The sequence below is a fragment of the Paramormyrops kingsleyae genome, chromosome 4 (assembly GCF_048594095.1).
Source record: "Paramormyrops kingsleyae isolate MSU_618 chromosome 4, PKINGS_0.4, whole genome shotgun sequence".
NCBI classification, from domain to species: Eukaryota; Metazoa; Chordata; class Actinopteri; order Osteoglossiformes; family Mormyridae; genus Paramormyrops; species Paramormyrops kingsleyae.
In genome coordinates, this window is record NC_132800.1 from 14,979,824 (window position 1) to 15,202,553 (window position 222,730).

Consider the following 222,730-nt stretch of genomic DNA (forward strand, 5'->3'; position numbering starts at 1 on the left):
CCCACATTCTCCCCGACTCCTGGTGTCCTGCGCTTCTGTCTGCGCTCCGGGTGCCTTCTAGCATGACATAGATGTAAAACCTCAAACACTATTTTCCATTTTCTTCAGGTTTCCAGCTCCTCTTTAAGCCTGAGAGTCCTGCACTATTCTCAGCACACCTTAAAAGGTTATTTTTCAGCTGCTCAACGGCACCCTCGAATCAACAGGTGGAACACAGTATTACCTGCCAGAGGCAAGCAAAATGTCCTCCTTGATGGCTTTGGAAAGAAATGTGGTTTCCTTCAGGCTGTCACCAGAGTAGCGGAGAGGAAGTTACAAATTTATGACCTCTCTGAAGTCCTTTTCAAAAGACGCTGTTTCCCTGTTTTCCTGTAGCCTGTGGATATCTGTGTGTGAGCTTCAGGTTAGTGTTAATGACTGTCAAGTCGATTCTCACAAGCTTCTGGTGGTTATGCAATAATATTTAGACGCATCTATACTTGGCAGAAGTCCAAGACTTCATTAAGCATTACCGAGCTACAGTACATGTGGGTGTTTTTAACCATAAAAGTGTGGACTGTGTACAGTAGTAGGGGCATGGATACCCTGACAGATTTTGGGAGCCCAGCACTTTACAGGGCCATTAAAAATGTAGTGTAATACATAAAAATGGGGGGGGGGCAAGGAGGTATTTTGTAAGGAGGCCCAGAATTTCAATCTACCCCTCCGGCTGTCTGGGGGTTCCCAAGAACTGGGTTAAGAAACACTATTGTACTGTTGTAATCCATATCCTTGGTATATATCTGTCCATCCATCCATCCATCCATCTATCCATTCATCTATCCATCCATCCATCCATCCTTTCAACTGGATATCCAGCACAGGGTCACAGTGGAAATCCCAAATAACACAGGGGAGGGGAGGCCAGTTCGTTGCTGGGCTCTATGATGATGATGATGATATTGGTAACTCAACAATGGCCTTTTTTGTGATATAAAACATCTTTTTGTCCTCTAGATATTTCATGATATTAGAGAGGGTAGAATGAAATGAGAAGATTACCTTCTATTTTCCAAGATAGCTTCTAACCCTGCGTTGGGGTGCTGGAGAGGAAAAGGCATTAATATTCAGCTTAACCAGTATCAGCTGACATGCTAGTATCAGTCACCTCCGTGGCAGCTGGGGTTTCTTTTGCTCACTTCCATCCAAGCGCAGATCCCAATCCTGGCTGGAATGGAAATGATGTACATCGAGATTCAGACAAAACTGGTCAATTAATAAATGGGTCATCTTCCCTGTATTGTTTCCACTCTTTCATGCAGCCAAGATCCTGCTATACTGACTCAGCTCCCCAAAATAAAGGGCAGCAAATGTAATTTCCACATTCTTGTTTTTTTTAATTAATATGTGGTAATTAACAGGATATTCGAAACCTGAGGGATGGAATAGCCATTACGGAGATAAACGATTAGCCGGTGGGGCAGGCTCTTTCCAGAATCTTCTCAGCTTCATCGCTGTGCTGCTTTTGGATATGCGTATATGCAACTGTTGCACACAGAACTTCCTTGTTTGGATTTGCTGTCAAATCGGAATGGTTTAGTGAAGGTTACATATGGCTTATGTTTAGTTTTCCCAGTGTTGGAGAGGAATAATTCAGATTGACAAGCCTTTTTCTGCATAGAGTCTAAACTGCTCTTTGACAAAACCATCACAGGCTTATCAGCCTCGATTGTGGCCTTTCTCATCCCAAGGCAGTTTCATTGTCTGGAAAAAGAAGTCTTTTGGGGGCATATAAAATAAGACACAAGTGAGGTGGGTCACTGGGCTGTGGGTTTGAATCCTACCTCCGCTCTGTATGCCTGCAGTTTGCATGTTTTCCTCCTGCAGTCCAAAGACGCGCAGTTAACTGGATAATTAGTGTGTCTAAATTGCCACACAGGACGTTCACTGCCAGGCATTACTATCCAGATTAAGATAAGCAGCCGAAAGATGGATGAATGGATTATATATGTGAGCCCTTTGCTGTGGTTACTGTAGTTACTGTTGCCAAGGGACCTATGCTGTCTTTCATCTTGAGTGTTGAGGTTTGACCCTTTTTGTCATTAAAAGTGGCTTTCATCTAGGGGGGGGGGTTGTTGCAAAGACCTTAAATTTTCTCTTTGGGTTTTGCTGTATCTGCTTACATTGAACTGAAAGATTCATCACAGTGCAGATAAGATCGTATCTGTATCTGTATTACAGAGCAGCGAATGTGTATGTGACATGTCAGGCTGTGCAGTTTTTAAGACGTAGTCATGCTCACATGAAATGTTTGTGTATAAGCAGCTATTTAGCATCAGACTCTAATTTCTATGGAAAACTATGGACTATGACTATGGACTTTATCCTGTTGGTCTATTTATTTGTTGTTTTTTTATTTGTTGTATTTATTTTGTTTTAATTTTACTAATCTGTCTATTGTTTTGATGTCGTGACACTGGAGAGGATGCACCTTTAAATTTTGTGGCTGTGGGAACAACAATGGCAATAAAGCATCTGAATCTGAATTAGTATGTATTACAGATTAATGCTTTTGTCTGGGGTAGTGTGTGGCTGAATGGGTTTGATGCTGTCCCCATGATTGGAAAGTTGTTGGTTCAAATTCCAGGGTTGGCAGAATGATGTCACTGTTGAACCCTTAAGCACGGCTCTTTCAAACACTTAATTAGCCCCAGTTGCTGCTGGGACTGGCTGACCTGCATTCCCATCTGCACATCTTTGGTTTAAATAAATGTAATGCATCATCTCAGTTGTGGGGGCCTGGCTGTATGAGTGAGGTGTTTTTTTTCCATCCATCCATGTTCTGTAACTGCTTGTCCTATACAGGGTTTGGGGGGGGGTCCAGAACCAATCCGGAGGCTACTGCTGCAAGGTAGGGACCAATCCAGGATGGGGCGCCAACCCATCACAGGGTGTTTTTTCCCTCTAAATTATATCCTTCTCATTTTTTTTTTTGACCAGTTAACATCTCTTGCAGCTCCGTAGTGCAGAAAGATCTAGAGGATTTTTCTGGCCTTAAAGACCATTAGAACGTGTGTGAGTTTTCGTCGTTGCACTGTTCTTGCTTGTTAAAAATATTCGCCGAAGGTCACCACATTCCCTCTCCCTACATGAAAGGGTGTAGTCTGTAAACCACAGTCCGCTTTTCCAGGGAGAAAAACACTTGCCGTTCCATTACAGCTGGCAAACCTCCGGAAGTCGAGGAGGCGAAGGAGGAGGTTTGTCGGGGTTATGAGTCGTGAAACTATCCATGTTAAAATCATTACAGTTAGACGCGGCAGGCAGTCACTGCATCCAGCGTTCTGGCCGCTGTATAATCCATTGTCTGACTGTTCATCCTCCCTCTTACTTCAAGGTTACATTCATTTGTAATTCCCATGAGTGCTGAATTACTCTGGGTGTCCTTTTGCTATCGATTAGCGCTGAATGCTGTTACATTGGTGTCATAGTGCAGGAGAGACTGCTGACTGGGACTAATGATACCTGCGTAGTTATTTCCTCGGACACTGGATTCATGATGGCCACCCAAAGCCAGGAGCCTGTCCAGATGATTTAGGGAGATGATCGAGGGTGACTGTGGATTAACAGGATGAACAGCCATCCTGCTGCTTCACTGTGTGGCCAAAGTCAGGGTACAGTTAATTATAATTAATAATGCTTATTAAAGATTGGATACAGAACCCCAAGGCAAGTCACAGTCAGATGATTAGCTTATTCTGTCCCCTAGAACTAGTTACCAAAGATATTCAGTAGACTTTGTTTCCTCCACCCCAGACTTGACGTCCAGACCCCTTTTCCTGATTTCAGTTCCTGCCCTTCCTCCTGTCCCCATTATGCGTGGTTCTGTTTACCTTTCTGTCAGAGATAAATGGGGCCCGTTGACAGATCAAGACAAAGTGGTGGGTTCCAAAATTCACAGCTTATCTGCGTGATGAATGAGACCCTCCGTTATGAAGTGGTTAAAGTGGCGGGGCAACGCATTCGCTTTTAAAAATGTGAGTTAAGCCTTCCCAAAGACCATAGTGTGTGATTATCAGTGTATATTCTGTGATGGACTGGCATCCCCAGGGTGTCCCCCTGCCTCGTGCCCTGCGATGGACTGGCATCCCGTCCAGGGTGTCCCCCTGCCTCGTGCCCTGTGATGGACTGTCATCCCCAGGGTGTCCCCCTGCCTCGTGCCCTGCGAGGACTGGCATCGCATCCAGGGTGTCCCCCTGCCTCGTGCCCTGTGATGGACTGTCATCCCCAGGGTGTCCCCCTGCCTCGTGCCCTGCGATGGACTGGCATCCCGTCCAGGGTGTCCCCCTGCCTCGTGCCCTGTGATGGACTGTCATCCCCAGGGTGTCCCCCTGCCTCGTGCCCTGCGAGGACTGGCATCGCATCCAGGGTGTCCCCCTGCCTCGTGCCCTGCGATGGACTGGCATCACGTCCAGGGTGTCCCCCTGCCTCGTGCCCTGCGATGGACTGGCATCCCCAGGGTGTCCCCCTGCCTTGTGCCCTGCGATGGACTGGCATCGCATCCAGGGTGTCCCCCTGCCTCGTGCTCTGTGATGGACTGGCATCCCCAGGGTGTCCCCCTGCCTTGTGCCCTGTGATGGACTGGCATCCCGTCCAGGGTGTCCCCCTGCCTCGTGCCCTGTGATGGACTGGCATTCCTTCCAGGGTGTCCCCTGCCTCGTGCCCTGCGATGGACTGGCATCCCGTCCAGGGTGTCCCCCTGCCTCGTGCCCTGCGACGGACTGGCATCCCGTCCAGGGTGTCCCCCTGCCTTGTGCCCTGTGATGGACTGGCATCCCGTCCAGGGTGTCCCCTGCCTCATGGCCCTGTGATGGATTGGCATCCCGTCCAGGGTGTCCCCCTGCCTTGTGCCCTGTGATGGACTGGCATCCCGTCCAGGGTGTCCCCTGCCTCATGGCCCTGTGATGGATTGGCATCCCGTCCAGGGTGTCCCCCTGCCTTGTGCCCTGTGATGGACTGGCATCCCGTCCAGGGTGTCCCCCTGCCTCGTGCCCTGTGATGGACTGGCATCCTCGCTTTGTGTCACTCTGAAGCATTCTGCTAACAAATGTAATTTGTGCTATTTAAAGCTTAACCACTATATATTGTATTCATACACTTCTATATATTATATTCATACACTTATATTCAAACCATTTATCAATGAAATATGCTTAAAATGAAGCAAACATTTGTATTCTTTACTACAATCCCTCACTGAGAGAGCAGGCCACGCATTTCTCCAGTTGAGAAGTCAATCAATAGCTTAATAAAGTCTGAATTATTAGCAGAACTGAAAGTAAAATGTTTACCTTCAAGTTGTCTTCCATTGACTTGTTGGTTTGTAGTTGTCTTCATTGTAGATGCACAATATGTTTTTTTATCATTGGCTGATGTTGGCTTATCAATTACTAAATTAATGGTGCTGATGATTGCATTACATGATCAGTCATTGTCTATAGTGGAGCACGTGGGATTCCACCATGCCCCACTTACACCCTAGCTACAGTTTCCCAAGTCAGTGTCTCTTTGCTGACATACCCTTGCCTGCATTATGTAATGTGTCTACTAAACATATTCACAGGATCGCAAGTAACGTTACCGACGTCAATTTCACTACAGAATTCTGTAGCTCAAAGGTTAGCCAATTATCAGAATTGGCGATATTAGACAAAAAAACTCGGAAAGCACCTCTGCAACATCACAGGTCCTGCACGCCCTAATAAAACAAGCCAGGGCTGGACAGAGTGACAGATCGGGTGCACTGGAGCTTTAAGCCACACCCTCATTTTTTCCACAGGGGTGTGCGGTGTCCAAGTGGAAGATTAATATGTTTTTAATGTTGGTACTGGCATTTTCTTCCACCATGGCATCAGATCTCCCTTCTGAAAGGGCCATTAATCTAAAGGGCCGGAATAAAAGACTCACTGGGAGGCATAAAAGATAATTAAATTTAAAAATAAAACAGGTCCCCCAGCATTAGAATATAAAACCACTGGTCTCACTAGACAATAGGCATTAGATTTTCATTATGCAAGTCTCTGGTAGGGGATGTGTTCTTGCTGGTTCTTACACAACAGTTTGCTAATTAAGTGTTTGAACTTGGTTAAGAATGTGCAGTGGCAAAGTAGGGGTGTCACGTTTCGAACCCACTGAGTCCAAGGCAGGGGCACCGTAAAGAAAAAGGGCCTTTATTCAAAAGGGTACTAAAACAGGGCAAAACCAAAACACACCACCCCACACCACGATGGGTCAAACAGGATAAACACGGGCGCACATACAAGGAACGACTTCAATGACAGGACTGGGAAGCACGCGACTGGGAGACACTCTTATGTAGGACTGATGAGGGAGAAAATAAAGGGCAGCTGGAGCGATTAACACAAGGACTGAAATGAGAGGTGAGACAAACGATCAGCAGGCGTGGCTCATTAGGGCCACGCCAGGGAGGAGACAGGAGGGTCAGGCAGGGCAGGACATGACAAGGGGCACAGATACCTTGGCAGATTCAGGTGGCCCAGCACTTGATAGGGGCCATAGAATAATACACAAAACTGAGTGGTAGAGCGCAAGGTGACCTGTGTCAGAGGGGGTCAGACCTTCCAGCTACACCACTGAGGATAAGTGTCATTCAGTAATTGGCCTCTCTTTTTTTTTTTTGTTTTTTTTATTTAACATTTTCCTCATTTTCAAAACTCTGTGAGGTCTACTTGCTAAGAAATTATTCCAAATTAATTCTTATGTTATCTTATTTTATACCTGCAATCTTGGACCAAAATTATGTAATTAAAAGTAAACCCAAATGCATATGATGTTTGTGAACACACAGGTCTGTTTAGCAGCTCCAGAAGATTCTGGTACAGCTAATCGTTCACATACTTTTTCCATCAGTGATATTGTTTAAACCATTTATTCGGTAGAGCTACAGGAATGGAAGATGTTTCTTATTGTTAAATGAGACGGCATTCATTTATGGCTGAGATGGGACGACATTTTTAGACTTATCCTGGGTATTTTACAGGGTTCACAAACTTTAACTCAACGTAAGCACGTAATTCCCGTTACGAAAGCCAGGTGGCACCCCACGCTACAAGTTCCTCAGACGGATTCCCACATTTTTTATGGACCTTTATCTCCGTCCAAAGTCAAGCTGATTGTTCGTGCGCCTGTTGACCTTTGACCCCCACAGTCTGCCAGTGAGTCCTGTGAACACGCAGGAAATGTTGATAAGTATGAGCTGTAAATGTTTTATTGTGCTGCTGTTTGGGCTAAACAGTATGCTTTATGTTACACACTGATCCAGACTGAGAGATGCTTATTTTTCTGGTCGGCTGAGGGGATATTCAGAATTTTTTTGTCCTTTGTTGTACATGTGTGTGCCTTTTTTATTGCTGTCCCAGGCTTGAGGCGGGGGCCGGACGTCAGTGCCATGGGGCTCGGATCCCGCTCCTTCTGCGCACTGTGCTTCCTGGTAACCGTGGCGACGGAGCGGCGCTGCGGCCCGGGGGAGACGGAGTGTCCAGGAGGGGTCTGTGTTCCCCATGAGGCTGCGTGTGAAATCCCAGAGCCGTACCGGAACGCCGATGATGGATCGGGCTGTGAGTGATGGCGGAACGTCTTTGTGTTTGACATGTTTGCGACTGACAGTTAAACAAGTATGTCCTGCCTCTGTATAAATACACACTAAAAGTGTGTCTGTCACCTGCTGGTTTGTGCTGGTTTAACAGTTAAACACAGGTGTGTGTGTGTGTGTGTGAATTAGGTTTACAGTACATTGTGGCGACCAAATGGCCCCCACAATGTAATAAAAACCAGTTTTTTTTATGTTGTGGGGACCATTTTTCAAGATCTATGAATGAAATCAAAAAAGTAAAAATATTTTGTTTGGTTACCTATGGTTAAGGTTAGGGCTGGGTAGGGCTTAAGGTCGTCATGTTGGGATTAGCGTTTTCCCCATAGAAATGAATGGAGAGTCCCCACAAAGATATAATTATAATCCTGTGTGTGTTAGTGTGTGTGGTGCAGTTCTCATATCTGAACATCACCATAAATCACAGTGTAGAGATATCAGTGTCACCAGTGCAGTGTTTTAAACAGCAGAGCCATGCTTAAGGAGCCCAAAAAGGGCATCTGGAAAAATCTCCAGTTTGGCCCCACTGATGGTACCGTACCGATCTAGAACACGTTTCTGGAAAACACCCCGTTTGGGGGCTCGTCTTCAAACAGCTTCAGTCTGTTATACTATTGTACTTAGATCAAATCACATTAAATCAATCAAATCACTTTTACTGTCACATTACTAGTACTAGTGAACTAGTGAATGAAAGTCTTGGGTCATGTGTTTCCTCTCAGCAGTGCAGTACATTAAATAAAAGCAAACTGTACATAAAACAACTGTACAAGATATGTTTGTTTGGTGCTGTTGTTTTTTAAATTCTTGTGACTGCAATGACGTGACATCTTGAATTGTCCTATATGCTGCATACGCCCTTAATAAAATAATAAGTATAATAAAAATAAGAGTTTTGCTAAAATGAAATATATAACTATGCAACTAAAATTAAACACAACTAGAATATAATAGAAGTGATTGTGATTTGAAATCGTGAGAGCTGATTGGACAAAGATTAAGCAGCTGGATGCCCAGCTATAGATATTACCTCAGGTGATACTCATCTGGCAGATCAGTGTAGCATAACCCAGATCAAGTGCTTATAAACGGCACCAGCGAGCAGCAAGCGCGGAACAGGTGGGGTTTACAGATCAAAAGTCCCGGAAAGCAGAATGTAAGAGAAAGACAGAGAGTGGCGGCATGCTGCCACAACAAATTAGAAACAGGAATTGTTAATATGCAGCGTACGATCATAGAAACACGCCAAGCTGCTAACAATGCCGATCTATACAATGTCAATTTGTATGATGGATGAGATGTAAAAACACTCACAGGTGGCTCCCTGACTGACAAAGGCATGCTGGGAATTCTTCAGCGGCTCATTCCTCATCCATTCGCTGGTCCCTGGTTTGACTCTTTCTCTGTCACCCCTTACAGGCTCCGGGTCAGCAGGGTGTGACTTTGAGGCTGGGCTCTGTTCCATGTCCCACGGGGCTGATGCCCCCGCCACCTGGAACCAAAGCTCAGGGCTGAACGACGTAGGACCTGCCTATGACCACAAGGGGCAGCGCACAGGTACTGCCGATGGGTACAGCCACGGTCTGATTCCACATTCATTTAGCATGTTCACAGTATCACAAGCAGCCACTGCGGAAATACAGGTTTTAAATTTGAAATGAGAACTGAACTATTATAAATCACACAAAGGGTCAGATAAGATAGGTAGGATGAATTTTTAGATTTGTGTATAATGTATATGATGAGGATTCCTTTTTAAATGATTAACTGAACCATTATGTTCATGTCTGTGGACTCAATTTTAGGTAAAACAGCACAATTACTTATACATATATTTATTTATTTTTATAATAAATAATTATTTAATTCTTATGTTATTGTTGACCTGAGATATTTCAAATTCCAAATAAAGTCCACCAGGCCCACAACAGCACAAATGTACCAAAAACGTGAACATAATTTGCCTATTAAGACCTTGCTGATAATCCACTAGTGGGTATTCACAGAACGCTTCTCGTGTGACCTCGTGTTTTTAACGTTTTCCCGCCCTTTCCTGCCAGGTCATTTCCTCTTCCTGTCCCGTCAGAGCGGGGTACGACCTCGTGCCGATTTAAGAAGCGCAGTTTTTCTCCCGACTAGCGCCTGTCAGGTGAGGGGGAACTAATAATAATGATGATAATTATAACAACAACAACAACAACAATAATAATAATAATAACAATAATAATAGTCATAATAATGATAATAATACATTTTATTTGCAACACTCATTTTTCACCCTCAATGCACTATACGGTTCTGAAGCAGTTAAAACAGAGAAGACGGATTACAGTAACCCCCCCCCTTCACATTTGCGAGAGTTAGGGGCAGAATTACACTGAGGCACCTCTAACATCAAACCATAGTAGTCTGTTGACCTGAACCATAACATAAAAACTATATAATCCATTTCTCATCAAACAGTACCGTACTGTACACTTTGCATGTCAAATTGCTTTGTCATTTCTTATCTAGACCTTATTATAGAGTCCTAATATCCAAACCTTCTATATTATATCTAAATTTATTTATATGTGTATTTATTTATATATTTCATGATTAATTTGTACATTTATTTATTTATAGTATGTTATGTTATAGTTATGTCCTCCATAATGCTAGTGTGGTGACTTAAAAAACGTGGTCACTATTTCCTATTAATATGTAAAATAGCCGTGATACAATATGCAGTTGCCCAGGCCCTCGACCGGATCTCATTGCTGTTTTCCTGGACCACAGGTAACCTTCTACCACTACTTCGGGAGGGTGGACGGGGTTCTGCGGGTCCTCACCCAAATTCCCGGGTCCAGCCCACCCCACCAAGTGTGGTTGAGATCCGAATCCCTGGTGGAACCCCGGACGGACCCTTCCAAGGTCCCTTGGCAACGCACGGTGCTCCTACTCAGCAGTGACAGCAGTTTCCAGGTGGGGACGCCCATCCCGTCAGTAGTGGTGTTTCATGGTGTCACTGCTAGTGAGACCAGAGGCAGCCCACACAGCCAAGGCGAGGTGAAGGGAGCCCTAGTGTCGACATCCTTGACGGACCATCTGGGTCAACAGTGCTGTGGGTTTCTGTGGATTTTTCCGTTACCATTTCTAGACCCCATTTCTAGAAGTTTCGGCTTGAGTCCATGTGTATCGCTAGAGACTGCCTTCCTCCTCCTTCTCCTCCTCCTCCTCATCCACTGCCATCTGCTCTCCTCTCCAAACATGTGGTCTGCCCCCCCCCCCCCCACCACCACCTGAATCCCACCTCTCACGCCTCCCCAAATATCTGACAGTCTCCCTCTGCTTCCCGCCACATCAAGGCGAGACTGATACGTGAAGTTTGATTTATATATTCCGATTTATACGTTCATGGGTCTGGCCCGAGGGGGAGATCCCTTTCATCGTCTGTCGCCATGATGACTGCAATTCATTAATGACACTCCGTTTGGATCAAAAGCTGGAGAGAGAGTGAGTGGTGAGAACTTTCTGGTAGCACGAGTGGCCCCCCGGTAGAATAGAACGCTTTACCGGTATGGTGGGAAGAACCTCAAAGTCTGTTGCTTCAAAGAATATGTCCATACACCCTCACGCATTTGTGTGTGTGTGTCCCAAGATTCAAGATTGGTTTAGTCCACTGTAGAGGCTTAGATCCTGAGTTTGGGACTCCCTACCAGTTCATGCCATACAGAACGACACGCTTTGCTCATCCACTGCATACAGGGATTTAGCAGAGGCTTCCTGCTTTCTGTGATAAATGTTTCCAAGGGCAGACATCCAACTGACTTTTTAAAAGGTGTCTGGCAAGAATTTCGGCACAGTGATCCGCTACCCGAGTCATTCAGACACCCACACACTCTGACACACACACACAGACACACACACACTCAGACACACACACACAGACACACACACACTCCTCCCTGGCTTAACAGATCAGCAGGCAACAGTTTGTACTTGAAAGGGGCCTCATTCTTCTGTTGGACTCGCGGTGACGATGACATTAAAACATCCCCCTCGTAACTTTTAACCAAACTCCTGCTGAACATGTTCTTTGTTCTTAAGACTATTTAGCAATAAGCTCTTTAATTCTGCTACATATTCATAACAATTTTGCTTCTGAAACCAGGCTTAACCATCTGTAACAGCTTAACATTAAGTAGAATTAGTTCCACCTTCCATATCCACTTATCCATTACAGGGTCACAATGAGACTAGAGGCAGTCCACACAGTCAGCACAGTCCACACAATCAGCACAGTCAACACAGTCAGCACAGTCAACACAGTCAGCACAGTCAGCACAGTCAACACAGTCAGCACTGTAAATATAATGCTGGATCAGCAATTTCCAATTGGCAAATGAAGTTGATATTTATTACAACAATAATATCACAAACATTAACAAAAAACGATAAGTGACAAAAAGTAATAATAATAATAATTATTATTATTATTCAGTAATTGACTGTTTTCATTGTTTTATTTACATCCCCCCGTCTTCAGACAAACTCAGTTTATATTGTATATTCACATCTCATATCATCTTTAGTATTAATTCATATTCATCATTTCAAAACTTGTTTTTCAGTTTATAACAGTCATGGCTTGAATATAGAAACAGATTTGGGGATGCTTTTAGCTAAAGGAAATATATTTCAGTCTGATATAAAACTCCGATTCTAACCAGCACCTGTTTGATTTTTTTCTCGTATTCCCAGGTGATCCTGCAGGGGGAGCTCTATGACTCCTGTCCGCTCACAGAGATTGTGGCCATCGATGATGTTTCATTCAGTGAGGACTGCATCTTGGCTATGGGTAAGACCTTCCAGAACGCTGGGTGATTTTTTTTTAACTAATCAAAAGCCACCAGGAGGTCAAAACCTTAGCTGTTAATGCTCCCGTCATGGAAATGGCAGCCTTGTTATTAATTTTCTAGTTGATGTTAGCAATATTTATGGACTTGATAAAAGTCCAGAAATAAAGAGGAAATAAAGAGGAAACGCAAAGCTGAAATACCTGACAGCGGTTGTTTTTCAGTATGTCATGGATTCTTTTTACTGCCTCTTAAGACAATTAACCAGACATACCCTCTACTTTATGACTTCCAATCGTTCCACCTGACCGAAAGTGAGATAGGGGACATGACCCAGCCAGCCTGAATATGTACTTACCTGAAAAATTATTTATATTCCCCTATCCTATCCATCGAGTCTTTAAAATGAAACAGCACATGTACTATCGTGATATCAGGGTAGCTTCTCCTTCTTCTGGGTCTGTTAGAGTGACGCTGGTGTGTTAAATTGATGATGAGATGCAGGTGGCGTCCTGTCTTTGTGTTTTTCTAAGCAGATTCGGGCTCGCCCTGCCGTGAGGGCTTCCCTACCTGTGTTCCTCACTCCGCAAGCTGTGGATTCACTCGTGGCCGCTCGCCAAGCCCGGATGGCGACAGGGGTGGCTTCCGTGAGTTGAGGATTGATCTGGCTCATCTGGGGAGCGGATGAGTGGGTGGAAAGTGAGCTGAGGTGCAGGGGTGCCATGAAGCATCGGGGCCCGTTAGCACTGATGTGGGTGGGGCCTGACATTCAGATTTCTTACAGCAAGATGGAAAACGTGTGCAGACCTTGGAATAGAGTAGAGAGGGTCCCAGACATGCTGGAGGTTATAATGAATAAATGAAACCAGGTGTGAAATGAATTAGAGGCAAAATAATGCCATGCTAACCTATATCATTGCAATGCTGACCTAAGGCATAGCCATGCTAACCCATACCACAGCTATGCTACTTATGCCATTGTCGTACTAACCCAAGGCATAGGCATGCTGACCCAAGGCATAGGCATGCTGACCCAAGGCAGAGCAGTGCTAAGCAAAGGCACAGCCCAGCTACCTCAGGGCATAGCCATGCTAACTCAAGACGTACAGTAACTATGTTACGCATGTCATTGCCATGCTAACCCAAGGCATAGGCATGCTGAGCCAAGACTAGGGTCGCCGCCTTTGATTTGTGAAAACCCAGGGCACTCAGACATTTTTGTGAATACTTTATGTTAATAGAGGTAGGAATCTCTTTTGCCTCTCTTGCCTATATTGGTCCTGACGCAGATGCAGCAACACTCACTCTGGACTCCTTTGTCTGCTGCTGTCCCGTTCTACGTTAAATACAGATTTTTTGCTTTAATGAGTAAATATATATTGACTAATTATAATCTATTATTAAACCTAACCCTGATATGTCTGAAAGTATACACCCTTTAACAATGAAAACATTATTATACACATTATAATAAATAATAAACAACCTTTTAACTTAATGAATTTGGACAACCCGACACTGACATTTCTCACCTCTTTTCCGTGTGTATTTTCTATCTTTTTGCTGCCTGCTGAAGTCCCTGCTGTCTTTCAATGAATGCTTTAAACCCCAAGCATAATAATGTAATTTTTTTTCAATTTTGAATATTTTTTTAATGCAAAGCTCTGGTGCTACTTTGTTTTTGCACGAATTTCCAGCACTGCCTGTTAAATGCATATTTAACTGAAATTTTGGCTGGGCACAAAACAGGAGAAGTATTCCACAATGCAGACTTTATTCTTTAGCCAAATAACTTAAGCCATACATAAGGATTGTCCAAATGGAATGTCGCTAATCTCTCCTCCTATTGGACAGTTTTCAAATTTTCTTACGTTTGGCTTAAGATATTGCTTTGTGCAATATCTCCCAAGTATCTGGTGGTGCTTCATCCATTCAGAAAGGTATTCAGTTGTACATTGTAAATCACTTTTTCATTGATGCCAGTGGCTCGTCCGATATTGTTTAATCGTCCTCCTCGCCCATCACTCGCCCATTTCATGAAACTGACCAAATAACTATAAAGTTTTTTTAACTAATGTTACCTCTAGCTAGCAATATAAGTTACGGTGAGGTCATGGATGTGAATGCTCATGGCAGACCGCCAGCGCATCCACATGCTAGGTAATAAGGTAAGCTTCGTATTTCTGCTACCAATCAAATAAAAGTATAAACTTGGCCAATCTTCGCTGTGTTTTACCTGTTTTTGACCGTTTACGGACACAGGACTGGATATATAAACATAACCAGGAAGAAAAAAGAATAGTGGTAAATGGAAACCAAGTGAGGTTTTATTTGAAACTACGAAAACGTGTGTACAAAAATGTACAAAAAAATAAAAAATAAACAGGACAGTTCGGGCCCTGGAAAAGAATATAAAGTTTCCAGGACAGTTGCTCAAAAAAGAGAATAATCCCGGGAAAACTGGGACAGGTGGCAGCCATGCTAACCCAAGGCATAGTTATGCTAACCCAAGGCTTAGTCATGCTAACTCAAGACAGAGCCATGCTAACCCAAGACAGAGCCATGCTAACCCAAGGCATAGTCATGCTAACCCAAGACAGAGCCATGCTAACCCAAGGCATAGTCATGCTAACCCAAGACAGAGCCATGCTAACCCAAGGCATAGTCATGCTAACCCAAGACAGAGCCATGCTAACCCAAGGCATAGTCATGCTAACCCAAGACAGAGCCATGCTAACCCAAGGCATAGTCATGCTAACCCAAGACAGAGCCATGCTAACCCAAGGCATAGTCATGCTAACCCAAGACAGAGCCATGCTAACCCAAGGCATAGTCATGCTAACCCAAGACAGAGCCATGCTAACCCAAGGCATAATCATGCTAACCCAAGACAGAGCCATGCTAACCCAAGACAGAGCCATGCTAACCCAAGACAGAGCCATGCTAACCCAAGGCATAGTCATGCTAACCCAAGACAGAGCCATGCTAACCCAAGGCATAGTCATGCTAACCCAAGACAGAGCCATGCTAACCCAAGGCATAATCATGCTAACCCGTCGCTCTCCAAACAGAGGCGCAGGGATTGCTGGGATTGCTGCGAGGATTGCTGGGATTGCTGCGAGAGAGTGGTGTTGAGCTGCAGCGATTGTTTGGGATTGTTTTTTTGGAGTGTTTTGAGTGTTTGTGTGCTTTACCTGTTTACGTGGGTGGCTGTTTATTTCTATTTATTGTTCTTATTTCGGTCAGCGTGAGTGCTTGTCTGTCCTGTCTGTTAATCAACAGCGCGATTATTACCGACAGAGAGCTGCGGGTGTCGCGTGCGCGGCGTTTTTCTGTCCGCGTTTAAACTCCGTAACAAACACCCGCGGGGCGATTATAACTAATAACATCTAACGTCGGTATCGCTACCAAGCGTCGGAAAAGGACAGTTGCTCCTGAGCTTTGCTCGGTCGCCAGTCGGGGCCGGGAGGACATTTTCCACTTTTTTCCCGCTCCGGCAGTAGCCTGCTGTGAGGGGGTTTTTGTGGTTTTTCGACCTCCCAAGAGCAACTTCGATTTCGCCTTGTTTTTAGTTCATACTTGGTTCAGGCAGAAGTTCTTCTGGTAAGTAGTAGTAAGTTTATCAGGTTTAAAATTTTTAATAAAATAATAATTAAGTTCCGTTTTAACACAAGTAATAACTTATTTTAGTGTACTCCGCACGTTACTGCATTTATTGTTACGCAAATTAATCTTTATAGTTAAATACACTATATAAATTTACTGGGCTGGGAGTACGGGGTCATAGTGAGTTAGTTAATTATGGGGCCAGCTCAGTGTTGCGTTTGCAAGATGTTTGCCCTTCTGGACGTTAGTGTCCAGTCGGACTTCATCTGCGAGCGATGTAAGCTAGTGGACTCACTCATGGTCAAGGTTCGCGACCTTGAGGAGCAACTGGCTCGCATCCAATGCAACAGTGAGTTAGATGAGCTAGTTGATACGCCGTTTAGGGAGACGGTGTGTACGCCACTAACGGGGGGGAGGGAGAATGAAGAGCAGAGAGGTCGAGAGAGCTGGGTGACCGTAGGTCGTAGACGCAGGAAAAGGCGTACACACGTTACAGAGGCGGCATCACCTGAGGTGTCTGTGTCTAACAGGTTTCAGGTGCTTCCAGCTTTAGAGCCGGAAGGGACTGGGGAAGCAGGTGGGCCCTTGGGCACTGAGGAGCCCCCTCCCCCCAGAAAGAGGGAGGTTGTGGTAGTGGGGGATTCAATTATTAGGGGAGTAGACAGTTATGTGTGCACGCGTGATAGAGGGTCCCGTACGGTGTCTTGCCTGCCTGGTGCCCAGGTAGGAGACCTTCCAGATCGTGTGGACAAGCTTTTGGCCCCAGCTGGGGTGGATCCAGTTGTCGTGGTGCATGTTGGCACCAACGACATAGGCAAGGGTAGAAGGGCTGTTCTGCAGGATAAATTTATAGAAGTCGCCAATAAGCTTAGAAGCAGAACGTCCATGGTGGTATTTTCCGAAATACTCCCCGTGCCACGCGCAAGTGAGGCTAAGTTAGCTGAGATAAGGAGATTAAATGCGTGGCTAAAAGGATGGTGTAGGAAAGAGGGGTTTAGGTTTATGGGGCACTGGAGGACCTTCTGGAACAGGTGGGACCTGTTCAAGCCGGATGGGTTGCATCTGAACCGGAGGGGAACCAGTGTACTGGGAAGGCGTATTTGTAGAGTAGTTGAGGAATGTTTAAACTAGGGACTGGGGGGGCAGGGAGGTTAGTTAAGTATGTAACTGGGGGGAAACGGAAAGCCCAAAAAAATCATATTATAAGTAGGCACTGTAATAAGCCTACCCTTTGTTGTCTGTATTTAAACGCCAGGAGTATTAGGAATAAAATTCATGATTTAGAGGCTCTTATCTCATCGGACTCTTATGATATTATAGCAATAACTGAAACGTGGTTGAGTGATAAGGATGGACAAGAATATAATATGGATGGTTACACATTGTTCCGTAAAGACCGTATAGGTAAGAAGGGAGGTGGTGTTGCAGTATATGTAAAGGAAATCTTGCAGGCAAGGGAGCTTACTGATATAAGTAAAAGTACGGAAGCTATATGGGTAAAATTAGATGCTACAAACTCAAATAGCCTAATTGTCGGTGTTTGTTACAGAGCACCCAATGTAGCTGCTGAGGAAAGCAGATTGTTATACAGTGATATTAGGATTATGAGCAATAAAAATGATGTGGTAGTTATGGGTGATTTTAATCTACCGGGGATACAGTGGGACATTGTTGCTGGCTCTTCTGAAAATGAACTTGAGATGGTGGAATTAGTACAGGATTGTTTTTTTACTCAGTTTGTTAACACCCCTACCAGGGGAGATGCCATTCTTGATCTTGTTTTGTCTAATAACCAGGACAGGATTGGTAAATTAGATGTTTTAGAACCACTTGACAGTAGCGATCATAACATGGTTAAATTTGAGGTTAAGTTTAGTGCCCGAAGAGCAAAGTCCAAATCAAAAATATATAATGTTAGGAAGGCTAACTTCAATTGTATGAGATTAAAACTAGAAACCGTGAACTGGATGGAGTTAAATAACAAAACTGTTGAAGAGACATGGGAATTTTTTAAAAGCACATTATTGCAAGTACAAGAGGACTTCATACCTGTTTCTAGCAAGAATAAATCTAGGAAATTGCAACCTAGGTGGTTTAATAGGGACATAAAGTATAAAGTAAGGAGGAAAAGGGCTTTGTTCCAGAGATGGAAAATAACTGATGATGACATAATAAAGCAAGAGTATCTAAATCTACAGGCTGAATTAAAAAATGACATTAGACGAGCTAAAAGGAATGTCGAAAGGAAGATCGCATTGGAGGCTAAGGATGACGTTAAAAGTTTCTTCCAGTATTTTAACTCTAAAAGAGCTCTAAAAGCTGAAATTACTAATCTGCAGGATAGTAAGGGTCTTATAATTGAAAACGACATTGACATAGTAAATGAGTTCAATGATAGTTTTGCACGGGTATTCACTGTCGAGGACACTAGTAACTTACCAGTTCTTATTACTAATTCAACATCGTCTATAACTAATATATATATAACTGAAGCTGATGTTTTGCAAAGCCTAGCTAAGCTCAAAATAAATAAATCACAGGGCCCTGATGGCATCTTACCTATAGTGTTAAAAGAGATGAGGGATATTATTTGCCGACCCTTAACATTACTGTTTCAAAAATCCTTATCTGAAGGTGTGGTACCTTCTGATTGGAAGCATGCCAACATAACGCCCATTTTCAAAAAAGGGGATAGAAGTAATTTGTCAAACTATAGGCCAATCAGTCTAACTTGTATAACTGGTAAAGTTATGGAGGCTATAATCAAAGAGAAAATGGTAGATTACCTGGACTCAAATAACATTTTGAGGGATAGCCAGCATGGATTTAGGAGAGGTAGATCCTGTTTAACAAATCTGTTGGAGTTTTTTGAGGAAGCTACTCAGGAAGTTGATGATAAGAAGGCCTATGATGTCATCTATTTAGATTTCCAAAAGGCTTTTGATGTTGTTCCCCACAAGAGGCTCTCACTTAAACTCAAAGCGACAGGTATTTTAGGAACTGTAGCGACTTGGATTGATAACTGGTTAACGGATAGGAAGCAGCGAGTAGTTATAAGAGGCTCGATGTCACAGTGGGCCTGCGTTCATAGTGGGGTACCGCAGGGTTCAATTTTAGGACCACTTTTGTTCCTAATTTACATAAATGATATAGACACCAATATATACAGTAAACTGGTGAAATTTGCAGATGACACCAAGGTGGGTGGTGTAGCAGATACTGAACTAGCGGCTCAGCAGCTACAGCGGGATCTTAATTTAATTAGTGACTGGGCTGACACCTGGCAGATGAAATTTAACATAGACAAATGTAAGGTACTCCATGTAGGGAGCAGAAATATAAAGTACAGGTATTTTATGGGACCTACTGAAATAAAGGTAGCTGATTATGAGAAAGACCTTGGTGTGTATGTTGATGCTTCCATGTCTCATTCTCGCCAGTGTGGGGAAGCAATAAAAAAGGCCAATAGGATGTTGGGGTACATCTCCAGGTGTGTGGAGTTTAAGTCAAGGGAGGTAATGCTAAGATTATACAATTCCTTGGTGAGACCTCACCTAGAATATTGTGTACAGGTTTGGTCACCATATCTTAAAAAGGACATAGCGGCCTTAGAAAAGGTGCAGCGTAGGGCCACAAGAATGATTCCTGGTCTTAGAGGAATGTCATACGAGGAAAGGTTATTTGAGCTAAATCTGTTCAGCCTCAAGCAAAGGAGACTGAGGGGGGACATGATCCAGGTCTATAAGATTCTAACAGGTTTGGATGCTGTTCAACCGAATAGTTACTTCAGCATTAGTTCAAATACAAGAACTCGTGGCCATAGGTGGAAATTAGCGGGAGAACATTTCAAACTGGATTTAAGGAAGCACTTCTTTACACAGCGTGTAGTCAGAGTATGGAATAGTCTTCCTGATAACGTAGTGCAAGCTGAATCCTTGGGTTCCTTTAAATCAGAGCTAGATAAGATTTTAACAACTCTGAGCTATTAGTTAAGTTCTCCCCAAGCGAGCTCGATGGGCCGAATGGCCTCCTCTCGTTTGTATAGTTCTTATGTTCTTATGTTCTAAGACAGAGCCATGCTAACCCAAGACAGAGCCATGCTAACCCAAGGCATAGTCATGCTAACCCAAGGCATAGTTATGCTAACCCAAGACAGAGCCATGCTAACCCAAGGCATAGTAATGCTAACCCACACACATCCCCAGTCATAGCACATCCTAAACCCATGTTATTCACACTAAGCCTTGCCATAACCGGCCAAGAGCTCCATCTCCTAAGGAGTACTGTGGTGACATGAGTGAGGACCCAGGTATCAAAACACCATTCAGCCCCCAGAAACTGGATTGATTAGCACAGCCTTGAAGTAAAAGCATTCAGAATCTCTCATCTTGGTTGAATGGGATTGAAAGAGGGGGAAATGGCTAGATAATTATTTCAACAAAATCTCTTTTCTATCTACCTCACACAAAACACTGAATGCATTTTATATTCAAACACTGTTCTCAAACTTAGCCTTGTAACAACAATCGCTACCACAATGGCTACTCATTGCTGATAGGCTAACCAATATCACAGTGCAATATCACAATGGCCAGTGACAGTGTTGGAATATTAATGACTTTGAAGCAGGTGCGATTCTAGAATTTTTTATGGTGGGGGTACAACAGGGGCCATAATTCATACATCAGGGCCAACCTTACGATTAGCTAATGATATGTTTTGAATCGGTCAGTGCCGGGGAGGGGGCAGGCCGGGGACCACTCAGCTTTCCGAAGGTCCCCACTCCTGTATACACCCCTTGAATCCCAGGCCCCCCCCCCCCCTTTTGGATAACGTGGTTCAGACCAAGTCCTTCTCTCTCTCTGCAGAGGAGGGCTGCGGATTCGAATCAGGATTGTGTGGGTGGCAGACGGAGGGACCCGCATTATGGAGGAGGGTGAGCGGCCAGGGTGCCGTCCGCAGTGCCAGCGCACCCACTGTGGACCACAGCCAAGGTTCCGCCCATGGTATGACCTGCACCAGTCAGAGCCTTGGAGGGGGGGGGGCAGGGGGGGGGGGCAGCTTTCTTTGTCTGTCACAGCTGCTGAGGTGTGAGAGCTAATTTTTAAACAGCATGTTCTGGACAAATGAAACGCAGCAGAGTTGTGGGGAGGAGATGCAGCACAGCAGGGTTTAATCAAATGAGACATTTTATTTCAGGAAAGCACAGAACCCCATTAGAGGACCTCACACACAGAAAACAGAATGAAAACAAAAAACCCAGCAGCCCTCCAGCTCTCTCTATCGCTCCTCTCTTCCCCCCATCTGACCCCATTTATCACCTTAGATAGTTGGGCCAAGCAGGGCCAGCCAACATTCTTTATGTGAAGAGCCTGAGGGCATCAATAACCCAAAGCCAGTTCGTCGCTGATGCTCTTCATGCATCTTTTATGCGTGATGTTCTCATTGTCAGGAATTGGTTAATAATCGACAGATGTATTCAATGTGCCTGTGTTATAGCATATATACAACTATAGATCTTTCCTGTGGGTAGCCGGGTTAAATTTTATGCCAAGTAGATCTATACGTTGTAGTTCTCGTGTGTGCCGTGTGGGTCTGCAGATTTGGGTACTGCATTGTGCGTGTGATCGGAAGGTTGCCTGTTCAAATCCCAGGATTGGCTGAGTGATTTCACCATTGGTTCGCGGCCAGCTTCCTTGTCACGGTGCACATGCACAACGAGATGAGCTAATAGTCTAACTTAGTTTAAGCATCACACATAGCAATAGGGTTAAACAAAACAACAGAATAAATAACAAAACATGGGGTCTTTGAGTAAGGTCCTTAACCCCTGTTTGCCCCAGGGACTGCTCTCTCAAAAAATGGATGCTGCTTTGGAATAGCTTGGTTCATTACAAGATAGAAAATCTTAATTTCTTACAGAGCTCTGGTGTGTAACCCCGGCAAAAGTCATAAGAGATTGTGTCCCTTCAGCCATTAGATGAAGTGTGTGTGTGGGGGGGGGGGGGGTTGCAAATGACAGCTTGGATGTGCTCACGTTCCAGTAAGGCTTTTAGGTCAGAAGTGATAAAGGCAACAGGGCAGGCTGACCCCATAAAGGCTATAAACTGGTTAAAAACCACAGCTGGTAACCCTGCCACCTGCCGCATTTATGAATGCGGGGAAGCGTGTAAATGCAAATGCACTTTTGATGTGTGTATGTTTTATTGGGCCTTTTTCGCTGAGAATTCAATGAAACTCACTATTAATTTGAAAATTTGCATCCAAGTCATGGGTCATTAACATAATGATATCATAAAGGATCCACTTGCAAAGTCTCACACCAACAAAAATTCGACAAAATCATGTTTTTTGAATGGCAAAGTAATAACCGTTCATTTAATGTAGTGTAAATATATAGAGTGTGTGTCCATCCATCCACATCTAGCGTGCTATTGTAGGTCTGGGTCATGGGACTGCGTGGGAGGGTGGGAATATATGGGATGGGAATGGCAATCCCAGGCTGCGTTGGATGCAGGGTTGGATACATATATAATTCATATTTTGTTCTGTAGAATAACTAAAGGGAATGCAGATATGACTAGTCCAATATATATGAATGACCAGATTTCATTTTAGTCTACTTATTTTAACACCACAAAAATAACCCAAACAAACTCGCGTAATTATTACCTGTTTTCTTGACCAACATTCTGGTTTCTTGCCTTGTGTATAGCTTGGTATTTTACCTTAATAATTCAGCTCTCACTCTGACCGATGGAATATCATCTCTCAGGGTCCTTGAATTGAAAACCTTCAGGGTACTACTGCTAGCCTGAAGGTCATTAAGCACTAGTGTACAAGGGTGCTGTTAAGATGCCTAAAATATTTAAGGCTCCGAATGGGACTGTGACTTACTGAAACGCCAAAACAAAGGCCTGATTCAGAAGTTTAATATCAAACACAACTCAACTTTCAACACATAGGGAGGAAAGCTAGTAGCTCCAATCAAGCTGAAGATAGCCTTGGGCCAGCCAAGCAGTTGGCTGTGAGACCCAGACATATCCTCCTAAACCTCATAAGAGAAACTAACCTATTGAAACAAAACCTCAAAAATGACGTTATAAGAAACCTCCATAGCAAAACAACATCAGTGGTTAACAAAATGGCTCGGTGCTGACGGGAAAGCTGTTGTCCATTTTCCTCTGCTTGGCCACAATTTCTATTATAACAGAAATTAGGACCAGGTGAACAGCATCACCATCTGAAATGATAACACAAATTAAGTGGCATGACCAAAACACCAGTAGAGGGCGCATGGAACAGAGATGCTGCACCATGACCTACTTGATAGAAGCCTCATACTTTAACTGATTGACTGGTACATGATGAACAGCGGCATCCCATGTTATCTTGCTTCTCAGGTCATTATCTCCGGATCTCTGGTAATCCTGTAGTCATACCCAAAGTTGCCCTTCTTGCGAGCCCCCGCTACCGTGCTCCGGGGTCTGCCTGCACCCTCCATTTTCACCATGCCCTCTGGGACGGCGCTGAGCTGACAGTGTGGCTACAGACCAGTGAGGTAATACCATCGTGCTGCCCCGACCACAGAGCTTAAATGTTCAGAGTGTGCTGATCACAAGAGCGTGGATGTTTTGACCAATCATGAGACTGTGTCCCCCAAACTGTTCTAAGGTCAGATTTCGGAAGAGATATTGCTCCTGTTTTTTATTACATTGTTATTTGGAATCATTAAACTTCCATGAGTGAGTACGGCAGTATTTAAGCATTTATAGGCCAAGGTTTTATTGTCAATTAATATAGATTTATATGAACAATTGTATATTATTGATGGGGGTGTGGGGGGGGGCTTAAATAATCCAAGGCCAGCAGAGATGTTATCGTCTAGTTTTTATAAGGTGCACAGGAGGACTTTAAAATGTTCACTCAGTGATGGTCTCGCTTAAAACCCTATGGATTCCCTGTGCAACAACAACTCAAAGAATGATGAGGCTGTAAAAAACATGTAATTATATATAATGTAACTCTTATATATCGTCATTGAGCAGGGGTGATTTTAGGATTCTAGAGCTGGGGGCCATAACAGAGGCCGTAATTCATGCAGAGTGGCCAACCTTGTCACCCAATGATATGTTTCAAATTGGTGAGTGACACGGGAGTTGGCACCCTGGGAGCCAATCAGCTATCAGCTGGGGCGTGTGACCCTGCAGCCTCGCCCCTGTCTTGTGTCCTAGGCCTCCTGGGATAAAGTTACCATGATCCTGAAATGATTAAGAGTTATGGAGATGGAGGTGTGGTGGGAGTGTGTTTTTATATATATGTGTGTGTGTGTGTGTGTGTGTGTATATATACACGTCTGGTTGCTTTGTTTGAGCCACAGCAGGTTTCATGATTTCAGCACAGAGGACTCTTCTCCAGCCAGCCACACACTATTTCCTCCCCATGTTTTGTAGTTAATTCCTCCTTCTGTCGCTGCACTGCTTCCATGGGGCGCTTGCAGCGAATCACTCATGGAGGATCAGTGCTGAGAGGCAGAGATATGGAAAGTAAATGCGGCCTGTTAAAGAGCCGTGCTCTGTGGCATCTGTGTCTCCATGGCAACGTGTGACAGAGGTTCGAATGACTCATGTCTGGTTTTGAGCAAAAAAAGCGTGCCTCGTTTGGACAAACGAGGCTCTTTGGATGCGTTATAAAAGCTGAGTGAAGGGAGCCTTTCCCCGTATGACTTTTTTCATTCATGGAAATCTGCTTCGGGACATGCTATGTTTAGGAAAAACCTTCTCTCTACACCAGGAAAACCAGACGGTCTTCCACAACAGACGGGGGACGGATGACCTGTGGATGGGGGTCAACGTCTCGCTGGGCATTCACCAGGATGAGTTTCAGGTAAACCCAACGTATGACCTGATCTAGATACCAAGATCCACAGTATGCTGACCTGATGGCGCATGACGTTAAATAATTCACTTCCTGTGCTGCTTCGAATTTGTCTGTCTGGGCAGTACTTGTGGGCATAGGCTGGTGGAATATCTGGAGCCCAACACCCCCCCCCCCCCCCCACACACCCCCCGTGTATAAATTCTCACCAGGAGAATTATAGGCCCTCCCAGAGCCCTCAGTACGCAGCCTATTTTGCCGGAGACCCTGAGGTCCCTCTTCAGCAGTCGCCCACATCACCGGCAGCCAGCAGTACCATACCTGCATGCAGACCTCAGCCTGCTTTTGCATTATGTTTGTAAAAAAGAAAAAAAGAAGGTCCTCCGCTCTGTAAAGCTGGACGCTGTCAGCTTCAGTGCCGCATTTGCATTTTTCATTTAAAGGGATCTGCGTTTATAATTAAAATGAGTCATTTATCTAAGGTAGTATTTTTGGGATGCCTTTAAGAGATGAAGACTGTCATTAGGGTGGTGCGGTAACTCTGGGTGGTACTTTAGCTTCACACCACCGGGGTTAGGGGTGTGAATCCCGCCTCTGCTCTGTGTGCGTGGAGTTTGCATGTTCTTCTCATCTCACACAGGATTCCTCCAGGTATTCTCATTTCCTCTTCTTGTCCAAAGACATGCAGTATGATGAACTGGTGTTTTGAAACGTCCCATAGTGCAAGAGTGTGTATGTGCAGCCATATCGCTCTATGTACTGGACTGTTTAAGGTTTGTTTGCACTATGTTTACTTGGACTGTTTAAGGTTTGTCTGCACTGTTTACTTGGGCTGTTTAAGGTTTGTCTGCACTATGTTTACTTGGACTGTTTAAGGTTTGTCTGCACTGTTTACTTGTCTGCACTAAGTCTGCTGCCTTGCACTTTGTCTTGTTTTGCCATATATCAGTGTTTCTCATCCCAGTCCTTGGGGACCCCCAGACAGACCACGTTTCTGTTTCCTCCCAACTCCCAATCAAACCTGTACTAGATGTGGTTGAGTTTAAAATTTATTGAGTGGGCAGGAGGGGGGCGGTGGCATGGTGCAGATTAAATTGTGTTTCGTTCCAGCAGTTAAGTTCCCCTGATATAGTCAGTAGATTTATCTTTATATGAAGGACAATTGCACAGGACAATGGTACGGAATGGGAATGGTATGTTCTGAAAGGGGATGACTTTTCTCATTAATTCCTATGGGGGAGGGGGGCATCCACATGTAACCCTTGAAAACTCGAGCCCTGTATACCAAGTATTTCACCTTGCTTGTTTGGTTCTGATGTGCTGTATGGAACTGCCTGGGGATGCCTGAGGACCTGACTGAGAAACATGTTTCTTTGCACGTACTTTATGTACCTCGCTGCTGTAAGCACTAGAATTTACCCCAATGTATCAGTAAAGTTCAGCTTATGAGTAGAAGTCAGATGGATGGATGAATAGATGGATGGATGCCTCCATCATTTTTGTGGTCTTCCATTTGTAAACGACTCAATCCCTAGCATCACAGTTTGCACTGAAGGCTTCATCCTCGACGTGACCTCAGCTCTGCTCTCTCAGGTCGTCTTCGAGGGCAGAGTCACCGCCGAATCAGGCTCCGTGTCCCTGGACAGCGTCTGGCTCTCCGCCTGCGAGTCGGTGGGCAACGGAGGTGAGTGTCCCCCCGGTCCCCACTCAGAGAACTTCCCGCAAGGATGTTACCACATGTTTAAATGTAAAACAAGGACAATATGCAATTATCCTATAGACGCAGTGTCCTAAGTGTCCGGCGTAGCCGCGGTGTCCTAAGTGTCCGGCGTAGCCGCGGTGTCCTAAGTGTCCGGCGTAGCCGCGGTGTCCTAAGTTTCCGGCGTAGCCGCGGTGTCCTAAGTGCCCGGCGTAGCCGCAGTGTCCACAGCTGCGAGCGTGCCGTGGCATCTGTGAGAAACAGCCTAAAGACTCCAAGCTGATTGCCTCCATCTCCCCATAAGTGAAACAAATGGGCCTGTAAATTTGTATCGATTTTCTCATTTCGAGGGCAATTGTACAGACCCGTCGGGTTTCCTGTAAAGTACAGCACAAAGCTCTTGCGTTGATGTGCTGGAGGAAGCTGGTTCTCCGGCTGTAGACCACAGAGGATTGTGGGATTTTGGTGGTGCTGTGTCACTGTTGGAGCACTGCTGGGCACGATAGTGTTTACTTACAAAAAAACAAAAACAGTCAGAGAGCAAAATACTGTCACAACTGCTGGTGAGAGTTTCGTCTGTATTACTGTCAGTAGAAAAACACAGATTTTGAAACTAATTGTCTCATTGTCAAAGACTTCGTTTTGGAAAACTTTGGCCATAGTTACACAGAATAGATATTTAAATGTGTTGACACATTTGCATATATACATACAGGGACATAAACTTCATGTGATGTTCACTTAACTGGGGCTGATTGATTTGTTGTCATCGATACACCTGTCGTTTGCAGAGCCCTACCCACTGGACACTCTCCTGGCATAGGACTCAATGGCATGATAGGACCCTGTAGCCTAATGGATGAGGTGTAAGCCTCCAGTGCTGGGGGTGGTTGGTTTGAGTCCCTTCAGGATTATTTCCTTAACACCCAGCAAGAAAGATCTTTAATCAAGCAGGTGTCTGCTTCAGGGGATGGTGTGTGGCATACTGTGTATCAGAAGGTTGTAGGTTCAAATCTGTGATCAGTAAAATTATCGATCCTCGGAGCTGCGGGGTGGGCTGGGGTCTACAGACTCACTGCTGTAGTAGAGCGAAATTTTATTAAACATATATTTTCCTGTTAGAAGTTTTCAGCAGAAAAAAAATTATACGAGGACGATGGTAGATGAAATGTGGATTAAATAATGGCATGCAAATTGTGCTGAAGATGAAAGAAATGGTGCCATTAATCTCTCTCTGTGGTGAGGGGTTGGAAGAGATATAGTGGGTAGTTAGTGGAGGGGGCACCTAAGATATACAACTGGAATTGTGACTCTGTACTTTGATGCTGTGGCTCAGTGGATGGTGCAGTTGCCTCCACATACTCTGACTCCCACCACTGTGACTCCCCCCTGTGCCTCCTGCCACTGTGACTCCCACCACTGTGCCTCTCGCGACTGTGCCTCCCCCCACTGTGACTCCCCCCACTGTGCCTGACATGGGTGAATTGATCACTGTAAATTGCCCAAAGTTTTTTGTGTATGTGTGCCCTGTGTTGAACTGGCATCACATCTGCGGTGCCCCCTGACTCATGCCCAGTAACGGACTGGCATCCCGTCCAGAGTGTCCCCCTGCCTGGTGCCCTGTGATGGACTGGCATCCCGTCCACTGTGTCCCCCTGCCTCGTGCCCTGTGATGGACTGGCATCCCGTCCAGGGTGTCCCCTGCCTCGTGCCCTGTGATGGACTGGCATCCCGTCCAAGGTGTCCCCCTGCCTCGTGCCCTGTGATGGACTGGCATCCCATCCAAGGTGTCCCCCTGCCTCGTGCCCTGTGATGGACTGGCATCCCGTCCAAGGTGTCCCCCTGCCTCGTGCCCTGTGATGGACTGGCATCCCGTCCAAGGTGTCCCCCTGCCTCGTGCCCTGTGATGGGCTGGCATTCCGTCCACTGTGTCCCCCTGCCTCGTGCCCTGTGATGGACTGGCATCCCGCCCAGGGTGTCCCCCTGCCTCGTGCCCTGTGATGGACTGGCATCCCGTCCAGGGTGTCCCCCTGCCTCGTGCCCTGTGATGGGCTGGCATTCCGTCCACTGTGTCCCCCTGCCTCGTGCCCTGTGATGGACTGGCATCCCGTCCAGGGTGTCCCCCTGCCTCGTGCCCTGTGATGGACTGGCATCCCGTCCAGGGTGTCCCCCTGCCTCGTGCCCTGTGATGGACTGGCATCCCGTCCAGGGTGTCCCCCTGCCTCGTGTCCTTTGATGGACTGGCATCCCATCCAGGGTGTCCCCCTGCCTCGTGCCCTGTGATGGACTGGCATCCCGTCCAAGGTGTCCCCCTGCCTTATATCCTCTGCTGCCTGGGACAGGCTCCAGCCTGCTTCCCGCAGTCTTGTGCTGGACAGACAGTTGAATGATCGATGGGTAAGCAGGGTGATGATTGGGGGCCATTTTTGTCTATATGCAAGTGTTACACCTAAATTCCGTTCTTCTTCTTTTTCCAGAGGGCACTGGCTCCCCCCCACTCCTCCCTCCGCCCCCTTCTCCACCCCCACCCTTACCTCCTCCCTCATCCCCACCCCCTACGGCCTGTCCACCCAGGTCCTTTCGGTGCCACTCCGGGGATTGCATCAGTGATCGCTTTGTGTGTGACTTCACTGCCCACTGCCCGGGCGGAGAGGATGAAGCCAAGTGCCGTGAGTCGGGAGTGTGTATGTGTGTGTGTGTGTGTGTGTGTGTGGGGGGGGGGGGAGTGTCTGAGTGAGTGCCCCATAGACCCCATGTTATCCCGGGAAACACCTATTAACCCCAACTGGTCCCGAGTGCTGCTATTTCCAGGGGAATTAAGCTGCCCAAACTTTGGCCCTGGATGTATCTACACAGGAGTTCCCTGAGGTTTTGTGGGCCTGCTCCTTTCGTGATACTTGACGGCCTGACTTTGAGCTTAGGGTCTCCCTCCAGAGAGTCCAGCTCACTCCATCTGTCTCTGCTCCAGCCTCGTCCTGTGACTTCGAGTACGACTCCTGCGGCTGGTTTGAGTTTGCCCAGGGAGACGGGTTCGACTGGGTCAGGAGCACAGCTGCAGCCGTCCCCCCACCGTTCCAGGGCCTGGCCCCCCCACGGGACCACACCACTAACTCCACAGAAGGTGGGAGGGCTCATCTCCGCAGGGAAATGTTCATCTGACTGCTTTTCCTGTCTTTCGTATAGTTTTCTGTCTCCTTTATTAAGTAGATGCATAAAATAACTTCAGCATGTGACCATACTTAAAACCTTAAGTCTTTACAACCAGCTTCATTTAGATTACTTTGGTTGCCTCGTGCGGATAACCAAAGCAAGAGTTATTCGACGTAGCCGTCGTCTTCTCGCATTAGATAAACTTTGTGCTTTTTTAAATAACTGATATGTCATTAAAGAAAATACAATACAGCTTCTTCATTTTGTCAAATCACTACGTAATGCATTTCCTCTTTCCGGTAAAGAAGACTGTAAAAAGTCGCTGCGAGGGCAAGTCTGTCTCAAATCTTTCTTTTGACAGTTTCCTTCAGTTTAAGTGCATAGGGCGTGTTGTGAGGGTGACTCAGCGGGAGTGTGACTCGAAATGAAGGCGGAGTGTCCAGGGTATAGTTTGCGATTGGCCCCAGGTTTATGTGAGCTTTGACATCATTTACCAACCATTCATAGAGTTACACAGTAGGAGATCTTTTCTTGAGGCTTTTTGTATATTCTGTGGTACAATAAATAGTTGTCATTGCAAAAACAACACATATCTGGGGCTCTCAGAACCATACCCATAACTCCCTGTCACAATAAATGGCTTGGTTTGTAATTAAGCCTGAGGCAACACAGCCCTCGTTATTGTTCCTCCCCAGCTAACCTGTAGCTCTGTGCTCTTGCTGCCCCCTACCCGCAGGAGGATTCATGTTCCTCCTGAAGAACAGCAGCTGCCTTTCCCAGAAGGCTTTGCTCAGGGGTCCCAAGTACAGCCAGGCAGCCTCTGGATGCACAGTGACCTTCTGGTGAGAGAAAGTGCTGCTTGCATGATACTGATGTTCGGCTGCTGTTTCACCCTGATTCACCCTGGCTTTAACTGACTCTTTTATCCAAAGTGACTTACAGTAGAGGGAAGGGTTACAATATGGGTTCACTCCCATGACCCAGCTAACTGATGCTGCATGTAGCTCTGCAGGCTGGGTCTCTGTACCTGTCATCAGAAGGCTGCTGGTTCAAATCCCTGTGTGTGGCTCTGCAGGTTGGGCCTCTGTACTTGTAACTGTATGGTCACTGTTTCAAATGTGTTGACTAGACAAGCAATTTTACTGTTGGGACCTTAAGTAAGACCTTTAACCTCCAATTACTACAGGGACTGGCTGACCGTGCTTTCACAAAAAAAAAGACATGTAAGTGTAGCTTCAAATAAAATAAATAATTGTGAATGCTCCAGACAAGTGTTCTGACACACAAGTCGTTCCCTAGAGTTTTGTAAATGGAGGGAGGCATACCGCCTCCTTTTGGGCGACATAAACCCACACGCCCCCCGCTGCGGTGCGGGGATGAGCAGCTGTTCGGAAGCAGCAGGGAGGCTGGGAAGCGTGACAGCTTGTCTCTCGAGTCTGGCTGAAAGCATTTCAGTGACCATGTGAGAACGCTTCTCTGTTTTATTCTATTTAGAGGGAGCTGTTTAGAAACAGCATTTTTTTTAAATTTGATTATTTGCATCGTCTTTCATTAAGCATGGAGTTACGAAGTCAAATCCCTGTTTTAAGTTGTAGTTGTATAGTTTTTCATTAAATGTTAGAATTTCATTAATAAGTGAATCTAAGTTTCCTATGGTTGTATGCTCAGACTCAGGGCTTCATGAAAATAGGCTGGTGTGTAGGTCCAGGGATTAAGGGTCTGTGGCCATGTTCAGAAGGTTGTGGGTTCCTGTGCCTTGCAGAGTAAATCACCATTAGGCTATTGAGCAAGGCCCTTAACCCCAGCTGCTTCAGGGACTGGCTGACCCTGCACTCTGACCCCAAGAAATTGGATAAAAGGCATCTGCTAAATAAATAAAATGACTTGGACTCAAACTTGTAAGCTCCTGTCTCCAGTCGTCAAGTGATGCTTTGATAACAGGGCTTATTTTTGGGCCCGGTCTTCTAAAAGATCATGAAAGGTAGAGCTCTAAATGAAGCCGAACATTGGTTTTGTCTGTGACGTGGCAATCGATTACAGTATCAAAAGCAGCCTCAGAAGCACTTCTGAAGTCAGTTGCTTGACATGCCGCTAACTTTTTATCTGAAGACCAGTTCCCTTCAGAAGCAATTGATTTTATGTCTATGTACAGCTGCATTTAGATTGCTGGCAGTTCAGGTTTACTAGATGCTGTCATTCTCTCTCGTGTATGTGGTGGGTTTTTAATATCGGCTAGTAGTGGAAGTAAGTAAAGGACCGCCACACAGTCTTGTCAAGTGCCTTGGGGCAACTCTATTGTGAAAGGCACTCTATAAAAATAAATTGAATTTATTTGAAGTACGAAGGGAGGATGTCATAGTTACATTAGCTGTGTGAACCAAGATGGCCGCCACCTGTGACAGAGTCCTTGAGCCAAGATGGCTGTCACCTTTGAGAGTGTACATTTTAATTCCCTGTAGGCACTACAACGCAGGGCGCTCTGTGGGGGCAGCGGACATGTACCTGCGCATTGACGGCATGGACAACATCACAGTGGTGTGGAGGACTCTGTACGACCAGGGCAGGGAGTGGCACCCAGTCACAGTGCAGCTGGGCCGCCTCACACACCCATTCCAGTTTTCCCTGGCCAAGGTCAGCCTGGCTGTTTACGAAGGCATCTCCGCCCTGGACGACATTGTCTTTCACAACTGCTCCCTGCCGCCTCCAGTGGTCCATTGCCCTAGCAACCGCTTCCACTGTGCCCGCAGTCTGGCCTGCATTGACCATCTACTGCTGTGTGACCTCATCGACGACTGTGGTGATGGCTCTGATGAGGAAGGCTGCTGTGAGTGGTCACCCTCGACAATGGGCGCGGTGATGTTCAGATAAGACCTGCAGGGAACATAGTAGTTAAGGATTCAGGTTTGTGATCCATACTGCTTGATAAAGTTGAGGACTGCTGTTGAACATTTGGAAACAGTTACATCTGATCTCCAGAAAAATAAAGAGCTGTACAAAGATCCAGGCTTCAGTCTCAAAGAGTACCCATCCTCGCACCTCAATAGGAAATTAAAGATTTTACTGCCTAGCAGACACTGCTTTGCAAATTCATTCTGCCAGCCTGGGGTTTTCATGTATTATCATTGCATACTGACAGGTTTCCCGGGAGGAAATCAGCTTAAGAATTATGTTCAGCAGTCAGCTGCCCTTCCAGGAGGCACCTTGCTAATGACCGTCACACACATGCACACATTCCCCTCCCCCACCTTTGTGTTCTGCATTTCATGTTCTTTTTCTCATACTCTTCTCACAGTGATCACCACCCCTTCTCCTCTTTACCTTCTCCTATTGATGATGCTCTCCTGCCTCTTCTCCTCTTCATCTTCTCCTCTGAATGTACTCCCCCCTTCTCCTACTTACCTTCTCCTCCCTTATGTTCTCCTCCCCTATTCTCCTCTTCTTCTTGTCTTGATATTCTTCTCTCCTTGCCCCTAGTCACCTTCTTCTCTTCACCTTCTATTCTTGATGTTCTACTCCCTCTTCTCCTCTTCACCTTCTAATCTTGATGTCTCCCCCTTCCTCCTCTTTACCTTCTTCTCTTTATATTCTCCTTCCCTTTACATTGTTTATCTCCTCTTGATGTTCTCCTTCTCTTCTTCACCTTCTCCTCTTGATGTTCTCCTCCCCCTTTTCCTCTTCACCTTCTCCTCTCGAAGTTCTCCTCCCTTTCTCCTCTTCACCTTCTCCTCTCGATGTTCTCCTCCCCTCTTCCTCTTCACCTTCTCCTCTAAATGTTCTTTTCCCCCTCTTCCTCTTCACTCTGTCTTCCTCGCCCTCTACCCCAGTGTCGTCCTCATCGTATCACCCGCCTCTCTCTGTCCTCTAATGCTTCTCCTTACACTCTCAGCTCCAGACCTGCAGTGCAGCTTTGAGAATGGTCTGTGTAGCTGGACTCAGATGACCGAGGAGGACGTCTTTGACTGGACCCGCATCCAGGGCCCCACGCCCACGCCAAACACGGGCCCCTGGAAGGACCACACCCTTGGCCACGTCAATGGGCACTACCTGTTCATTGAGGCCTCCAGCCCTCAGGAGTTTATGGACACAGCAGTGCTGGTGAGCCGCATCTTCCAGGCGAGCTCCACCGGCGTCCGGCCCTGCATTTTCCGCTTCAGCTACCACATGTATGGCCAGCACGTCTTCCGCCTGGCAGTGTACCTGCGCACGGTGGCCAGTGGGCGGGGCCAGCAGCTGTGGGCACGCTTTGGTGACCTAGGGAACCTTTGGCACCAGGAAGCACTCACATTAATCAGCACCCAGCCGTTCCAGGTAAGACTGAGAAATCAAACACTTATAAAACACTTTACCGGAATGTTAAGTTCAAGCCCGGCAATGAAGGTGGATTGTTGGTTATCTTAACGCAATTGCAGGGGCCTTAAACTCAAGTTACCTGGGGGCCATTTGTATGAAGGCCTTCAAAAGTTTCAAATGTCAAGGTTTCAAGGAACACTGTGAAATTCTTGTGTCTCAGTTGCAGGGAAGATTACAGGGGGCATGGGGGGACAAATATGACAGCAGTGCAATAAGGGACTAGGCAGCACTGCAATACAGGACAAAGCAGCAGTGCGATAAGGGACAAGACCACAGTGCTTTAAGGGACTAGGCAGCACTGCAATACAGGACAAAGCAGCAGTGCGATAAGGGACAAGACCACAGTGCTTTAAGGGACTAGGCAGCACTGCAGTACAGGACAAAGCAGCAGTGTGATAAGGGACAAGACAGTGCAAGACAAAAGAGAGTGCAGTATAGGAATTTTAGTCGCCCTAAGGCACATGACACGGGTGTGCCACAATCCATTATTACGCCATGTATATAAAATGGTACATGAAATAGGGGGCTACTTGGGCTATTTTATGAGCCAGTAGAAAAGCGCAACAGAAGAGAAAACAGTGTAATGTCTATATTCCGCTAATCTGTAAGAAAACCAAGGCATAATTACAAGATGGAAAACTAAAGATCTAATAATAAATTAAAAACATGAAACAGGGCGTATAAAACCCTTAGTGTGTGTCTGTGTGTCTCTGTGTGAGGGTCTGTGTGTCTGTGCGTGTGTGTGTCTGTGGCTCTGTATGTGTCTATGTCTGTGCGTGTGTGTTGGTGTGTGTATGTGTCGGTGTCTGTGCGTGTGTGTTGGTGTGTGTGTGGGTCGGTGTCTGTGCGTGTGTGTTGGTGTGTGTGTGGGTCGGTGTCTGTGTGTCTGTGTGTGTACACATTCTTACATCATGTAACGCCCGATAGCCATGTCTGATCATACTTGCATACGAGATCCATAGTAAATTATATACATTGACTGAGAGGCGCTTGTAAGCAGACACAGTAAGGCGTTAGCGTGTATTGCTTAGTGCTACAGGTGCAGGAAAATAGGCAGCGCTGCTAACCTAATAATGACTATATCCAACTTGTAATGCAGTATGCACACAGTAATATATATGTGATGGACAGCTACCATATCAAGATACGCCCAAATACGGTCTCAAATAAGAACTCAAGCTGACACAGAATTATAAGGCAAGTGTGTATTTTACTTGTATCCTCTCTTCAGACTAATAAAATAGAGCATGCTCAGTATTTGGCCTGAGTACTTTCTGCAGAATTAGGCAAATTGTTATTACTATTAAAATGAGCCAAGAAGACCTTACAGAGAGTGAAAAAAGAAAATAGTAAAATACCTGTCAGAGGGATGCAAAAGAATGGAAACTGACAAACTTTTAAAATGTGATCACTGTACAATCAAATGTTTTGTGGCCAGCATCCAAAGAGAGCGGATGAAGTATGTAAAGAAGATGTAAATTTGCACCAGATTAAGTGGGACTCTTCCAGAAACACTTTAGCATAAAGTTTTCAGAACTGCAATCTGAATAGATTCTCTAGTACTAGGTGCAGTGTGCTATGTGACATCGCTATGGTTACAAAGCCTTAAATGCAACCTCCACTCCACAAGGCACACAAGCTCAAATGATAGGCCTGGGAATTAACACATCAAAGCGTTCAATAAATTGGCTGCCCAAGAAAGCCTTGAAAGGTGATCTAATGATGACCTGGCCCCCTTCATTGTCTGACTTACACTGCCTTCCATTTACTTCGGAGGTCAGAACTCGGAACTGGGAATGACGTCACACACGAGTTAACAGCGTTCCAGTACAACAAGTCGGAAAGCCATTTAGCAGTACCAGGAACACATTTCAAAAAGTAAGATTTCTTGTCAGATTTAATTTACTCCACTTTAAATGGCCTTTATCTTTGTCCACTTAAATTTAGCCCAGACCACCTTAGATCTGACAAGTTGGTCCTTCTTTTCAAGATGGCGGCGAGTCTAGATTCTGCGGCTCTGTGCTCTCTTATCTCTTATCTTAAGGGAGAAATCCTTCTTAATGAAACATGCCCCAGTGCTAGCTTGGTTAATTGTTAGCCATCGTTAGCAATATCAGTGGATAACAACACATTAGGCGGTATTTTACGTAGCTACATGTTCACAGATAGCGGTTGGACAGTACTGTGTGTACAACTGATTTAATGAGTCACAAATAATACGTAAGTGCTGATAAACAGTATAAAACTACAGCTTTAACTTCTGTTGATAAAGGGCGTGGCCATCTTAGATTCTGATGTTTGGATTGTGTCGATTCCCCCGAGTTCACAATTCAGAATTTGTACTGCGGGGGGGCTCCAGTGGAAATTTCCAACTAGATACTCGGAATTTCTGAGTTACAAGTTCAGATGGAACACAGCATTACACCCTATTGAGAACCACTTGGTCTTACTTAGGTGTGAGATTTGCCAAGATAGCAATCAGTACACCTCTCAGAGCAGCTCCTAGGAGGCTGTCCTTGCTGCTTCAGCTGATAATATAAATTGTGATCAAATCAAAAACTTGACGGGTTCAATAGATAATAGGTTCATGATGGTCATAGAGTAGAATGGTGGCATTAAACTTGATAAAGTGGACTATATAGAATGGCTGATAGTTAATTATTCTTTATATAGATTCAATAAGCAAAACTGCTTTAAATATTTTTAATTATCCTTTCTGTGAAGCGAGACAAATCCACTTACTTTCTTATTGCCTGATAATTTGGCAAACTTCTTTTACCTTTGTTTGTGACAGACTACTGTAAGTATTTTCTCCCTATATAATAGTAATACCTTAACTTGTATCACTTTGCCTACGTTTTGCTGAAAATTATCACCAAGAATATCACCTGCCAAATAATTCCGTATGTGGTTTACATGTAAAACATACATCTGATATCAGCTTATAAACACTTCATTTCAATTAAGTGATTTTGGTCACAGGCATAAATATATGTTTAAATAAAAATATTTATATATAATGTTTATACAGGTTACTGTTTATGAGACCTCTGGATGTGCTGGGACACCTACTGTCATAAGATTGAGGCTCATTCTGTCAACGATGGTGACACATGGCGGTAATTAGTACACTGCCTGGCCAAAAAAAAATCACAGTTTGAATTTAAATTAGCAAGTACTTAAGAGCCAATGATTGGATCATTATTACAGCTCAGTAACGTTATGCGGCAATAAAGTAAAGTCAGCTGAGTACCTGAATCTACTGAATGGCCTGGTTATCCCATCAACGGATCTAGTCTTTCCAAATGGCATGGGCATATTCCAGGGCAATAATGCCAAGATTCATCTGGCTAGAATTGTCAATGAGTGGTCCATGCAGCATGAGGACTCATTTACACATGTGGATTGGCCACCACAGAGTCTTGACCTTAACCTCATTGAAGGTCTTTGGGATGTGCTGAAGAAAACTTTACAGAGTGGTTCAACTAACATATCATCAATGCCACAAGAAATTAATGCAAATCTGGATGAAGAAAAATGTTGAGATGTTGCATAAGCACGTGAAAACAATGCACTGATGAATGTGCACCATTTTTTAGGGGTTTTTTTTGGCCAGAGAGTGTATTTGTTAATTAATATTTGCAGTATAATAAGTGTGATGGGCCCAGCAATGATGGAAACAGTATTGTCAGGGACAACAGTGGTTTGCAGATTTCCTGCCGCAGCTGGAATGCTTCCCTTGCATTCACTGCATCGTCAAACCTGGGTAATGTTTGAGCGTTTGTCGTGGTGACAAAAGTTGATGTTGTAACAGGAAGCGGGAAGTATTTACTTCAATGAGCGGTGATTTAAGACTTGAAGAGGGGGAATGTAACAACTCAGATGGATCCATCAATCAATGCACATCCAAACAGCCTGTACCACAAATGGAGCCACTCACATTGCCCATTAATGTACGTTTAATGACTCATAATTAGGTCCATTACCCCAAGCTATGCTAACGAATCGATTCTTCATCATTTCCAAGAACATCAACGGTGCTGCGCTTCTTTAAGGCTGGATTTAGTGTTTTGAGGACCTTAAAAATGGAGGGATACTTTAAAAATCTCTATAAAACCATGACGTCCCCGTATGCCGTTTTGCCGTCTGTCTGGTTAGCTTTCGTTAAATCCAGCAGAGCTCCTGTCGACGCCGAAGATCTGTTCGTCGAGCGTGGGGAGCATGTTCAGATTAGAATGGCCCGAACCCATCTGTCATTCCTCTCGCCATCAATATCTGAAGCCTGAAAATAAGCATGCAATTAAGCCTTAAGCAGTAAGTCAGTATCCTGAAGCTGGAGGGGCTGTGGTAACCACATACATGCAGAGTTCATCTCCGGGCACGGTGCCGTGGGTGGCATGTGCTCCTGGCCAGGTGGCACGGCCATTAAGCCGTGTGAAATTGGAAAGTGCCATAGACTGGGCTCTTTGCGGTCAATGATTAGCATGTTGGTCATCAGGGCCGACACTAGCACCTGGTTTCTCAAACGCAAGCCAACTGGAGGTGCTGGTCCCATCCGGGGGGAAAAAATAGGATATTTAGCATCAATTTTCCCTCGTCTTGGCTGTTGCTAGGCAACAGATGACAAGAAGACGACAGTATTTATTCTCTCATCGGTTCCATCAGCTGGGACTATGTCTTGACACAGTTGAGGCTGAGGACCGTCCCTAAATCATTTGCTAATCTAAGCCACTTTCAGTAGCCTACCGTAATATCGCCACAGTGCATACCAGATATTGGTGCACTTCTTTGGCTTTGATATCTATCTAAGATATCAGTCGCTGGCTTCTCCTTCCAGGTCAAACTTGGCAATGTTGTCTGGTCTCTGCTCACAGATCTTGGTGGAGGGCACAGTGGGGGATGACTTCACAGGAGACATCGCCATCGATGATCTGTCCTTCCTAGACTGCATCCCTCATGATGGTAACCCCACTTCCTCCTCACCTAACTCACCGTGTCATCAGAGAACACTGACATAGCGCAGGTCATCCACCCTACGGAATGCTAATCACACCTTATTGCTAGTGTAGTGTTATGGTAATACATATGAGATTCATAGAGGAAATCTATATCCTTTTTTATGTCAAAATCAGCTGTGAGCAATTTCAGCCACACATTTACAGTACATCTTGCACCACTTCATGTCTTCTTGACATTCTGTAGCATTTTAGCTGTATGTTTACAGTAGATTTTGAACCACTTCCTGCCTCCGACGTTATGTAGTCGATGCCCACCCCCTCTCATTCGTGTGTTCAGGGGATCTCCCCATGCCAGGATCCACGACTCCCCCGGGAATCACCATCTCACCGACGGGCACAGGAGGCACTTGTGCGGACGGGCAGCTGGTGTGTGGCAGCACGGGGGAGTGCATCAGCCTGGCCCATCGCTGCGACTTCCACCGGGACTGTGACGACGGCACGGATGAGCAGGACTGTGGTGAGCGTCCAGCCCCCCCTCCTCTGAGATGTTTTTAAGCTTGGCTCTCCTGCTGAAGACTCCCCTCGACCCCGACAGTGGCGGAGACTTGCGATTTCGAGCCGGGCGGCCGCTGCGGCTGGTACCAGGACGTGGCTGACGTCTCTCCACACATCTTCCGCTGGATCCATGGACAGGGCCGGTCCATCCACTATGGCGAGGAGACCCACCGGCCCGCTAAAGACCACACCCAGTAAGCGCCCTGCCTTCTTTGGGCCATCCAGTGCTCCTGCAAGGAAAACCAGCACCTCTTTCCATCATGTGGGGCCAATTGTTAGTCTTTCCATTTTTGTTCCCATGGTGACACTGTAATCAACCCCTTTCCCTTCCCTCCAGTGGCTGGTGTTAACCCAGCTTATTCAAGGCTGTTGTTGACTGTGACCCCTGCCCTGTAAAATGAAACATTACATTACATTGCATTACAGCAGCTCTGAGAGTGAGATCTTCCTACAGATTATAGCTGGTCTATCCTTAAACCTCGTTTCCAATGCTAATGGAACCTCTGGGTTATTTGCATTGTTTACTACATGGACCATAAGCTTTGGGGTAGTGTTGTCCATAGCCAATAGGAAGTTTTCAGTGGCAAATCTCATTTGTCGTTTGGCCCCTTTTGGCACATGTCTGATCCGCAAGTACTGTAGGTGTGCTGCGTTTCCAGGCTTACTGGTATGAGGCCAGCCTCACGTAGCACCCCTACGTACACTGATGATTATGAGGAAGCTACCCTGCGTTTTTTCCTTTTCCCTTTCTGTATTTTATATGTCTGAAGAAGTACTAGAATCTAGAATTCTGAAAAATTGGTCCCCCACAGAATGATACAAATATACATAACTGTGTTGTCTTTATTAACTTAGATAATTACTGGTGGTCAGACCTAGATAACTTAAGTAAAAGGATAACCAAAACAGTGCAGGCATGTATCGAGGCTCAGCGGCATCTAAACAAAGATGTGAATCCTCAGTGATTCCAGAATCCCCCTCGGCGGGCCCCATTGCTCTCAGGGTCACTGGTCCTACTTTAGGGTTCTGTATCTGACCCCCTCTTTTTCACCCCAGTGGTACCTCAGATGGCTGGTACATGTACGCTGACAGCTCCAATGGCGGCTTCAGCCACACTGCCGACCTACTGACCCCCCCGATCATCGGCACGGGACCCCGCTGCACCCTGGTGTTCTGGTACCATATGAGCGGTTTTACTGTGGGTACCCTTCAGGTGAGCCTGGCCACGTCTGATTATTATTATTTATGAATGGTTGCTGGGCTAATGTTTTATTACTCATAGTTATATTATGGATATGGATAGCCTTAAATTTATGAGTCAGTTAAGGTAATTTTTTAAACTAAATAGTCCCTTCACCATAGGTTGAAACTTGTACCGCCTTCTGTTGGTTGTTGGCCAATCATCTTTCTTGAAAGTCTTACCACTTCCTGTTTCCTGTTACATAATGCCAGGTACTGGGGAAGTTTGGAAACGTGACTCACGAGCTCTGGTCTGAGAGTGGCTCTCAGGGATACCGATGGAGGCGAGGTGAAGTCTTCCTGGGAATCCAGAGAGACTTCCAGGTTGGCTTATAGGGTATATGTGCAGAAGCAAACACGTGTGGTTAATGTGTGCAGTGTTGCATCATGGGGTGGGTAAGTGTTTGATTCTGACCTAATGGTGTGTCTTTGGGGAAAACCAGAAGGCCATGGAGCTTAAAAAGGGACCAGAGTGGCAGAAGACGACAGGCATTTGGTTGAAAAAACTTGTTTGCGGGAGTGTATACAAGGGCAGGGCCACAGTGGCTCTAGAAGAAAGCTGATTGGCCCCTGGAGAACCTCCTCCCCTGTCACTCACAGATTCAAAACATATCATTGGCTAATGATGTTTTTGGCCCTTCTGCATGAATTTTGGCCCCTCTTACCCCCCCACCTTAAAAAAATCCTAAAATTGCCCTTTGCATTTCATCTCAGTATCAAACTTGATTTGATGTGTGTTGCTATTACAGTAAACATTAAGGCCAATTATTTGTAATATTTCAAATTACTATTTGTACTTTGCTTGTAAAAACAAGCAAAACTGGCTGAACAATGATGCCTGATCCACCAATTCAAGTACAGTTGTGATTTAACATTATAAATTCCATGCCGATAAAATGTAAGACACCCAAAATCACAGCTTGTACTAGGAAGGCTTGCTCTGAGCGAAGGAGCGTGGATTTGACCTTTGGATGCCTCTGCTGATATTCATTAACATTTATCAGCTCGACACCACATTGTGATTCACACTGCCTCAGGAAGCGACGTAATCGAAGAGCCAATCAGAGAGTCTGATGCCCTTTACACTCAGCCGTGCGATAAAAATGACGCTGTTAACTTTGAGACGGGACTTTACACCCTGGGGTGGGTGCAGGTCTTCCCTGAGGATGCTCTCCAATACGCAGAATGAACTACCAAATACGGTGGTTCCACTGAGGTGTCACACACTCGTTTCCAGCAACATGGTGCCAGTTTTTCCCAGTCCAGGACCAGTTCTGCTCATTTCCACCACAAAAAAGTGACCCTGGGCCAGAAAAAAATGGTGCCAGCACGACACCACAAAAAAACTGGTCTCAGAATTTGGAACTTTAACGTCAGATAAAGTGGGACGAGCTGTCTCATCCACACCTTTCGCAAACCCTGAAAATTCAGTCCATAACCAATATAGTTTTGTCTAATATCACCGGTGCTGGCAGTGAAACAACTAGCCAGCTTATTAGCAGAATGACACTGTAGTTTATTTTAATTCTGTGGGAATCACAAGATCAGTTTGCTGGCCAGATTTAATAATGAATTATAAATATGTCGTAGTAGGTCTAATAAATAAAATATTGTGACACTCAAGTGGCGAAGAAATCATCAGGCGAACGACAAAGTAAAATTTTTAGCAAACAATCCTTAAAAGGACAGCTGTAAAACAGCGAATGAGAATAGACTCACACAGACTCTGTGACTGAGACTCTCCTGTACTGAGGCTTTGAGTCAGGCTTGGGGTCATGCACTGAGACTTTGTGACTGAGACTGTGGAGTCAGCTTTGAAATATTACCCTTTGGGCACTAATTATGATTTTATTTTAGCATTTTTCCCAATCATGTGACTGTGTTGGCCAATTGCAGTGAAGTGAGAGTCTTCCCTTTTCTCCACCTGCATCAGGTGGTCCTCCGGGCCAAGCGTGGCATCAGCTACATGGGTGACGTAGTAGTGGACGACGTGTCCTTCCAGGATTGCGCCCCCCCGCGGGCCCCCGACAGGCCGTGTCGGAAAGACGAGTTTGCCTGCGCTAACGGCTACTGCATCCCGGCAGACCACCTGTGCGACTTCATCAGTGACTGCCAGGACGCGTCCGACGAAGACCCCCACATCTGCAGTGAGTGTCTGGCTCCTCCCATGACGTCCCATACCGTCTTTTTCCCCTCCACCTCATCTCTCTCTCTCTCTCTCTTTATTTCCCTGTCTTGGATCCACACTCTCTTCTTACCTCTTCATGCATTTTTGTTTTTTCCCATACACATTTAAATGCTATATTATGCTGAATATTCATAAATATTTTTCTTTTTAATTTTTTAAATACTCCCTTCCTATGCTCAGAAGCTTGCTTATCTCCTTATATGCAGTTTGCTGAGTACCTGAAACCACTTTTTAAGTCTCAGGTGGTCGGGTAGCCCACCCACAGATGTGATGTCATTTCCAGTCACCTGGGAACAGCAGTGATGCTCCTTGCCTGTCCTGCAGGGGGCTTCAGCGGCCGCTGCAACTTCGAGTTCGACCTGTGCTCCTGGCGCCAGTGCCGGGAGGATGACTTTGATTGGCTGACCAAAGTGGGTGGCAGCCTTGTGGGAGGGACAGGCCCGCCCACGGACCACACCCTGAGGGACCCCTCCGGACATTACATCTACCTTAGGAGCTCCTTCCCGCAGGCAGAGAAAGACATTGCCCGCATACTCAGTCCCACATTCAGCTCAAGGAGCCAACAATGCAAGGTGAGGACCCCACGGGTGTCCAGGTATATTGCCTGCTCTGCCATATTGCTCCTCCTGCATTGGCCTGCGTTGTACATGCTGCTGGACAGCCTGTAAGTTTACCCACCTAGTTAACAGCAGAGTTGTTTCCTAGTGAAACTGTGCTGAGAAATTGGTTAAATAATACTTAAATAACTGTTTATGGTGTTTGGGGGGGGGGGGGGATTCACATGGGGCTGAGTGGCTTGAGGATGTGTCGTTCGCTCTAACTCTAACCCTAACCCTAACTCATCCATCAGGGGGGATTCCCCAAAACCTGAGTGGGTTTGAAGTCAGGGGGCAGGTGTCCTCTGATTGGTAGCCTATTTTCAACATCCCTTAATTGTATTCCTTGAGGGTGACCATCTCATGTAGCAGAACAACTGGCAAGCACCTACAATAAATGTCTATCTAACTTCACCACTACAATTTTGATAAACGTACTAGTGGTGTAAGCAGACCATAATTGATCTGTGATCGGAACGGATCCCCCCTTGCTGTGTTTTTGTATTTTCTGGCGTGTTTTCATATTTTCTGGCGTGTTTTCATATTTGCTGGTGTGTTTTCATATTTGCTGGTGTGTTTTGCCCTTCAGGGCTTCCGTAATTTTAAGAATCAGCGTTCATCCTTTCTCCTCCAGGTGATCTTCTACCTCTACATGTCTGGGGAGGGCGTGGGCTCCCTCTCCGTCCTGCTGGCCAGCAGTTTCCATAGCTGGATGCTGCTCAACCTGACCGGTGACCAGGGCAGCTACTGGCAGCGTTGTGAGGTGGACCTGGGCACCATCACCACTTACTCAGACTTCAGGCTCGTGTTTGAGGGCACGGTCGGCCCGGGCTCAAACGGGGACATCTGCCTAGATGACATCTCCTTCACCCAGGGGTGTCTGTTGACCTCTTCTGTGGACCATCCCGGGGCCACGCCTCCCCCAACGTCAGGTACACTTTAGCCAATCACCTCTGTTCACACATACTTACTCACCAGTGACGATGCTTGAAATGTAAAGCTGCAGGTGTGGGAATGTTTTAGCAGCTGTGACTTGGTGGGTATGGTTGCTGAGTGGGTGACATGGTACCCTCATTTTCCAGTTAGCATGGTGTGGGTTTCTTTGTGAGAATCTGAGCTTCTCTCTCTGTCCAAAGACTTCAGGTGTGTGTGTGTGTGTGTGTGTGTGTCTAAAGATATCTTGTTCTAGAAGTGTTACAGTACATGTCCTTGACCTGGATGAGCAGACTAGGGAAAAAAAGACTGAGGAAATGGATTATATACCCCCCCACAACCCCATGCTCTAAGTAGAATGTTGTTCACTTTACATCTTCCATGTAACAGGCTTTTAGAGCATAATGTTCATGCCTCTACCAGGAGTGAAAATCTTTGCCAAAGATTCACCGGCTGCTTCATCATCAATTAACATCTGAATGGGCAATCAGCTAGTCGCCTGCGCCTCCGTTAAAAGCAAAGCACTCTTCTGTTTGTTCCCCCCCCCCCCCCCAGACACACACAAAACTTCCAATCTCTACCACATTTAAAATATTTTGATTGCCCCACCAGCACCAGCTGTTCAGACTCCAGACTCATGTTTTCGTTTATGGATTTTCGAACCTAGTGAAGCAGATCTTCAGTCACAGCAGAATCCTGGAAAATGAACTGAAAGCTTTCGCCGTGCTATCGGAGGATGCCGCACCTCCAGGAGGACATGTCAGGCAGAGGAAGGCTGAGGGTCAATCCCTATCACACTCATCTTCACCCCACAGAAACTCGATTAGAATGTCTGCATGTTCCTCAGACAGTGTCCATCTTTCCATGATTACATAGAAACACGGGATGCTGAGGGGTCACAACAGGGCCTGTTAATGTTAATGTTAATGTTTGGACTCGTTAGCTGACTATGTAATGAGCTGTTAGTTTTGCTTTTTCAACAAAAATGAGTTAAGGTATTATGTTGAGAGACTTAACTGTAATTCAGTGAATAATATTTTTCTCACATGTCTTATTGCTGGTACTCCGTAGCACCGTTTAGCCTAAATAATAGGCTGTTCTTTTGACAAATTGGTACACAATTGTTTCAGAATTATTTTTTTGCAAACAGGGAGTGCCAACGAAAGAGCTGGTGCATGAAGAATCTTTTAGGTGAACTGAATCAAACGAACTATGTCCCAAAAAGAGTAATTTCACCCATCAGTACAAATGACGTGTCATACTGGGACTGGAAGGAAGAAGCAACTTACTGGGAGGTGCAGGAGATGCAATTACACCCCCTACTGGTCAGATGGAAATGCTATTTGAACTTAAGTTCATTAAAATGAAATTATACAGTGAAATTATATTTGAAAATATGGCTTGTGTTAGTCATATAAATATGTAATAATAATTTATTGTAAATATATTACCTGTTTTTTAACAAATTCATTTATCTGGTTCAAGTTTGGCAAAACCTGTAATGAAGGACTGGTTGGGCTTTTTCACCTTGCACATCTTGGGAGAAAATCCCAGAGAAATCTATTCCAGAAGGTTTGTGGACTTTAAAAGGGATTGTGAAATTCAGGGGAATGTTGAAGGAAATCCTTCAGGGTTCTTGAGAGGAGGGGAAGTCTTGGGGGTGTGCAGCTAGGGACTTGAACTTATCACATTCAAATCGAGACTTCTGGGATTAAAGGGGGTGAAGTGGGGACTCTTTCGGGGAGCTGCAGCTGATAGGAGAAGGGGGACCGTGGTCTCAATCCTGAATACTGTGACAAGAGCGATTCGTCTCTTGGGATAATATCCTCTGACTCTAAAAAGATCACAGAGGTGACTCCTTGGGCTAGAGGCTGAATGAAGAGTTTGGGGGGGGGGGGGATTCCTTTGGCAAGAAGCTTTTGTTCCAGCGGTGGCCAGACCAGCGAGCAGCATATTAAAGGGATGCTTTAACTGGGGAGGAGTGCCATGCCATTGGTTGGAACTTGAGTAAATGGTTTGTCCTCCTCAGTTGCCAGAAACCTTGAAGTACCTTAACAAAAGGATTAGCGGGGATTTCTCCAGTCTTCCCAGTCATCAGGCGGGTGTCTCTCCAGCTGTGGCTTAAGTGAGACCCCCCAGGCCAGATCCCTCTGGAATGTGGGTACTGAGGAATCCCGTGGCTCACATTCCTGAACCATGCTGTAGTTTGCTCTCTCTCTCTCTCTCTCTCTCTATATATATATATATATATATATATATATATATATATATAGATATAGATAGAGAGAGAGAGAGAGAGAGAGAGAGAGCAAACTACAGCATGGTTCTTCTCTGTACCACATTAATGAAGGGATTTTGCCTTGCTTTATGGGACTTCAGTCCTGCTTCTATTCTAGGACCCTGTTATGAATTGTCCTAGCAGTGCACTTCACACCACTTAATATTTTCCATTCCTCCTGAAGGTTACTTGATGACATAATGCGATTCATGAGAAACTGTCGGATAAGTTGACAGTCATCTTTGACATTAGAAAGTCACTTCTGCCTTCTAATTATCTTCTGGTCGTCCCCAGTGTTTCTTGTCTTACCATGTTTTTGTGTACCGTTGTTTTAAAAATTTTGAACCTGAGTAGCAACCTACTACCAGCAGAACCAGGATTAAACCAGGATTAAACCAGAATTAAACCAGGATTGTAAAATGCAGATTTAAAAAATATATAGTCGTCTCTTAATTTTTTCAAGAGCTGTATGTTTGTGTGTGTATATAATTTATTATTTATTATGTATGTGCAGGGTCGTGCCCTTGGGGTCACCTCCCCTGTGGGAATGGGGGGTGCTACCAGCCAGAGCAGAGCTGTGACTTTGCGGACGACTGTGGCGACAGCACAGATGAGGCTGCCTGTGGGACATCCTGCTCCTTCGAAAGCTCCCTCTGCGGGTGGAAGAACTCCCATGCTGACAACTTCGACTGGACCCGGGGGGCGGGCTCCGTGCAGAGCCTCCGGCCAACCGTGGATCACACGCTGGGGAGCGAGCACGGTAACGCTCTCGGAGAGGGTCATTAGCCACAGTCAGAAGTCTGGGGGAAGGGGTGCTTTCTGTACAGGTCGTGTATGGGCTCTGTATTGTTGGAGATCATTCCTTGAGGAGTATTGGTAACTCTTTTAGCCAGTCCCCATCGGCAGGAAAGCTGGTAGTAATAAGTATGATTGTGTCTGGGGAGGGTGTCGTTTCTTAGCAACATCACAAAAATTTTGATTCCCTCTCCACACCACAGAAGGTCAGTCCCAATACGGTCCTTCATTGCTAGAAGCTTCCGAACATGTAGCGTCCCACTTAACATGTTAGCTTAGCAAGTGTACAAGTGGTCCTTGGATTTAATTGGGACACACCTGAGTACTTTGAGAAATTGGTAAACACGGGAACTGTACTGAAGGTCACTGCAGAAGAACAGCTTGGACTGTGGTCATTTTATTACCCTGATCCCACCCAACCCAATCTTGACTCGACCCTGACCTTCTCTAGTAGTGACAGAAAAGAATGTTTAATGCTGAAGTCATTAACCATTCAAAATATTCCCGCTCCTCTTTGCTGACCCCGGTTGTCCGTGTGTAATCCGTCTTCATGTCTGACATCGTCGAGGTGTCTAACCCCGATCTCCATAGTGCATATTCCATCTTCCACACGCACATCTATCTACTAATTGTCCATTTTTCACTTCGGGCGCCCGAACTGAAAAAATCAACATCATTCAGGATATTCATTCTTCCCAGGACGGCGGCGATATCATTACTGATTTTCCTATGTGAGGAAGTCATTTGTTTATCATTGAAATGAAATGAAAAAGCAGATGAAAAGTGGAACAGTAAAATGTGAAATTAAAAAACATTGCATTAGAGGAGGTTATTTTATCTGCTTATACCGTGTGCAAGCGCATACACACACAGACACACACACACACATACACACGCATACACACACACACACACACACAGAGGTACGTAATTATATCTTTGTAGGGACTCTCCATTCATTTCTATGGAGAAGGCTCTAATCCCAACCTTAACACCTACCCAGCCCTAACCTCAAGCATAGGTAGCCAAACAAAATATGAGACATTTGGCATTTTTACTTTTTTGATTGCAGTCACAGATCTTTGTGGGCTTTTATTACTATGTGGGGGACATTTTGTCCTCAGAATGTATTATAGACCTAATCCACACCCACTCACACACATCTATCATACATTATTTCCCATCCGTTTTTTTTGTGAATCCATGTGTCAGTTAACCTAGCTTCACTGAAAGTTCATGTCCCTCATTTCTTCTCTCTCTGCTTCTCTCTATCTCCTCTCTCTCCCCTCCACTCTCTCTCTCCCCCCTCCTCTCTCCATCCTCTGCCACTATCTCTCCCTTCTCTCCCCATCTTTGTCCACTTTTTCTGTTTCTCTCCATGTCCATCTTACTTCTGCCCTCACTCTCCTTCCCTGCCCACCCCCCCAGGACACTTTGTCTACTTGGAGGCCTCCCCAGTGGGCCTGAAAGGAGACAAAGCCCACATGAGGAGCTCCGTATGGAAGGAGTCCAGCGCCACCTGCAGGCTAATTTTCTGGTACTACCTGTCCCCCAAGGCCACCGGGGTCATCCGGCTTCTCGTCAGGGTGAGTGTCTACCACCCGAAATGTCTGGAGCTTTACCTGAGCTGCTCCAGGGTAAATTTGGGTGTCCAACAGCAGTGCCTGTAAAGGGCCACTGCGTTCACTGCCCTGACTTAATGAAAGAGTAGGACTGCTATGACGGATCACATGATGATCGTGGCTATGGGCCCTGTTGACATGGCAACCACTCGACCTGCAATCATCGCCTGAATGAAAACTGATGTGGATGGGGGGGGCAGGCATGTAACTGTCACTGTCAGGTTTGTAGGATGCAGAAACTGATGTTATGAACCTCTCAGTAACATGTGGAAATCTGGGTGGGCCTCTAACCATGTTATTGTACCTCAAACAAATGCATGTTTTCATCTGGTGAGTGACAGGGGAAGGAGCCCTCTGGGGGCCAATCAGCTTTCACCTGGACGGAGAGCCCTTGTGGCCCCGCTCTTGCATATGCCCTTGTGGCCCCGTGAAGTAACCAGCACCCTGTCCAGGGAGCCCACTGTCCTGGATAAATTGCTTTGGAAGTATGAAATGCTTGTGGAAAAATGCACGGATTGTAGGAGGGTTGCAGGATGCTTAATGAAGAGAGGTCAGCAAGTAATGGGTGGGGGGGGGGGTACTCTGTGGTGGGGAGCGCTTGTGATTGCGGGTTAAATGCTTCAGAACCATACGTCCTGGAGGGAGGGGGAACATGGTTCTGGACCTTTCTGTTTTTAAGCCCCCCCCCCCCCAACACCCGCCGTCTTTCACGGAAGGTATGATTTTTGCGACGAATGACAGCACAGCGCGGCATCGCCGGTCTGTCACCATGGGAGACAAATGTAACCGACAGTCTCTAATTAACACCACCCCCCCCCCCTTGAAAATGCTGAAACATGGTGAGACAAAATCAGCAGAGTTGAATGAGTGTCTGTATTTTTCAGCTGCTCTCTTCAGATGGGTGGATTTAATGGCAGCATCATAGTTACACCCTTGTTGTTATTAATTGCTTTATGGGATTCTGTCATCACTATTTTGCCTGTTGTTTTTCTTTTGTAACCAGTATCATCCAGGAAGGTTAGCTAATCAAGCTACGTGTGCATGTATGGAGTCACCATCTTTACGTGACCAGCTGAGTGTCAAACATTTGCGTAACGGTGTGTTGGGATCAGAGACGAATGCGAGTCTCTTCCGATTGCATTTGTGCAGCATATTCTGATGTATTAATGTTAACCTGGCCAGAGTCAGAGAGGCCTGTTCATTTGTCCAGAGCAGGGAGTTGGGAAGGAGGAAAAACGCGGAACGTCTTTGGGTCCCAGAGGACCAGGCTGGAAATCCGTGGTTTAGAAGCATTAGACGTCTTTGAAAATGAGAGTCTTTACAGCAGGGGTGGCCAATCTTATCCGCAAAGAGCCGCTGTATATGCGGGTTTTCGCTGCCTAATTAGAGGACTGATTGGCTGAAGAATCGTCACACCTGGGTTTGAATAGCTGACCTACAGGTTATCCCAAAAACCTACATACACACCGGGCCTTTGCGGATAAGATTGCCCACCCATGCTTTACAGTGTCTGGTGAACCTTATGGTGAGACGTTTTGATTGGTTGCTAAACTCAATTAGTGTGCAGTTAGGACTCCCATTGGCTGCAGCTTGCTTCAGCTTAAGTCCATGCTAGATTTTTCAGTAGTTTTTTTTTTGGCCAAAAACAGAACCTTCTTCTTTGAAGGTGGTATTACTCTAATGCTGCCATCAGCAGTCTGGGGTCATGAATATAAATTGGGTTCTGGGTAATGGGCTCGTTCAGAGTTCAGAGTGGCGCACTTGGGAGTATATTTAGAAAAATGTTTCCATCCACTATTAAGTTACTTTTGGTCCCCAGAGGGTATTTGGCTTAAGATGAAAGAACAATTATAAATGTATATGGTTAAAAAGAATTGTTTAGATTGCATTTTAATCATGAACATGGAAACCACTTTGTGAATACTGGAATTAGGCATGTAAGTCACACTATTGAGAAGAATATTAATAAACGACGGCAAGGGTGGATGCAGAGCTTGATGGGTAGTGTTGAGGTCTCACACCTCTTTGATCGTGAGTTTTCTGGTTTCCTCTCACAATCCTGACATGCAGAGTGACCTGATTGGTGTTTGCATGCCCTGTGAGGGATGACTGCCCTTGCCAAGGTGTTTGCATTTTTAGATCGACTTCAGCCTGACTGTGACCCTGTATTGGGTAAGCAGTAATGGATAGAAGGTTTGGCTTCCTTTGATGAAATGTATTTTGCAAACTAGATCCCAAGCCCAGCCTCGAGACAGCACTGGAGCGTCATCATATTATAGGGTCCAGGTGATCTCTCAGCAAGGGGGAGTTAATTATAATGATTTTCTGGAACAATGATACTGGCATATCGAGTCTCATGCAGACTTCCGCGCAGTTCCAATGCCTGCCAACAGGGTTTCTGCACAATGCGGTTTTCGCACAATGACTTCAGAAAGCAAATGGGCAACATTAATATTATAAAGCTAAATATCTGACTGAAAGACTTGCAGTTCACATCAGGAAATGGGTAATAGTGGATAGGAATATCAGTTGTTTTTGATGGCGTAAGCGTTCAAGCCACCGAACTGAGTATCTTCTGGAAGCACTTTCAGCGATGATAAAAGCGTTGGGTGTCCTTGCGGATATTACACACTGCGTAGGTGACTTCCACCTCCCATTCCCCCCAGCAGATTTTCTCACATTCTTCCTAATTACCCCAGGATCACCTGGACGGAAAATGTCATGCTTTTCCAGCATATTCTTGGTTGCCCTCCAGGTCACCCACCTCATTACTCCGTAGCCTTTCCAACATGGCTCTGGCATTGTGCTTTGCTGGAAGGTGAATTCCTGTGCAGCTCTTCAGAAACAGTTTTTCATTCATACTCACTTCTAATGGAGTCCCATCGGACCTCAGAGTCCTTGCTTTAGGCCTTATCTCGTATCACATGACGCAGCCACATTTGTGATATGTTCTGCATTGGTCTGACACATTTTCTCCCATTTCAGCCAAAGCATATCTAAATGTTAGAAGTTTTTGAAGTGTGACGAAAGCTCTCCGGGCTTCATGGTTGAATCATCTCTGTCCTGGGAGAGTTGTGTTTTTATAGGTTTTGTTCTGAAAATACGGGAACACTTTGAATATATGGAGTAGGCTGTCTGTATGTTCAACATGCTTAAGAACAACCAAATGTAAAAACTATTCAGATCTGTGTACTTTTGCAAGCCGTATGTAATCTGTTTCACATTATTATGGATTTGTTTTAAGGTGTATCGCATGATTTATAATTTACACACACGTTTTCACTGCAGGAAATCGCAGGGTAGACAAAATACATAAGAACGTAATACATGTACTATCACACACTCCTTGAGAAAAACTGGAGCACATAAAGGAAAACCACACAAACATGGGGAGAATGTTCCGGCTTCTGGGGTCAGGAATGAACGCCAGCCATATATTCATTACAATGTAATTATGTTATATTTCTCCTTTCTTCTTTGACGTTTTTCCCCAGCTTCGCCAAATGCCCTGAAATATATCAACAGCAGCACAGAAAATGCATCGTTAGTAAAAACCCATGAGGAGGCATTTAATTCTATGGTGGTTATTAATAGCCCCAGGTAAGCAGGGCAGCCTCTTTGCCTCATGGGTAACCCTGTAAATCACTGGGACCGGAGTAGCAGGAAACCCAATGGGGGCGCCGTGAGCAGCAGGTCTCATGCGAGAACGTGGCCATGGTAACTTTGGTGACTGCGTCACAGAGCCAGAAGTCAATAAAATATATTTCTCAGTCATGAATCAATCAATTAATTAATTGATTGATTCGTTCATTCAATCATCCATCCATTTATTCATTCATCATTCAACAGTTTTTATTCATTCATATGTGATCATTCATCCTTATTCAATCATCATTAACCATTCGTTCGTTCATTCATTATATGCACCTTGTTTGCGAAGCACACAACCCATAGCGCTCCCCTCGTGACATCGCCCCCATCAGGCTGTGGTAATGAGACACGGTGGGTCAGCTGGGGTCTGAAGTACAAGGGGATTGGCACATTTGAGAGGACGCAGAACCAGATTGACTAACCCTCCCCAGCAGAGTGAAAGGACCGCTTCCAGTTGGGCCACTATACTGGTCTCATGCATTCATGGTCTTCAACAGGCTTGAAGGTGATTTTAAGTCCCCTCGATGGGTAATAAGCTTATGCTGATTGATTCATTGACCTATGTTTAAGAATTTCTTATGCCCTTTTTATATCCCTGAGATCATTGGCTGAGGTACTTTAACTTTGATTTTAAAAATATGACCTCATTCAGTCTTTAATGAGGAATTCATTTCCTGCAGTTATGACCATGTAGGGTCTTCACTTCAGCTGCCCGGTGAATGAGGAATGATTCTGTTGGCTTGGCACTGGCTCTTCAGATGGGTCCGCTGCTCCCGCTCTGTGCCGCCTGTGTGGCTTGGATTAGTCACACTGCGATTTGGACCCTGCTCTCTGGTGCCGTGCCACCTGTGCCTTGTTTCGGGTTTTATATAAACGGGCCTTTTGTGACTGTTTAGCGGGAAGTCGGAGCAGAGCCAGAGACAAACCACATGGACCAAGAAAAGGAAACCTGTCGTTTGTATCAAGTGTTTTTCTCCTTCCCCTCTGCTTGTCGTCTTCACTGCCAAAGTCATAGGTTTGTTTTCTTCCTGGAAAATCCCCTGAACGATCCGTATTCTACTTTCCTCACAAAACAGCATACAGAAAAAGAGCTTCCCACACACTGAGCTCAGCCGCTGACCGTGGCTTCACCACACTGCAGCACTATAAGTAAAAAATCATCCAGATGTATTCAGCTGTATATTCAGAGATCACACCGTAAGGGTAAACATCACGCGTCACTTAAGAAATCAATCACATGACCTTAAAAAAACTGCAGGGGCATTTAGTAAATAAATGAACAAACGTGTAAGTCCTGGCTTCAGTTTAATCTGTTCCACGTGTGGTGTGAAAAGGGATTGTGTAAAAATAAAACACAAGCCCTGTACAAAGGGGAGTGTGTGCATATGCGATGTGTGGTACAGTCATTGAGACAGGGCTTCAACCATGTAATATTAAGGATACCAATATGTTCCTCCAGCTTCTAGCCAAGATTCAAGGATGGTCTGTTTTGTGATCCCGCTGATAGCAGTGAATGGATGGCTCTACTTGTTTGGTTGAACTTTTACCACTTGAGTTTAATCCAAAGAGTCTCTTTTTAGGACTAGAACTACAAACATAAAGTTATAAGCTCAGATCTTTTCCTACTGTCTTAGGATAATATTATGTTGGAGTTATCCATAGATCCAGCAACTTGTTGGTTATAAGCTCAGATCCTTCCCTACTCTCTTGAGTCATTTCTCATTCTTTCAGTGGAGTAAATGCTAAACCCCTTATTGTTGTTTTGTTAGATGGACAACATGTTGACGGAGGTGTGGAACATGACAGGGAACCAGGGTGAGCGCTGGAACCGGGCTGAGGTCCCCCTGAGTAAGATGAGGAACTTTGAGCTGATCTTTGAAGGGATTCGGGCGATTGACGTCAGTGGTGGTGCCGCCTTGGATGACCTGGAGTTCTCTGACTGTGCCCCAAGTGAGTGCCTCCCCATTTAGAATCATCACTCTTTAGCCATAGTGATCTTCTAGATCACACAATGGGTGTTATTAAATGGAGGTCAGTGTTGACTTTAATGTTCTTAGATACTTGTGACGACTTTCCATTAACAGTCATCCCACAGACTCTCCAGCCTGTTATAATCAGAAACCAAGTGTGGATATTGAAAAGAGTCCTGGTTGGGGCATGGCCAAAAAGGAGCCAATCAGAAAGGGTATACTAGAGACCTTTCATTGGATGTGAAGAGGAAGAATGTTGGTGATGACCCGGAATCGATTGGCTGAAACCTGTAATCTCTGGGAAGGAGCCATCAGAGGTAGCTTGGAACAGGAAGTCATGGAGGAACAGTGGTTAGGGGGTAGATTGGTTGGATGGAGATTAGTACGTATGGAGTAGTCTGGTAAGATTAGTAGTAAGGGAAGATTAAGTGCATTATGATCTACAGGTGTGGGAGCCATTTGTTACTTTGTTGCGGTGGTGGAGGTTGACACTAGGTGGCAGTGTGGGCTGAGTAAGCTACAGGTCTCAGTGCAAGAGGGGAGAGAAAAAAACGACGGGGTCAGGGTGTAGGGGGAGGTGGCAAGTAGATCATACGGTTTTATCGCTAATATACCATAAACTATAGTAACCCTCACGCTGTGATAATTGTAACCTTTATAATATCGTTATTAAATGGGAACTTGACCCAAAGGTTAAACGGATGTGGATCTTAAGTTACTTTGTATAGTTATTGGCATGACGAGTCGTGAACAGGATCTAGCCGCCTTCGCAGTGGAGTGGACGATGTTGGACAGTCACTACAAAGGGTGTAATGTTTTCCAGACAGTTAATAGTTAAAATGCTATAAGTTTAGCGGCTATGTGCTGGAGAGCTCCCCCACCAAGTGTTACGGGCAGCAGGTACCACGCTAAGCGAAATGCTAATGGAGCCTGGCCACAAAAGATCCTGTTCATTTTGAGGGGTCGAGCAATCCTCTACATCGATCATCTGGGTGGCATTGGCTGCATCTTTTCAGCATCCATGCTCTCATTGTTGAGTTTGGTTTGTTGATGAGAAGGTAACTTCACCCAACTGGGACTGGACAACTCGCAACTTTACAGCAATGGTGCTGCATCTCCTGACAAACTCTTCTCCTAACCTCAGACCGAGAGCTCCTCTTCCTTTGACAGATCTGTGTGTAAATACAGAAGAGTAAGACTGTGAATCATTACGATTGTTATAGTTTGCTGGTCAATGTGATAATACCCTGAAGTCGATATTTATTCCATTTATCTATGGCACGAGATAAAAGACTCTTACCATCCAGTTGCCCAACGAGCTGGGACACCTTCTTCACCCTCAAACACAGTACCAGCTCCTGAGGCATAAGTCCCCAGTGGGTCTGTCAGATGAACCATTAATCACCATTTCTTGAGGCTTGATGGCTTCACGCAGGGTGCAAAACAATGGGCTTGTATGTGTGTATTTATTTAAAAACTGCTCCAGTGATTTGCCTGCTACATTAAGCACAGTGTGAAAGTTCTCATCTCACTAGCTTCTAATAAACATATTCCTTCATGTCCATCCTTGTCTAACAAGTGAATTTCTCCAGGCCTGTATCACCGTATGTGTCCTTAAATAATTGATGTATCGTTATAGAATGTACAGGTAAGGCACTTACCACAGATGCTGTTTCCCTTCTTGTTTCTCTTTCTGTGGTGCTTTTATAAGTGGATTTTTTCCATTTTCTATATATAAATGTGTCCATTCTTGATGAATGAATTTGAAGTTGTTGTTCCAGGCCCGGCTCTTCCGGCATCCTGCCCCGCGGCCACAGACTTCATCTGCCAGAACGGTGACTGCATCGAGTCCCACCTGGCATGTGACCTCAAAGCCGACTGCGCAGACGAGTCAGATGAGCAGGACTGCAGTAAGCGTCCCCACATCTGTCCAGGCAGAATGTCACCCCTGACGTTCATAGCCTGGATATCCCAATATGTCTGTGTCAGGCTACAGTGTAAAGCCCTATTCGCTGATGCCCCCTACCCAGGTCACATCCTGAGCCTCCCTGGGGCCTGTAACTTCAACCTGCCTGACGCCCAGTCCTGGGAGGATGAGTGTCACCTGATCCAGAGCCCTGATGATGAATTTGATTGGAAGCTGGGTCACACCAGGGAGACCATGGGAACGGGGCCAGCAGGAGACCACAGCCCAGGTGGGTGCGGCCATTGTCACGGCAACCTGCATGCAGTTAGCAGTTTCGGATAACCTCCTTTTTGTGAGTTTACTGGGAGATAAGGAGCTGGAGATTTTCAAAACACTGCATGTTCAATGTCTATGGAAGCTGGTAAATAAAAAAATGTAAGTTATATCACTTTGGATAGAATTGTCTGAGATCAGGACTTCAGGAGCACTGGCCTGAGCTGAAAGCTGATTGGATACCCTGTTACTCACTGATTCAAAACATATTATTGGCTAATGATAAAATCGGTCTCTCTGAAGAATATCCTCAGACTGTCCCTGTTTGCGATGTTGATTATCAGATAACTGACATTTTCCTGGCTGATCTGGACCCTGGTAGGATATGAACTTTGGCAGATGGTGGTGCTGAATTTGTTTGGTGGTTATGTGGGATGATCAGTGAGGAAATGGACCTGTTTAGGATGTGCTGGCAGACCTGGGCCTCTCTGTCCAATCAGGTGGCTGCATCCTTGGCAAGCAATGCCAGGGGCCCAATGAACTGAGGCCTGTCATGTCACTACAGACCTACAGCACACATCACATAATTTCGCTGGAGATTCCCCGAAGTACATACAATGAAGACCTAAATCTGTTTGAAACACTGACTTTCTGTCTTGTATTTTGTGTCAGAAGTACTCCCTGGTTATATTAATTCTGTTTTCTCTATGGTTTATCGCTGGGTGGTTTTTCAACTAAGCATGTGACTTAAAGGGTCAAAGGTCGACTGAAAGCTGGGCTGTGGGGTTTGGAGCTGTGAGCCCACTGAAGCTCTAAGCCAACAGGAGAGAAATCCCTCCATCAGATACTTTGAAAGCTCAGAAATGATCATCCCAGCGACTGCTGAAAATTAGATTATTTACAAGAGCAATATACAGCAATGGGGTGAACAGCTAGCATGAAACAACAAAGTTTATGACCCATGTGAACATATTGTATGATTCGACTCCAAAATAAACTGGATGCCAGTCATTGTGCTGATGTATTTTTACAGGAAGTCTGTCACTCACAATAGATACAGATGTTCAGTGGGTAGTGCTGCCTCCTCACACCCAGGGTTGTGGGTTCAAATCCCACCCCCACTCTGTGTGTCTGGTGTATTGAGAGGATGTGGGTGGGTGTTGATGATGAAGGTTGATGTTGGTAGGAGATCAGCTTGTGCAGATACTGACAATGCGATACTGTTCCAGATAGATTGGCCTTGGGTGCTCGTGCTCGTGTTGCAGATTACACCGATAAACTGTGCTGAGGAATCTGAGAGTAAACATGGAAAACACATGCACACAGTAAAAAACACACGTCGTGTGCCAAGCCCGGAGGCCGCAGGAAATGGAATGGTTCCGGGCGTGAATGTCGCTTGGCCGCAGGTCACTTACCAGCGGGAAAATCCAAGACCTCTTACCTCATGTAGAAAACATTCCCTCTGTTCCCGTCCATCCTTACTTCTTAAAAGGGCAATATCGATCGCGGTCATCGGGGGGCGCTGACTGGATTGAAGTGTCACGGATGGTGCTGCTCTCTCTCTATGTGCGGCTGCAAAGGGGCTTTTGAATAAAAGCCAGTTACTTATAATTATAGTCTAATCCTGAAGGAGTCTATTGAGCGACTGAGCTCTCCTTCTCCCCCATAAACATCACTGTGATTTAATCTCCCCCCCCCCACCCCCCATCCCATTGCTTGATTTCCAACACCCCGGGACGTCCCGTGACGTGACCGCCTCGCCTCGCCTCGCCTCGCCTCGCCTCGCCTGCTGTCAGCACTGAGTTACGGGGTGATTGATGGCGAGCGACATTCTCCTCCATGCAGCACCACGTAATGCCGAGCTCATCGCCGCGATCGGCGCCCTCCGATTCGCATGGGACTCATATCGGGCAGGGTGATCGGCCTAGCCTAGCCTGCGCTCTGTGATCTCACTGTCTGCATCTAAATTGGAATTCTCTCTCCCCCTCCTTCCAAACACAGGGGCTTCGTAAAGTTGAATCTGCTTTTCCCTGAGCACGCCTCTCCCATCTGTAATATCTGTGCGGTAAAATATTCTGCTTACAGACTTTTTGTCTGGTTTGTGTTGAAGGATTTATGGGTTATGAAATGCTACAGAAGCTCTTAACTCTTTGTTTTCGGTGGGATTGTTGACGCTGTTTTGAATGTTTATGTTGCTATTTTGTGTACATTATGTAATTATGGATTTCTACACACCCTTGCCAAGGACCTTGGTTTGATTCTGTTGTGAAATGAAATGAACTGAATGATATTACAGACCATTGTGGGCATAATTTCACTGTTTTTTAGGTTTATGCACTCTATCTTGAAGCAGATTGGTTATACAGAAATCATTTTCACTGTTCATGTTCAATGCAATTCAATTCTGTTCGCTATACTGATACTCTTTTACTGTGGTATAATGAAGACATGTAAAAGTCATTTTGATTGGACATGTTGAAGCTGCTGTAATCTGCCATGCTGAGGCGTCCTTCATTATTCGCCAAGATGAAGGTGTCATGGTTGGACTTCTTAGTGTCAGTGGTGTAATCGGGGTGTGTTTGGTGTAAACCCCAGGAGCGACACTGTGATGTGTATCACGGCCTTATTCTAACATCTGACAGGTCTTACCCCAGGAATGCAGACTGCTAAGAGCTGGTTAGCATCACAAGGTTCTCATTAAGTTCTGCTTAACCATCAGTATATTCTTCAGTATTTTTTATTTCTTGTCCACCAAACAGTTCATGGGGTTTGATATACATACAAACATTTGACCTGAAAGATTCCGCTTGATTTGTTGATTGCTACATTAATTTCTTACTAGGGTTGAGGTTGGCGAGGTGCTGCATGTTACCCACACTGGCCTCTGTGTGGTGCTGTGACTGTTCCTCTCCTCTCTCTGATCACAGACGGACAGGGGCGCTTCCTTTACATTTCCTCTGCCGTGCAGAGGGAGGGCGATGTTGCCACGGTGATGACAAAAGCCCCCTTCCCAGCCAGCACTGGCGTGTGCCACCTCCGCTTCTGGTACTACATGTACGGATCGCGGCGGATGGGTGCCCTCAAGGTGAGTGGGAATCCCTCCAAAGTGCTTGAGGAACAGGGAGGTTGTGGGTTCAACCCTCAGCTTGTACAGTTTGGCATGTAAATGAGTGAAAGTTGAGGAGTTATTCGCTATTGAAATGGTACCCAAATGATAAAAGAATTTACATGTATCTACTTAATTCCTAGCTCTGCTGTCCTGGTCAAGTTCCAAGGGGAGAGACGTAGAGCTGTTTGTCCTTTTGCCTGCAGGGTTTTTGCATTTCTTGGGGAGTATAATTTGGTTTCATCTCGTTAAGGAAGAAAAAAACCTGAATGTCAGTAGCTGATTAATTTTTCCTTTAAGTGGAGGCTCTTTGGGGGGGGGGGGGGGTGACCTCAACACAATGGACTGGAGTGCAGGCAGGTGTTTGGCCCTCCGATTCCTTCGTTCAGGCCCTAAATAAAGCAATGGTGAAGTCAAGACAGACTCTCTGGGGCTCCTAGCGGCGCTACCTGCATGGGGTTTGAGTTTAATCGAGCCTCATGAATAAGCACGGCAAACCCTCCCGTGTGACGGGGAGTAACGATGTTGTCTTGACAACCACCGGCAGCCTCCAAAGCCCGATTTGTAAAGCGTGCGCAACGTCTTTGGTTTGCCTCCCAAGTGCACCTTCCCGTTTGACAGACACAGGCTATTATGGGAATGCCGCGAGTCCTGTGGGATTCCAAGACCTTTGCATTAGAGGATTTTGTTGAGTCAAAGTGAAAGCTTTAAAATTCATCATGTTTATGCGTTTCACAGTTGGATCTCTGCCAGTTGTTAATGCCCTGAGATTTAATGCCGTTCTGTACTGTGACTCGCGCTCTGAGCTGTGACTCGTACTCTGGGTTGCGTCTTACGTTCTGTGCTGTGACTCATTTTCTGACTGTGACTCCCAGGTTGTGCCAGGACTCACGGTCCGCACTATGACTCGTGCTCCGAGCTGTGAATCACACACTGAGCTGTGATTTGTGCTCTGAGCTTTGACTCGCACTCTGAGCCGCTACTCAGATCCTGTGCTGTGGCTTATGGTTTTCGGGTTCGAGCAGGTGTACGCCTTCGGCGAGAGCGGCACCGACCTGCTGATGTGGGCGGCAGCTGGTAACCAGGGCGACAGGTGGAAATATGCCAGTGTGATGCTGTCTAGCCCCACCCCCTTCCGTGTGGCCTTCCGGGCTGAGGTCGGGGGTGACATGTGGACGGACATCGCCCTGGATGACATCTCCTTCACGGCACCATGTTATGAGGGAGGTAGGAGCAAATCCTGTCTTGATCCTCGCTCTTTTTGTAGGTAGGTGTTTGCATATAGGAGAGGCAGATGCATTTATGAAGCTGTGTGCAGGTTCAGTCGCCACCCCCCTCCCCCCACCCCTCCGCCGTGTTTTTCATAAATAAAATGCAACACAAATGAAAGGCAGCAGGTATGGGCCAGCAGTATTCATTTATTCCTTTAGATTTTCTGTAAAAATGCTTTGAAGGGGGCGGGCGTCATTTCCACATCATCAGGATGCAAACTGGGGGATTTAAGCTCTCAGCTCAGGCAGTGTGAAGCCACAGTGCTACTCAGTGAAGCACCAGGCTTCCCGTTTCTGCTACACTGTCTTCTCTAAACAGCATTTGCCGTTAATCTGTTTTCCTGGCATCGATCTGTTTATACTGGGAATATTTCAGCACAATTTCTGGCCATCCTCAGACCTGTTTTTTTTAATACACATGCTTGGACCAGAATACTGTTCCTGTGATCAGAAGGTTGCAGGTTCAAATCCCAGGGTTGGCAGAGTGGTTTCACCATTGACCCCTTGAGCAAAAACCCTTAACCGAAAATTCCACCAGGGACTTGGGGGCCCTGCTTTCTCAATTGTACATCGCATTGAATAAAAGCATTTGCTAAATAAATTAAATATAATAATAGAGTGAGCCCACAGTGGACCTTGGTACTGGCCGGTAAATGTAGTCTATCCACCAAGCCTTTTTCAGGGCTGTGCTCACGTCTGAAGCATCCCTTCAGTGATGTGCACGCTTTTGTAAATAAACCTCCTCTGGGTTCAGCCTTGACAGCCCCCAGCACACGTGATGTGCATGTTTAACTGCTTTTACATGCAAATTATGGGTAAGCCTTGAAAAAATGCCACACGGCTGGAAAGAGAAGGCAAAGATCGGGTGGCGATATCATCCTGAGCCTTTCCACACCTCCAGCAGTGCGAGGCAAGGTGAGGCTCACGGATTAAACCCCTGGCTGATTTGAATAAAACTGTGCCTGCACGTGCACACATAGGACTCACTCCCAGCAGGGTGTGCCAGGGATGTATACAGGCACAGGGACACCGCTGAAACCTGATTGGCCCACTCCTCTGTCACTCAAAAAATCAAACTATATCATTGATTAAAAATAAGGTTGCCTCCCCCTCTTTATAAATCAATACACCTTATGCCCCACACCTTAAAAAAATTCTAGAATCACCCCCAGGATGAAGCCACATGTCGCAGGGATGGGGTGGGGGTGCAGGAGACAGGAGGGGAGGTCGTTTCGGGGAGCTTTTGAAGCTGGAGCCGACAATCGGGGTGTGGAATCAAGCCAGGGCATCCGGGTCTGGAGGGAAACAGTATTATGTCATCACCAGTTTTAAGACACATACCATATTCCCATGGCCTCCCCTTACCATGTGCTTGACTATTTGTGTGTGTATATATGTGTATATAGTGTCTTGGTCTGTGTGTGCGTGTATATTCGTGACTTTATTCATTGGTTAGGTAGTATCAAAGTCAGAGTAACTTTTTTTGTCAGTTTCAGAAGCGTGATTCATGCGTCAAACACCAAGGTGAACATTTTAGTGGGTCAAAATTTTTTTTAAATAGATAAACATAAAATATTTTAAAGAAAGATTTATTGGATGAGCAGAATGTGCATTAAATAAATAGATTTCAGGTTTCAGAGTTAGGAGTGCAGAGTTATCGGTCCATTTATTATTTCAGTCTTTGGCTGGGAGGGACCAGGCTGTTTAGCAGTATTCTGTCTTGTCAGTTTTTTTTTGCTGATCTGTTCTCATGTATTTATGTTTATATGTATTTTTTACATATATAGTATATCTTTTCAAGTATGTGTGTTCATCTATCTATCTGTTTACCTGCCTGTCTATCTGCCTGTCTGTCTGTCTATCTGTCTGCCTGCCTGTCTGTCTGCCTGCTTGCCTGTCTGTCAGTCATCCTGTCTGCCTGTCTGTCTGCCTGTCTGTCTGTCTGTCTGCCTGCTTGCCTGTCTGTCAGTCATCCTGTCTGCCTGCCTGTCTGTTTGCCTGCTTGCCTGTCTGTCAGTCATCCTGTCTGCCTGCCTGTCTGTTTGCCTGCTTGCCTGTCTATCAGTCATCCTGTCAGTCATCCTGCCTGTCTGCCTGCTTGCCTGTCTGTCAGTCATCCTGCCTGCTTGCCTGTCTGTCAGTCATCCTGTCTGCCTGCCTGTCTGTTTGTCTATCTGTCTGTCTGTCTGTGTCTGTGTATACTGTACCTTCATGTTTTCCTCTGTGTGTGTCATTTCTTCTCCTGTGTTGCCTCACTGATCCAGCCCCCATGACAGCAGAGCCCAGCGCCTGCGGTTCACACCTCTTCCAGTGCCAGAGCGTCTTCCAGTGCATTCCGCGGAGCTGGCTGTGCGACGGCGAGCAGGACTGTGCTGACCGCTCCGACGAGGAGGGCTGCCCCCCACGCGTGCCCGGCACTGTGCCCCCTCAGGAGCTGTGTGGCCCGGGGCAGTTCCAGTGTGCCGACGGGGGGTGTATCCCCAGCCTGCTGCGCTGCGACTGGGTCCCAGACTGCCGCCACGGGGAGGACGAGTTCAGCTGCCGTAAGTCCCCTGGGAGGATCCATCTGTGCATGCAGGGCATGTTTTCTCCTGCAGGGGGCGCTATAACTCTGACTCAAACCTGTACTGTCTCAGGAGTCTCAAACTGCCCTCCACGTGCTTCCTGTCTGCCTCTCCTCCCCCCCCACCTTGTTCCAGAAGCTTCCACTATTCCTTCCGCCCCTTACCCCTCCCTTGAGCCACCATCATAAATGATAAAATGCCATAAAACACAAGTTACATTATTTTCGGCTCTGCTGGAGGTTTTTCCATGAATGCTATAAAAGTATTTCTTATTTCCGGCCTGTGAATGCTCCCTTCCTAATCAAGCCTGCAGTGGTACCGCTAGGGTGGGGAAGGCTGCTAGGGGGGGGGGGGGGGAGGCTGCTAGGGGGGGGGAAGCCCGCGGGGGTTTGCTGCTCCGGTAATGAGCCCGACTTCAGGCCTCTGGCCCTGATCGCAGCTTGCTGGCATCTCTTCGGAAAGCTGCCTCGTTACCTGGTTCCGGGCTGCTAACACCAGCAGACCCAGGTTATCACGCTTAAGCCCCCCCCTATGCAAGGGGCTGGATCTCAGCCGTGGCAGGCAACCTTCGTGGGGGCGGGGCCTGTATGGACGGCCACAGGGATGGCAGCTTTCCCACGCTCACGCTGAACCACTCTCCTTCTCGTTACTCCTCAGGAGCACGTCTGTCTTCTACAGATAGTAGTATTCCGCACAAACATTGAATGTACTGTATATAATTTTGCATTATTTTCACCATAGTCCTAGGGATGATCTGATAAACTAGGTGCTTTAATCTCAGTCCAGCTACAGTATACATATTATTTATTGTTACATTTGTTAATGTTATGTTTATTTTGGATTTTATTTTATTTAATGTCTTTACTTCTCCTTATTATATCTTTTTCTACTTACATTATACTGTATTGCATTATTTCTGTGCTACTGGACAGAAATTTCCAAGCATAGGGATCAATAAAGTTCCATATCTTATCTAGATCCAGCCCACCTCCCCCCAGTGTAGTAACAGTCTGTGACCAACAGGGGGCGCCCTGGGGGTCCCACGCAAATGTAAGGTTCGCAGTAATGTGGCGTTTGTGAACCATCTGATTCCTTCGAACGACTCCTTGGTACGAGCGAAGGGAACCGACTCATGCTTCAGACCTGTTCCTTTTGTCATTGCATCCTAATTTCAGTGCTTGCCCCGAATCCGCTCCACTTCCCTTTTACGTGAGCAGAGAGAACCAGCCAGTCACAAGCGAGAGGCGTCATCGCATTAAGTTCCTTTAAGACAGATTGAGCAGAATTTTTCGGTTACTGTTTGTAAGCACACTTCAAACTTAATTTACATGACACATTTCCTATGGGGGGTAAATTCGAAGTAGTATATTCACTTACAAAGCAGGGGTGTCACTTTGTATAATGTTTACAGTGTAGATCATTGACATTAGGTCTGGCAATATGAGTAATTTAGTGCCTCTAAACATAGTCCACGCATAATAAAATTATATTGGTGAGACACACCCACTTTGTGCTGTGTGACACATCCACTGTGTACTTTGGGACACACCCACTGCGTACTTTGGGACACACCCACTGCGTACTTTGGGACACACCCACTGTGTACTTTGGGACACACCCACTGCGTACTTTGGGACACACCCACTGCGTACTTTGGGACACACCCACTGTGTACTTTGGGACACACCCACTGCGTACTTTGGGACACACCCACTTTCGCCGCCCATGTTAACAGATCAGAGCAGCCAAGCTGCCGGTGTGAGGCGTGTATCTCAGATATGACTCACGACTCACGGCAGCGATGCCTCATCTAGAGTCTCAGCATGGCTGAGGTCAGCAGTTCTCCGCAAAAACAGACAATTAAAGAGTCTGTTGATATTCATACTGACATCAAACAGGTTACACAACTGACACCTTTCCCTTTAATTTCCATGTCTAAGCTATATATCATAGACATGAACAAATATAAATATTCATATTTTAGCCATTTTTCCAAAATATGGTATTCAACGAGAAAGTGGAGGCTGCATGTGTACGATAAAGTCAGAGCAGAAATCCCAGTGTAGGCTATAATTATATTATGTCGATAAGTTGTTGTGCAAACTAAATAGAAATTAAATTTCTAATGAAATGAAGTCAAACAGTCTGTTATTGATGGCCATTACCAAATGTAAACTCCTTGTAGCAGCAGAGCTGCAGCCGCTGTGAGGCCGGTGTCCAGGGTAAATTTGATCCAAATATTGCCCAATCATCGTAGTAATTTTTTTGTAGCTAACCCTAGTACCCCCACTCTCTGAGAAAAACAGGAGTCATAAGATCCAGCTTCTCTCAGAGAGTTGCTGTTTCCATCACTATTGGCTTGAGCTGTGATAAACACCAGCAACATTCCGGGCTGAAGTTCAGTGCTTGTTTGGATTTGGCCAGAACTCCTTACTGTGGTTGCTGATGAGCCCCTGGTGTGTGCCGTGCCCCCCCCCAGCCCTCCGCAGGTGCCCTGCCGACAGCCTGCTCTGCGAGGACACAGCAGACTGCCTCCCCCCTTGGCGACTCTGTGACGGCACCCCTGACTGCCCGGCCTTTCAGCCCGATGAGTCCAGCTGCCACAGTGAGCTGCTTCTCTCCTCACCTTAAACTATCAGCTGTGTGTGTGTGTACATGGTGGGGGAGGTGTACTTCTCCCTTACCCAGAATGCCAAGCAGCCCAGGGCCTTCCACAGCCTGCCTTCCCCACCCTACACTGGCTCAGCCCTGTTTCCTGCTAGTGGACTTGCTTTGCTGTGGACTTTTTAATCCCTAACTCTAAACATACCAATAAAGGAAACAAACCAACAAACCACAACAGAGGAAAATAGGGACCACAGACCTTCTCCTAAGGAATTCCAGCAAAAATACAGATAGGAATTCTAACCTTTTGTTTTGGGGGGCTGTGGGAGAAGAAGCCTTTCCTAAACCTAACCCCAGTAACCCTAACTCCCTCTAAGGCTGTGGGTCTGGCTCCTGCAACAACCTCACATGCCTTTCTCTTCCTGCCAGTCTGCCCCCTGGAATACTGCATGAATGGAGGCACCTGCCATCTGGAGCTCACTGGACCGACATGCAGGTGAGACCTGGCAGGTGGGGTACTCCGGAACTGTGCTGGAGGGTTAGAGGGGCCGAGCTGCGTTAGAGGCTTGGCTTGGATGCTGAGCCCGAACACATTCGTCTGTAGCAGAAGGTGCCGGCGGAAATCCTGAATTGGAATCCCTGGACTCCTGCAGAAGCAGGACTGTCACTTCTGTTGGCTACAGAATGAGTTCCAGACCCGACTGGGCAGGGAATAAGGCCAAATTCCTTGCTCCGTCTCTCTCTCGCTCTCCCTCTCTGTCTCTCTCTCACTCTTTCATTAGCTCACCATCGTTCTCTCTTTTATTACGACCCATGCTCTCTGTCCATAGGACAGGAGTTCTCTATTTCATCAGGGAATCATCTCTCTCTCTTTCTCTCTCTCTCTCTCTTTCTTTCATTAGTATATTTGTAGCTGTGCAGGTAGTGTGGACGTGGGTGAATTAAATGAAAGCACACGAACAAGTTCTTGCTTGTGACTTCTGTATTCTTCTTGCATCTCTCGGATGCAACCGCTCACCATTCTCCCCCTAGTATCTACTAATCAACCCAGAGGACAATTATTGAATATGGTATAGTAATCAAACCTTCCATGTAACATGGATTTGAAGTTTACATCATAGCAGCTTATAAGTAATTATGTTTACCATAATTGATCATCAATTCAATTCTTGTTTTTTTAATTAATACTGTACAAAATTATCAATTACATTAGGACAAGATCTCTTTCTGTTTCATTAGGACAGGATCTCTCACTCTTTATAACAGGATCTCCATCTCTCTCTCCCTCTCTCTTTGTCTGTGTCTTTTTCTATGTCATTAGGACAGTATCTCTCTCTATATATCTTTAGGACAGGATCTCACTCTAACTCATTATAACAGGATCTCTCTCTATGTCATTAGGACAGAATCATTCTCTGTCTCATGATAACAGGATCTTTCTCTCTCTGTCTTTTGGGTAGGATCTCTCTTCCTCAGCATGAACAGCATTCTAGTGTACTGCTGTCTTTGCTCGAAAGCAGCCTACCGTGTAGTCTTCAGCCAGCGGGACCAGGATTATACCGGGATTTAAAAATGCAGATTTTTAAAAAAAATTTAGAGTGGTCTCTTAATTTTTTCCAGAGCTGTAAAGGAAACAGGACACATTAAAGTTAATTATCCCTGATACTGATCTAGGAATCGATGAACCACATAGCTGGTAGTGGGAGGGGGCAATGTGGCGAGTTGGAGTTTTCCTCTGGGGAAGGAATAGATCCAAATGGGATTAATTGTGTGAACCTCATCTTGTGTTTATACTGCCCTCATTAAATAACCCCCCATCACAGGTAATTCAGCAGTCCCTAAGGCTTAAAATCCAGCCAAAACTGTCTTAGCTGTTTATGAACTAAGCAGGTAACTATCTTGCTGGTTCTTGCTGTGAAGTAACCAAACCTGACAAGAGCCTCTGAAACTTGCAAAACTAGGTCAGAATTTACTAGTATGCTGTCAGGAGGTACCTCTCCCCCCCAGTCTGCATCCTCTCCACCAGAGCCATGTCTTCATGAGTCTTGATGGCCTGGATTTCGGGGGGGCGCTGTCTGACCTCAGTCCCCCCTCCCAAACCACACTAACAGCAAGAAGGACAGGGTATCAGGAGAGGCAATTAGCCTAGTCACGTTAAGCGGTATTAAGCATTCTCTGGTCTGGGGTGGGGGCTGGGAGGGGTGTTTAGCTGAAGGCGTACTTTCCTATAGTTATATTATTATCATATTAGCCATGTGTTTGTAGGTGGGGGTATCACGTCATTAAATGTTGTTTAATGTAGATATGAGTCGTCCCCCCCCCGCCCTGAGGTTTTTGCCATATACTCCCCACCCCACAGTTCAGCCTCACGTGGTTCTGTCCCGGAGATGACCCGGTTTTCCCGTAGACTTGTTTTCCATGTCATACCGTTAGGATTAACTGTTCCCACTGAGTCCGGGATCAGTGTTTTAATAGATACAGACATTGTAAATGTGATTTAAACCCGCACTAATGCTTGAGTTTTCACATTCCGCGCCTTATAAATGTCTTAACTCAGTGTTTCTCATCCCTGTCCTCAGAGAGCTCCAATAGTCCACATTTTTTGCTCCCTCCCAGCTAGGTGTGCCAGGTTTTCGATGTTCTTGATTGGCTGGGAGCTGGGAGGGTGCAAAATGTGGGCTGCAAAATGTGGGATCCCTAAGAACTGTATTGAGAAAGGCTGCATTAACATTTAAGGTTGACTTACCGAGATAGTGCCGGTCATTATGCCCTCGTTGTGTGTGGGGACCCCAGACTAAAACCCTCCCAGTGCTTGGGAGTCCACTGCTGCAGTGAAATGGCCATTTGCTTGGGAGTCCACTGCTGCAGTGAAATGGCCATTTGCTTGGGAGTCCACTGCTGCAGTGAAATGGCCATGTGCTTGGGAGTCCACTGCTGCAGTGAAATGGCCATGTGCGAGCTGGGGACGCCCTGCCGCCCTGTGGTCATCTGTGCCCTGCGCAGGATCTCAGCATCAGCCTTTTTTTCTGCAGCGTTTGTCTGCATCCCTCATAGGTCACATGACCCTAGAGTCTATCCCAGGAAATACAGGGCACAAGGCAGGAGACACTCTAGTCAGGATGCTGGTGTGTCACACAGGACACACACTCCAGCAATATAGGGACTTCAGTTCATCTAATGGCATGTTTCTCAGGAAACCAGAGAACATGGAATAATCCCACAGAGCCCAGGAGGAGCTTGTAGACTCCACACACACGCAAGATTCAAACCCACAATTCTGGCGGCGCTTGGTGACAGTGTTACCCACTGAGCCAGCATGCCAGTCCTGCTCGTTCAGTAAATTATAAATGTACACAGATGCGTTGTAATTGTCGGCTCTCTCCGGCACATAATTAAAGTGATGTATTAATCTGTCGAGTGTATAATGCAGGTATAGTGCAGCTTGGAATCATCACACCTCTAGTCTATCCATTACTGTCAGTGCTGACACTGAAGAATAGCAAAACGCGGGACTGGGGGTGCTGCGGATCACCGGAAAGCCAGCCTCACCGATCCGGCAGCTCCAAGACGGCTTAGGGATGGGGGGGGACTCTGCAAGGGGGCAGGGCCTGTCGTCAGGGTGTCACCTGACACATCGCCCGATGCTCACAATTACTCCACCCCCTTCCTGACAGGTCTTCATTTTCAAATTCCCACAACCCTGTATTGGATCAGCATTTAGAAGATGAGTGGATGGATTTTTGAAGGCCTAAAGATTGATTGATTCATACATCTGAGGTCATACTATGTACTGAACTGTCATATTCATCTGTAGTTATTGATTATCACCTGAGTTGAGATTTTTCTGTAGTCATCGATTATTAGCAGAGATTTTTCTGTGTTGTGTGTGTGGATGCAGGAAGCTCTTCCTTTAGAGCAGTGTTTTCCAGCCTGGTCTTTGGGGACAAACAGAAGGTTCACGTTTTTGCTCCCTCCCAGTACCCTGCCAGGCAGTCCACATTCTTGTTCCCTCCCAGTACCCTGCCAGGCAGTCCACATTTTTGATCCCTCCCAGGACCGTGTCAGGCAGTCCACATTTTTGCTCCCTCCCAGTACCCTGCCAGACAGTCCACATTTTTGCTCCCTCCCAGCTCCCTGCCATGCAGTCCACATTTTTGCTCCCTCCCAGGACCCTGCCAGACAGTCCACATTTTTGCTCCCTCCCAGGTCCCTGCCAGACAGTCCACATTTTTGCTCCCTCCCAGGACCCTGCCAGGCAGTCCACATTCTTGTTCCCTCCCAGTACCCTGCCAGGCAGTCCACATTTTTGCTCCCTCCCAGTACCCTGCCAGGCAGTCCACATTTTTGCTCCCTACCAGCTCCCTGCTCGGAGGACTGCATTGGGAAACACTGCTTTAGAGAAGCTTTCTGTGTTTAAGGTCACAGCAGAAGGTCATGATCTTGGCAAGTTTATATGAGTCTCATGACCGTCTGCCTCGTCCCCTTCCAGATGCTCCCCCAAATGGACGGGCAGACGGTGCCACTTGAGGGAAAAACACCCCCTGCCGACCTCTCCCTCAGTTCCCGTGGTTACTGGGCCAGGTAAGGCTTGTGGTGGGGGTGGGGGGCAGTTATTGACCTGCAGAGCTATTGTGATGATTATGTCTACATCTTGAAAACAAATCTCACGGCCAGGGATATCAGGAATAAATTGGCATGATTTCCTGGCTGAGAGACGGGGAGATCAGGGATGGCGTTCTGTCTCCTGGACGCTGTTTTATTACTTATTTGATTTGATTTTAATCATTGTTACGCATCACATTAAAAGACATATTAACCTGTATGCTAATCTGGCACAGATGCCATGCGTGGAGTCCTGGGGGCGGGGTTAATGCTCCTGGTGGGCGGAGTCACTGCCATTATTCTGGTCCTCCTGCAGATAAAGTACCAATGCTTCACGTGAGTTGAGGATGGTGCCGTGATAGGTTTATTTCTACAACATAAAACATATGGTCAGAATCTCACTGTTCATTGGTTGTTCCTTTTCTGGGGTGGACAGGGGCAGGGGACCGAGCGAAATGCAAAGCAGGCTTGTGGAGAAGACGACCGCTGACCTTTCTGACCACAAGGTATGAGTGGTTCTCATTTCTTTGCTTTTCAGGGAATAAGATGTGATTCTTCCTAACTAAGAAAAAAACTACAGTGTTGGATTCACCAAACGTCTGCTTCTACTTGCCATGTAATTGGATATTTTAGTGGTTAACTAATGTGATCTGCAGTAATTGCTCTATTTTTCACTTTCTGAGGTACGTGTTGACTCTTCTATTCTTTTTCTCATACATTGTATTCTAATTTACTTTCCCATACTGAGTGTGTCAATTTGATTTTACATAATTATTTTCCATGATGTTGCATTATGGATTATAATATCTGTACTTATTTATAGTACAATTTCTTTACTGCAAGAATGATCTGTTCTTGTGAATTGAACAAAACAGATTTTACCTAAATGCAAACCCCGATGGCTTGGCTTAGTCCTCTTTGGATCAAATCCATTACTTCCTATCACTGTGTTTTAAAATACTTTTTATTTAAATGCATTCTAACAATGGATGCTGAGCTATGTTTCCCATTAAACCTCACACTGGCCGGCCAATCAGATATGAACATCAACCATCGGTCCTCACAGTCCAACCTCATCCAACAAATCAGGAACGAAACCCAACCTCATTCAGCCAACCAGCAGCAAAGCCCAACGTCATTCAGACAATAAGCAGCTAATCAGCAATCATGCACCTAAACGACAGCAAGACCCAGTTACATGCGCAAAACTCAACCTCATGCAACCAACCAGCAGCAAATCCCAACCTCACCCGATCAACCAGCAGCAAATCCCAACCTCACCCGATAAACCAGCAGCTGCTCCCATATTCATCAAATGATTCATTTTTATTTCAGCTCCCCACCACTGACAGGATTCTCGTCAGCGTCTACCCCTGGCTGAGCGACGCTGAGGTAGGCTTAAAATATGCCTACATTCCCTACAAATAATTTTAGGTTCACGGATATGGGCATGTGACATCCAGACGATGGCGCTCATGGTCTGACTCTGTTTGGCAGAGACACTCAACCCTCTTCCAGAATTTTTACAGGAAAAGGAAAGTACAGACCTCACCTATAAATAACTGGGACATTTCAAAATAACAAACTTAGTCAAGACATTTAACAGTTTTTTAAAATAAAATTGCCTGACATTTTCTGGAACTGGTAGTTCTTCATCAGTGGCATTTTAAGAAATACTGCAAACTTTCTGAAATATATTTTTGTGACCAAACATCTTCACTTACAGTCACTAACTTTCACTTTTCACCTATAATAATGGGGCACTTCTTCTTTAATTTCCTTCATTTATCTAGTATAACGGATGAAAGGGATTTCCAGGCAGTCTTTGCATATTTATGGAAATATCTGGTTGAGGTGTATGACTGTAGGTCTCATATGTTATTAACATTCCCAGTTTTGGTTCTATTCAGATCACTAAGGCCCATGCTAATGGTGACGTCATGTTCCATGTGTCCCGTGCAGGTCTCGCACTCCCTCTCCTTCCCCAACCCGCTCTACCAGAGACCAGGCAGTGGAGGGAAGCTGTGTGACTGCAGCTCCGAGGCTTAGCGTCACAGGGAAGGGGGCGGGGCCAATGGAGAAACACCATACTGAGCGTGTGCAGTATGCCATCCCACTGCTTGCTAAGTGTACGGGGGGAGGGGGTGCTCTTTCCTACCTGCCAGCCAAGGATCATCTTCAGATAATTACCAAGAAATGGAACTGGGGGGTAAAAAAGTTGCTAATTTTACCAATCTGCAATGTGCCCTTGTTTACACAATTCCTGTTTCCTGCTGTTGGGCTTTGTGACATTGTCCCCTGTTGCTTTTCCTTGCTTTGGTATAATAATCACTTATCGTGTCATCCCTCGGTGATGAAGGTTCCAGAAAATGGCCAGGCTCTCAGATAGCTCTTGGTGGTGATTCAAGCGGTTCTGGGCATTTGGATCTCTTTGGAATGCAGGTTGCCCCCCGAGGCTGGGACCGCGGATCTCTCTGGGTCTGACACCTGCCTGGTGGTCCTGTTTTATATCCCTGCTCCCTGCCTGTCCTCCCATGATCAGCTGTACCGAAAGCACCAGACCACCTGGTCGTGCTGCGATTCAAGCAAATCGGTCGGACCCCTGAGGAAAATCCTTGAGCTGAACCACTCCATCAAAAAGCCATCAAACTCCGACGAAAAAAAAAAGTTTATTAATTTGCTTTCAATAAAATACCTGCTGTAAAATCCAAAATCCAATAACGTAACATTTTATTAGAAACTATTTCACGTTACATGCTTACAAATTGAATCCCCTAGCAGCTGTTATATGTTATATAGAAACTTTCTTGTGAATGGGGAAGGTCTTGCATTGTTATTTTTAAGCATTTAACAGGTTTCACAGGTTGTTAAACCTAAAAATACTCTCTTACCCTAAACCCTCTTGCTCTTATTATTAGATTGTATCATATATTCATTGCCAAGCTGTTCTGTTTTGTCAGCAGTGGTTAAGAATCGGCAGGTTGGGCTGATACAGGTTCTGCAGGATATAAAGAAAGCAGAACTGATTTGGGTGGCATCGCTTCACGGTGTCTGACGGGCAGAGGGGTGGGGAGGAGTGGAGTCGCCTGTCTCAGTAATTAAGAGGCTCCCTTTCATCTTCATGTCTTCCCAGCCCGAGCCCACGCAGCCCCCCAGCTGGGACAAATATGCGTTCTTCTGTGGGGTCTAGTGGACTGGGTGGAGAGAGAGAGAGGAGGTTGGATGCAAGGATCACAGGGAAGACTTTGGGATCACTGGGAAGGGGCGTGGAATTAAATACGGTGAAGAAGGGGAGATACTGGGATTAAAGGGAATAAACTGGGAAGACAAAGGACACAGTGGGATTAGAGGGAAGAGAGTGAAATTACAGGGAAGACAATAGCATCACACAGGCAATTTTATCCACATTCCATTCAGGGTGAACCTTGGCTTATGCACTATGCTGCCTGAAAATCCATCCATCCATCCATCCACTTATTGTGATCTGGGTCTTGAGAAGGCCAGGAGCCTATTCCAGGCAGCCCTGGGCACAAAGCTAGGGACACCCTGGACAAGATGCTAGCCCTTCGCAGACCTCTGATTACAGCTATCTGAAATGGTTACTACTACAAGCAGAGCACTAACTTAATCCATAATGTTTGGTTTCATGTATCATGTGCATCATCTACCTCTCACTGATGAGGGTCTACTGCAGTGTAGTTAATCTTCTCACCAGCACCACATGCAAGGCCTGCAAGATAACCTAAGTGTGGGTCAGATATCTGTTGATCACTATCATTTTGTGTGGTTTGATACTGATAGTCTGACTTACAAATGCCACGGCGGTGGTTTCGGTGGCGATTCCGGAGTTATTCCACACAGCCGCCTTGAGGTTGGCTGCAGTCTGGGCTTCTGCTCCCAGAAAGAGCCGTACAGCCTTAAGCTTTATTCAAAGCTAAGGGACTCAAAATGTGTAAAAGCAGCAATCTATGTAGCCTTGGGGCAAAACAATACATAAAAATTGGCATGACAAATAATTGTTAATTATAGAAATGCAATGGCATTTGGCAGAAATCCTCAGGTTAGCTGGATAGGTCAAACCAAGTTCAGACCAGCCTTAGGCAGGGCATTGACCTCAGGAGCATCAATCGGCATATTGCCACACATGTCTTCATCATAAATTAGGCCATTAATCATCTCATTAATGTTTGTTGGTTATTGTGGCACAGAAACTCGGTGGGGGTGTCTGTTGTTGTGTTGCAGTGTTGATCTCGTAAGATATCCACAGGTGTCTTCTGCATGCCAATTTCTCCTGGTACCACCCAAAATGAGAGAGCATCTCCCCACCCCCGGGCCACAGATGGTTTGATGTTCTCCACAGATTCACAATGGCTTTAGAAACTAAAACGAGGGGATAACAAAACTTCTCAGTGTAACTCTGTGGTCCGGCCACCTGTGTCATCCCAACCCCACAAAATGCACCCCCCTCGACCAGGGGGGCTCATCTCACTCTTCAGTTCCCTGCAGGAACATCATTTATTAAAGCACTACATAAATGGCACTGGGAATAGCATAATTTTATAAATATTTCCATCCATCTATCCATCCATCCATCTTCTGATCATTTATCTAGCGGAGGTCCATGGAGGGGCCTGGACCTTGTCCCAGGTGATTCCTGTTTATAACCCTCTATGTTTGCTTAATTGAGTGACACTATGGATCAGTTGGCCTAATGACTTGGCAAGGATCAGTAGGCAGCCGCGTGGTTAAGGAACCAGGCTTATCTATAAAGCTTTGCAGATCCAGGCCAGAAGGGGGCCAAGTCTTTCAGGGACCAGGCTTAGGCTCATGAGAGAAGGTAGCCAAAAGGTTAATGAAATAGGATTATAGGTGAAATGTGGCAGGTCCAACCCAGCTGACAGCCAAGGAACCAAGCCTGTGACTGAACATGTGGGCCTGAGCTCCAGGATAGGCCCTGCTCTAAAACCACTGAGGGGGTTTCTTAGAGTTTTAAACCCCCCCCCCCCCACCACCCCTTTTACAGGAGGAGTCAGCCAGAACACCGGACTGACCTCCAGGTGCCGATCCAGTGAGATGAGTGTGACGGCTTCTCCCTGGACAGGAGGATCATCCCTGGTCAAATCCGTTGGCTGCTTCCCCCTATCTAATGAAGCTTGAATGCAGCTGGACCCTGAACCTCTCTCTCCCCGTCCATGTGCTGACTGTCCCAGGACCTTAGTCAGCTGCAGCCGCACACCGTTTCCTGGGAAGTGTTGGGCTATCCCTGCAGTCGACACCATGCCCGTCGGAGTAACACTCCAGTGTTAGCCTGAGGGCCTCCTTATGGCTGCTCGCCCCTCGTCAAAGACATGGCATGGCTATTGGACCCTTGAGGGAGGGCACTTCACCTGAACTTCTAAGACGATTATGAAAATTGAGCAAATTCCTGCAAAATACTCAGGCTAAAGGCACTGAACTGAAATATAGGGTGGGGTGATGATAAAACCAGTAGCTATTTTTCAGAGAGAAATGTGAGCTTCACAGTCTATCTTTGCTGTAAAGTCTATATTAGAACGAGTTATTTCCATGTTATCCCACCAGCGGCCAGAGATGATGCAGATACACACCAACAATGAGACTCTTCTTCTTCTGTGGTTTTAGTCCCTGTCTTGACTGGACTCTCTTAATGCAGATTTTGCTGACCGGATGGGGGTCCTGAAATTGGCTGAGCAGGGTGGGGGAGGGGTGGATGGAGTTCCCAGTTATATATATTACCACAGAATTTTTAGTGTTTGCCAGCAGTATGGTGCCGTCTTTATGTCTAATCAGAACAGCACTCACTGAATGCCGGACTGACACATCACCTCCGACATCCAGTGTTCAAAGGACAACCCGTCGGATTTACTCGTCCGAAAGGCCAAACTCTCCCTCAAGGCCTGTTTGTTGGACTGATTTCTTGGACCTCAAGAGGGCCAAAACGCAGCCCAGCTGCTGCGTGCAGACCGCCAAGCGGCTTTCACGTCACAGTGTTGAGATCATTTCCTTCTGGAGCCTTCCAGAACCTGGACTGTGGCATCCAGTGGCTTCCGCGCAGTGACTGTGGCCCTTAAGAAACCAAATAAGGGAGCGGGGGTCGGATCACAGGCACAAGGCCAGTGTTCTGGGGAAATTGTCTGTCTGGGAGTGACATGTGTGGAGACCGGACCAAAATAATCCCTCTGAAGGGAGTCCTGAGATCCGGTTAACTCCTTAGTGTGCACCACTCTGTGAGTGTCCTCCAATGAGTGTGTCCTGACGCCCTGTCGGGTGGAGATGTTACCTCCAGAGTACGCCCCATGAAGATCGAGAAGATCCTGTCAGGAGAAAATGGATCACGGCTGTTCCAGCTGGGGAGTCCATTTGCAAGCTCAACCATATAGGGAGCTGTATACAGGGGAGGGCCCTCTGGCCCCAGCTGAAAGCTGATTGGCTACCAGAGTGCCATCTTCCCTGTCACTCACAGATTAAAAATATATCATTGGATAACGATAAGGTGTATGACTTATGCCTCCCCCCACCTTAAAAAACCCTAGAATTGCCCCTGACCAAACAGCCAGTGCTCCCATTCCTATGCTAGGAGGAAGTCAGGCATCCATGATCATCCATATGGATTAATTCTTCCTGCCCTTCGTTCCCAGTGGTTGTTCTTATAGGTGTATTCTGATTTCCACTTTCCAGTAACCATGGAACGCCTTATCAGGGAAGTGCTGCATTGCACAGTACATCTCACCCACCCAAAAGTGTATTTTTTGTGTCTCTTTCCTATAAGGTCTTTTGTAACACCTTGATTCCCATCCCATTCCTAAAAATATTGGCTTGACAAGATGAAGCTTTTTCCGTTGATTGCTGAGAAATCCCTCCAAGAGGAAGTAACATGCGGAGGTGGGGGGAGGAGGGGGGGGGCATCCTATTAACAAGCCGCCAAGTGACAAGTAAGCATCTGGCGCAGAAACGGAAATAAGACTACAAAAAATCGACTAACGAAGACTTCAGCACGAATCGCACTCACACGCCAAACCCCTCCCTTTTGACTTAATGCCCCGCATTTAGGGGCTCAGGGAAGGTCTGCAGATAGATGGTGGACTTAAAGGTCCAGGGTTTGAGCATGACTTCAACATATCTGTGTACAAGCATTTTGCTTCCTTCTACAATCCAGAAGCTTGTGTTTGTTTGTTTGTGTCCCCCCCCCCCCCCAAAGTGAGGGGTACACTGAGTTAGACCCATTCACAAGAGGGATTCTGGGGTTTTATCTGGCTACCCCACACTTACATTTGCTGAGCTGGGAGGGTCTCATGCGATAAAATTTGCTGAACGATATGTGAAAATTTCCTGAATGTATATGAAAATCTGGGATAAATCACTAAATGTCTTTAACCAAAAATATACAGCTCTGGAAAATAAAATAAGAGACCACTCTATATTTAAAAAATCTGCAATATAAAATCCTGGTTTAATCCTGGTTCTGCTGGCAGAAGCTACGCTGAGCAGCAGGTTACTTCCAGGCTCAAAGTTTCTAAGACAGCAGCACACAAGAATAAGGTGAAGCAGGAGACACTGGGAACGACCAGAAACCAGCCAGGTAGAGGGCAGAAGCGACATTCTAATGCCAGAGATGACCATCGACTTATCTGGCAATGCCTCATAAATCGGAGGATGACCTCAAGTGACCTTCAAAAAGAATGGGGAACAAGGGCAGGTGTGAAGCAAGGAAGAAGTCCTTCATTAATGAGAAACAGGAAAGAACCAGGCTGCAGTTTGTGTGTGTGTGTGTGTGATGTCCTGCCCTGTCTGAACCACCTGTCTCTCCTTATATATATATATGCTGGAGATTATACATAGAGAGAATTAATAGATGGTCTCTTAATATTTTCCACAGTGTATGTAAATGGGGTCCAGACCAGCTGAAGCCTCAACACTCTCTGCTAACAGTCGTTGTACCAATGTGTGGGTTTTGAAACTGACTGTATTGTCATTCAGAACCTGTCATTGGTATACAAGCAGAAAAGCACCGAAACGCGAATTGTTACAGCGAATAACCCCCTATAAAAGAGTAAAGTCGATTTTTCTCTGTGGCTTAGGACAAAAGGCAATCACTAAGCAATGAGATAATGCAAATAGCTTCTCAGAAAAGGCATTGGGTACGGCTTCCTGTCTCGCTTGAAGCTAGCAAAGACGTTCCTACTGACGTTCCGGCAAATTCTTCCACATAGAGTGAGGAAGAGCTGAAAGAGCGTAGCCAGCTTTTGGCTGGTAATGGAGTATTTCCTGTTACTCTGTGGGCCGGAGCACATGTCAGCGCATGTTTTCAAAAGAGCTGCTGTTGTTTGCAACCCGAAGAGCCTGATTACTCTGCGTCGATTCAGTGGCAGACTTTAAGGTGCAGCTTGTCAGAAGACAATGGACCAATGAGCAGAGTGTCCTGCAAAGCCCGGGAAATGACACGGAAAACGAGGGGACACTCTCAGGTGGTCATCAGGGGGCCCAACAACAGAAAAGGATATGAGTTACAAGATGACTGTGGAAAATGTTGGACTTATTAGGTGTATGGCTGGGTCAGGGGTGCATAGAGGGGGCAAGGCAATAGGGGCCCAGGTGAAAACTGATTGGCCCCCAGAGCACCTTGTCCTCTGTCACTCACCGGATTAAACATATCATTGGGTAATGAGAAGGTTGGCTGCCCCACTTATGCCGCCCACCTTAAAAAATCCTAGAATCGCCCCTTGGGTTGGGTAGCAGTACATTTTGGCTTTGATATGCAGTTTGTGATGTGAACCTATGGATTTTCAACAACAGTTCACCATCTCAGAATCTAATATAATGAATGCAGGTGACCCCCCCCCCATCACAGGTGAGAGCCCAATCATGCCTGGATCCCCTACCTGTGCATGACTTCGTTCTTGCATGATGGAGGGTTGGTGGTTAAGAGCAAAGAAACTGTATTTCAAACTAATATTTTGCAGGCTAAATTCCACAGCTGTGACCTGGTTCCTCTGAATGACCCTCAAAGGAGGTTTCAGTGGAACATTTATCTGTCGTGTTTATCTGAAACAGCCTAGGATTTTATAAATCTATGCAGCAGAATAAGTAACTATAGCACCTGAGATTAACTGCATGATTCTCGGCTTGTACCACTGCCTTGGAATCAGAGACCTTAACCATTCTGTTCCCTGCTGCCAGAGAAGCAGAACAGCATGATCCTGGTGTTCCATACTGGCAGGACTCTGCTAGCAGTGCCGCTTAAGATCTGATCCAGGATCACTTTACACTGCCAGAAAAAAAGAGTACCAATTTGTACAATTTGTACAGCAGGTAGAGTGGTGGCTCTGAGGCCAGGGATCTGTGCCAGCGACCAGAAGGTCGCTGGTTTGAATCTCATGAATGCCAGGAGTGATGCTCTTCCATTGGGCCCTTGAGCAAGGCCCTTAACCTGCAATTGCTTTGTCCTGGTTATGATGTTAATCTACATCCAGCCCTGCAAGGAGGTTCTCCAACTTTCAGGGAAATTTGGGGGTTGGTGGCAGGATTGACACCTCAGTTGCTGGGAAAAAAATACTCACACTGGTCCATTTGGACTAGTGTGGTGCTGAGATATCACCTGCTAAATGACTGCACTTGGGTTCTTATCCCTGAGGTGGTGGGTGCAGTCATGGCATGCCCCTAACCCCTCTCTCTGGAAAATGCACCTTGTAGTCTAATTAGAGGCACAGAAACAGACCCTGAGGAACATCCCCAAGGTACAAACATCTTTAATGTACCCCAGTGGTACAAAAATCTTTATAGTCCATTTCTGTACCTTAAAAGGTACATTTACCTACAGCTAGAGTACAATTGACAGACCCTTGAGGGTACAGCGACAAGCAAAGGTACTGATTGTTACTCTTTATTTCTGACAGTGTTCCCGCAGATGTGGTTTTATCAGACACTCCCCCCCCCCCTTACCACCACCCAATGGTAATGTGGGAGGCTAGGACCAGGTAAGTGAGGGTAGAGGGGCTTGAGATTCGCACGACTCCAAATGACTAGCGACTCTTCTGTGTATTTAGGCAGCAGTTCAAGGGAGCAGGGTTTCGCAGAAGAAAGGGCTCCATTCATCGGCCCGATCCGTCCCGGCCAGCCCTGCACATTCCTCTGTTTCCGTCCATCGTCGTCAGATGTTCGTCTCGAAAACATTCAGCCCGCTCCTAGCCCGCTATTATCTGCCGGGACGTCGTGCTGTTCCGCGTACGCGCAGCGAGAGCCTCTTGCAGAAAACCACCCCACGAGATAAACATCTGCTGCCTGCAGCTCGCCAGATTGCAGGAGAACCGCTAATGGGACTGTGCTCCTCCATCGTTATCTACCTCGACCGCAACCGGTCGCTTCTGGTCAAGTTTTTAAAGCGAGAGGAGGGCAACCTGTGCACATGTAACGCTGCGATCCTCGATCCCATCGCACCTGGGTTGCATTTAGTCAGAACACCGCATAAAAAAGTATACAAATACATAAACAAATGTGTAAATGCGACACTAAGCTTTCTTCAGGGAATACTTAAGTACTTAGTCATCCTGTAACTGGGCGCCTCTTGTGGGTCCTCTGATTGTAAAAAGCTTTAACAACTGACCTTAGCAAGAAATGATGGTTAATGCAGATTCCACTTTAAGACAGATCGGGGTCTGTTTGACTTAAAGTACATGCACATATTTCGGTCAAATAAATATCTGTGGCTTTCTCGCGCTCCTAGTCTGTGGGCTGCAGGAGGAGGAGACGCCGACAGCTTCTCCAAGAGCCGACAATGCAAAATACTCCTCGCTCTTCCATCCGTGCAAGACAGCCGCAGAGCCGCCTGAAGGGCAGAGATTACGGGCGGCCGCCTTAATTGTGTCCGTTGGATTGCTGGGTCTGTGAAGAGCCGCGACTCCATCACCCGCCCGACAGCAAAACAGCCCGCGCCGCCGTTCAATCAGCTGTAAAGCAAAACAATATATTAAAATAACACGGAAAAACCGGTTTTGCCTTTTTTTTGGCATTAATCCCTACAATGCTAGCATGTGCACGCCTGGAAATTTCTGCAGAACAAAGAGAGCCCCTCGCACGTTTACCAGCCTGTCTTCAGACCATTAAAACTTTGTACTTCATAATAATATAAGGAACCCATGCTCCTTAATGACGCGGGTATTATTCTAATTTTGTAACTTTGTTTTGCCGGTATTATCGTAACTATTCATGAGATGCAGACGCATTTCCCAGCATTATTGGTGTCCATTGTCAGAAATTTAGGTCGTTTCAAGCACTTTACATTTATTCAATTAAATATGTCGGTTTCTTAAATTTTAAATTAAGGGTGAAAAAACAAAGTCGTCAGGTATCGGAAGTTTCGCCTTCAGCCAGATGGGGGTGCACTTCTCACCGGCAACTCGGACCATAGCAGAAAGCTGAGGGTCCGTTTTCCATCCGCTGAGATTGCGGCGTCCTTCGCGCGTCGCCGCAGAAATTACCCGTAAGGCGAAGCAGCCCTATAAATATAACGGTGCATATCCCGCATGCAGTGTCAGCTATTAGCAAATGTATCCCTTTCGAAAAAAGTACGTTTAAATTAGTGGAAAGACAAATTATATTGTACCAGCTTCCTAATTAATTTCTCAAACAATTAATTTCATCAATATTATCCAATGTTTAAACATTTAACCAGATATTTGAGAACTATGTAGTAGTTTCGATTTTGTTACATTAATGATCTACTTTTGAAAGGTGGTGAAATTATCTAAATTAGAATCTGAATTAAGGTAAAGGGGTGGTGCTGTAATTGGTCGCGAGAGTTCCGGTTTTCAGCGCATCGACCGGGTAGAAAGTCTGGGCTCGGTTGGCGAAGCCCTGAGCCGGAGCTCCGGGACTGGAAATACGAACGGCGGGCAGTGCGGTCGGACCTGGATACTCGCCCTGCTTTATCTTTTAAAACATTTTTCCTCCCTCTCTTTTTTTCTCTCCAAGAATTTAGGGTGGGATTTTTTTAAGCAGAGGTCGGGTTCCGACAAAGCGCAGCGCACATGGCTGCGTAGATTAATGGGTTTTTCCTGCAAGGAACAAAAACACGGGGCAACAGTGCAGACCGATGCATATCGACGTGAGCCCGTGATAAATACGCTTTTGGAATTGCACGGTAACCAGATCTTTGCACAACATCTGATATGTGGAGGGCTGCTAGATTGTCGCCGGGGCTTCGCTGGCTCTACTTTTGGTAACTGTAAATGCGGATAGGGGTGAACGCTTAAACCCGGGCTGGGATACCAAATGCGACCTGGGTGGAACTGACAAGACCTCAGTATTTTGAGTTCCCCATCCTATTGTTATTCCTTTCATCGTTTATTATTATTTTTCTGTGAAATCGGCTGGGTTTTGCAAGAAGGACTGCCAAAGGAATTTGACCAAGTGTGCCCGGGCGACGAGAAAAAGGCGAACGAGTTCGGCAGGATCTGCCACTGGGGAAATAATAATAAGAATAATAATAGATTTATAAAACATCAAAATAAGCGGGACATTTTCTATATCTGCCGAGCATCTCGGCTATGGCGGTTGCGAGGAAAGTCGACCTCATTGTTGGAGTTGTTCTACTTTTGCAGTCTCTGGGAAATGCCTTGCAAGTCACAGGAGCGCAACTGTCACCAGCAAGTGGTAAGATCCTCAGTTGACTCATTAATTGCTACGTTAAGTGCCACTAAATTAGGGTGCGATCATACTTGACCTCCCTCTTCACGCACCACCTTCTCTGTCCCCATATTTCTGCATGGGTATTGGTGTATATTAGCCTGACATGCCGCATGCTTTTAAAGACACATTTAAATGTAGCCCGTCGCAGATCACTGCAAAACGATTTCAGCGTTTTGTTAACTCGCGGCGACGTATCGTTTTGCGGCTGCTTTGTAAATAATGTATCTCTCTAGTGCACATGGGCTCTATTTGGCGCCGGGGTGTTGATAAACACTGGGGCATTTTTAAAGGCAATTTCTCTATATCTACACGTGGTGTGGACTGTTTATATTAAGTAATATATAGTATGGTTATAAATAATTCAACTTATTTTTCATGCCATGTTTTCCCAATTTGTGAAAAAGCGAAAGCTGTAAATATATTAGGTAATGCAAAACTATGCAAATATATTAACTGGGGACCAGTTCAGTTCTGCTTCATGTGTCTGCGGCTGATGTTTGACGCATCGGTTGCTGGTGTGTGGGTGTATGGATCATCTCGTTACAAAGCTGGGGATTCGTGTCTTTGGCTGTACTTTAATGTTCCGCACTTCGGCTGCTGCTTTGCAGGACGACCGCAGTTCTGTACAACACAAATAACTCTTAAACCTGACGGTCGATATCTGATTGCACACATTGTAACTTGTGGCACGCGGCGTCTTTAAAAAGCTCGGGACGATGTATTTAAAAATTTCACGCCAAATTAAACCAGAAGCTGCAATATAATTACACAGTGTGTAACGTAGCGCACGAAATCCCGCGTTTTTACTACAGATCTATAGATTTTTAACATGATATGACTCGGGAAGATTATGCTTAGGAAATGTGTTGCGGGGCTTCCCTGCCGGCTGGATTTTTTTCCTTCGGTTTGTCGACGAGTGTGCCTGAAATCAGCTGCCTGTTGCAAATTAATAACCAGTAGAATCAGTCCACAAAGGAAATTAGACCAGCATACTGCATGCAAACCTCGAAAAGCCGCCTAGTTATATTTTCTCGATGATCGTTGTGTTTGACTGTGAAGTGTCTACTTTTAAGTCTTTTTACTGGTCTTTATTATTATGTATCGTGTTATTATGTGTCTTATGGGCTCAATGCTTTAAAAAATGCCATATTAACGAGAGGCTCAGGCGCAGCCCACAGAGCCCCTGCTCTCATTTTAACTCCTATATTCCAGCTTAAAAATGTTTTTGCATTTGCTTTAAAAAATGCATTTGTTTAATTCCTGTAGTGCTGCTTATGCATAAGTGCAATGCATTGGAATATCAACTGCAATGCTGAAGGAAGTAAAAGGGGAAAAAAATCAGACATCTATCACTTGTGCAAATTGTCTTAAGGACGATGCAGTGCTAGAGAGGGCACGCGGGTTACATCGCTGCCACGTCTCGTGGCTCTGTGCGAGGGATCCCCGTTGCCTTCCCGCGCGACTTCATGCTTTTTATCTTTGTTTGGCCGATGTTTATATAGAGAGCAGGTGATCACGTCCTATAAAATCGGAGGATCGCAGTATATGAACCGAGACCGGTCTCCACTAAATGTCTATGACATTTGGCCTCACGCCATGGTATCCAACAAGCATACCGCTAAGAACACTGTGATTATTACAGAGGTTTCGGTAATCAATTTGCAGAATGGCGTAATTCAGCACAATGTAGCCTATTTATCTCCTCGGGATAGCCGTTCGGATATATTGCTCGGAGTTGGCGGGCTTTCTCCTTGGTGAATTGCAGCAGTCACGTGTCTGTCTTAAGCGCTGTTCATCTTTCTTTATTTTAAGTTAAATCATCTGAAAAATATTCCCGACAGCCTAAAGTCAGTTACAACATGGACTTTAAAGTATTTTAACGGATATAGATGGAAGCTGACCTCACAGGTGCTGTCAAAGAAACTGAGTCAAGTACATTGAATGCTAGAAGCAGTGCCTTTGAAATTGTGTTTATAAGATGAGAAGTAGAGTTCATTGTTAATTATATTAAGGACGCCATGGAGGATTACTGGATGGGGTTGTTGCTGTTTGGGGTCTCCCACTGTGTGTCACTCATGCGCCTCCCCGCCCGTCTGGGACCACGAAGGAGGTTTTTTTTTTGGGATGGGCATGAATTGTTGAATTAAGAAAAGTAAGCTACGGATATTCCAGTATAGGCTGTAGTGTAACCTGTACACTCCAAACCTATTGTTTGTTTCTGTTCTATGACTGTAGATATGATTGGTGCCAGATAGATGTGGCCTGCACATTCTGGGTTTCCTCCAGTCATTTTGGTTGTCCAAAAAACATACAATTAAGAGACTTGGTCTCTTTAAATTATTCATAGTTTGATAATGTGTGCCATGCAATGGAATAGCATTGTGATCCTGTACTGGACAGACAGGAATGCTGTAAAAAGCGAGGACAGTTCATCAACTCAGGCTCGAGGTCTCCCATGTTATAGTGTGCGCAGCGTCATAAATAACTGTTATGTGGGACATTTGGAAGAGGAATACAGCATAGGCTTTTCTGTTATGTGTTAATATATTTAAAAGCCAACAGAAATTGCGGGGGGGGGGGACTTGGATTATGGATCAGATAACTGAAGGAGTAACTCAGGGTAACATTGTAAAGTATGAAGTATTAGCCAGAGCTAATAAGATCCCTTTAAGGTCATGATCTTAAAGGAAAAGAGTGGGGCGATGATTTAGATTCGTTAGGTGTCATTGACTCAGCTCTGAGTCACTAAAGAAGCCATAGGAGCTGATCCATCACACCCCACGGACAGAGCGCCAGTGTTGTTTTTTTGGCTTTACTCTGACCCCTTCAGACATTTATCTTTTTTCGTCGGATGAAATGTGCCCGGTGTCAGGTGTTGTGTGTCTCTTCCAGAAGCAGGGATTACACCCCTCCGCATGCCAGAGTCACGTTACGCGCCATTGCGCTCCCTGACGCGCTGTGCGTTTGTAGTGCGTCCTGTGATAACGTCGCGTGTCTTTGACTCTTCCCCGGGCTCCGTGCTTCGTGGGATAAGTGGATAAGTGGATATGGGATATGATTTAAAATGGAAGAGGGCACGACGATGTGTAGGCGGATCAAATGGAGCAGCATGTTAACCAGGTGCAAAACCCCATTTTCGGGCGTGACTGATACTTTCATCCCAAGCTTTATCCACTTATAGTGCAGTACGTTCTTCAGGAGTAAATTCACGTTAAGTACCTGAGTAGAGTACGTCCCAGTGGGCCCCCTCCTGAGGCTTAAAGCAGCAAATGTCAAGCTACATATCTGTGCCCTAAACCGCTTCCCACCTGTTGCCTGTTGTTCTGCAGGCTTTCGGTTTTTCAGGTCCAACTGGATGGCTGTGTGGTCAGGGCCAGAGTTGGGCACAGATCACCAAGACGATGATAGCTTTGGTCTACCTTGGGTGTGACTTGTTGTCATGGAAGCAGTCTCTCTTAGGCCGGTTGTGTGTTTTTTGGGGGGGATGCATCAGTTCAGTCAAGAGCTGCCTGTGTTTACCAACATGTTTAATTTATTTTTTCGTTTTTTCATCTCCAGCCTTGTTTGCCAGGTAAATCTCGTATCAGATATCAGATGGCAGGCCTCTGTATTGCATCGTTCCGGACGCTACCTCCAAATTAAAAATCATTTCTAAAAATGTGCGTGTTTGCATAGTCTGTGGACCAGAAAGCATTTGTGTATCTGACTCCTGGCCTCAAAACCTGATGATCTGCCAGGTCACCTGTCGTAAAGCACCAATCCTATCAATGTTTTAAGAGACGCTAACAATCGGGCGATTGAGGTTGCTGCGGGAGACTTCGGGATTTGCTCTTTTCCGGAATTAGCTTTGGATTAAAGAGGTTTAGTGTCCCTGGGCCAATCGGTCACTTGGTCAACAAGGAGAAGTAATTGGCAGCCCTTTTCTCAGAAGTATGGCTTTGAATACCCCCGTATTTATCAGAAGAGCGATCTGCTGATTCATACTTAGATGAAGGCGCTGTACTCAAACCATCAGCTAGGCAGGTTTGTAGTTTGTTCGAGGATTAGCACAGGTAGTTGTGTGCACAGCCTTGTTTGCACACGTGCTTGTGCTTCTGTATACCTAAGTGTGTGCATGTGTGTGTGTGTCTGAGTGATACTGCATGGTCAGCTGACTGGTTCACAGACCTCCCAATTAACCTATTTCATGCAGGGTTTGTTGGACTGTCTGGGGTTTGAGGCTCTGCTAGTGTTGCGAAAGCCTTTGGACCCAAATGCAGCTGGGCACATGGACCACGTGGCCAGGCTTCGACTCTCAGATAGACTATGTCTGCCCGCACAAGCCTGCGGGTCTGGCCGTTTGTCTAGAAAAGTGAGTGGGGACAGGTTTCGGCTGATTTTTTTACCTGCCTAAATGAATGTTCTGTCAGAACTCGAGACTAATGGATGGCAAGTCCTCATCGAGGCAAAGAGTTATAGCCCCAAATAGGTCAAGATGATTGGAAATGGTCAGCAGGATGAACCCTGAGTGGGGGGAAAAAAACAGTAACTATTACCTTGTCTGGAGATGTTCCTGTCCTAGATAAAGATGTATTTTTAGAATAATGGTGTTGGCAGTGGACCTCTATAATGGACCTCTATAATGGACCTCTATTTCCAAAGACGTCAAGGGATGGTAGAATTTCCGTTTCTCTGCTCATGCAGTCCCAAAAATTATTGGGAACTGTGATCCCATTGCCAGCCCATCTTGTTACTTGCTGGGTAGCCGGCTTTACCTCGTGTTCCTGGAAGCCTCTGTGTGCTGCTGATCTTCCTAGAGTCAGCTGGTATTGACCCATGTCCAAATCTACTTTGAGGCTGTATGTACTGTATGAAGTCAGTGCATAGCCTGAAAACACTGACAGGTGTTTACTTCCATTTGATCCTTAACTTTTTCTAAGTTTCAAGCATAGTTCAAGGTATAGTGGAAGTACCTGGTAGGTCAGTGCTGTAGAAGTGCCCATTTTTCACCTGTCAGTCCTTAGTTCCTATAATGGAACTGTACATCCATTGGTCTTCCAACTGCTTTTCCTGGTCAGGTTTGTGGGTGATGGAATTGTTGGGGGGATTAGAAGAAAGTAACTGAGCTGTGGTGAAGCAGCTGGCATTGTGCTTATGGAGTTGGATTTCTGCCATTGAGCTGTCAGAATCATGTCCCTGGAGGAGCAACGGCTTTTGTCTCCCCAGAAATGAACGGGACTCAAATGTGCTGCAGTGAATATTCAGCTGGAAAGAGTGAGAGAACTTATAAGCTCCACTCTCAATTAAAAATCTGCTGGATAACTTAAACATCAGTGAAATCTCCAGGTCTTGAGGGGATCATGGTTCGGGATGCGTTCTACGTCTTCGTCTTCCATGAGGAGTATCCACACTCTGGTGACTTTAACTGCTTTATCTGAGGCAAACACCTGTGTTTCTCACATGTCTTAAGTGAAGAATTGCAAGAACTTCTAGAAATTCCTCACTGCTGTGCCCATCCCTCCCCCCATCAACAAACACGACCTGGCTGACTGCCCATCTCGATGTTTGCCGCGAAATTACCCCTCGCCAGAGGACATAGCCTTACAAGCCTAATTGTTTTTCGGTAAAACAGCCATGTTGTATATTTGGAGGGAATAGAGACATGAGACCAAAATGCACCAAAACAGATCCCAGTATCTGTGTTTCTGTTCCCCCCCCCCTGTGCTTCTTGGCTGTGAAGGCTTTTTGGAAGGGCTCTGACAAGGGATACCGGTGTTTGGTTGGACAGTGGGCAGGGAGGGAGGGGCGGGGTAATGGTGACTCACTTCTCAATGTCCTGTGAAGAAAAAGAATTGCTTCGTCTCGCTGGAAAACACCTTGCTATGAATGAGACGAGGCTGGTGATTGTGAATGGCATCCGAGGACTGGGGGGTGGGTTTGGGGCTGGGGGATGCTGTGTACAACGGGGGTCACATTCCTCGGCTGCGGAAGGTGCACTGGAGGAGGCTGTGGGTTTGGCTGCGGGGGGGCTGGGGGCCTGGTCTCAATGGGCACAGGAATAATAGGGTAGGGGAAGAAAGGGAGCCGCTGCTTAATAATACCGGCTGAAGTTAAGCTCCTCTTCACAGGGTCAGTGGTGCGTTATTTATTTATTTATTTTTTGCCAGAGCAAGGTCTATTATATTCATTCCTTGCTTTTGTTTCCTCGGGTCGACTGCACCTGTCACAGACTGAAGCACTTGGGGGTTTAACAGCACGGCGTTCATCACACGAGCGGAAGCGGCTGCCGGTCCGAGTCCCGGCATGTCCCCGGGAGCTGCTGGCTATGACACGACGTTATTAGTTTCCAGTTCAGGTGTCACCATTCACATAGGGTGGTTTTAGGAATGCCCTTCCGTCAGTCTGGTATCCAGGTCAGTAGACACTGCACCACACCGTTGTGCATGGGGGTTCAACCCATCGACGGCATGCTGCTGGAAAGGAGACGAAAATATCTGGAACGAAGACAGCCAGGTACTTTATCACTGCCGCCTCCATATCTATTGAGGTGATGGGATACATAAAGAAATCATCCCTGCCAGGGGTCTCAGTAATACCAACTCGGTGCATCCTAAAAGTATACCCATGCACTGCTGATCTTCTCAATCTCTCGGCCAAAACGTCCCCACTGCTCTTGATGCGAGGGGATGTTTAATAACCCGAGCGATGATGTGTCCTCCAAGCTCGCTGGTAAGGCTCTCATGGATTCCTCCTCTTCCTGTGAAATATTGTATGTCTCTAGTCTCCCGCTAGGAAAGAACAGGCAGATTGGTTTCGCTGCCAACTCGAAAAGGACAATAGGCCTCTTCTTCACCATTCCTTCGGCAAAAGCTCAGTACCCTTAGGTGAAAGCGTGTCGGGAGCGATGGATGTGACCATCCCTCTATATTATGATGCCTGATGACAGATGTTAATCATCCCTTGGGAGAAATGTGCTGTGTTGTCCGTGTGGATTCTCATTATGTCCATATATGAGAGATCCAGTCTGGAATATTTGTGACGTATTTGTGGAAGATGTAGAATCTGAGATCTTCCCGTCTCCTCTGCGTTTGTCTGACAGAGCCTGAATCGGATCATTGCTGGAATGTCCCGCCCCTGCCATATGTGTGTGAGCACTGATATTATCCATTGAGACGGGATCGTCATGCATCCACGGAAGACTAAAGTCTAATCTGTTCAGCAAACTAGCTTTGAGTCTGTTTCTCCTGATGTGAAGATACTTTCTAGGTGAAAGAGCTGCCAGTAAGTTTTTAGATCTTTGTTTTAGGATAAAAAGCTAACTGACATAGAACCAAGCTTGTTACCTGTGGCCGAACCTCCCCATTACTCTGCCTTGGTCAACCTGGTGACTAAAGCACTGTTGTGTCCAGGAGGTGACCGGCCCTGATGGTGATAGCAGCCTCTGCTGGCTTCACAGCCATGGTGGGTAGGAAGGTTCCGTGTGATGAGTCCACAGCACCATCTCTATCAGCGGCTCCCCTGATTGTGTTGTGTTGTGCAGCAGCATTCTTCAGTTCGGCGGTGAGCTCTGGAGTGGGAGGGCCTGGAAACATCTTGAGTAGCAAATGTCATGGAACAAGTGAGTCTTCACAGAAGTGTAGGTTTGTTCAGTTTACGCTGTGTGGTGAATGTGTGCTGCGGGGTCCATCATCAGTGAGTTGGGAGTGGTGGGACCTTGCAAACCCAACACCCCCACTGCCCAACCCTCCCCCAGCTTTTCCCATGCTGGCAAAGCCTTTTCATGCTGCCAGAGATGCCGAACAACACACAAAAGATGCGGGGGGGGGGGATGGCCACAGCTTCTCCCCTGCCCCCTGCCTCATTCTCCTTGCACTAAACAGGCCCCATTCCTCCTTCCCTGTAGGATGAACAGCCCTCCTTTTTGTCTGGTAGTTTGATGTATGCAAGGTGAGTTTTTTTCCCCAGATATGATGGGGGGGACTGAGCAGTTCTCTGTCAAATGTGGCAGAAATTCTTGGTTCGGTGGAGCCCAGAAAGTGCCATGGGTCAGCTTGGCCTGGTTCATCAGCTCTGCTTTTAACAGCCGCTTGAGCGCAATTCAGTCTGGTGAACCCGACGACCCATGGCCATAAATGGCTTGGACAGCCTAGACTCCTATAGAGAGTGTTGAAAACCGTGGATTGTTTTTTATGACTCTTCCTCAGCAGTTTTAATTAAATCTCCACGCACTGACTTGTGAAGAGAAACGGACCACAACCAGACCTAGACTGGAGGCTCGACTGTCACCCCTCCCCCACCCAACAAAATAAGTAGATGTAAGACGCCTTTTACCCCAGGTAGCACGTTCCAAGAGGTCTGCACCAACAAAACTCAGTTTTGTTCTTCTATTCCTGATGGTATCTGCAACCGTCTGCAAGTCTAAGCAAGACGGCATCACTCTCACTTGCACAGTCACCCACAAAGGCTCTTTGTCCTGCCTTCAGGCACATTTCCAGATCCTTCCAGACCGTAAGCATGGATTCAAGATGCCATAAGTCTCACCGGTTTCGAGTGAAGCGTGGCGTGTGTTGGTGGCACTTATACGCTACTCTTCTGTCCCTGGATCTCCTGTAGGTCAATCTGTTATTTGGCTGAAAAAATGTGTTGCCGCTGTTACCTCGTGAAAAAACGATCTGACACTAGCGTTTGGACTAAGGAAAAAAAATCCAGCGGATCGCATCCCGTCTTCATTTTGTCTGGAACTGGTTTTCCAAAACTCAGCTAGGTGGCTGTCACACAAATGGAGCGAACCTGTCTAAGGCTCATGCTTCTGGAACATTCTATGGGAACCATCCGTTTCCTGCATACTCAGGGGTTTCTGTGTGGCTATAAGTAGCACTAAAACGGAACACGTCTACCATCCAGCTGATCTCACGTATTTATGTAGGATTAGGTAATCGTTTCATTCCTGTTTCGGTGTGGGAAGCTAATCTTATGCAAGAGATGTTCCTGATAGTCTAATCTAGTTAGTGGTAACTTATATAAGGAAATTGGCTGTGTGTAGCAAATCGACAGTGTGATAGGAAGTTTGGAGAATAAATGTATTCTTTATTGAACCTGCTTTTTATGTGGTTTATTAGAGTAGGTAAACAGCTTTCGTGATTTAAATCTAATACACCTCCCTCAAGAGGGAGCTTCAGCAACCCCCGCCCCTGTATGAGATTTACCATGGTGTGTGTGTGTGTGATTGTGTGTGATTGTGTGGGTTTTGGGGGGGGGGGGGGGTTGTTTATGTATATATTGCACCCTTTTTTTGGTCTCCACAAGGGCAAACAAAATTTTATAAAAATCTGTGAATGTAATCACAAAACTAAAAAGTCTTTTATTTTGTTTTTGTGTGGGTACTTCTGGTTAAGGTTAGGGCTGGGTAGGGGTTAAGGTCGTTATAGTTCGATTAGGGTTATGCTCATAGAAATTGTGGATTCCCACAAAGACATAGATACCTGATCTGTGTGTTTTTTTTTATCTTGTGGATAAGACCTCATGTTTTTTTTTTTGTTGGGCTGAGGTATTGAGGACAGAATGTATACAGGAGGCCCAGCAGACTGACTGGTGTTTGTGGTGGAAGAAATTCCAGTACCCCTATGACCTGTAAGATGCCAGTTTGAATCCCTGAAGAAACTTTTGCAGACAAATTAATATGTCCTGCATGAAACACACACACGTACACACACGTCATTAAGTAATGCTCTGTTGCTGACGACTCTCTGGGTTGGTATTGCAAACATTGTGGGTATGAAATCGAATTTACAGAATTTCCACACAGCTGACTTCTCGACAGTTTCTAGTTTCAAGCCGTGCGCCTCAGGCTTACTGCAGTGTGTGATAGAACCTTGCAATCTGCGCAAGCAACATAAATTAGGTGGATGTGGGAAATTAAATAGATTTGGCTTTGGTAGCTGATACCGATCAATTAAACGACACAAGGATCGGCCCCAATTTCGATCTTTGATGCTGGCATGAGACATTACTGATAATGTGTAATTTTTAAGGATTCTGGTACTGAGATTGCTTCAGTGAGAACATAATGTAGCTCTCTGCATCAGTAAATATATTAATGTTTTTTGTTTTATAAGTGATGTTATTGTAATTACTGAGTTTTTAGATGCTATTTAGACCACAACTGCAATGGCAAAAGTTTTCCAACATCGAATCCAAATGTCCTGAAACGAACTTTAAGTGTGAGCATGTTTTGATTTAATTTAATGTACCAAGGGACTGGGGGGAGGGAGTTGGTTGCGTCAGCCGAGGATGTGAATGGAATCTCTCATGGAGGTGTGACAGAAAAGGGCTCGCGTGTCATTTCCTGGGAGTGCACCCCAGGGAGGGCGGGTCACAGCCCACCGCGAATGGAATCACCTGGGTCGCTTCATTCCTGCGAATGGAAGCTGCGTGTTCCGTCCCACTGCGGCGAATCAAATAGTTTTGTTGTTATCCCTTTTTCTGTTTATCTTGTAAAAATTAAACCAGATGTACCACATTACAAAAGACTGCACCACAGCTGACCTGGGATCAGCCAGCGCCCCAGGCATCTCTGGACGTGCCTTTGAAAAACAGGCGACAGCATGAGATGCGAGTCTGAGGCCAGGGATGAAGAAGTTGGCTGTCGGGCCCCAAAAAACTTTCGGCCTCGTTTTCACGGCGTCTGCCAGAACATGAGAAATCCCCGATTTGCTTCGACAAACGATTAAAGCTCAGAAAATGCCTTTTGTCTTCCTTTTTCGTGCCTTCTGAGAAATTTGAGAAGAGGGGGGGCACGCTGTACTTCCCGTGTTGGCGCGGTCTCCCTGTGAGCCTGGTTCCCTGGGCTTGTGGAAGCAGTCTGGCCCCCATGGCCTGCGATGAGAGATCAGCGAAGCTCCGTTCCAGCAGAGATGTGAGCAGCAAGCTGACTGGTCTAGGAGTCTCTCTGCACTCCACCTCTAAGCACTTCTCTGCATTCAGTGCGTTATTCCACTGTTTCCCAATCCGATCCTCAGGGAACCACAGACAGTTCATGTTTTAGCTCCATCCCAGCTCCTGGTAGGGAGCTCAGAGGGAGCAAAAACATGAACCGACTTTGGGTCCCCAAGGATCGGATTGGGAAACACTGCACTATTCGGTACAAATGACCTTAAGGGAGCCTCATCATGAAACAAAGGGCTCCGACTAACCCAGCTGGTTATAGTGCTTATCTGAATGACTTGAGGCTGGGCATGAAAGGGGAGAGGAAGAAGCCAGAAGAGTTTGCCGCTGACGGTTTCTTAATTGGCTTCTTTCTCAGCCCTTGGTAGCACTTATCCAGTTTTGAGAAGTTAAACGACAAGATGTTACTCCCCGGTGGCATCAGACGACATGAATGTCACTCAGAAAGAATGTTCTATTTGAAATGCTTCAACGTCTCACGCTAATTACTGGTTTGTGGTGCATCGCAGCCGTTGGTGCCCGTCGGGGTGGGGGGGGATTTAAGCGGCTTCTCGACGTCTCACCACAAAAAATCAATTTTAAGATTCCCGTCCTCCAAGATAAGGAATGGGAATTTGAAGGTCTTTGCGGAGCCGAAAACCCAATTTCCAGAACTCATCCGGTTTCGTACCATCGAGATCAAAATGAGGTCCCGCAAAAGCCCACAATGCGACTCCCTGTGTGTTGTTGGGTTGACGATGGGCTTGTGTAGATGCTGTCCTCCAGGCACGAGATATTAAGGACGAAATTCCAGTCGGGCAGTTAATGGGCTACCCAAGGAGCTTATTAGGTCCTCAATGGAGGAGGAGCGTTAATGTGTTTAGATGAATACTTCTTTTTAAGGAGAAATCGGCAGCATCCCCAGCAGCCTATGGATGTAAATAAGAGAACTCCCAAAAAATGGCAGTTTCCTTTCCTCTTCTGTGGACCCGTCCGGCTCGCGCAGTAGAACGCAGCCCAGCTGTCTGCGGCTCTGCCGCCCGCCCACGCTTAGGGACGCCTGTGTCACAGGGACCGGCTGGTCCGCAGGCCGTTACTGGCCAGTCCCACAGTTACGAAAGGAGAGTGAGTTCTTTAGCACAAACTGCCAGTTCGGGCTGGTGGCTGCATGTTCACACGGGTGAATTAAAAAGAGCCCTTTGGCAAATGACGCGGGATTAATGGTGTTTACCGTGTGATGTACATGTGAGCAGACGTGGTCAAAGGCCAGCGGTTTTCTTTCCATCTCTATCTCTGTCCCCCCCCAGTTATTCTTTCCCACTCTGTTTGTCTCCCTCTGCTCTGACTCTCTCTGTCCCTCTCTCTGTCTCTCACTCAGTCACTCTCCTCTGTCTTTTCCCTCTTTCTCCCTCTCTCTTCCACTCTGTTTGTCTCCCTCTGCTCTGACTCTCTCTGTCCCTCTCTCTGTCTCTCACTCAGTCACTCTCCTCTGTCTCTTTTCCCTCTTTCTCCCTCTCTCTTCCACTCTGTTTGTCTCCCTCTGCTCTGACTCTCTCTGTCCCTCTCTATGTCTCTCACTCAGTCACTCTCCTCTGTCTTTTCCCTCTTTCTCCCTCTCTCTTCCACTCTGTTTGTCTCCCTCTGCTCTGACTCTCTCTGTCCCTCTCTCTGTCTCTCACTCAGTCACTCTCCTCTGTCTCTTTTCCCTCTTTCTCCCTCTCTCTTCCACTCTGTTTGTCTCCCTCTGCTCTGACTCTCTCTGTCCCTCTCTATGTCTCTCACTCAGTCACTCTCCTCTGTCTCTTTTCCCTCTTTCTCCCTCTCTCTTCCACTCTGTTTTTCCATCTTTTCCTTTCCTCCCACTCCATCATCTCTCCCATTCTCCTTTTCTGTCTCCCTCTCTCACTGTCTCTCTACCTCTCTTGTTTATCTCTGCGATATTGTTGCATAGCTGCAAGTTTGACAATGTGAGAGTCGCACATGCACCATTGGTGTCTACAAATAAGACCGCGTGTTATTAACATGCAGCTGTGAGTGCAGTAATGCCTGTTGTATTATGGGGTGTTACGCTGACATTCTTGTACTAGAGACCCTGCTCGGGCTTATCTTCTAAAGAGACACAGTCTTAGCTCTCAGTAGCCAAACTGTAGGATTTGTGTATAATTGTTTAAAAAAAAACCAACAAAAGAGGAATGTTATGTTTCACTGGGGTTGCAGAATATTCCCATGAATTTTGATTCGGGAAACGCTACTTACACTTTTAAACTGAAGTGGTGAAAGTCCGTGCCTACCTGGGGGGGGGGGGGGGGAGGAGGGCAAAGCCACAAAGGAAGATGAAGTCTTTGCTAAGCAGGTTTTTTTCATGCCGTTTCGAGAGCCGTTTATGCTCATTGTGCTGCGGCCTGATAGAGGGAGATGCGACACCTTTTAGTCTGGTGATGACGGAGCTGCTGACTCAGTGCTGAGTCTCCGGGTTTTGGGGGGGGGGGAGGGGTCTGGTGCCCAGATGGTTCTCAAAGGAGCAGTTTTGAATCGGCTGTGACCCGTCATCCCGGCAGGTGTCTGGAATCCACAGTTGTGCCCCCTACTGTCCTCATATAGAGTATCACTGCCACATGGGGGGGGGGGGGGTTGATTTGCTTTCAGCCACTGGCTGCTCCACATCACTACCATATGGCACCCGCTAGGTCACCGATCACCTGCAGCAACCCAGGGGAGATGGAGCCCGGCGGGAGTGGACAGCCAAAGTGACAGCGAGGTCATGAATAGGAAGAGGCATTCGGGATGTAACCAGGGGAATGTGGTATGGGATGTATACCCTGCAGGGAGTGGAGTAACAGGGGCCATAATTCATACTCAGCATCTGACCTTTTCATTTACCAGTGATATGTTTTGAATAAGTGAACGACAGGGGATGGGGCCAATCAGCTGTCAGCTTGGGCCAGTTTGCTTGTGGCCCTGCCCCTGACAGTCCGTACATCAGCACCTGCCTCAGTGGTCAGCTGACAGGAAGTGAGGCTCAGAAGAGCATTAATGAGCTAGTCGTCCTCTTCCGTGCCCTTATTTCCAGCGCTACCCTCGACACCAGGTGTCGTTAGACGTGTCCAGACGGTCTCGGCACTGGTTTTCCGCCGTGTCAGAGGCTCCTTTGTTCACTTCATCTTACGCAAGGTTCAGCATTTTGCCAGGACAGGAAGTGGTGACTGGGTGGGGGAATTTCGTACTGGAAGGGGGCGTGGCTGTGTGTAGGGCATTGAGTTTGGTCTCGTGAGGGCACCACCAAGGGGACGTGCAAACCCCCCCCCCCGGCCCAGCAACCTGCATCCAGCACCGCCTCACATGACACTTCGGAACCAAACCCACCCCCCTTCTGAATCCCTGACCGACCCATAAACCACAGACCATCCTCTGGGGGGTAGCGATGTACCGAGCTGTGGGAAGTTTTCTAGCTGTCAGCAAATTTCGTGTCCCGCCCCCTCCCACCGCAGTTTTCATGCTTCTCTTTTGGGATTTCAGCACTGTGCCTGAAGTTCTGTTGGCCTGTAAAAATGCCCCCCACCATTCCTGCTCTTGTTAGCACTGAGTCTGTTTGCTCAGCCGTTGTTACACTTGAGTCCCCCCGCATCCGCTGGCGTGTGGCGCGCGAGCTCCGGTTCCTGCGTGCGCGCGGGTCACAGTGGGTAACGGTAGCGTTTTTTGGTTCCAAAATTGTTGAGAGAGAAAAAAGGGAGGCAGCAATTCTGTGGCTTAGAAATAGCCGGAATACTGAGCTTAGCCAATGGATTTTGAAGGGCTGTGTGTTTGGGTTACGTCCCTGTCGAACACATCTGAGGCTTCCAGCAACGACCATGATGTTACATCATCTGCAATAAGGAAATCTGTTACCGTGACAACTGACAGTTGTACATTGTGCACGGAGCATACATATAGCAGGCTGTCTTTGTAAATGGCAGTACGTCAGCAGGTGCTGTTGTTCTTTATTAAGTGCTGGGAAAGCTAGGGGGGTCATGTGTGGCCCCCAGTGGGCTCTTGAGCCCTGGTTGTTCCAGGAACTGGCTGATCCTGCTTTCTCTGATGAAGTACGCCATGCTTTGGATAGGCGCATCTCCTAAAATAAGTCTAATAGGAAGGCACTATATGTGTGTGTGTTTGTATATATAAATTCATTTGAATAAAAATATTTAGTACATGGCCACAGGGGGCTTGAAGCATATTCCTGGAAGTACCGGGCTCCCTGGTCAGGACAAGGGTACCACTAGAGAATTTGGGCCCACTTCAAGCATATCATATTGGGCCTCCAACCTACAACAATCCAATTATGTTCCTGTCACTCAGGGTCCCTTGGGATTGGCCTAATTTCCCCCCCTCTGTGGTGTTCCTGGGTATGGATTAGGTTTATATTACCAAATGTCCCCCATGATGTAATAAAAACCTGTTTTGTTGACGTTGTGGGGACCATTTATCTGGTCCCCTCAAAGATCTGTGAATACAATCAAAAAATGCCAAAAGTGCCATATTTTGTTTGGTTACTTATAGTTAAGGTTTTCATGTTGTGATTAGAGTTTTCCGCATAGAAATGAATGGAGATTTCCCACAAAGATATAATTACAAACCTGTGTGTGTGTGAGTGTTTATATTTATGCATAGAAATGTGACAGTACAGTGGTACCTCGGTTCTCGAACTCACTAGAACTCGAATTTCTTGAAAGTCGAACAAACCAGTTTGACCTAGAACTCGATCTGAATATCAGAAGTCGAACCGTGAACGCTGACCTAATATAAATTGTACGCGCCAGGAAATGAGTCATACTACAATGCAATTCTTACTTGAATGCCTTCTTCACAGACTGGACGATTAACCAAATAAAGCAGCGCAACATTACAGTAACTAACAATAAATAAACCACTAACTTACGTGTACTATTAGAGCATTTATGTCATTTATTTATTTTACCAGGTAAATTAACTGAAAACCAGTTCTCACTGCTTTACGTGATATTCGGGAGAAATAGCAGATCATGCATCTGAACCGCCTGGGATACAAACGTCAGGCATGTAACTCTTCAGCCAATAAGGGCAAAGGTGTGTCGTCACGGAGGCGGTTCAAGTTTGTGCAGCCGGGTGAGAGTTCGCAATGCATCTAACCGTAATTCATTGCGTCAGGATCAGAATGCGTTGCTTTAAGCCAGAGCTGTAAGCAAGTCGAACGCACCCAATGACCAGACTGGGGAAACAAACTGAAACGCGGACTTAATACAGAGGACTAATGACAACAACCAGAAACAGCTGATCACATGGGGATCCCACACGAGGTTAACGAGGGGGCGTGGCACACGGAAGGAGCGGACGATCGGGGCAGGACAGGGGTAATGTTGGGATAAGATCTTTATCGTTTTGGAAGCCATTAAGAAAAAAATGCTCCTCTTGTTTTATCCTGTTCATTTTGTGTTTAAATGCTAAAAAAACAAAACATATTTAGGTGTGGGGGGCCGGGAACCAATTAATTGGTTTTCTATTATTTCTTATGGGAAAAATTCGATCAGAACTCAAACTTTTTAGGATTCGATCCGGAGTCCAGAACAGATTAAGTTCGAGAACCGAGGTACCACTGTATTTTAATATGGTCCTCGTTTATAACATATTCTTTATCACTTGAATTAAACTGCACTTTAAAACACTACATTAAGTCACTGGCTTCCTGCAGCGGCTGTTAAAGATACGCGATGTTCCTCTGTGGTAGGAGACCTAGTTCTAAGAACGCGTCCGGGATCTGGGTTGAAGCAGCACCGGTCCCAGGGGCGATCGCTCTGCGGACTGCCGTGGAGATACGGGTTCAAGCCTCACCATGATAATGCCACCTGGTTGTAATTACTATTAATGAATAACGATAAAAACCACCCCAGTTAAAAATCCACCTTCCCCTTTTGGAATATCGTCAGTATCCCCTTTTTCCTATGTCATATTCCTTCACCTGTTCAAACTCTTCGATATTGGATAGCTCATCCCAGGATGTGACCTTACTACCTGCACTGCCCCCATATCCACCACCTGCTCTCCTGCTGTGAATATCTGGATGTGTGTTTGAGGCTCGTCCGGGCCTGATCTGGCCCTGCGTGGCTCCTCACCGTTAACCCCGTGACCTTTGACCTTAGCATGACGACGCTGACAGTTTAGCGTTCGTTCCTGTTGTAGCACGACGGCTCCAGAGAAAGGGCTTCTGGCGAAGGAGGCGTGACTCCCAGGCTAATAAATCTCACTGAGGCCGGGGGCCATCCGCCCTCGCCTTCTAGGCTGGTTTGAACTGTCTCCAGGTGACTGATGAACCTGAACCCCCCGAACTATCTCCGCCTCGCCCAGCTGGAGAAGGTCTGGCGCCTCGGCGTCCGTCAGGTTCAGGCGAGCCCTCCCCCGTCGAGTATTCAAAGTGAGAATCACACCAGGCAGCTAGAGGAGTGCGGGTGGGACTTTGATCCTGACAGGTGTAAAGGATCAGATTCTGGGTAGATCAGGTGGTTATGCTGACATTTGGCCACAGGCAAAGTCAGTGGTTTTGTGAATTGATTGTAGTTACCGGGAAGTTAGTGGCTGTTTTAACTGATTGTGGCACAAGTCAGTCAGTGGTCATGTGACTCCCCCGGTCAGTGTTGTCCACAGTTATTCCTTGAGTTCCTCTGCTATTACTGAAATATGAGACCTCTAATCTGGTTTACACTATACTGAGCTAGCGGCCGTCGTTCTCCAGCATCTTACAGCGTGTAGGTGATCTCTGCCTTGTGTCCTGTGGATTATGGGATAGGCTCACTGAAACCCTGGTTGGTGGCAGGTGGTTTTCTCAGTGTGTTAGGATTTTTTTTAATTTAGAATTTTAGTGATTAGTTGTCATTGTTGACACACCACAGCACACAGTGCACAACAACGAAATGTGTCCTCTGCATTTAACCCATATGTGACACCGTGACATAGCAGGGGGCAGCTAATTCAGCGCCCAGGGAGCAGTGCTTGGGGGCGGTACCTTGCTCAGGGTACCTCAGTGGTGCCTTGCTTGTAATCTTTCAATTACAGGTGCGCTTCCCTAGCCATTAAGCCACCACTGCCCTAGGATGCTGTGCTTGTGATCGGAAAGTTGCTAGTTAAAATTTCAGGGTCAGCAAGCGATGTGACTTGAGCTCGGCCCCTAACCCCCAGCTGCTCCAGGGACTGTCTGACCTGCTTTCTCAACATGTGTGCTGCTTTCGATCAAACTGTCTGCTCAACTGTCACAGACAGTTAAGAACATTGCACAGATCTAACTTTAGGGGAAAGTCCTACTCCACAGCCGTGTTCTTCCTAACGTCCAGATGGCCTGATTGTTCTCCTTGGGTGTAACTGAAAGGTGCAGCGAAACACGACCTCTTGGTGTTGTTTTATCTTTTCGCATAAGAATTATCGCTTTTTGTCACTGCCCAGAATTTAAGGCAGGATGATAATTTTGCAGAGACATTTAATCGATATGTATTACTGAGAATTACTGTCTCGTCAGTCAATATTAAAGAGCACATATAATTTACTGCTGAAGGCAAACTGGGTTCATTGATGCCTGATCCATTTAAGGAGATCTGGCTAGTTTATATTCTTGAAAATAGGCCCACATATATATTGATATCCATCCATCCATCCATCCACTTTGTAGAGGTGTCAGTGTCCAGCTCATCACTGAGCCACATAACACCCGATCCTTACCCTAGAGAGTATATGGGAGAATACAGTCCAATAAAGAGATTGTGTCCCTCCTACATGATGTTGGGGGAAGGATTGACTAAATGCCATTAAAATGGCTGAGCTTTTAATATTTAATATGAAAATATTCATAACAGGAGTCGCGCTAAATAATGTATTTACTATTAGTCCAGGCGGCCATTAATGGTGATTTAGTGGCTTAATCTTATCGATCATGGCCAGATGGTTCCACGTGATGAGGAGAGTCGTGCTGAGATTCAACAGGGAGTTGGTTTTTACATGAGACTGGTCATTTCAAGGGTGGAGTGGGGGGGGGGGGGGGTTGTAGGACGGCTTACCCCTTAAGGGCTGTGGATTTGAGTTCTGTTTCTGGCATGTTGTCCCCGTGGTTCCTCTGGGTTCTCCAAGTTCCTCTCGCAGCTGGTTTCCTGAATCTGCCCATAGTTTTTCTGAGTTTCAGAGTACCTGCCTCATGTCCCCTGCCTCATGTCCCCTACCTCATGTCCCCTGCCTCATGTCCCCTTCCTCCTGCCACCCTGTCCCCTGCCACCCTGTCCCCTGCCATCTGTCACCCAGCCCCCTGCCTCATGTCCCCTGCCTCATGGCGCCCTGTCCCCTGCCTCATGTCCCCTGCCTCCTGCCGCCCTGTCCCCTGCCTCATGTCCCCTGCCTCATGTCCCCTTCCTCCTGCCACCCTGTCCCCTGCCATCTGCCACCCAGTCCCCTGCCTCATGTCCCCTGCCTCCTGCCACCCTGTCCCCTGCCTCATGTCCCCTTCCTCCTGCCACCCTGTCCCCTGCCATCTGCCACCCAGTCCCCTGCCTCATGTCCCCTTCCTCCTGCCACCCTGTCCCCTGCCATCTGCCACCCAGTCCCCTGCCTCATGTCCCCTGCCTCCTGCCGCCCTGTCCCCTGCCTCATGTCCCCTGCCTCCTGCCGCCCTGTCCCCTGCCTCATGTCCCCTGCCTCCTGCCGCCCTGTCCCCTGCCTCATGTCCCCTGCCTCATGGCGCCCTGTCCCCTGCCTCATGTCCCCTGCCTCCTGCCGCCCTGTCCCCTGCCTCATGTCCCCTGCCTCATGGCGCCCTGTCCCCTGCCTCATGTCCCCTGCCTCCTGCCGCCCAGTCCCCTGCCTCCTGCCGCCCAGTCCCCTGCCTCATGGCGCCTGCCTCATATCCCTTACTTCCTGCCGCCTTTTCCCCTTTCTCCTGCCTCATGTCCCTTGCTGCCCTGTCCTCTCTCTCCTTCCCTGTCCTTCCTAAAGATCCAGTCCTGTGGTTTCCTGCTACTGGATTCAACTAGACATCATTATGTGTCTGTGGTAGCACAGTAGCTCTGTAATTAGCACTGTTACCTTGTATATCCAAAATTAAGGGTTCATATCCCACCTCTTTTTCCTTAAGCCTAAGACATACTGTTAGGCTCTAGGCTTCCGACAAGTGTGTAGAGTGAGTATCTGTCAAATGTGTTTAATTCCCATCCAGGGTGTACCCTTGTCTGGGATAGATAAATAAGATTTATTGTCATTCTGCAAAACACAAGGTAATGAGAATGAAATTGTAGTTCCTCTGGAAGCATGGTATAAGATGGAGGTATAGGGTTCAACCATAAATACTAAAGCAATAAAATGTAGAAAATGAATAGTAAATTGCACTTAGCACACAAACCCTGGTTGGAGGATGGATGGATGGATGGATAGATGACCATCTTTTAAGTATGGATGCAACCTGATCCTAAGCTTTGACCTTCTACATCAGATATCTCGGGTCAGGAGCCCCATCTCCCATCTTACGCCCTTCTCTTGGATCAGAGCCCGAAATGCCACTGGCCGCCCCACCCTGACTGGCCCTTGAAGCCCGTCACTGCATTCCAGGCAGTCCAATTCGAAACTGCGATGATGCAGATCGCCCTGGTTATCGCCGCGTGATAATTGGAAACGGCCTTGGGTGGCTGAGATACGGCGCGATTATCCACGGTCCGCCACCCCCCTGCCTCCACGTCCAGCCCCTGCAGACAATTAATTTCAGTTTAGTTAAGCCCTCAAATTATCTGGTGATATTTCAATTCGCATGCCGTCTTCTGGCCTGGTCAAGCGTGAGACGGGAGGGGAAATCGGATTTTGACAAATTGTTAATTAAATTGGGGGAGAGTAGTTTCAAGTCTCTGGAGTTGGGGGTTCGAATCTTGCCTTTGCTGGGTGTGTGTGGTCTGCATGCCCCCCATGTTTGTATGAGTTTCCTTCTGTTGCTCTGGTTTCCTCCCATAGTCCAAACACTTTGCAGGTTAATGGGTTTGTCTAAATGGCCTGTAGTGTCTGTGTGTGGTCCCGGTATACATTATATTAAGATAAAATCCTGTTATTTTAATGTTGTGGCGACCATTTTTTGAGCCCCCACAAGGGGAAATTCAGTTTTATAAAAATCTGTGACTGCAATCATAAAACTAAAAATGCCAAAAGTCTTGTATTTTGTTTGGTTACTTGTGGTTAAGGTCAGGGCTGGGTAGGGGTTAGGGTTGTCATTGTTGCTGTTAGAGTTTATCCCATAGAAATGAATGGATGGTCCCCACAAAGATATGAGTACAGGTCTGTGTGTGTATGTGTATGTGTGTGTGTGTATGTGTGTGCGCGGGTGCGTGTGTGCTGTTGTTGTGCCCTGTGATAGACTGGCATCCCATCCCCAGGTGTCCCCCCTGCATGGTGCCCTGTGTTGCCTGGGATACACTCTAGCCCAGACCCGCCCCCCTTTAGTAGTGGAATGATGGGTGGTTTGATTAAGCTATCCTCAGCATGCCAGACACGATTTCCCATTAACATTTTCTCGACATATTTTGCCAATCGCTGATCACTGCATCTCCTCGCTAGGCAATAAAAATGCTAAAAGCTGATGCGATAACGCTTTGTTTACCAGAAGCTCACAAATCTGAGCCGTTTCAATTAGCCTTTAATTAACGTGAACATGAAATGGACAGGAAATAGCTGCATTATCCTATCCACAAAAGAGAGAGCGAATCACCTCGCACGCTGAGAGCAGGCGTTTCCGTCCAGACGCTCCGTGAAAAGAGGTAACTCTAAAAACCCCTAACAGTCACATTCTTTCCAGCTAATCAGACCTTATCGGGTATTCAGAATGTCTGAAGTAAAAAGGGGATACGTGCTTGCAGTTTTTGTTGTTCTGTGTCAGGCACATGGAAACTGCCAGGCAACTCCAGGGTTTGTTTTCCAAAGAGCAATAGAGACGTGGGGGCCTGTTCAATTAAGAGCTCTGTGTGAGGGGAGTGGTTTTCATTCACAGTTTGCAATAAGTGAGTGAAAACTCACATCCCCCACAGAGAGGAGCGATCCTCTGAAAGGGCACCCCAAATGGAGAACAAGGCATTTCCCCAGCTTCTTTAGTGGCAGAAGCTTTCGCATGGTGTTAATTAAGCAGCCAATGTATAAATCGATGACACGCACTGACCCACTGCAAGTGTCCTCTGCTAGCCTTATCGTGGCTAAAACGAAAATGCTAAAGGTCATGGAGCCCGCAAGCCACACCTGTTGACATTATGTTGGTTCCATTGTTTTGTTGGTTCCATTGGTTTATTTGTTTCATTGGATTTAGCTACTGGCACTCTTATCCAGGAAATAGTTTCACTGCTGAATCATGTTTCAAGAGTCCTTTTCATGCCCCTGGGATTAACATCTTCAAGGGTACGACAGTCAGTCCTTCCACGAACTTCCCGAACTGGTCTGGTTTCTAGTTTTGCTATCTACTGATCACGCACACTGCTGGTCCCAGGAAATAGGATAAGGGATTATGAATGAGATAAAAGATGACTCACTAAATGCCAAAAACAGTCCCCGATTCAGAACCACCTAGTGGTTTACTACAGCATAGACGACTTACCGTGCTGCTCTATTAACATTCAACCGATTTAACCATGTGACAAGACGAGATCCAATTAAAGCCTGGTCTGTATTCAGTTTGTTTCCGTAGTGACCGCTTCAGCATCACTTGATGACACAAAGGATGCTAATCAGTACTGGCTTAATTACCAGAGGAGATGCACGGCTCATCTATTAGCACCATTTGTCTAGCATGGAAAGGCTAACTTGCTTTAGCCCGGGGTAATAACTTTATATTTTATAAAAAGTGGCGTTGTAAACACCCCTGCCAGAGGAATGCAGCGCACACGTAACGGACTTTGCGATAGGACCTCGTACTCTGCAAAGTTTTCTGGCACAATTTTGACTTAAGCAGAGAACCGGCTGAATCGATTGTTCTTTCTTTCGAACATGACCTCTGGAGTTCAGTGCCCAGTGTAGTTCAAAATGAGGATCTAGGTGATGTGAGTGTTATGCAATACCACACAAGGTTATGCCAGCAAGAACATGCCGGAATGTTCTGTACAGTCTTTCCAGTTTTAATATGCTAGAGGACTGTGTGTGGAGTTTGGGTGGGTTTCCTGGTGATACTGCAGCCACTGTCCTAAGTTGCATGTTATGTGGATTGCTAGCTCTACATTAGACTGGCAGCCCATCCATGGTGTCCCCGTCCTCATTCCCAGTGTATCCTGGGATACACTTCTGGGTCACTGAAGCCCTGGTTTGGATAAACACTTACTGGAAAATGAATGAATGAATGAATTGTGTGTCTCAATAATAAAAGCATCTTAGGTGTCTAATGAGGAATCCCACCTGTCATGATTGCCCTCAGCATCACTGCTTTCAACAAACTAGTAATTTATTCAGCATGTAGCGATAAAAATAGTTTTTTAAGTCATTGTAAATTATATGGATATTAATTCCAGATCTGTAGTGTAAACATTTACTTTATATTACATAACTGTGCCACATGCTTCACTTTAAAATGTATTTGATTTACCAATATTATATTCATCATTTAAGGAGTTTAAATATCAATGTGGTATTTATCGTGCAGTCCAGCACCTCGGGCAAGGTAATCAGTCCTTTTTTTAGCTGTAAGGTACCATAGCATATGGCCGTAGTGTTTTCTGAGTTTACTTGTTCATAAAAGTATTATGTGGGTCACTCATGGTCATCCAATGAGGAGCTAACTTCGGGGTCCCGATAGGGGCTAACTTTGGGCCCCCAATAGGGGCTAACTTTGTGGCCCCGATAGACTCGAGGAGCCACAGACACAGACACAAACCCTTATTGACTCTAAAATATATAAAAGCTACTCACAGAATATATGGATGAAATAAGGCCACTGCTTGTTTGAGAGTGTGGTCATGCAGCAGTGGCGTCAAAGAGTCCAAAATGTACTCAAGGTTTGCTGGAGCAGAATTTTAATTGAGTTATAATTAGTCTGTGGAAACAAGCAGCTGGGTTTTTCCAGAGACGGAGGAAATGTACAAGGTGATCAAAATAGGACAGATGAACAAGACAACAAGAGCAGCACTGGCCGCTGAGCCTCGCGGCGGCCACGCAAACAGGCCCCGGTGAAATGCGTCCGCCAGCGTGCGCTGCTCTCACAATCGGGCCCCATTACTGTGTCACCACCCTCTCTGCCCTCGTTTTTCAGCACTTCCAAGGACTTCTCCAGCTGTGAGCTTTTGGAACTCCAAATGACACATTTTACGGGTTAAATGCTAATTTCCATATTTTCAGCTCGTGATAGCTGGGTTTTTTCATGCCCTTGATATTTTGATAGCTTTCTGACAGCTTGGGGGATGGGGGGGGGGGGGGGATAAGCAGCCTGCGGGGTTAAGCTAGCTTCTGTCTAAAAGTGCCTGCAACACAAATGTTACCCCCATAGCGTGATTTCGGGGATGTGATGAATATCGTCTCCGATCCAAAAGACCAGGGGCGTAGGAACCAGGGGGGTGGGGCAGATGTATAACCCCAATATTTAATTTGGCTTAATTTGTTCCCTCATATATGCAGTCTTTTGCCTTTATTAAGTTGCGTCCCCCCCAAATATGAAACTCTCTTTTATGCCATTATGAATGACCAGCTACTTTAGGAATTGCTTAATAATTTGATTTAAAGCCTTTAGAGCACTTTCATATGAAAGCCTCAGTCACATCGCCGAAAAGCACCATGTTGGGCTCTAGGGGGCCCTACAGCGGCGATATCGAGCATGGCGAATGCTAGAGTTTGTTCCGCCGTTTTCTGAGTCACTTGCCCGGGTGGATCGCTTACATGGCTAAACCCGTCTGCAGCACACTAGAGAGAGGTCTGAGGCCAAGCTTTGAAGCAGACATTCAGACATCCAAACTCGGGGATATTCCTCCTGGCAATTCCCTGTGGCCTGCTCTCCCAAACGTCTCATTTTGGATGTTGTTATGAAGAGCATCGTTCTTGCTCTCCTTTCCTCAACACCGAAACCCACTGTAGATGCGTGTCGATGGCACAGTTTAATTTCGTATGCCTTGCTTCCAGTTGGCACATGTCCGCTTCCTCTGACCTGTCGCCATACAGTTGCCTGCCACCCGTGTTTGTTTCGCAACGGTAAGTTTGTTGTTGCCGGTCTAGTGACTCCTTAGGCATTTGGTGGGCAAATGTCACAGTGAGGTTCAAGTCTCTGACGATTCCCCGGTTTGTAAGCCAAGCCGAACAGCACAGCCATACATCCTGATGGTCATTGTAGTCAGATGTTAGTGCGTCAGACATTGGTATATTGTCTAATTGAGAGAGCCTGAATTAAATGATATCATTTGCATATTGCCCAGTCACAACGGAGCATGAATCAAACATTGTCGGTGGTATTTCACCCAATCAAGATAGAGTATGAATCAAACAATGTCATGCCCAATCAAGCAGTGTCTTCTTTGATTTCAGACCAGCCTCGCTGAGTGATTAAATACAATTTCAGGTGATGTTTTCAGGTGGACCTGTCAGGCCTGGTCACGGTCAGATCTTATTAACATCCATCTTGGTGCCTTTCCATCTCGTCCCTCTGCTATAGGCCGTACACACACTAGGCCCGGTTGCCTTGTTCTGTGCCCGAGCACGATTGCCCCCCCTCCCCCATCTCCATTGGCCTGCGCTCATACTGCACTGAACGCTCCTGACCCAAGCACGCTTTCATCATCACTGTGCAATGTTGTTGTGCTGAAGAGAACATAGGAAGGAAAGTGCTATCGCATAGCAGAATGGAATTCATGATTGGTGTTTTTGAGTCATTTTGGGCATGATGGCACACTAAGGTTTATCCAGTATGCAATGCAGGGATTTTTATTTATTCCTGCTGCACATATAAGAAGATAATCCCACATTTTACCAAATGTATCAGAGTTTATGCAGACTAGTGCTGCATGGGACACTGGTACTGAAATAGTACCACGGTACTGCATTCTTGAAAGCTGTTTGGTATTACGTTTCTTTAGTACTGATACTAATTACACTATTATTGACATCACTAATGCTGTATGTCGCTGATGCTAACCGTCATATCAGAACCATGGACTCAGTAAGTCTGAACCACTGTCGAAACTCAACTATACACTATGTAAGAATTACATGCATTGTGCTATATAGAATACCAAAATACTCATCCATTTTCCAACCCACTTACCCTTCTGGGTTGCGGGGGGTCCGGAGCCTATCCCAGAAGCTACTGGCATGAGGTGGAGAACAACCCAGGATGGGGGGGGGGCAGCCCATCACAGGGCACACTCACACACCATTCACACCTATGGGAAGTTTAGTAACTCCAATTCGCCTCGTCATCTCTTTGGACTGTGGGGGGGAATCGGAGCACCTGGAGGAAACCCCACGACGACACGGGGGGAACATGCAAACTCTACACACATGGAACCCAGGCGGAGACTTGAACCCTGAGCCAACAGTGCTAACCACCACACCACCATGCCGGCCCTTAATATAGAAATATCAGCTAGTTAAATATGACCTCCCCAGCTTCAAGTCAGTGATTTATGTAAGGGATCTTATAATATAGCCAGATCTTATACTATAGCAACAGACTACATAAACATCAGCAAACAGACCTTTGTACCTGCAGGTTATTATGCTACCATGTTTTAAGCAGTTAGATAATCAACTATAATGCGCTGTAAGGGACGTTTTTTTATGTTTATTGAGCAGATGAACGGAAGAAAGCAGAAGAAACTGCCGTAGCCTTTATGAGTGCTATTATCCGTGCAGCTTACCCAATCTGTTCCGTCTAGATTCGCTTCACGTATAGTCGCACCATTGACATCATGTCGGTGTTCCATACCCTGGAAAGATTAACGATCACGCTTGATGTGTACGATGCCAGAGTCCAACTAACCGTGCTCTGGCCCACCATGTCAAGTGGCCCAGGACCGGGTGAAGTGTGTCGTGTCCAGGCATGGTACGGAGCAATCACACTAGTCAAACACACCGGACTTTGGGGGTCAAATGTGCTTGAGCATAGTATGAATCGGCTAGTGTGAATACAGCCCTAGACCCTTCCCACGTGAAGGTCTGTAATGCTGCTCTCATTGGTCGGCTCTGTCCGTGCAGAGGCGACGGGAAGATGTGTAAAGACAGATGACAGGAAAGTGAAGCGACCTTCTGAGGCTCAATCCGATCAGGGGATTTTTCTATAACTCAAGCTGTTAATTGGAAGTACAGAAATAGACTAGCAGACAAGCTTAAATCCTAAATAATATGCAGCAGGCAGTGACAAGTTTGTTGTTCCTGGGGGACCAATCGAAAAGTCACTCCTACAGTGTAGTGACTTTGTAGCCAACAGGGGGCCCCCAGACCTCGGGAGGGGGCACGTAAATGCGTGGTTTGAGTTGTGATAAACACTGACGCAGGCAGCAGGTCTCGTGTGCAATAACGGGGTGAAGTATGTAGGAATATAGACGACTATGTTAATGCTGCCCCTCTTCCTATCTTACATGCTCTCTCTCTTCTAGTGATGTTATAATTTCCTCTCCACCTGTCTGTCCGATTTAATACCCCCCCCCCCCCCCCTCATTTGAGCACTGATCCCTCTCCCCCCCACCATGGCAGAGTCATGGCTCAGGGCACGACGTGCCGGTTTACAAGCGAAACAAGCCTCCTCTGCTCTCTCACGTCGTAATTTCTAGAGGAGCGCTGGAAGGGGTGGCACTTAAATCATGGCATTCTTTATTGAAAACATCACCCCCCCCCAGCCCCCCCCCCCCCCCCCATGAAGCCACTATGAAGACCCCAGGGCTGTTTGACGGAGCTGCTTTGATCTCTCTGAGCGATCTGGACGTACGCCAGACCACCCTGCTTTGTCATTGCGAAGGAGGAAAGGCATGACGCTTAGCAAAACAAAGCGGGCTGCTCTCTCACAGTTACGAACACATGGCCATGTGACCCAGCGAGTGGGGGGGAGGGCACGTGTTGTTTATTAAATCTTCCAGACCCGTCTGCACCTTCTCAGCAGAACCCGCATCTGGGGAGTTATCGTACATGTTTAGCTGGGTTCCGTAGGAGAGATACCTATCTTAAAAAACAAATCATATAATCGCCCCTGGGGGGGGTGAACTTGTCATGCGCAGATCAGCTCTCACACTCTCCGAATCCACATGTACGTAAAAATCATCCACCCGTCACACGCGATCACACATTGCCAGTAATTCTTAGTGGGATAGACACTATATGGACAACAGTACTGGGACACACCTATTGACCACTGAATTCAGGTATTTTATTCAGACCCATTGCCACAGGTGTATAAAATCAAACACCAAGCCATGCAATCAGGTTTACAAACATTTGTGAAAGAATGAGTCACTCTGAAGAGCTCAGTGAACTCAAGCGTGTTACTGTCATGGGATGCCACCTTGGCAATAGGTCATTTCGTGAAATTTCTTCCCTGCTAGATATTCCAACTGAAAGTAGCATTATTGATAAGTGGAAGTGTTTAGGAACAACAGAAACTCAGCCGCTCAGACGAAGCGGGATCGCCAAGTGCTGAAATGCATAGTGTGTAAAAGTCACCAGCTGTCTGCTTCCGAACTTCCTCTGGCGTTAAGTCCTGCACAAAAACGGTGCGCCGGGAGCTTCATGGATTGGGCTTCCATGGCCGAGCAGCTGCATGCAAGCCTCACATCACCAAGCACAATGCCAACTGTAATATGGGGTGGTGTAAAGCACACTGTCACTGGGCTCTGGAGTCGTGGAAGTGTGTCCTGTGGCATGAGTCGCACTTCTCTGACTGGCAGTGTGTGTTTTGAGGATGCCAGGAGAACATTGCCTGCCTGACTGCACTGTGCCACCTGTAATGTTTAGTGGGGGAGGGATAATGGTATGGGGTTGTTTTTGAGGGATTGGGCCAGGTATCCCAATACGTTTCTCCATATAGTATAAGCGTAATGATATGGTAATATATTACACTCAGTTAGGCTGGTTTAAAATAAATAAATATTTCTTTATAGTAAACACTATTTTTTGGTAAAATGAGAACGGCAACATTTCCACCACAGCTTGAACACAGGCTGAGACCTTTAATCCTTTCAGACTTTGTAGCTTCCTGAACACACTTTAAAAGCCAATAATAACGTTTGGCCACTGCATAAAATAAATAATAAAACAATATGTGTTCAGCAGTCCAAACAGAGGCTGGCATATTGATGCTAATCGATTATGTCTTCAGAATGACATTCTGCATGTTAGTGCAACTTCCCAAATACAAAGTTAAAAATACTAATACTACGTAGCATATGACATACTCAGCACTCAACTCCTCATGAGTAACTATTTCATTGAATCACTCCCACGTGTTACAGCATGCACACATAACTTTTCTGCCCTGCCATGTTTTTTTTTTTAACTGTCCTTGTTTGATTTTCACTCAGATCTATTTTGCCTCTATTGCTGCATAAGACCCTGCAATGAGAGTCTGCTAATTCCTACCTGACTTAAAATGAAGCTTGAAATATGTTCATATTTTAGAGAATGTAATTAATATTTCCCTCATTTGTGATATTATATCACCCACCTGCAATCCATTCGCTATTAATCAAAATGTTGATTTTTATGACTCAGCTGCCCGATTCACATTCTAACCGCGGTGCCCTCGGATATAATAGGCTGAACGTCTGTGATGAGAGGCCTGACAAACCTGAAATTTTGGTTCTTGTCTTAGCCCATTCTGTTCACTGCTGCAGTTGATCCTGAAGAGCAGGTCTGACCCATCCCGAACTCCCTCTCTGATGCTGTTCTCTGCCTGTGTCCCATTTCCACACTCCCATTTCACGCTTCTGACCCTTCTGCATCCCAACTTTCCGCGTCGTGGTTTCAGTATATTGCGCGGTCGGCATAACAAACGGAATGGGAATTTAATGGGAAATGGGAAAGTTTTTGGGAGTGTTGCGGAAGCCACAGGTCACACGCGAAGGCCAACGGATGACGCACAAAAAGTTCAGTACCTTTTAAATGCATAAAATACACTTACACTGCAGGTTTGGAGGACGCCAAGCGTGTTTATGGCAGCCTCTCATGCGAGATCTCACAGTGATTTCGCAGTGAACTTTGTATGTCACATTTTTCATGTCTTGTCGCTTCCCTCCCCAAGGGGACCATAACATTTTATATGGTTTATCCAGATCTTGGGGGACCTACACCCGTAACCTCCGTGACATGGAAGGGTCGACTGTAGTACCACGAGCAATGCTCTTCATCTAGCGCTAGCCGGACCTTACCCACAAGCAAAGATGTGCTGACCACCAGATTGTCTGGACTCCCCTTCTAGATCCAGTGGTGAGATCCACAATCCATGCTGTCCATCTTGCATACTGGTCCCTCGGTGACGTACTGGTGTAGTATCATCCAAAGTAGCATTTGCTATAAAAGTTAAAGGCCATAATTTGTTTATATTTTATATTATAGTTTCATAGATAGCGACGTGAGAATGGGACCCTTCTGCTATTGACCCAAAACGCATCAGCAATTACCCAGCCAGTAAAAGGAATCATCACTTTGAATAAGAACATGTGCTAATGTAGGAGGTAATGTCACTGAAATTAAAAAAAATTAAGAGCGACTCTTACTATTTTAAAAATCTACTTCAGGTTGAATGGATCTTGCGGGTTTTGTGTTTGGTACCGGTTCCCAAAGCCCTGCTGAAATGCATGGCAAGTTGGGAGCAAATTAACAGCCAGGTCCAGGCAATTATAGCCTTGGGTGCATAGAGGCTGTGTGTTATTGGGAATGTTTGTTTTTTTATATGTTTTTCCAGGGCTCCGGGTAGGCCCAGACTCCGCAGGCAATTTCAAGCGCACTTAATGAGATTGTACTAATTGCTTTGGCAAAGCTTTGGCTTCCGGTGCTGACAGATGGTCGTCTGTTTCATTCAGACGGTCATGTTCTGTATATGGGATATCATTCAAATATTGGCGTCACTGTTTATGCTCTGACCATTCCACCTTGACATCACCATTGGGTTCTTATTGGTCGGATGCTGAATGGAAAGTTGGCCACGGCCTATCAGGAGCTTCGAAATGTCCTTCCAATGTGCTGGTATGAATTAAGAGCATTTGGAGAACACCAGCAACAACAGTCCACCCCGCTGGTTAAAGTGACATCATTCTTGGAGAAGCTGTTAGTTCCAGACCAATCAAATCCCCATATCACACAGAAGCAGCCCCTGCCATCACAGGTCGTCCATTTGCAGAGGTGAAGCAAAGAATGATGGGATCACCCTCACGGGGACAGGGAAGGAGATGCCCGGCCCAGAGGAAGATTTCCAGTTTTCAGCACATCCCCAAAAGCTCAGGGTTCTGCGGCTCATGATTCCCATCTTCAGAATTCTCCGTGCCATGCGGCTTTCATTCAGATTCTTTTGCAGACCACAAACATCCAGTTAGCTGAAATAGTGCCTCTAGATTTAGTGTCCTCGATATGCGAGTGTTTGCCCTGCGATAGACGGGCATTTCATCCAGCGTGTTTCTGCCTTATACTTCCTGGAATAGCATTTATGCTTAGGGCCTAATCTTGCAATGTGGAAGGTGGGCAGATGGTCAGATTAGACATGTAGGAGAGTAGCTAACTAATTTGTCCGCTGTGTAGGGTTATGTAGGGTTTATCTTTTAACGTGATGGGGTTATTAATTTCACAGTGTAGGGTAACTAGCAACACACAAAGACGGGGGTACAGACTCTGAGAACCTGGGGTGGTTTGAGTTCAAAACAGCATTAGACTCCAGAATGAGCTTTGTGAGGGAATAAAGGGCAGGTAGAATTAATCAATGGGGAAAAAAACTGATCACATGACCTCCCCCGCTTTTTCTTTTAGCCCCTCCCACTTCTTCAAAGAGACTTGTCTTGACAGAGCGGTATGTTTTCACTTGGGACCTCGCCCCGATTACGAGCTGTGCTTCAGAGCACCTTTCTGGAGCCCCACCCTGGACTTCATGACGGGGGACACATGTCCTAACAGGTTTCGTTGCCTTTTATGGGGTGTTTTTCCTGTGTCCCCTGGGGCAGAGGCAGCAGGGGTGGGATGTCCCTACAATGAACTTCAGCATGTACTCTGAGACCACGCAGTGCAAAGCAATGACATGTCTGGTTGCCCTGCCCCCCCCCCCCCCCACCCACACACACACACACACACACACACACACACACACACACACACGCATTATCACATGATTTCATGACTGGATTTCATTCAAAGCTGACTTAACTCTACTCAAGTTGACTGTCTGTCAGGCTGATCTGGCAGCTGTGCTGTCTGTGCTCCCAAACAATTTGATTCCCAAGATCTTTATGCAAACACCCGCTGGATGAGCAGAGCTGTGGGGGAGGGTTATGGGTGGGGGGGTTACAGGGAAGGCCATCATGAGTTTTATTTCCTATGTAATTATACCACAGCACTGTAGAATTCTTGAATCTGATTGGTCAGAAGGGTGGCGATTAATTTTCTATAACCGCACACATAGTGCCAGCCAGCCAAATCAACGCCCAATTATAGTCCTCCATTTTTAGTAATGTCACTTACAATTCCAGATGCAGAACACAATTTAATATAAGCAGAATGTTTCATCTTTGGCAGAAGAAAGGAGTTCTGCTAATAAATGCATTTCCGGCTTATAAATGTGAAAATAATGTCTTTAGGTATAAACGTAAGCCAAGTGTGGAGTAACCCTGGTGTAAGCCATGTGCATTGAGTGGTTATTCATCTCTGCAGCCATACAGTAAAAACGTATGATGCACGGCAAGTTGTGCATTAACCCTTACTTATTATGGGCTTGTTGTAGTTATACTTTGTTCATTCATATCCCCCAAGTATAGCACCCCGTAATTGGCAGGGAAAGCAGGATTATTAAAACACAAACTGAACAGCGTGTTTAAAACTAAGCATGTTGTTGTCATGATAACCTTTTCTGCTTGGAGACCGTCATGGCACCAGATCACATCTATCAGCTTATAATGTGTTTTTTGGCAAATCACTTGGTTGGGCCTGGCGCTGTGTACCTGTAACTGACAATACCGTCAACTGTCACTAAAGGCTCATCTTATCCCTCTCTGAGCTCCTTCAGGCCATCTGGTTGGAAGGAAACACTCTGTGACTCCCAGGGGTTTCCTTTTGAGATTTTTTCCCATGTTCCTGTTTATTCCTGGCTTCTGATTGACAGGAGTTGTCAATGCTGCTGCACTGTTCAAAGCAAGCTTTTCTCCCTGGGACACTCGGCTGTCCAGGTCAGAAAGGCCGCAGAGCACCTCGTGTCAGAACTGCGACTCTCTCGAATAAAATGTTCAGGTTATTCAGAAGCTGCGTTTGCTCACCACCTGCTGGAGAGAATCACAGTCCTCAATATTACTGCCGTCGCCATTGACAACGATTGATGTTAGCGCCATTGCCGTTAGCAACAGTCTCCCTTAGCGCCCATTGCGTGCACCCCACTCAGGTTTGAAATGGTTTAGTTGGGTGTTTGGTTATTGGGTTTGACAGAGGCAGCCCTCCTTAGAAGCTGGGAGTATCCAGGGGTTTGATGGAAGGCTGGATTTTACAGGGGCATTAAATACCAGCAGGATCTGATCGGGAGGATCTACTGTCATGTAAAGGACACGTTGTCTTTACCACGAAATATTAAAGACTCCAGCTGGCGCACCCCTGCATTTTAGCAAATTATGTTGTAATATAGTCATGATGGGGAAGTTTGTGACACAGGGATGGGAGGAAGGAGTTTATTTTTGGACAGGAATGGAGAAATATAATGAAACTGTGGAGAAGAAGGAAAACAAGAAGGTTGTGGCGTCAGCACAAAGGAAACAGGGAGACGATCAGGGGTCTTGGAAAGAGGCTTTTGCTGGGTGCGAGGTCAGTCATAAGGGTGTGCCAGTTATACGGTTATACGGTTATATATTAAATGACTCTTTTTGTCTGTAATGGCCAGTTGTCGGTTATATATTAAATGACTCTTTTTGTCTGTAATGGCCAGTTGTCATTAGCCGTACAGCTATGATCCTTCCACTGTGGGTTGAATCAGAAGCAGTCTGCCAGGGATTCAGTCCTAATAGAGTCGGGGGGGCAGGGGGGGGGTAAGACGTCCACAGAGACTTTGAGAGGCAGAGTGTCTTTTTACTTAAAGCTCACTGTGCTTCCCCTGGGACACCCTGGCTTGTGGATATTGAAGGCTGTCTCGGTGGGGGGCGGTGGGGGGCTGCATCAAAGGGCCAGTCAGGTCCCCCCCTAGGGAACTACGTTCACCGCGGGCTGTCCTCCTCAAGGTCCTGACACTGTAAATCAAGATGCTTCTCCATGTATGTGCCCCCCCACCAGACGTCAATCAGGGTGAACTGGGTTCACCTTATCCTGGGCGAGTTTTTTCGGCCATGCCCCTGATACCTCGCTGGAGCTCCAGGACACGGTGCTGGGGCCCCTTCCTGCCTATGGAGCTTTTCACCCACCACTAGTACCTCCAGAACCCGGTGCACCGTTTGGTCCGGGAAAGCCGAGACTTAAGCCCTCCCCCAACTGCCCCCCACCCCCGACACAGTAACAGGAGCTCCCTTCACAAGGAAGAACACCGTGCCCCCCCACCCATCCTGAGTAATGATACTTGCATTCGACCCAGAAACCATCCAGGAGAGAGGACCCTCTTGCCTAAAATGATGGTGGTCTTGTGGTGCGGCTGATAAATCCTACAGGCCAGTGTTTCTGAATCCGGTCCTTGGGGTCCCTGCCTGTGGTCCAAGTTTTTTCTCCTTCCCCAGCTCCCTGCCAGACAGTACACATTTTTGAACTGGGAGGGAGCAAAAATGTGGACCTCCTGGGGGTGCCCAAGAACTGGGTCCAGAAACACTGCTGTAGGTGATGTAGGAAGCTGCCAAGGGCACCATCTTCGGGGGCCCGACTTGTCCGCCAGGTTCACTTTGCCTTGGACAGGGGGTGTTCTCATGTCTAGGGGTCCAGTAACAGATCCAGTGGATCTTGATATCAAGTGGAACATGGTCACCGTTGGCATCCTCCTGCATGGACGCCAATGGTTGGTCAGTGTCTCACAGATACTCTGCTCCTGTTTGGCGTTTTGCTTTTTACTGACGTTTAGTGAATGCAAAATCAGGCTGGATCAGGATGGTTTTAAATGAACCCCATCTTTCAGTTTCTTTTTATTCACGACAGGTTAAAATGATTATTATTTTAATTATTCATTGACCTGTGATCAACTAGTATCCCAGGCCAAGAAGATCTTAATGCTGCACTTTCTGCTGATTTGAATAGTTGTCTTATTAGGTTCTTGCCTCGTTTGCAAGACACTGTGTAGCTCTTGCTCCAGTGCTGCTTACGCTTGTACCTGGACATTCACTGGCAGCTCAGCCTGGCTGCACTTATGCCCAGTCGACTCCATGGCATCCCTATGTTTGCAGTGTGCCATTTGCTCCACTGCATCATTTTGGAGAAAAGCATCTGCCTAACAAGTCATTTAAATCTACTTAGAAGATCCGTCTCCCCAGCTTGGACTTCATGCACGTAATTGTCCATGGATCCAAGGCTCAGGGTGAGAGCGAGGTTCCCTCTTCCCTGGGAGGGAACTGGCCCCATTTCGCCGCAGTTCCTGACCCCCGATGCTCCCAGCTGGCACCACTGTTGGCTTCATCAACCCGCTCTTCAGAGCAGCCTCTGAGGGCACGGTGAGGTGACCTCCTCAGATATTTACAGTCAGACTTCTGGGAAAAGCAGGTTGTATTGCCATGCTGGCTGCTGCAGTCTCTTTAAGGCTACAGTCATGGTCGGGTCTCCATGGATATGTTACCAGGTGAGGGATGCCCGTCCTTCTCATTAAAAGGTTGATAAAAAAGATAGAAACGATGACCTCACCCTATAGTCTCCACCAACAGGCTTCCAGTAAAGACTCAGACCGCTACTGGGTCAGAACCATCCGGCCAGGCTTTGGGCCCTCTGATGGACCCCAGTATACCTGGAGAAGGCAGGGGTGGGATGGACCAGTCCTGATTCATTTCATGGGCTTAACATCAACAAGAGTCAGGTCTTAACAGCAGGCAGAGGAGGCCGGGGCATTATGTGGTAACGCATCCCATAATAAGGGGGGGGGGGGGCTGAGCACCGCTGTTCCATCTTAAGCCAATGCATCGATTTTCCTTTTAATGCCATTCCTGACAAACAGCGACGGCGCTGAAAAATGGCCTTTGCAGTTTCCCATGTTCCAGCACTTACTTTTAATCACTTTTAATTGTCTTTTGCTGAAAGATGGATGTTTCCCTTTTTTTCTCTTAAATCTTCCTCTGCCTCATCGTTTCCCCTCCTAGTCCGCGTGTCAAACCTGTGCGAGGAGAGGTTCAGACCCCTTCCTCCCTGTCCCTCGTGGCATCCTGCCAACCCCATAATCGAGTTAGAACTATTTCTGAGGGACCTGGTCACCACATGCTGTAGGTGGTCCTCTGTGGGTAATGTCTGTATGCATGCAGGTCTTCTAGAAATCACCCCAAAGGATCCTACATTCAGGAATGGTAGAAGATGCCATTTCAGCCAAAGTAAAGTCTGGCTTTTTTAGTGTTATTTTGCTAACTACAGTATAACCCGTATTGATTCAAACCAAATCTTGTATTTTTCCTGTCTTAACCGTGGCTGTTTTTTATTTCGCTCACTCACCTTCTGTATAATCTTTCTGATGGCTTGAACTCTGCCATTTCAAGAAAGTTCTGTAACATTTATGGAATGGCATTCCAGCATTAACTTACCCATAGAACTGGGATGTGTAGTGAAAAATATATCTGTTGGCTAATCTGTGAAGAGATTGGCATCGGTGTCACATGACCTGGGCATTGGCCAATCAGCCAGCAGATTAGGTCAGAGCATAGAAAGCAGCGGGTGTTAATGTGTCACCAGCAAGGGGTGCTGTGTCAATAACAGCCAGGTCTCTCCCTCCACCATGGAACTGTACAACTGTATTGACAGGCTTCTGGATTTCAACCAACCATTTGTCATTCCTCGAAGCTTCCTGTTTTCTCCATGGATCAAAGAGACACTAATAGCCAGGACAAAAAATCTACCCCAGCATATAGAGAGCCGTAAACTCTGCTGGATGACACTGTTAATACGCTTTGTGTACAGCATTTATGGAGCAGAAAGAATAGGTAACCACAGATCTGTGCTAGTGGGAAATGACCATGCCAAATCGCTGCAAGTGGTGCCGTATGAACTGCTGTGTTACCTGGGGGGGCGGGGGTGGGGGGGGGGGGGGGTGTGGAGAGCATGACGCTGGGTGAGTGTTGGTGCCACTTATCTAGGCTGTGGGGGGATGCCAGCGTTTCAGCATATTCTTTGGTCCTGATTGATGGAAGGAGTTTGCTGCCTTTGTTGCCATTGTACCTCCGGATGTCCTGTTTTTTTAATGATGCAATTCCCGTACCTCATGGCTTCACAGCCACGTACAGTGGTCTAGGTGTCCTCTAAATCTGGGGTAGGCAATCTTATCCACAAAAGCCACGCCCCCAGACCTCAGCCCAAGCTACATGCCCATACCTTAGTCAGAGCCACGCCCCCAGACCTCAGCCCAAGCTACATGCCCATACCTTAGTCAGAGCCACGCCCCCAGACCTCAGCCCAAGCTACATGCCCATACCTTAGTCAGAGCCACGCCCCCAGACCTCAGCCCAAGCTACATGCCCATATCTTAGTCAGAGCCACGCCCCCAGACCTCAGCCCAAGCTACATGCCCATACCTTAGTCAGAGCCACGCCCCCAGACCTCAGCCCAAGCTACATGCCCATACCTTAGTCAGAGCCACGCCCCCAGACCTCAGCCCAAGCTACATGCCCATATCTTAGTCAGAGCCACGCCCCCAGACCTCAGCCCAAGCTACATGCCCATACCTTAGTCAGAGCCACGCCCCCAGACCTCAGCCCAAGCTACATGCCCATACCTTAGTCAGAGCCACGCCCCCAGACCTCAGCCCAAGCTACATGCCCATACCTTAGTCAGAGCCACGCCCCCAGACCTCAGCCCAAGCTACATGCCCATACCTTAGTCAGAGCCACGCCCCCAGACCTCAGCCCAAGCTACATGCCCATACCTTAGTCAGAGCCACGCCCCCAGACCTCAGCCCAAGCTACATGCCCATACCTTAGTTAGAGCCACGCCCCCAGACCTCAGCCCAAGCTACATGCCCATACCTTAGTCAGAGCCACGCCCCCAGACCTCAGCCCAAGCTACATGCCCATACCTTAGTCAGAGCCACGCCCCCAGACCTCAGCCCAAGCTACATGCCCATACCTTAGTTAGAGCCACGCCCCCAGACCTCAGCCCAAGCTACATGCCCATACCTTAGTCAGAGCCACGCCCCCAGACCTCAGCCCAAGCTACATGCCCATACCTTAGTTAGAGCCACGCCCCCAGACCTCAGCCCAAGCTATACACCCTGACCTCGTTCATGGCTAAGACCTCCTGACCTTAGTGCCTCTATCCTCCATCAGGGGTCCTCTACACGTATCTGCAGAGACCACACCAGGAGGAAGAGGGGCCTTTGGTGGACATACGGCATTATAGCCACAGATGGAGGAGGTGGCTGCCTCCACCCAGGTCCATGGAGAGTAATCGGGCCAGTCTGGACCAAGACCCAGACCAGGACCCAGACTCAAGCCAAGACCAGGATGGGACAGATGCTGATCGCTTCCCTGGGCTTCTGCCAGAACTGGATGGTGACAACAGCTCTCAGATAGAGGTATGAAATTGTGGCACAGTTTCTTGAATTGTTTGTTAAATGTTTCCCTAGACAATGTGTTATAACAAGAGCAAATATTTGTTAAACATTTCCAGCTCAAGTTTGTTTGCAGGTACAAATAGCAGCATGGCAGTATTATGTAATACGGTTACATAAAAATTTTGAATTATTCATATTGCTTGAAAATACTAAAACTAATGGGACAATGCTTACATTATACTTAGCAGTTTAAATGGATTTAAAGTTTTTTACAGTTTTACTTTCACGTGGCAGTTTTTCTTGCCACAGTTCAGCAGTCCAAGAGCAGGACACTTCATGCTTACTAGGAGTCCCATGAGGGTTACCCATGTTGATGTGGTCCTTTCTTAGGGCTAAGAACCATCCCCGATACATCCATTGAATGAAAGTCAGACGACCACTTTAAGCACCACATGACACTGGCCTGACCAATCAAATTCCAAGGTTGTCAGCAAAGTGTGATTTCCTATCCACTGCTTGCTGGCATTTCCTTCTGCATAAAGCAGCCGAGACAATGTGCTGCTAACTAGTAAAATAAATAACACAGAAGAATCAGGTATAAAGGTGCAAATACCGAACATTCACTTTTCTTGCTTTCTTTCCAAAAAGAAATCTAAGCCTTCAATCAAAAGCCTGGCTTCTACACCACCCTGCGAGGTGTCCTTTCATCATCACTCTTTCTCTGGGTGGTTCATCTGCAGCCCACCTTCTGGAGGAATCTCTCACCCCTCACTGTGCGCCCCTAATAATCATGATTTGCTTTTTTCTGACACCATATACAGTAACGTTTGGCTTTAATCTTCACCTGTTCGTCAAGCAAAATGTTTCGGTTCAGTTCTGTGTCAAGGATCCAACAGCACGTTCTCTAAAAAAACAGGACCCCAAGACCAGACGCAATGTTTATTGGCCATCTGGCCTCTCATAGAATAAAGCCTGTCGCTCATGTTTCTGTACTAACTTCTGTCAGCATCACAATGGTCAGCATCATCACCGATAACGGCAGCGACGAAATAACCATCATCATCACCCACATGACCTTTTCCCTCACCACTACCACAAGTCATTACAATCCGTACCATCATTACCACTCACATGTTCACCACCATCCATAATCACTACTACCACTAGTCATCATCGGCATCCTTACAATTATCATCATCGCCACCCACATGATCATCATCCACGTTAACATCACGATCACCACAACCTGCACTCATCCTCACTATCATTACAATCAGCATCATCATCTCCATCCACTTGATCATCACTATCACCTCTACTAGCAGCAAAGGCATTTTCAGCCTCATCTTCACCATCACCACACTCTTCTCCACCAACCTCATCACCATGATTATCATCATGCTCATCACTATCACCTTCATCATCCATGCTCTTCCTGCGGGTTCTTCTCAGGCTGGAATCCAGAGCTGCTGGCTTTGTGCACCTAGTGCATAAACCACAATAAGCCTGCAGTAAACTCCCAGCTCGTTACCTTTTATTTTAGCTCCCTGAATGATAAGGCTTACGATGCTTGACCCTGTCCCGACGTTTTACTGCTGTTTCCGTAACAACATGGCCCGCTTGCCTCTGGGATTTACCACCCCAGCCAACCTCTTTATCACCACATCTAAGCATGTGAGCTGGTGGCTGTAGCTTCCCAGCAGACAATGGCACTGTGTCACCAAAGTCATCGCAATGGGGCCCTTGTTGATCCCTAGGGACCTGGACATTCTGATGCTTCTCCTTCCTCCATCTGGGGTAGAGATAGGGTTTGTTTAAGGGATTAATTGTATTCCTCAGGCAAGGAATACATGTGGATTTGGGACTAGCCTGCTGCTGCAGACACATTGTTGTGCAGACACGATAAATCAAAAGATATCCGGCATCCTTTTCAATCTTTGCAGAAATATTGTTTGGGTGAAGATTTGATAGCCATCCTATTTGGGGACAATTGAACAACAAATTGAAGCAGCGCATCATACTGATAAAGAAATAGGCAGTTTCAAACACTTGATAGGTGTAGCACAGTAACTCAAAAAGGATTTGACAGATCTTTTTCAAACCTTGCGAAGGCACTGTATGGGGAACGGACAGTAAGAGATCACATTTTGAAACCGATCTCTTCAAAACTGAAACAGTGCCACATAGTGTTAGCAAAGAGAAGGACAGCCTCAAGTGCAGTTTAACCTGATTACATGGAGATAAGTCACACAAGGTTGGGCTCTTAATGATTTTTTTTTGGAGAGGTGGGGAGATCGTGTCGGGGGTGCTAAAGATTGTAGAGGTTGGGAGGCATGGGAGAAGTAGGAATCAGGTGGGGGGGGGAGGTGATGGGGCCCTTCCAGGGAATATATTGTTGTCGTTCCAACAGCATCTAGATATAAAATGAGTTAATCAGACATCTGTCACTGCTGTGCATTTTAATTCAGCTCCTTTATCTAAAAAGTATTGGGGTCTGAACTCAGGTGCCTTACGTTGTATTTCTTAGTGTGTTTGATGTCTGGGTACTACGCCTTCAGTAATTACTGTTTATAGCAGTGTTTCTTAACCCAGTCCTAGGGCCATGTTTTTGCTGTCTGAGGGTCCCAGAGCACTGGGCTGAGATGCTTATGTGGTGTGCTCGACAAACCCATGGCATTGATCGCATGAAAAAGTGAAGCACAATGTTTTCCTGATGCCACACTGCGGCGTTTTTGCATGTCCTGCCTAGGAGGGTTTGTTTCCAGGGTATATGTACACTCACATCTCTCACTCACATTTCACATAATCTCTGCCCACCCTGCTTCAGAAGCAGCACACACAGTAGCCCTTCGTCTTATGTCACCTCCCAAATGAGGAAGAGGATGTATTGCCTGTATGTAGCTGTACATCCTTCCCAAAGGTATGACAGTCTCTCCTCAGTTTTGGCAGAATTACAAGCTCTAGGCATGTGATCGCTTTCATTTCCTCAACGTCTTCCTGTATTTGGAACAGCGAGTTATACTGATGCAACTTCATTTCCTGAGGGTACAACTACAGTTCCCCTTTCAGGATTTGAACAGGAAACCTTTCTGGCCTTTTTATCTATGTAGGGTGTGAAATTGAGGTGAAATAATGCTCATAGTGTGTATTTGCAATAACTCACAGGTCTACTTATCTGAATAACATCTATTTATTCATTACACATTCTGCTCCATGCCAATCTTTCATGACAAATTAGCATAATCTTTCCCCACCAATCAGATGGTTGTGTCTGTTTGTCTTTAATGTTCATGCACTAAAATGTCATGTTTATATTATGTTTATATGTCTCAGTATTTATAATTTATGTATTACTTCTCACTTGCACTGTGACTAACAGGAAAGATATTTCAGCTCAGTGTATAACACTATGCATCATATATCTGAAGTTGATAATAAAAGGTGCTTTGACTTGACTTTTAACGCTGTGCTTTCACAGTTAGCTGCTTTATGCTAATGAAAACAGTACACACCTTATAAATAGCTCTATTTTCTCCAGCCTTCTGCTATTTAGTTTTACTCTGCAGTGGTATGAACCAGTTTGGGTTTGGGTCCCGAACCTCGCACTGATTTGTTTTTCACTTTAGAATACTCACATTTATTTTCAACACCCAGACTAGCATCTTTAGTATGATTGGCTGACACATTCCCTTCAGTGGATCTGTCGGCTGTTCTGATTTGTTGTCTCATTTGAGGAGCAATTATGGCATCAGGCAAACCGAGTCATGAGGGAAGAATCACATTCTCAGGACGTCTCTTGCTCGAGGCGTGACAGGCTGCGATTCTCCATGAGGCTGTGGTCTTCTACTTTATTCCATTGCCATCATGAAGCTATTAGAGTTGTTGTTTTTTTTTTTCTTTTGACCTTCCGGAATGTCTTTAGAAGAAGAGCCAAGGAAATCTGGTGGAGTGGCGGTGGGAGAGGGGGGGTAGAAGTTTGTTGGTAGATTTTGGAGAACACTCTGGGGTTTGTTAGTGGATTTTGGAGAACTCTCTGGTAAGTGTTGACGCCATACGACCCCATAGTAAAAATTGGATAGCTTCTCTGCCTCCCATGATAGGACAGTTACTATGCTGAAGATCCAGTTGGGGCAATCAGGCAGTAAAACATTAATTAAATCCCAGGCTTTGGAACCAAAGTGTTCGGGATGCCCAGTTGACCTCATCAGAGGCCTGGCAAAGCTGCTGATTGGTCGGTTAGACGCTGGTGGCATGAGAACAGTTGTGGCGCATCGCATCGGCATCCTGCGGTCTGGGGCCCACCGAGGGCGACTCTCCATGTCCCGTGAGGGCATCGCCCGGCGGACATTCGCACGTATCTGTGGGCTGCAGAACGTTCCGGTGGGTGAGGGAATGTAGTGGAATGCAAATCCCTGATGAGTTATGAAGGGGCTGTGGGAATGAGGCTGGCAGCCGTCAGCATGTAACACTGGGTGGGGCCTCTAGGTGTCACTGTGGCTCACTCCGGCCTAGAGCCTGTCTTTATGTTGTGGGGGGGGTGGGGTTGTTCTCTGTGGCCTGGAGTAAAGTCAGAATCTATCCAAACCAAAAGAAAGCAGGGGCTGATCATTATGATGGCGGGCTGCGTCTAGAGAAACTCCAAGGTCCGGCGGCCAGATGAGGTGGGAGTGGGCACAGTCCTCAGGGATCTGGCGCCTTAAGCTTAAGACTATTAGCGTTTGTGTATTTTATTTTAGCTCAACAGTTTGTGTAAAAACTATCCGTCAAATGGGGTTTTCGTTTGGTTAAAATCTGGCTTGGAGGGGGGGGGGTATTTACTGATCCGATTAGTACATATTGATTTGCTTCAAGTGTCCATTTATGTGGACAGGTAAATGTGCTTGTGTAAGATTTGGGGGTTGGGAATGTCATTGAGTGGTCTTAGAGTACCCCCCTCCCCCACAGTAATGCTGGATACCATTTACCACAAAGGTTGGAAGCCGAAACTGGGAATGACTTCACACCTAAGTTAACCGCATTACAGTATAACAAGTCAGAAAGCCACTTAGCAATACTAGGGGTCTGTTTCAAAAAGCAGGATTTCTTTCTTAGCCAGACAGCTTAGCTAAGTCGGATTTATGGTACCCCAGTTTTAATGGTCTTTATCTTTGTTGACTTACATTTAGCCCAGATTACCTTGAATCCAACAAGTTATCCAGCTAAGTAAGTAATCCTGCTTTCTGAAACAGGCCCCAGTTCAAGCCAGGTTCATTGTTAGCCATTGTTAGCAATACGTGTTGATAACAAAATGTTGCATGGTATTTTGCCCATAAAAAAACATCGTAGCAACATATCAACAGATGGTAGTTGGACAGTACTGTGTGTACGCCCGATTTAATGAAACACAAATATGGCATAAGTGCTAATAAATACTATGAAAATACAACTTTAAGTTCTGTTGATAAAGGGTGCGGCCTTCCTGAATTCTGAGGTTGGGGTTTCTAGATTCCGCTGACTTTCTGAGTCAGAATTCTAACTTCTGAGGGCGTTCCAGGTGAATCTTCTGACTAGGAACTCAGAATTTCCAACTTCCGAGTTCAAATAGAATACAGCATGCCTCAGACCCCAGGCTCTCTCGCAGCTAGAACCCCCCCCCCCTCCGCACCCTTGCCCCTCCTTCAGCTTTAACCCTCCCCTGACCCGATGCCCCTTTCTCTCTCCGTGTCAGTGCATGCATGTGTGTTTGTGTGTGTGTGCGTGTGTGTGTGTGTGTGCGTGTATGTGTATGTGTGTGCGACCGGGTATACCTATCCTTATGGGGACACAATGTCCCCATAACGTGATAAATATCCATTTTTTTTCCCTTATGGGGACCAGTTTCCTGGTAGCAGCACTGCTAGACATTTTGGCTCCCATGACAGCATATCACACTGGGATCCCAGTTCATATCCCTTAATCGAATTATGTTACAAATTCTTAGGGTCCCTGTCATTTAAACTTGCTTTTCAACCAGGCTTTTTGTGTGGTCTCGATGAAGGCTGCAAGCCTGCCTGCTTCTCGCAATTTGGGCTAACCGTCCACAAGCACGCTCAGGATATGGAGGCTCGAGTCTTAGGGACGGGGATCTGCTTGTTTCTTTATGAGTACGATGCTCCTTTAAAAACCACTTCAGTAGGAAGTTTACACTCAGAAAACTGTTCTTCGTAGGGCAGTAAGCGTGAGATGATTAAAGACCTATAATAGCATCCCAGAGGTTGTAAGTTCAAAACTCAGTTTGACACTATTGAAGTACTATTGTCTCCATATTAAACTGTGCATTTAATTAATTTCCCAGACACTTTCACCCAAGGTTATGTACTATTGAGAAAGCAGGGTCACCCAGACCCCAGAGCAATTGGGCTTAAAGACCTTGCGCAAGGGTATAAGGGTGAAACCACAGTGCCGACTGCGACTTCAGCTGGCAGCCTTTCACTCACAGCATACTAATTCGCTGAGCCGCAAACCATTAAACCCAGTAAACATAATATCTAGCGGTAATAAAAAAGGTATGTACAGTTTAGGTGCCTTAGCTGGGTCACCTTCTGTTGACTGTTCCTGGGAACGCCTCTGGCTTGGCAGAGACTTGGGAGCATTTATGTGAGCCGGGGGCTGAGGGATGTGGGTTGGCTTGATGACCTAGCAGAAGGTCGACCAGAAGTCCACCACACTCCACAGCTTGGTCACACGGTTCTCACATGCATTTTCCATGGTTATTACTAACATCTAGATGAGTTTTTTGTTTCCAGCACCTGCAACAGTCTACTAGAATTTTTTCACATCGCACCTAGGGTCACCCATGTCAAGAAAGATGTTACCTGAGCTGAAGCAAGTGTAGTTTTACAGGAAGTGGGAGATACATCTTGTCTCCTGTGGGTTCTTGCCCTCCTGAACTCTACCATACGACCTACTGTGTTTATACAGTGACAGGTACTCAGCTGAGAGGATTTTTTTCTTTTTGGAGGGGGGGGCATGTTCTACTGCATTGGCATCAGCATTAGCTAGTTTGGCACAGCATTCAAACAACTTCCCTTAAATAAGAGTCAGGGAAAGGATAAGGCTGTGATGATTAAGGATTAGCTTTGAATAATAAAGCAAAAGGCAGAATGAAAACTGCTGTATTGTTTCAGAGCAGGAGGGTTTTCCTTTATGGATTTTCCGTGTGCCCCCACTAGAAGTATTCAGCCAGTCACAATAACCATTACCCTTTCTTCTTATTTCAATTCTGATTGGCCAGTTTGGTCATGTAAAATCCTATACTATAAAAAAACATATACAGTGGTACCTCGGTTCTCGAACTTAATCTGTTCCGGACTACGGATCAAATCCTAAAAAGTTTGAGTTCTAATTTAATTTTTCCCATAAGAAATAATGGAAAACCAATTAATTGGTTCCCGGCCCCCCAAAATTACACCTAAATATGTTTTCTTTTTTTAAAAAAAATTTTTCTATTAAACAAGAAGAGCGTTTTTTTCTTAATGGTTTCCAAAACAATAGAGATCTTATCCCAACATTAACCCTGTCCTGCCCCGATCGTCCGCTCCTTCCGTGTGCCACGCCCCCTCGTTAACCTCGTGTGGGATCCCCATGTGATCAGCTGTTTCTGGTTGTTGTCATTAGTCCTCTGTATTAAGTCCGCGTTTCAGTTTGTTTCCCCAGTCCGGTCATTGGATGCGTTCGACTTGCTTACAACGCTGGCTTAAAGCAACGCATTCTGATCCTGACACAATGCATTATGGTTAGATGCATTGCGACCTCTCACCCGGCTGCACAAACTGGAACCGCCTCCGTGATGACACACCTTTGTGTTGTTAGCTACTGTAATGTTGCGCTGCTTTATTTGGTTAATCGTCCAGTCTGTGAAGAAGGCATTCAAGTAAGAATTGCATTGTAGTATGACTCATTTCCTGGCGCGTACAATTTATTTTAGGTCAGCGTTCATGGTTCGACTTCTGATATTCAGATCGAGTTCTAGGTCAAACTGGTTTGTTCGACTTTCAAGAAATTCAAGTTCTAGTGAGTTCGGGAACCGAGGTACCACTGTATAAAACTACAGTAAAATCCCGCTATAGTAGACTCACTTATAACGGTATATCGTCTATAACAGACGAGGTCCGCTGGTCCCCAGGGCCGCTTTTAGCTGTAGTTTTGTTCGGACTGTTTTGCCAGGACTGATTGAAGTCTGTTACATCGCTTTTAGCTGTAGTTTTGTTCGGACTGTTTTGCCAGGTCCTTTGAAGTCTGTTATATCGGGATTTTACTGTATAAGACTGCTTTTCCCATGAATGAGAAAGGTCTGTTTTTAAGATATACTGCACATAAAGGAAAACCTTCCTTCTCTGATCCAGACATGAAGATAGGGCATGTGAGGTCAAATGACCCCAGATACATTGCTGTAGGCCACGCCCATAACTACCTGACACATGCCAAGCCAGATGTTGTCAGGAATGTTGTCTGTGGCGTTTTAAGACATGTCAGCTGACCTTTAACATTATCATCCAAGGAACTCGATCTGGAATTTGGACCTTTTCCAGTAAGATAATCAACCATTCACCTGTATACGAAAAGAATGTCTGGTGGTTGATTTCTTGGGGCAGCGTGGCTGGAAATCAACACCCAATTTACCCAGTGTGGTCTGTTTATGTTGTAGAGAGCAGGTGTACAGTGTAACAAAGACCAACCTCCGGCATAGATATCGTTTGGGTGTGTTTTATATATTATTATAAAAGAAATGCTCTGTCTTTTATCAGATTTGTTCACGCATCTGAGAGAGCCAGCGTGGGGCAGAATTACATCCTCAAATCCCCAGAACGTGCCAGACAGATTCCTCAGTGTGTCGCTGTGTGAAACCGGACTTCGTGCCGTGGTGTTTCATCATGGCTTAATTGGGCTTTGTGCATCATTCATAATAATTAACTTTAACTCTGTAAACATTGAGTGTGATTAACAAGGTCCTTATATGTCACATGATACAGCCCCCTGAGGAGAAAAAAAAGACATATGAATTGGAAGCATGGTTCAGGACACTATAAAAATTCTCAACAGCTGTTCTCTGACCTTTGCACCCTTTGAATTTCAAAGTGACCCGGTTCTTGACCAGCCACTTCTTCATTATCTTCTAAGCTGGTTATGGTGGTTCATTTGTAGTACGATCAAAGACTTAGAACCCACAACATTTAAACCTCAGTATGTCCCCTATTGCTGAACAACTAAAGTGCACCTGAAATGAAAATCTTTTTCATTCTCTGTAAAACAAATATTTAAAATACACCGAAATATAATGCTGGCATCATTGTACATGCTTGGAGGTGTACCTGTTTTGTGCTCTTTTTTCATCTGTCCATCTACCCATTTTAATTTTTCATAGTTTTTTTATTTTTCTTGCTGAAAATTGTGGCAGGTTGTCTGTATAGGCTCAGTGTAGAGAACACTGTTTAGTTTCTGGGCAGAGATGCACTTCATAGCATCTTCGGCGTGAAATTGCAGCTCTCATACGAAAGCACCTGCGGAATGCATGCTGTGGGGTTCCAGATAAACCCGTAACTAACAAAACACTTGCCCGGGCCTTTCACTGCAGAATCGCATCTGTTCTTCACATTTCCGCTTGATTGCTTTCCTTATCGTGCGGTTATTGTAATTCCCCATACGCCTCTGCTTAAATTGGATGGAGTTTGTGTATGTGGTGATGAAGTTATGGGAATGATAAGAGCTCCGCCTGAAACAGGCGACTGGCAGCCTGGATATAAGGTGTGAATTGCCTGCTCAGGGTAACTCATTGGCTGATTGCCATTGGTGATTAAACATTCAGAAATGCTGCTCGTCCCTCATCGCAGCATCGTGAGGAAGTGGGTGACATGCAGTGAATTTGCATCTCTATATTGCCCATAGTGTGTGTGTGTGTGTGTGTGAGCGGGTTTACCTATCCTTATGGGGACACAATGTCCCCATAACGTGATAAATATCCGTTTTTTTTCCCTTATGGGAACTGGTTTCCTGGTCCCCATAAGGGAAAACTCTATTTTATAAAAATCGGTGACTGCTATGAAAAAACTAAAAATGCAAAAACTCTTGTATTTTGTTAGGTTACTTATGGTTATGGTTAGGGCAGGGTAGGGGTTAAGGTTGTCATAGTTAGCGTTAGCATTTATCCCATTGAAATGAATGAGTGGTCCCCATAAGGATATGTTTACCCTACGTGTGTGTGTGTGTGTGTGTGTGCAGATCTCGTAGAGAGTGTACCCCTCTTTGTACCTGTCTGCAGGGACGGATTATGGGTTGTGTGGGCCCCTGGGCAAAACGCCCTCCCTCCATGTTTCCATCAGAGGCCCTATAGGGTCAGGGGCCCTTGTAGGCAGAGGATCAAAGAATGTAGGTGGGAAATGTTTAAAATGTATGCCTTGATTACTCTGGAATTCTTTAGTCCACGATGTTGCAACTTGGACAACCAGATCAAGTAAATTATCTCAAATCCAATGGTATGTGATTCATATCTGCACATTTTACCTAGCCAGAGCTACGAGACTGAGATTAATGGGTGCGAAAATCAACACATTTTGTGTTTGTCGGGTTCTAAGGATTAAATGGCTTATCTTCGTTCACTTACATTTAACCCAGACTACCTTAAATTTGAAGTTGCCTAAAATTGTCTGCTTAATCAAGAAATCCTTCTTAATGAAACAGACCCCAGTTCTAGCCCGGTTAATTATTAGTTATTGTTAGCAGTATCAGTGGATAACAACATATTACACGGTATTTTGCGCAGCTACACATCCACAGATAGCAGACAGTACTGTGTATACAACTGATTTAATGAGCCAAAAATAAGATGTAAGTGCTGATAAACAGCACAGTACTACAGCTTTAACTTCTGTTGATAAAGGGTGCAGCCATCTTGAACTCTGAGATCGGGGTTGTGTCAATTCCTCCGAGTTCACGAGTCGGAATTCTGACTTGAGGGAGCGTTCCAGTTGAAATTTCCGACTAGAAACTCAGAATTTCCGAGTTACGAGTTCAAATGGAACACAGCATATGGATGGATGTCTCTTCCACTAATCTAGTTTGCATTCCTTGTCCGTTGTAATTCAGTCCTATCATAGTAACTTTACTGTTCTCACTGCTCTGTGGTACTCTGCATTTAATCACCTACCTGTCTCTGTACTCCGCTAAAGCTCACAGGCAAGTATTTCATAAGTGCGCTACTTAAGAACGGTTAACGATTATAATTCAGACTGAGCAAAGTTTCTCAAATATGGTTCTGACCCTCGCGTGACAAGCCGCAATACATAATGGTTTTAGTCGATATAGGGTACAGCTTCTGTACAGTACATTTAGGTTTGCCTCGCTCTGCATTTGTAGTGCACTATATAGTGGATGAAATTACAGTTGCACTACAAAATGGCCGACTCCTGCTATAGTGGATTATACTGTATAGTGGGTGAGTGGACATTTTGAGCCTATGTTTTTATTTGCCTCCAATTTCTGTTTGATCACCCTCCTTGTCCTTGTGTTCTGGCTGGTTACCTTCCCTGGCCCTGTACTCTGTATTTGATTGCTTTTCCTACACCATACTTCAGTTTGCTTCACTTCCCTTCTCCCTTTTAGTCTGTGTTTTAATTGCTTTACCTGCCTCTGTTCTCTGTGCTTGATTGCTTTCCTGACCCTGTAGTCTGTGTTTGATTTCTTTCTGTGCCTCTGTTCTCTATGTTTGATGTCCTTCCGTGCCTCTGTGTCTGTTTGACTGTATTTTAACAGTAACAAAAAAAAAAAAAAATAATAATAATAAAACAAAAGTGCCACATCTAAACACAAGTCTTGCTGCAGAAGCTCACATCAAGACCCTTAATATGATGCAGGATGCTGACAGGGGATTGGCTGTCCCTCTTAAACATGTTTTTCTAATTATCCTTTAGTCACAAGCCATGTAAGCAGCTGAATGTCCAAGGACCAGGCAGCCCTTCATTAACATAAGAGCTGGGTTATGTGTTAACAGTATAGGTGTCATTATTCACTCCTGGAAGTAGCCTCCGTCGAGCAATAACACAATTGTGTTGCAGGTGAACGAAGGTGTGCAATGTAGCCATGGTGGGTGTGGATTCCAAAAGCAGGGGGCTCATTTACATTCCGGAGCTGAGACACTCTGAGCCAATCCTGACATAGATTGCACATCATGATACGCTAATGAGTTTGGATACCACGCCCGTTAGCTAACCCTGTGTGGACAATCAGAAGTTCCTCCCGACTGAAAAGATATGTTGCTTTATGTTGCCTTCCATTACGTATCGATAGGAGGACATGGACCACAACTACTACACGTCCAAGACCTATGGGCCCAACGACCCCCTGAGCAAGGAGCTGTGGGTGAACATCGAACAGATGGACAAGGAGAAGGTGAAGATCCATGGAATCCTGTCGAACACCCACAGGCAGGCTGCGGTAAGCCCTCCCTCCACCGACGCATTATCATTCCTGGGGGGATGATTCTGGTTTTATTGGCCCGGGTGTCCTTACGATTAATTTCAGAGCCTCGTTGTGTCACTATTGGGTTCTTCTTAGTCCCCTTACCTGGTGTTGCCGGCATAAACCTGTCACCGATTGAAAGGCTGCCTTTGGCACTCGGGCTCTACTTGACATACCTTACTTTGCGTCTGATGTCCGTAACTCATTCTGTTTAGTACTTTCAGTGCCAAAGATGTGGCAGATGTTTTATCACGCTCTAACCTTAGAGCAGCAGGACAGATTTATGTAAACGGAGCTGCTAGTTCCACTTTCTGTTTGTGGCATGTTCTGGTCTGAAGCGGTCTCTGTGGCTGGTTATTACCATGAATCCCTGGTCTGCCATTGACTTCCTGGCCTGACTGTGTCTACCATGGATACTGGAGCCAGTTTTATTGCATATCTGGCACACCTGGACCAGGTATTTTGTATTCTTGTTTGGTTGGGAGCTGAGAGGGAGCCCAAATGTGGCCTTTCTGGGGGTCGCTGAGAACTGGGTTGAGAATCACTGAATTAGGGCAAGAATTATGTCAAGAATAAGGAAGGAGTGGGAGGGGTAGGGGTACTGAGACCATCGGGTGCCTAAGTGTTTGTCAGAAAGTGATGGACACAGTGAGTGGCTTCCATTCATCTTTAAAGTGATGAGAAATACATTTATCTGGCCCTCTCTGTCATTAGCCCATTCAGCGAAGTCCACATCTCCTCCAGCTCATCTCAATGGGCTTTTCGGGTCAGCAAGAGCTTGGATGAATGGAGAGAAGGTGATGCTGGCTGGCCACTTTCCGTAGGGTAGCTGTGAAATGTCCCCCTCGGCGGATGGGCCAAGGTTTTTGGAGGTATCTGTGAGGAGGAAGTGGTCAGGCCCCAGGCTGCCCACCCCCCCCCCCCACACGCTAGGGTGCAGCTTCTCAAGCTGACGTCATTCACACATGACTGCCTTGCTGACTGCAGAGGGGGAAAAAGAAATTACTGGAAGTGTGAGTCACTTAAGGGCTTAAAGGAACAGTGATAGAATGTACTGGAAGCACTATGGGGGAATGTAATTCTCCATTCAGGGAAAACCACACAGGTCAGTTCAGCCAAACAGCCTTGGAACAGTAGGTCAAGCATACAGATTTACTGTGGTTCACTGCTGGAGTAACCTTAGTCTCTGTGCTTCGCTCATTTTACGGTATCAATCTGGCTTTGAGGTCTGCATTGTGACTCCCAAGTATTTTTTAACTGCTCGCACATTTTTTATGGCTAATCAATACCTCATTGAGTACCTCATTACCTCAATACCCTATTAATCAATACCTCATATGTCATTTAACCAATTAAGCTAATTAATTAATTGAGCTGGTGGTGAAATTTAACGAACACATGGAATGGCTGAGGTGCCCCTGAGGTGAGGTTTGCGAACTGAGGCGGTGTTCATCTAGGCATCCAGCGAGATATCAGTAAGTTTTTTGACAACAGAAGAATTTCATATTGATATCTTTATTGTGTTACTATTAATTAGCACTTGTTATAATGTTAAATGTTTTTTTATGAGTAAATATGCGTTTGCTGCCCAGATAAATAGGCTTAAACATGTTTCTTGACTGCCTAAAACTTTTGCACAGGTGTTTGGCTCAGTGGGTTAGACTGCTGTGTTAAATCCAGTTCAAATCCTAGGGTCTGCAGAGTGATGTCAGTATTGGGTCCCTGAGGAAGACCCTTAATCCCATTTGCTTCAGGGACTGTCTGCTGTCTCAGCTTTGGATAACAGCAGTAAAAAAAAAAATGCAAAAAAAATACACACACATACATACATATATCTACTGTATACGCATGATTCTATACTGCAAGATTTGTCTTTAGTGTTTGTATATATTGCTGAACTATGGGATGTCTTTCGAAGGCTTATATCCACTTCAGCACATTATCCCCAGCTGAGGGCTTTCCAGGTGATAATCAGCCCTTAATGTTATTATTGCAACGGATGGGAACGTATAATGTCTGCAGTTTATGAATGCGCTTTATGAATCTTCTCACTTTTTATGTCCTGCGTTTCACGCATTTCAGAATCACGGCCTTTACTCCCCCTCATGATCGGTCTGTAATTCTGAGTTTGAAGGGAGGGGGGAGCAGCTTTTAACTCCCTAATGGGTGGTCAAGAAGGTTCAGGCCTGTCATCTGCACCTGATACCTTATAGATGAAGATTAAATTGCTTCTGAACTTATCAAGAGTCATAAAATCGGTATTAAAAGCCATAGTCCTCTCCCTGGAGGCCTTTTTTCTGCATGGTGAGATATTTGCTGTCCATATGACAGTGAAAATCGTTAGCTAACAATTAGCTGAGGCCAGCCATGTACCTATTTTGGACGGAGGTGGAGCGGATCTTGGCTCCAGTTCATGCACGTGTCTGTGCGTCCATGTAGCCTGTTACCTCTGTTGCCGTCACCTTCTAAGTAATTTTAGGCATATTAATAGATGTTCCAGCTGCAACTGTAGTTGCACACATTAGCAGTAACAGCAGAAGATAGAGGAGGATAAGAAATTTCTCGACTAGCAGTAACAGCAGTAGCTGTATTGGTGATATTAATATTATCAGTAGTAGAATCAGTACCAGTGACAGTAATAGTATTGCTGTCGGACATAGTAACAATAGCAGAAATTCCTGCAGTATTAGTAATTATAGCAGAAACAAACTAGTAGTATCAACAGCTATAAAAGTATTATTGTCAATATTGGTAACAGAAATACTTTCAGTATTGTTGGTACTGTCAGTATCAGTAACAACAGTATTTCAGAATTAGTAAAAGTCAGTAGCAGTAACAGTATCAGTATCACTGTCAGTATAAGTAGTAACAGTAACAATATCTGTAGTACTGTCCATAACAGTAGTTTTAAAAGTAGTACTATCGGCATCAGTAGCAGCAATGGTAGCAATATCAGTATCAGTATTACTGTGAGTAATAGTAGCTGCAACTGTAGCAGTGTTGGTGTCAATTACAGTTGCACTGTAGGCATCAGCAGCCATAACAACAGTACTGTCGATATCAGTAAGTGTCACAGTCACAGCTAATAGCATTCACAGCAGCAGCACTGCGTGCATTATTAAAACAGCTGCTCCCCATCGGACTGCAGCACGAGTGGCATCTCTGCTGGGCGTTCCTGGCTCTGACTGGCACTGACTGGCACTGACTCTCTGTCTCTGACTCTCCCCTGCAGAGGGTGAACCTGTCCTTTGACTTCCCCTTTTACGGGCATCTTCTGCGCGAGATCACCGTGGCAACCGGAGGTAAGGGGCTCGACTGAGGGATACTGGGAACAAACGTGGATCGGAGTGCGTGATGGGGCGGGGATGGGGGATGATGCTGTGCAGATTCCTGCTTGTTGAAGTTGCAGTGATAGTGAGTGATGAATTGTTGCAGTGACCATATCTGGGAAGTTATTACGGGTGTAAATAAAGTGAGGTATAAATAATTCTAAGGTATAAATGAAGTATAAATAAACCTGACAGAGGTATGGCCGTTAGGTGGGTGGGGGGTGTTTGCAGACATTTATCCTGCTTATAGCGTCTGTCTCTGGGTGCTGGGATGTGTGACTTAAGCTGCCCAAGTGAAATAATTGTGGGTATAAACCTCTTCTTGGGCATTGACTACAGTACAAGACCACTGACAGCCCACAGCATGCGTGGAAGTGTTGAGCTCTGGGGGCAGGGGGCCACAAAACGAGGACGAAGCACAAGATTGTCAGACACCCCTGATTCCCACAGTTTTTTTCCCGACCTACCAGGAATGACAGAGCGGGAGGATGAGTTTCGAGTGTGTGTGTGTGGTATACAAGCGGACGGATTTGCCAGCCAATATTTCTGGACTGAGAGAACAGTTTTACAAAGGGCAAGGGAGTGTAACGGCATCGTAAGTCCCACTGGGGTGAGGAGGCAGTGTGCCTCGTCTGGGCTTCACCTCAGCTTATTATCATGCTGGACTTTAAATCGATAAAACCTGTGTTTTTGCCCTCTGTTACTGGGCTGTATTGGCCATCTGCTTCTAGCAGAACGGCAGCACCTCATGGCACGGGAAGGTGGGTCATTCACAGTTGTGTTTTTTAAATCCAGGTGTTTGGTACATTCCTGAAATACAAAGGATGGCCATGAGACAAACCTAAATTCCTGCTTTGGCTTTTAGCCAATTAACCACACACACTTCAATTGATTCTCTTTTCCCCCCCACAAAGTATCTTAACAGAGCTGACCTTTCCCTCAGGGGGAGTTGAGCTGTTCTGCACCTTCGCCTCTGATAAAACTGGAGTTTTTCAAACCTGGTTTGACATTTAGCGTTTAAGGTACGCGATGTAACACTAGATGCTGCAGGTGAATACCCATAATGGGCCATTAAGCATTTTAGTTTCACCGCTCGAGAGAGTTTAACATGGAAAATAGGCTGGAACAAACCCAGGACTTGACAAGAAGCAAGTTGGGGAAAGTTGACAGAAGATATTCCTCTGTATTCCTCTGTATTCCTCTGTCCACTTCTGTATTCGGTAGCATTTTCTGGACCCCCCCCCCCCCCAAAATCCGGGAGGCCCCCTTTGAGCACAGCTCAATGGCTGCTTCATAAAAATGTGCTTTAGCTTTGTGATTTTTACACCTCGTTGACTCTACAGCCATGGCGAGATCACACCAGAGATCGATAGTCTGTTAATGAACAGAGAGAGAGACCGCCGAAAGAGGCCATGGGGTTTGTGACCAAGAGGTTCTCAGGAGTCCCGGAAAAGACACCGTTGTTGTGCCTTTGAGATGGATTGTATCCTGAATGTACAAGCAGTTGGGGTTTCACAGCATGAATGAAAGTGTCTGTTAAACAGTAAATTGATGAAGTATACAAGAGGCTTTTGGCTTCAACCACAAGTGCCTCAAAGCACTCCGAGGCTCGGTGGGAAGAGAGTAATGATGCCTTTGGACACCATCGGCAATGCGGATTCCTCTGACTGAGAGGCGCCTCTCCTAGCAACCTCCTCCTTCCAGTCCAATCACGCAGAAGGGCTGAGTGTTCAAGATGGAACAGGGGCTGCCTTGCACACAGTGAGGCGGGCGGGTACCTCAAGGGAGCATAGCCAATCAGGAAAATTGCTTTCTGAGGAGCCAATCACCTGCTTCTCATTCTGCATGTATTTTTTATTGTTTTCCTCTGCTTGCTATCCTCAACGTATGGCTTGGTAACTCTAGGTAGTCTTCCGTTTGACCCCATTATTATGGGCTTACCTCTGTTTTTGGCTACCGGAATGTTCCTGGTCCGCTGTCTGTCTGGGACCTTAATGTGAATTTCTTCTACATATCTGGTATTGGATAAAAACTAGTAAACTATATGTAACTCAACCTTCCAACTACTCGTCCAGTGCATAGTTGTGGGGGCCCTTAGAGATTATCTCGGACAGCATTGGGCACAGCAGGGGACTCGCTGTTTGGGATACTTGACAAAAATGCCTTGATTATATCCCTTTATTAACTGCCAAAACGACAAAGACAAAAACAAAATCGACTGTACGACACTAAGAATCTTCCCTGACTTTATTTTTCCAGCATGTAAGCAAACAACATCTGGAGCCTGGCTCTCTCCTGAGCCCCCAGTGGTTCTGATCACTGAGAAGGTAGTTTCTGATTCTGATCCATTCTGGTCATGTCCTACCCTCGGATGGAGAGACCGTACACTTAATGAATGAGGTTGCTTCCAGCGAGGCATACTGCTCTAAGGGGTATTGAGCGCCTGCCTGTTATCCTTAGTGCTGTCGGACGACTGCCACTGTCTTCATCATCGCTGCAGTTAGTCGGCAGTCAGCGTGGCTGGGGAATCCAACGGGAACGCCGGGATCACGCACGCTTCGCGTGGCTCTTCCTCTTTCTCGGTGTGTGTGCGTTCATGTGTGCGTGTGAGACGTTGATTCTCGTGCGTTTACATGCACTTGCCTGTCCTTGTCTATGCACGTTCGAGATGCCGGGAGAGATGGATACGGCCGAAAGAGACAGGTGGGCTGGTGGGGGAGGTCGATAAAGAGGGAGAAACAGACGGACAGGGAGAGCAAAAGAGAGACAGGGAGCAGGAATTGATGGAATGCGCAGATTCCGTGTTGGGAGCCATTTCTGGATGGGACGTCCAGCCTGCCTCACAGTCAGATCATTACCGCCAAGTGGGGGCTGGCCCACTCCCGTCTGCTCCACGCTTGACAGGCACCAGTTCCTACCCCTCCGTCAATGTTAGAGTATCTCTGCTGAGCCAATTCTCTTCCTCTCTCGTTAAATACATTGGAGCTCCCTGCCAGAGTGACTTGTGACGATGACGCATCGGTCAGTAATGCATCTGTATGTGATTACCAATAAAATAAGCCCTTGCTTGAAGCATACGACCTCCCCCCCCATCCCGAAGGAGGTGCCCTAGCGACCGTTCAGTCACAAGTTTAATCCCCTGAAGTTGAAACTTTATTTCCTATTTGCGAAAAGAACAAGTACATTGGAATATGTTTTTTTTTCTTTTTTTATATATCCCACCTTGCGCTCCGTTTTTATGACACACACATATTGAGGTGAAAGTCGAACTCGGAGTAGACTATAACACAATAAGACTCTCAGCAATTAGCACTGCAGCCGCTTCACATGCTGGAACTTTTTTTGGGGGGATTCTGTACAGTTTTCCGGTGTGTCTATTTGTATAGGAGTATGTGCATTGGAGGGACAGATTAGGTCCATGAGCATCTGCCGTGGAGGGCTGACCAATCTGCATCCCTGATGAGCTGGAGAAACGATCAGATTCATGGAGGTCATTATGGCCTGCAGGGTCCTGTCTGACATTTTCTTTACATCTCCCTGACTTAATAGCCATCTCGTTGTGTTACCCTGTGTCACCGAGCTAAGTCCCTCAGATCTTTAAAGTAGGTCCAGGTGGGACAATAAGCTGAATCTCATGGCATGGAGGAAGAATGAGGATTTCTTTCAGGGCTGGAAGTGGAGATAGAGAAGGACAAAAGCAGAGGGTGACCATTTTGTTGTCAGCACGAGAGGAGATACAAAAAATTAGCATTGGGTAAAGGAAAGGGCTACAATGTTGTACCAGAAGTTACCACGGTATACCATTGGCTATGGGCTCTGATGTCAGGGTCTGCGAAGAAGCATAGTAATCCACTTATATAAATGATTATATCACAAATGAAAAGGATAAATAGATTTGATGCCCGACATCTCCTTGCTCCAGGGCATCCAAAGCCCTGCAGCAGAAATATGAAGCACAATATTTATATATTGGTCGTCCCATCCAGAAATGGCTCCCAACATGGAATCTTTGCATTCCATATATATATATATATATCTTAGGTGGACGTTCACGGTTTGACTTCTGAGATTCAGATCGAGTACTAGGTAATTTTTTTCCGAACTGGTTGGTTCGACTTTTAAGAAATTCGAGTTCCAATGAGTTCGAGAACTGAGGTACTACTGTGTGTGTGTGTGTGTGTGTGTGTGTGCGTGTGTGTGTGTGTGTGTGTTCGAGAACTGAGGTACTACTGTGTGTGTGTGCGTGTGTGTGTGTGTGTGTGTGTGTGTGTGTGTATATATATATATATATATATATATATATATATATATATATATACACATACAATCTCCCTAGTGACTCCGGTGTATGGTGTGTATACAGCTGTGTTTGGGAGGAATAAGGAGTGGAGCAATGGAGTGGAACTACACCCGGAAGAGGAGAGCAGGTGAGGAGGAGCAAGGTCAGCAGGCAAGAGAACAGAAAAGAACCGAATCGTAGAAACGAACGCAGTCACGGCTTCTCCCGGTCGGGCTCCTTCTGTAGGATTTATCGCTGGCGTCTGAACTCGGCTGGGGAGTCAGATGCGTAACATCTACAGTAACGAGAGCACCTTCCCCGGACCATCTGTTGTTTGTGAAGACATATGGTGCCATGAAACGTGGCTGATTGGCTTCTGCCAGTGCCTTGCCCTTTAGAAACTACCTTCTCAGTGAGTGGTTCGGGAACAATTATGTTTCAATCACTGCTGCCATTCACAGCCATACCCCTTCAGCTTGTTATCCCCCTCAAAGCCTCTACAGCCTCTCTAATAGTGAGAGGAATGTTCCGGAAGACAGCTAAGGGTTGACGTCAGCAGCGGGAAGTCTCTGCTGAGCGTTCTGCTGTCTCTGTACAGCTTGCATCTCCTACTCTGTTATACATAGTGTAATTTCCGCACGCTTGTTAGCATTTCCGCTAATCTACCCCCATGATGGATGGATGGCTAATGTTTGCAGTTTTATAAGAGGCTGTCGCTACACTAACCCCCCGGTAAACATCAAGCGGTGTGTCGTGTGCCTGTGCTGATATGTCTTGAGGGATTTTGCTGCATGGCTATACCTCAGCTTTGTTTATTTGTCCAAGCGCATGAACTGAGGCAGCACAGTGGCTTAGCGCTTGCGTTGTCACCTTACACCATCAGGGTTGGGGGTTCGAAACCTGATTCTGCTCTGTTTGCTTCTGTGAGGTTCCTTCCAGAGTCCATTGCTGTTAGATGAGATGTTGTCTTTGAATTGCTCATATTGTATTTGCCCTGTGATGTATTGCATGCAGGGTGTCCCCCTGCCTTGTGTCCTGTGATGGACTGGCATCCCGTCCAGGGTGTTCCCCTGCCCCCCGAGGATGGGTTCCTGGGCCCCCCTGACCCTGTATCTCCTAAGTTGCTGGTTGGATAGATGGCTAGACCCCCACCTAGGTTTAAGTTCAAACACCAATAACTCACTCTGGTAACAGTGGCATATTAGTACTGCTTGCTGATGGTATCCACTCGTTCTTTATCTTTTTAGGTTGGGTTCATAAGTCAGCAGGGTGGATAAGGCTTACCACCATGTGTTGAGGGCAATCAGATCCTTTCCAAGTTTTGGTGACCATTGGGATCTTTGACATGTTTTTTCAACCTTTGACCTCGGGGGCACCATTGAGTCTCTGTTCAGTATGTCTCAGTGTATACAGTAAGTTGTTCTTGTGGTTTAGTCCACCTGAACCAGACACTAAAGCAAGGGTGGCAAACTCGATCCACAGAGAGCCGCCGTGGGTGCGGGTTTTTGGTATGACCTCTCAGTCATCCAATAACAGATGGTCCACAGGACTGGAGTTGAGAACCACTGCTTTACTATTGGCTGATTGAGAGGCCATCCCAAAGACCCGCACCCACAGCAGCTCTCCATGGATCAGGTTCGCCACCCCTGCACTAAAGTGTCTATAAACGTTTCTGAGCCTGTTCTCTGTCTCAAACACGGTAATGCTGCTTTCATAACAAGTCCAAGCGAGACAGGGCCAGTGTGGAGGTCGTGGAAATGGGTGCATCACAGCAGCCTGTGATAGGTGACAGTATCAGGGTGGGGTCGCTCCCACCACCTGTTCCTTCATGGTGTTTGTATGGGTGTATTTATATGGGATCTGGTTTAACAGACCACACCAAGATAAGTGAAGCCAGTCTCAATATTATTCTGCTTTCATTCCTGTAATGACTGTATATCAGCACATCCAGCTTCTTCCCCTGACATCCCCATCGGCTTGATCCAACGCTCCCTGGAAAGAGACAGCATGTAGTAATGATCTATTGCTCACAATCGAGAATTACATGGTTCTGAGGTCCCGACCTGCCAGGCCTTCCGCAGCCCAGAACTACCAGCTACCCTGTTGGCTTTGGGTTTGATTAACCAGGTCACCTAGCTGAAGGGACAATTCTCTCTGAACTGGGTTTGGGGAGGGGGGTGTCCATCTCTAGCATGGGGCAACAATGGCTGCAATTATTTGTGTTGATTTATTAAATCTAATTCTCACGAAAGGGTGTGTATTACTTCTGCACTACACACTGTTTCCGGGACATGAATAAGGGCGGGCCCACTGGGCCCACCTGAAAGCTGATTGGCTACCGCAGTGCCCCTTCCTCTGTCACTCATCAATTAAAAATATATAATTGGCTAATGATAATGTTGGTCCCTCTGTGTGCCTTCACTGCACCGCACAGTACTATACACCGCCTCACGCTGCCCTCGGCCCCTCCATTCATGTGATGGAGTGTCACCTAATTGCACTCTGTGCAGATCACGGCCTCTGTAGCAGCTAAATCACTCCTTGATCTCTCGCTCCTGCATGTGACGCAGTCTGACAAGAAGCTAATATGAATTAATGGGGTTGTAATTCTCTGGGGGGGGGGGGGGGGGCATGTCAGGAAGCCGGTTGATGCTGCCTGCCGACAGTCTATACCTCGGCGCGTGAAGCGAATGTCGGGTGCTGTAATCTAGCCGGCGAGTCCGGTGTGTCTAGTCAGCACCTAACATAGTTAAAGCTCTTGTCACCTGGTGTTATATGTCTGACCTTGTCTGTAGATCCTGCAGCAGCATAAACAAATAGAGATGCACAATATATCAGGTAACATCCTAGTATCAGCTAAGGTTTGTTAAAAATTAAGATATTGGTCTGATGAGTCTGTCTTGGTTGATATTGCTGGGCAACATTTAGACTTTTGTAAATAGTCAAAGATAGCAGCACCATAGCTAATGATATAACTACGATATTGGAAATGGTCACATTAGACAATCAGCCATTTTTCATAGTGGAGGATGAAGGATTTCGTCAGTTTATTCAGGTCTCAGTCTACTGGCCCACAACATGTTTATAGTTTATTATTAAACCTGGCTCAGGGATCAATCTTTCCATTTCCACAGATGATAAAAAATGACGTGACGTTGCACAAGCTTGCCAGTTATCAGTTATCAGTAGTATTAATTAAGAAGAATTTCCATCTGGGATTAATGAAGTTCTAATCTAATATATTGCACAAAAATCTATCGGAAGTAGTCAAAATATCCACAATAGCGCACCACTAGCGACAAACCTCATATTTCCGCTCCACGCCTCAAACACCTCTGATTTCCTTTTTAATTACAGATAGCTTATGGAACTATCCAGTGCTTAAATCCATTGTATTACTTATTTAAACTCAGTGTGTCATTTCCTGCAGCTTATGTCGTGATATGGAACATGGCAGGTGAATAAGTAGCTGTATTAGTTACAAACCTCAGGGGTTTAAACCCTAACCCTATAGGACATGATATCTCTGTACGACAAAGCACCGAGCGGCAGCTTTGTTTGCTGAATGGAATTTTAATTTAAATGTTTCTTTTCATTGTGTTATCAGGATCAGGAGAAATTATCTTTTCCACTCTTTGGTTGTTTTATTCTAAATCTTTTCAATCTTCTAGAAGATGTTTGAAATGAATGGTTCAATTAACCAGCACCTGGACTAATATTGTATGAGGAAGGTGGTTCCCAGAAGCCAGTTCTGATGTTCCTCAGGGACCCGTTCTGGGACTGCTGCAATGTGCTTGTGTAGCTCATCGGGAGGCAGAGGGAACAATTGTGCTTGTAGAACGCCCCCGATTTAAATGTCAGCCAGAATAATCTGCTTTCTGAAAGGTCTGCTGCCCCCTATCTGCCAGGGTTCATCTACACGGGCGACGTGGTGCACCGCATGCTGACTGCCACCCAGTTCATCGCCCCACTCATGGCCAACTTTGACCCCAGCGTGTCCCGGAATTCCACGGTCATCTACTTTGACAATGGTAAGCGCCAAAATGCCATCTACCGGAATGTTCCATCTGGATCAGAGGATTTATGGTAATTACAGCCACATTATTTTGTTAGTTCTTTATAGGTATAATTGCATATTTTAATTGCATTGCTTGCTCTACAATTCCCAGAGTGGCCTTTAGTGTTTATTTTTTTATAACAAAATTAATGTGTAATTTTAAGTGCTGCAGGGATAATAAATATTATGTTTAATGAATGGTTTGGGTATACGAAAGGTAGAATTTCCAGAACCTTCACATGGTAGTTCCACATCAGATTGTCACACTGGAAAGAAAGGGTAATTGTTTTCATAAAGGGATGCCTTGTATGAAAAATGAGACCGGTGGGGGTGAGGGGATGCTGGAGTGGGGGGGGGTGTGAGGGCGAGGGGGACGTCACAAAGCCACCTGTGATACAAATGCAGCTCACTTACGATACACAGCATCCCAAGAACAGCCTGAACGGCCAAGGTTCTTATATGCATATATACCGTAGGCCAATTGGCCGAGGTTCTTATATGCACATATACCGTAGGCCAATTGGCCGAGGTTCTTATATGCATATATACCATAGGCCACATCCCCTACAGCCATACATATTTAAAAAAAAAAAAAACTGAGGAGCAGATAGATATCACATAAATGCAGCCACCGCAGTTTGTGGCGTTTATTCCATTTTCACATTTATCTACAAAATGAGTTTGGGATCATTTATTCATTTAAAATCCTTTTTAATTACTTCATCACAGCCTACTGCAACCATGCAAGAACTGAAGGGATCGACTAACACAGATAAAGAGAGAATATACATGCAACAACTCCAGGGATCGATAAACGCAGATAAAGGGAGAATATTCGAGAACCCAAGCCTCAGTTTCATAAATAGGACATTGGGGGTGAGGGGGTGATAAGGGTTCCTGTTTTATGCCCTCCCCTCTTGCACGGCAGTGGTTTAATGTCCAATTGTCTCGCCGGCATTTCGTGGCCTGTTGAGTAGTTAGTGGGGGTCTTAGTTCAGCCCTATAGCTGAACATATAAATGGCAAAGTAAGAATGAGAGTGGTGGTCATGCCTGTACCTGTGACGGGTGGGTCTTTTGTGGGTGACTGCCTAGGTGGCACTGTGATACGGACCTTCACTCCACGCATAATAAGTAGGTTTACAGAGATAGTTTAAACCAAGCTTTGCGCTGGTGCTTAAGTTTATGGCTGCCTGAGGGGTGACAGGACAAGGCCGATTGTAGCCGCCACTGTCGTCAACGGCAACCACGCTACCCCTGTAATGTCCTGCACGTCACAGTTCATCACTGATCCATCCTCCAGGATGACTGTGATTCGTTACTCAAAAACTTGCCTGTTACAGATCCTCGTCTGGGCCCTGAAATGTTTTGCATATTGGTATTTTTATTTTTTAAGATCATTCCCGGCAGCTCGCTGGCGATGGAACCCAGTGCTAGTCCCCAGTGTCAACACCACACAGGCTGCTTCAAAATTTGGCTGCAAGAACCAAGAGCAGAATCTTAACTGTGGCAGCAGTTCTGATTGGCCCAATTGTCATCCCCTAGGCACGGCTTTGGTGGTCCAGTGGGACCATGTCCATCTCCAAGACAACTACAATCTAGGAAGCTTCACCTTCCAGGCCACACTACACAGCAATGGAAGGATTGTGTTTGCGTACAAGGAGGTGATTGTCGTCTTCCTGTCTCCCTTTCTCAAACTTCCTGTCTCCCTCTCTCACACTTCCTGTCTCCCTCTCTCAAACTTCCTGTCTCCCTCTCTCAAACTTCCTGTCTCCCTCTCTCACACTTCCTGTCTCCCTCTCTCACACTTCCTGCTTACTTCTCTTTCTCTTGCATTAGAACATAACCTCGTGTTATTCTTACATGTCATGTTGGGATAAAGGCCTTTTTGCAAGGCCGCTTGCATGAGTATCCACGCAAATATAATTTAAGCCGCACCCTAGAGGCAAATACCACCACGGTAAATCGCTCGCGTAATCCTCTAATTATTTAGCAGGAATCCAGCGATTCTGTTTGAAATGGATTTGAAAAGTGAACAGACTTGTATTAAAAGAAAAACTTTTCCGTAAAGTCAGTGTTTAGTCAACTGGCTGGAAAATAGATTTAGTGAATGATTTCAGGCATTAAAATACTACTTGATCTCTTCTTCTCTTTTTTTCATAATCCAGTTTTGATCCAAAATAACCGTGTACATATACCTCACCCCTGGCTGGATTACGGTTTAAGCCGAGGGCCCTGGGGCCTGAGAGGGGCTCGAGCCAAGGCTCCCACCTTGTGAAGACAGTCCTTGGTCATTTTTAGATTGTCATCCTCTAGACTGGCTTTGGCCACGTTTGTTTTTGGGGTCCCAAGTCCCCTTCAGTTCCTTAGGTTTGTGCCCTGTCCTACCTGAGAGAGGTTCCAGGTGCCCCATGTCTCTGACCAGGATAAGTGACTGAAATACGGATGGGTCTTATTTAGATATTTGGAAATTAATTTGAAGTGTTGTGCAAAAAAAAAGTCATTATAACACTTGATAATCCTTGTTTGGGAAATTTTCAGTATGTACGTACAGTAAACAATGACTTGTACAGTCTGGACACACTTGCTTTTCAGAATCAGAGTCAGAAAATGTTTATTATCTTGAAGGAAATTGTTTAATGCAGTGTTTCTCAACTGGTGGGTCATGACCCAAAAGTGGGTCACACGACCATTGTTGGCACCTCTTAAGTCACATCTGCGGCATTGTGTGTTAAAAATACTCATAGTGCTTACTAATACATATTGTTTTAAAGTTTAGATTCTTCTGAGAGAAAGGAGGTCAAACACTACTTTCTACAATAACATTTATCTTCAGATACTCGCTACTAAAGTGAAGGATCGCTGAATATCTTATCATCACCATACTACTGTAGCTTTTCCTGGTTTGTCTCTTCGTTTACGGCCAAAAACACTCATTGCCATTGGTAGCTGAGTGAAACATGATTATATTGATGGCATACAGTAGGTGTTAACGGTAACACTGAATTGGCACTGTAATCTGTTTTACGAAATTTATGTATAAAAGTGCTTCATTCGCCTAGCGATAATGTACATGTGGTGCAATCTGACGCCGCTGTTTAAGCTACGCACCCGCTGGTCATTTAGGTTATAACATCGACTGTCGTGGTATCATAGTGCTTGTATCCAAGTGACCCCTTTTTTAATAACTGTTTTATTTTATTATTAGTTACTGTTTTGCTGTCTTATTGTGTGTCATTGATAAATGAAACTTTATCATAAGTATGTATGTGCACGAAAAGCAAGTTATATATGGTGTTTGCTGCTACTCAGTTTATTTGCAGTAGGCACTACTCTACTCATTCTTGAAGCTGGTTTTGTATCAAGAACAGCAGGATGGCACAAAGAAATGGTTTTATTATTTATTAGGTTTGCTCTTTAAAATCAGACACAACAATGCAAAAAAGGGACATTAACAGTGCAAAATGCTTCAACTTTTTTCAACATGACAAACACTATGTGTGGATGGAGTGTTGTTTCACATGTTGGACAATGACACAAAATTCAGCCTAAGGACCAGTCTTGAACAGTGACTGAGATCTACTGTTTGAGGGTTTTATCATCAGTGTTTAGTCTCAGGATCTTTAAACTCGATGCTAACACTTCTTCCTCACATTTTAAAGAGTTATATATGAGACACTTGGTATTCTTTCAACCAGCTTCCAGATGCAGTGACCTGAAATGCTTCTCTCACAGTCCTGAAGCAGTTCCCACAAGTTTTCAGTAAAATTAAGTTTTCAATCCAACTCATCCTATACCTATATATACCTATTCTGTAGGGTTTAGATCAGGTGGATTGTGGGGGGGCAGGTTGTCTGTCACAACACTCCGTCTCTTTCCTTGTTCACAAAATAATAAAGTAGTTACATAACCTCGAGATGTGCTTAGTGATGTGTGTCCAACCTTTTGACTGACATATGGAGATAGATTTAAATCGTTCGGGAAAAAAATGAATTGCAAATTAGAAATCATATTTTTATATGTATAACTTTACCTGTAGGCAATGAATTTGCAAGCACACTTCTACTGTGACATTTAGGACAACAGATTCACACATTCAGTTCGTTCTCACTCTAGGTTTACAGATTCTCATTTTACAAGAGTAGTTTAGACAATTTATAGCCGCTAATGCGCAATTCATTCATAGGCGTAGGTTGAAAAACATCTTCAGTAATCGTTCTTAAATGTCACAACGGTCTCATAATTTTATGAAACACAAATCCATATTAAGGTTTGGAGAATATGTAACCATTGCTCTCAGTTCTCACACATTGACCGTGAGACCGCATTTCAAGCAGTTCACACGCTCACACGCCACACCTTGTATTTCTCAGGCTAAGAAATAAGGGATAACGCCCACCATGGTGTCCCGATGTATAGAATTACTGGACCAGGCGCAGGTACTGTATATGGAGCGGAATTTTCCGCCGAGTTCGTAAGATGTCTCGATTGAGTTAGACAGAGTTAATATCAATAGCCACCTACCAGCCAATCAGAAAATAGCATTTGTTGCATGTGACCCCGCTGCAGGCACGTTATTACATGGATGCACGTACATACGGAGTGCAGACGAGGTGGAAGTGGCAGAGTAAGATTCACTGGATACGGTAGGCAGGGCTCTAAAGTATCACGCCTTGGCCGTCAGACACACGCTGCGCCTCTAACAGACGTAATCTGACTCCAAACTTTTGATGGAACTTGAGAGCCCAGATGTAACTCTACCTGCCGCATGCGTTTCATGAGTACACTGTACAGTCCTTATTTTACATTTACAAATCGCAGTTTACAAGTTTACGATGGCCAAGATCCGATTATGGATCACAGTTTATGCATTTGCAACTTGAGTACTACTCTGACAAACCACTAGTTACATGGGGAAAGTTATATTGCCAATGGCCGATCTTACTATGATTTTGGATTGCAATTCATTTTTACCTGCGATTACTTTAGATGTAAATTGTCTTCCGCTTTCAGCTCAGCCCCGACAGTTCTCTGGAGTTCTCTATTTGGCTTACAGTCATTAGAACTTGGTGACAGTGAGATTTTTTATTTTGTCTAAACCTATATATTGGCCACTGGCAACATAAATTTCCCCATGTAATTAACGATTCATAAATGTAGTGCTGACGTTGTAAATGTGTAAACTGGAATTCTGACTCATAAATTAGGATTCGTAGATGTAAAATGATGGTTGTTCTCATGAAACTTAAGCGACAGGCAGATGCACACATTCGCGACTCTGAATATGGATTTACGTTTCATAAAATTATTATATCATCGTCACATTTAAATATAGTTACTTTAGGCATAAATCTATCTCCATACTGACCCTGTATAATAACTAGATCATCAGAAAGCAAGCTAATGTTAGTTATAATTTTAATTATATAAATATATATTATTATTTTGTCTAAATAGATGCATATATTGTTGAATAAGACCAATATTTATAGGAAATGTTTGTACCTTTCAAAATGTGCATGTTTAGTTAGTTTTATGGGTGGATATATTATTATGGTCAGCTTATGCAGGTTTAAGTCTGCAAACTCCTTAACCATTCCTCCACCTAGTGGCCACCAGCGGTACCTTCCACGAGACCTCGATTCCGCCTCATCACATAAACCCCTTCAGTCTCTTTCGTGCTTGGAGTGCCATATTTTAATATTGGCCCTGCCTTTTAGTTCTTTAGTCTCTCATCCCCTGTCAGACATGACACAAAGGGCTGCAGATGGTGAGGAAATTCAGAATATGACCTATAAATATGTGATTATGTTCTTATTCAAAAGGCCGCCATGAAATTTTTAACAACCTGCCTGCTTCTGTATGAGCAGCAGATATGAGCGCCACGGAGTTTCCAGCTTTGCCTTTGGCTAGAAATCTTTTTTTTTTTCTTTTTTGCTACATTAACATTTTGGTTATATGTGTGTTTTTTTCTCACCAAGCGTCTTGTTGAAGCAAACATCTCCAGGGCAGGATGGAGAGTGTTTTCGCCCCGTTCCCGCTGTTGCCGTCGACTAGCCACAGCTTCCACATTCCTACTCGATCACAACGCCCACGTGGGGGAATCTGCAAATATGGCATGTTGATTTGCATGTCTCCTTTTTTCAGATTCCCATTGATGTGACCAGAATCAGCTCCGTCAATCATCCCGTAAAAATTGGCCTCTCCGATGCCTTCGTGGTTGTCCATAGGATCCAGCAGATACCCAGTAAGTCGCATGTTGATTTTGCCACGTGTGTTGTGGTCTCCAACCACAGAAGGCCATTTAGGCCTTTGGAAAGCCCTACACTTGTACGGAGTGAAACCTCAAGGACGTACAGTTGTGAGGTCACTCCCCAATCTCTCCAGGCTGTCCTGCAAAGCTCACCACAATGACCCTTGGGTTCAGTTGCAGAGAGTGATTCAAAATAATTTCCAGCAGGTGGCACCGTTGCCCTGCACCTCTAAGGTTGTGGGTTCAGTTCCCACTCCCAGCTGTGTCAGTTTGTCTTTCATGTCCCCTCTTTGCTAATGTGTGTTTCCTCCACATACTCCCGTTTCCTCCCACAGGTCAAAAAATGTTGGTTGAATTGGTGCAAATTGCTCATAGTGTGTGATTGTGCATGTGTGTGCGTGCCCGTGATTGACTGGGTGTTCCCCTGCTTCGTGATCAGTGCTTGGATGGATGTTCCTATCAACACTGATTATTGGCAGCGTCATTTTGTTCCATGTGAAACTCATGAGGTGCAGCGGTTAGCACGCTAGCCTCACACCTCTGGGACCAGGTCCCAGTCTCCACCATGGCTCCATGTGTGTGGAGTTTGCATGTTCTCCCCATGTCATCATGAGATTTCCTCCGGGTACTCCATTTTCCCCCCACAGTCCAAAAATATGCTGAGGTTAATTGGAGTTGCTAAATTGCCTCTAGGTGTGCATGTGTGAGTGAAAGGTGTGTGAGTGAATGGTGTGTGAGTGAATGGTGTGTGAGTGAATGGTGTGTGAGTGAATGGTGTGTGAGTGAATGGTGTGTAAGTGTGCCCTACGATGGGGTTGGTGCCCCATCTTGGGTTGTTCCCTGCCTTGCACCTGTAGCCTCTGGGATAGGCTCAGGACCCCCTGTGACGCTGATTAGGACAAGTGGTTACAGAAAATGGAGTGGATGGATGGAACTAATGAGTAATTATTCCTGTATCTATAAAGAGAATAGCAGGTCTCAGAATCACATTCATCCTGTCCTTTCATTTAAACGGTCCACGTCCAGGCAGGTAAATAACGCCCCTCAGTTTCCCTTCTGCAATGCTGCCCCCACTGCATGCTCTCAAGTCTAAACACACGTCTAGCTGCTGCTGGATTCCACCCCCCCACCCCCTGCCTCCCCAAATTTCAGGGAATCCAATTCTGAGGTAACCGACGATGTCATTGAGCAGTGTATTGTACTGTTACCAAGGCAATGTGAGATAATTTTTTTTTGCATTATTTTCTAAATGATTTGATAATATTAGAAAATGTTCGGTACTCCATAATCAATGTCAGTTGATATCAGAGTCACAGCAGAGAGTGTGAGACATCTGCATCTTCATTTTTTAAAATCCTCCGTAGTTCAGCTTTCAATAATCCGAGAGACACTGACAGAGGGATTTGAGCAGATGTTACCTTTGCCGTGTCCCATGTCTGCTGAGGGGACAGCTGGCCAGCTGTTTCGACGGGACAGGGTGTGGCTGTAAGCGTCAGGACCTCCCCCGATACTGCATCAGGGACGGGAAATCCTGTGCCGCCACAGAGGCTTCTGTACTTCATCTTAATTTTAAATTTGCTGCATCCACAGTCATCCCTGATAATATCCCCTCAAAACATTTTTGCTGATGTCTGGGGTTTTTCAGCGTGCCTGTGGGGGGGTGCCGAATAGAACGAGCATTCACCCTGACAGCCCCTCAGACATGTGAAAGCCATCACCCAGAGCTATAGGCTGCTCATACTTCCTGCCCTCTCATAAATGCTCACAGAGGCTCAGTACTTTGACCAAGTCTCATTAATTCACATCCCTCAAATTTATTACGCAGGGCTGGATCCAGCGACCCAAATAACCGCATGCGTCGGCTCTCAGGCACTGAGTTAGCCGCCTACTGGCATGCCAGCGAGCCGTCGCTAAGCTAAGAGGCTTACTTGTCTACAGTTCGCGGTGAGGTCCTCTGGCATTGGTGCGTTGCGTTAGCGCATTGTGCTAGCGGAAGAGCCAGCCTGCAGTTCTCGCAGCTCTCTCTCTCTCTCTCTCCTTCTCTGCTGTGTGATACGGTGGCAATAGCGTGCAGTGCATCTTCCTTGGGATAAGCTGCCTTAAACTGGTCTACAGACGCTCAGATGTTTGTGTGGTTATAGATCATGCTAGGATTTTTTTTCCAGCTTAAAGACTGTGATACAGTTATCAGTGGGCTGGTTTTTGTAAGAAAATTAAAAGTAATGTCACTTCTCCATCCTTAACCCATGCCAGTGTTTCACCTGAAAAGTAATCATTTGGAAAGGCAACAATTTTTGCTGAAACATGTAAGATCTCCTTTTTACTGTTTTAAAAATGCTTGCTTGCGTTCTGCATACAATAGTACAGAAATACGGTGTGGTTAGTGTGGTCAGTGGGCCATTTGCCCAGCCTCAGGGTGGACCAAGCATGTGATTAGCCAGGGGCCCCCAGTCTCCTCCCCCCTAGGTTTGCCTTAAGCTACATAACACTTCTGTTAGTCATGTTGTTATGTCAGACGTAGCGGTTACTCTTGAAACAATTACATGTCATGCCTGGTTTGAATGATTGAACATCCCCTGCCCACAATTCCCCCTGTTGTGCTGTAAGATTCCCTTCACGGCCACGCGGATTCATGCTATGTTGGACTTGGAGTCTTTGGGAACCCCCCCCCCCCCCCCCAACTGAATAAATCCCACAGGGATGAAAGAGAGAAGAGGCCAAACCCAATCCTTCCAACTGGGGGGCACTGTTCGTCTGACCCTTGCCGGAAGTGAACTGGAGTCTCTAGGGATGACTCAGCAAGTCGATAAAACCAAGGACTTCTGACTGGAGCTTGTGGAGACAAAGGGAGACCCCACTGGCTGGATGGATGGGCCTCGACGGTGCGCAGCAGGACTTCTCGCGTGCCGGAGGGATGCAAACCACGGAAAGCAAAAGTCGGTGTCGGAATACATAGAATCAGCAGATCTGCCTGCCCGAGAGCCGGTGCAGCGCTTCCCCAGCACAGCTTCCCAGAATTTCTTTATTATTTAAAAGCAGGAGGGGCTGTTCTTCCGTGCCACTGGAGCGGGGCTTGGCCCGAGCCTCTTTCCCGGCAGCTTGTGGCCTACAGGGAGCACTCAGCTTCATGGAGTGTGAGGATCCCTTAGAGCGTGTCCTCCTTTCTCAAACTCTGACGAAGCGACACGGATCCTTTGGAGCGATTCGTGACTCTGCCATTCAGCCGTGACGCTTGTGCTGTGTTTGCTGCGTTAATTGCAAGGGACTGATGGGTCTGATTAGCATAACTAATGGCCTAATTTGTAAATCCCAGGTAATTTGATTGGGCTAATATGAGGAAGGATGATTTATGGCTAATTACAGTTGTTTGGATTTTAGCTTCGACAGGCTAATTGCTTGAGGTCAGAAGCCCTCCCCCTCGCCAGGACCCAGTGGAATTATGGGTGTTTCTTCCATCATGTAGCCTCTCATTGTTCACAGTCTGCTGTAGCGCAAGTGCACTGGCCATAGTCACTATCACTGCCACAAAGTACCTGCTCTTTTCCCTGACCAACCAATCAAAAAGCAAATCAGCTATGACATCAATGCAAGTTATAAGTGTCCCACTAGAGACACTGTGGACCCTGACTAAGGACAGTCACTGACAAATGGCGTGCCTCACACTTTACCACCGACATGAACAGCATTCTGGGATTTCTGTCCTTGCCTCTAAAATCCGTAATCGCATAGGAATCCACATACCACGCTTTTCATTCTAGAGCAGGGATCGAATGGAACGCCATCTGCTCAACTAGTGAGTTTCACCCTGTAACTGGGCCACCTCTGTCTGTGCTTTAGGCAGATGTGCCGTGTTCCTAAGCCAAGCCACAACATGGCATCACTTGCCTGAGCTGAGTTCAGTCGGGGTTTGTGTGGCCACAGGATGGTATAAGCATATCTGCCAGTGACAGATCACCTTTTGCCTGTAGATTATAGCCCTTAAGGAGGAGCGGACCCAGTCCCAAGCCTCTCATGCTCTGCCACATTAATCTGCGACTCACGACTTCTCGTTAAACATGGGTAACACGCCACAAACAGTCCGGCCTTGCCGGCCCGCTCTGCCGACTTGGCTGCCCAAACCGCTTTGTCAGCAGGAGCTCCGCAGTCTCCGGAGATTATGGGATGGTGGGAGTCGGCAAGTGGAAGCACTGATGGCTGTTTAACGGAGAGGTAGAACAAGGGGGAAAATTGTTGTAACAAGCTGATGTCTGTTGGGATGAACTGTGGGATTATCTGTGTGCACCCTGTGTAGGGATAGACAGACACACACACACACACACACACAACGACCTTAACCCCTACCCAACCCTAACCTTATCCATAAGTAACCAAACTAAATTGGAGACTTTTGGCATTTTTACGTTTTTCATTGCATTCAGAGGTCTTTATGGGTACCTGAAAAATGGTCCCCACAATGTGAAAATAACAGATTTGTACTAATCTGGGCCGGTCCAGTGAGATGTGGAAACATCTGCGACATTCCTTCCAAATCCAGTGAAAGTCAGAGATCAGAGTTCCTCACCGTCAGCTGGCAGTGTGTGGCTGTGAGGACCGAGACGGGAAACAGGTGAAACCCTGGAACTGAACTGTGAGACCCCATGGGGTCGTGTCTTGTAGACCCAGAGTCTAAGCAGTGATTTCTGCATAAGCCCTCTTCACCACAGCAGCAGAGATGCTGACGGAGGGTCTTAAGGGGCCCCCAGTAGGGGGTCCTTAACCGTCATGCTCCCTGCAGATTCAGGGCATTATCAGCATGTGACAAGGTCTGTAAGCATCTTCAGCCCCTGAGAGCTTAGTAAAGGCAGACTGACTGGATGAGAAGAAGCTCGTTTTTGCCCTGCAGACACCGAGGCAAAAGTCCACAATACAGGGCAGGTTCCGGAATAGCAGGTAGCCGCGCTGCTAACCAAGAGCATCCCTGCTGGTGCTTAAATTGGAGTCTTTCTGTAAAACACAACATGAAACACCCGTCTGCAACTATAATTAAACTATAATTAAATAATAAACTATTGATGTTAGCCTAAAAAACATTGGCAACCCGTCTTTGGTGTCCATTCCCATGAGCCCTGTAGTATGAAAGTTGGATGGGCAACTTGTTTTGGACGCACCGGCAGTTAGAAAGGAGGACATCATGAAAGTCGTCTTCTGATTGATGTACTGCCAATAAATACAATCATTTGTTGATCGTCTGAGACTGTAGCACAAACAGAACACAAAACGCAAGTTCTGGGCAGTTTCAGCTCCCATTGTTTTTAGGAGTGGTGGGACTGGTAAAGAGCACAAAAGGTAATAGGGAAAATAACAGGGTCATCTGGCCATCATGGTAGTACTGGGATGCTAAAAAGAGCCTGCAAAGATCTGGTATCAGGATCAAGGGCGGCTGAACACCGGCCCCACAACATACATCCCCACAGCATCTCTAATCGCATCCATGGACCCAGCTCCCGCTTCACAGTTGGGGGGCCGTCTCACTTAAAAGGGAAGATGCTGTAACATGGCCCTCAGCTCCTATAGCGATACAACAATCTGGCCAAATAAATAAAAAGATCAGAAGCTGTAAATAATGCACTGTGGCAATGCGGCAGGCCGACAGGGGGCTAGGAGAAGAAACAAATATTCCCCCGGTGTCCTGGATCTGTCCCCCAGTGTCCCGGTAGGACCGCCTGCCCCAGTTTCCATGTTCAAAGCAGAATGTTTATTTCCGTCTCTTTTTTTCTCCCCGCACTCAGATGTTCGGAGGAGGACGATATACGAGTACCACCGCGTGGAGCTCCTGAAGAACAAGATCACCAACTGCACGGCTGTTGAGATCATACCGCTGCCCAGTAAGGCCTTAAGGACACCGCCGTGATATTCCGTCTCCTGGCAAGAAAGGGCAGGGAATGGTTAGCTGGTAATGAGTAAGAGCAGCTCTGTACCTTGACACCCAAGGCCAGAACGTGGACAGGCGTTCAGTCTGTCGACACACTCGATTTTACTGGTAGTTATTTTAAGTGAAGACATTTGGCTTTATTGGGTGAAACAAGGGTTTTAGGCAGTGCTTCCCAGTCCAGTTCTCAGACACCCACAGGCATTCCACGTTTTTGCTCCCTCTCAGCTCCCTGTAGCAAAAACGTGGCTTGTCTGTAGGTCCCCAAGGACCAAAACGGGAATCACTCTTAAAGAGAGAGGGAGGTCATCTGCTTATGAGTATAGGGAGGGCTGGAGAACATCGATATGCGTGAAGGCAAACTGAAGGTAGCCTTGGTCTGAATAGTAAAAGCTTGGTAGGGTATTGATGCAGACCTAGGGGGACTGGTCCCTGGCTTCTTTTCTAGGTCTTTCCACACAGGGGAGTACATGTGGTTTTGCCCATCTGTTTTAAACCTGTAAAGTGGCCCCCGGGGGCCAGGCCGAGAAGAAGATGGGTAGAAAATGCTAAACCACACTGGAGAAGGATCAGTAAGGACCTGAAGTATGTCCAACAGCCCAGGAGCACAGAGCAACCTATGCCAGAATCTCCAACGGCACACGTGGTCCAGCATAGAGGCTGAAGTTCACCTAGACAGAATAAGGCTCACAAACACTGGTCCACTTGATGGAGCCATGTAGGATGGCCCTGAATGTGTGTTTACCGTTAGGTGGGATTCAGGGGCCAGAGTCCTCAGTAATGCACCACCAAGCTTAGGGCTGAGAATCACCGCTGTAAAGAGCAGAATGCGCGTCAGCGTGTCTCCCTTACCTCCTCTACCTCTCAAAGATGTAGGCAAGTTCTATAGTTTGCAAATATTACTGTGTCTATATGTGTATATACATAAACCAGCGGCAGTGTTTATGCTGGAACCACACATTTGCATGAGGCCCCCTGTTAGCCTCAGTCGCTACCCTCAATATAAAATAAACACGCTCCTTATTTAGGAGACACTGAAGCAGCATGTTCTGCTAACCAGCCTGCGAGCTACGATCTTCTGACTCCACTGTTTGTTTAATTTTTATCATCAGGTGGGGGTGGGTGCCTTTCTGAGTGGGCCTTGATGTAAACAATGCATTACGTTTGAGTAAATAATCCATGTATCAAAATAAAAGGTGGCGTACATGGCTTTATGTATCAAAATAAAAGGTGGCGTACATGGCTTCTTTAGCATATAAAAGTGGAGTTAATAGGTTTGTTCTAGGTTTGTACAAAGTGCATTAATAGGTTTGTTCTGATCTAGTGTTCTTTAAGAACAACTCCTCTCCCCCCCCAGCCTGTCTCCAGTTCACCAGTTGCAGCCGCTGCATCACGTCCCAGATCGGCTTCAACTGCAGCTGGTGCCACAAGCTCCAGAGGTGAGCCCCCCCCCCCCCCCAGCCGCCCCCATACCCACCACCTGCTTGCGGGCAGGGAAGAGGGTGACAGCAGGTGACTAAGCTTGACACAATCTTCTCTGGTTTGTTCTCAGCTGGTCCACAGTGTTTCCTTAGAATCCCCGATTACTCTTCTCAGTTCTTCCATGTTCCACACCATTTGGGAATTCCATATAGTCTTGTGTTTGCGTGTATCGGCGTCTGTAGCTATTTCTGCCGGCGGCTTCTCTCTTGCAAAAAGGAAAAATGAAGTAAATAAAAAGATGCAGAAGAAAGATGCATTCAAGCGAGACTCCGGAACGCTTCCTTGCGGATGGCGCTCTTCCCGCCTCTCGGTCACACCGCCCTGGCTCTCCCTCTGTGCCGTGCGAGCAGATTAATCAAAGCATCTTGCAGAAGTTGGGCATGTGTTCTTTTTGTGTTTAATATAGGCTACAAGCTGTTGGCTGTCAGGTGCTACAAACCTCTTCAGTCATCCTTTCAGGGGCTTGGAAGAAGTGTCCAAAAGATGCTTATTTGTTTATTTATTTGTTTGTTTAAACTAAACTGGGTGGTTTGCTGGCTCACTCGTTAGCACTGTTGCCTCACACATCTGATCTCTGAGTCTCTCTCCCGACTCCATGTGTGTGGAGGTTGCATGTTCTCCCTGTGTTGTTGTGGGGTTTTCGTCTGTAAATCTGTATTCTTAAATCCTGGTTTAATCCTGGTTTAATCCTGGTTCTGTTGGCAGAAGGCTACGCTGAGCGGCAGGCTGCTTCCAGGCTCAAAGTTTCTAAGACAGCAGCACAAAAAAAACATGATGAAGCAGGAGACACTGGGAATGACCAAAACTAGCCAGGAAAAGGGCAGAAGTGACATTTTAATGTGCCTCATAAATCCGAGGATGACCTCAAGTGACCTTCAAGCCCTTAAAGACCCATAAAGGAAGAAGGTCCTTATCAATGACAAGCAGGGAAGAGCCAGGCTGGAGTTTGCAAGAAGAATGCATACTTTATACAGACACATTCCCATAAACTCAGAAATAAGTGAAACTGAAAATGTTGCCGTGGTCTTTTAATTTTTTCCAGAGCTGTATATTACATTGTGAGGTCCTAACGTCCCCACAATGTGATAAAAGCCTGTTACTCCGCCTTTGTGGGGACCTTTTTTTGATGTTGTGGGGAAACTCAATTTTATAAAAAATCTGTGACTGCAATCAAATAACTAAAAATGCCAAAGTGTTGTATTTTGTTTGGTTACTTTAGGAGTTAAGGTTGTCATAGTTTATCGCCTTGTGCCTAGGATCTGGCCCCCCACAACCCTGCATAGGACAAGCGGGTACAGAAAATGGATGGATGGATGGATGGATGGATGGGCTTGTGCGTTTATCCAAACTTGCCTGGATTATACTTCTGCAGATTCTGTTGGGGACAGTGTGTGACTCAGTGGGTTAGGATGCCATGCCTGTGATCAGAAGGTTGCTGGTTTAAACCCCAGGGTCAACAGAATGAGCCCGTATGCCAGACCCTCAGTCTATCCAGGATGTACTGAACTGCCTGACGATTGTCTGCTTTCTGAGATGTACATTCCTTTGGGTAATAGTATCTGCTAATTAAATGTAAATATCCCCAAGTAAGCATTACTACAGCAGCAGTTACCTTGGATGCTCCCCTTTCCCAATACCGTCCCTTAACCAAAACATCTCTGTCAACTCTTGTCATAATAAGACATCTCATCAATTACACCAGAGAGATTCCACCACACCCAAGGGCAGCAGTCTTATGGAGTTCCTGTAATTTTCTTTTGCCTGCTCTGGAAGTTTAAATGATATGCATGAATTATTAATTTTATTCGTTTGCTTGGTGGCAGGCCCTGGTTCAGCGGCGCGGCCGTTACCATGCATAGCGACGGCTCTCCGAATGAGACACGGGCAGATGAAATACAGCTAATAGCTTCTTCGTTCGTTTTCTAGTTCCGGGCAAAGCAAATATGAAGCCCTTAATCTGAGTTTAATAGGATCTTTTAGCGCGTCCTGTTGCCGTAATTGTTGATTTCACCGTATGATGCCCCCCAAAGAGTTTCTCCTGAAAATGAAACGCATCTCATAGCCTGACATGGAATTATTCCCATTAGATGATGCTGAGCTCAGCCCCCCGTGAGACGCAGAGGGATCTTTGTGAATCTTGCTAGTTAACTTTAGCCTCAGTTTGGACATGTATTCCTGGTCATGTGACATGCTAAACATCGCTCCCACATTCCCAGTTCCATTGTATTTTTTTTTTTAGTGTTGTATTTTGAAAATATATTTATTTTTAGTTTTTATATATTTTATTTTCAGTATAAGTAATTTTATTTCTAGCAATTAAAAAAAAAAATAATGTCATGCAGAATTAAAAAAAATGTTCTCTAAATGGGCAAATCATGTTCCAGGTATTAATAATTGTCACGACAGAAGTCCCGGGCAGGGTTCGAAAGTCTTTAATTAGGGTAAACCAAAGAGAAATCCAAAGTCCAATCAGGGTCAAAGCCGGGGTCCGCCCAGTCCGAAAAACCAAAGCCAAGGGGATATCCGTGTTCGTAGTCTGGTCGGGTGCGGTGTGGTCGGTGAGCCGGGAAGTCCGTCCAAGGACGCTGACAGGAGACACCGGGAGAGGACACGAGGGAAGATCAAGGCTGGGTCGGAAGGGAGTGGGACGGATCGGGAAGAGCAGGAAGCGGGAGCAGGGAGAGTCGGGCGGATCAGAGCTGAAACAAAGACAAGGGAGATAATCGCTCGGACATTGCATTCTACAATACCTCGCATCGAATGACGGTCGTGCGGGGTTTAAGTAATGGAGGTAGGCGTGGCGTAGCGAAGGGGGGCGTGGTCGCTCGTGGTCGCTGGTGTGACAATAATGGTAATTAAACATAAACTAGCTAAATTAAAAATTGCTAACAGAATTTATTTGATTTTGTTTCATTTCATTTAGTTTTGGAAGCAATATTTATAGTTTTGTTATATTGTTATTGTTTAGTTGTAGTGTATTTTTGTATCTTATTTTATTTCTGATTATGAAAATGTTTTCTCTTGATTGTCAATAATAACCCTGGTGGATGTTTTTATGCAAAGTGACGCATGTTTTTGAGACAAAAGGATCTCTGGAGCTCCAGTGGGAGCCAATGGTAAAATCGCTCTGGCGACCATGGGCTTCAAACCAGCAGACTTCATGTGCACAGTATCCAGTTTCCTGTGGTCTGTTACCTGCTTTGTGTGTTGGGCTTGGGGTGGGGGGTGGGAGGGTCTTGATACAAGTTCAAATAAAAGTCTTTGAGGTACATCATGCTCAGTGCTGAGCAGGAACTTAAGTCCATAGAGATCCACCCAGATCTACTTACACCTTTCCACAGATGGTCAGCAGACCTAGTTTAATGAGAGAACCGTCCCTGAAAATAGTCAGTCGGCTTTAAAAGATTATCGCATGTCATGTTTTCCTCTTCAAGGGCGCCATAATTCTGAATGCGCATAAAAGATTTTGCAGACAATAAAGAATGACCTCTCTAAACTGTAAAACCACTGGGAATGATCTTTACGTGTGCTGAGCATTTCTTTTCTTTTCTTTTCAACCGACTTTAATTGTAAGGAAGTTAAGCTGGGATTTGTAGATTGTAATTACTGGAAACTTGTGACAAAATTAGGGTCCCGAAGGTACTGTTTTCTAGAACTATCCATATCCTTAAAATCAAGGCTTGTTATGAAGAGCTTGGCAAACAAGCTAATCCTTTGTAAATGAGCTCTCAGTAGCAGGACGTGGGTGACTTTCCTGCTGAGAAACATACCTGTTAATCTAGGCACGTTGGTACGCGACAGTCTTTACAAACCCACTCAAGTGGGCTAACCCCAGCTCTTTGTTAGGATCTGAGCCCGAAGCCCATCTGCAGTCCAGGGTCCCAAACACCTACATCACAGGCTGGTCTTTGGTCCAGACTGCCATTGTGCCTGGCCCAATGCTCATCTGCAGTTTACTCTCTGAATTAAAGACTGGAACTGCCTGAATTTCTGAGTCTCCAGATGAGACTGGTCAGTAACTCTGGCACGACAGTTATGATTTGAGCCAAAATGTGGAGAATGTTCTGTTAGCCCAATAGAGCACTGGCCTTAGGGTCGGATTGTGTATCCATCATGAATTTAAGTAGAAAAACAGCTCAACATCTTTTTTAAAGTTTTTTTTTGCTTGACGAGGTCATCTGATGTTATGCTTTGAGTTTTTGGGGCTTCAGGTTAAAGAAAAAAATTCTCCAGTGTTCAGAAAGATGCAGCAGCCTGACTGATATGCCTGTAAATTAACATCTACTGCATCTCCCATCTCATTAACAAGCGTGAGATGAGATTTACACTGGGGGGAGATGAAAAAGCACTTAATGAATTCATGCGGGAAACTAGGGATAGCAAAATGCTGGACTTAAGTGCCCCACACTGATTTTCTTTTTACGGTAAAATGCCAAGTGACCTGGCAGAGGAAAAGGGGGCACTGTGGAGACAGGGCTGTTTCCACGGAAACAGGCAGGGCTAGGGCTGTTGGTGTGCAGGTCCTGCTGGACTTGCAGGTATTTCACCACAGAAACTGGACCCGCAGCCATTTAAGCAGATATGAAGCATTTTTCACCTGGATCTCACACCTGCTCCCTAATCAAGAGTTTATTTATAAAATGCACAATAAACAGTCCGTTCAACTTTGCAATGAAAGCCTTATTCTGTATGTCCTTCCGGGAAACACAAATGAATCACAAAACACACATCACAAGTATGAGTTGTCGTTCATACAGTAACGCAACAAATACGACTGCAATTGTAACAATAAATACGAAGCACTTCGCAATGTAGCATGTAGTGCAATGTAAACATAATGCAAATATTGAGAAAGAAATCGAAGTAGATAGCAGGCTAGCCTTATGCTAAGTTTTTAGTGCAAATGGCTGTAATGGCTGAAATAGATTTCCTACGGCCCAGGCTCTGTTACCCACTTGTCTGTGGGGGGTCTTTGGTACAAGGATACTGGGGAAGGAATGAATCAGCTTCCCGTGTCACCCATGTTGGACGGCACGCAGTGCCACACTGGTGACAGGGTCATTCCTGAAGTTTCCTTCTCTTCAGCTACTGAGCTTTGAATTTCAATGGAATGAGTCAGTTATATTTGATAAGTTTTCAAAAGAATTTCTGTGGTGTTAGTAAGTTTGGAAATGTAACTAAACTTCTTCATTGGATTGCATGAGGGCTGAGTGAGATGGCGCCTGACTTTAGGTCATTGGCGGTCTCAACTCAAAAACAAAAAATGGACTGCGTGAGTTTTGGAAATCTGCTTTTCAAATCAGTGTCATTATGACTGGATTTTTGCACATTTTATTCAAGTATTGAATATTCCTATGTGTCACATTCATGGTCACCATTGATAACTAGATGGTCTATGTCCAAGGCACCCTATGCAGTTTACATGTTGCTATTTTCCGGAAAACATTCTTTTGCTAACCCTTCACTTTTGTTTCGGCAGATGTTCAAGCGGTTTTGACCGGCACCGACAGGACTGGGTCGACAGCAGCTGCCCAGATGAGGTGCGGTTGCATTTCAGCTGACAGGAGGCTAACTGCTAACCGCTAACAAAAACCTTGCCTCAAAAAGGCGTTACCTTCATGTGACAGTTGGCAATTAGTGAACCTATTCTGGGGTGTAAACTTAAGTGTGAAATGGATCACACGCAAAACAGGCATTTCTCTAGACAGCTGACGAGTATGCTGGGCTGACGAGAAAATGCCTGCATTAAGCATCGCGGTTTCACAGGCCAATGTGCCTGAAAACTTTACCCAAGTGGATTAAAAGCTACAGTACATGACGGACTTCCATTATGTAGGTCATCTATGAGACGGGTGGTTATTCATGAGCCAAATAAACTGCATTTAATTACAGAGAAAATGAGCATTTTCTGACTAAATTAATTATTTATGTGTAACAGATGCTTTAGCGAAAGTACAACTGACCAGGCAGAGAATTAATCAGAACACGAGCTAATTAAAAATTAGGGCCTTGGCTTATTTACGATTATGGCCGCCTGTAAAAAACGCTGCTTTTCCATTTATAATTCTCACGTGGGTCAGGAAGACCCCATCGCGTCATGTGACATACAGACTCAATGCTTTCTATACTATCGATTCCCCAGACCAAAGACAAGATCTGTGACTATGTGCCCAGCGCCACCCTGTCATATCCATTCACGACGGGCCCCCCCCCCAGGATGACTGAGAGGCCCTGGGCCACCACAGCGGGCAGGACGGCCTCCCTGGCAGCACACGTCCCCACCAGCATCCCCACTGAAGGTATCTCAGAAAGTAGCGTCGTTTCATTCCCTACCTCAATAGTCAAAGTGCATTCTGGGACATTTTTTCCCCTGCAGGAAATGACCTGCAGACGTTTGCACCCACCCTCCCTGTCAGTCTACACAGGGTACTGCTGAGAGTGTATCACCGAGGGGGTGGGGGGGCATCATCCTTCCCTGCCTCGACAGAGATGCTCAGTCGAACCCCAGACTAGGACAACCTTCCAGTTTCTGGATTACTTCATTGTAGTTGCCTTTAGCTTGGGCTCACTGACAACTGGCAGTCCATGCAAATCACCCCCTGCCAAATATCTATTCTGCTTTTTTTCCACTTGGATGGTGGCACACAGGTCCTGAGAAAGGACCCTCCTCCCCCCAATAAAAAGGTCAGGCAGATTTTCCATTGGCAAATAGAGTGCAAGTCCTGGCCGGCTTCTTAACAGCTTGCTGACCCAAGGCAGGTCCTTGTGGGTCATTCCATTTTGGTATTTTTTTTAGGGGGGTGGAGAAAGGTTGATGTTTGGGGTTGGTTGTAGGGGTCGCCTTCAACAGAGCCCTATCATCACTAGTTTACTTAACTAGTGAAAGATTATCTTATTTTTAAGGAGGGGGGGTTTGGATGTGGCCAGTTGATCTACTAAAAAGCAGTATTCAGTTTTAGACCTTTGGCTCACCCCCCTCCCCCCATAAACCCCAACTCCTCCATCTTTGTTGAAAGTGACTCTTTTCCAAACCATGCTTAAGCGTTTTTTGGAAATATAAGGACCAGAAATCAAGAAATATGCGCAAAAAATATGACCTGTGATTTGGAACATAATGTAAGTCTCCACCCTGAGGTTCTGGGGAAAAATTATTCTATGTGAATTATCATTAGTTGGCAAACAGGGGCAACTGTAGGATTTTTTTAAGGTAGGCACAAAAGGGGCCATAATTCATACAGAGGGTCCAACCTTATCATTAGCCAATGATGTATTTTAAATCAGTGAGTGACAGGGGAAAACGGACTCTGGGGGCCAATCAGCTTTCAGCCTGATCCAGTGACCCACCTCTGGCAAGCCCATGCAGAAACCTTATTTAAACAGGGCGGCACCTCTGCACAAATGAACCCTGTGTGCTTTTCGGTAATGATCTGCAAGGACAAAGGAACCAGAGGACACAGAGGAGACGTGTTCTCCCCAATATTTAATTTGGCTTAATCCGTGTCCCCCATATAAATAGACCTTTACATTTAAATTATTACATTTTGCCACCCCAATTTTAGAATCCCCCATAAGCCCTTGATGATACATGTCAACAGTTGGGACAACTCCAGCAGCTGGTTGGTGTTAACGCCGCCCCCCCCCCCCCCCCCAACTACCCCCCCCCCAAACTCCACACCCCTTCTACTGCTGGAAATCCTCCAGAGCAAAAGCTGTGCTTCTGTCGGGTAACGAGGTCCAAATTAGAGATGGCGCCATGCCAGCCCGCAACTCAAACTCATTACCATCCTCCTGCTGGCTCCAGTCTGCCCCCCCCCGCCCCATTCAAAGTGATGTCACCCCTTTGCACGCCGTCCTGCAGTGGGCCCAGTCTCCCTACCCCTGATCTTTCTGGAACTGCACCAACAGAACTGGCTGGTCATCTGGATCGGCTGTCGACTCTGTGGTCCCGTGGGGAGACTCTGCAAACTTCTTTTCCAGTTTATGTTTATCTTAGAGATGGAAAACAAGTGAAATCCGTCGTTCATTTGCATTTCCAGAATGTGCAATAAACATTCATTCAATTTTGAAATACAGTGGTACCTCGGTTCTCGAACTTAATCTGTTCTGGACTCCAGATCGAATCCTAAAAAGTTCTGATCGAATTTTCCCCATAAGAAATAATGGAAAACCAATTAATTGGTTCCCGGCCCCCCAAAATTACACCTAAATACAGTATGTTTTTTTTTTTTTTTTTTTTTAGCATTTAAACACAAAATGAACAGGATAAAACTATTTCTTTCTTAATGGCTTCCAAAACGATAAAGATCTTATCTCAACATTACCCCTATCCTGCCCCGATCGTCCGCTCCTTCTGTGTGCCACGCCCCCTCGTTAACCTCGTGTGGGATCCCCATGTGATCAGCTGTTTCTGGTTGTTGTCATTAGTCCTCTGTATTAAGTCCGCGTTTCAGTTTGTTTCCCCGGTCAGGTCATTGGGTGCGTTCGACTTGCTTACAGCGCTGGCTTAAAGCAACGCATTCTGATCCTGACGCAATTACCGTTAGATGCATTGCGACCTCTTACCCGGCTGCACAAACTATTTCTCCCGAATATCACGTAAAGCAGTGAGAACTGGTTTTCAGTTAATTTACCTGGTAAAATAAAGTTTAAATAAATGACATAAATGCTCTAATAGTACACATAAGTTAGTGGTTTATTTATTGTTAGTTACTGTAATGTTGCGCTGCTTTATTTGGTTAATCGTCCAGTCTGTGAAGAAGGCATTCAAGTAAGAATTGCATTGTAGTATGACTCATTTCCTGGCGCGTGCAATTTATATTAGGTCAGCGCTCACGGTTCGACTTCTGATATTCAGATCGAGTTCTAGGTCAAACTGGTTTGTTCGACTTTCAAGAAATTCGAGTTCTAGTGAGTTCGAGAACCGAGGTACCACTGTATTCCAGTGTTTTAGCACTTGCAAATTGTTTAGTAAAAACTGAATAATATGGCCACACTGAATAGGTGAAGGCTGTTGGCTCGATGGAAAGGCACATATACGCAGAAATGCACTAAAAGCTTGTATCAAAACACCCCCCCCCCCCTTGCAGACACAGGCTGTAAACTCATGTGGAGGCGGCATCCTCATTACAAGGACCCCGTGTTTCGCTGTCCCATGCTGGGTGTGGCCTAAGAAGATGCCCGTTTAAAAACCTCGTGGCTCTTCTAGAGAGTGAAATCAGCATCCGAAGGATGAGGCAGGAGTGAAAACTGCGGGTAGCCACACTGCAGTAGGTCTGTGTGTGGGTGGGTGGTCAGGGCTGAGCGCCGGGGGCTACTGGGCCATTGTGGGACACTATCAGCGCTGACAGCTCTCACATTGTGCAACACAGCGCCTGTCTGATTTGATGACACATGAGACAGATTGATTACCCCCCCCAAGTGCACTGTGCCCGCTCCAGTTCTTGGGGAGGATGCTGAGGATCAGGTCAGAGGTCCGGGTGGGCGGGATGAGGTGTGCAGAGTTTATGTGGGACAGTGTTTGTGTGTGTGTGTGTGTGCGTGTGTGTGGGGTGGGGGGGTTGGGGAGTTGGGTGGCAGATGAGTCAATGTCTCAGGGATGATGAGAAGATGGAGGTGAGATTTTTGGTGTGGAGGTAACGTCTGCCCTGACCTTTGACCCTTGCTGTTCTACAACCCTGCCTTGTAGTTTTTCCAGAGAAGATCAGTGGTTGGTAGGTTTTAGAGAGGAAACTGCTTACAGATTAGTCATTGAAATCCTAAACATTTATGTTGAAGCGCATCCATTGCAAAAACTTCAGCAGCTCTTTTCGTCAAGTCCAAAGCAGGTTCAGTCTGCATGGTCCGCCTTACACAATTGGTGACTTTCCTCTCTCTCACCAAAAAACCTGGACATTATACGAGATGCACGTCTTAGTGGGAGAGTGAGTGCAGTGAAACTCTGCCTGTTAACAGCCCACTTGATCTCCTGCTGCATTAGCATAATTACAGCCCTTTGTGCGCATGGCTTCCGCCGGCCCTCCGAGGCATCCCGTTAACACCTCATATTTTAAGTTATTAAATTATGAAGTTGTCCTTTTAACTTATGATGTGCTGCTCATTCTCCGCTGCATTCATACTTGAACCATTTCGTTTTCTTTTTTTAACAGTAATTATCTCCTTACATTTACAGTGTAATGCAATCAAAAGGCAAACATTAAATTATGCAATGGAAAAAATACAGTTTTTAAAAGAGTAGTTAATCTTGGGAGAATGGAAAAACTGTTTATTAAGTATCATGTGTTATAAATTGACAAATCATGTGTGTATTCTCCCACATCCCACAGCCGTTTTTGATTTGTTAACTAACTAATCACACTCATGGTGCAGAGATGAGGTAATAAACTCCCATAATGCAATGTGCTCCTCTCTCATGCTCCTTTTCTCCCCTATACAGATGACACCAAGATTGCTCTGCACCTGAAAGACAATGGAGGTGAGTTTCTCAGCTGACTCCCCGGAAACCTTTTGCTCAAATGCTCTGACTATGACCGATTCTGGAGTCCCAGGTTATCATGGTGACCCAGTTTCTACACCCTGCGACCAGAGTCTGTTCACCGTCTGCGTAGAGCTCTCAGATCCGGTGCAGGCATCATGATAAATTCCACAATCGCTTAGCAACAGTAAGACAGCTATAACTCACAGCATCACATATGCAAAGTTACCCAGTTTGGGTAACTTCCCAATGGTACAACAGCACCTGCCGTGTGTTTTTTCCATCCCGGACACGCCTGCTGTCCAATAGAGCTGGTGGTCAACACCCTCCCACGGAATGCATGAATGACCGGTTTGCCCAAGGAGGAAATGGCATCATGGGGGAGGAGGCAGAGCATTCTGGGAGCTGGCAGCCACCACCCCCCCCAAACTAGGCGAGGGCAAACGCTGTGGAGCGCAGTGCCAAATGCATCGACAGCATAGGAATATGACACGCTTCAGATGAGCTGTAAATAAAGTTTCAGGGCCGCGTGTACCAGTATTTTTTGTGTTGTTTTGCCTCGGGGGGGCTTGTATTTATTTATTGCTCCTGAGATGTACGCATGGTAGAGCAGATGGTTGTTGGAGATCTCAGGGGGCGGGGGCCAGGCTTGTCAGCTGGGGAGAAGCGCTTCATTCAGGGCCTGACGGAGACGGCTGTGGCTGGCGCAGTGTCCACGAAGCGTCCAATCAATCACATGCTTCAGGGGAGAGCGCGGGCCCCCATTGGCTGTTACCGCGAGCGGTGTCGTGTAGAGGTCAGATTACAGTCGAGCGGCATCACTAGGAGCAGCACAGGTGCTGCTGAACCAAGCAGATGACAGAGGGAGCACAGGGCACTATGGAGACGGTCTGCCCCCTATCTGCAAGGAGAGGTACTGAAAGATGCAATCAGCTGAAGGAAAGACAAGGGTCACTGATCTTCTCTGCGTACAATGTGGAAGTAAATGATATGAGATCTCTGATCAGGTACTGACTGGGGTTTAACCCTTTAATGGTGGTAGAAGACTTTTTTTCTGAATTTTTATGAAAAATATGTATTCCTATGAAAATGTTGTCAGCCAAAATAGTATAAAGTGAAGAAGCAATTACTTTTATAGCATAAAAATTATTAAAAGTACAGTATAATAAATACATAAACCAGTAACATAAATGTTTATTATCATTTTCAAGTTTACACCAGCATCACCACAAACATGTGAGTAATGCTCAGCGCTATGACATCATTACGTGATAGGAATTTTTAACGTCCGTTATAAACTTATGGCACCACTGTCGTACATATAGTCGTTGACCAAAACGTCATTATGTGGCACGTGACTATATATCTATAATTGGCTCGCTGATATTGGCAAATGCTAAATGCTATTTCATGAAAGTAAAAATCCTCCTCAGATTTCAGATGGATTCGGAGGAACGACGGATGGAAGGAACAGTTCTTTAAATTGCCTTATGTTACACTTCTTCCATCTTGAATGACTTGCTGATTCAGCTTTTCCTTATGAATATGGGTTATATGGGTTCTCAGACCACAGTAGCTTCTAAAGTAAAGAGGGTGCATATCTACCCTTTAACTTTTCCCCCCAAATTAGCTTAAGTTTTTTTTTTCCTGTTCGTTTTGTGACTCACCAAATGAAGGGATGCATTCACACTTGCCACACCAGCGCATCATCTTTCTTTGCTGCCCGATTGTGTTGCCGTTACATCTGACAGGAGCTCCCACTGGTAAAGGAATGGGCTTGGGCTTCCCTAACATAATCTCATTTGGGTGTACCTCAGGGCTCTCTCTGGGTCACTCCAGCCAGCCCAGATACCCCCTGTGCTCGCCGAATCAGATCACAGGCCATCCGGGATGTTCACTCATTAAACTCCACATAAGTGTGTCATGCCCCCATCCCATGTGAATTTCCCCGATGTTCCAGTTTCCTCCCACAGCCCAAAGACATGCAGTATTGGTGAATTTGTGATTCAAAATTACCCATTGTGTGTGTATGTCCTGTAATAGACTGGCACGCTGTTCGCTGTGTCCTCTGCCTGTTTTCTAAGAGATTGACTCTAGGCTGACTGTGACCCCGCTTCGGGTGAGTGGTAAAGGAGAACAGCATGGTGGGTAGGGTACTCAGGGTATGCTGAGTATAGGATGGAGTGGTGTAAAGCACACTGCCACTGTACTCTGGAGCAGTGGAAACAGTGGAAGTTCTGTGGAGTGATGAATCACGCTTCTGTGTTTGGCGATCTGATAGATGAGTCGGGATTTTTCAGATGCCAAGAGAACGTTCGTTACCTGCCTGACTAAATTGTGCTATATTGTGCTAATTGTAAAGTTTGGTGGGGGATGGATAATGGTATGGTTTTGATTTATAGGGTTTGTTCCAGTGAAGGGAACTCTTAATGCTTCAGCATACCAAGAGTTCTGACTTTCAAGGGTTTCGTGAATCTGATCTACAAAGCAAGCGGATGTCATATGCACTAAAAGTCACAGGCTTTTAGTTAGACAGGCCAAAAGCTCCTGTGTGTCGACGGCTCATTATCCCGATCCCACACAGAGGACCCCATCTGTATTCCAGCAAGCGCCTCACATCTCGTCACACATTTCTCAGACGGTCTTACTCCCCCTGCCGAGACCTTGGTCGGCGGCGTCTCCACTCGTGGTGTCCGTCCGGGTTGGCAGCTCCACACATCGCAGCCCTTCAGGAAAAATGTGCTGCATCTCGGGACCCACGGGACTTCCTGGGGACCCTTTAATGTCGGGAGGCTGCTGTGAGTGAAGCCGGTTGGGATCCTCCTACCTGTTGTTTCAACTGAAGATCAGCTACTCAGATGTGCCTAAAACCCAAGACTGCAGACTTAAAGAACTGGAATTCTCACATCTGCTTTTAACATAAGATCTTGTAGCTTTATGGAGAAGGTGTAGCTGTTGTCTGGGCGTATGGTTTTGGTATTTTTAGACATTCAAAGAAAAAGCTTTGACTTGGAGCCTACCAGAGGGTTTGAGGTTGCTTGTGTCCCATGAGGATATGATGTGGAGGTGTAAGTCAGCTGTGGGGCCAGCTTCTCTAGGTTTCTCTTCAGTGTTAGCTAGCAGCTTGCTGATTCTTGCAGGAAAATCTGTCTTAGGAGCACCGGTCACATGTCATTGGCTTGATGGGGCATTGAGGGTTTGGAGCGTAACAGAGGCATATAAACATCTGTTGCAGCTGCTGAGCACGGTCGGTCATTGTGGTTTGTTGGATTATGATTTTTAGATGCATGTTGTGGGGCACGGTGGTTGAGTACTACATAAACTGTGTGTCGTTGGTCCACGGGCCCTTTTCACCGCATTTCGCTGTAGACGGATGATTGTTTTCGTGAGCAATGGAACCAACGCATGTTTTTTTTGTGTAAATCTGGCAAATGTGGTGATGTAAGCACGCGCGTGGAGAATGACACGTTCATTTTGTACCTCTCGGGATTTTTTAAAAAGTGATTTTCACACCATCCTTGTTTCCTGACCACACATCTGTTGGATATATAATGTTTTGAGCTGTGGATCAGGGGGTTCTGTCTCTAGGGGTGTCAGTGGTGTTGTAATGTGATGGTAATGGCGGTTTCTGTTGCTTGGTAACATGCCCGAGCTCCTGACTATGCATGAATGATTCTTCCCGTACAGGTCAGTTACAAGAGATCATGTCAGAGTTCAAGGTTAAAGGTTTTTTTTTTAATGACACATGGTACGATGAAATCCTTACTTGTGTGCTTGCTGTAGGTCATACTGGAATAGGTACAGCACTATCCCTGATTGGTTTGGAGGCCCTGTCTGTGTTGGGGGCCTGGAGGACACAGGGCTATCCTAACGTGCTGCCCAACGATGTATCTGTAGGAAGGATGTCTGAGAGGTTGAGGTTCACCCTTTAAGCCAGGCAGAAACTTCTCTTCAAGGTCGCATAACCCAGTTGGGTTCTGGTGGGGCTTCTAGACAGACGGCCCACTCCCACCAAACGGACACTGTGCTGGGCTCACCAGTCTGTCTGGAACATACCAACCCCTTTTACCAAATTCAATATAATGTAACACCTTTAGGACATATCTGGTCTGCTGGTTGCTAATTAAACCTAGAAGACTGAAAGCTGCAATACAATAAAATTGATTAGAAACACAATCATTCCTGAAATAGGTAGCTATTTGTTTTATCATCACCTCATTAGTTTTATTTGGGCACCATTGATTTTTCTCTGCTCCCTCAGACCAGCAAGGCTTGGAGTTCAGCTTGTAAGTAGCAGAGTTGGCCTGCAAGCTGCTTTTGCGGTCGCTTTAATTCTTTAAACCCTGGGTTTCAAATCTTGAAACTGTAAGACTGACTAACTAATGGATTTCCTGGCTTTACAAGTTCGGGTAACTGTCTACCATCTCTAGACCGACAGTGTTTGAGCGATTCCTCAGGCATGTCTCAGGTTAGCTGTTTCGGTTGACAAGTTAACCTAACACCATCTTTTCCTTGCCTGTAGGGGTTGCATGGCTGTAATGAATAACCAGTGTCCATCTGAAAATGTAGGACCTATGCAGCTGTGTTTACTTAGCTTACAGCAATACAGACCCAGTGGCGAAAATGATTATGAAACAGTTAATAACTTGCTTAGGCAGAGAGGGGAAGAGTAAACATACAGTGAGTGCCCTCATGTGGTGGGAAGTGGAAATGCTGGGCAAGATGATGGCCAGAGGTGTACGGCTGAACACCTTACAGTATCGCTGGTTATGTAGGAATGTTCCTTGATACCAAATCAAGCAAAGCTTCTGAAGATGTCTTCAGAACATTGAATAAAGAGAAAAATCAGACTATATAAAGGATAAAATCCCACTTATTGCTCCTGGGGACCCCAGATGAATGGCCAGCCCTGCGCTGGGAGGTTTCACTCTCCTCTTTATATGTGTGTGTATGTTTCAATAAGATGGGATATCAAAAACATGAAGACATTCTACTGTACCTGTATTCGTAATGCAAATGGTAAAGAATCGTGTCATTATTATTATTATTATGTTTGGAAAACCATAGCAACAATTTCAAAGATGTGGTGTATATTTCTAGATGTATTGCCAGCCAATATTTGAACTAGTATTGTGAGGATTTTTTTTTTTTTTAAACCTGCATCCGGTGAACACCATTTTGACCATTTTGTCACCGCAAAGTTTTTGTCACATGGGACACTCATTTCACGCTAGACGACGGCCATATTGATCTTGATGTGCGATGACCGGATTGGCCGTCTGTTTTAATGGCACCGAGTGACAGAGTTTAGGTTTCCGTTTCTGCCGGAGGTGGAAACCTATGATCCGCTTGAGAGAAGGTCACCATTGAGAGTTCCAGCTCCATCCTTCAGCCCTCCCTCGGAGCGTATCACGAGCTGTCCGTCTTTGCCCCCCCCCCCCACCCAGCATCGCCGGCTGAGAGCACCGCGCCGGAGAAGCCAGGCAGCCTGCACACGGGTCTCATCGTCAGCGTCCTCATGGTCATGGTCGTCATGGCCGTCGCCGTTCTGGTCACCGTCTACATGTATCATCACCCCATGTCGGCCCCCAGCATCTTCTTCATCGAGGTGGGCATCGCCACTAGGGTCTGTCTGAACTGAGGACTCTGACTCTATAATGTGCAAAGGAGTGTTTTTATGTCTGACTCACATTGTTGGCAAACTCATACAGCCAGAATCCTTTTTGTGCTCTAAGTCTGTCATCTTCCAGGTCAAGACTCGCTATTGTCATCTCACCATAAAAGGATTCATGAGCACAAACATTTTTGTACTGTGCCCCAAATGGCTCTGATGAGATGCTGCTTCTCCGGGGCCACTGTCCAATTCGGGATGAAGTAGAGTTAACTTACAAATACGTAAAACTAGCACACATCATTCACATTTACTCATATCTCTCATATTATACATGCCACTCTGTTAAGTCATGTTGTTTTTTAAAGGACAGTTTGGGCTTTAAGATGGCATCAGTGTGGGGATGTGACCATGCTAACTTCCTTTTCCTGTCAAATCAAAATTTTAAACAATACGTAAAAACCTTTTTCCCTTCCTCTCAGGAGGAGATGCACTGTTTGCATGCAGATACACCTCAGCTGTACAGATCATACAGTATATTGCCAAAAGTATTGGGACACCCCTCCAAATCATTGAATTCAGGTGTTCCAATCACTTCCATAGCCACAGGTGTATAAAATCAAGCACCTAGGCATGCAGACTGCTTCTACAAACATTTGTGAAAGAATGGGTCGTTCTCAGGAGCTCAGTGAATTAAGGAGTGGTACCGTGATAGGATGCCTCCTGTGCAATTCCTGAAATTTCCTCGCTACTAAATGTTCCACGGTCAACTGCTAGTGGTATTATAAGCGAGTGGAAGCAATTGGGCTCAACTGCAACTCAGCGATAAAGTGGTAGGGCACATAAAATCACAGAGCGGGGACAATGCATGCTGAGGCGCACAGTCTGCAGAGTCGCCAACTGTCAGCAGAGTCATTAGCTACTGACCTCCAAACTTCATGTGGCCTTCAGATTAGCTGAAGAACAGTGCATAGAGAACTTAATGGAATGGGTTTCCATGGCCAAGCAGCTGCATCCAAGCCTTACATCACCAAGTGCAATGCAAAACGTTGGATGCATTAGTGTAAAGCACGCCGCCACTGGAATCTAGTGCAGTGGAGGCGTGTTCTCTGGAGTGACGAATCACGTTTCTCCATCTGGCAATCTGATGGATGAGTCTGGGTATGGCAGTCACCAGGAGAACAGTACTTGCCTGACTGCATTTTACCAGGTGTAAAGTTTGGCGAAGGGGGGATTATAGTGGGGTATTTTTCAGGTATGTTTCCGGTGAGGGTTGGACTCCGTCAGGGCTGCCCTTTGTCACCGATTCTTTTCATAGTTTTTATGGACAGAATTTCTCGGTGCAGCCAGGGCGTTGAGGGTGTCCGGTTTTGTGACCTCAGGATTAGGTCTCTGCTTTTTGCAGATGATGTGGTTCTGTTGGCCTCATCGGACCGTGACCTTTGGCTCTCACTGGGACAGTTCGCAGCCGAGTGTGAAGTGGCTGGGATGAGAATCAACACCTCCAAATCTGAGACCATGGTCCTCAGCCGGAAAAGGGTGGAGTGCTCTCTCCGGGTTGGGGATGGGGTCCTCCCCCAAGTGGAGGAGTTTAAGTACCTCGGGGTCTTGTTCACGAGTGGGGGGACGATGGAACGGGAGATCGACAGGTGTATTGGTGCGGCGTCAGCAGTGATGTGGGCGCTGCATCGGTCTGTCATGGTGAAGAAGGAGCTGAGCCAAAAGGCAAAGCTCTCGATTTACCAGTCGATCTACGTTCCTACCCTCATCTATGGTCATGAGCTGTGGGTAGTGACCGAAAGAACGACATCGTGAGTGCAAGCGGCCCTCCGCAGGGTGGCTGGGCTCTCCCTTAGAGATAGGGTGAGGAGCTCGGTCATTCGGGAGGGACTCAGAGTAGAGCCGCTGCTCCTCCGCATTGAGAGGAGCCAGATGAGGTGGCTCGGGCATCTGATTAGGATGCTTCCTGGACGCCTCCCTGGTGAGGTGTTCCGGGCATGTCCCACTGGGAGGAGGCCCCGGGGAAGACCCAGGACACGCTGGAGGGACTATGTCTCTCGGCTGGCCTGGGAACGCCTCGGGATTCCCCCAGAGGAGCTGGATGAAGTGGCCGGGGAGAGGGAAGTCTGGGTTTCCCTGCTGAGACTGCTGCCCCCGCGACCCGACCTCGGATAAGCGGGAGAAAGTGGACGGATGGATGGATGGATGGATATTTTCCAGGGGTTGGAATTGGCCCGTTAGTTCCAGTGAAATGAACACTTAATGCTGCAGCAGCCAAAGCCATTCTGGACAATTTCTTGCTTACAACTTTGTGGGAAGAGTTTGGGGATGGACCCTTCATGTTCTAACATGACTGCACATCAGTGCACAAAGTCCATAGGAACATGAATGAGTGAGTCTGGTGTGGAGGAACTTGACTGGCCTGCACAGATCCCTGACCTCAAGCCGATAGAACACCTTTGGGATGAATTAGAGCAGAGACCGTGAGCCAGGTCTTCTCATCCAACACCAGTGCCTGACCTCACAAATACTCTCCTGGACGAATGGTCAACAATTCCCATAAACACACTCCTAAACCTTGTGGACAACCTTCCCAGAAGAGCTGAAGCTGTTATAGCTGCAACGGTTGGACCAACTCCATATTACAGCCTATGCATTAAGAATGGGATGTCATTAAAGTTCATGTGTGTGTAAAGGCAGGTGTCCCAGTACTTTTGCCAATGTAGTATATATGCAAACATATCGGCGCCAGCAGATGGCAAACATATATGTACAGATAGATACATCTAAGAAGTAGAGGTGTTATTCCTGTGCTTTTGGGAGGGTGGAGTTGCAGGCTTATGGAAGCAATATTCCCCAATGGGGCATAGAAAGGAAGTCTTAGAAAATGTCCCTTTCTGGATCCCTTGGGAGATTTTGCATGTTCTAAAACTAATAAGTAAAAACTTTGTCCGGGGAATTAAAGGGCACCCCCTTGAGGACAGGAGGTATAAAAGACAGAAGCACATTTCCTGGATGCAGTCACAGGTTGCCAGCTAGTTGGAATCACCCCAGCTGGCCAAAATTGCAGATAGCTTTCAGCAGACACTTTCACGCCCTGGTGCATTAACCACTTTAACGCTGGTTTGTCACATCCATCATGCTAATAAATATCCTAGAGATATTTATACAGGAGTTAAATCTTACCGGAGCTGGAGGTACATGGCAATGTGTAGCTGTCAATTATCTGCCCGCCAATGATAATTTCCTGGGAACACATTTAAGATGAAGTGAGTCTGTGTAATTAGGCCCGTCTGTTATTAACTGAAAGTGGGCCTGATTGAAATTTAAACTGCTTACAGAACTGAAAAGAAGCCCATTATCTCAAAGTGGTGCGGTGTGAGAAAATCATCCTTCACCATCAGGCCACCTCGCCCCTACTCTTCTAAAGAGACAGTACCCCCATTATTTTTTTTGCCCATCGATGACACGCCAAACCTTGGAGCTGAACTTCCCTTTGTTCTGATTCCACAGAGACTGCGTCAGCATTTGAACATGAATTGACTTCTCTGTTCCTATCAGCTTTGAATTCTTCTTATAACCCTTCGCTAATGTATTTTTAAGCAGTGATTTGCAGATGAATTCCCATGAATGTAATGTACTAGGAGTTAGGTTGGTATAAAAAAAAAAAAACAGTATGTATTAAGTAGTCTGCTGGTTCCAGAGCTTGTAAAATGAATGACTTCCACACAGTTTGAAGGGCAGGTTTTAATTTTACTCTGGGTTTTATTAGTCTACCTTGAGGTTGGGGGGATTAGGGTTAGGGTTAGGGTTAGGATTAGGGTTAGGGGGTGTTCATGCAGAGTCTAGGCAAGTTTTTGGAGTTTTCAAGAGGAGCAGGGTGAGCAGGCAAGGACTCCTGACCCTGCCGACCAGGTGACCTTCTTGTCTCCATCCCTTGCCCCTTCTGACCCTTCCACAGAGACGCCCCAGCAGGTGGCCAGCCATGAAGTTCCGCCGTGGTTCAGGACACCCAGCCTATGCGGAGGTGGAGCCCATGGGGCAGGAGAAGGAGGGCTTCACAGTGTCAGAGCAGTGCTGAGGACGCCATCTTCTATCTCTGTCTCTCTCTCCCTCCCTGGCCCTGTCTCTCTCTTTCTCTGTCCCTGTATTTGTAGCCCCAAGGCCAGCACAACCCTACTGGCTCATAACTGGATTTGGAAATACATTGGGTTGCTTGGTCTTCAATCTGTTTTTATTTTTTTGGAAAGAGGAACATGGTGCAGCTTCTAACTACTGAAGAAGGTGACATCAGAATGCAAAGCAAACTCACATCCACCTGGAAGGTCTGACTCCTTACCCTTCACAAGTTCACCAGAGCCTCTTGAACTTCTGGATGGTGTCGTCGACGCACGGGAGGTGTGAGCCGTCATGGACCGCGGTTGGAGAGGCTGGCTGGAGTGGAGATGTAGGAGACATGTGGACTTGGGACCTGGAGAGCAGATGTTTGGTTTCACAAGCCCAGCGTCCGCCTGCAGGTGGTGCTGCATTATCCAGCGGACTCCACGGATAGTGACTCGGGAGGGAGGGTGGTCAACTCCGTAATCGTCCTCCAGCCGCCGCAAAACCTGATGGGATTAGGTGCATTTTACTTTTCAGAAACTGTAAGAAATGTCCCAACTATGAATTTAATTAACAGTGTAAGGTTTCATGTATCATATAATGTTTTTTTGTGACAGGGATTCCCTTATAAAATATATATTTTTTTATCTATCATCCACTTAACTTGCATCCCCCAGAATCACGCCAATTCCCGTGACTTTTTCATGTGGCAGACACTGTTCCCTGGAACAACGCAGTACAACATGCACCCCCCACCCCCCTCCCCCCAGGATGCGGGATTGAGCATTTCCTGCTGCGATTTCTTACTGGGGAGATTATAAAACCAGCTAACTGGTCCCCTGTCTAACAGGAGTCCAGGAGGGCTTTTGACTTTGTCATGCTCAGTCAACCCTTGTTTTCACCACACATTCTTACAAGCCGTGGTTGGCAGTTGGGGGGGGGGGGGGGGGGGGTTAGGGTTGTGAGGGGGCTGCAGGATCCCTGGGAGGTACAGTGCTAGAGGCACCCAGAGAGTACCCCTATGGCTCTACCCCTATGGCTCTACCCCTATGGCTGTACCTCTATGGCTCTACCCCTCACTCACAGCCACTATTGACCCCAGCTTCAGACTGGCATTAGAGACCAGCATTGAAATACGACGAGAGCAGACAGACAGAAACTAGAGTAACATTTACAGGTTCAGGTTTTTGGACCCAGTCAGCCAGTGTTTTGACAGACCGGATCTGTCTCCACCGTAACTCATTTTCCAGCAATAATGGTTTCTCATTTTCATTTCATTTATTTCGCAGATGTTTTTATCCAAAGTATTGTACGTTTTAGATTTTTTTTTCCCCAAGAAAGCAGGTTCAGAAAATCCCTGAAGTGACTGGGGTTAAGGGGCCAGGCCCAAGGACCTTATGGTGAGATTACTCAGCCATCCACGGGATTTGAACCAGCGACCTTCCGATCACAGGGTCTTAACCCACAGAGCCACACACAAGTCATTTCTTACATAGATGAACGAACATAGAATAAGTGGAGAGATCGAAATGACCTGGTGAACATTTGGGCAACATATCAGCGTTCCATCCATCCATCTTTCAGCCATCATCTTTGAAGTGTGTAGGGGGGGGGTTGAGCCTGGAGCCTACCCCAGGCGACACAGAGCACAAGGCAGGGGTACTCCCTGATTGGAAGAGCAGTTTTGTTGGGAACAAACAAAATGGTTGCTACTTGAGGTCCTTAAATCGTGGAAAAATATATCATCATTCATAAAGGCAGTTAACCAGCTGTAAATAAAGCCACTTTCAGCAGGGACTTCTTTGGCTTTTCTAGTTGACTTATGCCCTGCAGGTGCCGTTTGGTGACCCGTTTGCCCCTGCATTCACCATCGCTGCCCCACGCACAGGGTGGGGGGCTTGACTCTGTAGCCCATCGTTTCCCCTGGGTCCAGTTTCCTGCTCCGGTCCAAGGACATTTAGGTTAATTGGCATCTCTATCACTCATGAAAGCTAAACCGAAAACAAGTTCTCAAAACAAAAAAATAAAATAAGACATGAAAATAAAATGAAAAATAAAATATGAAAATGAAAAACTACAACTAAACGAAAACTAAATAAATATTGCATTCAAAACTGAAATAAAAAACAAACATCAAATACTTTCTGTTGCCATTTTTTTTGTTATTTAGCTAATTACCATTAAATTCCAGAAGCATTTCTTGCCCATTTTGAGGACACAAGTACATAAATTTCACTGTGTATTTATGTTTGATTCTCTAAAGATCAGACACATAAAACAGCTCGTCAGTCTATCCCTAGGAATAAAGAATAAAATTTATACTTAAACTAAATGATTAAAAAAGAATCTTTGAAATGAAAACGAATAAAATCACACTGAAAAATGACTAAAATTAAACTGGATTTCAAATTAAATTTAATTTTTTATGTAAAATTTAAAACAAAATTGAAAAATCAAAACTATGTAATAATGTAATGCTGCCTCCGTATTTCCCATAATGTATTTCTGTCTGTGTCTGTAGTTAGAAGATGGATGGATGCAACAGCTAGACATATATCAGTGATATTGTTTCAGCCGTTCCGTCCCTGAAGCTCTTTCTGTGCAGCACGGTTTAACATGGCACCACTTCACGGCCCACTCCCGAAATATCACTTTCCTGAACCTGGAAGCGGAGAGGAAAGGAGGGAGGGAGACGGAACACGGTGCTGGTTCTGTGTTTCCAGGCTTTCTGGGAGCCCCGGGTGACATCGGGCATCTGTCTGTTGGGTACATCTACCTGAAACTGTAAATGTTAACCACTGTCAGAATTTGCACAAAATATATATAGAAATATACCGTGGGGGGGCGCTGTGATTCCTGTGAATAGCGTGGTTGATGGGGGTGCAAGCTGCAATAATCTTTCAGACTAGGCTGAATAATACTGGGTGGTGTTTTTAGCCAGTGAGTCTCAAATACTAACCTTCTTGTTGCTGTAATCTCCTGCATCACTTAACCTGGTTGATTGCTTTTTCACCCAACTTTATCCTAACATGCTTTTAGATTAAAAAAAAAAACACTGTTTTTGGTGTTACTGCAATAGAATATATTATTGAAGTGGGTTTATTCTCTTATGTGAAATACGAGTTTAAGATGGACTAAAGCGGACTGACACTTTGACACTTCTGTTCTGCGGCTGGCTGTATTTCGGGAGAAAATCAAATGATCCAAATCCTCAGCTGCGGGACACGCTTGATGTTCGCCGCCCAAGTCAGGCGGTTACTGCAGCTGTCTGTCGATTTTCTGTTACTGTTATTTTATTATAATTTTTTTTTTGATTACATTTGAAATAAAGGATGTTGTTTTACTGGATCATTCTCTTTCTTCAAGATATAGTATCTGAAACTGAGTGGCGGAACAGAATTTAACAGGGATTCACAGGGATTCACAAAAAAAAAGATCACAGCAAGGCGATATACAGACATAAAATTTACACAAAAACACAGACACAGAAGTAATTATATCCTTGTCAGGACTGCTCATTTATTTCTATGGGCAAAATGCTAATGCTAACTATGACAACCCTAACCTCTACCCAGCCCTAACCATAGCCATAAGTAACCAAACAAAATACAGGAGTTGTTGCATTTTTAGTTTTCTGATTGTTAGAAAATTGAGTTTTCCCTTATGGGGACCAGGAAACTTTGTGTGTACGCCACAGTGGAAGGAAGGAAACAAGATGGGTTGAGGAACCACATGAAACTGATCTGTTTCTCATTTCCTGGTCGGTCATATTGTCCTTCTTGATGAATCTAAACCAGGGTTATTCAACTCGAGGTCCGAGCACTGCTGGTTTTCCAGCCTTCCTTTACCTGTCAGTCAGGTGAGAAGCCTCTGACCAATCAGAATCAGTCATTATTAAACAACTACTTGGGAGAACTGAAAACACGGCCTGGATTTGGAATTGAGGTCCAGAGTTGAAGAACCCTGATCTAAACCATTTGAGGAGCATGGTAATGGACCCCCCAGCAGGGAGGCGTCTTCAGGGACCTGGGGTGGCTGTGTAAAACTGCTGTAAGCTTGTGGAATCGCTGGCTGTTTTGCCCTCCAGGACTGACCTCGTTTAACTCAATTGTGATCACCTGAAAAGGTCACCCTAGCAAACATGAAATAGCATTGCTATTATAGATAAAATTTTTCTTGGAGGTGTGAAATAATACCTTTTTTGGTGGATGGTTTCCTGCAAGGAACATCAGTGACATAATTTAAGTTCAGTTCAGTTACCTAGTTTGTCCAGTTTCATGGAGACGTCTATCCCAGTGATGGGGGCCTGTAACCCAGGAAGCAGGGAGTGTAGCCAGTCTAGATGACGAGTGGGATGACAGTTCGTCACAGGGAATCATACAGATATCTGCAAAATGTTCTCCTTGACTCCACCTGCTAATGCTGCTAAAATGCTTTTTGCTGCTCCCTAAGCACTATGAAGTCAAGAGTATAAAATTTATTATGACAACATTTGTGCTTTAATATATCAGCTTAATGGCAAGAGTGGGTAGTATGGTATCGTCATACCTCCAAGGCTGGGGGCTTGAATCCTGTCTCTATATGCATGCAGTGGGTGTGGGTTTCTTACCCCATTGCCTTTTGTATGTGCCTGCCCTGTGATGGATAGTAACCTCACTCACTGGTGGGACTTGAACCAGCAACCGTCCAGCTGTAGCTACAACATCCTAACCAGCTGAGCCACACATCACCCCCAGGGTCATCACAAACCTATGCTGGCTAAGGGGTTATGGAAGATGGGGGCACCACTGTGCATAGCTGTCGCCTCACGCTTCCAGGGACATGAAGGATTTCCTGCTTCAAAAAATTGATTGTGTTAGCAATTTCGCTAAAAAATATATGTGGGAGACTAAAGGAGACGAAACTAGTGTCAAGAGCAGGAAAATCCGGTAACTCTTAGAGACTGGATCATCCCAATGGGAAGGATGGGAATCAAGAATGCAGATATTATTAACCCCCCCCCCCAGCACGAACATTGCTGGGCCCCTAGGTTCATTTGTTATGCAATTTGATTTCTTTTTATGTCAATAGGCAGCCGGTGGATTAATCACCCCTGGACTTTGGTTTGCCTTTAGGTCTGGCTCGTGTAAATGTGTCGATTAATAATTACCGCACTGTGACATCCACCTTCTTATAGCTTCTAAAATGCACACCGTAAGTTATGTTTCTTATTTTTTAATGCGGTGAAGGTTTTTGCAATGGTTGAAACAGGAAAATGTATAAATCGCCACAATATTAGAAAAACCTGCTTTGTACTGGATAGGACCAGCTACTGCGTACAAAACACCCCTTATTTCATTAGGCATGGATGTAACAAGGTGTTCAAAACTTTCATTTGAAATAATTTTTTTTGTGCCACCAAGCGGCCAGTGGTTGCAAACTAATCGCATTGAGGCATTGTCTTAAAACAGCACCTATTACGTTTTGCGATGTCCTGGTGGGACAAGAAATGTATTCGTCGTAGCTGATAAGCTTTTATTATTTATATTAACATCATATATTCATATATTCGTGTTATTCATGCATTATCACTCCGCACCAGCGGGGTGGCCCAGAGTAGCACGGTTTGATTATCGCCACCCTCCTACCCAGATAGACCAGGTAAATGCATGACAAAATAAACGCTGTCTGACGGTGATTGCTGCTTTATAATTACAGCATTGACAGTCCAATCCGTTTCTTTAATTTACCTGAAATAAAATACGAGAGTATAATCGCATACTTACAGCAGCAATAATTTCCGTTTTCGTTTTCGCCTTTGCAAAACTAATATGGGATATTACGGGTATTTGACGGTCAAACTATATGGCAAAACACTGGTTCTCACGTGTATGCATACATACAGTAATGCATTTAAGGGGTGCATTTGTGAAAAATCAAATTCCCGAAAACAGAGCACATGCAGGGATATAATGCAGGAACAATATTAAGTAATTCTGGAAGCAAGTTAAATTTAAAAAGCTGTAGATATAAATGAAAATGCAAAATTGTCTAAAGCGAGGGGAGGCGCTTAAATAGGTCACCAATTTAGGCTTAGTCACTGAGCTCTGATTTTTCATGGCTGTAAGGGTAAACCGTGGAGGGCGAAATATTAGAATAACCGCAACTCAGTCAGTACATGCCTGCCTCTCAGCAAGGGCAACTGCGCTGCATTTGCAGGTAAGAGACTATGTTTCCTTTTGAGGATATTTCGGCTTGTGCTTTGCGGTTGTTTGCGTGTCATGAAGTTATCGTATCTGCTTTTGGGAAGGCGTAGAATCGCCGTTTTTTGCTGCCTGGCCGAAATATAAAATGCTTATGGCGAAGTAAACACTGTATTTTAAATCTGAGTTTAGTGTTCTAACTCGCAGTTAAACTAAAAAAAAGATAAAGAAATCACTACCCACATCCTGTTGCCTTAATGTATATGCTCCGGTATATAGACAAAAGTATTGAGACACCTGGGTATTTATTACACCCACAGGAACTTCTGTGCCGTCCCATCCGATCAGGTCTCTGTGATGGCCAGTCAAATTCAAACTCATGAAACCATGTGTTCATGGACCTTGGTTTCTGCACTTGGGGCACCGTCATGGTGGAACAGAACAGGACCTTACCCAAACTTTCCACAAAATTGGAAGCATAGAATTGTCCAAAATGTCTTGATATGCATACCAAGACATTTTTGAGTATTCTAGAGCCCTGACCTCAACCCCTTGGAACACCTTAGAGCAGAGATTGTGAGCCATGCCTTCACGTCCAACATCAATGTCTGACCTCACAGATGCTCTTCTGGATGAATGGGCAAAAAGTCCCAAAGACACACTCCAAAATTTTGTGGAAAGCCTTCTCAGAAGAGTGGCAGCTGTTATAGCTGCAAAGGGGAGACCAACTCCATACTGATGCCTATGGATTTAGAATGGGGTGTCATAAAAGTTCCTGTAGGTGTAATGGCCAGCTGTCCCAATACATTTGTACATAGAGTATCAACGCAGAATTTAAGGAATTACTTGGCTATTTTTTGTTCTTTTGGCGTCATCTGCTGGTTGTAAAATTTCAGTACAAGCTGCCCTTGACCACATCCGCTCTGGACTCGTTCTCCTGGTTATGTGTTGCTTTAAAATCCCATTAGTGAGCGTAACGCCTGCTGAGTGCACACGATATACTTATCTTATGTGCTATTAAAGTGGACAAAATTGTACATACTATTAAAAACCAATATGTATCCATCAAATGTGAATTTGCAAACTACACTTTAATCCACAGGTCAGGTTTATTGAGGGGTATAAAATGGAAAGGGGAAGGAACTGATCCTTTGAAAAGACAACCAATAAATATCCACAAAGCCAATAATAACTATATACAACTGAAAAGTTTATGTATTTTATGCAGCTGCTTTTCGGACAAAGGGTTGAGGGGAGATGTAATGATAATAATACATAAGCTTTGTAATTATTTGCCAGATGCTTTTGTCCAAAGCGATGTACAAGCAAGGCAGGTAATGGTCCTGAATCACAAAGCCAGATTTCTTGCTTAGCCAGATAACTGGTCAGATTTAAGGTACCCCACGTTAAATGGCCTTTATTGTCATTCACTTACATTTCACCCAGACTATCTTAAATCCAACAAATTATCCAGCTATGCAAGAAGCCCCGTGGGGCATTCCACAAAGCAAGAAGGATAAGTTAAGCCCAAACATGAAAAGTGTCCAATGGGAAAAACAGTAAGGTGACATTCCTACCTGACAATCCTTACATTTTGTTTAAGTTATGGGCTAATGAAGAAATTCCGGGGGAGTGTTCCATGAAGCAGAATTTCTCGGTTAGCTGGGTTAACTTAAGTCATGATTGTCCAGCAGGAATGCTCCATACCTGAACTATTATTAGACAATCATTTCTTCTATCTTCTATCTTAAGTTAATGAAGATAGCTCAGAAATCCTGCTCTGTGGAACATCTCTCATTTTGAGCATCAGGCGCTATATATTACAAGCATACAGTTGTAAAGGAGTCAGCTTAGGTACATGTGCTGCCAGGCTGAGCTATAAAAACAATATTGATAATACTAATAATATTGATAAAGGAGCTATTCAAATAAAACAAACATACAAAGACTGTAGATAAAAAACATCAACAATAATAATAATATTCAATAATACCACTTCTACTAATAATAATGATCATAATGATAATTTGCTCTCCCTTGCTCCCTAGAAAATCCTCCTTTCACTTGTAATAATTAACACCTTCAGTTGTCGGTATTTGGAAACTTCTTGTTGTAGGATATCAACCCTGGGACTGTCCATTAAGCAAGGCTGCTGGAGTGATCGAGGTAGAGATGCAGAATTAAGTGTATAATTCACACAGAAAAAGGCATTTTACGAAGAAGAATCCATCAATCAGTATACTTCTACTATATTAATGCTACCCCTTTGAATTTATTTAGAATGATTAGACGAACCTGATCCTGCACTGGAGAGAGATTATGGAGAAAGGAAGGACAGATTTTGAAAAACTGCCAATACAGGATATTCAGATCGGAGACTGGAAAAATGACACCGATATTCAAAAAAATTATATTTATGGTGATGAACCATAAGGGAAAAAAAATCAATGTAACTGATCTTAAAATAATTAAATAGTTTTCTGGATGACTAAGGATAGGGACATATTAAGCAGAAGAATAGTTCTGTCCATTGAGTCATTTCAGCAGAGGAAACAATGACCTTTTTAGTGTGAGCTCATATTCCGTTTTAAATTATGCAAAAGTTCACTCAAGTTCACAGTGAAACTAGTACAGACTTGCGCTAACTTACAACCTATGTGACTTACGCCAATTCGGATGTATGACTGAGGTTTAAAAGAATAAAAAACAATCCATCCAATCCAAGACCATCCCAGCCTGACATGCGTCCCCCAGTCTCATTCTCACATGTCAAAGCCAGTGTGATTATCTTATTCTGACGTATGTCCATTTCGACATGCGACCTGTCTGCCGGAACAGAACTAAGTCGTAAGTTGGGGACAGTCTGTACTATTAACAGGTCTATATAGCCCTTACCTAGAGTTGGGTCAATCCATTTCACTGTCAGCGGGGGCCATAACATTGAAACAAATTAAAACAGTCTTTGGTTGTGTCACATTACTACTGCATATGCACTCTGCCCTGTGGTGGATGTGCAAACGTGATTAGAAGTCTGTATCCAGTTCGGTTTTGTTTATTTCATTGTAAACAAAAATCTAGCAGGAATGGTATACTCAGTACATTTTACTTTACAGAATAAAGCACGCTCTTCATAATAACAGTGCCCCAATAAATACTACGATGGAACTTCACGTTTAGCCAGGAGGGTGGGGGCCACTGTACATTCAGCAGGCCGAACACCTGTTGCCTGGATATTAATCAATGTAACCCAGGGTTTCACAATCCGGACCTCGGGGACATTCTGCGATTTTGCTCTCTCCCAGCTCCCTGCCAGACTAGCCACATTTTTGCTTCTTCCCAACCAGGAGGGAGCAAAAATGTAGACTGTCCGGGTGTTCGCGAGGGCCGATTCGAGAAACACTGATGTGCACTGAATATGCCTCCCTCCCCCCTTCACCACACGAGAAAGCGGCGTAGACAAACCCCGGGAGCTGCGGTGCATTTGGGGTGGTGCGGAAGGCAGTCTGTGCCAGTCCGGGAGCTGCGGTGCGTTTGGGGTGGTGCGGAAGGCAGTCTGTGCCAGTCCGGGAGCTGCGGTGCATTTGGGGTGGTGCGGAAGGCAGTCTGTGCCAGTCTGGAGGGTGAAATCCGGCTCGCCTCAGCTCTGACGTCAGTGTAGTGTGTTAGGGAACTGAGACACTGTAAGCCAATCCTTAAGGGATGAATGTTATATTAACTTCCTACAGGTGCTCAGGTTTCCTCCTGCTAAATGGGAGCCTTGAAAAATTACCCATCTTCAGGGCTTGGAATTTAGGGGGCTGGTGACCCTTGGGCTAAAATCATTGTTTTTTTTGTCAACCTACAGGATAAAATGCTGCTGTGACGAACAGAAAAAAATCAGGGCTCTGTGTGTCCCCTGCAATGCACTGGCATCCCATCCAGGGTGGACCCCTGCCCCACACCCAGTGCTTCCTGGGAAAGGCACCAGGGTTATAAGAAGCATTTATTTATGAAGCAGCATTCTGTTTTTGGTACAGAGCAAAAAAAGCCCAAAGCCCAGTAAACGGGGACATTTATGTCCAGTACATGGACGCCCTGGTGTATCAAAACTACCACCCACATCACCGACCTCTGTGAGGTTCGTGTTTTTTCTGTTCTTTTTTTGGTTTAACTTATCCAGTTAATATTAAAATATCACACACTGAGATTCCAGTCCCTGAAGTCTAAGTCACAATAGTTGTGCATGTGTAACAGTGTACATCATTGGTGGCAGCCCTTGGTGGTTCAGCCAATTAGCTGCAGAATATCATTTGAGCCTGGAGACTGACCCCCCCCAGGAGCGCAGAGTCTCTTTGTACCTGAAACTGTACTCTGTACTCTGTACTCTGCACTCTGCTCAGCCATCCCAATAATTCTGTACAGACTCAAATTTCACAGATAAAAAATAAATAAGCAGATAAAAAAAAAAACAAAAAACAAGAGCTGCTCATGCAGCAGAGACCAGACGAGTGTAACATCAGTTCCTGCTGTAGCCTGGGCGTCTGGTGTTTACACTTCAAGGTTAATTACATAACTAACCTTAATCTACTCTAAACAATCACTACTTTATATAGACTTATGGAAATAAGTGCCTACTGTAAGGTGGGGCGGGGGGGGGGCGGAGTTGGACTATAGATATCAGGCAATAGTGGTGTGTCGGACTGCCATAGGAGACTGGGGTCAGAGCTCTCAAGGCAGAAAAGTCTTTTCAAACGGCTCCTCCATCCACTGGCGCCAAACCTTAGGAGGAGAGAGAGGACGCTGTTACTCCCGAGTCAGAAGGCCTGGGGTGCGGCTGATACAATCACTTCAAACAAGAACAATCCCTTAGGAGCTGGTACATCTGTTCTTCATTAGATAGGAAAATATACATATTTTTGTGATACTGGAGGAGAAGTTGTCTTTTCACTGACCCCATCTTGCTCTCCATGAGACACACAGACACACATACAGGTGAGAGCAAGCTTGGGGGTCACAGCACAGGGTCACCCAGCATGCAGAACCCCCGTAGCTGGGGGTTAAGGGCCTTGGTCAAGGGCCCAACGGTGCCATCAGCCTGCCAGCTCTGGGATTTGAACCAGCAACCTTCCGATCACGGAGTCCTAATCTGCTAAGATGCATACCCCCCCCCAACGGACCAGCTATCGAAAAATGTCAGCAGCAGTCAGGAAGTCCTTCTGTGAAGCAGTGGACCTGAAGTATGGAGGAGAACACCACTGCAGCCAGGAGCCGATTGTCGGGTGGGAGGGGCACACATAGCCCCTCCCACTCGACATTCGGCTCCCAGCGATACATACTTGAAAGTATGGCACCTGAAACGCATCAGGGTTTGGAACATACCTGATACAGGTGTCCTACTGGGTAGTGGCAACCCCGCTCTCTCCATCATTACATACACCTGAATAACACAAGATACGGTAAGATCGTAGGCACAGGCGGAGCAAACATCTCCTGATGCGTGTCAAACATCTCGCTTACTTTGTGAGGGCTCCGCGTTTTGGATCATCACCGCGCTGCCGTTCTGCTTCGGCCTGGCGCCAAGGTCACGGCCGTCCACGCTGACCGTGGCAGGCTTCTCCTCATCCACGTAGAAGCCTCCCTCCTCGGCCACCATGTTCTCGATCTTCTCGATGAGGAGGGCGAGCTGGGGGTGCTCGCCGAAGACCTGGTTGTTGATGACGTGGTAGCGGTTCCGGCAGCCCTCCACCACCCACTGTAGGTCGCGGCCCTCCCGGTGGATGTGGCGCTCGATGGGCATGTCCCGCATGCCCGGCGCCCAGGTGAACACCAGGATGGTGTGCCTCCAGATCCGCTCGCCGAACAACGCCATGTTCTCCTCCACGCGGAGCCGGTCCGTCTCGGTGAACATGCCCACGGGAATCACCAGAAGGAAGGCGTGTGGGCCTGGCGCACACAGGGAGGGTGCCTGCATCATCTCCTGCTGGTAGGATTCTGGGGTGGTCTGGGAGGAGAACCATCCTGGAGTGTCCACCACAGTCACCTTCCGCCCCTCCAGTACCGTCTCCCGCTTGACACAGAATTCGGCCGCCCGCTCCAGGCGAAACTCCTCCCGGCCCAGGATGGTGTTTCCCGTCAGGCTTTTCCCAGGCCACCTCCAGCCCAGGAGAACCAGCCTCAATTCCATCAGGCGGCTGGCAACTTCGGACCTCTGCTCCTCTTCCTCGGAGTTAGGGACCCCCTCACCTGCAGGGTTAGAATCCACCTGAATTCGAGACTCAGAGCGGCGAAAACGTCTAATGGTAACAAAGCAACAGTACTAAAACATGATTGATAGATGAGCTGAAAATAGTTCCATCCAAAGGATGATGGGATTTTGTCAGCAGGGCTGCAATTAGTGTTGTAAATGAGTCACACGTGGATCATGCTGCTGTCAGCCCAGGGGCCTGAAGTTACCACCAGGTGCTTAATCTTACCATCTCAATTAACAGCAGAATCGGTGCTGCTATAAAAAATGAAAAACCTTGACGGAGTGGAGTCAGCTTATGGGCAGCTGTTAAGTGCAATAAGCGGAGTACGTTTGGCACTGTTTTGGTGCTAACAAAGCCAGTTAGTATTGGTTGAAATTAATTAGCTCAATGAATAATAGCGGATTTAACGCTCCATAATCTCTGATGCTAAAGATAATACCCATAACTGCATTTCTATTAAAAAACAATATTCTTATTGCTTGTTACTAGACAGACTTTGGGATCTTGATATTATAGAAATGTTGTCTGTTACACCCAAAATACAATAAAGTTTATGGATTCTTATATTCTTCGAAAGGTCTGTGCTTTTATGCTAAAAAAAAAAAAGGCAGACAAAATATTAATTACTACAATTAATATAAAACAAAAAACTTATTTTTAATGTACTAGTAAAACAATTTACTGTATAAACAAATAACTAATACAAGGAGTATTCATTTCACTGAGCAGAAGATGCTGCTGGTTTGCATCACGGAACAGCGGAGATCTGGAAACCTTGGCACGCCCAAGAGACGGTGCGAGGAGACATTCCACGCACCAGAGGATTCCGGTCAAACGCTGAGTCACGAGACGCGGCGTCGGATGACATGAGCTGTCGAGCTCGAACTGTGACAGCCGCAGGGAAGGGAATACTGCGGCGCGCGAGAGAAACTTCCTGTACCCAGCCGTTTCCTTAAATCCGCATTCATACCAAGGCGCATAATAACAATACATTAATAATATACTTCTCAGCAGCCAAATTATTATTATCTCCGTTCATTGCGCATTTTTACACCGGTGAGGGAATTTAAAGTAAACAATTCAGCCCTTTTTATGCAACAGGGGTTTTAATTTTAATAGTTTTTAAAAATTGTATTAATAAGTGACATCCCGACTGTTCTGTTCCATTTCGCGGGCGTTATAGTCGCTTTTGTTACTGTATATAGGTTGGATACCGTGGTACCGCGTGCTGATCTGCCAGATTAATCCTGAACGTGGCGTTTTTGTTAATAATTGTGCCGATCGACGGAGATAATTCAGATACCCGGACGACGATAACACATCTTGTAAGAACCAGTCCGGTCAGCGCACAGTGCAACATGTACCTCAAAGTTAGACCGCCTCAAGCATTATCAGTATGGCAGAACAATAATCGGAGTCCCCAGCCTAAGGGGAGAGACACCTGAGGTCTGGAACTCACCTACAGATTCAACAGACTCGCTGGATGCCATCTCCGCGCTCTCCCCTGTACACGCGTCGGCCGGTGTGAGCCTGCTGAGGAGGATTTCCTGGTTGGGCGGCAGGTGGGGGGCGTGACAGCGCATGCGCATTGTGCTGCCATGTCCGCGTGCTGAATCTCTCCCTTCGCCGTAGTCAGGCTGGCGCATTGAGAATGAAAGTGATCGTCAAATGCTTGTCCAATACCGTTATAGCCAGAAATAAAGTTTGATATTTCACGGTAATGTACGTTGTTAGTTGTGCGCTTATTTATTTAGCAACCACTTTTGCATAGGAACTATTACTGTCCCTTAAAAGAACCCCAAAAAAGAAACAGTACAATTAAAACTAAATATTATATTTATAAACGTTTAACTATGATTTGATTTATGGCTAGTTCTTATTAAAGGAAAATGCATTAACATCATTTTAGCTGTGGTTATAATATATTCTTGATAGAATATGGAACACTGGTGCGTTTGGCTGCCGCTGCTCTTCGGAAATTTTAAATTTAATATAGGAGGTTTTTACGTCTGTTTTTAAGTTTATATGTGATCGTGTTCGATTGTGCATATTAATTCGATAAGCGTACTTAGGAAGAGAGGATTCCCCTTAAAGTGCTGTGCTGCTTAAATCTCCTTAAGGCCACTTAAAATTAATCAATTGTTTTACATGATTCAAACTTCTAAAATATTGGTGAGTAGGGGATTTTATATTTTATATTTAATATTTTTAGCGAAAAGACGAACGGCAACAGAGATATACTAAAACTAGAAAAGTTCTCAAACAGCTCGCGAAGGGTAATATATAGCCTATTACTCGGTATATTGATGCCCTGCCAAGATTTTAATGCCGTGGGCCCACACACAATCTGACAAACGATAAAAACCATTGTCCGAGAAGCGTCAAATTGAAAAATCCGAGGCTGACATTCAAGATTTTTCACCCACAGTTTTTGAGGTGAAAAAAACGGATTTTTTTTAAAAATATAAAACATTAAAAAAATCGAGGCGGCACCAAAAAATTGAGGTGGGCGGTCATGTAAAACAATTTATTAATTTTAAGTGGCCTAACCCTTATTTTACCACTATATGGTCATCGTGTGGTCAGCAGTTTCTCCAGGTACTTAACTTTATTTTGACTTGGCGTTATGCTACGTGTGACTAAGTGTTTTTACATTCTTAAATCCCATTCGGGAATTTTGATTTGTTGCATTCCTTAAGTATTGCTATCTGGACAGAAACAATAGTTATTTAAATGTATAATTATTATTGCTGTTGTTGTTGTCACGCCCTGCCTACCTGCCCCTCCCGTTTTCTCCTGCTACGTTTGTCTTACCTCTCGTTCTTGCCCTTGTGTGATTCACTCCATGTGCCTCGTTTACCCCTTTGTTAGTCCAGTGCTCCCCAGTCCAGCCATTAATGTCGCTACGCTTGTTGGCCCGTACGCGTTCCCAGTCAGTGTGATCCTCCTGTTTTGACCCCTCGAGGTTGTGTTTGTTTCTAGCTACAGTTTTGCTTGAATTCCTAATTAAACCCCTTTAGTTTGCTGTCATTCGTCCCTTTGTGACTATTATTATTATTACTAACTATTTGGGGAACAGGATGTGCACTACATACATGTTTGCACTAGAGGAGCTGCTTTTAATCTCATTGTACATGTGTATAGTGACAATAAAAGGTATGTATTCATTCATGTGAAAGTATTACCATTTCCTGCTGAATCATTATGTATTCCAGTTAGATTGGGATCTCTTGGTTCTCAAATTTTTCACGATGTCGTAATAATTATTCTTTATGGTGTATTTACCTATCGTGCTGTTACTTTTTATTCACACACATTGACTAACTAATGAAGTAATATTTGCGGAACGGTGCCCTCTGGTGGTGTTTAGTTTGTAAGACAAGGAGGAGCTTCAATCCTGGGAGAAATTGATCTTTCGAACCTAAAAGGACAAGACATCTGATCCAAATGATTCGCACTCTGATGGATGAAAGGGATTCTGGCAATGACGGGATTCACCACTGACCCCCCCATCATAAATAAAGCAGTCAGTACCATGCTTATCTTTTTATGTGTGCTATTTTTCCATTAAGGCTGCAGAACGGATAACATGCAGCTAAGGAAATGTATTTTGGCCTGATGTTTGATTATATATTATGTTGAAATAAAAAAACTACGTTAATAAATAATCTGACACATTATGTGAGTAACTGTACATTGATGTCTGTGTATCCAATGTAGGCAGAGCACTGTTCTGATCAATAAACCTGCACTGGATGTGGCTGTCATACTGAGGAGGCTATCCGTCATAACAGAGGCACAGCATACTTTCAGCTTCTATTAGCATCAGATTAAAGGGATGGCAGACAGATGAGGTTTGTCAGGTATCACCCTCAATGAGCGTATGTAAACAGGCCAGTGAACTGATTGGGATCCATAAGTCTGACAAGCTCCAGTTCTTTTTCCAAGCTGGTTTTTAGGCAGTGCGGGAAGCAGTGCTCTTTCTGACCATCATGGGTGGGTGGTTGGGGGGACACTTATACTAAACTGGAAACAAGCAGAATATGAAGAGTAGACAGTTGTACTGAACTGGAAACATCAACACTTGACAGAGAGTAGCTGATGGAACCAAGACTCTGTTGTACCAAAATTGGATATGTTGATGGAACCACATTCTAAACACTAAGTCATTTTAGGAGACATCATCTGAGTGTGTGTTTGAACTTAGCAAGACAGACACAGCTTCTGCAAGTTAGTCTCCCCATTTAAGCAATAGGGGTGTTTATCACTAATGAAATGTGACCGTATTCATACGTAAATTTAGTTATCAGGGGTTGGCTGCAGATGACTGAGGTCAGTGCAAGTGTAGCCCAGATTTTTATGTCTAGCAGAAACCTTGCATGACTGTGCACATCGACTGCACAAGATAATGGATTAGGTATGTCCAATAGGTGACAGGGTGGAGTCTCACAGATCAGCGGTCAATGATCTAATAGAGGAAGAATACTTGTTATAGTTCCAGTATGAGGAGGGTTGGAGGTACCCGCATATCTAATTTCTCATACTGTCCAGACATACCGAGGTAAAACAGTATTTTAAAAAGCAGCACTATTCCGGCATTTTGATATCTTGGTGATAAAATCCACTATAAGCGGGAGGGTGGGGGGTGTTAAGGTCCCGGCTAATTTTGTCAAGTATGAGCTACGATCAAGCTAAATCACAGATGTCAGACTCCAGTCCTGGGGGGCCGGAGGCCTGCACATTTTTGGGTTTCCCCTTGTTTAACACACCTGATTCAACTTCTTGTGCTAATTACCACATAGCTGTTGAGATGAATCATTTGTGGTGGAACAGGGAAAGAACTAAGCTACACAGGGCTGTGGCCCCCCAGGACTGCAGTTTGACACCCCTGCCCTAAATGAAGTACAAATTACCATATAAAGGTTAAGATGCACGATAATTTGTCATATTGGCACAAATGCACATAATACATGTATGTATTCACGCTGTTACAACAATCGATTGCCACATGCATCGCTTTTAAAGCTGAATGCGTACCAGTTATATCAATCCCTGAATATGGACTTGGATTCAACCTCATTTATATGCTAATTATATTACTTATGGGGCCTTTCCAAGGTGGAGCTCTGAAACCATTCAGCTGTGCACAATTTCAAGATCATACGGTTTGGTGAATTAGTGTCTCCAAGTTGTCGTCAGCGTGCGAGTGAGTGTTTGCCCTGTGATGGACTGGCTTCCCATCCAGGGTGTTCCTGCCCTGTGCCCAGTGCTTCCTGTTAGACTCCCAGCTGTGTCCCATAACCCTGTACCCAACAGTTACTAAAATTTGTTGGACACTTTCCAGTCTATTTTTCTGTCCTTGGGCCTGACCCTTTTACTTTTGGTTTGTGTTAACTCAGTTTGCAATGATTTTATAGAATTTACATTACATCCAGAAAACCTTCTGATAGCATATTAATAATCACTCTGGACCTGGTCACCTGACTCTTTCCAAAAACAGATACAGCCCCACTATACACATACAAAAAAAAAAAAAACCACCTAAATGTTGACCAATGCAAGTCAATTTTATGTGTGGCAGAGCGATCTACAATACACTTTGTGAATAGCCGACTACGCCACGCCGGGGACAGTGCACCCGGGGGAAATATGATAACCCAACTCAGATAACAGCACACAGGTTAAATCCAGCGAAAAAGGCTGGAGACGTGAATCAGTAAGTTATTTTATTACATTCAAAAGGGAGATTCGTAATTTCACGCTACACACAATAGATCTAAATCCCGTCGGAGCCAAATCCCTGCAGCAGACCAAGCCAGATAAAAGCACAACTGATCTCTGGACCAGGAACTCTCCACAGGCGGGACCTCCGTGGGTACGTCACGTGAGCACACAGACGTACTCGGTGAGCCAATACCAGTGACTTGTACTGCACACGGGTGAAGTCCACAACCAGCCAGGAAGGTGCCGCAAGGCTATTAGCCCTGAAACACAGGCAGAGAGATAGGACACCAGGTTAGTATGGTACCCACTTTCCGTCACCCCGCAACGCTCGCTTGACCACCCAAAGCTCAACCAAAACACAATATAAATCAAGATAAACCAAAGACATGCAAAACAATCCATGCAATACAATGAATCAAGCCAAAGAACCAATACAAGATCTTGAGGCAGCATATATATAGGCTGTACGCAGAGATCGGAAGCGGAACGACGCCACTCCAGGAAGCTCCGGGCACCAAGGTTCCACGCTGGACTACCCGCAGTGTTGCAAACTTCGTCGCTATATTTAGCGAGTTTAGACACCTCTAGCGACTCGTTTTCAAAAAAGCGAGTAGCGACAAATCTAGCGACTTTTTCTGGTGTTATTAGAGACTTGACGCACGTATCGTTCTTACTCTTCTCCCCGAGCAGCGGGTGCTGCAGTGGGCTCTCCTCACGTCCCAAAGCATTCACAGTCCGCCGGTCCTCGCGCAGCAGCCCTGCCCAGCTGCAGTCAGAGCAGGAGACGTTCACCCCTCCGCGTCAACTGTAAGTAAAACGCGCATGCGCGAATCCGCAGCTGGCTGAAGTAACTCCGTCAGAGGGACTATTTGGGGTCACTTTTGCCGGTCCCAAGCCCGGATGTAGGAAGAGGGTTGGAACTGAGATATATAAAAAGAGAATAAAGTTCATTTGTAGTTCGAAACATATATGGTATTTAATTAATTAATTTCTGTCTCTTCCACGGCATTATTCATCTCTCCTACAGCGTCCATTACGATTAACATGCACGTTATGCAAGTGAGGCGATGGCGTCATTTAGAGACTTCTAGCGACTTTTAGGACAGCCAATAGCGACTTTCCTTGCTGAGGAGTTTGCAACAGTGGCTACTGCCCAGCACTAACAAAACAGCGGCGATGTCCACGACCCCAGTAAACCGCCAGCATGAGGAACTATAACACCGCTGGAGCTGCCTTCACCGCCTCCCCAACTACAAGACCACAAGCTACTTAATGACGGTATTTATAATCGCGGGGCACGCATATTGAAGTAAAGGGCTTACCGGCAATTGGACACAGCTCTCCAAAGGCGTGCATTACAACAACCGCTCGACCCCCAGCAAACCCACCGATACTTAAGGGATGATAACGAGTGCGCCAATTAACCCCCCTGCGCACTCACCCCACGGCTACTATCTCCGCAACCAGCACAAGGAACCGCTGCTACGCCATACCTACCCATCCACCCACTATATACAGCACTAAGCCCCGCCCAGAACACAGGGGAACCAATAGGGCGAGCCGATCAATATTCCCCACTTGGCTACATATGGATTACCAGATCAGTACCTGCAAAACCTTGCTCTGTCTATACCTGATAATTCCACCTGCATGTTACACCTGCTACTACATGACAGCTTCAAACCCATCAGCTTTTTGCAGTAAATCTGCTTAATCTGGAGCCAAAAAACAAATTACAAGCATCTAAACAAACACAGACATTTATTCTCAAAATAACTGCTCTCCTGCCTTTTTGCATTTTACCTAATTCTTATCTACAACAACATATTGTAGGATTATACCTTATTTGTGGAATAAAACGTTGTAACAGTTATATGACAAATAAAAATTGAGTTGGTTAGCTACAAAATTTCTAAGAAGTACTACTTCAGTCTGGCCTCAGTCCAAAACCACACCTACTGCAGCCTGAGAAGCAGGAAGTTCCTCCCACTCTCACACACAGACGACTGTGAGAGAAAACGAAACTGAATCCTATCAGTGTTCGTGGTAAAATGGCAGAAGCCAGTGTCACAGTGAATCAGAATCAGTTCAGCTGTCTAATCTGTCTGAACCTACTGAAGGATCCAGTGACTATCAACTGTGGACACAGTTACTGTATGAGCTGCATTAAGAGCTGCTGGGATCAGGAGGATCACGCTGGAGTTTACAGCTGCCCCCAGTGCAGACAGATCTTCATACCCAGACCTATTCTGGGCAGAAACACCATCCTGGCTGAAGTGGTGGAGAAACTGAAGAAGACTGTAATACAAGCAGCTACTCCTGCTGACCATTATGCTGGACTTGGAGATGTGGAGTGTGATTTCTGTAATGGGAGAAAACGCAAATCTGTCAAGTCCTGCCTGGTGTGTCTGGCCTCTTACTGTGAAACTCACCTCCAGCCTCACTATGAGTCTCCAGCTTTTAAGAAGCACAAACTGACTGATGCCACTGGACGTCTGCAGGACAAGGTCTGTTCCCAGCATGACAAACCCCTGGAGGTCTACTGCCGTACCGACCAGCAGTGTATCTGTGATCTCTGTATGATGTATGAACACAGAGGCCATGATACAGTCTCAGCTGCTGCAGGAAGGGCAGAGAAACAGGTCAGGCCAGAAATGTTATATATTTTATATTTATATTATATAAATATATATATTATGAATTTTGCATGAAATAAATATCAAGCCTGGTTTGGTAAAGCAAAAAAAAAAATTTACACAAAATGTGTGTTACTGAAAATTTCCTGTAACCAATTTATGAGAAATTTTAGCTTGTTCCACTTTCATCAGTACCTGTGTTCTCAATGGTGAAAAACCATGTCAGGATTTCTTATAAAATTTCTACTAAAAAAATGAAACAGCGAATCATATGGCTGCAGGTAAATACATACAGCAAGCTATCATGTCCTGTCCGCTTTGCCCCTCCTGTTTCCTCCCTGGTGTGGCCACTCCCAGGGTGGGTTTGCCTTAACTCTTGTTACTGCCCCCTCAATAATTGCCCCAGCTGTCTCCTGTTTTCCGCTTCTCTCCTTTGTATTCAAGCGCCGTGTCGTAGTATAGTCCTTGTTTCTGTTTCTCATGTTTCTCTTTGTTTTCCTGCCTTTCAAATAAATGCCCCATGAAGAGGTTTTGCACTGCACACTGCATTCTTGGTCGTGCTTCTCCCCACCAACGTGACACAAGCAAACAGGGTCAAGAGGTTCACTTACACTTTCCCACTGCCATCGAGAACCAAACTGTACTGCGAACACACAGTTGTCCATTGTAAATTATCCGAGCCATACATATATTGAAAGTGTGACGAAACTGAGCTGGTTGCGTAGTTGAAATGCAGGGACGAACAAGTGTTCTGCATCAATATGCATGTATTATCTGAAGGAAAAAAGGGCAGATTCTACATGTTATTCATTATTAGTCATATCACACATTGCAATGTATTGATGCAGTCTCTATAACTCGGAACTTGAAAATTTCCAACCATCTACTTAAAAAAAGTACTGTAGAACAGCTGAATGGAATGAATTGATAATGCAAATTTATGCAGGCTAATGCTCATTTCACTAGTGTTTGATGCTAGCAAAAGACGGCAATTCTCACAGACGTGCTAGCAGAAATTAGCACATACTGTAGTAAAGGCATGTAAACAGTAAGAAAGCATCTCTTTGGTTTTACATTACTGTCACTCTCCAAAGCCGGCAATGCCTTTACTGAGCCGACCCTTCAGCAGTAGAAAATCGAAGTGAGTTGTAACCAGTCTCTCTTCACAGTACGGCTCAGTTCCTGTATACCAGTGGAAAAGCACCATTATGTTAAGTCCCGATTGTGCTGCTCCTCTTGTGCCACGCCCCCCTTGTACCATGCCCCCTTGTGCCACACCCCTTGTGCCATGCTCCCCTTGTGCCACACCCCCTTGTGCCACGCCCCCTCATTAACCATGTGTGAAGCCCCTGTGTTACCAGCTTTGTCTAGTCTTGTTAATTGAGTCTGTGTATCTAAGTGCTCCCAAGTTAGTCTTACCCCTGTCCAGTCATTGACATCAGTCTTGCGTGTTCTGTGTTTTTTGGTTATATCCTCTGAATAAATCCCCATTTACCCGACCTCACGGCTTCTGTGCTGCTTCTCCGATACACACTGTCACACCATTACTGTTTGGTTGAGCGTTTGCATGGCTAAGAGGCTTTAAAATGTAAGTGTTGAGCCAAATGTTCTGGTTCTACAGATGTGTAGGAGAAAACGCCTTATTAGTGAGAGAGGTCACAGGAGAATGACCAGACTTGTTAAAGCTAACAGGAAGGTCACAAGTGCAAAAATAACAGCTCAGTACAGCAGTGGTGAGTCAAAGGGTCTTTGTCCAGGTTATCCTTCCTACAGTCAGTAAATCATTTAAGAAAATCCATCCATCCATCCATCTGCTAACTGCTTATCCCGGTCAGGGTCATGGGGACCTGGATCCTTTCCCAGGCAGCATGGGGCACAAGGCTGGGGTCCATCCTGGACAGGATGATTAAATGTATTCTCTGTTACTAGAAGAAATTTGTTTTGTCATCTTTTTCCTATGAGTAGAAAGAAATGGGTGAAACACAGAGGAAATTTCAGCAGAAAATTCAGATGCAAGAGAAGGAGCTGCAGGAGCTGAGAAAGGCTGTGGCCTCAATCACAGTGAGTATGAACCTGAGGAGAAGATAACAGCTGGTCTATAATTATTTTGAATCTTCTCTCAGATTCAACAGATTTACAGACTTCTGGGAATTAATCATATTAAGGTCACTGTGAGTTACTCTGATCCAAAAGTTTGGTGGGACAAAGCTGGCAGATACCAGGGTTTAAACTAGCCTAGGGTTACAGCAGTAATAGCTTATTTAGAAAAGTACCATGTAAGGCCCATTTGAGAAAAGGCAACTTTCCACAGCCCAATGTTATTCAGATAAACACCAAGAAGTCACATATTAAACTGAGACCCAATGGTGACAACCAACCTGCCCCATACAGCCACCAGTCTCTGCCAAATCCCTGCAGCTGACAGTGTATGAGCTTAATGAGGGATCATTTCCAATCAGTGCTGGCTGGGTTTCAGTACCTGAGGCATCCAGCATCGTGACGCTCCAAACCCCAGCCCTGTGCTATTTTTATACCTCCTGTCAAAATGGGCCAATTCTAATTTACTTTCCTCTGCTCCCTGTGTCACAAACAGAGCTCAGCACAGTCGGCAGTGGAGGACAGTGAGAGGATCTTCACTGAGATGATCCGCTCCATTGAGAGAAGACGTTCTATGATGATACAGCTGATCAGAGCTCAGGAGAAGGCTGCAGTGAGTCCGGCTGAACGCCACATGGAGATACTAGAGCAGGAGATCAATGAACTGAAGAGGAGACACTCTGAGCTGGAGCAGCTTTCACACACAGAGGATCACATCCATTTCCTCCAGGTAACAGAACATCTACTTTCACAATAGGAAAAAACGATTATGGAAATGGATGTATGTTTTCATATGTTTTCATTAGAGATGGCTGCCACGATTAGTCGACATAATCGATGACTTCGAGGTTGAAAATAAGTCGACATCAATAATTTAAATCGACGCATCATTATTTTTAGTTGAACGAAACTACTATTATGATTTCCAAAATGCTTCCTTATAACAAAGGTTTTCCTTTAATTTCACTACACAATGATTAGTTCAAATTATCACGAAAAGGGTGGTTTTATACTGTGCAAAGTTCGATGGCATACTACAGGACCACTGGCTCTATGCACAAGCGCCTGATGAGAAAACAAACGGGCGCTATTCTGGACGGCCAGAATAACAAAAACCACCATAAGTGTTATCTATTCGTGTTTATTATATTACCATTAGTATGGATGGTTTTAAAATATTTTTCGTAGCTGCTAAATATGCTAATTATTAAAAGCATAAAGTCATAAAGCGACCTGCTATCTTACAATCGCCACTGAATAAGTGTCAGACAAATAGCAGATCCATATTACTGGCATCTTTTTACCTTGTTTATCCACCATATCTCCTATTTTAAAAGATGCTGTGGTTGCTGAGCTGTCCCTTTCTTGACTTCGGTTCTTATGCCAGTGTTTTTCAACCTTGGGGTCGTGACCCCACGTGGGGTTGCCTGGAATTAAAATGGGGTTCCCTGAAAGGTCTAGTAATTGATAAAAAAAAATACTGATAAAAAAATATTTTTTCAACTAATTATTATTCTTTTAAAAATTATGATTAAAACACCACATACAATCTTAAACAACTGTATTCTTTCATAAATATCTGTATTCATGTTCATAAATATCAATAAATAATTAAATGTAAATGAGCTCAAATAAAATGATGGCGATCACCATCAGCCTTGTGAAGACAAGCTCACCTAAGTGCTCATGTGATCAGGGAAAATAAAATGTGTCTTTGTGCACCAATCTGGCCACTCTGTATTTGCAACACGGTATAACAAACACGATTAAAAACTAATTCTAGAAAGAAAAAAAAATGTCTATGGGATCACCAGAGCAGTTGACATTTGTGATGTGAAAATGGGGTCACAGGCCAAAAAAGATTGGGAACCACTGGCTTATGGCTTCCATAATTTACCAAAACAGTCTCATGTGACGTGCTCCGCTAACTGAATTGAATAAGCATAAGGATACGCCTAATTTATACAGATTACTAAATTTAGGGCGCATCTCATTAATATTTTAGACATACTACTAATTTGCTTTGTTGTGGGCAAAAACGATGTCCGTATCGTCGCCGTCCATTATCTAAAACTCTACAGTAACATTCAGTTTGTTGTTGTCAGAATAAAATAAACTTAAATAAAACGATCTATTTGATCTTCTGGAGGAAAATTTATCGTTTAGATGAATCAATAGATTAATGCGTAGAAAAATTGTCGTTAGTGGCAGCCCTACTTCAGACTAGCATTCTTTCTAAAGTTCGGCTAATTACTGTTTGCCATTGTATATTTTATACTAGAGCCTTATGGGCACTTTTTGACTAGAAATGGGCTGGCATGAGCAGGGAAATCTGCAAACTGTGTTACTGTCCAGCCCTGCAGGACCAGAAGCAGGGGGGACCCTGTTTGACAGGCTGCTTGTGAGCGATCCTCACCGGCCCAAAATGGGATATTCAGCCAGATTTTACCATCCTGTACTCTTTGTGTTCTCTGTCTGTTTAATAAATTTCTGGACGGCAGCTGCACTTGTGTCTGAGTGTGTGTGTATGTGTCTCGTTAGGTACCCAGTCAGATGGGGTGACTGAATATGCCGTTGATGGCTGTCACTATTATGCTATTAACAAACACAAAATACACAAAACTTCATATTTCAATTCGGCATGAACCAAAGCTATGAGCTATAAGCATAGCAAAATACCATGTCTTTGGCTAGCAGCAATTTAAACTGATGGAAATATAAACTAACATTTCAGATCTGGGATATTTACGTAATAGTGTGGTACCAAAAACAAGAAATATATGATTGGAGTGAACACTTGACAAAATGACAAGCAAAGAGGAATCATTAACACCAGGTATACCTAGTGTACAGTGATATTTTATGATTTATTATTTACTATTATATTTAGTATTTAGTTGCACAATTTGCACTTTAAGAAATATTTCTGTTCGTTTTTGTAAAAGTTGTTACTGAACAAAACAAAGAAGCATTCTGGCCATGGATTTCCTCCTGTAGCACAGTAGCATAGCTTCTGTCTGAGCAACATGGTCATTATATATGATCTTTATCTCTAATTTCAACTAGTCTTTCATTTGTCAGATGTTAATGGTCATGTTAATCTGATTCCAGTACACATTTGTTTTGATGTAGCCACCTAATTTCTGTGTTTGTAGAGGTGCCAGGGTCTTCATATCACCCCTGAAGCTGGATTTGGACCCAGAATCTCTGTCTATCCACGCTGCTCTTTTGGGAATGTGAGGAAGGTGGTTTCTGAGCTGAAGGATCAACTGGAGAATGTTTGCAAAAAGAAAATGACAGAGATCCATCACACAGGTTAATAAATAAATACATTTTCCTGTCTGTTCATGTTAACACAGACCATGCAGAGAGAGCATGCAGTATGGTCAGCTGTCTGGGTTAGCGTCCATCCGACTCTGCCCTTCGTATCTCTTCCTGATTTGGCCAGTAGGTGTCGCTGGCCATCCCATCTTGTTGTTGCTTATCTGGTACCCTTGTATGATTCCCCTACTCCCCAGACTGCCGCATAGCTTGATGGGTATGTGTATGTGGCTCAGATGCTGGTAACCTATTAGTCATGGGTTTCCAGCTTCATCTGCTCATCTGCTTATTGTGAACTAGTGGTTTTCTGTTCCCCTGTGTTTTCTCCCTTTGAAAGATTGCCACAGGATCCATTTATTTTTGTGGTTTTACCCCAATGTATTCAGTTTTATCAATAAACCCCCTTTGTCTCAGAGACGTCAGGGGATAATCAGTGTTTTTCCCGCCTGCACCATGCCACACCACCATGACAGTCAGCCTCACGTTTGTGTGACCAAGTCAGTTTCTGTTTTCAATTAGACTATATGTTTATGAAAACCAGAGAGCTCAAAATTCTACAGGCTGCAACCCTGTCTTCTGTTATAGAAGAAACCATTATAGAACCCAGAAGTCTGTATTATGGGTGTCAGACCCAGGAAGCACAGAAGCAAGGAGACACAATATGTGGAGAAGGGGAGTTTATTCAGGGAACTAGGCAAACAGAGCTTGTATCTTTGAGCAGGCAGGCCGGTCAGGGTCACAGATCCAGGGAGGTTGAAAGCTGAGGAAGTCGGTCCTGAGAGATGGGTTGACAACAACAGGCAGGTCCGAGGGAGGCAGGAATGGAAAGGGACTGGAACTGGTGAGGCTCAGGCAGACGGGAAGGAGGACAGGACAGAGCAGTGATGCTCAGCATGGCGCATGGGCAACAGTAACTCACACTGAGTGCAGGAGTAGGTGTGTCATTAAGCTTGTTGGTATGGGTGCTGCCTCTGACAAGTTGCCTGGCTTGGCCTTGCAGGATAACGCAAGGTGTGACCAAGTCAGTTTCTGTTTTTAATAAGACTATCTTTGTGAAAAACAGTGAGCTTTAAATTTTACAGGCTGCAAAACCAAGATCACATGAATCATGTTTCTTCTACATTACATAAACCAAAAATCTGCACTGTGTAACTTAAAATGATTTGCAGCTTGTTGAAATTCCTGTTATTGTCCTTCATAATGATAATCTACTGCTGGTGTCTCCTCAGTGAGTGAAGTCCATCTCCCACAAGTAAATTCCTTTTACTCACATCCCTGTTTCTCTGTCTCCTCCTAGTTACCAAAGACACCATCCTACCGGTATTAGTTCCCAGGAACAGAGCAGAATTCTTACAATGTGAGTCTGTTCACACACACGCTTCTCTCTCCCTGTATGAGGTGGAGTGTGTTTTATTGTCTTTCATTTTCTTCTGCTAGTGGAGCTTCTCTTTCTCTCTCCCGCTGCCTCCTGGTCTTTCACATTTACATGAGCTGTTTGCAAAGTTGTTTAATAATATTTTACTTATTGGGCACTGATATATTAAATTAATCTAAAACCTATTTTCCAAAAACACTACAAATGCTCTTAAGATGAAAATCTATGTAAAATTAACAAAATACAGAAATTGACTATACATTTCAATTGCACATTCCTGTTTAATGTAAGGAGTGTATGAGACCAAAACATCACCTTCTGATCTTCTCCTCCATCAGATTCCTGTCAGCTCACTCTGGACCCCAACACAGCAAACAGACACCTCCATCTGTCTGAGGGGAACAGAGTGGTGACATGGAAGGAAGAGACACAGTCATATCCTGGTCACCAGCAGAGGTTTGACCCACGCCTCTATGTGCTGTGTACAGAGGGTCTGACTGGGCGCTGCTACTGGGAGGTTGAGTGGAGTGGGACTGGGGCCGGTATAGCCGTCACATATAAAGGAATCAGCAGGAAAGGAGAGAGTGATGACAGCTGGCTTGGATTCAATGACAAGTCCTGGTGTTTGTACTGCTACCCCTCCAATTACTCGTTCCGGTACAATAAAGAGAAAACTGTGATATTTGGCTCCCCCTCCCCCAGGATAGGAGTGTACCTGGATCACAGGGCAGGAAATCTGTCCTTCTACAGCATCTCTGACACAGTGACCCTCCTGCACAGGGTCCAGGCCACGTTCACTGAGCCCCTCTATCCTGGGTTTTATGTCAACAGTACAGTCAAACTGTGTTGATTAGGTTAACAGGCAGTTAGATGTATCCCAGCACAATTAGCTAAATGACTACTATGAAACATAGTATGAAATTTGACTACTGGCTGTGACCTGTTTGCTGCCAGCTCTGTGAAATACTGAATGGACCTTCATATCATGACAGTGAACCTTATATCTGCACTGTTGGCAGATATCTTAATGTGATAGAGAAAAGTATATTAGTTATCGATCAAATCTTCTGATGAAGAAATATGGAGATTCAAGGACGTGCATTATTATATTTAACTGAAGTACAAAAATAATGCCAATTGCCCAATTTTTGCTCAGCTAGTTGCATCTATTTTCTCCACACTTCCACAAAACTGCCAAGGTAGAGGCAGTGCTTGTGGTCAACCACAGCAAGCTATCAATGTAAGCACCTCCCCAGGAGTTAATTTTCAAAGGAGAAGTACCTAGTCTAGAGTAGGTCCTAAAAAAGGGAAGGGTTCCAGTCGGGCTGAGTTCCTGTAGTAACAAAAGTTTGCTGTACTGGAAAAAGGTTCTGGTTCCAGAAAAATGTTCCTACGATGTGAAAGTGCCAAAGGTGAACTTACTGGAGCCAAACCCCTCTCAGATCCAGGTCTCCTCCCAGGAAACCTTCACCGTTCTGGAACTCAGACTCAGACTCAGACTCAGACTCAGACTCAGACTCAGACTCAGACTCAGACTGGGACCACAGCTGAGAGGACTGATCCAATGGGACAGACACAACAAAACGATTAACAGGGCTGGAGCACACAAGTAACCACATGGGAACAGGTTCAGTGACTGAACCAGGGCTGCAAGAAACACTGGGCTTAATTACAAAGAGGTGATTGGTCCATTGGTTGCAGGTGTGCTGCTAGAAACTCATTAGAATAGTTAGAGGGGCATGGTGGAACTGCTCAATGGCGCCCTCTGCTGGCTGGTGGCCTGACAATCTTTTGTGGAAAATGGGGAAATAATGAACATGAAAGTCAATATACAAAAATTATACAGGTGCCTTATATTATCCATATCAGTTATTCATAGGTGGAAATAAAATATTTTAGGCAGTCAAATTTTACGTAAAATTTTAAGATTTTTGCATGTAGATATGAGTTCCATTAAATAATAACAATGAGTTTATTCAGCAAATTGCTCAAAACAATTCCTTGTATCAAATGCAATTGTTTTGTAAAGGAATGAATATTTTTACATGGTGATTTATTTTTTTGAGAGATTAAAACCAGTAGAAATTCATTCATGCTTTTGCCAAGTACAGTTACCTATATGAACAGCTAAATTATTATTTTAGTGGGGATAATTCTGAAGTCTTAAAGTTATTTATGTATTGTATCCACTTTGAATGTGTAAAAGCAACAAATGAATAAAATATATTATAATAGTGTGAAGCGTATAGTTTTGGCCTGCTACTTACAGTAAAGTGCTTTACAGCAAATGCATTATATGTCTCGTGGCTTTTATTTTGATACACTGTTATCAGTTATCAGACAATCCTATTGCCTGATAACTGGAGAGGCAAATTAGGGGATCAGGGGCAGGTGGGGGGTGGTGGAATTATTATGAATGCCTTTATAAATCACAGAGTGTGGTCTCACAGTCCGAAATGGAATATTTTTTTGATAAAATACCATTACCTACTGTGTCAGATGAAGACAGGGAAAGCCTCAATGGTCCCATCTCTTTAGGTCAGGTTTTAGCAGCCCTTCGATCTACGCCCTCTAACAAGTCACCTGGTCCGGATGGGTACCCGGCTGAGTTTTATAAGGCATTCTGGCCTGAACTTCATCCAATCCTCACGCCTGTACTCCAAGACTTACTATGTTCTGGCTCAGTACCTGATATATGGAATAGTGCCTCAGTCTGCCTGCTCCTCAAGAAGGGAAAGGACCCCAAAAATTGCTCCTCTTACCGACTTATTAGTTTAATCAACACTGATTGCAAAATTATGACCAAGGTTCTTGCTCATCAGTTAGAGGTTGTCCTGCCTAAAATAACACAGGTTAACAGTTCATTTTCATCAGAGGTAAGTTTATGTTGGTTTTGTAGTATTTTACATGCTGATTTCAAATCTGTCTTTAGTTTTTCTCCAGCACGTCAAGTTTTTCTGATGAACCTATATGTAGTATGATATTATGTACATGCAGTCTGCCTAAGTGTATTACAAGAGTTGTCTGTGTTTTTTATCTTATACATGTAGACAGCATCACCATTCTCTAGGTGACTAGATATTGATTTATGTTTTATTGACACTTGTCTAGTTGCGATTTGAGTATAATTAATTTGACCTAGTGCGCATGCGCATGTGTTATACAACTTAGTTTGGCGGGAAACATAGGTAGTTGTGCCTCAGGTTTCGTTTTGCTGATGTAAGCTTCTCGACAAATTTTTTTATTATTTCTCGAATTGTTGCAAAAGAAATACTAAGTCTAACTCTCAAGTTTGAATTCTGGGTCATCGACCTGGAAATCGAAGGCGGAGGTGACAGACAGCATCAACTGTGTTGGCTTTCAGTTGTTATTATGCCTAGAAATTGTATTAATCATCCAGACAGTTTCTGTTATGTGTGGTTCATTCACAACGAAAGCACAATGTCGCCCAATCACTGCAGATCTTAAGAAGATATATAAATTATACTTTGGCTGTCCACCTGGAGACCAGGATAAATCTTGGACTCCACATGTCATCTGTACCAGTTGTTCAAATGGTCTGCGTGACTGGCTCAAATGGCGAAAGGCAGCGATGCCACTTGGAATTCCAATGCTGTGGAGGGAACTGCGAGACCATCTCAACGACTGCTACTTTTGCCGCACGAGTACAACAGTGGCGGAGCTACAATTTTTTACATGGGGGGGCCAGGGGGTGGCCACTGCTATTTCAGGGGGTCCACACACACACACACTGTACTCATAAAGTTGAAATAATAAATTAAGGAATTGAAAAGTTTTATTTTCAAAGACAATGCTGAGTTCATTCACAAAAACATTAGCATAAAGAAAAAACAACCAAACAAAAAATACTGATGCAGCTGGAAGGGGCTCGATGACATCTTCTGTCAGCTCTGGCTCACTGTCTCGCTCAGAGCCAGAGGTCTCTGTGTCATCCCTTGATACATCTATTTACAACACAATCCATTAGTTCTCATAGAATAGTGAAAATACTTTACAAACATAAAGCATTTCAATTAAACTATTGTTAAGCCGAAATGGTGTAAAACAAAAAAGCAGTTACTATTAACGGTAACAACTTATAATAATGTTCAGTTATACCACACATATAAGCCTTTAGTGAAACATTAACTAATCATTTACCTCAGTAAGACACTCAGAAGCCTGTAGTTACTGATGAACAAATCATTTACAAATTCTCAATAAGACATTTATAAGCATATAGTTAAGGGCTAACTAATCATTTGCAAAACCTTAGTAAACATTTATAAATGATTAAAGCAGGAAATGATCATAAATCATTCCTAAATGATTACTAAGCCTGTAGCTAATGATGAACCAATCATTTACACATTTTTAAATCATTTAGTAATAATTAAGCATTAATGATTTGGAAACCATTTTCCATGAATATCATATCTATAACAATCTATAAACACATTCATAACACATTATTGCCATGTTTATTGTGTATTATGAATGCTTTATGAAGGTCTCATCTATAATACACTATAATCCATCTGTCGATCTTCTGCTCTCTTTTTCCCTCACTCGTGAACAAGACCCCGAGACCCTTGAACTCCTCTGCTTGAGGCAGTAACTTACCTCCCACCAGTAGAGGGCAATCCACTCTCCTCCGGTCGAGAACCATAGCCTTAGACTTGGAGGTGCTGATCCTCATCCCAGCCGCCCCACATGCAGCTGCAAACCGCCTCAGTGCCTGCTGCAGGTCACAGCCTGATGACGCCAACATATTGAAGTCACTGTGGGTTACTCTGGGTCAGAGGTCTGGTGGGACAAAGGTGCCAGATAACAGGGTTTAACTAACCTGGGGTGACAGGGGTTAACATATTGATTTGGAAAAATACCATTTAAGGCCCATTTGAGAAAATACAACTCTTCACAACCCAGCATAATGCAAATAAACACTAAAAAGTCACATATTAAACTGAGACCCAGTGGTGACAACCAACCTGCCCCATACAGCCACCAGTCTCTGCCAAATCCCTGCAGCTGACAGTGTATGAGCCTAATGAGGGATCATTTCCAATCAGTGCTGGCTGGGTTTCAGTACCTGAGGCATCCAGCATGGTGACGCTCCAAACCCCAGCCCTGTGCTGTTTTTATACCTCCTGTCAGCTCACATCACTATTGTACAATGAGGCTCTCTGGAGTCTCAAAAGGGGCCAATTGTAATTTACCCTCCTCTGCTCCCTGTGTCACCAACAGAGATCAGCACAGTCAGCAGTGGAGGACAGTGAGAGGACCTTCACTGAGATGATCCGCTCCATTGAGAGAAGAAGCTCTGAGGTGACAAAGCTGATCATAGATCAGGTGAAGGCTGCAGTGAGTCAGGCTGAAGGGCACATGGAGATACTAGAGAAGGATATCGATGAACTGAAGAGGAGACACTCTGAGCTGGAGCAGCTTTCACACACAGAGGATCACATCCATTTACTGCAGGTAACAGAACAGCTACTTTGGCAATAAGAAAACCAGAGTATTCAAATGGATGCATGTTCTCATTTGTATTTCAACTAGTCTGTCATTTGTCAGATGTTAAAGGTCCTGTTAATTTGAATCGAAGTCACATTTGTTTTGATGAAGCTGATTAATCAGACTGTGTGCCTGTAGAAGTGCCAGGGTCTTCCTGTCACCCCTCAAGCTGAATTTGGACACAAAATCTCAGTCTATCCATGCTGCTCTTTGGAGAATGTGAGGAAGGAGGTTTCTAAACTGAAGGATCAACTGGAGAATGTTTGCGAAAAGAGATCCGTCACACAGGTTAATGAATGAATACATTTTCCTGTCTGTTCATGTTAACACAGACCATTCAGAGAGAGTATGCAGTACAGTCGGTGTCACTTTTGTGTGACCAAGTCAGTTTCTGTTTTCAAGACTAAATCGTTCAGTAAACTAGTGAACTCCAAATTTTACAAGCTGCAAAACCAAGATCACATGAATCATGTGTTATCTATATTATATAACTCAAAAATCAAAAGCAGTTTGTTAAAATGCCTGTTATTGTCCCTCATAATGATAATAATCTACTGCTGGTGTCTCCACAGTGAGTGAAGTCCATCTCCCACAAGTAAATTCCTTTTACTCACATCCCTGTTTCTCTCTGTCTCCTTCTAGTTACGAAAGACACCATCCTATCAGTATTAGTGCTCAGGACCAGAGCAGAATTCTTACAATGTGAGTCTGTTCACACACACGCTTCTCTATCCCTGTATGAGGTGGAGTGTGTTTTATTGTGTTTCGTTTTCTTCTGCTAGTGGAGCTTCTCTTTCTCTCTCCCGCTGCCTCCTGGTCTTTCACATTTACATGAGCTGTTTATGTCAGGAGCCTTTGAATCTGTTTGCAATGTGGCTGCTGATGTTTAATATTATTTTGCTTATCATGTTATTCTCTGTGACATCCCTGCTGTGAATATGACCTTATAAACATGAACGGCTAAACATTCATTTGTTTATATATTTTTATCTAAATACTTTTGAAAGTGTTAAAACATACCAAAAATTGCACACTCTTGTTTAATATAAGGAGTGAATGAGACCAAAACATTATCTTCCGATCTTCTCTTCTATCAGATTCCTGTCAGCTCACTCTGGACCCCAACACAATAAACAATAACCTCCATCTGTCTGAGGGGAACAGAGTGGTGACATGGAAGAGAGAGACAGAGTCATATCCTGATCACCGGGAGAGGTTTGACTCCCCCAGTGTGCTGTGTAGAGAGAGTCTGACTGGGTGCTGCTACTGGGAGGTTGACTGGAGCGGGACTATGGTCGGTATCGCGGTCGCATACAAAGGAATCAGCAGGAAAGGATGGGATGATGACAGCTGGCTTGGACGCAATGACAAGTCCTGGCGTTTGTGCTGCTCAACCTCCAGTCACTCATTCTGGCACAATAATGTGAAAACTGCAGTATCTGCCCCCCCCCCCCCCCAGTATAGGAGTGTACCTGGATCACAGGGCAGGAACTCTGTACTTCTACAGCGTTTCTGATACAGTGACCCTCCTGCACATGATCCAGACCACATTCACTGAGCCCCTCTATCCTGGGTTTGTTCTTTGGAGCAGTACAGCTAAACTGTGCTGACTATGTTAACAGGTTGTTAAAAGTATCCCAAAAAAATAAAGTAATTAATACTAGATAACATGACAACTGGCAGTGAAATGTTTGTGGCCAGCTCTGTGAAATATAGAATGGGCCTTCATTTTAATCCAGTGAAGCATCAACAGGCCCGAGGAGAGGGGACTGCAGCCGGTACATCGCTCTGGGGCCAATGAACCTCAAGGGGGCCGATGAACCCGAACGCGTCCCATAATTTTTATTATACAGTGATCCCCAGCTATACTGCAGTTCAGCTATTGCGCCCCCACTGTATCATACGTACATATGTAATTTTCTATCGCGGAAATCTGCGGTTTTATAGTGATCGTTTATTTATGGGTCTTTGACAACTTAAAATAAGCATTTTCTATGCTAAACTATTGATAACAACAATGTATTACTGTAATAATACCTGTACTGTATATAAATAAAAATGGAGTTAAATGGCTTATTCATAACAAAGCATACGGTTTTTAGCAGATACTACTTGTGATACACAAAAACTTTAGAACAATATTATTATTTATAATAACTAGCATATACGTAACATTTAAGCAAAACACTAGTAAATCATAAAACATACTGCTGCTGTCACGTTTGGCGAAGGAGGCGAGCAGGGAAGCAGGAGCGCAAGCCAGGACTTCAGGTAAACGGGGTTTAACCCCCCCCCCCAAAGGCGCGCACACCGGGCGCGCCCGAGAGGAGGCGACGGACGGGACGAGGGAACAGGACCTGAAAGACAAAAGCAAGACATCAACGGGGAACCGGAAACAAGACAGAGACACAGAACAGGAACAAGGAGGAAAAGAAAGACAGGACCTGACAAAGGACGGGGAACACGGACAGACAGACCAGGAAGGGAGACACGGGGGGAACACCCACAGGCGACACGAAGGGGCCAGGAGTGAACGAAGGAGACACAGAGGGCCGAGGAGCAGAGACAGGAGGCAGAAAGGGAAAGGGAGGAGGAACAAGGGGAGCCCGAAGGAACCCAGGCGGGCGACGGGCAGCGGCCGGAGGGGCCGCAGACGAGAGGGAGGAGGGAGCAGGAGGGGATCACCCAGGGGCCAGGGGAACGGGACGAGGGAGTGACAGTGGGGACACGGAGGGAGCATAAGGGAACACCAGTGCAGGCAGGCAGGAGGGGGAAGCCGTGGCAGGCGGAGGCGCAGCCGGAGCCGGCGAAGGCGCCGTCCAACGCTCAGCCAGAGCAGGGGGGCCCGGAGGCGGCCGACACGGACCCGGAGGCGGGACCGAGGACCGGCACCGAGGATCCAAGGGGGGACCCGCCGGAGACCGCCGACCCCGAGCCGAAGGACCCGCAGGCAGCCACCGAGCCACAGCCAGGGGCCGAACGGGCGAGCCAGGGGGCAGGGCGGGCGGGACCCGGGCCCGACGCCTATGTCCCCGTCCCTTACGGGACACCGAAAGGCGGGGTCCTGGGGGCCGTCGGCCTTGCCGGGGTAAAGGCGAGGAAGTCAGGAAGGAGGACAGAGCCGGGCGGACAAGTGTCAGGGCCTCTAAGGAGGCAACAGGCGGGGCAGCCGGAGCCGCGGGCGTGGCCGCAGGCGGGGCAGCCAGAGCCGCGGGCAAGGCCGCAGGCGGGGCAGCCAGAGCCGCGGGCAGGACAGGAGAGGCGGCCTCAGGCAGGGCCGCGGGCAGGACTGGAGAGGCGGCCTCAGGCAGGGCCGCGGGCAGGACGGGAGAGACGGGCTGTTCAGGTGCCGGCAGGACAGGCAAGACAGGCAGTTCAGGTGCCGGCAGGACAGGCGAGACAGGCAGTTCAGGTGCCGGCAGGACAGGCGAGACAGGCAGTTCAGGTGCCGGCAGGACAGGCGAGACAGGCAGTTCAGGTGCCGGCAGGACAGGCGAGACAGGCAGTTCAGGTGGGAGCGCCTCGGCGGGTGCCTCTGGCGTGCGACCAGCAGGGGCCGCCTTGGCAGGCACCGCCCTCACGCGGCCAGCAGGGGGCGCCTCGGGGTGCACCTTAGGCGTGCGGCCAGCAGGGGGCACCTTAGGCGTGCGGCCAGCAGGGGGCGCCTCGGCGGGCACCTTAGGCGTGCGGCCAGCAGGGGGCGCCACGGGCAGAGCGGCGGCATCAGCAGCAGGCGGTGCCGCGGGCAGAGCGGCGGCATCAGCTGCAGGCAGCGCTGCCGCGGGCAGAGCGGCGGCATCAGCTGCAGGCAGCGCAGCCGCGGGCAGATCGGCGGCAGCTGCAGGCAGCGCAGCCACGGGCAGATCGGCAGAGGCAGTAGGCGGCGTGGCCGGCAGGTCCGGATCGGACAGGTCCGGAGCAGACAGGACAGGTGGGTCGGGCGGTGCCGCGGGCAGAGAGGCGGCAGCTGCAGCAGGCGGTGCCACGGGCAAAGCGGCAGAAGCTGCAGCAGGCGGTGCCGCAGGCAGAGCGGCGGCAGCTGCAGCAGGCAGGACAGGCAGGTCCGGAGTGGGTACCCTGATGGGCGCTAGCCGAGCCAGTACTGCCCCTTTAAGGGCTTTAGGGACCCGGGGACTTGCGTCTCTTACGGCGCTGATCCCTCTTCCGGGACAGCGGTCTGGCCAGTCATCCCCAGCCTCTAAAGGAGGCAGGTTCTCCTCGTCATGGGGCTCACCGGTAACACAGGCATCCTCCAAGGCGGGGAGAAGGGAGCACGCTCCCAAGAAGAGCGTCGTCGGGTGGGCTTTCTTCCCTTTTCCACGGCGTCTCTTTTTGGCGTGGGGGAGAGCGGAGCCCTCTGGGACCCAGGGCAGCTCCCCACAACGGGGAAGCTGAGCGGCCGTAACCGCGTGAAGCTCAGGGTTGCGCATTTTATTATCAGCCCTTTTTGAGACCGGGAAGGTGGCTGTTAGCGAGTCAGGGGGTGGTTCCCGGGCGGCATACCCCGGGTGTGGTAGCCAAACCACCGCTCTTGCCCTCAGCTGCCGCAGGTGTTCGTCCACCTGCTCGAGCAGCTGCTCCTCGCCGGTGTGGAACCTCCTATCCAGGAGCTCCCAACAGCGTTCTACCAGCCGGTGGGCTACGGGATCCGGGTGGTGATCCAGCTGGTTCGTCCACTGAATCACCTCGTCCTCCATGGGGAGGACTTCCCCGGTAGCGCTGAGCTTGTTTCAGAGATCCGTGATTCTGTCACGTTTGGCGAAGGAGGCGAGCAGGGAAGCAGGAGAGCAAGCCAGGACTTCAGGTAAACGGGGTTTAATTGTCAAGAGACAGACAGGTAGAGACATCCATGGACAATACAATGACAGATCTCGGGTACACTGACTTAGACACGGACTAAATACAAGAGACAGGCTAAGGGTAACGAATCACAGGTGAGAACAATCAGGGAATCACACGAGGTAATGAGGTGGGCGTGGCACACATCGGGAGCGGACGGAGCGGGGCGTGACAGCTGCGTACAGGAATACGTAGACATGCAGAGTCGCAATTCATAACAAAATGTACATATGCTTTTCATTTGTCATTGTTTATATATATATTACATGTTAATATTATTATTATTATTATTATTATTTGTCATGACCTGCTCGTCCGATCCTCCTGTGTGCCACGCCCCCCTCGTTACCTCATGTTACTCCCCGATTGTGATCACCTGTTGCCTGTTATTTTCGGCTTGTCCTTGTGTATTTAATCCGCGTCTGAGTTAGTTTTCCTCAGATCTGTCATTGATGTTTGTCACCGTGTGTGGGAGGGGTATTCTAAGGCTTAAATTGTATATTAAAAAATGTTTATTTATATGGTCTTTCTATATCATGGATTTTCACCTTTCGCTGATGCGTCTGGAACGTAACTTCCGTGATAGGCAGGGATCACTGTAATTTGAACATTTATTTAATTCATGTATTTTTTATTGTCTTTTTAAAAATTTTGCAAGTCTGTTTAGTTTCAAAATTAAAAAGGCATGTGGGTCACAGGGTATTTGGCAGCGGTCAATGCACAAAAACTTGTGAATAGTTTGACGAGTGTTCTCACCTGTTCATTCTACGTGTGTAGTATTTTGTATAAGGGCCCACACACCTTCTTCGTACTGGGGCCCAGATTTTGTCTTGGTGGCCTTGGTGGCATATGGGGTTTTTTTTTTTGCATGTACATTAATTTTCTCTGAATCACACTTTTTATGCACATTTCAGAAATGATCTAAGATCAAATGTAGGATGATTTCTAGGCAACATTTTTCTTTATATATAAATGAGGCCCCAGAAGTTGTTGATCATCCCAACAAGCTTTCAAATTGTCTAACATGGGAAGTGAGTTCTCTGCATATCACACTACTTAACTTTCAGTCACAAATAACCATTACCATTGAATGAATCGTTCTCTTGAATTACACACCCTTATGAAAAGAGGCTGCTCAGTTGAATGAATCGCTACCCTAATGACTGCTGGCGGTTGAAAATTCTATTTTATCATATTTTCCGTGCGAAAGTCAAATGCCGCACCAAAGCAACAACCAATCAGCACCAACTAGCCTACATTCTTTCAAGTGAATCTATAATATGACAAAAAATATTTGAAACTGCTCTTTATTAATTTTGTGAATGTTTACACGTTTAATATCTGAAAAATAATTAGATATAAAAATGAATATTTTGGAGCCTGTGGTGGTGGGTGCTGGAGCAAGTGTAGGGGGGGCGTGGCGACTCGCTAAGGGGGGCAATGCCTTCAAATGCCCCCCCTTGACGCCAGCACTGCCACCGCCTATACCCTGGGCCCTCTCCCTCCATCTCCTCCCCAGCATGTCTTCTACAGTAACCCCTGCACTCACTCACTTCGTCAATGTTTCACTCACAACCAGCATAATCTCCGCCACATTTCAGCAGACTTGTATTGCACCACTGCTTAAAAAGTCCACAATTGCACCTGATCAAAGATTGAAAATTATTGACCAGTCTCTCCTCTGTTTCATATCTAAAACTCTTCAATGTGCCATCCCGTCAAGTCTCTGAATTTCTCAAACAGAACAACCTCCTGGACCCATTCCAGTCTGACTTCAGACCTCGACACTAAGGCCGCCATCCTGGAAGTTCTGGATGTTCTGTGAGCCGTGAGAGCTGCTGCTCGGTCATCTTTCCTGGTCCTGCTAGACCGCTCTGCAGCCTTCAACACAGTACATCACCAAACGCTGGAAAACAAAATAAGCTAATTGATGCAATCAACCAACTTCAACACAAGGTCTGTTCCTACCATGACAAACCCCTGGAGGTCCTACTGCCTTACTGACCAGCAGTGTGTACAGCAGATACCCTGTTATCTCTGTACGATGGATGAACAGAGGCCAGGATACAGTCTCAGCTGCTACAGGAAGTGCAGAGATACAGGTCAGGCCAAAAACTTTCAAAAATTATTTATGAAACATATAGAAAGTAAATATAAATATATGGCCTTTTTGGGTCTGAAACATATGACATGAGTCTTTACACAGGTATTTATAGAATGTCTGCTTTGCAGGCACGGAAATCATGCCTGCTTAGAGAAATAGTGGAGAAACTGGTACATCCTGTAAGTTTAGTTTCTTTAGTCAAAATAGTTATTGAAAATAAAGTACTGTATAGTTATGCATTGCTTAATGACAGGGAGATGTTCTGAGAAATGCGTCACTCGGTGATTTCGTTGTTGTGTGAATATTATAGAGTATACAAACATAGATGGTTCAACCTACTCCACACCTACACTATATGGTATAGCCTAAACGACAGACGTGTGAGTAATGCATTAAGCTATGACACTAGTTGATAGGAATTTTTGGTGACATTTTCTGTAAACGCCATGTTTATAAGAATCTATGAACACATTCATAACACATTACAATGCATTCATAAAGCATTATAAGCATGGCTATAAATATTTATAAAAAGTCATATAGCCATGTTTATTATTCATTATGAATGTTTTAGATACTTCCATAACGCATTATAATGGGTGGTATAAGCAGTAAGGATGCTTTGTACTGCATTATAGATGAGGGCTTCATTGATGCTTATTACGTATGATAATCAACATTATAATGCCTTATAACTGTCAAAATAAGATGCTGTAATGCTCAATTAATTCTTATACTGATCATTGTAATATATTATGAATGGATCTATACTGCATTATCGATGGCAGCTCTAAGTAAAGTGTTACCAAATTTTGCAGCTCCATTACATTATAAACTTATTTGACCACCGTAGTATGTACGGTCCATTTGTAACCTAAATGTTATGTAACGCATGACTGCATATAATCATTCATAATTCTGTATCATTAAAATTTGAATTTAAATCAATACAAAAAATATGATTATCCTATCCATTGTGTCCCCTGTCCTTAGTGTGTAATTCTGTGTGTGAGTGTGTGCTCTGCTATTAACTAGTATCCTATCCATCGTGTCCTCCGTCCTTAATGTGTGATTGTGTGTGTGAGTGTGTGTTCTGCTATAAACTAGTATCCTATCCATCGTGCCCCCTGTCCTTAGTGTCTGATTGTGTGTGTGTGTGTGTGTGCTCTGCTATAAACTAGTATCCTATCCATTGTGTCCCCTGTCCTTAGTGTGTGATTGTGTGTGTGAGTGTGTGCTCTGCTATAAACTAGTATCCTATCCATTGTGTCCCCTGTCCTTAGTGTGTGATTGTGTGTGTGAGTTTGTGCTCTCCTATAAACTAGTATCCTATCCATTGTGTCCCCTGTCCTTAGTGTGTGATTGTGTGTGTGAGTGTGTGCTCTGCTATAAACTAGTATCCTATCCATCGTGTCCCCTGTCCTTAGTGTGTGATTGTGTGTGTGAGTGTGTGCTCTGCTATAAACTAGTATCCTATCCATCGTGTCCCCTGTCCTTAGTGTGTGATTGTGTGTGTGAGTGTGTGCTCTGCTATAAACTAGTATCCTATCCATCGTGTCCCCTGTCCTCAGTGTGTGATTGTGTGTGTGTGAGTGTGTGCTCTGCTATAAACTAGTATCCTATCCATCGTGTCCCCTGTCCTTAGTGTGTGATTGTGTGTGTGAGTGTGTGCTCAGCTATAAACTAGTATCCTATCCATCGTGTCCCCTGTCCTTAGTGTGTGATTGTGTGTGTGAGTGTGTGCTCTGCTATAAACTAGTATCCTATCCATCGTGTCCCCTGTCCTTAGTGTGTGATTGTGTGTGTGAGTGTGTGCTCTGCTATAAACTAGTATCCTATCCATCGTGTCCCCTGTCCTTAGTGTGTGACTGTGTGTGTGAGTGTGTGCTCTGCTATAAACTAGTATCCTATCCATCGTGTCCCCTGTCCTTAGTGTGTGATTGTGTGTGTGAGTGTGTGCTCTGCTATAAACTAGTATCCTATCCATCGTGTCCCCTGCCCTTAGTGTGTGATTGTGTGTGTGAGTGTGTGCTCTGCTATAAACTAGTATCCTATCCATCGTGTCCCCTGCCCTTAGT

The 222,730-nt window shown here is 45.7% G+C and overlaps 4 protein-coding genes, 1 long non-coding RNA gene and 1 pseudogene across 9 annotated transcripts; 4 read left to right on the forward strand and 2 right to left on the reverse strand.

The window, feature by feature from the left end:
• The first annotated feature begins 7,289 nt into the window (after nucleotides 1-7,289).
• On the forward strand, nucleotides 7,290-73,971 carry malrd1 (MAM and LDL receptor class A domain containing 1). 2 transcript variants are annotated; one of them, XM_023818198.2, is made up of 38 exons: nucleotides 7,290-7,613; nucleotides 9,065-9,202; nucleotides 9,706-9,794; nucleotides 10,424-10,609; nucleotides 12,389-12,485; nucleotides 13,017-13,130; nucleotides 20,958-21,095; nucleotides 23,493-23,650; nucleotides 24,883-24,975; nucleotides 26,560-26,650; nucleotides 29,143-29,334; nucleotides 29,634-29,786; nucleotides 30,552-30,657; nucleotides 32,275-32,639; nucleotides 33,702-34,123; nucleotides 39,040-39,127; nucleotides 39,461-39,640; nucleotides 39,719-39,872; nucleotides 40,735-40,891; nucleotides 41,131-41,241; nucleotides 42,851-43,064; nucleotides 43,430-43,677; nucleotides 44,336-44,633; nucleotides 47,427-47,672; nucleotides 49,136-49,293; nucleotides 54,750-54,930; nucleotides 56,732-56,860; nucleotides 56,981-57,145; nucleotides 60,057-60,214; nucleotides 61,261-61,462; nucleotides 63,771-64,049; nucleotides 66,550-66,675; nucleotides 67,104-67,170; nucleotides 71,164-71,255; nucleotides 71,513-71,612; nucleotides 71,713-71,782; nucleotides 72,612-72,668; nucleotides 73,239-73,971. In XM_023818198.2, exons 1-38 carry the CDS (start codon nucleotides 7,445-7,447, stop codon nucleotides 73,323-73,325), a joined length of 6,078 nt encoding a protein of 2,025 aa, XP_023673966.2. In that variant the 5' UTR covers nucleotides 7,290-7,444; the 3' UTR covers nucleotides 73,326-73,971. The 2 variants fall into 2 exon arrangements, with proteins under 2 accessions (XP_023673966.2, XP_023673967.2); XM_023818199.2 differs by having other exon boundaries at nucleotides 13,020-13,130.
• Nucleotides 73,972-82,726: 8,755 nt separating this feature from the next.
• Nucleotides 82,727-183,981, forward strand: plxdc2b (plexin domain containing 2b). The gene is made up of 14 exons (XM_072710736.1): nucleotides 82,727-83,942; nucleotides 122,447-122,694; nucleotides 134,974-135,120; nucleotides 138,377-138,446; nucleotides 146,661-146,783; nucleotides 148,353-148,471; nucleotides 152,955-153,054; nucleotides 158,829-158,924; nucleotides 160,326-160,407; nucleotides 165,930-165,990; nucleotides 166,593-166,749; nucleotides 170,883-170,921; nucleotides 176,369-176,529; nucleotides 180,494-183,981. The coding sequence occupies exons 1-14, from the start codon at nucleotides 83,837-83,839 to the stop codon at nucleotides 180,611-180,613; spliced, it is 1,629 nt and encodes a 542-aa protein (XP_072566837.1). The 5' UTR covers nucleotides 82,727-83,836; the 3' UTR covers nucleotides 180,614-183,981.
• A 5,870-nt stretch (nucleotides 183,982-189,851) lies between these two features.
• Nucleotides 189,852-194,833, reverse strand: gimap4 (GTPase IMAP family member 4). Its single transcript, XM_023818257.2, has 4 exons — nucleotides 194,502-194,833; nucleotides 192,312-193,037; nucleotides 192,174-192,231; nucleotides 189,852-191,573 (listed from the first exon to the last, which is right to left on the reverse strand). The coding sequence occupies exons 1-3, from the start codon at nucleotides 194,686-194,688 to the stop codon at nucleotides 192,188-192,190; spliced, it is 957 nt and encodes a 318-aa protein (XP_023674025.2). The 5' UTR covers nucleotides 194,689-194,833; the 3' UTR covers nucleotides 189,852-191,573; nucleotides 192,174-192,187.
• A 3,918-nt stretch (nucleotides 194,834-198,751) lies between these two features.
• On the reverse strand, nucleotides 198,752-200,226 carry LOC140588763 (uncharacterized). 3 transcript variants are annotated; one of them, XR_011989937.1, is made up of 3 exons: nucleotides 200,089-200,224; nucleotides 199,441-199,686; nucleotides 198,752-199,026 (listed from the first exon to the last, which is right to left on the reverse strand). It is a non-coding gene; the product is annotated as an uncharacterized lncRNA (long non-coding RNA). The 3 variants fall into 3 exon arrangements; XR_011989939.1 differs by having other exon boundaries at nucleotides 199,428-199,686; XR_011989938.1 differs by lacking the exon at nucleotides 199,441-199,686 and having other exon boundaries at nucleotides 200,089-200,226.
• A 53-nt stretch (nucleotides 200,227-200,279) lies between these two features.
• On the forward strand, nucleotides 200,280-210,487 carry LOC111847219 (E3 ubiquitin/ISG15 ligase TRIM25-like). 2 transcript variants are annotated; one of them, XM_023818206.2, is made up of 6 exons: nucleotides 200,280-201,408; nucleotides 203,368-203,463; nucleotides 203,996-204,229; nucleotides 206,655-206,814; nucleotides 208,118-208,177; nucleotides 208,534-210,487. In XM_023818206.2, the coding sequence occupies exons 1-6, from the start codon at nucleotides 200,818-200,820 to the stop codon at nucleotides 209,043-209,045; spliced, it is 1,653 nt and encodes a 550-aa protein (XP_023673974.2). In that variant the 5' UTR covers nucleotides 200,280-200,817; the 3' UTR covers nucleotides 209,046-210,487. The 2 variants fall into 2 exon arrangements, with proteins under 2 accessions (XP_023673974.2, XP_023673975.2); XM_023818207.2 differs by having other exon boundaries at nucleotides 200,280-201,273.
• Nucleotides 210,488-213,490: 3,003 nt separating this feature from the next.
• Nucleotides 213,491-215,876, forward strand: LOC111847249 (stonustoxin subunit beta-like; annotated as a pseudogene).
• The last annotated feature ends 6,854 nt before the right edge of the window (nucleotides 215,877-222,730 follow it).

Bases quoted from the DNA above. Each gene is read 5' to 3' on its own strand.
- malrd1 (XM_023818198.2), top strand. From the start codon at position 7,445: ATGGGGCTCGGATCCCGCTCCTTCTGCGCACTGTGCTTCCTGGTAACC. The intron at 43,065-43,429 runs GTGAGTGTCTGG...CCTGTCCTGCAG, and splicing joins CGAAGACCCCCACATCTGCA to GGGGCTTCAGCGGCCGCTGC. The intron at 61,463-63,770 runs GTAGGAGCAAAT...TCACTGATCCAG, and splicing joins GGCACCATGTTATGAGGGAG to CCCCCATGACAGCAGAGCCC.
- plxdc2b (XM_072710736.1), top strand. From the start codon at position 83,837: ATGGCGGTTGCGAGGAAAGTCGACCTCATTGTTGGAGTTGTTCTACTT. The intron at 138,447-146,660 runs GTAAGGGGCTCG...CCTATCTGCCAG, and splicing joins GATCACCGTGGCAACCGGAG to GGTTCATCTACACGGGCGAC. The intron at 158,925-160,325 runs GTAAGGCCTTAA...CTCCCCCCCCAG, and splicing joins TGAGATCATACCGCTGCCCA to CCTGTCTCCAGTTCACCAGT.
- gimap4 (XM_023818257.2), bottom strand. From the start codon at position 194,688: ATGCGCCAGCCTGACTACGGCGAAGGGAGAGATTCAGCACGCGGACAT. The intron at 193,038-194,501 runs GTGAGTTCCAGA...CTAACCCTGCAG, and splicing joins CGAGTCTGTTGAATCTGTAG to GTGAGGGGGTCCCTAACTCC. The intron at 192,232-192,311 runs GTAAGCGAGATG...TGTGTTATTCAG, and splicing joins AAACGCGGAGCCCTCACAAA to GTGTATGTAATGATGGAGAG.
- LOC111847219 (XM_023818206.2), top strand. From the start codon at position 200,818: ATGGCAGAAGCCAGTGTCACAGTGAATCAGAATCAGTTCAGCTGTCTA. The intron at 203,464-203,995 runs GTGAGTATGAAC...TGTCACAAACAG, and splicing joins AGGCTGTGGCCTCAATCACA to AGCTCAGCACAGTCGGCAGT. The intron at 206,815-208,117 runs GTTAATAAATAA...GTCTCCTCCTAG, and splicing joins GACAGAGATCCATCACACAG to TTACCAAAGACACCATCCTA.